Below are 269,007 nucleotides of genomic sequence, written 5' to 3'. Positions count from 1 at the left end.
GCAGTGTTGGTTTCAATAACGGATCCAAAACTTTTGAGAAGGGGCCGATTTTTTTAAAACCCTAATCCTAACGCCCAGTCAACCTTAACCCTATGCATAAACGCACACACACATTATATATATATGTGGCAGGAGCTACTATCCGGTACACCTCTAATATATATAAATATATCTTGGGCGTAGCCAGGGGGGGAGTTCAACCCCCTTCCCCCCGAAATGAAATCCTCCCCCCCCCTCCGCAGGGGGGGGGGGGGGGAGACGGACTTAAGTGACTGATTTTTGCTTTGATTTTGTTTATTTTAGGTGAAATTTCAATAGGCCTACTAAACCATCACTTGCCCCAGCGCAGCCAATGGGGGGTTGAGTTTAAAACCCCTACCAGGGGGGTTTTGCAGTTAAATTCCCCTCTTCTATAAAAGAAAACAAACAAAAAATAATGCAAACGACAATCCCCAAATTCTAAGAGCATTGCTAAGGAAGATTTTGATTTTAAAACCCCCTCCGAAATTTACTATAAACCCCCCTCTTCAATATTAAAAAAGCAAATTACACACTAAAAATGCTATGAGCGTAGCCAAATGGGTTTTGAGTTTAAACCCCCCTTCAGCGGGGTTTAAAATTAAAAAATATCTCTTCAATATAAAAAAAAGCAAATTACACACTCCAACTTCTATGAGAGTAGCCAAAAAGGGTTTTGAGTTTTGAGTTTAACCCCCCCTCCTTTCAGCGGGGTTTGAAGCTAAAAAAATACCTCATCAATATAAAAAAAAACAAATTACACACTCAAAATTCTTTGAGAGTAACCAAAGGGGTTTTAAGTTTACCCCCCCCCCCCCCTTTTTCAGCGGGGTTTCTTCTAGAAAAAAAAAAAAGCAAATTACACACTCAAAATGATATGAGCGTAGTCAAAGAGGGTTTTGAGTTTAAACACCCCTTCATCGGGGTTTGATGCTAAAAGATACCCCTTCAATATAAAAAACGTAAATTACACAATAAAATTCTTTGAGCTTAACCAAGCCAAAGGGGAGCTTTGTATTAAAAAAAAATTACAGACAAAGAAGGATTTTACGCCTCGAACGCACGCAATTTACCCATGTTGATTAGAAAATGTTTTTTAGCTCTTTATAAACAGATTCTTAAAAACTTCATCCATTTTAGTTTAAAACCCCTCAACAGATGATTTTGACGATAAAACTTTCCTTTTCGATATAAAATCTAAAGCAAACTACAGTCATCTATTTCCAAGAGCGTAGCCAAGAGAGGTTGCAAAATTTCTACCAGTGGCTGGACTTAATTAATAAAGTGCAGTGGATAGTCATCTGCCGAAATTGAAAAAGACTAAATGTGGCTCAACAAAGATGGCTAAGACGATTTTAGGAGTCAGTTATAGAGATCTGGTCTCAATCAAGCAAATGCTTTGTCGAACTGGGAGTCGACCCCTTTGTAAGGTTGTGACAGAGCGTAGCATAAGGTTTGCTGGACATGTATTCCGACAAAATGAATTACGCATAATAAGAGTTGCAACGACATGGAGGCCATTACGAGGAAATCGCAAACAGGAACATCCTAGAACAACTTCACGCCACACTTTCATAGAGGTCCTCAAAGCAGGTGGGAAGAGGCTTCGGACATTGCCCATGACAGATTTTTGTGGAAACAGCTTTCTGCCCATTGAGCCGAACGACGCGGGAGATAAGAATAGCAGAGGTTTTTAAATAAAAATTTTTAATAGCAGAATAATGCACTGTAGATACTTCAGAATATGCATTTTTAGGCTTTCAATACCAGAAATAGTGCTTGGCGGCGCGCTGGGGGAGCGCTATGAGCCCATTACTGTCAAGGGCTGGTGTCTAAAAATTTTCAACTAACTCCATGAAGAACTCGTTCTAGAGTATAATAAACGTCTTCCGAAAGAATGAAGAGTCATAATGTAATAAAGATTAATTATAAATATATATATATACACATACACACACATACATACATACATATATATATATATATATATATATATATATATATATATATATATATATATATATATATATATATATATATATATAGCGCCGGGGTGGGGTGGGGTAGGAAAAATCCCCCCAACCCCCCCCCCCCCCCCCCAAAAAAAAAATCCTGGCTAACATGGGCGTAACCAATGGCGGGGGGGGGGGGGTTCAATCGGAATTTAGTGACTGATTTTTTGCTTTGATTTTGTTTATTTTAGGTGAGATTGCAATACTAAACCATCCCTTGCGGGGTTTAAAGCTAAAAAAAAAAAACCTCTTCAACATAAAAAAAGCAAATTACGCACTCAAAATGCTATTAGCGTTGCCAAAGGGGTTTTGAGTTTTAACCCCCCCCCCCTTCAGCAGGGTTTGATGCTAAAAAATACCTCTTCAATATAAAAATAAAGTAAATTTTACACTAAAATTCTTTGAGCGTAGCTGAACCGAGGGGGTTTTTGAGTTTAAACCCCCCTCCTCAAGATGGCTTTTTTTTTTAAAGTTTAAAACCCCTTCAGATGGTTTTGAGTTTAAAATCCCCCTACAGAGGATTTTGAGGTTGAAAACCCCCTCTTCAACATTATTCTAAAGCCAACTACTCTCACCAAATTCTATGAGCGTAGCTAAATGGGGTTTTGAATTTGTTAAAAAAAACAACTCCATAGATTTTTTTAGTTTAAAACCCCTCAACAGATGATTTTGACGATAAAACTTTCCTATATATATATATATATATATATGTATGCGTGTGTGTTCAGGAACATGATCTATTTACAAGACATCTAGGTATTCGGCTCCGGCCATATCCACTCCGGCCAGATATCAACAAGTGCTATCCGGTGCACCCCTAATATATATATATATATCATGGGCGTAGCCAGAAGGGGTGTTTGGGGTTCAAACCCGATCGGAATTTAGTGACTGATTTTTTGCTTTGATTTTGTTTATTTTAGGTGAGATTTTAATACTAAAGCATTACTTGCCCCAGCACAGACAAGGGTTTATGAGTTTAAAACCCTCTACCAGGGGCTTTTGAGTTTAAAACCCCTTCCAGGGGGGTTTGACTTTAAAACCCCCTATCTGGGGGTTTTGAGTATAAACCCCCTACCATGGCTTTTTGCTGTTATATCCCCCTCTTCTATAAAACAAAACCAAAAAAAAAATGCAAACGACAATCTCTAAATTCCAAGAGCACAGTTAAGAAAGAATTTGATTTTAAAATCCCCTCCGAAATTTACGATAAACCCCCTATTTAATATAAAAAAAGCAAATTACACACTCAAAATTCTATGAGCGTAGCGAAATGGCGAGCGCTTGATTTCTCTCTGCGCATCCAACAGCCTTTCAATTGGAAACACATATTTTAAGCACAAACAAATACACAAAAAAACATGGCGATCACCAAATGGAGAAACCTTCAACGAGATAGATTACATTTGCATCTCCAAACGATGGAGGTCATCTCTGTTAGACGTGCGGACCCGCAGAGGAGCGGATATCGGCTCAGACCATTACCTTGTCAGTGGCAAATGTAAGCTCCGATTGAAACGCCAACCAAAACGAGCCACATGACCCCGCCCATTTAATGTAGAGAAGCTTAAAGACGGCAATACTGCAGCACAGTTCCAATTGAAACTAACGAACCTCTTTGCAGATATATTGACCCTTGAAGAAGAGTGGGCCAACTTCAAAGATACCACTATTGGGTGCGCGGAAGAAGTTATCGGAAGGAGGCGAGGTTCATACAAGGAACGGTAGATACAAGACAGAACATGGAAATTGATAGATGAGAGGAAAGAGGCCAAACGTAGACGAGATCAGAAAAATGAAACACAGGATCGCAGCCTAGCGGAAGAAGCCTATAGGGAAGCAGATCTGAAAGTAAAGAGAAGCTGTCGGCGAGATAAACGGGACAGGATTGAGCAGAAGGGACAAGAGGCACAAGCAGCTGCAAGCAGAAATTACACAAAAACCCTCCATCGTATTGTCCGAGATCTCACTGGAGCAAAGAGTGGACATGGGGCACCGATAAAAGACAAGCAAGGCAAAACTTTGTTAACGAAAGAAGAACAGGATGCAAGATGGGTAGAGCACTTTAAAGAGACCCTTAACCAACTGTCGCCAGACCTAACTTACATATTTACATATTCAAGGACCCCTCTCCAGACAATGATCTCAAGGTCAAGACAGACCCAATAATTACCATGGCCATTGCAGTGTTAAAGAATAACAAAGCACCAGGGCTAGACATGATATCAGCAGAAATGCTAAAATATGGGTGACAGTGCATTGTTAACAGAATGACTGATCTCTTAAATCTCTGTTGGCGAACTTCAAAAGTCCCAAAGGACTGGCAAAAGGGAATCATTGTAAAGCTTCCAAAAAAAGGGCAACTTGGCAGACTGCAACAACTGGAGGGGCATTACTCTCCTCTCTGTCCCGGGCAAAGTTTTCAGCACTGTTTTGTTGAGACGGCTTCAACAGTCTGTAGATGAAAGGCTCAGAGAAGAACAAGCAGGTTTGCGAAGAGGCAGATCATGTACAGAGCAGATTTTCGTTCTACGAAATATAGAACAAAGTCTTGAGTACCAACAACGGCTAACGATCAGTTTCGTGGACTTCAAAAAAGCGTTTGATAGTGTCCACCGAGAATCACTATAGAAAATAGTTAGAGAATACGGTATCCCAGAAAAATTCGTCCAGATCCTACGATACCTTTACAGTCAGTCTAGTTGCTGCATTAAAACAGAAGAGGGAACAACAGAGTTTTTTACAATCGAGACAGGTGTGAGACAGGGGTGCATCTTATCTCCCTTCTTTTTCCTCCTAGCCATCGACTACATAATGAGGAGAGCAATGAACCAGACTGCTTTTGGTATTCCATGGCATGAACAACTCCGATTGACGGACTTGGACTTTGCTGATGATGTTGCACTACTCGGGGCTACAAATAAATGCATTCAAGAAATGACGGAGAGCCTAGACAGAGAGACACCCAAAATTGGCCTCCGCATAAACTTGGATAAGACTAAAATTATGCGTGTGGGATATAAGGCAAAGGGTGTCCCCGTCAGACTTGGCAAGTCAAAGCTTGAAGAGCTGGACAAGTTCACGTACCTTGGCAGCATCATAACAAATGATGGAGATGCTTACCATGATGTAGCGTGCCGAATAGGAAAGGCAGGGAGCATTTTCCAAAGGCTGCAGCCTATTTGGACTAGCCAAGCCATTGGACTCGAGACAAAAATACACCATCTCAACACAATCGTCATTCCAACTGCTACATATGCATGTGAGACGTGGAAGTCATCTGTCAAAATTGAGAAAAGACTAAATGTGGCTCAACAGAGATGGCTGAGACGGATTTTGGGAGTCAGTTACACAGATCGGGTCTCAAACAAGGAAATCCTATGCCGAACTGGGAGTCGAACACTTAGTGAGGTTGTGACTGAGCGTCGCATGAGGTTTGCGGGACATGCTCTACGTCAAAATGAATTACGCAGACCAAGAGTTGCGATAACATGGAAGCCAAAACGAGGAAAGCGCAAACAGGGACGTCCTCGTATTACTTGGCGACACACCTTCATGGAGGACCTCAAAACAGTGGACACCATGTGGGAGGAGGCTTCAGACATTGCCAGTGACAGATCTTTATGGAGACAGCTTGCAGCCCAATGCGCCGAACGGCGCGGGAGGACCTAAGTCTAAGTCTAATTCTAAGCTAAATGGGTTTTGATTCAGTTTTGAATTCAAACCCTCTTTCATTGGGGTTTGAAGGTAAAAAAATACCTCTTTAGTATTAAAAACAAAGCAAATTATACACTCAAAATTCTATGAGTGTAGTCAAATTGGTTTTGAGTTTAAACTCCCCTCCAGTGGAGTTAAAAGCTAAAAAAATACCTTTTCAATATAAAAAAAAGCAAATTACACACTCTAAAATCTATGAGCGCAGCCAAAGGGGTTTTGAGTTTTAAACCCCCCGCCAGCGGGGTTTGATGCTAAAAAATACCTCTTCAATATAAAAAAAAGCAAATTACACTCTAAAATTATTTGAGCGTAGCCAAGCCAATGGGGGTTTTGAGTTTAAACCTATCTCCTACAGATGACTTTTTTTTAAAGTTTAAAACCCCTCCAGAAGGTTTTGAGTTTATAATCCCCTTACAGGGAGTTTAGAGGTGGAAAACTTCTATCTTAATATATTATTCTAAAGCAAACTACAGTTACCATCACCGTAGATAAATGGGGTTTTGAATTTAAAAAAAAAACAACTCTAGAGATTTTTTAGTTTAAAACCCACAACAGATGATTTTGACGATAAATCTTCCCTTTTCGATATAAAATTTAAAGCAAACTACAGTCACCTAAGTTCCAAGAGCGTATTCAAGAGAGTTTACACATTTCTATCAGTGGCGGGGCGCCATTAATAAAGTGCATTAAATAGTCATCTGCCGAAATGGAAAAAACACTAAATGTGGCTATGTATTAGAGAAAAAACTAAAGTGGTCTATATTACTACTAGAGCAATGTTTCTAAACCTTCGCCAATAGTATTCTTGCATTATATACGGGATCGGGTAGCCAGCAGGCCACCAGCGATTCTCAGAACCAGGAAAACTAGATTTTGCCAGTCTCATGGGGCGGATACAGGCAGCAAGACTTACAGGAAGCCCTAGGCTTATATATAGTCTTCTATATATTTGCAAGTTTCCACTCACTCATTGATCAAGAGACCTTTTAAACTGTCGTACTGATCAGCCTGAAATTTCGTACACAGGTTCCTTTTACTTCCTCTGCGTTTGCTAAGAACATATTCGCTAATTGACCACCACTATTCGCGAAAAACCGCAATCTTTCCATCAAACCTTTGTATTTTATTTTCGATATTTCCCCAAAGGCCGCAGTCTACATATAAATATAATATAATACATAGAACATAGAAAAGACCGGAAGACCGGAGGTTACCTGTTCGGGTTATGAATTTCTACACTCAAGCTCGCCACCTGGTGTCCGGTGCAGCTGATTGCAAGGTGCGATATAGCAGGTCCTGTAATTGGTGCCTCGTCATGCGAGTCTTGAGTTGGTCGGATGCTTGGGGATTTTGGTGAGAATCTGTCGATGAAGAGTACAGCAATGCCCAACAAATGCGGCTAGAGTTTAAGGGCATCATGCCTGACAACGATAATGAACGCGCCGGACTACTTTGGTAATCAATATAATATATACAGGAAACATTAGAGCTATTCGACAACCACCATAAGCAAAACAACCAGAGGACGCTAACACACTGTAGCCAATGACAAACAAGGAGTGATTGTGCCATCTAACAGCACATTGTGTTCTCCTGCCATTATGGTCCACTGCAGCATATCAATGACACAGTAAACACCCTATCTGGGGCTCACGTATTTTCAACCCTGGATCTCAAAAACGGCTACTGGCAAGAAGGTTAGCACTCTGATGACACATTGTATCCAAAGATGGAGTAAGCTTGGTTCCAGAAAAATTGGAAGAGGTCTAGCACTGGCCTATATCTGCTAATCTCATTGAGCTCAGAAGTTTCTTGTGTCTCTGTATTTAGTACAAACAATTTCTACCCAACTTTCCACTATAGCTAGAACTCTTCATAAACTGAATGAGAGGAATACATAATTTCAATGGATGCCAAGCTGCCAAGAAACTTTTGAGAGATTGGTTCCTGTCTCATCGCCCATGTTGTACTCCCTACCGGATAGTATGTATCAGCTTGACTTGAATGCTAGCAATCAGGGATCGGTGCAGTTTTATCACATGAAGTGGGCCATAGTGAGAGATTTGCAGCAACTATAGACGATGTTTGTCGAAATATGTACTAAGTTATTGTGTGACAAGACGTTAGTTGTTGGCTGTGGTGGAATCCATCAAACATTTGCACAAATATCTTTATGGACAAACGTTCACTTTGAGGACAGACCATGCGACCCTTAAATTACTATTTTCCTTCAGGGATCCTGAGGGTCAAATAGCGAGAAACAAAAGGTTTCAAACTTATGATTTTGAAACACAGGAAAGAACAAGCACATTCAAATGCAGACGCTTTGTCGCGACGACTATGTAAGCATTGCACCAAAGTAGAAGGAAACACCAAAGTCTAAAACGAGTGTAGGCATCCCCCGACATTCTCACGAGTACAACTAGTTTATTAATTAAAATCCCAAAGTGCTCCAAGGCTCCACAGGTGGTCATTTAGGCATTAACAAGACGTTAGAAATAGTGAGGCAAATGTTTAATTGGTGTCGTTACGAAGAAAATGCAACAGGTGTGCGGCAAAGTCCCGCAACAATGGATCCCATACTACATAACAACGTAGATGTCCCTATCGCATTGCACGTAGCTGGAGCGTTTCCTGAGACTCAGAAATCTGTCTCTGTGACATTTCGAGAGACGATCTTTTCCCTTTGCAATTACAGAGATGGAGTGACCTCTCCATTGCTGGGAGAAAGCCTGGTGCTGGGCTGTTGACACGTCAACACTCGCGATGCCCAACTAAGAAACCACAACAAAAGTCTATACTTTGGTAGAACATTGGATTAGCCGGTTTGGTGTCCCTAAGGAGCTACATTCGGATCAAGGACGCTGTTTCACGAGATTAGTAAAAATTTAAATATTAAGACGACGCGAACAACACCCCTGACACCCTCAATCAGACGGGGTGTTAAACGCTTTAACCTCGCGTTAGTACAACACTTGGTTCAGATGGCATCAAAGTAGCAGCAACAAAATGACTGGGGTGAATATATTCCCCTATTTCCAATGTTTAATAGAGAAGTCCATGCAACCACTGGCTACACGACAGCCAAATTATTATTTGCTTGAGAACTTCTGGGGCTCACATATTTTCAACCCTGGATCTCAAAAACGGCTACTGGCAAGAAGGTTAGCACTCTGATGACACATATACTTTTATATTTTAGGGGAAATTTCTTCTTGGTTAGTGCCAAGAATGGTTTTGATGCTTTCTAATGGGGACGATTTAGTCACTTAATAGCAAAAAACTGTATTCAAATTAAGTCCGATATTGGAATATTAACTGAATTGGAAAATTTGAAAACAATTGCTACAAATTCAATGGACAAGGAAGTCGTTGCTATGATTGATGTAAAGAAGAAAAACAGTGGAAGGATATATTGCGCGGACTGTTTCTATAAAAGCAGAATATTTGACATTCTTTGAACCATAGATGAAAGTACATTTATAATGTTAAAAAGTTTTTTTAATTTTTAGCAAACGACGTATATGATAATAGAGTCAGAATGACTGTAAGCACCTTTGTATTGGTTTGACTACGCACCTGACATAGCACACGCTGATCAGAAGTTACATGATTTTAAGGGAGACAAAAAAAAAGCTGATGAGATCAACTTAATATCTTAAAATGTCTAAAAAGGGTTGAGCTTAAATTTAGGCCTATATGTGGAGCTCAAAGTTATGAAAATGCAGCTTCAATGTCTGGAACCATGGAGGAGTACGGGAAATTAAAAATAACAACAACTGAATAGCTATATTAAGAGATGTGTATAACATTAACTCAATCTACGTGGTCAACATTTTTTTCAGAAATTAGCTTTTTGCCGGCCATTTTTCGATAAACATTGAAATACTTTTTTCGTTCTGAAATTATTGCCACTAGAGGCGCAGCTTAAGATCTTTTATTTTACCTTATTGAATTATTTTTTTTTTTGGGGGGGGGGGGGAGGGGGATGGGGGAGATGTACTAGAATGCCAAACATACGCAAGAGTAGGCCTATCTTTAGACTATTGTCAAAGTGCAAAGTGGTGACTAATTTAACCTTTTCTTTAACAAAAGCATAACTCGTTAGCGCAAAGTTTTATAAAAAAGGCTTTTGTAAAAAAAAAAAAAAAAAAAAAAAAAAAAAAAAGGCACTGTTATTCATAAGGAAAAAAAAATAAAAACAAGAAGAAAATTTCAGGCGAGAGATCACAAGATGTCTGACTCACTATTTAAGAAGAGAAAAAGAGGTTCATTATATGCATTGATCGTTTTTTTTTTAACATTGATGTAGCAGATAAATTTAAAGAAATCCAACCGTAAAATTCTTTAGTTCAACAACCAATGAAGCATTGTAGATGTCAGTTTGAAAATATTGGCGTATATGATGATTTTTCAAAAGGCGATATTCAACAGTAATACCACGATTGAGAAGGGCCTAAAGCAGACATGTCAAACTCATTAAGGTGTATGGGCCACATAAAAACTTACTATGACCTGAGAGGCCGCAGCCAAAAACCAGTTGCAAAACAGTCTACTAGTTTTATGTAAATTAGAAACAATACAATAGAATACAATAATGAATGGCATACCTGTTAGCTTAATTTGTAGTACAATTTGATAATTAAACATAACTTTGATTACACATTATTTTGTTTGTCCTGATGCTTAACATCTTTTCTGGGATAGAAGTTTATTAATGTCAGGTTGAAGTTTGTTAGCTACTGACACTTTCATCACTGATGACAAATTTTAATCAGATAATCTTGAACGGTGTGATGTTTTTGTAGATTTCATTATGGAAAAAAACTTCTCACAGAGATCAGTGCTTGCAAACATATATAGAATTCTGGCTGCATATTTCCTCAATTCATCATACCGTTCAGGTAAATAACTAAAATTTTGGCACAGCCACTTCTATATATTTCGCTTTCAACAAAGAATCTGACTGCTATTCTATCAGCTCTAGTTGCACATTACCAGCAGCATTTTCAGAAGCAAATGAAATGAAATCACGAAGATGGTCATTGAAAGCATCTTTACCAAATGTTGTAGCCTTATTTAATCTTTTTAGTTTCTGACACGTTGAGAAGTGAACAAAATTTTCTCTTCATATTTAGTTTAACCACAGTCGTAAATTTGCTTGAAAGCACTTCACATCATCACAAGCAGTTGTGACAATTTTGTCTTTACTTTGAAGTTTCAAATTCAAGTCTTGCAGATGACCAGAGAGATCAACTGCAAATGCCAAATCCTGAGCCTATTCGTCAGTTTGCAAATGTTCACCTTTCATGTTCAGAAACAATACGATTTCCTCAGGCAGTGCAAAAAATCTCTTCAATACTTCATAACATGAGAGCCAGCGGACTTTTGTGTAGTATTATTATAGTTTTTTTATATAGCGCTACTTTCATGCTTATAGCATGCTCAGAGCGCTTTTGGTCCAATCTCATTTGTGGACCGGTGGGGGGGAGGGGGTATCTAGGAGTTGGTTTTCCGTGCTGCCTTTGGGCGCTCAGTAAACACAACTCTTCCCGAGTCGGGTGTCGAACCTCGAGCCCCGTTCTAGGTAGCCAAGCCAAGCCAAGTGCACTTGGCCTCTCGACCACGTTTAACATTATTTTGATAATTTTTAAGGCGGCCATGCGGGCCGCATGCGGCCTCCGAACACCGTGTTAGACATGACTGGTCTAAAGGCAACAAAAGTTATTCTTGAAGAAAATAAAAGTTGACAGTGCATGATTCCTATGCCACTAAGACCTTAAAAATATCTCGAAACCATTTAACAAAGCCTTCAACCGTTTCTTACCATCAGCTTACTTATGGGGTCATGTGAAAAAAAGGATTTAGAATTAAAATTAAGAACTTTTTGAGACAAAAGAACAAACGACACTTTCACAAAGGGGAATTTTAATAAAAACGAGATCGTCAAAGACATTAACTTTGATCAACTTACTGAAAAAAAAAAAAACAGTGTAAATTACTTATAGTTGCATTGTTGCAAAATTGAAATAGATCCATGGCATTGTATTCGATTCCAAAGAATAAGGATGCGTTCAGAGTTTCACATGACTACACAAAAAACCCAGTGAGCTGTAGATAAATTTTAATAAACTACTGAATTTTTAAATTTAATAGACATTCATTTTATTATTGTTGAACAATCAAATAACGTAGGTAATTATAAAGTATAAGTATTACAGCGCAACAAACAAAAAAAAAAAGGATTTTTAAAGTGTGTGTGTGGGGGGGGGGGGAAGGGTGACACCCGGAGCTGACCGCACCAGGTGACACCCACCATAATGACGCCACTGTAAATTACCAATTTATGTATAAATAAAAGTAACTATCGGTATAAAACAATTTCTGCTTTAGCAATCTTTATTAAAATACAACAGAGAGTAAATGCATATGTTTGAAGGAATGATTACAAACAGAAATATACATATTCATAGCATAGAGAAAAACAAAACTGAAGCATAAAGAGGTAAACAAACAGACGGTCCATAATGCATTAAAACAAAAACTATTTAGACCTTCAAAAAGGTGGAATGGTAAACATTGATATTTTTTTTCAATAGCAAACAAATGTCAATAATATAAAAACTAAAGATTGCAGTATATGTATCTCATTTATACTTTCAAACCAATTATTTATGCGGTGGAGCATTTAAAAAAAATAGTAATTAAAATTTTGAATAAAAATAAAGTTTCTAAAATAATTATTTCAACTGCTATTCTAGTTGCAAAGGCATCCACTAAATTCAAATGGAATGGAAATGTACGGGTAGTGATTAGAAGATTTCTAATAACACTTTGACGAAGGAAATCACTATATACTATATACATATATATATAGATAGATAGATACTTTGTATTTATGTTTGAGATTTGTAAGGATTCAGACTTGAAGTTGTCATTCTGTTTAGGACTAAGAAAATCCCAATTAAGCAAGTGAAAGTGGATGAAAGTGGTGAGAAAGAAGAGTGTGTGTGTATAGACCTATAGGATAGAAATGGGGGGAGCGGAGAGCCAGTCCTTCCCCTAGCCACTCGAAGTTTACATGGGATGTACCATCCTAACCTAAGCCATTCACACAAAGCTAAGGATTGTGAAACATAGCTTTTTCCAGAGTAGACAAAAGGGTACATTGCCCCAAAAATGTTTGAATACAATTATAAGTAACCTTGCAAAATGACCTTGAATCAACCATTTGTTCTTTGCAATAAGCACCAAAAAGGAAAAAAAAGTCAAATTGGAATTAAGCAGAACTTCAATTTGTGTGAGTATGGACTCCACTATATTACTTTCATAGCAAAGAAATAAAAAATAGTTAAAAATATAAGGATAATATATATATTTCTTTAGTCTAATCTCATTTCAAAATAAGTGTAAGTTCAGATATGTACAAAGCTATAGCTGATAAAAATAATCATAATCATCTTCTTTTTTGAAAGAACTTCTTTAATTTATAGGCAGAGATGCACATGTTTTGGATAAACTTTAAAAATGGTTCTGTAGTAAAAATTCAAAAAAAAAATCACACTGACTGACTAAGTAGTGTGATTATAAAAAAAAAAATAACATTGATAAGAAAAGGTTTAATTGTAAGCATTTTTTAAATATAAAATTTAATTAATTCATTTATAACAACTGATATAGTATAAAAGAAATAAAGATAAAGAATTACTAGTACAGCTTTGCATTGCATTCTTTTGGTGAAAATAATTATGCATTTGTAGTAAAATACAGTTCATTATTCAAAACAAAGTAAATTTTCAAATAAAAAAAAAACATTACAAAATTTAATCATTACATTTGATATCTCTTAGAATCTAGATTTGGAATGATTAGTTTACTAAGTGTGTCATCGACAGTTATTTATATTACTAGACTGGATCTTGTTGGCATCCTCATTTTAAAAACTAACAACAAATTGAATTAGGAAATTTGGAAAAAAAATGTGTTTATAATTGAAGAGGTTTTAACAGAAACATTTACAACATGAGAGCTTTTGATTTCTTTTAGAACAATGATTCAATAATATTGTGACATTTTACTGATTTTAGCATATATCCACTATTATTGACATGATCATTTATTTTTTTTTAACAAAAATGTTAGTAAGAGGTAGAAAATGAAATACCTATTTATTTCTACAATTCACTGCTAAATTTGAAAGCAATTAGTATGTAAATATTTTCTGTTGACTAATTCAATGACTAATGCTCAGACTGATATGAAAATATGATAAGGAAAAAAAAAAAGTCAGGTTCTAATATTTGCATTTTACTTAATGGAAAAAACTGTACGCTTGTATAAATATGATATTAATTGTAGTTTAATTTTAAAATGTTTATTATATTTGAAACAAATTTTGATTAATTCCCACTGCTAAAATTCTTGCCTATTCAACCAGAGTTAATGTGAATAATAATAATAATTATTATTATTTTTTAAAAATAAATTCTTTATAAAATTTTTCTAATTATTTACTAAAAATGTTTCTGGTAAATTTATAATAATGACCATTCAGTTTTATTCATCAATTGCATTAATGACAGTCATCAGAAATGTACAAGAAAAAAAATAAAACAAAAGGACTAGGTTTAAATTTATCACAAAAGATTGTTGCATTAATGTCATAAGATACAGTAAAAAAAAAAATCAGCATGATTATCAAAAGTAAAGTTCAATTAAAGACTTGAAAAAAGAACTTCAATTGAAATAATTATTTCTGTTATCAGGTGTCAACTATAAATACTATTATTTAATGCTCAACAGGAATGCATATAAAAATGTGGCATTTTCCCAACTCTATAGTTATATTAGGTCAGATAGTAAACAAAAAATAAATTACAATAAAGTATCTTGTAAATTAACTTTAAAAATTAGTACATATAAATAAAACATTTTCACACACACAAAAAAAAAACGGTGGGCTAGCCAATACATAGAAAAAAAAAGTGTTGTCTTTAATAGTGGTTTTTATGTTTCATTTTTCTTTTACCAATAATGCATTCTCAATATTGTGATCAAACTAGTTAATAATGTATGATTCTTATGTTACGCTTAAGAAAAGTGAATTCTCAAGCAAAACAAGTCAGTATCAACACAAATTTCTATATTTCCCTTTTGGCTTAGGTGACAAAACAAAATAAAACATAAATTTATAATTGATCCTTTATAATTTTTCCTTGAAACATGAAACAAATAAATTCCAGCCTAATTTATTTTATAATAAGCTCTCTAAATTTTAAGAGTGAACAAAATATTTTATAATAATTAAAATATAATACAATTATGTAATTAGACAAACCAAAAACAAAATGTGTGATTGAAGTGAAGCTTTTCAATACTGCTTAACTCCACAATGTCATTGTGCTTAGTTATGTGAAACAGCAATCAGCCTTAATCTTCAGAATCAAAGACATTGCCATTATTATTATTATTTGTTAGTTGTTTTTTTTTAGCTGTATCGCAATAAATGTTTTGGGCCATAACAATTAAATGCAAAATTTCATTTTACCTTTAAATGCTTGAAGAAAACAGGAAACAGGCTAAACAAATCTAAAACATTCCTCATTATTTGATGTCACAATTACTGTTCTAAATAAAAATTGAAAAGAAAGATGTTTAAAAGGAAATTTGATTTTAGACAGGAGTTCTATTTACTAGAAATAACATTGTTATAAATGTAAATACATTTTCAAAAATGAATGTGTATCATGGTCTAAATTTCTAGAAAAAGATAGACAGCTTTTTTTTTTTGAGCAAATATGTTGGGACTATATTGATTGGCTAATAATAGCTTATGAATGTACCCACACCTTTTCAAATTAAGCAGACAAACACACATACATTGAAATTATTTTCATTTTTTTAAAAAAAGAAAAACCTTAATATAAGTGTTTATATTTATTACATAGTGAGAAATTTTCAACATGCTTCAATGGTAGGAAGCTTTGACTCCAATTGATATTCTTGAGCTTTAAGTTGCAAACAAAAATTAAACTATGCATTCTGACAAAAACTATGCAACATATTTGTAAAAATGTTTATTATATGTGCCAAAGCCATATGTAAGGTGAGCTTAAGATAGTCAACTAAAAAAAATTAGGCTTATGGAAAAAAACAGTTATTTAAGGTTTTTTTTCTTATATAAAGCTTCTTTTATTAAAAAGGTAAAATCATATTAAAACAAGCCAGCTATATCAGCACCAATAAATGTAAATAAAAAAACAAACTTTAATTAAATCTTCAAAAAATCATGTAATGTCTTGCACTCCACAGCATTATCAAAAGCATCATAGTCCTGGTGAAAAAAAAAAAGGAAATTTGCTAACATAAAAAAAAAAAGAGATTATAGATTAGATTAAATTTACAAGATGGTTGCACATTACAACAGATCTAATAAGTCACACAATCTAGAAAGTTAAAAAAACAAAACAACAGATCTGCCCATGGGTCTGCAATGCAGAAATATTGACAGATTTCAGCATTCTCAGCTATGAACTACTAACTATGAATATCTACAATCCTTCGTCTATATAAAATCATGTGAAAGTATGACTGCCTGCGATAACTTACAATGTATGGGGTCCTGCTTGTCACCTGCGTGAATACTGCCATCAATCATATTGCATAATTTTCAACATGATGACAAAGAGATTTATGGCAAAATTGGAGTCCTTGTCAAGGTGTTCTACTTACGGATGAAAAGCTGAATTGGCCCAGAATGGGCATGTTAATAGTCTAGATCAGTGTTTCTCAAACTTTTTTGTCTGGCGGCACAGTAAAAAACTACAAAAATTTCGCGGCACACCACGAAGAGCAACAGTTGTTTTAAAATAAAAAAAAAGATTTTACCCGTTTTTAAGTATTACATTTAATGTGAAGGGTGTGCCTGTTTTTGAGAGCAAATGCGATCAAATCGAGGCTCCACAGTCGACAAACTCGCATTTCGCCGTCTATTGTAAGAAGTCTCTCTCTTTTCTTAGATTTGTTTGTTTGTAAAATGTTTTACATGTTTCGGATGTTCCTTCAGAGTTGAAGATAGTTTACTTCCTAGTCCAAACCTCCCGCAGGACGACGGGGGATGGGAGCGGGCAGGGTTTGAACCCTCGACCGTTGATAAATCCGAATGACAGTCCAGCACACAAACCGCACGATCAGTGCTGAAAATCCAAACTCACAAAACCATGAAGATGCAAATGGAAGAATTATTTTGATTGCTTTTAAACTGATTGCATGATATAACTTGTTGATTGAAATCCAAAACACATCCAGGCTTTTCTCTGCAAAACTTGACTTAAGAACTGCATCGTTTTTAAAATCAATGAGCTGCTCTGCTTCTTCAGTTGTCAGATTTGTAGCTTCATTGTTTCCAAATGGATAGCTGACCCATCCATACTCATTACTTCCAACTGTTGGAAAGTAATGCTGCAATGCTGACTGCAGGTGTGTCAAAGTGTCCAGAATTTCGGTCAGATTTCTTTATTTGAAGCACATTCTTTGTAAGTAGGAAAGCAGTCGAAGACTCCTTTGAGATTTTACTTTGCCACAAAGACAATTTTTCACCAAACGACTTCAGTTTTGAGGATGCAATGATCATGGTTTCTGATTGTCCTTGAAGACTTTAATTCAATTAATTTAATTTGTCAAATAAATCAGAGAGAAATGTCACCTTAACCCGCCAGATCTCGTCATGAATAGAAAAACCAAAGTCTTTTTTTTCAGCCTCCAAGAATGAAATCAGCTCAGCCTTGAGTTGGACTACACGCTTTAACACTTTTCCCCGTGAGAGCCAACGAACGTTGGTGTGATACAGGAGACATTTGTAGTCTGAATCCTTTGCTTCACAGAGCTGAGAGAAAGTCGGGATGCAAGCGGTCGAGATTTGATGAAGTTTACAACTTCAATCACTTGATCCAGAGCAGACATCAAATCTTTCAGTAAAGATTTGAAGGCAAGAGCTTCTCTGTGGATCATGCAGTGAACAACTAATACATTAGGATTTTCTTGACGCACAAGAGTGACGAATCCCTTTCTATTTCCCTGCATGGAAGGACAGCCATCGGTGCAAACGCTGACACAGTTTTTCCATTGTAGTTTGAATAGCTAAATGTTTTCGTTCACCACTTTGAAAATATCTTCGCCTTTGGTCGTAGTTGGTAAGTCTTTGCAAAATAAGAATTCGTTGACACATTTTTCCTCCTTTATGAACCGAATAAAAGCTAGCAGCTGAGCTTTGCCGCTAATGTCAGTGGATTCATCAACTTGAAGAGACCAAAGCAGAGACACTTCATCGTCAGTCACGTTGAGGTGTTTGCAGATTTGATCTTGTAAATCTGACGATAAGTCTTCAATTCTGCGTGAGATAGTATCATTTGACAAAGGAACTTTTTAAATTTTTTCGGAGGCATCGGGTCCAAGGATAGTTTCAACAACTATTGCTAAAGCTGGTGCAATGACTGATTCAGCCTTTGGGTGTGCGTTCTTGCATTTTGCTAATAACTGAGCAACCTTATAACTTGCTATCAATCCCTTTTCTGGCAGCTTAAGGTAGTTCTTAAGTTTCTTAGCTTGTTTATTTTGTTGAGCCCTGATGTTTTCCAAGTATTCCTTCGGTTGCGCTTTTACAGCTGGATATTTTGTTTCCATGTGTCTCTTCAATTTGCTTGGAACAAGTGCTTGTTTGTTTGTTTATTTGATTTGAGGCACATCAGCACAATTTAGGCCATGTCATGCCTGCAGTCCCTTAAGGACTACTCTCTCTCTAAACAACAGGGCCAGACTCTATACAGTCATATCATTAAAATCAAGGTCTATTCACAGTTAAAATAGTCAAGGTAGTAAAAATTTAAATATTTGGTAAAAATCTAATGTAAATAGTGCATGTTCACAAATTCATAAATCAGATCTTCGTAGATAGCCCCACTTCCCGGATAAAGCCCAGTACCTTCCCAGGGTCGACATTATCAAATAGTGTATTGAAATTAGTGACTCTAAAATATTTCGCTCTGACATCCTGGTATCTGGGGCAATCAACGAGGATATGTTCCACGGTGAGGCGAGAGTCACAGTACTCACAAAGTGGGGGCTCCTCTTTCTTCAGTACAAAAGAGTGCGTGATGTAGGTGTGGCCAATCCTAAGTCTGGACATGGTTGTGCTACCACGCCTTGTCAGACCCTTAGATGTGGGCCGCCACCTGACATCCGCCACAATCTGCCTGAGTTTACTGTGAGTCTCAGCCTCCCATCGGTTCTGCCACTCTCGATAGGTGGCAGAGGCAATACTTTGTCTCAGGTCCGAGTAGGGGATTTGGGTTCCTGACACCGCATGATTTAGGGCTCTCTTTGCTTCTCTGTCTGCGGCTTCGTTTCCCTCAATGCCAACATGGGAGGGGACTCAGATGAAGGTGACATCCCTACGGTCGGCTGTTATTTGGTCCAACAGCTTCAGGCTCTTATGTACCAATGGGATGTCAGTCTTCATCCGCCCCAAAGCTTGCAATGCAGATTTGGAGTCGGAGCAGATTATAAATTTCCTCCTTTCTGATGCTTTTACGGCCATAAGTGCAAGCAATATTGCGTGCAATTCGGCCGTAAAGATGGAGCAGCCATCGGGGAGTCTACGGGAGATTGTTTTGTTCTGAAAGGAGCAGGCACACGCGACCTTTCCCTCCATTTTGGATCCGTCTGTGTAGATGGTGCCACAATCTCTGTAGCTCTCCTGCAGTTCCCTAAAGTGGACTTGTAGTATGCTTGGGTCTGTATTTTCTTTTTTGAAATTGAGGAGGGATAAATTTAATTTGGGTTTATTCATTAGCCAAGGAGGGTTCTGAGGGGTTTCTATTTTAGAGATTTGGTCAATGGGTGGGGTTAAATTTTGGATGGGTTCTCTCATTCGAAGGCCCAACGGCTGTATGACGTTAGGCCTTCGATTGTATAATTCTACCTCTGTGGGGTTAAATATGGAGTCAATAGCAGGGTTCGTGGGGTTGGATTTTAGCTTGACTATATAATGCATTGCAAGCTTTTTCATTCTTATATCCATGGGGAGTTCTCCAGCCTCCACATGGAGACTTGGGATAGGTGATGTACGAAACGCCCCGAGACAGAGACGCAGGGCAGCATTTTGTATTGGTTCCAGTATTTTTAGGTACGACTTCCTTGCTGCTCCATATATTATGGATCCGTAGTCTAGCTTGGATCGAATTAGACTCCGATAGAGCAGCAGCAAGGTATCTCTGTCAGCTCCCCAGTCCGTATGGCTGAGTACTCTTAGTATGTTTAATGACTTTTGGCATTTCTTCTTAAGTTCCTTAATGTGGGGGAGAAAATTAAATTTGGAATCTAAGGTGAGGCCTAAAAATTTTGTAGTTTTCACGACAGGGATCTTCTTTTTGTGTATAAATAGTTCAGGGTCTGGGTGGAGTCCCCTTAGATTACAAAAATGCATACTAACTGTTTTGGAGTCTGAGAATTTGAAACCATTATAGTTTGCCCAACCCTGAATTTTGTTTAAACATAACTGTAATTTTCTTTCTAAGGTGTTCATGTTTTTCCCATAAGTGAGAATGACAAAGTCATCAACATACAAAGAGCACTCTATGCCAGGGGACAGCGCATTTATGATGCTATTTATTTTAATGTTGAACAGGGTGACTGACAGAATGCTGCCCTGGGGTACACCCATTTCCTGGTCATGAGTGTCAGAAGCGGAGTTGCCCACTCGAACCTGAAATTTTCGATCTTTCAGGAATTCCTCCACAAAACGGGGGAGGTGTCCCTTAAGCCCCATAAGCGCCAGGTCACGTAGAATGCCATGTTTCCAGGTTGTGTCATAGGCCTTTTCTATATCGAAGAATACAGCTACTAGATGTTCTCTTCTGAGTAATGCATTTCTAATATAAGCTTCCAGCCTTACCAGGTGGTCAGTTGTTGTCCGCCCCTGCCGGAATCCGCACTGGTAGTTTGAGATCACTTTATTCCTTTCCAGGTACCAGACCAGCCTACTGTTAATCATTCTTTCCATGGTTTTGCAGATGCAGCTTGTTAGTGCTATTGGTCGATAGTTAGCTGGGTCAGAGCCGTCTCTTCCCGGTTTAGGTATCGGTATAACTGTGGCTTTCCTCCAGCTGTTTGGGAAAGCGCCTGTTTGCCACACACAGTTATAGACCCCTAGCAGGACTGCCAATGAGGGTTCGGGAAGGTGCTTGAGGAACTGGTAATGGATTTCGTCTTCTCCAGGCGCTGTGTCATGTGACTTGTCCAGCGATTCCCTCAGTTCCTCAAGCGAGAATGGTTTGTTGTAGTCTTCATTGTTCTCTGACCTGAAATCAATGGGGTGTCTTTCCTCCCTGGTTTTGACTTTTTGGAACTCTGGCGTGTAGTGTGCAGTGGATGATTTTTCTGCTATTGAGGATGCAAGGCAGTCAGCTATTTCTCTGGGGGACGTGACAGTTCGTCCTTGGTTTTTCAAATGCCCTATTGCATTTGATTCTTTCCCTTTGATTTGCCTTACTGCCTTCCAAACCGCTCTAGCAGAAATTTTGGTATCCAGACTGCCGACAAAACTTCTCCAGGAATTCCTTTTGGCTGACCGTATGGTTTGTCTAGCCTTTGCTCTAGCTATCCTGAATAGCTTTAGGTTTTCCTGGGAAGGATTCTTTATAAATGCAGCCAGTCGTTTTTTCCTATCGCCAATAGCACTTTTGCAAGCTGTATCAAACCATGGTTTGCTAGGCCGTTTTGGATTTGCAGAGGTTAGGGGTATAACTTTCCTGGCTATACTTAGTAGCTTGCTAGCAAAGGTATCAGCTGGGTTCTGTTCATCGAGGATATTTTCTGTGATATCCTCGGAGCATCTTTTTTGGAATTGTTCCCAATCGGCCTTATTCAGTTTCCACCGCTGAGGTCGTCCTAATGAAGGGAGATTGTTAGTAATGATGATTGGGAAGTGATCACTTCCCCGTAGATCATTGCTAACTGACCATTTAAAGTCGCCCAGAAGTCCGGGGACGCATACGGTGAGGTCAATGCATGTGAGTGATCCAGTTCCTGGGTGCAAGTAGGTCGGTGATGCATCATTAAGTATGCATAAATCATGTTGGAGGAAGATATCCTCCAGCATACAACCTCTTGTGTCGGTATTGTTGGATCCCCACATGGTGTTATGGGCATTGAAATCCCCAAGGATTAAATAAGGCCGGGGGAGTTGTTTCAATAGGTCCTCCATGTCTGTTCGGTTTAATGGAGCGCCTGGTGGTAGATACAGGCTGCAGCAAGTGATAACCTTGTGAAGGGTTATCCTAGCTGCTACGGCCTGTAGTGTGGTCTGTAGTTCTACCCTCTCATGGGGGATGCTATCCATCACAAGGATACAGACTCCACCTGATGCTCTCTCTGCATCCTCAACATTCTTGCTGTAAGCACGGTAGCTTCGGAAGCTGATGCAATCTTTCAGAAATGTTTCCTGTAAGCAGACAGCTACAGGAGTCTCAGAGTCCATCAGTAGCTGCATTTCCTCGTAATTGGCCTTGAGGCCTCTACAATTCCACTGTACAATTCTGGAATCCATGGCTTATTCTAGATGACCTACTTGGAGCTATTTGGCCTTGGGAGACCCCCGGAGAAGTTTCCCTTTATTCCAGTGACCTTGGTATTTTTATTCTTGGGTTTGGATGGAGAGGAGGACAACCCCCTTTTGGGAGAAGTCTTTCTCTCTGGAGAGGGGAGATCCCTTTGGTTAGAGCGGAGGTTATTTCCTCCTCTCTCACCTCAGGCATCCTCTCCGCTTTGATTTCTCCCCTTAGGGAGTTGGTCAACCTCTAACTCGGTAGAGGTTGGGGTGTCTGGCTGGGTTCTCTGAGGAGAACCTGTGTCAGACATGATGTCTCCGGGTTCTCCCGGAGTATTGGTTTTGACATGGTGCTCAGTCTCCATGCTCTCATCAGCGAGCACAGAGAACCTGTTCTTTAGCATGACAACAGGGCTTTCTTGTTTCTTCAGAGGTGTGTTCTTTGGCGGTGTTTTCTTCTGAGTTGGAGGAGGAGGAGAGGGTGGTAGGGTCAATGTGTCCGTCTGTGTGGCTATGGATCTTCCTTTCTTAGCAACAGCCTGGGCGTAGGTCTTTGTCAAGCCGAATTGGCCCTTGGGTAGGGCCAGTACAGCCGATTTCGCCTGGCTAAAGGTACATCCGTTTCTTGCCTTGTACTCCTGCACGGCAACCTCCTGTTTCCACACAGGGCAGTCCTTGGAGTAGGCTGAGTGGCCAGCTTGACAGTTTGAACATTTGAACTGGGCTGTGCAGCCCTTGTCCTCATGACCCTCTCCCGCACATCTGGCACACACAGTGTTCCTCTTGCAGACTGCCGCGCCGTGTCCATAACCCTGGCACTTGAAGCACCTCATGGGGTTAGGTATGTAGGGCCTCACTGGAACTCGTAGGTATCCTGCCTTCACATACTCTGGCGGTGTCCTAGTTCCGAATGTGAGGATAATAGTGGTGGTTTTGACTTCCTCACCCTCCCTGCGCCTGGTAATGCGCCAGGCATGGGTGACTCCTTCAATGCCCTCCACTATTTCCTTCTCGGAACATTCCAGTAGGTCCCTAGAGCTGATTACACCTCTGCTGGTGTTCAGACTCTTGTGTGGCATGACTTCCACTTGGAGATCACAGAGTCTTCTGCATCTTAAAAGCCCATCAGAGTGTGTCTTGCTGTCTTCTTCTACAAGGAGTTCCATTGATTTGTGTAGCTTAGACACACTCTTGGGCTCTCCCACTACTGACTTGAGTCCCTTATAGATAATAAAAGGGCTCAACTTTGTCAGGCTTTTACCCTCCTCTGTGCACCTAACCACCAGAAATGATGGCCAGGTGGCACAGCTTTTTGGGACCTCCTCTTTTTTATCATCAATTCGACGTTTCTTGCCCAGACATAGGTCTGGGGCAAGTAGTTTTGTGTGTGTTTTTTTGTCCATATATATTTTGGTTAATTCGGCACCTGTGCTCCCCACCTGCCATCGAGTCCAACAAGGGGACGGGCCATTCGGATGTCCAGAATGAGCCCGCCAGGGCTACACAGGTGCTATACTCAGTCAGCTGCTACATCGGACATGTGTCCGATACAGCAGCTCCCTGATTGACCCTCCAGCCACCGCCCTACAGCATAGGTAGCTCGGCATGACCAGCCGGTTGACCCAGAGCGGGCCATCTGGGTCTCAGGTCTAGGGGAACTTGGAGCCAAAGTATTGTGTTGTTGTGGTTTATCCTTAGATAGCCACCACTCAAACACCAGGATCTCTTTATCCCCCCTTACCCGTCGCAGTCCACGGCAAACGGACTGGTCTAGGACGTAGTGAGAATTTAAAGTTAAGGAGACAGTGTGATGATCAATGAAGGCAGACTTAGGAAAAGAGGAGGCAGACACAATGATAAAAAAGAAGTAGGGCACTTTTGAGCTCCAAAAGTGCTAAGGAAAGAGGAGCGCAGTTTAACGTCATGTCTCGGGACGGTGGAACAAGTGCCCCACTCGACAGAGTTGCATTGCAGACAGAATGGCAATGGAGCATCTTCAGGTCCAGAAGATATGAAACCATATCCGATGTAATCTTTGTACCTTCGTTTGGTTCCTTGCTTTTCATTTAACACTTTCACAGTTTCATTCTTGCTAATGTATTTCTTTATGGATAACAATGAATAATGCTTATTGATAATTTGTTATTATAAGCATACACCTAACAAATTTACATGAAACACATCGCTTATTATTATCGTTACCAATTCAAGAACTGCTGTGCGTCTGCAAAAGCGGCCAACTTTTAGTCATTATAATAATATATGTATAGTGGACAATTCCATAACATGAAGAACTAACAGACCATTCCGTCACTATGGAGCGCTCCACTACTATTGCTGGTCGTTGCAAGTGGGAATGTCATCGCAACGTAAAACATGTGGCGTTCTGAAAACTCCAGCGGCACACCTGCAAATCTTCAGCGCACATGTGCAGCGGCACACAGTTTGAGAAACACTGGTCTAGAACAAATTTCTAGCTTAAAAAATTTTTTTTTCATTGCAACATATAACAAATATTTTATTAATTGTTTTTGTTTAAGTCAACTTTCATGTTTAAAGTACGCTTAGTGTGCTATGGTTGAGTCACTTTTGTGGCGCAGTGGGGGTACGGAGGAGGAAGTATCTGGAAGGTTTCTATGCTGTCTTTTCAAAAACATTTTTTTTTTAAAGTTGCGCAAGTATGAATTTAGCCAAAGAGCTATCCAAGTACTTATAAAAGGCTCTATAGTCTATTGTTAGTTTTAAAAGTTTAGCAAATGACCTAATTCTCTACACAACTTCACAAGGCTTATCTCCCCTTAGTTAAGTAGACCCAACTTCTATATAAAACAAAATGAATTAACTAAGATTTGTTTTTTTTTTAAACTATTTTATATATTTTACGTTTTCACTATATAGATTTAGAATACAAGGAATGTTCAGGCAATGGTAATATCGTAAAGAAATGATTCTAGTCCTGCATTATTTGCTATCAGAGTCAATGCTGACATTCATATTAGGGCCAGGCCCAATAGTAAACAAACAATAGCCCTAAAAAAGATCCCATTGGTCCATAATGGTGACCCGACAAAATAGCGCAAAATTTACTGACTAAATAGCGCAAACTTATATATGATGGTATAAAAGTACCAAAGTATTTGTAATTTTAAGTTCTAGGCAGCATTTTTGTTGATATCTCTATCTTTTTCAATATTAATAGATCTTAAAGTATGCCATATTTGCAGAAAACCAGAGTACTTTAAATTTTATATCATTCCCCTTTTTTACCAATGTCTAAAATATTTAACATGCTAAAAATAGGATTTTAAAATGTGGTGACCCCGTTCAAGCAGTGATGGAATTTCCATGTGGCATTTCCTACAATTGAACTTTGTGAAAGTTTGTGTGTGTGTGACTGTGTGTGTATGTATAAATCTGACAAGTTTCTTTGCCTGTTTTCAAAGTACACTTTTGGAATGTAAATAAATAATATATTTTGAAATTATTCATTTTAGCTTATTATAATTTTTGCTTACTGTTTGCATATTTATGTTTTGAGATATCTAAAGCGTTTCCTTCAAAATGACTGAAAAATAATGATAACATTGAAAAAAAAAAAATGGCTCTATCCATATTTTACGATACTTCTTTCAAAATGACTGAAAAATATTTTTTTCTGTGCTATTTTGTCGGGGCATCGTCCATAATGGATATGTTTATATATACCATTAAATCTTGCTTTAAAAAATGGGTACAAATATTGTAGCTCTGTCCTGCACACTTACCCACTTGATTTTGCACAATATTCAACACAGGACAAGAACATAATGTTTAGAAAGAGGAGAAGCTTACTACTGCTCTGTGACTAAGAAGAAAATTATTGAGTAGCATTCTGGAACGAGGAATGAGGCCTCCTGGTAACTTGAGGAGGCTTGTCGCTGTGCATCTGGAACAGCACTGGGAAGTGCTGTTAGTGCTGAACAGCAACGTGCCTGTAATGTGGATCACACGAGGGACAGGTGAATCCTAGAAATAGACTTGATGTTGCGGAAGTGAACCCAAGGTATGACAACCGCTGTTAGTATTTTTTGTTTTGATTCATTATCCATTATAAAAACACATCAAGCTCATTGTGTTTTCCCTTCGGCTGAGTTACCTCCCTTAAATTTACAACAATATATACAAACAACATGTGTTATTAGTTGTTTTTTTTTTTAAATATAAACATTTTCTGTTAACAAATAAGTTATATTGGGACATTAAAGAGACATAATAAAACATAATGTTGAAATATTTTATAACAAATCCCAGAAAACGTCAGAAACATTTGTTGAATGTGTGTAACTTTATTACTAAATATATATATATATATATAGCTAATTATGCATGCTGCTATAAAATTTAATCCTTTGTCTAAACAGAGAAGGGATGGAAATAAAATTATACAAACCCCACAATAAGTGTCACCATTGGCTATTTGTGGTGCCAAAGCTTTGCTATTTCCAACAATTTCTCTCATTTTAGCCAAATCATCTTTGGAAGCGGACACATCAATGACTTCAAAATCAATTTTAGCACCTGACAGCACGTCCTGTATTCTCATTTGTTGCTTTTTAGTCTGTTAATTTAAAAAAAGCTAATTTAAGTATGTAACAGTTATTCAATATATTATGCATAATAAATTTAAAGCATACCTCTAAGAAAGAAAGAAACATAAGTTATTTTGGTAAAAATCATTATCAAAGCTGAATGAAAAATATTCGATTCCTCATATCTTACAAAATCAACAATTCTTACTAAAGAAATTTATTAAGAACGAAAAAAAAAATCTTGACCAGTATGTTATAACACAACTGAAGCAAAATACACCATATAATATGATCTAGGACAATGTTTCAATAATAGTAATTACACTATTAGCAATCAAGTATAATAAATCTCATTATGTACAGTTTTACTTTAACATAATATACAATAAAAAATGAAACAGATAAAGGAAACCAAGCTGAACCTTAATTTAAAAAAAAATGAATGTTTAAACCATAAGACAGCATACAATGAAAACAAAATGTAACAAATAAAAAAAAAAAAAAGCTTATATATGGAGACTGCTCTTATTTACCTTTGGCTTTTTTGTGATAATGTCCGGTCAATTATTGTATGTTAGTCAATGTATTTTTGTAGATAGGAAGTCATTTGTGAAAATAGTGATTAAGTCTAGGGTAATTAACAAATCTTTGACATGAGTTTTTTGGCACACTTTAGGCCATGTCGTGTATCTTTGACATAATCATTACATCAAAATACAGTCTTAGATATAAAACACTAACATTTAATTATTTTTGCTATCTCTCAATTCTTAATGTCTGATTCTCTACCCAAAGCTTACATCCACTTATCTATAAAAAAAATCATATTCTCTGGCCTTGCGAGTTTTTTCTTATGTTATATAAAAATATAATTAATTAATCAAAACTAATTGATTAAAAATGGTCTATTTTTCTATTCATTTATGTTTTGATAGGGGCAATGAATAATTTATAATTGTGCAAAGTTTCATCTAGATCCATAAATGGAAATGGGGAGAAATAATGTTTAGAAAATTTGGCGCAGATAGACATATCAAGTCGATATTGGTTTTGTTAAAACACCAAGTAAAATTTCAAACATATCTATCCAATACAGCTAAATATTAATGAAGAAAAGAAAAAAACTATATAAAGGCTGAAAGTTAGGAATGTGAAAAGAAGAAGGCCTAATGTGAAGAATTGGTGAGTGTGACAGAATAACAAAAATATATATTAAAAAAAAAGACACCCTTGAAACTTGGCTTTTTTTTTCAATTATTATAAGAGATAATTTTTATTGGTCAAATCAAATGGAAATTTAGTTTGACTACAATTGACCACCTCAGCGTAACTACTGTACAATAACAATATAGATGCAAATACGAACAACGTTCGCACACGAAACATATACACACTCACAACCAGCGCTTTATAAATTAGACTTGTGTGTACTTCTCGATGATGACAAATGACCTTGTAACACTCTGACCGAAAGTGGGATAAAGGAGTTTTTAAATCTTTCTGTTTTAGTCCTAATGGAAAGGAGATGACCACTTCCTTCAGATCTTATGTAACAGCAATAATGGGTGCAGGTTATCTTTAAGAATCATGAGTGTTTTGGAAAGGCATCTTATTTGTGATGAGCTCTTAGCAAGTCTACTGGCTTAAGTAGCAATCCTAGTTTGAAATTACCTTTAAATTCTACTGAACTAATCAAAATAATTAGATTTTAAAACTAAGGAATGATGGGCCATGTTTAGAAAAAAAGGGCTACTGTTCTTCCTAAAACACAAACCCACATAACATCCTTTCCCCAAAATAAACATAACAAAAAGAACACAAGCCTCAGCAAAAAATAAATCCAACATCTCATACTGGGAAAGTAGGTGCTTTCCAGGCTAATTTAGTTGGAAGGATAAAGCAACACGATCCCCAATTTCCAAAGTCCTTCAATGTAACCTCTAAAGGCAATTGAAATAACACATCTCCTCCACAAAGAGTGTCTGGATGTCACTTAATTGATGAAAAAAGAAGTGCCTCAATACCTGGATACTCAGTTATCCACTGCTCTTGTGGGGACTGCCGAGCAGAAGTGTAGTGAGCAAAACATGCGTCCGGGGAAAGGTAATTTATTGGCGCCCCTTCCGCCATTTACCATGAACATATATAGGCGTTGTGCTCTCCCCCCCCCCCCCCCACACCTCTGCTGCCGAGGCCTGGTTACATTGCTGGCTAATGCTCTGGTCACCAAATAAGTGCTGACAGACTTAGGTCAAGGGAGGACAGACACTTTGGAGTTGGAAATTTTAAATAACAATAGACACTTCAAGTGCATCAATGTTTATAATCCAACAAAACAAGAACTGGCTTCAGATGTCAGAAAGACAATAACCATAGACACTATTCTATCATAGCTGGAGATCTAAATGCCCATTCACCTTCCTAGGACTATGATGACACTGATCTGTGCAACTATATTAATATTTTTGGTGACCAACAAAATGCAGTAGAGAAAATAGTGCCGACATAATAGCACAAAATTCCTGACAAAATAGCGCATACTTATAATATGTGATGTGTATAAAAGTACCGAATTATAGTAAGTGAAGGTCATGGGAAGCATTTTTTGTTCCTGTCTCTATCTTCTTCAAAAGCTAGCTGTGGTATTCATACTCTCCCGCCTTGACTACTTTAATGCCGTGCTAGAAGGTATACCAGATGACAAAATAGCCAAGATGCAACGTATTCAGAACAATGCCACACGAATAGTCCTTAGAAAAACAAGACGAGATTCTGCTAATACGCTCTTGCACACACTCCACTGGCTTCCAGTGAAAGCGAGCATTGATTACAAGGTGGCCACACTTTGTCATCAGTGTATATACAACAATGAGATGCCCTTGTACCTTAGCAAACTGATCACTCCATATGTCCCTCAGAGAGCCCTGCGCTCATTGCTCTTTAGACTTCAAGTGGTGCCACTATTCACCCTCAAAAGCTATGGTCTGCAGGCTTTTTCAAACGTTTGGAACTCGCCCCCCATTGATCTCAGACAGACAACATGCTACACTACTTTCAAGAAGAACATTAAGACCTACCTGTTTAAAACCTTTTTAGATTAGTTTGTCATTTTAGCTCTCGTGTTTGTAATGTTATTACAGCGCCTTGAGCCTACATTTTGTTTGTTAACAGCACTTCATAAATAAAATTGTTATTAATTATTATTATTATTTAGGTCACCAGATCACTGCAGTACTGATCTGTCTCAAGTTTTGGATGAAAAAGATTATGATAGATCTAGATGACTATGTAGAATCAATGATTACTAGATCATTCTTTACATTTTGGATTCTTTACATCTAGTCTTAGTGATGACAGAGTATAGATCTAGTAATCTAGTCTTGTAACTATAATTATCTAGAATCTTGATCTAGAATAATATTATAATCTAGATCTTATAGTAGATCTAGATTCTAATTTGTACTAGATTACTAGATCATTAGAAATAATTAGATACATGTCTAGATTTAGATTTTATATCTAACAGTAGTAACACACAGTTACTGTTACACACTAATTATAATAATAATATTTATTAGTAATATCTATCTAGATCTATGTCTAGCATGGGCGTAGCCAGGATTTTTTTCTCCTCCCCCCGGCGACCCCTAGGAGCTCCCCCAGCGCGGGGCCGCCAAGCACTATTTCTGATATTGAAAGCCAACAAAATGCATATTCTGAGGTATCTACAGTGCATTTTCCTGCTATTAAAAAGTTTTATTTCAAAAACCTAATGTGCTCTTCTTACTGACTTAGACCCTCCCGCGCCGTTTGGCGCATTTGCTGTCAAGCTGTTTCCATAAAATTGTAGATTCCCTGCCATTACTAGCAATGGGGTCTGGGGAGCGCTAGCGCGGGGCGAAGCCCCGCCGCCAAGCACTATTTCTGGTATTGAAAGCCAACAAAATGCATATTCTGAGGTATCTACAGTGCTTTTTCCTGCTATTAAAAAGTTTTATTTCAAAAACCTAATGTGCTATTCTTACTGACTTAGACCCTACCGCGCCGTTCGGAGCATTTGACGTCAAGCTGTTTCCATAAAAATCGGTCACTGGTAATGTCTAAAGCCTCTTCCCACCTGCCATGAGGACCTCAATGAATGAGTGGCGTCAAGTTGTACAAGGATATCATTGCAACTCTTCTTATGCGTAATCCATTTTGTCGGAGAACATGTCCCGCAAACCTCATGCGTCGCTCTCTCACAATCTTACTAAAGGATCGACTCCCAGTTCGGCATAGGATTTCCTTGATTTAAACCCGATCTCTATAACGGACTTCTAAAATTTGTCTTAGCCATCTTTGTTAAGCCACTGTACATTTAGTATTATTCAATTTCGGCAGATGACTATTCACTGCAGTTTATTAAGGGAGCCCTGCCACTGATAAAAATGTGTAACCACTCTTGAATACGCTCTTGGAATTAAGTGACTGTAGTTTGCTTTAGATTTTATATCCAAAAGAGAAGTTTTATCGTCAAAATCATCTGTTGGGGGTTTTCCACCTCAAAATGCTCTGTAGGGTGATCTTAAACTCAAAACCATCTGGAGGGGTTTTAAACTTTAAACAAACTCCATCTGTAGAAGAGGGGTTTAAACTCAAAACCCCCGATTGTATTGGCTACGCTCAAATAATTTTAGTGTGTAATTTGCTTTTTTTTTATATTGAAGAGGTATTTTTAGCATTAAACCCCTCTGAATGGGGGTTTAAACTCAAAACCTCTTTTGGCAACGCTCATAGCATTTTGAGTGCGTAATTTGCTTTTTTTCTTACACTGAAGATGTATTTTTTAGCCTCAAACTCCCCTGGCGGGGGGTTTAAACTCAAAACCCCTTTGGCTGTTGATTTCATAGATTTTAGTGTGAGTAATTTGCTTTTATTTATATTGAAGAGGTACTTTTTAGCTTCAAACTCCACTGGAGGGGAGTTTAATCTCAAAACACCTTTGACTACACACAAAACATTTTGAGTGTATAATTTGCTTTGTTTTTATTATTAAAGAGGTATTTTTTACCTTCAAACCCCGCTGAAGTGGGGTTTAAACTAAAAACTAAGTCAAAACCCATTTAGCTACGCTCATAACATTTTGAGTGCGTAATTAACTTTTTTTATATTGAAGAGGGGGTTTATCGTAAATTTTGGAGGGGGTTTTAAAATCAAAATCTCCCTTAACTGTGCTCTTGGAATTAGGAGATTTTTGTTTGCATTTTTGTTTTGTTTTGTTTTATAGAAGAGGGGGGGGGGGGGTTAATTGCAAAAACCCCAAGTAGGGGGTTTAAAACTCAAAACCCCTAGTAGGGGGTTTTAAACTCAAAACCCCTGGTAGGGGTTTTTAAACTCGAACCCCCCTGGTAGGGGGTTTTAAACTCAAAACCCTCTGGTAAGGGGTTTTAAACTGAAAACCCCATTGGTTGTGCTGGGGCAATTGATGGTTTAGTATTAAAATATCACCTAAAATAAACAAAATCAAAGCAAAAAATCATTCACTAAATGGGGGGGGGGGATTTAATTTGGGGGGGGTTTGAACCCCAAACCCCCCCCCCCTGGCTACGCCCATGATGTCTAGAATCTAGAATAATCTAGATCTATATAAATTATAATATATTTATATAATATATATTATATAATTATAATAGATCTATATTTTAAATATAATATATATTTTATATATTATATCTAGATCTAGTCAATCTACTAGATTTATAATCAATCAAAATCATTTATAAAAACAGACTAGATCTAGTATTTAATCATTAATCTTATCATGTCTTATGAAAAATGGGCGTGATTTTATTAATTTTATATTTATAGTTTATACTACTAGACTAGTAATAGTAATAGACCTACTTAAAGACTACCCACTAGCATACCGACATAGATCTATATATATTATATATATTATTAATTTACCTCCATATTTGAAGCAAGATTGCTGATATAAACTTTGATTTTGCTACTCATTCTTTCTAAAATACGTCAGCTAAGTTAACTAGATAGGAGTAGATTTACTCAGATTTAGACTAGAGATCCTAAAGTAGGCTAAAGCTAGAACTAGCGATAGAGGAAGTGACAATGACAATTTCTAATTTGCTGGTAGACTAGCTTCCCTTGTTTATGTGAATCATGAGTTTCAATGAGCGCGTGAGATGCTGATGAGCGCACAGGCGTGTGCCTGTAGTGGTTATACCATGGAACTATACTAAGTTACACCAAGTGAGTAGATCAACATTTCATGGGCGTAGCCGGGGGGGGGGGGGGGGTTGACGGGGGTTGGGATTCAATCCACCCATTCCACGAAATGGAATTTTGTGACTTATTTCGCTTTAATTTCTTTTTTTAATGAGGATCAGATTTTAATATTAAACCATCACTTGTCCCCACGATACCAAAAAAATAAAGGGGGGTGGTGGTGGTGAGGTCGAAATCCCCCTCTTTAATAAAAAAAAAAAATTAAAGCAAACTACAGTCTCTAATTCCATAAATGCAGCCAAGGGGGTTTTGAGTTTTTGAGTTTAAATAGCATATAGGCCCCTACCCTTCTGAAATAAATAAAAAATAAATAAAGATCACTACAATCCCACAATTCTATGTGTATATAGCCACATTTTTAAATAATAATAATAATAATTATCTTTATTGTCCGTATGGAAATTTGTCTTACAATTTGTGCATTACACCAAACAAAAAACATTATAACTATAAGAAACCAAAGTGTACATTCACACCAGACTCACTCATAATTTACATGTGACAAAGTTTATATCAGATTGTTCTTTCTTATTTAATGATTTGATTGCCAGGGGAACAAAAGAGTGTTTATCTCTGTTTGTCTTTGCTATCGGTGTCTTGTATCTCTTTTGTGATGGTAAAATCACAAAATCCTGACACAAAGGGTGATTCTTTATTTCGAGGATCTTGTTAGCTTTTTTTTTTTTTTTTTATAGATGTTTGTCTCAAACAACTGTTGTTGTTTTTTTGCCAATGATTTTACCAGCAGCATTTAGAATTTTATAAAGTTTATTTTTATTTTTAATGCTCAGATTGCCATACCAGGCAGTGATATTGAAACTTAAAATATTGCAGATGTGAGCGTGATAAAACATAGCCAAGGCCTTTTCGCTAACATTAAACGAGGACAGTTTTCTTAGTAATCGTAATCTTTGCTGCCCTTTTTTGCTGATATAATCAGTATTTGCAGTAAAATTTAGTTTATTGTCTAGGATAGTACCAAGGTATTTAAAGGTTTACACTATTTCAATAGTCTCTCCAGCTACAGAAACAATATCATTTTCCTTCTTTTCCCTACGAAAATCGATTATCATTTCTTTGTTGTTTTTTTTTACATTTAATAATAAAAAAAATTATCTTTACAGTATTTTTCACTGTGTTCTATTTCTCTGAAATACTCATTTACGTCTGAGCTCTCTGAGAGCATGGCAAGAAGAGCCGCATAATCAGCGAATATTGTGAAGGAGCAAAAAGGACTATCGGATTGAAAATCATTGGTGTACAAAGTGAACCACAATGGCGATGTCACAGCCCCCTGGGGCGCCCCTGTGTTAACTATGCGTTCATTTGATATAACATCTAAACCCCCCTCTAGAGGACTTGAGCTTAATACTCCCTACGGAGGAATTTAACCTTAAACCCCTCTTCAATTAAATAACAACAACTAAAGTCAACAAAATCCATGAGCGTAGCCATGGGCGTGGGGTTGAGTTTAAAATCCCCCAAACAACAGTCTCTAAATTCCATAAATGTAGATTGGAGGGTTTTGAGGTTAAAACCACCTTCCAAAAAAACAACAACAACAACAACAACAACTTCAGTCACTAAAATACACAAGAGTAACTAAAAAACGTTTTGAGTTTATCTCCCACTTCCCTTTCTTTTTCCCAATACAAAAGTGAAGAACTAGCCAACAAAATTCTAAAATCGTAGTCAAAGGAGGGGGGGGGGGGTTGGATGTTAAAATCCTCCTTTCAATAAAAAAAAAAAAGCAAGGCTACAGCTACTTCATTCCTTGAGCGTAGCCAAGAAAAATTTGGTTTTAAAAAACCCCTCCAAAAAAAAAAAAAAAAACTAAAGAAAAACAACAGTCAAGGAGTGTTTTGAAGTTAAAATCCCCATCCAATAAAAATAAAAAGCAAATCTACTAAATTCCTTGAATGTAACCAAAATGAGTTTTTGTGATTATATTCCCCCCCCCCTTTTTTTTCCAATATAAAACTAAAGCAAAACTATATCTTTTAAGCCCAGCATTTTTTTCTCCCAGTTGCTGGAACCCATTTTTAAAGTAAATCTACGAGAACTCATTAAAAAAAAAAATCCAAAGTAAACTACATTCATTTGAAGATCCTACCCTAAATAAAACATTTCACACATTGATTTGTTTTACTACCAGTCGCTGGTCTCTATTAGAAAGTACAGTGAATGGCATATTTGATATTTGACTTACAATTTTATAACAGAAGATAACAGAAGTAGGATATTGCACTGTAAAAGTATGCATTTTTAAAAATTTCAAATTCAGGAAATAATACTTGGCGTTCAGGATCCGGTTGGGAGCTTTCAATGCTCCCCCAGACCCCCTAGCTGGTAGGGAGTGGTGTCTACTGAAAGAAGCTATTCTAGGCGCTCAATAAGAATGGTTTTTGACAGATTCGCTACCCTAGAACCGCTAATAGAAAAACAAAACAAAACAAGATTAAAAAGAGAGTTTGTGTTATCAAACAAACTCATAGGCGGCCCAGTCGTAGTCGGATCCCTGTCGGATCGTCCTATTCGCAAGGAATATTCAAGAGGTGATTAAATTTTGATGGTTAAAAGTAATGATGTTTCAAAGATTCATTTACCGTTGTAAAAATGTTGTTTTGCTTTTAACTTAATAACAAACTGGTTACAAACTAATAGCCTATTATTGATAAAGATATCTATTACACAATACGGCATGGCATCAACCGGATATTTCCAATATGTCAGACGAGCCATTTTAAATAATCTTTCAGCATTGATTTGTAATTTAAAAAAAAAGAAGTAAAAGAACAGATATATCGTGCTTGTACTTCAATGTCTCAGCTCAGTTATCAACAGAGCTATTGGCATTTTCAATTAAACGAACTAGAATGAGGATGTAGATCTACATTTTATCTTATGTAATACATAAGCTAAACTTCTAATTTAGCACTCATAAGATCAGTATCTGTAAGATCTAGATCTATAATATAAATTTGAATAATTTAGATGTAATTTAGAATAGATTTATGCCAAAAATCCAGATCAAGTTTAAAAAATCTAGATATACTGTAAAAAAATAAATAAATCTAGATCTAGTTTAAAAAATCCTGATTAGATTTAAATCTAGCTGTTATGTCTTTTTAAAATACGAGTCATGCTAACGAGGTTTAATAAACATTACTATACCGAGTTGTTTTATCATTTCATTTGAAGAATTCATTCCATATGACGGCAAAGGAAAAAAATCCATTACGTCACATTGGGCTAGTAACAAAAAATGTTTTTATTAACAAGAGAGATTTCTTGAGGGTGCATGACCTCTGTTGCACAGAGTTCTAATAGAACTCATTTAAAGATATGATAAATATTATTCAGATTTTTTGTGCATTATGTCTGTCAGTCTGTTCGTCCGTCATGTTAATATCGAGAAAAAGAACAATAAAAAGTATTAATTAGAAGAGCAAACAGACATTCGTTGACATTGATTTCTTTTTACAAAACAATCCGGAACAATCTATTATAGATACTTAAAACTATAGAGATGTTTCGGAAATAACATTAAAGGTTAAATCAGATTTTAAATTTCTTTTAGTATTCTTTTTTTTTTAAAATCTAAACGTGACGAACAGACCGACCAACAGACAAAACACACAAAAATAAGCGCTTTTATCCTGATGGGGCACTAAACAAAAAATAAAATCTACTTGTTTAACAATTTTTAATTAGTGTTATTTTTTAAATCTAACCGTGACGGACAGACCGACCAACAGACAAAACACACAAAAATAAGCTCTTTCATTCTGATGGGGGCACTAAAAAAAAAATTTAAAAATCTGATTTTTTAAAAAAGTTTAAGAAATTAGTTTAGCACCATGTCAAGGCCGGGCTTTACGCTACTACACGAAAATCGCTGCATAAAAAGTGCATTTAATAAAAAAAAAGTGCGTAATATTTACATACAAAGTGCATTCTTAGCCTTTAAAAACAAACATAAATCTTTTCTTTTAATTTTAGCAGCTAGTTGACCAGAAAAAACACTTTAAATTAATATTTATATTTGTTGTAAACATTCCTAGTACATTTTTTAAAAATATTAGACTTCGTGATACTGAAAATAAGCGAGAGTTTGGCTCTTTCACTTACATATTGTAACATTGACTCCCTTATTATACATTTACGTTATTGTTTTAGAATTGGTGTATTTTTATGAACAAATCGCTTCCATAATTAATTTCGTAAATTAAACGGTTTGCTTTTAGAAAACCAAAAGTAGCCGTTGCATCTAAATTTTTCAAGCACCATTTAATGGTGAAATAATATTTTTCATATCTCTTCTAGTTTTCGAGATCTGAATGTGACAGACGGACAGACGGACATTTTTCACAAACCTAATAGCGACTTTTTCCCCTTAAAACGCTAAGAAACGCAAGCTTTCTATCAAACCTTTTTATTTTATTTTCGGTATTTCCCCAAAAGCCCGCAGTCTAATTAAATTGCATAAATAGCATTAGTAAGATATGGATAGATCTAGTCTTTTCCTTTACTTTCTTTTTTTTTTCCTGATAGAGGGAAAGAGGGAGTGTGCTAATATTCACAGCAAATAATGACGTATAAAAATATTAGCACATCCTTCCTTTTTAAGTTCTTATATGATTGATAGCCATTAGGAACTTAAACAACTCGACCAATTCTAGTTGTCTTCACAAGTTCTCTAGACGTAGATATACAACTGTTTCGTTATTTTTTTTAAAGTTGTCTGTTTGACGTCTTCATCGGTATCATAGTAACCACTTACCAGAGATGTCTTCATCTGTATCATAGTACCCAGAGATGTCTTTGTCTGTACCATAGTACCCAGAGATGTCTTTATATGTATCATAGTACCCAGAGATGTCTTTATCTGTATCACAGTACCCAGAGATGTCTTCATCTGTATCATAGTACACAGAGATGTCTTCATCTGTATCATAGTACCCAGAGATGTCTTCATCGGTATCATAGTACCCAGAGATGTCTTTATCTGTGTCATAGTACCCAGAGATGTCTTCATCTGTGTCATAGTACCCAGAGATGTTTTTATCTGTATCATAGTACCCAGAGATGTCTTAATCTGTATCATAGTACCCAGAGATGTCTTCATCTGTATCATAGTACCCAGAGATGTCTTCATCTGTATCGTAGTAACCAGAGATGTCTTCATCTGTATCATAGTAACCAGAGATGTCTTAATCTGTATCATAGTAACCAGAGATGTCTTAATCTGTATCAAAGTAACCAGAGATGTCTTCATCTGTCTCATAATACCCAGAGATGTCTTCATCTGTCTCATAATACCCAGAGATGTCTTCATTCGTATCATAGTACCTAGAGATGTCTTTATCCGTATCATGAATGTAACGAATGTTTTTTAACAAGTGCTTTCTGCCATGTTTGTCCTACACGAACCCTCACTTTCTCTCCGACATATAATTCTTTAGGTAATCTTACATGAACATTGAATTTCAATTTGCTTCTCATCTGTCGTTCTTTGAGTAATTTCTCTGCATTCTCAGGTACCGATGATTTCAATAGTTTAGGATCAGTTGCCCTGAGTCTTCTACTCATCCGAAATTGTGATGGTGAATAAAGGAGTCCGCTTATTGGAGTATTTCTATTCTAAAGCATAGCGAGATATGGATCTCTACCACTTTTGTTTGCATTGTTGAATATCTTCTTTACGATACCAACATACACATCACTTTGACCATTTGATTGAGGGTACCTGGTGATTGATGTGGTTATCTTGAATTGAAACTCTCCAAATTTGTAGTTGTTGAATGGCCTATTATTGCTCACAGTTTCTTCTGGTATTCCATGTCTAGCACAAATAGTTGTTAGTGCCCCGATAACACATTCCGCTGTTTTGTTCTCAAGCCGTTTTATTTCAGGGTATTTGGAGAAATAGTCAATAACTAGCAACAAGTCATTTTTCCGCCATTCAAACAAATCTGTCGCAACCTTTTTCCATCGCCTGTCTGGTACAGCATGAGATAGAAAATTTTCTTTCATAATATTTATTTTCTACGTTGAACATGTTGAGCATTTCATAATTGTTGATAACATATCTATGGACAATCCTGGCCAAAACACACTTTGTCTTGCCTTCGACCTAGTTCTCTCAAGACCAAAATAACCGGTGTGCAACTTGTCGACAATTTTATTTCTCATACTTGAAGGAATTATAATTCTGTTTTCTTAAAACAATATTCCATTCTCTTCATGAATACTGCTTTAATGGCCAATATACTTTTACTGTTTCATGAACTTGAGTTTTTAACTTTGGCCAAACTTGTCTGACATAACTAATTACTAGTTTCAATTTAGCATCAGATTCAGTCTTGACTTATACGCAACTGGTTTACCTTCTTGCATTAAACATGCTCCTAACCCTTTAGAAGAAGGTCGCACTGAATAGTAACTAATTTTTCCAGGGTTAAACAGTTGCAGAACTGGAGCCTCACTGAGTGTTTTCTTTGTTAGTTGGAAAGCATTGTCTTGCTCTGCATTCCACTGCCACATTACACCTTTCTTTAGCAATTCACGTAACGGACTTGTGATTGTTGACATGTTCGGAATGAAACTTGACATAAAAGTTCAGCATCCCTAGCAGTCTCCGAATTCCTGTACGATCTGTTGGTGCTGGCATCTCCATTATTGCTTTGATTTTAGCTGGATCTGGCGAATACCATCTACTCCAATTTGTCTTCCAATGTAATTAACACTAGAAAGTTTATATTGTTCTTGTTGAACTTAATATTGCTCTTTCTAGCTCTCTCCAGAACATTTTCAAAAAATTGATCATGTTCTTTTTCATCTTTTGCTGCAATCAGCATGTCATCTGACATGATATGTGTCAGGGTGGGATTTCAGCTCGTTGACTCCGGGGTAGACATAAGTTCCTCGAGTTCCCAGGTTCCCCACCTCGACAGTTTAAATCCAAGCAAATAATATCGGCATCAAAGCCGTGACTGAATACAGGGTTTTTCAATTTAACATGTAGCGAATACCAACAGTTGTTCAACGTGAACACTATTAATGCCAACGTAAGTTAATGTACATTAGTTAACAACAAGATTGTACGTTTAAATGAAGCATACATTACGAATAAATATCAATTAGCATTTACAAAGCAATTACAAATTAGCCTACATTCAAAGGAACTATAGCACACCTTAATCTCAGTGCCATAGTCGATCAGGGCTCAAAACGCCCAACCCAACGCCACGGGCGATAGTTAAATACCAAGCTTACAACTTAGACTCGACTCCAGCAGAGTCCCAAGCCTGCGTCCCCAATACTGGGAAAGAACACCACACAGAGAACTCCATCTCAAGGCAAAACAAGATAACAATGACACCAATATAGCGCATCCTTAGGAACAGAAACTTACGAAACCTTATGGTGCTCAAAAAAAAATACCAAACAAGATGCGCACGACAATATGTACACCTGGGATGTCTCCGAATACTTGATAGCACGTTTCTGTAATACTTCACTAGCTGAGGATATACCAAAAGGCATTCTCAAGAATCTGTATCTTCCAAACGGAGTATTGAATGTACATAAATAAGAGCTTGGTTCATCCAACTCAACTTGCCAATATGCATCCTTTTGATCAAGTATACTAAACACTTTTGATGCTCCCAGTGAACTATTGATTTGATCAAATGTTTGTGAATAGGTCAGGAGGCGCTACTGAGTGAGACCTTTTATTATCTGCTCAACATTTATTCATTATACAGTAGGCAGGTGGTTGCTCTACGGGGTGGGCCCAGTCTGCGACCAAGGGGCTAGAGTCGCCTAAGCAACCAGACAGCACAATTATACTACACTAACTAAAGCAAGAGACAAACTTTATTTGAAAATGAATACTAAAATTGAAACTTTATTTACATAAAAAATAAATCAATAATCAATCATATATATACATACACAAACATTGAATAAAAGAACTATACCTATGCAACTACCAAAAATTCAACACTAATCACCCAACCAACTATAATACTAATCAAACACTAACTAAAACCCTCTAATCTAGAATCTACAATATTCTACTACTAGTACAAGCAACACTAACAAACTAACCATCAACTCAATTACCCCCAACACTAAACTCACTAAACCCAATAACATTTACAACAAAAGCATCAATCTAGAGTCTAGACAGAGGCTACTAAGCATTAACTAGTGCAGAGCAGGCTACTAGCTACCAGCAGACAGTTAGGCAGGCAGTAATTATAGCAGGCGGTCCCAGCTGAAATTACACACAATTACAAACACTCACTACATGGTCACACAGACCAGCTTACTACAGACCAGTGGCCCAAACAGGAAAAAGGGACAAGATACGGCACCATCCGTTCTATTTATAGAGCCAGGTCATGACTCACCTAAACTAACTCTAACGTTAAAGAGCTGGCGGGAAACATGCATGCACTCAGCACTAGCCTAGATAGTCTAAACAAATGAACAACAGATAAAAATTAGGTCAAAAATAGATGATAAAAATAGATCTCGGAGCGCCAGCTCACATGTTGGTATAGTGAAATATTCTCTCATAATATATATTAGATCAGTTCTCGGGTATCTAAACACAACCTCAAAGAATTATCTTTCTTCTTTGCTATGACAATGGTTATGAACCCATTCTGTTGGTTGCTTGGCTCATCAACTTCTGTGATCACTCCATCTTGTTGCATTTGTGTGAGTTTTCTTTTCAATTCTTTAAAAAGTGATGGTGCAACTCTGCGCGCACATTGAATAATAGGTTTTGCATCTGACGTCAGTTTGATGTGACACTTCATTGTGTACTGTTGTGTACTAGTTTAGTTAGAGAGTGTGTGAGTTTCGGTAGATAAATATATTGTGTATTGTTTTTTAGCGACGGTAAAAGTAGTGACGTAGTCAGAAAGACGAATGACGTAGCAGACTAGGCGAAGATGAAGAACAATATGGCGATAGCTTAATTAGTAGAAGGTTGATTAGTATTAAAGATACACATGTAGCGACGGATAAGAAGACGAGACAGACATCCCAAGTATCATTTACAGTAGTAGAAAGTCTTCAATGTGTTTATATTGTTAAATGTAATGTTCTTTGGCTAATGTAGAATAGTTAATGTAATAGCAGTGAGGTTGCACAAGATACTAGCCAGAACAGTACCAAATCCAAATCGTTCATATTTCTTCATCAACTCTTGTGGAACTTCATTCTGTTGCTTGACATCATGTTCTTCGACGTTTCTCATTTCTTCAATGAGTTTTAAAACAACATATGTCTTCCTATTATAGGATTTATTTTTTCTTGATCATGTACAGATCATCTTTAACTTCCACATTGCCGACTTGAAATGAGACCGATGCAACTCCCTTCTGTTCTAATGCTTAGGTCTGTATTTTATTATAGTTTTACAATTTAAAATAAATAAAAATGCTAAATTTAGTATAGGGCTTAATTATTTTTTTAAACAAATAGGAAATAATCCAACATAAAAAATAATCAGTGTTACGTTCATTTCTAAGAATGTGTGAAGTGTTCCTTTAAAGAAAAAGTTTGGGAAACACTGGCCTAGAGTATTATAGTGCTTACAATATTTAAGTGGCCGTGTTCAGACAGGAGACAGGATCACAAAGGAGCTTGCTATAAATGAATACGTTGTATGGAGGAATGTCGGTCATTTGTAGCTCAAGGTTTCTGATGTTAATGCTTGAAATGATCGAAATCTGCATTTTTATCAGCTCAGAGTAAAAAAAAAAATTGAGTCGCCTCTGATGTGAGAACACTCTCAGTAATCGTGTTCTTTGTCAATTCAGTCAGTATCTCACTCCATCTTGCTCTCTACTCATTCGTTTTTTTTAAGTATTAGGGCAGACGGAAATAAACAAAACTACTATTGACATTCACGTACAATATTATTTAATTGTATCTATTTATTTTGTGTATGCCAATGTACTTTTCCTCCCGTTTTTTTGTGTGTTTATACTAGTAAACACAACGGCATTATAAATTGTAACAAAAAAAAAAAAAAAGAAAAAAAAGCTTTAACTTCTGATAAATAAATAAATATATATATAAATATATAACTTCATCTTAATTTAGTGCGTCTATGTGAAGTTCATCCCTAAATATCTATGCTCACGAAACACTTTCGTGAGCAAAAACGTGGATCACGTGACCACACAGGAATGCACCCCTGTGTGAGCACTGTGTAAAGGTTGAGAGATGAGACCAGCTGTGCTATGTTTTTAACAAAGACTGAACTATTGGATTCAGCTTCCTTACGCTGTGTAGTGTAGTTGTGTGTATCGCACATTACAACTGAAAACTGTATCTTTATGTAGGTTCTGCTTAGCCTAAAGGTAAGTTGTGTAGCTTTTTTTAAGGTAAGAAAAAGTAATCATTCGTCAAAATAATGGTAATCTATCCTGTATGTGCACACACATAAGCGTACCTGCGAAATTTGAGGAGCGCTTCAATGATCTTAAAACAGGTATGTTGAATTATTTCCTACAAATACTCACATAAAGGAAAGAAATTTAAGTGTTATGTCAAAACCTAGGGAAAAAAATACACTTGATTTAAAGGCCTATCATTCCTCTAGATCTAGATCTATGCCTAGACATATAAACCTATCATTCCTCTAGATGTAGTGGCGTCATTAGGGTTGGTGTCACCCGGTGTGGAAAGGTCGGGCCCTCCCAAAATAAATCCTCCCCAAAAACTTTTTTTTTTAAACAATAATACTGTGAGGTAATTAATTGATTGTTACACTGGAAAATGTTTCTCTGTTATATTTTAAAATTTCGTTGTTTATGACATTTTCGCAAAAGTTATTACATAGATACATGTAAAATTATTGAAATTAAAAACATTGAACTGAACAAGTTTCTTTTATTAATTTTATTAAAAACCTCCTGACCAAAACGGTTTGACATTCTACTAATGATTCTAAACTGCTTCCGAAGAAGCAGATCATGCTCTAAACATATTTTCGTCCCTCGATACCATCATTGAGCAAAGCCTGGGATAGCACCCATCGCGAATCACTCTAAAAAAAAAAACGGAAGAGAATATGGCATCCCGTAACACAATTTAGCGAAATCTCTACATCGAATCAAACTGTTGTGTTAGAACTCACGGTGGAATAACGGAGTTCTTCAACGTTGAGTGATGCCTTTGGCCCAACCTAATTCGGTCTGCTTGAAGTTTTAATTTTCAACACTCGTAACACGGGCCACATGAACGAAAAGATAAAAAAAATGAAATGAAATAGACTTTAAAAAAAATTAGAAACCCGTGGATCTAGTTCTTACATTTATTAATGTGATGTTTACAGTTAATCCAAAGTTCTGCCTATCCGGCTGCAGAGATAAGACACCAAGCCAGAGCACTGAATCTAGACTCTCGTCTGTGGAACGATGACGTAACATGGGTTTCGCCAGTTTCATCGTTGACAAAGTGTGTTCACACAAAGAAGTGCTTGTCAACATTGTGACCATCATTAACGCTTGCTTTCGGACATTTAGAAAAGTTTTCGCAACATGGCGTAGAAGTCCATCGTTAGAAATTTATTAAGCAGAAATGTCTGGCTTTGTTAAGTCAATCAGTTTTAGTTGAAGATATGTTGGGGCATTTGGCACATTGGCAGTAAATAGATTTTCGAAAAGAAATATTTTATCCTTCAAAATGTGAGCATCCATAAATCTTTCATCTGAAAATATCCTTCAATAGCCTCAGAAGTTAGATTTTTTGGTGTGTGTGTGTGGGGGGGGGGGGGGAGATAAATATTTAGCTGCTTGTAATTGTGGAGAGCGGTACTGGTTGGGAAGTGACATCTCATAACCATGATCGTTCAGTTGACACACTTGCATTGATTTCTCTGTCTAAAAAAAAATTCAGTTCATGTCTCAAATTAAAAAAAAGAAAAACGTTTTAGCATCTCATGGTATCACATGGTCCAGATTCAAAACCTTGCCACAAAGATTTGAGCGGTATCAGATTTGTCCGTTTAATAGTATGTTTTGATTTAAAAACAGCCACGTTTTCTTTATAAAACAAATATGTTGGCTTATTGTCTTTTCCACAGATTGGTAAAGATCATTACACTTTTCCTGTTAGATTTTAAATTTAAATGTTAAAGGCCATGGTTACAAGCCATCAAAGAAAGACTGAAAGCCCAAACATAGGGAAGATACATTATTCGACTTTTTTTGGAGGGGGGTGGATTTTCTATACCTTGTGCCGACGTTTCGGTCGGACCGATGGAACCACTTCGCGGGCCGTATTTTGGACCAGTATAGTTCCATGCATAGACTAGGTACTTTGATAAAAATTTCAAACTCAATATTTTGTAATGAAACTAATATAGTTAGATAGAGCTTTTTAAACCGAGTTTAAACCTATCATTCCTCTACAGTCTACATCTATGCCTAGACACATGGGAGTAGCCGGGGGGGGGGGAGGTTGGGATTCACCCTTGCCTAAATGAACCGGGGGGGGGGGGTGTCAGAATTTAGTGTCTGATTTTTTGCTTTGATTTTATTTTAGGTGAGATTTTAATACTAAACCATCACTTGCCCCAGCACAGCCCAGGGGGTTTTGAGTTTAAAATCCCCCTACAGAGAGTTTTGAGGCTGCAAACCTCTCTTTTCAATATTATTGTAAAGCAAACTACTCTCACCAAATGACCGTAGCTAAATGGAATTTTCAATTTTAAAAAAATACAACGCCAGAGATTTTTTAGTTTAAAACCCCCCCAACAAATGATTTTGACGATAAAACTTCCTTTTTCGATAAAAAATCTAAAGCAAACTACAGTCGCTAATTCCAAGAGCGTAGTCATTAGAGCAATTAGAGGTTACACATTTCTACCAGTGGCTGGGTTCCATTTATAAAGTGCAGTGAATAGTCATCTGCCGAAATTGAAAAACACTAAATGTGGCTCAACAAAGAAGGCTAAGACAGATTTTAGGAATCAGTTATAGAGATCGGGTCTAAATCAAGGAAATCAAAAGCCGAACTTGGAGTCGACCCCTTAGTAAGGCTGTGAAAGAGCGTCACATGAGGTTTGCGGGACATTCTCTCCGACAAAATGAATTTCGCATAATAAGACATCCTAATACAAGTTGGCGTCACACTTTCATGGAGGTCCTTAGAGCAAGTGGGAAGAGGCTTCAGACATTGCCAGTGACATATTTTTGTGGAAACAGCTTGACGGCAAATGCGCCGAACGGCGCTGGAGTGTCTAAGTCAGTAAGAATAGCACATTAGGTTTTTGAAATAAAACTTTTTAATAGGAGAAAAAAATCCCTCCCCCCCCCGAAAAAAAAAATCCTGGCTACGCCCATGCCTAGACAGATAAGAAAGGAAAACATAACGAAAAGCGTAAATGTTTCAGACGTTCTTTCATAATCAATTATTTGGTGTATGCCTACATCCAATGCGTGTCCATGTATTAAACTAGTCGTAGCCTACATGTCATTTGAGACTTAAACTCTACTCTACTGTCACTATCATCAATGTGCTAGATGTCACGTTGAATATGAACTTGATATAAACTGTCTAAGTCAGTAAGAAGTGTCTAAGTCAGTAAGAATAGCACATTAGGTTTTTGAAATAAAACTTTTTAATAGGAGAAAAAAATCCCCCCCCCCCCCGAAAAAAAAAATCCTGGCTACGCCCATGCCTAGACAGATAAGAAAGGAAAACATAACGAAAAGCGTAAATGTTTCAGACGTTCTTTCATAATCAATTATTTGGTGTATGCCTACATCCAATGCGTGTCCATGTATTAAACTAGTCGTAGCCTACATGTCATTTGAGACTTAAACTCTACTCTACTGTCACTATCATCAATGTGCTAGATGTCACGTTGAATATGAACTTGATATAAACTGCACAATCAATGATCATGATTGCCGAGGATCTAGAAATCGTCAGTTGATAAGATGATCATTTAGAAGTTGCTAGTAGATAAGATGATCACCTAGAAGTTGCCAGTTGATAAGAGGATCATCTAGAAGTTGCTAGTCGATAAGACAATCTAAGTATATTATTATATATTCAATGAAGAAACTTCTCCTTGTCGAATACTAATACTTTAATTCAAAACTTGGAAAAGCTATTTACAACAATGGACCTCATTCACCAATCGTAAACAAACAACATTTAGTCACGTGATCTTATTGATAAAACAATGAAAAAAAACTGTCACGTGACAACCACCATGAATTAAACATGAGATCGTAAATTATATAGAAGAGATAAAGCACCACGTGCTAAATGTTGTTTGTTTACGATTGGTGAATGAGGTCCATTACAATGATATACTGTGATTGAATAAAACATGTAAAAATATATTTCTACTAAATTAAATGATCTACACAATAATATGATCATGTCATCTTCCTTTGAGTTCCAACACGAGACTGGCGGTAATATCTAGAATCTTTTCAGACCTTTGGGCGTTATCACGTGACTAATCTCTTCTTGTCGCTTGGTTAATCAATTGACCAATAAAATACAGATTATCGTACAATAATTAATATTTCTAACCAATCACATTTATTCCAAAACAGAAGGTTGCTGCATGCTTGGGATTCCCCGAGCCAGCTGAAATCTTGCCGACAAGCCTTGAGCTAAATATAGACAAAGCGTACGTGACATCTACTAAGACATGACAGTACCTGGTTGATTGATGCAGTCCGCTCAATGTCCTAATGGCACTAAGATAGAAATAGCACGTATTTGTCTCCTAGGCGAGTGGACAAAACAGGTTATTTTAAATTCATGTCTAAACCTTAGCCCATAGACTTAAAAATATTATATCTAGACTGGAAACCGGAAACAAATTCTTATCTGCGATTGATCGATTCACAGACCTATATATATATAGATTTTTATGTACCTAACTCTTTTTCAATCTCTAAGTGAAGTCGCCCCAATCAATCTTTTCTGTCTTAGAAAAGTAATGATCTTTAGTTTTCAAAGTTTTGAAATAATGCAAAATCATTTCTCGGATTTTCTTTAGAATGAGCTATTAATCACAACTATATATTCACGCTAATATATGAAACAAAGCCATTTCCTGTTAGTTTCCATTGATATAATGTTTGCGCTATTTCAAAACTTTGAAAACTAAAGATCGTTACTTTTCTAACACAAAAATATCTAGCTGCTAAAATTAATAGAAAACATTTATGTTTGTTTATAAAGGCTAAAAATGCACTTTGTATATAATATCACGCACAATTTTTTAAAATGGACTTTTAATGCTGCGACTTTCGTGCAGTAGCGTAACGTCGCAACATGATGCGGTGCCAAACTAATTCCTTAAAAATTTCTAAATAAGCAGATTTTATTTATTTTTTGTTTAGTGTCCCATCGGGAAAAAAGCCTCTAATTTTTGTGCATTTTGTCTGTTGGTAGGTCTGTACGTCACGTTTAGATAAAAAAAAAACACTAAAAGCAATTGAAAATCTGATATAATCTTTAATGTTCCTTTAGAAACATCTCAATAATTATAACTCTAAAGCTTGGAGTCTTCTGAGAAATCTCTAAAATGCTGGGCGTACGAAAACACCCCATTATCTTCACCCAGTGGGGTAACTATTTCATCAAAGAAGAAAATTGCCATCTTGTTGAACAAATATTTTGCTAAGATCAACAAGGCTGCCAAAAAGTCCCCAATATCCAAAGACTGATAAAGCTCGCAAAGCTGATGAAAATAAAGACTGAAAGGAACCACAGACCGAAAGTGCTGAGGGAACGATGAACTCCCCATTCTCAATAGGCGAGCTTACTGCTGCCATAAGGAAATGCCAGCTTAAAAAGGCTCCCGGGCCGGATGGTATCATCCCCGAAATGCTTAAGCATGTAGGGGGGAAAGGAATGGCCGTGCTCTTGGCATTCGTAAATAGAACCTGGGCAGATGGTCATCTGCCTAGGGCCTAGAAACGTGCCACCATTATTCCTATACCGAAAAAGGGAAAAGATGCTTCCACTGCTGAGGGCTACAGGCCCATCTCACTCACATCTTGTATGGGAAAGATGGCTGTAAAAATGGTAAATGAGCGTCTGGTTTGGTACCTTGAGAGTGCCCGTCTTATAGCTCCAGAACAGGCTGGTTTCAGGGCTGGACTGTCCGCTATAGACCAAGTCAACATCTTTGTGCAGAGCGTAGCAGATGGATTCCAAAGGACCGAAAGCACATACGCAGTCTTCATTGACTTAAAACAGGCATATGATAAAGTATGGCGGCCTGGTTTGCTTCATAAGATAAGAGTCGTGGGGGTGCGGGGACGGCTATATTACTGGATTAGAGACTTACAGACTTCCTACAAGAGCGTACAAGGATGTACGGAGAAGTCTCAGGGGAAATGACCCTCGAGCACGGCCTCCCCCAGGGCTCCGTCCTGTCATGTGCCCTTTGCACGGCCTTCATAAATGACCTACCGGCTCAGCTAAAATGCCAAAAGCTGCTATATGCTGATGATATTGTCCTTTGGAAATCCGGAAGGAGCGCAACCTCTATACAAAAAGTGTTACAAGAAGATCTCAATATGCTCTGCTCATACACACAAAAATGGAGGCTAGAAATAAACACCTCCAAGACGGTCTATTCTCTGTTCATGCTCGGGACTGGCATTCTCGGGCAACCTTTCCAGCTCTCCCTCAACAGAGTGGCTCTCAGCATGGAAAAGCTACCCAAGTACCTTGGTGTAACTTTTAGATCGCAAACTAAAAATGTGTGAGCACATCCAGAATGTTGTAAGAAAGGCCTCAGGGAAACTTTGCATTGTGCGGAAGCTAGCATCCACGAAGTGGGGAGCCCGAGCAGACTTGCTCCGATCCCTGTATTTAGGAGCAGTCCGATCACAGATAGACTACAGCCTACCTGTGCAAATTTATGGCTCTAGGACTGCTCTTGAACAACTTGATAAAATACAGTCCCAAGCACTAAGATTTGTCTGTGGAACCTTTAGGACAAGTCCAGTAAATGCAGCTGAAATAATGGCTAATATAGGTCCACTAAACCTTAGGAAGGAAAGGTCAGTACTGACCTGCTATGAGCGGTATAAAAGGCTAGAAACTAGTGGATGGTTGGAGATGCAGAAGACGTATCCAGATGCAGTCTTTTATGCATCATGCCACTATACTATCTGATGAAGCTGGCCTCTCCACCAACCGACAAAACATTCAACGCTTTCATCCCCTTCCCCCGTGGTGTCGCCCAACGACCCCAGACATACGCTTGAAATTAGTAGACCCTAATGCCACTAAGCAAAGTCGTTCATCTAACGACCTTCAAATTCTAGCTCTGGAGACCATTAATACCTTCAAGCCCAGCGCTATTTTTGCATACACTGATGGGTCGGCATCAATAGATTCTGGAAGAGCAGGCTAAGGAGCCTTCATCGACTTTCTTGGCTCTTACACAGTCGAAAACTTTGGACCATGTTGTAGTGTTTGCAATTTTGATGCGGAGACCATGGCAGTCTGTGAAGCCTTAAAAGTCATTGACTCTCAACTCGGCGAGGGACATTTGAGGGCAACACAGATTGTTGTGGTCACTGACTCAAAATCTGTACTACAGGCTTTGCAAAGCCCCTGACAATGGCCCCCAAATATCAACACTGTCATCATGGCTTCACATAACATTAAACAACGCTATGACACCCCTGTAATAATGCAGTGGGTACCGAGTCACATAGGTGTGACTGGTAACACAATTGCAGACTCTTCGGCCCACCAGAGAGGGCAAATTCCACCCACTGAACAGGCTAAAAGCTTTCACCAAGCCCTGGCTATAATACAAAAAACAGAAATGGAAAAGTGGTTTGAGTGCTGGGACAAGTCCCAAAAAGCCCGTGGAGTCTGGGAGCGCATGAGGCGCCCTGACCGCACTTCCCCGTGGTGGAGGCTGTCCAGGCATGAGCAAGCTATTATAGCACAGTGCAAGACAGGCCACTGTCCTGTTGGCTCATATTTCTGGCGGCTGTGGCCAAATTTTGATTCACGGTGCCTCCGCTGCGGGGAAGAAGAGGAAACCGTGCCTCATATTCTGTTTGACTGCCCCAGACTTGCTGATCTCCGTCTCGACAGGTCTGGGAAACCCAAAATTCTCGACCTGTATGGCGACAAGACAGCAGGGTTTCTGTCCAGGGCTTTTGCAAGAGAGGATTTGAGCCTCTCAAGCCCTTACTCTAATGGAGTTTGATGATGATGATGATGAATAGTTATAACTATCTATAATAGGTTGTTCCGCATGGTTTCGTGAAAACAAATCAATGTCAACAAATGTCTGTTTGCTCTTCTAATTTATATGCTTAAAGGTTGCAAAACACTTGATCAATCATATGTTGTTCCGGTTTTTGATGTAAATAGCATATAAAAGCTAAATTAAAATCTCCATACGGGCTTATATTTCATTAAGCATTAATTTGTTCCTGAAATTGTTATATAAAAAATAAATTATGTGAAATGATTGTTTGAAATCGCCTCATTGACTTACATTACACTTATATTCTTTATACGTTACTATAGTTTAATTATCGATATCAAATAATTCCGTATTTTCAACTTAAAACAAATGTGTGTCAAATGACTTTTTTTTCAATAGTATCGATAATAGGTTGTTCAGGATTTTAAAATAAGAAAGTAATTTACTAAAAACGATTATTGAAAATCACTTTTTAGTGGACCCCGTAATTAGGTTTGTTAGACTTATTTTACATTTAATTTTCTTGCTGAAACATAGAAAAAAGTTTTTAATCGGTAAAGAATGTTCCAGATTTAGTTTTGAAAAAGAAATCGACCTACATAACAATAATAATCTTAGAAATCGTCGCCAAAATTGTTCCGAATTTTATTAGAAAAATCCACTAACGCCAAATAACTGTTTGAAATCCATCTTCTAACAAATAAAACAAATAATCTTCTTCTCATTTACAAAAATAGGTTGTTCCGAATTTTTATGAAAAACATTTTAACACTATTAATTTTAAATCGAACTTCTATCTTATACTACTTATTAATTTTCTTGCTTAAACGTTACAAAATCAAATTTTATCTTAACATTATGTTCCGGATTTTTTAAGGAAAACACCTTCCTAACACCACAAAGTATGGCATGAAAATCTCTCCATAAGGCTATGGTAGATATAATTTTTATAGTAGATTATCCCAAAAATGTAATTAACGGTATTTGATTTATCTGAGATGCTCTCTATTTCTATATATATATATATATATATATCTCTCTCTCTACGCAAAGCAAGAGAAAAAAACTGAACTCATTCCATTTGAGATGTCTCCGTAGGATCTTGAATGTCACATGGAAAGAAAAAGTGTGCAATACTGAGATCCTTGCGCGATCAGGTATTCCCAGAATCTTTACAGTCCTCAGACAACGCCGTTTGCGCTGGCTTGGACATGTTCGCCGGATGGAGGACAAGCGCATCCCGCATGACCTCTATGGACAACAAGAAAAACTGGTCGCTCCCACCTCCGTTACATAGATGTAATAAAACGTGACCTCAAATCAGTGAACATCAATACTGACAATTGGGAAGACATAGCTCTAGACCGCAACAGATGGAGAGACAGCGACCAAGAAAGCTATGGACAGTGAAAGTACATGGGTCTCAGCTCAGGAAGAAAAACGTACAATCCGAAAAACGGCCAGCTCCTCTACCACCGAAGCAAAAGCCACCTTAACCTGCGTTATCTGTTGACGGGAGTGTCTCTCCAAAATAGGGCTCCACAGCCACATGAGGAAGTGTGCTCTGAGATGAACCATAGTCGTTCTACGACTGAAGGAGGCCAATGAATATATATATATATATATATATATATATATATATATATATATATATATATATATATATATATATATATATATATATATATATATATATATATATATATATATATATATATATATAACATCCGGAATAATCTATAATAGATACTTAAAACTATTTCTTGTTTTGGAACGAAAATTAAAGGTCAACCAGATTTCAAAAGGTTTTAGTCTTCTTTTTTTCTCGTTATAAACATGACGGATAGGCAAACTGACAGACAAAATGCACAATATATATATATATATAGGTCACACATCTTTAGACGTTCTCGTATTGTTAAAGACATGTTTGTCTAACTAGGCCGTGTGACGTAAAGGATTTTTTTTCTTTGACGTCATATGGAATAAATTCTTTAAATGAAATGTTAATAAGAACTCGGTGCACTAATGTTTTTTAAAGCTCGCCAACGTTCTCGTATTGATAAAAACACATTTTAGTCTAACTAGGCCGTGTGACTTGGGCTTCTGAATTTTTTTTTCTACTCTAGATTTTTTCCACTAAATCTATATTATTTTTTTTTACAATAAATCTAGATTTATATTCTAATTAAAATCATTGTACATTCTAGATCTAGAATTTCTAGGTCTAGTTAAGAATTATATAGACTAGATCAAGATTTAGAATTTCAATTTCTAGATCTAAATCTAGACTTAAAGTGTAGATTTCGATTTACATATGTCTTGATCTATCTTGCAATTTTATAATATACTAAAAGTAATCTACTATTTTTAAATTTAATGTTGCATTCAGTGTATTGATAGATTATCTAGGCTTTTTTATCTTACGTAAATCTTAGCTAAATTACATCAAAATTATTCGAAATTTAGATCCTCCAACCCCCCCCCCCGAAAAAAATCCTGGCTACGCCCATGCCTAAAAAGATATACTTACACTACTTGTTCCTCGATTGTCAGTCAGTATCGGCCCTTATCCCAAGCGACCAACGTGAGAAACGCTGCTCTAATTGTTATATATAGACCACTTTTTGCTATAGACAAGTCTATATATATAATTAAATAAATAAATATATATATATATATATATATAAATTAATTAATATATATATATATATATATATATATATATATATATATATATATGTATGTATGTGTGTGTGTGTGTTGTGTGTGTTTATACATAGGTTAGGGTTTACTTGGCGTTAGGGTTAGGGTTTGGAAAAAAAATTGCTCCGCCCCTTAAAAGTTCTTGATCCGCTAAGAACGAGAACTAAAGCTAGCCTCCAGCGGGATACCAAAGTTCTTCTCTATTCAGTGTACTTGTACGTAGTGAGATTGGAAGGCTTGCAAACCTGCTCCATCCGTCACTCTGTTTGTTATCGAGTGATGTCCATAAGGGTGGCGATGCCTCCTCCGCGGAACGCGTCGGTACAGCATAGGAATATTGTTTTGTTGTCACAGATAAATAAATAACATACTGTAAACATTAATTAATAATAACAATAATAATAACAGAGACTTTGTGTTTATACAAGTAGACATAGAAGACTATCTTTTTATTACGTCACATCCTACTTTCTCACAAAACATTAACAACAAACAATGTCGTAATATAAACATATTAGCACATCCTTCCATTTGAAATTATTATCACAAATATGAAGTGTGTCTTGTGGGTTCGGCCTCCAGCCTTGCATGTGATGGTGGAACCGATTGCTTTGGCTCAACGAAACGTGATCCATGAACAAACGGGGTGTGATTCAATGATCATCTAGTTGATGTGGAACTCCTGACAGAAGTGTCGGTGAAGAGCCAATTCTTTATCCTGGCCACGGGATAAATGTTTTTCCAGGGTCAAAGGCTCATAAAAGAAATGTATCTTTAACTTTTTCGGACATCTCGACGAGGAGCAAACAGGAAGTTCTAATTTTGTATTTTGTTGTATTTGAATCGGTTTTTTGGGGGGGTAAATGTAACCGCTGCGGTTTCGATTGTGAAAGGTGCTTAGTTGTCTTTGGCACAAGGAAAATAATAACTGGTTACATTTTTGTATATTTTCGTCCACGGCTAGTAAGAGAATTATTGAAAGCGAGGATTGGATTTTACATTCATCTTCGGAGTCTATAGGATATGAGCAATGTGCTCATCTTCGATAACGAAGGAGGAGCTTTATATTGATAGATAAATGAATCAGTCAATTAGGGTATATTGCGCTTATAATATAGATATTAATTATGAATTGTTTGTTTTGAGACTATTCTTTCATTTATCATCCTAGTAATTTTATTTCTTCTTTTGTTTTTGTTTTCAGTGGCGATAACATGGAAGGGGAGCTAACTGGCATCAGTGGTAAGTTTAGGCTTAAGTAATTTAGATCTTGAGCGCACCATTACGGTATCATCTTAGTTTATAAAGTTTTTTAGCGTTTTCATTAGAGAAAAGTTGTGTTATTGTATAAATCCGCACGACCAGGCAGCCATCCATACTCAAAACTATTGCGATGTTTCGAAACGAAAATTAAACGTTAATCACATTTTCAATAGCTTTTAGTCGTTTTTTTAAATATTGACATGAAAAATAGACAGACTGATAGACAAAACGCACAAAAAATACGGCTTTAATCCTCAATAAATAAATTTTATTAGAACTCAGTGCACCAATGTCTATGAATCCTCGTTAAATATCTCGTTTTAATAAAGACATTTTTTGGTACGAGCCTATTGTGATGTAATGGAATCTTTTTCCTTTAACGTCAGATGAATGGATTCTTTAAATGTAATACTAAAACACTCGGTGCACCAATGTTTAAGAACCCTAGAAAAATTGCCCGTATTGATGAAGGCATTTTTTATTCTAACTAGGCCGTGTGACGTAGTGGATTTTTTTCCTTTGACGTCATATGGAATAAATTCTTCAAATCCTATACTCTTAAGCGAGCAATTCTTGTATGTATGTATGTATGTATCCTATACTCTTAAGCGAGCAATTCTTGTATGTATGTATGTATGTATATATATTTATATATATATAAATTTTATTTCGAAAACGGCTCTAACGATTTTCTTTAAAAGTTCACGGTATGTGCATAATAGTGAGAAAAAAATTCTCAACTCATTGGCCACATCGGGAAAACTCGAGGTCGACCGTTATATCGGTTTGAAAATGCCTCATTATCGAAAAATTAATTTTGGCTAGAATGTTTTATGAATGAAAATTTTCCATGACGTAAACGGGAAAAACGCTGCTTACGTCACTAGGCTTATCGCAGTACACTAAAATATTTCTTTGCAAACAAGAACGAGTTTTAAAGAACCATTAGACCTAATTATACATTTGCGCACCATCTTACTGTAGATTGATTTATTATAGAACTATGAAAGAAAAGTAATGAAATTAAATGTGCCGATGTATGATTAGTTATTGTGTTTTAAGTGCTTAATAAATTGTTTACTCTTTAATTGCGTAGAGTGGTGTAGATACCTTTTACATTGTTGTTTATTTTGCTGGTGACCTCCAGCTGTCTCGTTCTGAGGCCGGATGCAACCATGTGCTATCTTCTATGTCAGCTAAGGCAAGTTTGCGCCATAAGCTGGTCTTTTAAGGGTTTCGGTGTTACGTCGACCACTTTTTAGCTCACCAAAAAAAGACTGCCTTTGGCATGCGTTCGTCTGAGATTCGTCTCCCATACAGGATACTGCTCTGTCCAGCGTAACTGTCGGACTTAAAGAATTCCCTCTATACAGAGGCCGCGGATACACATTTGAGACCAAAAGAAAATTTGCTGCCGAGGACAGACGCAGACGCTAAAAGAAAATCTTAATCGAGCACCGCGGACAAGGGTTATGCTTGCCCTGGATGTGGCAAGATATGTAGGTCACAGCTGCAATCCTCATTAATTTTCGGACTCTAAGACAAGCCTTATTATTATTATTTTGCTGGTGAATTATTACCATGTGTTCATGCTTCAGTGTCTACCTCTCCTGTACCAAAACAAAGGAAATGGTCATAACACAGCTTCTCTACGCCTTACTTGCTCACACTAAACATGATATCCATCTAGCGGTCAACGAGTTTGCGTACACTGCGGCCTCTTTTGATTTAACTATAAACCTCGGTAAAAAGCTTGGAGTTAGGGCCATGGGAGATCTGAATGGATGGATGTGTAAAAGCAGGCCATAGCTCACTAGGATGGATGGATGGCAAAAGCCGGTATGAACTTCTTATAGTCCGACTGTCAGGCTGGGCAGGGCACGTATCCCGTATGGGTAACGAGCATACTGTTTGGCGTAACAGAGGTGCCCCACGGAAACGTTTCTTTAGAAAACTAATGCCATGATTTAAGTCTAATAAGAAAAAATGCGCCATTTTACTTTGTCACTAAGTGCATGTTTTACTCTATAACGTAGAGAAGTTACATTACAAAGACTTTCTTCCAAGCCAATAATAGTAAGCCTACAATAGTTTTACATAAAAGATGGATTGTAAAACTATAAGACGGACGTGAGCTGTAGTTTGTCTAGACTGTAGGAGGACTTAAAAGACTTTAAATTTAATCGACATGTACAATTAGGCCTACAATTAGAACTAAAAGAACACTAAAACAACTCTTCAGATTAGTAGTCTTTATCCGATCGTTCATTTTCGTAATTACAAGAATATTCCCAAAATGACTTCGGGTATATAACCTTCCGAAATTATTTAACAGAGCGAGGTTCGGCCACCTGGTACAAAAATATTCTCAAAATGACTTCGGGTATATATCCTTCCTTAGCAAATATTCATCCGAGCGAGGCTCGGTCACCTGATATTGAAATGATAAAACAACTCGGTATAGTAATGTTTATTAAACCTCGTAATATGACTCGTATTTTAAAAAGACCTAATAGCTAGATTTAGATCTAGATCTAGATTTTTTTTACCCTAGATCTAGATTTTTTTTTACACTAGAGCTAGATTTTCTAAACTAGATTTAGACTTATATTCTAATTAAAATCATTGTAGATACGAGATTGAGAATTTCTTGGTCTAGTTTAGAATGTTTGTTGTTTTACATGTTTCGGGGGATGGGAGCGGCAGTGGCGTAGCTACCAATGTGCGGGTGGTGCGGGCCGCACAGGGCACCAAGTGGAGAGGGGCACCAACATATTAATTAATTTCCTATTTCCGTGAGCTTTTCAGTAAAAACGACTTATTGTATGGAAACGAGCAAACATAAACGAATGTATTTTAAACATGAACTAACGATTTGTAAACTAGTCATGTCGCTATTTTGTTTCATCTCCTTGACTATTTCTTCCATACAATGTAAGATATAGAACAGTTTGAATCTAATTTACTAGATTTATTTCGGACACACGGTACATGTTGTTACTACACTGATCAATGCTCTGTAATATAAAGAAGAAGAAGAAGATAGGCCAACCTTTTTTTACTTCATTGTTTAGTCCATTGGTTTAATCTAGATATTGAGTTTACAAATATATTTCTAAACTCTAGCTCTAAACAATTGTCATAGTTTATTCATTTCATTATAATTCTTTATAGTTTAATTTTGGAAATAATTCTATTGTAATGTCAATATTTTTAAATAAGCTAACCTTTGTTTTCTACGAGGTTTTTTTAACTAACTAGTTAATTGTAATACTGTAACGTAAATAAAATGATAAACAATGCTCAAGACTGACTAGTCTGGCTGGCACCTCAAAACCCTTTTAAGCTCAGACGGAGAAATCGGCATCTCTGGTTCTGTCCGGTCTGGGTAGACTATAAGGGCCCCATACCCAGATCTATCGGGGTCCCTCATTACTGACCCATCGGTATAACAGGTAGGACTTTAGTGTAGCTGATGCCAAGCAGGGCGGTCCTAACAATTGCGGGGCCCTATGCGAAACTGATTGCGCGGGGCTTAGTCTGGGTGGGAATGAGGATAATAAGTGAAAACTAAGATTTTGTATTAGAAAAAACTTCGACTTTGAATTTTATTTACTCTTTACTATAAACAAAATTGCGTTCAAATTAACTTAAATTTACGAACCTTGCAACCTATGGCATATTTATATGCCATTGACTATAAAAGTAAATAAAGAATATCATCCGATAAAGGTGAAAATTCACCCGATTATTACATTTTATTACATGAAAGCTGACAATGCATTTTTTCTTTTATCGCAAGTAGGATTGGCGTTTTCCGCAATGAATGACACACACACATGACAATTTTTACTATTTTTCAGGAGATTTTAATAACTTTAGGAGATTTTAATAACTTTAGGAGATTTTAATAACTTTAGGAGATTACCATGACTTTTTCGTATACATTCTGCAATTTAATAATTACACCTAAAATTAGCGCGGGGCCTATGAAAGCGCGGGGCCCACTGCGACCGCATAGGTTGCAGTGGCCTAAGACCGGCCCTGATGCCAAGTTTTGGAGTATGGCAGGTGTTAATCGCCTCTTGGTGGCTCCCTCTTGCCCTATAAGGGACATGCTTATTTTTGGGGCCGGCTTCTCCTCCACGGAGGGCAAGTACTAATTATTCTAATTGGGATTCTGTCAGTGGAGAGCCCATCTGATTTTGACAAATTGGCCGCAATGTGGAGGAACGATCGCATTTTATGCGGTTCCTCTCTCTCCACTGTCGCACTAATATTGAGGTGGGTAGGCTAGAGTCGCCCCTTTTATAGCGCTCATAGGCTGTAAGTACCGCCCTCTCCCTCCTTAAATGTAAAGGGGCCACGTTTGTTAAGATTTTAGCAGCGTTTGTTGGGCTTGTCCGAAAGGTGCCACAAATGAACCTTAGTGCCTGTGATTGTACTCGGTCGAGTGATTCGAGGGTAGTTTTACTAGCATATACTTGAGCTGTACTCAATTTGTGATCTGACTGCCCCTAAGTACAATGTGCGTAGCATGTAAGCTTTGGCACCCCACTTTGTGTTGGCCAGCTTTCTTAGTAACGCTAACTTCTCCGGGGCTTTTCTTTCAACATCATGGACGTGCTGGAGCATTGGCAGTTTTCTATCCAGGGTCACCCCTAGATATTTTGGCGTGTTTTCACGTTGGAGTCGCAGCCCACCGAGTTGAAGCTCGAATAGAGCCTTAAGAATGTCGATCCCTAGGCTGAACAGGGACCAGGTCGTTTTGGCAACGTTTATCTGAATCTGTCATTTGTCGCAATACGAGGAGGTCTGCTTGTAATGCGCCTGTATTTGGTCGGCTTTCTTGCTGGTTGACCAGAGGACAATGTCATCCGCATAAAGCAGTTTCTTTGACCGCAGTGAGGTGCGTTTCTTAAATTTCTTAAGTCTAAAGAAGCATCGAGACAATTTTAAGTCACATTATTGCCAGAGTCCACCGACTATATGCGAGCTGTTAATGGGTATGAATTAACTCAACAATTAAAAGCAACAAAGCAAGATGAGGCGGTTGTCATTGAATCCAGAAAAAAAATGATGAGGCCGACATCGTGAAAAGAAGAAAATACTTCAATACCGCAGGTTCTAGAGACTAAAGGATAGCACACAAGCATGTCCTCAAAAATTCATACTGAAGAAGCTGAACCATCAGACAGTGTAAACAATACAGAAATAAACTCTAGACTGAACGACATTGGAGATTGGTCTGATGTCATCATAGATAATATTCGCATACACCTTGTCACTCAAGAATCTGAAACAGTTCAGCGTATGGACAGTCAATTCAGAGAGGCGTATAGACATCAAGAATCAGCAAAAGGAAAGGCTAGAAAGCGTTCAAAGGCTTGTTTTTTCCTGCAAATGTCAAACGGCGAGAAAGTTCTTAGAAAGTGGATGTGTTATTCGCCAAAAAAAAAAAGAATCCTTATTTTGCTTCCCCTGCACACTCTTCTCAACAAGATCAAGTACCAAATCTTCATTTAAATCCAAAGATGGATTCAATGAGTGGTGGAGGTTATCCCCGAAAATAGAAAAACACAAGACAAGCAGAGCTCACATTCAGTCATCGCTTGCTTGAAGGGAACATGAAGTTCGCCTGAGAGTATGGAACAATATTGACAACAAGGCCCCAGATTTGATTATACAAGAGACGAAAACCTGAAGAGTTAGTAAAATTACTATCAAAGTACGATCCTCTCTTGAGGGAGCATGTGCTTCGAACTAAGTTTTGTTCCAGACCGAATACATACATGTCTCCACAAATACAAAATGAATTTATTACAATATTGGGGGATCACGCTAAAAAACAAATCATACAGCAAGTAAAACAAGCCAAATATTTCTCTATTATTTTTGACAGTACACCTGACATCTCAAAGCTGGATCAAATTTCCCAAATTTTACGGTATGTTGTCATGGATAATGACGCGGTGAGTCTTTTGTTGACTTCATCGACACAAAGGACACACATGCTGCTGGAATCGCTTAGATGATTCTAGAGAAATTGCGTTTGGGTGGCTTAGACATAATGGACTGCAGGGGTCAAGGCAATGATAATGCTGCGGTCATGAAAGGTCATTAAGGTCATGAAAGAATTAACAATATTTGATTAATGAATACATATTATTTTGAAAAAAAAAAGTAAGGTTTTGCAATGTTATTAATTAGTTTTTTGTTGTTTTTTTATTGGGGGGGGGGGGGCATCAAGATGAGGTACCGCACCAGGCATCATATACTCTAGCTACGCCACTGGGGAGCGGGCAGGTTTTGAACCTGGACCCATCGATAAATCCAAACGACAGTCCAGCGCGCAAACCGCACGACAAGACAGCCATGATTTAGACCAGTGTTTCCCAAACTTTCTCTTTAATAGAACACTTCGCATATTCTTAGTATTAAGAGGAACACTTTGCTTATTTTTTAAAAGAGATAAGGTTACGTTAGGTTACGTAGTTTATTATTTCAGTAGTTCTTGAAACACATATTCAGGCCTCGTGAAACATTAAGGTTCCGCGGAACACAGTTTGGGAAACACTGATTTCAATTTCTAGAATTAAAGTGTAGATTTTTATTTCCAAATGTCTAGATCAATATTGCAATGTTATAAAATACTAAAACTAATCTACTATTTTTAAATTTAATATTGCATTCAGTCTATTAATAGATTATCTAGGCTTTTTTTTTTTTTACATCAATCTTATTTTAATTACATCTACATTATTCCTAATTTTTATTTTAGATATAGATCTAGTAGATATAGATCTTAAGAGTGCTAAATCAGAAGTTTAATTTATGTAGATCTACATCCTCATTCTAGTTCCATTTAAATGAAAATGACAATAGCTCTGTTGGTAACTGTGCTGGGACATCGAGCAGACGTTGCTCAGTGCCTTGTTCTTTTCTTTTTTTTTTTTCCAAGTACCAATAAATACCAAAAGATCATCTAAAATCGCTCGTCTGACATAAATTTACATATCTTGTAGTTGTCATGCCTTAATGTGTAATATATCTCTTTATCAATAATAGGCTATTAGTTTGTTATTTAGTTAACAGCACTGCCTTGTGAATATGCGGATCCGACAGTGATCCGACCCTACGGGGGCCGATTCTAAGTTTGTGTAACAACACAAACTCTCTTTGTAATCTTGTTTTCCCTTAACTTTTCCTTTCGAAATATTTGTTTACATGGTTAACTGTTTAAATAATAATTGTGATTTGTCAATGACTTGGTAGCTTGGAAATCCTTGGATCTTGCGGCGCACCGACCAACCTAATTAGGCCTATATAATGCACGTTAGACAGGACAAACCATCTATGAGTTAATTTTAGAAACAGTGGATCTAAATAACATCAAGAAATACTTCCTAATGTTTAACTTTAGGGTGATCCACACGAGTATGTTCACTAACATTTATGCCACACAGCCACCAACCAATCGCCTGTCATCATCGTAACCTAAGAAACACACACACACTCCATTTTCCCTTTTTCTTTACCTTTACCTATCCCTTAGTCCAGGGGTGGGCAACCTTTTTCTATCGAGGGCCGCTTTTAAAAAGATTTGGGAATGGGGGCTGCATATTTATTTATATATAATATGTACTTACAACTTAAAAAAATACACTTGCTAACAGTTTATAATGTGTTTCAATTCACATTTATACTGTATAGTACGTTTATATTTTATTTTTATGTACACTTTCCATTGAGGCATTAAAGATTTAGCAATTTCGGAAACGAATTTTGCGAATTTAGATTTTAAATTTTGTTATTGTCTTTTTACATTACAACATTTCCCCACTAGCTTACTAGTTGTTATCCTTGTGACTGCTGTCAATTTACAGTCAGTCAGTACATCGACCTGTTGTTGTATATATACTTGTTCATTTAAAAAAATACTGTTCACAGATGAATGTGGACCCAAATAATGTGAAAGTTTAGCAGCAAAATTACTTTAAATTGTCAAAATACTCCCGGAGGTTCTCTTTCAGGTCATAATTTACTTGGAAGTAAATCAGCTTTTGCACTTAATAGTGAACTGAGGGTATTGAAAACTGGTTCCTAGTTCTTGACGTCTTAAAGTTTGCTTTCTAATTCCAGAATCGAGGAATCCAAATAAGTTTTGTACTTTTCAAACATTTCACTAGAAATATTATCACCTTTCAGCAAAGCTAAATGACAAAATCTGTTTTCGCTTGCTTGTCTGGAGAAATGGGAACACTTTGTTTGAAAAGATTTAAAATGAACATACATTTCATGTGCAAACCGCCCATTGTAATATCTGCAATGAAAAACATAAAGTCTGTCTTTCACTCTTCATTAGAAATATTAGTAGCAAAGTCACATTCAATTGTTCTTCAAGGGACATAACGATTTCTTTCTTGTGATTCCATATTCTTCTCAATACCTTGCCCATGCTAAGCCAGCGGATATTACTGTGGTACCGATTCTCGGAATGTTTTGTTTCCCAATCTTCAAGTACTTCTTGGTTAAGACTCTTAGTTCTTATTAATTTGAATACTGAGATAACTGGGTCAATAATAAGTTTGATAATCAATGTAACTTTGCACAAACCTTCCCGTTTAGAGCTTATGGTTGGAATATTGTTCTTTAATTGATTAAAAACCTGTTTTTCTCAGTCAAAGCCACGGGCTTCTGATCAGTTGCTACATTGGCTCAAGTAAACCAACACTTTCAACACAGTTCTTCATAGCATTGATATAAATACTGGCCTGAGTTCGTGTCTTTGCAATGAATATTTCGAAATGTTGCCAAATAAGAATAATCTTCATTTTCTTTAAACTTTTTAGAATGACATGTAGAGACAATGTTTGTTAAGCCTCTTCTTAGGCCTTTTCATCATAAGTGATAAGAAACAGGCATTTCAATAGTTTATTTAGATATTTAAAATTATTTTCAAAATATATTCGCATTTTTTATATGTATAATTTGTGAGCACACTTAATTTCTGTAGGTAGGCCTATCCACGGGCCGCATAAAACACTCCGGCGGGCCGCACGTGGCCCGTGGACCGTAATTTGTCCACCCCTGCCTTAGTATGTTGGACCCTTGGGGCACCATGCAAGATTCGTCGACCGTCTTTCTCCATTCCTCTCTCTCTTTCTTTTCCTTAGTTAGAACCTCTTTCAATGACAGGCCCGTCCATTCTTTTATGTTGTCATTCCATCGCTTTCTCTGTCTGCCTCTTGTTCTTTTTCCTGGTACTGTTCCCTGAAGGAAGGTCTTTGCGAGCCCTGAAGATCTTGTAATATGGCTATGGATTTTTACCTTGTTTTTTTTAACGATAGTTAGCAGGGAATCATGTGGTTCAATCGCTGCAGTAACCCTGTCTCTAATCTCTTGATTTGTGATGCGGTGTTTGAATGTGATACCTAGAATCATTCTGTAACATCTCAATTCCATTGCTAGGATCCTCCTCTCTAGCCCTGGAGTCAGCGTCCAAGACTCACAAGAATATAAAAATTTAGCCATGACCAGGGAGCGCATAAGGTCTGATTTTGGTGCTGAGGGCTAAGCCTTTGCTTTTCCATATTTTATATTTTGAAAGGGCTGCTGTGGACTGTGCAATTTGGGCCAGTAGTTCAGGTTTCGTTCCCTCATTTGAGACAATAGCTCCGAGGTATTTGAAGCTAGTAACGCTAGTCAGCTTTTCACCTCCTATACTGATGCCCCTTTTAAAGCCCCGTTGACTATTGGTCATAATTTGTTTTGTTTTTTTCGGCAGTTATTTGCATAACATATACACACTCCATGAGATAGATGAAGATCTAAACTTGATCTAGAGATCAATTTAGAATATTTAGATCTAGACTTTAGCAGGATTGACTTCGGAAGTTGAAAGAATTCGGTTTTAAAATGTTAAATGTAAAACAAAAACATAACAAGGTTACAACGACAGCTTGTGTGGAAACACAAACTCGAGACCGGCCCCCGAAGTGGTCCACCAAGCAGGTAAAAATGCAGGTTTCATTATTTTCAGAAAGAATATCAGAATTAAATTCTATCAAAGGCAAATGACAGAGAAGATGGAGAAAGAAGGTTGACAGATCTTGTGTGGTGCCCCAACAGTCCAGCAAATCAAGGGATAGGTGAAAGTGAAGATGACGTTAGATGTGAACCTTGCCTAACTGATGTCATATAATGATTATCTAATTGATCTAATTGTTTTGTAAAGGGTCACTTTCTTATTCAAAACCTCAAGGAAAAAAAACACTAACATTTCCGTAAAAAAAATAAAATTCTTTTAGTTAGGTGTTATGCGATGTTATACTATGGTGCAGTTCACACGATAATTTGAAAAACTACTTATTAATTATTGTTTGAAATTATGTTCCACTTATATGTATATTAAATAGATTTTTTCTCTTTAAAAACAAGATAACATTTTTTTTGTGTGTAAATGTAGTAGTTAGTATGACAGAACTAACTTGACTTAGCAATACATATGTAAAAAAAAAAATTGACAAAAATCTAAAACCGTTTGCATAAATGTGTTAAAAATATGGTAAATAGTTATCACCCTTACTAAATAGCTTACCGTGTTTGTTACTATTAAAAGTGAATAGTTGTAAATATGGTGTATTTTTATGAAAAAAATTCTTGCATAGTTGATTTTAAAAGTTAAATTTTTCGCTTTCAGAAAAGAAAAAAATAGCCGTTGAAAGGTCTAAAATATCATGATGTCGTTTTTTTGTACAAGATCTAAACTGGACGCACAGACGGACAGACAGACATACCACGAATAGCGTCCATTTTCCTTTCGGGGTCGCTAAAACTGTCATTAATATTTTTTTCAATTGTGACATTAGTTGCTAATATTTTGTTTGCATTAATGCATGAATCCATCAAAGGATCCAGAATTATTAATGAAGAATTCTGTGACCTGTTCATGGACCTATTATAAATACTTACCTCTCCTGAAGTCTTTTATTTAAAAGTGGCATAATTTAAAAAAACGGCTTGCATAATTAATTTTAATAATAAAACGCTTTCCGTTGCACGTAGGGTCAAGTGGAATAATTTAAGATACTCATATAGACAATTTCAACAATTATAATTTTTGAGATATAAACGTGACAGACGGACAAACAGACTAAAAGCGGCTTTTCACTTCTAGGGCCGCGCTAAAAAAAAGGAAACATTATTTGTATTTAGAATTTTGATCTTCTATTATAGAGAAAGATCGTTTTGATTAACTGGTCCGTTTCTAGTGCGTTACTAATTGGTAGTCGTGCTTATTCCAAGTTTAGATACTCGGTAAGAAGAAATGGATCAAAATATTTTCGATAGCGTCTACGTTTTAGCATTAGTGATGAGTTAGTGAATGAGTCAGTCATAAAATTTCATCAATCTGTAACGTACTACTGTTTCGTCCACAGAAAGTGAAAGTAAGATTGTCCTGCGTGGGTCCTTCTCTACGGAACCTTGTACTGACGATATCTTTCATGCACCGTATGATTTGACTGTAGTAGATGACACTGACGAGTCGCTAGTTATTGCTAACCAGCCTAGAAAAAGTTCCAGAAAAACGGCAGATAATTCCTTTCATTCACCTTTCAATGACGCCCACAGCGAAAGAAACTGGTCGAGTGGACTCTGTGAATGTTCAGGTCAAAGTCGCTCATGTAAGGTGTACATTTCCTTTTGATATTCTATTCTAAACATAAGCAAGAAAATATATCTATGTTAATATTTGCCCAAGAACCATGTTACTTGTCCACGTTTATCAAGATATGTTCAACTTTAATGTCATTATATTTTTTGAGGGTACTATTGTACAAATTGTTTTGTATAAAATGAATTTTAAACAGAATGAATGTTTAATATAATATACTTGAGATCTAAATGTGACTGACAGACAGACGCACAAGAAATAGCGGCATTTTCCTTTTGGGGTTTGTAGGAACTCCCCATCAAGTAGAGATTTCTCGAAAAGTTCACTCTACTGAATAATATAATTTCCTGGGCTGTCGCCTTCTCAGAGTAGCTGACTTTAAGGAGACGCTCATGGCATTGGTGGCTCACGACTGGAGGAATATAAAGGATGTCGGGCAAAGCAAGTGGCGAGCAGGTGTCAAGTGGTGACCAATAGGTCTAGGGCAATATCAGGCTGCAAAAAGAACGAATAAAAAACTTAGCACTACCCGGTAATCAATGGTATGTTTCATCAATCAAAAGGCAATGTTCGTATTGTAACGACTCTCACTATCCAGACTATCTGCCAACTGCACCAGACGACATTACCAACTCAAAGAACTTGACAACTCAGGGCTTCAAAGGAACGTAACACTTAAATGTTCAATAATCTCAGCCAATACTGTACAATTGGCAACACGTAACACTGAATGTACACATTTTCCCCCGCTAACAACCGTACCGCCGAATCACTCTTGTACCGCTGTATCAAACTCTACTGGACCTCCGCCTCGTCCCGGGCTTGCACTAGGTCAAACTGTTCCGGACTGACTTTACGCACTGGGCTCCTTGTGTCGGACTTGATTACAGATCAAGATCAAGATGTCGTCTCGTACTCGCGAGGTGTCTTGACTCTACTCCGCACCAAACCATCGCAATGCGCCATACAGAACAACACCGCTAAACCGTACTGAACTGAACCAAGTGAACCGTGGTGTAGTAAACCGTCTTGACTAGGGAACCTCCGATCCTTATATAGGGTCCCCGCTGACCTTCTAGAAACCGACGGAACATCGATTAACCATTCTGGTAGATTACATGACTACATCCGACGTGATTGACCCTAGTAGTGTTCACTTTAGATGTTTTTAAAACTTCACCAGTCATCGGTTCATCGGTCTAGCGCTGGCCAGGGGCGATTTGTGTCGCTGACTACACACACACTACTTCACATATCCCTATCACCACCAGAGTTATAGCAATATTTATATAGGATCTTTCAAATATGTCCAGTATCTGGTATAAGTACAATGACAACTAATTGATTACGGAAATAGTGTGGGATGCTATCAAAGGATATAACAATGAAAATTAATGATCTTAAAGGATACACAAGTTGATAATGGTTGAACAATAATTTGCAATGGACATTTATAGTTCATATGCATATCGTTCACCGACAGCTGATTCACAGACAACTGGTTCACCATCAATTTGTTCATGACAATTGGATCACACGATAAATGACTCATTGACAATTGGTTCACCGACAAATCGTTCACTTGATATTATTAACATATTGTTAAAATTCTTGTCGCGTGTTGAATCTGAATGTCGGATTAAAAGTAATGTAGATTAAAATGCTATCTTTCTATAGATGGTTCATTTATATCCATGATTTTTATCTATGGTTAATGCCATGGTGTCACTAGGGTCGGTGTCACCCTTGCAGTAAGCTCAGGGTGTCACCCCCTCCCAAAGAAAAAAATTATCTCCCCCCTAACCCCCCCCCCCCAACTATTTGTTGTTTTGTATTTGTTTCTTTATGTTGAACACTAAAACTCTAAGCTAATTTATTGATTGGTTACACACGAAAATGGTTTTCGATTCTACTTTACAATGCCGTTGTTTTTACACCATCTGGCTATTGTAATAAATTCTGTATAGCAGCACAAGGCCTAGACCTGACCTAGAGCCATCCCTGACCACCTGCTAGATCTGACGAAATGAAAAAAAAAAAGGGACTATTAAACAGGCTGCATTCGAGTTCCCATGGTGTAAACCAAACCGAGTTGGATTTTGCAGACGACATAGCATTACATTGAAATGCAATTAAATGTATACACGAGATGACGGATAAAGACGCCCTGAAAGTTATACATATTAGGTGCAGGTTACCCAGTACCCCCATCAACATTGATCATACAGATCTTGAGAAAACAGAAATGTTAACATATTTAGGCAATGTTATCTCAAGGGATGGAGATGTATATCATAGTGTTTCATGTCGGATTAGAAAGAAGGAGCCGTCATTCAATAAGTACGCCTATCTGAACAAACAAATTAATTAGCCTGGAGATTAAAATCCACCTACTCAATACAATTATTGTCCCATGGCCATATACACTTTGAGACATGGAATGTTGAAAAGAGGCTGAGCAGCGATGGCTGAGAAGGATCCTACGAATAATATACCGAAATAATATTACCTATAGAGAAATCTTTTCCCGCACAGGCATTCGCCGTCTAAGGGAAGAGGCGACTGAACGTCGATTGACATTTGTGAGACATATCATTAGACAAGAAGAAACACATTTACCTAAGTCAGCCTTAAGATGAAAGCCGAAAAGATGAACGTACAAAACATGGTCGTCCACGTTTAATCATGGCGTCACACCTTTTTAGAAGGAAAGTGGCTCTGAAAATCGCCTAAGACGGATTTCTGTGGAGAGAGCTTGCAGCCCTATGCGTCGAATGAGCTTCACAAGCTCTTTCTCCTGGAGTCTACTATTATTTTCCTCATAATAGTAAGATTACAAGTCATATAGAATTGAACTAAGAAAGTTTGGTACATATTGATACTAAACCGCGAGTAACATTCGAGGTAGTAATTTTTTTTAAAGTTGCATTTTGGAAAAGTTCATTATTCCGACTTGGGTTCACCCCCTGGTAGGTGTCACCCGGTGCGGCCCGCATCCCCCTAGAGACACCACTGGGTTAATGCTAATTTACAGTTTGTGCGATATACTGAATAGGCTACTTCAGTAATTTAACGAAACTGCTTTTTTTTCTTTAAATTGAACCGGTTACAGAGTTTTTGTATAAACTCTAAACTATAATACTGATCATTAATAAGGATGCAAAATGTTGATTCAAATTTTTTAAATTTGATAAACAATTTCTCCTGCTATCGATGTTTTGTTTTTTAGGTAACATATAACCCCTTTTATGGTCATCTATCCCTCGCCTGAAGACCAGCGCTCTTCCTGACCTCCTAACTAGTTGACGAAAGCGAATTCTTTTGTATGGGATCGTAAAAAAAGTATGAGAAACAGTAAATCTGAACTACAGTTGTTTTCAAACAAGAAATGATGTTTGGTGTTTGATCTTGTTTTTGTTTTGGGAGGGCATCAAAAGGGCTGCTTCATCAAGTACGCTAGCAACGCCACTGGATGCTTGTGACCAATAGTTTCTGACCCTTGAATATTCTTGAATTAAAAAAAAATAAATACACTTTTTAAAACTTTCCATCTATGTTCCAGGTTTAGCACTGTGCTGTTGTTGGCCAGTCTACAGATACTCCCTAGCTACCCGGTTAGGGGAAACACCTTTCATGCCACTTATTCCTTGTGCTGCCTTTGCTCTTAGGGTCAAAATTAGAGCTCTTTTTGGAATTAAGGTAAACCTTTTTTTCTTTCAATTCATTTAGTATTATTTTGTTTCTTTATTACGTCTGCAAGTTTCAAGACTTATTTAATACAATTATTTGGGGGGATGACTTTCTGTCTCATTATTGACTAAGCCTTCTTATTGGATGCACGCAATGAGTCACGGGTTGATCGCATGCTTCAAATTTAGTTTTGTATGAAGCCATTATGGGGGGGGGGTCGCCTCTGAATTCAAACGTCAAGTCGAAAACGCAATCTCTCTTCATAGTCCCTTTGTTTTCATTTCGTCAGATCTAGCAGGTGGTCAGGGATGGCTCTAGGTCAGGTCTAGCAGGTGGTCAGGGATGGCTCTAGGTCAGGTCTAGCAGGTGGTCAGGGATGGCTCTAGGTCAGATCTAGCAGGTGGTCAGGGATGGCTCTAGGTCAGGTCTAGCAGGTGGTCAGGGATGGCTCTAGGTCAGGTCTAGCAGGTGGTCAGGGATGGCTCTAGGTCAGGTCTAGCAGGTGGTCAGGGATGGCTCTAGGTCAGGTCTAGCAGGTGGTCAGGGATGGCTCTAGGTCAGGTCTAGCAGGTGGTCAGGGATGGCTCTAGGTCAGGTCTAGCAGGTGGTCAGGGATGGCTCTAGGTCAGGTCTAGGCCTTGTGCTGCTATACAGAATTTATTACAGTAGCCAGATGGTGACGCTACTGGGTGGGTTTCATCTGTGACACCTCAGTCTGTGACCAAGGGGCTAGAGTCACCTAAGCAACCAGACAACTAGACTGAACTAACTAACTAAAGGAAAACAAACTTTAATTTAGAATAAATACAAAAAAAAAATCTTTATTGCCATGGAACCAATAATAATAATAAAATGTATCATATGTATACTAAACTTGACTAAAACGGTCACTAAACCCAAACAACTAATCAGAAACCCTTTAGACTATAGATCTTTGCTATTACCATAATCAACACTATCCAACCACTTTCTAAATTACATCGACTTGCTACACTAAACCCAACTACAATAACAAGTCTAGATTAATAGATCTACGCCCAAATGAAACCATAATACCAAAATACTAAAATACGCTTTACTACTCTAGGTCTACAACGACAACAGAAACTAATCCAGGTCTATAACTCTATATCAGTGGTTCTCAACCTTTTTAGCTTGGCGACCCCTTTGTACAATTCCTCACTTATTGGCGACCGCCAACATTAAATTATTTTGGTTTATAAGTATGATGTTACAAAATTATAATTCGAGGCCTAATGTAAATATCTGATTTGCATTGCCAAAGCTTAATGTTTAATCGCGGTACAGTATGTAATTAAATTCTTGATATATATATATATATATATATATATATATATATATGTCTCCTTATTATCCAATAACAAATAAATGAAATAATTTGTTTATGACGTGCATCTATTTACATTAGTATTTCATATTCACATTCCATACATGTGGCACATTTTTTTGTATTTGAATTGGATAACTAACAGGCTGTTTCGAGAAATAAATATATTATTGCAAATGGAAGAAGAGGGTGCAATTGAGACTAAGCGGAACATGGCTGCAAACGCTTGATCCAGAATTGTGTCGAGGCCTATTTATAGAGAAATGTTTGACTGTTCAACTATTTATGTCTCCTAAACATCTTTCACTTTGACTTTCCTTGCATTTAGCAAGTGCTAATGAGATGAGGAGTAGATTTGAAAAGTAAGGGTGAGGGGGAAATGTCTGCACACATGCGCAAATGTTCTTTCACAGAAATTATCATTTTATCTGTTTGCCAGGTTCAAGGTAATTTCTCTCATAGAGAGCAGATGAAGTTGGAAGCATGTAAATATTAGTTTCTGTACTAATGACATACTGGGGTTTTGAATTCATGCATAAACTAATCATGGTGCAGGCAGAGGAAACAGTGGTGCATGTCTTATTAGTGTCCAAGAGCTGCGGGGAGACAACTGGTGTCACTTGAACTGAATGGGGGAGCCATGAGGAACTACTAAAAACAACAGAGTTTCTTAGCAGGGCACTACGGGAAGCCCATGCTTCCTCCCCCGCTACCATTTGGAGTTCATTCAAGGTTCATGTTGTCCATGGTGTTACGGATTTCTAAACAGAGTTTACGTATTAAAATTCAAATTTTTGGATGCCTTATTCAACCCTTTTTAAAACGTACATTGTTTAGTTTATATATTACGGATTTTGCAAATACTCTATACGGAAGCCGAGAAGTTAGTAAATAAAGGCCAAAATGGTTCTATAAGTATGGTGAATAACATTGACTTTTAAATTAACAGATGATAGTTCAGAAGTAAACTTATACAATGTATATCTGCTGCACAATCAAAATGTTCGAAAACAATCAAAATGTTCGAAATAATTTCTGATTCAGTTGTCTGCAACATTTATCCTCGAACAACAATATATTTAGTAAATTTCAATGGAAAAAACTTAATTTGTGACAAGTTTTACATGTTAGAATGGAAACAAAATCCATATTTTCGATGGACATAAGCGACCCCAGACAAATTGTCAATCGACCCCCAAGGGGGTCGCGATCCACAGGCTGAGAACCCCTGCTCTATATAAACACTCTAAGGCAGCAATAACAAAATATAGCAGCAGTTATAGCAGTAATAATAGCAGGCCGTCCCAGGTACAGAAATAAAAATATTGAAAACAATTACTAGCATCTAAGATCACTAAGACCTCTCGTCACACAGACAGAGATGCTGTTCTGACCGTACAATGGTAAACTGTCCACCAAGAAGCAGCATGGAATTAACTTATTCCTGTATACTTGTCGCACTAACCCATATAACTATAGGCGGAACTAATAATAAATTTAGGCAATAGCCTATAAATAATAGAATATACAAAAATAGCTCTAACCTATAAAAGTACTGAAGATGAAAATACATGTAAAAATAGCTCTGGGAACGCAAGCTCACATGTATTAAAAAAATCTTAGTTTGTCCTTTCAATGTGACCAAAAGGTATTATACTCTACACTCTAATGTATACGGTGAAAAAGCAAAAGTAACTTGAAACTCCAAGTCTCTTGTCGTACGGTTTGCGCTCTGGACTGTCGTTCCGTGATCTCAATAGTCAATTGCTATGATACGAGTTCTTTTTTAACAGCTGATCTATGCAAATGTAAATCTTGAACAGATTAAGTCTTGTGGTATTTCCGCGTGTTTAATAAATTACTGCTTAAGAACATCTTGAACAGATTAAGTCTTGTGGTATTTCCGCGTGTTTAATAAATTACTGCTTAAGAACATTATGCGCACCGTCTTCTAAGTCTAGATCTAAAGGGCTAGCATTAGAATAGCATAGATCATATAATAGATAATAGATCAATACATTCGCTTAACAAGGACATTTTTCTCGGGGAGGGGGAAGAGGGTTTGAGCGGGTTAAAAAAAAAAAGTTCCATTTTTACATAACTTCATGGAACCTGGAACCTTCTGGGTGGACTAAAAAACCTGGACATCGAAAACGGCAATTTTCCTAGAAATTTAATAGTTGCTGATAGTTGTTAGAAAAAGAATTACTGGCAACGCTGAAAACTCTAGGTTTGACCGTTATAATTTTTTAAAGTAAAAAAGATCTCTGCACGAGATGCGTAAAATATGCAGGTCGCAACTGGGTTTGCATAGTCATGTGCAACATGCACCAGCACTGCACTAATCCTTAATCTTCGGAATGGAGGTCATTGCCATTACTAAATTAATTTTTAGGAACATTTTGCGCACCGTTTTCTAAGTCTAGATCTAGAGGCTTATCATTTAGTAGACTTGTATAGTCACTCAACCAGGATTTTTTTCTCGGGGGAAGGAGATTGGGTCGAGGAAAAAAAATATTCCTTTTTTTTTTTTAAAAAAAAATCTATTAAGAACAAAATAATCGCTGTATAAAATGTATAGAAAAGGTATTGTTTTTTTTTAATTGTTTAAAATGTTTTTCATGTTTTCACAATTCTCTATGTGTCTAGCTTTTTTCTAGTAAGCATGTTTGAGCCTTTTACACTACTAATTATATTATTTGTTTTCAACCTGTGACTATTTTTCAGGGATCTATTCTCAAAGATTTTTTGACCACTTTGTGTTGTGAACCTTGTGCTGTGTGTCAGATGACCAGAGAAATGGACAATATAGGCCTTTGACACACACACACACAAAATCAACAGACATAGTGTCGTTAAAAACATTTCCTGCTAACTTGCGTAAACATTGTTTTTTTGGTAAGTGTAGAACAAAACGTTCTTGGATGTACATTAGTCACTAAATGAAGGAAACAGCATGCTCATTATTGAAGAGGACTAAGTCAAGCAAAGATTTGTATAGCTGTCCAATTCTATTTATTAGAAGAACAACGCTATCCTGCTGAGCCTCTTTCATTTTAAAGCTCACTTGAAGGTCTTGCGGTTTCAACTTACCTCCTAAATACCATACAATATAAACAAGCATTTTATGTACATTCTACTGTACCATATAAACATCTTATATGTAGGCTTATCTAAGAAAGCCTTTAGAAAGAACATAACAGGCCCTAAAGATCCGGAAAGTATTCCTAGATGGTGAGACTTTTGACGACCACAGTGCTGTCCATATACACTTCCCCCCTGATTTTCAAAACCAATTGGCGCCTAAATCGATTCTATTTCACTTTGGACCTTGGAAATGCTTCCCGGTTGGTCCCTAAACTTGAAGTGAGAGATTTTAAACGTGGGCTACATTTATAGATATCACTTATTTTTTATTTTATTTTACTTGCAATAGGCTTTTGTGTATTGGTAGTAGGGCCAAAATCGTGATTCAATTGTCACTCTGTTAGTTAACTAGTTGGTGTTTTCATAATTGTATCTATTGTATTTATATATTTGAAACTTTGCTCACAGCTCAAACTTAAATTGTGTTCTTTATATCTAAAAAAATGTATGCTTATCGATATGATGTAGACCTATCTATTGACAATACATTAATGCAGGGATGAGACAACTACAGATCGTGGGTGGCAGGCAGTGTAAGCTTAGTGGAGGTTTAGTTTATGGCTCGCATTAGATTTGAGAAATTTGTTGCCAATATTTATTCGAAACCACGGATCAAAGGTCATTGTTTGGCGTTATAAATGTATAGACGGACTGGTTCTTGGTCTTTTAGGCCGCCGCTTGGAAATGTAAGGACCGCGCGACACCAATGATGGGATGTCACGTATTTTAAAAAAATGTCCGTAAATAAGAAAAGGATAAAAAATGTATGATGTGATTGGAGCTAGAAACCCGATCAAAGTTTATGCACGTTAATTGTTTTTTTTTTTTTTTTTTTTACAAATAATTCTGTTAGCTATTTCATCAAAAAAAATTGGTAATTGTGCCAATTAGTTGGACCAGTCTTGTAAGTACATTTGTAATAGATCTAGACTAACAATATGTGCGATTAGAAATATTTTTACCAATTGTTTTTGTTTCGCTCAATGTCATGCTTTTAGCTTTGTCAGTGCATCCCTTGTCTGGACCAGTTGGAAAAAGGGAGGGGGAAAGAATGGGTGAAGGTTACTGTGATCGCTTTTTAAATGGATTATATATAGGCGTGTATATATTTAAACAATTGTACGACTTGAATTCGAGCTCGAGGGCTTAAGCCTCCTCAATCTAATACACTAACCACCGTGACAGCCAAGTGCTTATGAAAATTGAAGGTTTCATAGCTATAGCCTATATTGTTAGTTTCAAACTTTTAAGCAACTATTTAATTCTCTACACAAAGTATAAATGGGACTAATTCAACTTTATACTGCCACATAAGTTAAGCACAATTTCTTTCCCTTGTTCGATAACAAACAAAATAATTAATTAGCTAACTGGTTTTTTAATATTGATTCTAGTTTTGTCGGATACAAGAAATAGTAGTACAAAGTTTCAAATTGATCCGAGAATGGGTGTGGGAGAAATAATGTGTTCAAACTTTTTTACCAGAGAGACAGAGTTGACATAAGCTTTGTAAATACAAAGAGCAGGTGACATTGAGAATACTCGATGGTGATTGGCTATAATTTCAATGGCGTCATGGATCAGAACTAGTATACTTGCTTCCTAGTTCAATGAACATTATGCCAATATGTCAACAATTAGGTACATCTATTTCTTATTAATTATATTTTGAATAAATTGTATGTAAATAAACTTTCCTTTTTCTTGATAATTATTATGACTGGTGACAACTTGAAATGAAGCTCTACTGTAAAATGTAATATAAATGTAGAACAGCACTGTTATTTTTATTATTCTGAATTCATTTTATGCATTTCAAATTGTAATGGATGGAAGTGGATCTGAAGAAATCAAGTTTTTAAATGTAGCTTGACATCCCTGCATTTATGTACTACAATATATACAGAACTATGTCTAAACTAAATAAAGCAATGCAGAACTATTTGTTTACCTACAAAGAAAGTCCTTTTGTTGTCATGAAATACTTACTAGATGTAGTATTGACCATTACATTTTAAATAAGTTAAAGCGTTTTTAAAGACAAAGGTGCATGTACAGCTGATAGATATGAAAACCACTGTACGAGACTTTTAATGATGATTCGAGTTCAAATACTGTCTGCTGCCATCATCTCCTGTTCCACAGGAGGCCAAGGACGTAATAATCTCCCTTCCTGGGGAACTCTCAGATCTTATAAAACAAACAAAGCCTGATATAATGACTGAGCAAGAAGAAAAAAAGAAGACCGCTAAGTGTTGGATAATTATTATAATTATGGGCCAACAGCTACAGCAATGTTTCAATAAGTACAATAAATACATCCACTGGATAGTTTTATTACTGATAAATAAAATGAGAGACAATTCCAATCTAACATGTATTCATATATACAAGTCCAGGAAAATATGTATAATATACAAGCATATAAACAGGGAAAAAACATTGAAATACTTTTGTTTAAATGAGAATAAGATAAACAGATTGCCTTCCATACAAAACTGTCAATGTGGAGATATGAATCATTATGCTCATGTCATACTAGAGTTACAGATGTTAATGTAGATGCTTGCTTGTTTAGTCAGTATCAGTCTGCAAAACATCCCATATGGGCATATAAGAAAGATAAAAAAAAAAATTAAAGATAAAAAAACACCCTTTAGCTCAAGATTCTAACATTTTACCTTTATATTTATAGGGAACATACAAGACACAAACCACAAATACAGACACCTAACCCCTTGCCCTGGCAACCAAATCATTAAATACAATCCAACTTTTTGATATCAACATTTCACTTGTAATTTTTTAGGGAAACAAGTGTGAACAAATATTTAATTTTTTTTTGCTATAGTTGTTTTATGTATAATGTACAAATTGTAAGACAAATATCCTCATGAATAATAAAGATATTATTATTAATATAAAATAATACATAAAATAAAACATAATTCTGAAAACTGTACACTGTTAAACTGATTCTGGCAGGTTGGTTGATACTATTTTAATAGATTTTATTTTAAATTACAGAAAAAAAGACATACACTTTAATTTCTTTAATAATAGAAAACTGTCAAACCATTAGGTTGACTGAAGAAAACTGTCAATCCATCAGGTTGATTGAGTCATTGAATAATAAAGCTGATTGTAATAACAAAATCATTGAAAATAATTGAAACAACAAGCCATTATAAAAAAAAAATCTCTATAAGCTTATTTGACAAACCATTAGTCTGTGTGAACTAATTATAATGGCAATGTCTTCAATTCTGAAGATTAAGGATGCATGTAATGTTTTACATTACTATGCAGACTAATTATAAGAACAAAAAAAAAAACTATTAACATAATTGAACTAAAAAAACATTAATTTAATGTTAAAGGGAAGAAGTGAAAGTTCTACAGATTTGCAGATGTACAAAAATATTAATTAGTAGATTGAATAAATAAAAGACATTTGAGATTCTAAATATAATTGAATATAACTCATTTCACTTTTCTTTTTCAATTGTAGTATTCATTATTCTAAAGAGACAGTTTGAGGTTGAGATTATTTCATGCAAATTGAAGTAATTTAAAAACATGAATATAATACAAATAAAAATATGACACAAATATTTTATACAGTATTCAATACATTTCATATCATAATATTAAAACAATTTGTATCAATTTTCACATTAAATAAATGAATGTTGTAAAATAAAAGTAATATATCTAGTCTGTCATTACACATAGCTTATCATGTGGTAGAGTTATTCTTACTTATGAAAAAAAATGATCAAACTTAGATATTCATCAAACAATTGTTATCACACTATAATAATTGTGGAGTAGTTACAACTTTCATTATTATCTTCAAAATATTTAAGCCCTTCACACTAAAAAATTCGTGCTTAATTGTGTATTACCAAGTCAATATAGAAGCTATGATGGCAGGTTGATTATATCCTAAATAAGAATATTTAATGTGTATCCAAAACATATCTAATGTAATCTCATCAAATGGATATCAACCAATATCACTTTATAAGACTATTGAATAAAAAAAATTCAACATTTAGTCAGCATGCAAGTTTATTAATGCAAATTCATAATTTTTGAAAATCTTGACTAAATAAATTACTTGTTTATGTTAGAAATGATGTACAACAACAACAAAAAAAAAAGATTTTTTAAAACTTTTCTCTCTATAAATATTTACTAGGTTCTCAATTTTTCAAAACTGGATCAGTTTTATTTTATCCAATGATGAACAGTCCTTTTTTTCTACTAAAAGAAAATAGTGAAGTTTTGCACATATATACACACACATAAAATTGCACTTAATTTAATTTAATTTATCTTTGATAAAAATGTTTATTAAATTTTCATTTGAGTATGCTTACATTTTTTTTTAAAGTTTAAATACCGGTATGTTAAACAATAAGTCTTGGAATTTAAAAAAAAAAATTTTTTTCATTTTCCTTTCATATGTTTCAAAATTAAAAAAAAAAAAGCAACACTTTTTCAATTATTTTATTTTTCTGTACATTTCTGACCCTCCATCTACCTAAGAGTTGTCTTAAATACAGAAGATCTAATTTTCAAAGTTCAATAAAGTCTTTGAGTCAAGTTTGTTGTTTAATATAAACATTCTTCTTATGTGTGAACTTGTTAACAACTACTTCCTAAGTTAAGTTTTTGTAGCATTTAAAAAAAAATTCATTTGTATTTTCTATTAACAGAAAACTATTAACATGATTGCCATACCAGGCAGTGATATTGAAACTTAAAATATTGCAGATGTGAGCGTGATAAAACATAGCCAAGGCCTTTTCGCTAACATTAAACGAGGACAGTTTTCTTAGTAGTTAACTTTGCTGCCCTTTTTTGCTGATATAATCAGTATTTGCAGTAAAATTTAGTTTATTGTCTAGGATAGTACCAAGGTATTTAAAGGTTTGCACAATTTCAATAGTCTCTCCAGCTACAGAAACAATATCATTTCCCTTCTTGTCCCTACGAAAATCGATTATCATTTCTTTGTTTTTTTTTACATTTAATAATAAAAAATTATCTTTACAGTATTCCTCAATGTGTTCTAGTTCTTTGAAATACTCATTTACGTCTGAGCTCTCTGAGAGCAGGGCAAGAAGAGCCGCATCATCAGCGAATTTTGTGAAGGAGCAACAAGAACTATCGGATTGAAAATCATTGGTGTACAAAATGAACCACAATGGCGATGTTACAGCCCCCTGGGGCGCTCCTGTGTTAACTATGCGTTCATTAGATATAACATTGTTTACCCTAACCCTCTGAGCTCTCTGGGTCAAAAATTCATTAGCCCATAGTATTATGTATGGACTAATCTGCAACGCTTTCATCTTTTCAATGAGTAAATGAAGTTGTATAGTGTTAAAAGCTGATGAGAAATCCATAAAGAGCAATCTTACATAAGTGTTCGGTAAGTCCAGATGTTTGTAGACACAGTTTAAAATATTTAGGATGGCATCGTCTACACCTTTACCCTTTTGGTAAGCAAATTGTAAAGGGTCTAACTTATTACAAAGATCATTCAGAAGAAACATTTTAACCAATTTTTCTAAACATTTAGACACAATGGAAGTAAGTGAAACAGGTCTATAGTCATTCATTTCCTTTGGTTTGGAAACCTTTGGCACAGGTACAATTATAGATGACTTCCACACAGGTGGTATCTCATGGTTTAGTAATGAAGTAGAAAAAATATCTTGGAAAGGTTCAGCTAGTTGTTATGGGAGATTAAATCATGCCAATGTTTTAAAGAAATTCTCCTTTAAAAATATACTTTATCATTAAAATTTATGCCTTTTTGAAAATATATGTGCACAGAAAATGAAACATTAACTTGACCAGAAATGCCACCATACACATATTGAATAAATGAAGTGTCATATCTCAAGCAGCACATGGTGTAGGAGACATCCAAAAACTGAAAGTCTCATGCTCTTAACTTTTGTTTCAGGCCACCATCTTTTTTTATGCCCCCATTAATCTGCTTCAAGCTTTATGCACAACCTTAATTTAATGGACTCATGGACATACCTGTTAATACAAATAGCTGACTAAACAACAATACATCCATGGCGTACAAACATCTTTGAAACAGTTTTACCTAAATGACAACTACTAGACAGTTTTACATTCATAGAGTTTTGGCAAATTTTTCCCTGAACATAGCTCTTTTCTCTGTTTACCCTGGTTTCTTCTTCCTCTCTAAAATCATCAATTATTGTTATTTTGGTGGCCAGATACATATTATCAGGTTTCCATGTGCTCCAAAATGACAAACTAGCTTTCAGAAAATCACATCTCATATGGAATACATGTTATGTTTTACACATTTTTAACTTTATTGTTTATATTGTCTGAGTACTAATCTAGTAAAACATAAATTAAAAAAAATAATTAACTAAATGAAGTAAAACGTATATTTGTTTAGACTTAAGAAAATCAAATGCTTATAAACAAGTTAAAATATATGAGGTAGTTTCAGCCAATCTTTAGATGATGAAAAACAACAAAGCTAAGTTAATGTCTACAAACTAAAGATATGATTTAAAAAATACAAACAATGCTTAAAATTATTGATAATTTTTAAACAATAATAGAATCAAATTAAGTTGAATTTCTATCAAATGAATTCCTTATCTGTGTGGAGATAACTTTGTTTAATGATTTTAAAAATTTTTAAATGGTTGGACTCATTTAGTTTGATGCCATGCTTTCCTAAATGTTAGCATTTAGTCTATGATTTGAATTCTCTTGTCACTTGTATTCTTGTTGGTGGATAGCATAGTTGCTTTGTAAGCAAGTTTACCCAAGAGTGAAGAATCTTGTAGCTGTCATCTCACTTTCTATAAAATTAAGATGTCATGTTCTGATTATTACTATGACATTTTCTATTAAATTAATGCTAATTTTATTACTAAAGTTACCTATATAAACAAAATAAAATTACAAAGGTGTATTACATTCCTATATTCTCAACTGATGGAAACCGTATACACACATAGTTGCACATAAAATAACAACTGAGTGCATGATAATTTACAGAATAAAATATTACATTTAATGCAATAATGATTACTAACAAAATGATGATATACTTAAAGAAACAAATATTCAAATGCACACTTGCATAAAACAATTTCTCTTTATATTATTACACTTAAAAATACTGTCAATGAATAATACACTATTGAAAAGAATACATTTCTTCACACTTTTACCATAGACTGTGCAATCACTTCATGGGATCAGCACAAGACATACTCTTAAGAGCTCCCTTAAGGAATGTGGAATTGACACCCATGACATGGTGTGGAGCACTGAATGTTGATGTATCAAGCCTCAAGGCAAATAGAACAACAATATGCAAAGAACTAAGATAAAAAAAAATCTAAGAGAAAAAGCAATACATGTGTTTTCAGTGCAGTCAGCTTTTCCAAGTGATGATTAGACTTGAAATGAGATTGTGCTCATCTTTGATCAGGGGCTATAGATATAGTAGAAATATAATTCTCTCAATAAAGTAAAAAGAATCCAGAGGACTCTGATACAGAAGTTACATATATGCCAGGATATTTCTCTATTAACTGTACAATCACCCATTTATGGAGTTAAAACAGTTCCTAACAAGAGTACTGTAAGAAACACCATAGTTACATGAAGGTTTAGTAGCCAAAGATATCAGAAGGACCAGTGAGACTCCTCAAGCTTGTGTACAATTTGCTATCCACCATCAAAATAGCCAGTAACGAGAACATCCAAGCAACAGACTATGACATAGTGTATGTGATTATGTGAAGTCTAGTAAAGAATAACGTCTTGAACAAAAATATAGGCATCCATTAAACAAAAATAATCATCAAGAGATGAAATAATTTTGAAAGCCATTAAGAATTAATGTAAATATTATTAATAAGTAGTGATATTTTAAAGATCATGTTGACATTTCTTTGAGAAATAAAAAAACAAGTAGCCTACAATTTTAAAAATAATTTAAAAAAAAAAAAAGCTTATATAAAGTGTGATTGCATTAATTATTTTGAATCAATCATGTAATTAATTTGTAATAGTTATAGACTAAAAATAATAAATCTGTGCAATTGGAAATATTTTTACCAAGTGTTTTTGTATTGAGCAATTACTTGCTTTTACCATGCTCCATGCGCTACGGTCCATTCACTTGTGGCTTTTCAAAAGCAATTTTTTAAAAAGTTCTCTACTTGATTCTAACTTGAGGGTTTAAGCCTCCTTAATGGAAGGCCAACACATCAGCCACTAAGTTTGATATACTTATGAAAATAGAAGGTTATTATTAGTTTTAAGCTAGCAGTGTCTCTATATAAAACAGAATTAATTAATAATGAGTAATTGATAAAAATAATTGGTCAATTTTTCTATTGCTTCATGTGTTTTTAGGGACAATGAATAATTGTGCAAAGTTTCAACTTCAATGGGAAGTGGGGAAAATAATGTGTACAAAATTTGTATCAGACAGACAGACAGCAAGTTGATATAAGCTTTGTAAAAAAGCAAAACATGAAATGGATTGCAATGTTCCACTAGAATAAGCAAGTGTTCATGCACCTAGAGTATTAGCTTCATGCATTAAAATATAAGCTTTTAGAGGTCCATTAGATTGTAGATGTACTGAGAGCACTGAATCCCTGTCATGTACACAAATCATCAGATTCTGATGTAAGTACATTTTACTAATTTGAGCAACTGGAAATTGAATAACATCAGTTTATTACAAGATTCATTCTTATATCTTCAATACTAAACCAGCTAATGTTGTAAGTGGAAGATCATAATATATATATATATATATACAATATGTAATATTTGTGGTAATTGTTCACCAATATATACAATGATGACTATTTTCATTTATTTAAGAGAAAAAATTATTTTTAACATTGAAGTTTTTCATAACAGATAACAATTGTTTTCATATATAGTTTTAACACTTTTCCCAAAATAATTTTTTTTCATAGAGCAATAAAGAAAAAAATGTCAAAATTTTAAGGTCTGAGAAAAGACATCCAGTAAATGATTAAAGCAACACTAATCAAGTCACTTGGGAATATGATAAACAACTGGTAAACTCTGAAAGTGAATCATGAAATGGTTCACATTTACAACAGTGTGGTATCAATCCTTATTGCTTATTAAGTGCTGATTTCAGGAAAAGTTTTGACTTTTGTTTGAAGAAAAAACTATTTTCTTCTTTTTTTTATACTGATCTTAAATTCCAAAGAAGTAACTAATCAGGATGTTGATTTATCAATTTCTATCGAATTTTTTGATGTTAATTTGCATAAACTCCCATGTCGAAGGTTGGAGGAGTTATTGTGAGTCAGTGATAGGTTATTGCCAAGAAAAGATTGTTTATTAGTTTGCTCTTTTTCCTCTAAGTGATTTATAGATTGTTTAATAGCTTGCTCTTTATCTTCTATGTTGTTAGCTTTGGCTGGCAATAAACCATTTTTATCACCTTCCACACTTTCTGATAATGAGTCTTTTTTAGCTTTCTCTTCCTCTAATGCTCTTTGCATTTCTGTATAGTAAGCCAAAGCATCTCTCACGGGTTCAATAATGGCACCCTAAAAGACAAAACAAAAAACACAGACTATAATTGGCCATTACTATAAGCAATGTACTCTGCAGTGAATTATCCAAAGCACAAACTGGTTATTTTGGTAAAGTGGGAAATGAAATGCAATTTTTTTACAAATGTAATAAATAAATTATAGTTTCATATGTTTTCTTTTCTCTTTAGAACAAATAATAATTTTAAAAAATATTAAAATAAGTAATACAAAAATTTAAGTTAAGAAATGTTTACATTTGATTTTAAAGTGGTTGTTTATTGTGCTTGCTACAAAAGTAGTTGAACTTTAATTCATATTTTATAGAAAGTAAAGTTTTAAAGAGGAACATTTCTTTTTTAACAAAATTATTTAAAGAAATGATGTTAGCCCATTGTTATTAAACTAATAAAGTTGAAGTTGGCACTAAATCAATGAAACAAGAAAAACATTAAAAATACTTTAAAAAAAAGAAAAGCTTATATGGAGTGTAATTGTATCAGTTAGTTTGGATCGGTCATGTAATTGAATCTGTAATAGATCTAGACCAACAACAATAAATCTGTGTGATTAATATAGATTAATAATATTTATACCAACTGTTGTACAAAAAAACAAAAAATAAAATGCAAGGGAATGACTAACTACTCTGCTAATGAGGTACTTATGACTAGAGAAGATTGTATAGTTATATAATGTTTCTTTCAATTTAAAGCAGCAACCTAGTACAATTTCTTTCCCTAGGTCAAGATACCAAACAAAATATTTAATTACCAATACTTAATTGGTTAATTTTAAAAAAAATTGATTCTTGTGTTGTCAGGTAAAAGAAATAATTGTGAAAAATTTCAGCTTGATCCAAGTTTGGGTGTCAGAGAAATAACTTTTTACTATACAGACAGAGTGAGTTGATAAAAGCTTTGTAAAAATGAAGTTGGCCAAGGATCATTAAAAACAAGGTTACTAAGACAGTTTGTGTGGAAACACAAACTCAAAATTGGCCCCCAAAGTGGTCCACCCAGGCAGGATTCAATATTTTCAGAAAGAACATCAGAATGAAATTATATCAAAGACAAATGACAGATAAGAATGGAAAAAGAAGGTTGACAGATCTTGTGTAGTGCCCCAAAGGTCCAGCAGATCAAAAGATAGGTGAAAGTGAATGTAAAGTTAGATGTGAACCTGGCCTAACTAGTTCCCCTTTCAGACCTTGTGGTCAATAGGGCAGATGATGTAAAGTTCATATGTTTATGTGGCCTATGGTTAACGAGGGTGTCATGTAGCCAGCACAATGACCAACCGCCATTACTTTTCCCCAACTAATGTCAGGTACCCGTTACAGCTGGGTGGACTCAGAGGCGCCCAAAGATTCCAAAGTTGAAAATCCCAGTCTTCACCAGGATTTGAACCCAGGACCCCCGGTTCGGAAGCCAAGCACTTTACCGCTCAGCCAACGTGCCTCCCCTGGCCTAACTGATGTCTTAGAATTGATCTAATTGTTTTGAAAAGGCTCACTCTCTTATTCCAATCCTCAAGAAAAAAAAAATAAATTTCCACAGCATAAAGCAAACACATAAGGACAAGAAAATGCAGTTTATAAGATTACTATTCATATTAAATTATGTCTAATGTATAAAGCATACTAAATAGATTTTTTTCTCTTTAAAAAAAATAGTAAACATTTGTTTGTGTGTAAATATTGTACTTAGTTTAACAGAACTTACATAGCTTAACAATACAAATATAAAAACAAAAATTTTTGACAAAAAATCTACAAAAGTTTACATAAATGTGTAAAAAATATGGAAAACGGTAGTCTCCCCTAAAAAAGAGCCTCAAGTGTTTGAGTGTTTAATAGTAAATAGTTGTAAAAGTGGTGTATTTTTATGAAAAAACTGCTTGCATAAGTGATTTAAAAATTAGATTTTTCACTTTCAGAAAAGAAAAAAGTAGCCGTTGCATCAGAACTTTGAATGGTCTAAAATATTGTAGGATTTTCACTATCTTTTCTAGTTTATGAGATCTAAACGGGACAGACAAACAGGCATTTCCCACAAAACTAAAGCGTCTTTTCTCCTTTCGGGGCCACTAAAAAAAAGAAAAGCATAAACTTTGAATCTCTTATTCAATGACTGGTTAAGCTCTTTTTAATGTTATCTTAATGTGTTCTCAAATTTTACAATAAAAATGTATAAATAAAATATTTTTAACATTGTGTAAGCTTGATAGTTTTCGTTAGCTATGAGGTTTTAACATTTTTTTTGCAACCTAAAACTGTATATTATTATATTTTTTCTTTGAAATGTGCTCATCAAAGTACTCACCTCAAGCTGTGGGAAAAGTTTTCCAACAGTTTCAAACAATGGAAGTAAAACAAACTTAATGAAACCAATTTGGGAAGAGGATTTGGAAACCTTTTCTCTGTCCATAAAAGGTGCTACAGGCAAACCTTCCAACTTTTCTAGATCACTCTGACAAATATAAAGATCAATCAATCAAAAAAAGTTAGGTTGGATTTCTACAAAAAAATCATTAACTAAAGTAAATACTAAGGATAGATGTAATTTACTATTATAAATACACTGCAGAATCATATACTATAATGTGTTTGCATTACAATACTGAAGTAAAAAACAAACAAGAATATATATATATATAAATATATATATATGGTGTCTTTAAATACACACATACACATGTGGAGATGTCAAGATTAAAACACAAGTATAAATATTATTTAAAAAATATAAACTTCAAGTATAAATTGTAGCCCTCTAGACTTAGTTAAGTAAAATGAAAAGCTATGGTACATTAAATCAAACTGCTTGGTATTATTACTTTAATTGGAATACTATAAATGTTTATTGACATTAATTATTTGATCTTTGCCTACATTTGAATTCTTTATATATATTTTATATTAGGTATATTTAAAAAATTATTTTTTTAAAATTAGATGCTGTCCTCATGGATACAGGACTTGAATTTAAGGCTAACCAAATATTTATTGAATTTTTTACTATGCCATTAACCATTGTTCTACATTGCCTCTTCTCACTGACTTTCAAGATCACCAAGATATGTGATCTGAAGAAAAGCTAACCTGATTAAAAAATTCTTGCAGTAAACATTCTAACCAAGGTTCAGCCACTGCTATAGGCCGGGCTTCATTGGATATGTCTGCAACCTTTATCAAGATCATCATAAGCTAAAAGTGAAATCAAAATTAAGGAGGAAATACAAAAAAAAAATAACACAAAATAAATGTCAACACAAGATTTTGACCAAAAAAACAACATTTTAAATATTTAAAAAATTCCAAATATTTCATTTACTTGTATTAATGTCTGAATCTATAGAAGGTTTTTAAGTGGAGGCTTTCCATAATTGCCAAATCTTATAAAAGCAACTGGATTGATTACAAGAAAGCTTACAATTTTTGTTTTATTTTTATAACAAATCAACTTTGAAATAAATCCTTGTTTAGTATTTCAAACAATATGTGGAAATTTTTTTTTTGTTAAAGAAAACAAAAACAACAACCAAAAATAAAATAAAACAAGCATCATATGTCAAATGTTTACAAGTCAAACAATAAAATGTATTGCGAACATTGAATAAGCAGCAGTGAACTAAGAAAAAACAAGATTACAAAGACAGTTTGTGTGGAAACACAAACTCAAAATCGGCCCCAAAGTGGTCCACCCTGGAAGGAAATAAGGCAGGTTTCAATATTTTCAGAAGAATATCGGTATTAAATTCTATCAGAAGTGGTCCACCCAGGCAGGTAAAAAGGCAGGTTTAAATATTTTCAGAAGGAATATCATAATGAAATTCTATCAAAGGCAAATGACAGAGAAGAATGGGGAAAGAAGGTTGACAGATTCTGTATGGTGCCTCAAAGGTCCAGCAGACCAAGGGATAAGTGAAAGTGAATGTGAAGTTAGATGTGAATCTGTCCTAACTGATGTTTTATAATGAGTGTCAAACTATTTTGTAAAGGGTCAATCTCTTATTCAAAGCCTGAAGGATGAATTATCTCCATAGAAGACAAAAACATTTACTTAGTTTTGTGTTTCAAGTTAATTACTTATTGTTTTTAATTATGTCCAACTTATTTGCATAGTAAATAGATTTTTCTCTTTAAAACAAAAAGTTAATTTTTTTTTATAAAAGTAGTATTTAGTATGACAGAACTTACATAACTTAGCAATACATTTGTAAAAAATAATATTTTTTTAATCAAAAATCTAAAACCATTTGCATAAATGTGTTTAAAAAATGGTAAATAGTCATCTCCCTTACTAAAAAGCCTCAAGTGTCTGTTACTATTAATAGTGAATAGTTGTAAAAATGGTGTCTTTTATTAAAAAACTGCTTGCATAATTGATTTAAAAAATTAGATTTTTCGCTTTCAATAAATAAAACAGTAGCCGTTGCATCAGAACTTTGAATGATCTAAAATATCATGATGTCCGATTTTCATTTTCTCTTCTGGTTTCTGAGCTCTAAATGGGACGGACGGACAGACGGGCCACACAAAACTAATAGCATCTTTTCCCCTTTCAGAGGATGGGGGGGGGGGGGGGGGGGGCCGCTAAAAACAACAACATGTATTTAAACAAAATATCACTGTGAATTTCATGGTATTTAACCTTTTTTTTTTCAGCTAAATAGGCAGATTTATAGATCTTAAGTGATAATTTTTTAAAATACAAAAACATAATAATTATTAGTTTAACTGTGAAACTCCCTACAGTTTTATATCAGCAGTTCTAAACCTTTTTAATCGGCTACCCCTACTATGCAGCATCCCCAGCTTAAAATTATTTGAGTTCATAAGCCTAATTAACTGTGCTTTTGATAATGTTATCAAATCTTTTTCATAATGTAAATATGTATTGCCAAAGCTTTATGTTTAACTATGAAACAATATGTCATTTTATTTTGTCTGATAAATATTTCTGCAAATAACCAAATCACAAATAAGTGAAAGTATTTCTTTATGACTTGAAATTATTGACTTTCATATTACAATATGCTTTTTCAATATATTCATGTTGGCCACATATACACCAATATGCCTAATGTTATTTCTAAAATACTGGGTATCCTTGTCTGCAAACTGCAAATGACATTATAGTTATTTCAGCTTCATAGTTTCTAGTTAAAGAACAATATTACAAATGGCGCATTAGGTTTTTTAAGTTATGCTTTAACTATTGAAGCAAAAAATCATCATTATATTTTCTTTTGTAATATATAACCTTCAATAACATGGACTATAAAATGATGGTGTATTATTAATTATAATTTTAAATTATAATTATGAAATTTTTGTAATCGTTACCATAGTAATTTATATGATTCGGCAATGCAGAAACTATGCATTATATAAAAATGTACAGATATTTAAACTGTTAACTATTTATGCTGTGACGATTAATATTTGGAAATAATTCAGAAATCACAATTACAAGACAAAAAAAACAACATATCCTCAACAAATCCTCACTCAACCTAAAGGTTGAGAACAGCTGTTTTATAATGTGTTAAGGACCATAATCTGTTCAAATTATAAACTACAGCTTAACATGAATGGATTCTAACAATGCAAATGTATCATAAGGAGACAATAAAATGTAAAAGCATATAGAAAACATAAAGTAGAATATGGTACAGACAGTTTGGGTGGATATATAATAATAGATAGCCTACATTGACACACCTAGATATTGGACTATAGAAAAATATTACATCAAACAAATAATTTCAATTTTCAAAGGGAGCAAATAGAAAATAGTTTTGAATTTAAATTTTGTTATATGTATGTATTTCTTTATCTTCCATAATCATAATCTAAAAAAAGGACTTTTTTTCAGTTTTCTTTTTTAAGTTGCTTCAGTAATCAAGTTTGCAACATTTTTTTTGATTCCTTTGAAAACTTGAATAATGTATAATGTGCTGATACTGCAACACACACACACAAATACTGCCAGAAAAACAAGCTTCTAACAGATTGATAAATAATAAAATTCTATCTTCAAACCTGATTAAAAAATTCAGTTAATAAACAGTCAAGCCATGGCATAGCCACAGAAAGTGGACGAGCCTCATTGGAAATGTCAGAAACCTTCATGAGAACCATCATCAGCTATTGTAAATTAAACAGGATTAGTTCAGACATGAACATAAAGGGCAACAGAGCTTAAAGAAAGGGATGAATATCTAAGCATTGATGCAAAGTCCTTCGAAATTACAATATTGATCTTAAGTCTCTCTCTTTTACAGAATTATCTCTCTAACTTCAAGGTAGAGAGTTTATCAGATAAAATGATAGAAGATATTATTTTGTAAGTCAAAGTACTGGAACAAAGTTGACAAATGATTTTGATAAATGAGAGATTAACTGAATCATATTGAGTTTAACATGAAAATAACAGGTAACAGTTCTCAGAATTATCAGTTACATCATATACAATTTAAAATGACACAAAGAAAAAGCTTACAATGTAAGAATGTTTACTTCACTTCAATATATTAAGAGATGCATTTCTAAAGAGTCCTAAAATGCCATTGTAGCAGTCAAATCTCAACATCAACTTACCACTGATTTGTGTTCCTTATCATTAAAATCAAAGTGAGGTATAATTGTTTTGAAGGAGTTGAGTATCTCATTATGCTTGGCCATATCTGTTGCTAATATGCATCTAGTCAAAATTTAAAAACACTTTGTAAACAATGAAATTAATAAAAATGTGTAAAGCTAAATATCATTTCATTCTCTTTATGTCTCTATTTAAGTCTAGGGACATCGGTGTGGCCAACTCTTAGAAAGGATAAAATAAAACAAGAAAAACAAAAAAAATCTTATTTAAAAAAAAAAGCTTATATAGAAATGAAGACAGAATCTAGATCAGTTCTAAGTTCAAAATGATGTAAATAATGTCATAGTTGTTTTTTTTCGCTACCAAGAAGAGCTAATAAAATAAATTGTTCTTTTCTATATAGTTAAGAATAGTTCATGTGTTACTGATTAATTGTTCCAATAGTTCATGGAACACCAATTCAAGCCCCACAGAACCCTAGTGTTCCCAGGAATACAGTTTGGAAAACAATAGAGTTGTAGAATATTTGCATTACACAAATAACAAACTAGTGTTTAAGAGGGAAGACATATTAGAAACTCCATTTATTATGTAAACACAAGCGGTGTTGCACTGAAGCGCTAGTGTGCAAATGTACATATAATACCAATATGTTACATCTCTCTTCTTTAATTCAGAAAATCTATTTATCAGAATAACTAACAAACTAGTCAACTAAAAAGTCAATTCAGTTAATCACAAATCAAGTCTCTTGGGTTTACAAAATATTCTGCCTGAGAGTGTTATGTAAGGTTCATGTGGTCTAGAGCTGTTAGAAGAAGCAGTGTGTAGTGGCGGATCTACATCTAGCGTAGTTTGTAATCTTAGACTCTCTAGATATTGTGGTTCTGGTTGTTCTGAGATGTCATCTGGAAAGTCATATTTATTGTTAAATCTATTTGCTTTCTCAGAAGACTTTCCTGTTTCTTCTGTAGACCTGATTTCCCCTTTTGACATTATATGATCTAGGCTTTCCTTTCCTCTTGTCATAATAATGTTTCTGAGACTGTTTCTCTGAGTGAAAGTGTTTCTTCACCACCTTGAGATTTGGTGTCTTAGGTGTAAGTATTTCCTCACTCGAAGATAACAAATTTCTGGGTCGGCGTCCCATGAGTAATTGTGCTGGCAACAAATTAATATTAGTCAGTGGAGTTGTTCTGTAGTCTAATAGCGACAGAAATTGTCTTCGCTTTTCTTCCACAGTTTCTCACTGTCTGTATAGCTCTTTCAGCCTCGCCATTTGAACTCTGAAAATGAGGACTTGACATTTCATGCTCTGTTCCATATTATTTACAGAAATTCAGGAATTCTCTTGAAGAGATCTGTGGCCCACTATCTGACCTTAGTCTTCTAGGTATTCCATGGCATGCGAATATACTCTTCATTGCTTCGATGATATCTGATGTAGTTTCCTGTGACAGTTCTTTGACATCAATAAACTTTGAGAAGTAGTCAACTAGAGGTACATACTTTTCCCCTCAAAGTTAAACAGATCACACCCAACCATGCTGTATGGAAGGTCTGGTGTCTTGGTAGGTATTAGCAGTTCTGACACATTAAGATTCTGATGTTCAGCACACATGTTACAATCCCTGTCACTTCAATGTCTGGATTCATGCCTGGCAAAAACATGACTCTGGCTCTCTGCTTACACTTTACTATTCCTAAGTGAGACTTGTGAATCAGATTTAGCATGTATTTATGTAAGCTTGGTGACATGACTATTCTCAGACCTTTGTATATAATACCATCCGAAGTTGATAACTGGTCTCTTGAATCCCGCTATAGCCTGACTTCCATTGGATTCTCACTTCTTGTGTCTGGCCAACCAGTCATAATTACTTCCCAAAGCATTGACAGTTCTTTGCTTGTACAGTCTTGAATTTCACTGTATTTCAAATCACTTACAGAGATCATATGCATTGAATATCATTATTTGGTAGATGTGCAAGAGAAAGTGTATCAGAGATAAACATTTCCTTTCCTTTTCTGTAACAGACTTTCAGATCATACCACTGTAGTCTCATTAGCATCTTCTGTATTCTCATTGGTGCGGACAATAACGGTTTCTTGAAGATTTGCTCCAGAGGTTTGTGATCATTATAAACTGTTACTTCTTTACCAAATATGTATCAGTGAAGTTTGCTTGTACTATACACAATTATTTCCTTCTCAATTTGAGCATATCTTGTTTCTGTGTCTGTGAAAGCTCTTGATTTGTATGTAATTGTACGACCATCCAGGAGTAATACTGCTCCCAGTTCATCTTTACTTGCATCACATTCTATCTCTACATTCTTGTTGACATCATAATATGCCAAAACTGGAGGGTTTGTACAAAGATGTTTCAACTCTTCAAAACTCTTGTTTTGTTCATGATTCCATTGAAATTCTACTTCATCTATTAGAAGCTTTCTTATTGGATCATCTGCATGACTTAGATTAGGAATAAATTTTGCTAGGTACTGAATTAAACCTAGAGATCTTCTGATTCCATGTTTGTCTTGAGGAGCTGGCATGTCAATAATTGCCTTTATCTTTGCTGGATCTGGTTCTAAATCATTCTCGAACAAATTATGACCCATATAAGGTACTCTATTTTGCCTTATCTTGCACTTGTCATAGTTCAGCTTTAGATTGTACTCTGTTGCTCTTTGCATGACTTGTTTCAAAATGAGGTCATGATGCTCAATATCTCTACCAGCTACTAGAATGTCATCTATGATGACATATGCTCCTTCAATACCTTAAAGCATTTCATCCATAATTCTCTGGTAAATTTCTGGCACTGATTTGATTCCAAAAGGTAATTGTAACCATCTATATCTTCCTAGAGGTGTGTTGAATGTTGTGAGAAAAGAGGATTCTCTTTAAAATTTATTTGCATAAACCCTGACTTGGCATTGAGTACTGAGAATATTTTTGAGCCTGGAATATTAGTGATCACATTTTCAATAGTTTTCATTGGGTGATGTTCCCGTCTGATTGCTTTATTGAGATCTCACTTTCTCTTTCCTGAACGAAATAACAATGGAGCTAACCCATTCAGTAGGTTCATGTACTGGAGTAATTAACCCACCAGCTTGCATTTCTTTAAGTTTTTCTTCAACTTTCTTGCATAGCAATGCTGCTAAGCAACATGGTGGATGGATAACTCCTTTAGCATTTTCCTCTAACTGAATCTTATATTCTCCTGGCAGTGTTCCAGTTGTTTTTAGCATCTCAGGAAATTCTTTTTGTAACTCGTCTTCTGCCTTGGATTCTATGCTGTTTGTTCGTTGTAGTAGTCTTAAGCATTCTGCATTGTCATCACTCAAAATGTTCTCTTGATTAAGGTCTGCAACCTCAAACCTTGCTTTCACCTCTGTATTGTTTTTTAAAGGTAGCACCACTACTCCTAAAGTCTTAATGATGTGATTAGTGTAAGACTTGAGTGACTTTGCTGAATAAATAAGTTTTACATTGTCTTTGAGCTTTTCAAACTCTGATTTGACAAGAATGTTACATCTTGCACCAGTGTCAATACGGAAAATTAATGTCTTGCCATGTACAACTAGTTTTACAGTCCACTTGTCTTCAACGCATAGAAGTTCTTAATTTTACCATTCTTAGACTGGCAACTAGCAGTGCTAATAGGTACAATATTTTCATCCCTGTGGCTGTCAACATCTACCATATTAGGGTTGTGTCTTTTTCTGCACATTTGAAACCAGTGTTTTTTACTTTTGCAGAAATTGCATATTTACTACATAATTTATCTGAGATGTCTTTAACATTAGACTTTTGCTTGAGTACATTGTGTGACTGTTTCTTAATTGCTAGAACTTCTTGGCCCCTAAACATTTTCACTTGGCTTTGCGACATCTCATATTGTTGTCCAATTTCTATAGCCTTTCTAAGGGTCAACTTCTGTCCCTGATCAAGTAGTCTTAATTGTACCTTTTCGAGTATGACTCCACTAATGATCAAATCAATAAGTATGTAATCTGGATAGTCATACTCACAGTCCGTAATGAGAAGCTTTAGGTCTTTAACAAAGTTATCAAAACTTTCTCCTTCTACCTGCTTTCTCTGATGTGCTCTAAATCTAGACACTCTTTTATTTTGTCTTGGCCTTATGTAGTCTTCTATTTTCTTTAATAGTAATTGTAGATCTCCCTCTTCACTATCAGTAATATTTAGAGTTTTGTAAACCTCACGGCCTTGTTGACCTATCCACATTCCCAGCCATCCGGCCTTTTGTTTACTATCAGCACCAGGTAACGGTCCTTTGAAATAAAAGCTCACCTGCTGTTGAAGCCTTAAAAACTCTTGAAATAGATCTTTTGCAGACCAATTCAATATTATAAAAAGAAGTCATTATTAGATTAATAAAAACCTTTGTCTGGACAGCTTTTAAGTTTTACTCTGACAACATGTAGAATACTTGTATTACACAAATAACAAATTAGTGTTTAAGAGAGAAGACATATTAGAAACTCCATTTAATATCTAAACACAAGCAGTGTTTCACTAATGCGCTAGTGTGCAAATGTACATATAATACAAATATGTTACAAGAGTAGCACCATTTGTAAAATTTCAACTTATTTGGGCCAATATTAGAATAGCCATCCTTTATTTAGAAACTCTCAACTCAAGATACCATAAAAGAACTAGAACAAATACAAAATAGAGCTTTGAGATTTATAACAAATGAATATTCACATTTGATTAGAGTAACACCATTAGTAAAATCACTAAATTTAGTGACACTTCAGAACTGAAGAATAAAAAGTAAAGTAGCAATAATACATAAAACTCTGAACCATAACTTATAAATACAGAAACTAAAACCTAATAAATACTCCTTCTTTCCTAGTGCATGAATTGATTGGGTTGCCTGAATCAGCCAGGAAAACCAACAACATTAGCAGAGTTTTAGTCACTGAATAACATTGATGACTAGACCAACACATTAATAAAAATGTGTAAGACATAATTATCTTTGAAGTAATGTCTGTAATTTATAGGATATGATAAGATAAGAGTAAGTTAATGAATAGAAACATTGCCATAGTAGAACATCCTAAATGAATTGGTTCAGATTTACCTTATCATACCATCCCTGAATCTTTTAAATTGATCTCTTGTGAAATCTTTTGTTATGTTCCATTTGTCTTTCTTAAGAATATCAAATGCAACAGCACAATGATGATTTTCTAGAGGTGATATGTCGTTGTAGCGTAATGCAAGTTCTGTTTTGGCATTTATCTACAATAATGGACATAAAAAAAAAATGACACAAGAGTTTATGTTAAGTCTGGAATATAAACATTTTAGGTACATTAGCATAAGTTTATAAGATTTTTTAAATTTTAAATTTCAAAATGAATGTCAAAACTAAGCAATTGTATCTTTATAAGTAAATACAATGGAATCAAAGACATTGGCATTATTATTAAATACAGTGGAATCAAGATAATTATCACTTGCATAACTCAAAAATCTGCTTAATTCATTTTTTTTTTGGTACTTTTTACCAGTCCATAACAAGTCAGTCATTAATCCTTCAAACTACTGCTATATATAAATGGATTTCTACATCACATTTTATGTTTGTACAAAGTGAATAGTATTTTAGATAATTTAAAGATTTGGACTGCTCTAGAAAGGTCCAGTCTGGGTCTGTGAGCCAGGTGAGTGACAAATCCTAACAGACTCTCACTTCTCCCATCTTCCCTGCAGACACTGCACTTTAATCATTATCACTTGCTAAATTGCTTTTTTTCTTAGCTGTAATCAGAAAGGTATCAAACATTTTTTTTCAAGACAAATTTCTTTGTTGTCAAGAAAATAAAATAGGAAGGACTTCCACTAAAAAAATAAACTGCCCATGAAAGAAAAAAAATAGTATTCCAGCGAAAGATTTGTCCATAATATTGACAAACAATTAGCAAACATAAAATTCAAATTTGAGGGAAGTAATTTTGAAGGATACTCATTTGATTCAGTTATTTCCATTGATGAAGTGTTACCCAAACTCTTGATTCACTAGCCATTGGAAAGAATCAGATTCCACTGTATTCTCAAGTACCTGGTAAGCATTATTGTATCCAGGATGGTCAAGATCATGGCAGATAGCTGATGTTAGAAGTGTAAATATTTCTAAAGTATCCAGTTTTGATGGTAGATCTATAAGCCAAGTTAAACCATACATCTGGAGATGGTATCAAGATGAAACAATAAGTTGTTTAATGTTTGATTTCAAAAACTGATGATGGAATTCATAGTATGCAACCAGAGCTTAAATATTTTGTTTAAAGTACAGATCACTATGTGACAAACCTACCATCTGAGCTACCATAAAGCAGTGTTTAAAATTGTGAAATGGTACCACATTGTAGTTACGATAAACTTCATAGAGCCATTCATGGAGCACATTTATCTGAAATATGTCAAGTACAGGAATTGTATTTTTAAACCGACACATGTGAAAAAAAAAGACATTTCAAGTATCAAAGTTTGTTGTTGTTATTGTTTAACTTTTATATATTTTTTGTTTCTTTTGTCCAACTAAAAATTTTGCAGTTAACATCCACCTATTTTTCAAACTTAAAATTTAAAATGTGTAAGATAAATAAAGAGACATGCGATTGAAAGATCAGAAATATATCCAGACATGACAGTCTGATTTCTACTTTGAGTAAGGTGAATAGAACTTCAACAGAAATGACATATTTATGTGTTTAATTCTCATAAATCCTAAATAAAATGTAACTAACAATTCATAAATGTGCTGTGTTAAAAAAATAATTATAACATTCCATTCTTCCTTCTTTCCAGACATCATCATTTTGACTAATGTAAAAGTGTAATGTATTACTTACATCAATATTAAGTTTAGATATTAAATTCAAATCTATGTACATCTGACGTAACAGTATCAACATTTCTGGATCATCCCACTGCCAGTTGTCAAAAGATTGTTTTCTTAATTCTAGTCTCACTTCATCACTTACATGGACTTTACTATTGACAACAAACAAAACACAACAAAAATTATGTCAAAAATAAAAATATAAAAATAAAATATCAGCCACTGATAGAACAAACGATTGAACATCAATTATTATTATTTTTTTAGAAGTATCCATTATTTTTTGAGACAAAAGGAAATGGAAATAACACTGACAAAATAAATTGCCTTTAAGTAGGTTTGATATACTTTGAAACTTTTTATTTTTACTGTTTTTCAAGAAGCATAAACATTGCAACCTATACCAAAATTCTGACAAACCTTTGAAAGTATTAACACAGACATTGTTAGAATAAACAATTTAACAAATTGCAAAAACCAATTTTAAGCTATCAATGCTGTCCTTAATTGTTATAGGAAAATATATATTAAGTTAGATGCGTATAAAATGTAAGTAATGAAGGAGAAAAAAAAACGTACGTAAATTTCATAAAACGTTCATACACACGTCGATGGTGAGCCTCCATTTTTCTTGGTGAAGACTTTTTATGCCAAAATGGCTGTGACATTCCAATGGATAAATCTTTGGATAAACCTAACCAGCTTAGGTGAGCTACATTCTGAATTAATTAAATATAAGAAGAATTTTGAATGAATGAACTTGAAGTACATTATGAAAATAATGAAATATAAGATACATTTCATTCTGAAATTGATGAAACAATATGAAATACATTCTGAAATCTCTTTGAAGTAAATAGAACCAGGATGGCTGCTCGGTAATGTGGTATGTGCTCTAGGCTGTTGTTTGATGATCTGGATGGCCCTGGGTTTGAATCCTGCATGTCACCAGTCCCCACCAGGTTTGAGCTAGGCTATAATACAGTTGACTCTTGATAATATGAGTGACCGGGGCGGATTAACAAAACACATTGGATTACAAAAGGTTAACAGTAGTTAAAAAATTTAATTGTATAAGTCAAGAAACTTCTATTTATGTTGTAATAAAATATTGATATTCTCTAAGACTTTCAAGGGTATAAAAAAAGAAAATACAAAATGAAACATTTATTCATTTAAAAAATTTAAAAAATGTAATTTCAGCTTTAAATGCTGTACTACTTTACAATTAAAGCCTAGCAGCTTTTAAATGCTGTACTACTTTACAATTAAAGCCTAGCTACATTCTAAAATACATGTACTACAGTATCTGTAACATAATGGGGAAATAACTTTTTTTTAGTAATTGTAAAGTTAGGAGTGATTCCCCTTGAGAAGTTTATATAAGGCCTTGCAATGTGTATTTAGTTACCACTTGCTCCTGAGTTACCAGCTTGACCACTGGACCTGTGATGTGTACTGTATATATTTTTTTCTGTTAGTTATTGGTCGTGTGTCTTGGGGGAAGTGTGCCCTGCTTTGGAGATCTTTGGGATAAGTATATCTTTAATCATAATTGTATTTTATATATTGTGATTAATTAAGAGATATAGCCTCAAATGATTTCCAGGCAGAATATTTTAACATTATGTTATGCATCCTAGGGTACTCCCAAACGTGACATTTTTCTAGCCTTGTCTCTGATGGATTCAACTTTGTATTGAATCATCCGATAGGCCTTACCAAACGGGATTCCATGAAGCTTATAGGTTTCCCTGAAGCTTATAGTTCATCATGAACCTTTATCTTTTTTTTTGGCTGAAAGTGTCTGTGTTGGCTTGAAGCCTGTAACTCCAGAGTGGCCAAAAGTGGTTATGTGTTGACCTGAGGCCTGAGACCTTCATTTTGATTACACTGATATGTGATTTCCTGAGTTCAACAATAGATTGTGTATTTAGTTGTAACATATGACTTGGGCGGTTTGCCATACTACTTTTGATTGCAAAACTTTTGTCTATTTTGTGTTGAGAAGGCCTGTGAGTTGACGGCCAGTTTAATTAGCACATTTATTTCACTTTCCTTTTTGAAATAAACTATTTATATATATATGCTTACCTGCAACTTTGTTAAGTCATGTTTTGCATACATTAGTTTAATTGTATACCTAGACGATATACTTAATAACCTATAAAATACAAGTAGGGGACAATATGCCACTGGACGAATGTGCCAGCACACCTTTAATACTGATCTGTGGATCTAAAATACCTAAATCTAGCTATAAGGTCTTATGGGAGCTCGTTATTAACAATAAAGTCACACGGAGACTGTTATTGATGATATATCTCATAGACTACCTTTAGGTTTACCTGCTACTAGTTAATACAAATTTGTCACATTGGTTCATGAGTACTCTTTATACGAAATGTCTATATGTAACATTGCCATTTGTATGTAACAGTATCCAATAATTATAGGCCTTTACATCAGCACCAAGTAGGATTACTGAGTGTGTCAGAGGATTTTATGTGTAGGACTATCAAGAGTCAACTGTAATCTTCAAATGTGAAGGAACATCTAAAACATGTCAAAAAAACAATCAAAAATAATAAATACCTCTAGTTTTTCTTTAAAATGATCCACTTTGGTTTTGAGATCATACAAAGAATCTGGCATTTCACCATTATCTATATAGACTTTCTTTTCTAATGCTGACAGCCTGGATAATACACAAAGAGACTTTAGGAACACACAAATAATAAAATACATTTATTGTGATTCTATTTGTCCCATTTTTGTTTTGAGAGCTGAGATATTTGGTTACCCAACAAAATAGCAATTTAAATGATAGAAAAGCACTGACAAAATAAGGTGGAACTTCTAGACAAAATAACTCCACCAAAGAGGTCATAATGACCTCTATACCTGTCCCAAGTCATAATAAAGAGGAGGGCCAGGCAAAGGGCTAGCAACGCCACCCTGGAAACTAAATAGAGCTATTCAGCTACACAAAGTCAACAAAAGTGATGAAAAACAAAATAGCATGGACTTATTCATGATATATAATCAGTACTGGATTTTAGTAAATCAAGACCCTGGGCTGGATTTTGTGGATGCCCCTGACCTCTTTTAGCTTCAATAACAATGAAACTTAATATTAATAAATCTAACACTCAGCCATAGTTCTGAAAAAAAGAGTATTTGTAAATTTAATCTTATTTGTCTGGTTTCTTTTTGTTTAACATACATACTTTGTTAAAATGTATACATCGTTAAAATGTCAGCCTTTTTAATAGTGAGACCCTGTATGGCTGAACACATATGCACTATCGTAAAGCCGTAAAGATGTGTTATATATATATATATATATATATATATATATATATATATATATATATATATATATATATATGTATATATATATATATATATATATATATATGTATATATATATATATATATATATATATATATATATATATGATTTGATTTTTGATTTGAGGCACATCAGCACAATTTAGGCCATGTCATGCCTGCAGTCCCTTAAGGACTACTCTCTCTCTAAACAACAAGGGTCAGATTCTATACAGTCATATCATTAAAATCAAGGTCTATTCACAGTTAAAATAGTAAAGGTAGTAAAAATTTAATTATTTGGTAATAATCTAATGTAAATAGTACATGTTCACAAATTCATAAATCAGATAGATAGATAGATAGACCCACTTCCCGGATAAAGCCCAGTACCTTCCCAGGGTCGACATTATCAAATAGTGTTTTTAAATTAGTGGCTCTAAAATATTTCTCCCTGACATCCTGGTATCTGGGGCAATCAACAAGGATATGTTCCACGGTGAGGCGAGAGTCACAGTACTCACAAAGTGGGGCTCCTCTCTCTTCAGCACAAAAGAGTGCGTGATGTAGGTGTGGCCAATCCTAAGTCTGGACATGGTCGTGCTACCACGCCTTGTCAGACCCTTAGATGTGGGCCGCCACCTGACATCCGCCACAATCTGCCTGAGTTTACTGTGAGTCTCAGCCTCCCATCGGTTCTGCCACTCTCGATAGGTGGCAGAGGCAATACTTAGTCTCAGGTCCGAGCAGGGAATTAGGGTTCCTGACTTTGCTTCTCTGTTTGCAGATTCGTTTCCCTCAATGCCAACATGGGAGGGGACCCAGATGAAGGTGATATTTCTACGGTCGGCTGTTATTTGGTCCAACAGCTTCAGGCTCTTATGTACCAATGGGATGTCAGTCTTCATCCGCCCCAAAGCTTGCAATGCAGATTTGGAGTCGGAGTAGATTATAAATTTCCTCCTTTCTGATGCTTTAACGGCCATAAGTGCAAGCGATATTGCATGCAATTCGGCCGTAAAGATGGAGCAGCCATCGGGGAGTCTACGGGAGATTGTTTTTGTTCCGTCCATTTTGGATCCGTCTGTGTAGATGGTGCCACAATCTCAGTAGCTCTCCTGCAGTTCCCTAAAGTGGGCTTGTAGTATGCTTGGGTCTGTATTTTCTTTTCTGGATTTTAGCTTGACTATATACTGCATTGCAAGCTTTTTCATTCTCATATCCATGGGGAGTTCTCCAGCCTCCACATGGAGACTTAAGATAGGTGATGTACGAAACGCGCCGAGACAGAGACGCAGGGCAGCATTTTGTATTGGTTCCAGTACGACTTCCTTGCTGCTCCATATATTATGGATCCGTAGTCTAGCTTGGATCGAATTAGACTCCGATAAAGCAGCAGCAAGGTATCTCTGTCAGCTCCCCAGTCCGTATGGCTGAGTACTCTAAGTATGTTTAATGACTTTTGGCATTTCTTCTTAAGTTCCTTAATGTGGGGGAAAAAATTAAATTTGGAATCTAAGGTGAGGCCTAAAAATTTTGTAGTTTTCACGACAGGGATCTTCTTTTTGTGTATAAATAGTTCAGGGTCTGGGTGGAGTCCCCTTAAATTACAAAAATGCATACTAACTGTTTTGGAGTCCGAAAATTTAAAACCATTATCGTTTGCCCAACCCTGAATTTTGTTTAAACATAACTGTAATTTTCTTTCTAAGGCGTTCATATTTTTCCCATAAGTAAAAATGACAAAGTCATCAACATACAAAGAGCACTCTATGCCAGGGGACAGAGCATTTATGATGCTATTTATTTTGATGTTGAACAGGGTGACTGACAGAATGCTGCCCTGGGGTACACCCATTTCCTGGTCATGAGTGTCAGAAGCGGAGTTGCCCACTCGAACCTGAAATTTTCGGTCTTTCAGGAATTCCCCCACAAAACGGGGGAGGTGTCCCTTAAGCCCCATAAGCTCCAGGCCACGTAGAATGCCATGTTTCCAGGTTGTGTCATAGGCCTTTTCTATATCGAAGAATACAGCTACTAGATGTTCTCTTCTGAGTAATGCATTTCTAATATAAGCTTCCAGCCTTACCAGGTGGTCCGCCCCTGCCGGAATCCACACTGGTAGTTGGAGATCACTTTATTCCTCTCCAGGTACCAGACCAGCCTTCTGTTACTCATTCTTTCCATGGTTTTGCAGATGCAGCTTGTTAGTGCTATTGGTCGATAGTTAGCTGGGTCAGAGCCGTCTCTTCCCGGTTTAGGTATCGGTATAACTGTGGCTTTCCTCCAGCTGTTTGGGAAAGCGCCTGTTTGCCACACACAGTTATAGACCCCTAGCAGGACTGCCAATGAGGGTTCGGGAAGGTGCTTGAGGAACTGGTAATGGATTTCATCTTCTCCAGGCGCTGTGTCATGTGACTTGTCCAGCGATTCCCTCAGTTCCTCAAGCGAGAACGGTTTGTTGTAGTCTTCATTGTTCTCTGACCTGAAATCAATGGGGTGTCTTTCCTCCCTGGTTTTGACTTTTTGGAACTCTGGCGTGTAGTGTGCAGTGGATGACTTTTCTGCTATTGAGGATGCAAGGCAGTCAGCTATTTCTCTGGGGGACGTGACAGTTCGTTCTTGGTTTTTCAGATGCCCTATTGCATTTGATTCTTTCCCTTTGATTCGCCTTACTGCCTTCCAAACCGCTCTAGCAGAAGTTTTGGCACCCAGACTGCCGACAAAACTTCTCCAGGAATTCCTTTTGGCTGACCGTATGGTTTGTCTAGCCTTTGCTCTAGCTATCCTGAATAGCTTTAGGTTTTCCTGGGAAGGATTCTTTATAAATGCAGCCAGTCGTTTTTTCCTATCGCCAATAGCACTTTTGCAAGCTGTATCAAACCATGGTTTACTAGGCCGTTTTGGATTTGCGGAGGTTAGGGGGACAACTTTCCTGACTATACTAAGTAGCTTGCTAGTAAAGGTATCAGCTGGGTTCTGTTCATCGAGGATATTTTCTGTGATATCCTCGGAGCATCTTTTTTTGGAATTGTTCCCAATCGGCCTTATTCAGTTTCCACCGCTGAGGTCGTCCCAATGAGGGGAGATTGTTAGTAATGATGATTGGGAAGTGATCACTTCCCCGTAGATCATTGCTAACTGACCATTTAAAGTCGTCCAGAAGTCCAGGGACGCATACGGTGAGGTCAATGCATGTGAGAGATCCAGTTCCTGGGTGCAAGTAGGTCGGTGATGCATCATTAAGTATGCATAAATCATGTTGGAGGAATATATCCTCCAGCATACGACCTCTTGTGTCGGTATTGTTGGATCCCCACATGGTGTTATGGGCATTGAAATCCCCAAGGATTATATAAGGCCGGGGGAGTTGTTTCAATAGGTCCTCCATGTCTGTTTGGTTTAATGGAGCGCCTGGTGGTAGATACAGGCTGCAGCAAGTGATAACCTTGTGAAGGGTTATCCTAGCTGCTACGGCCTGTAGTGTGGTCTGTAGTTCTACCCTCTCATGGGGGTACAGAAGGATACAGACTCCACCTGATGCTCTCTCTGCATTCTCAACATTCTTGCTGTAAGCACTGTAGCTTCGGAAGCTGATGCTATCTTTCAGAAATGTTTCCTGTAAGCAGACAGCTACAGGAGTCTCAGAGTCCATCAGTAGCTGCATTTCCTCATAATTGGCCTTGAGGCCTCTACAATTCCACTGTACAATTCTAGATTCCATGGCTTATTCTAGATGACCTACTTGGAGCTATTTGGCCTTGGGAGGCCCCGGAGGGGTTTCCCTTTATTCCAGTGACCTTGGTATTTTTATTCTTGGGTTTGGATGGAGAGGAGGACAACCCCCTTTTGGAGGAAGTCTTTCTCTCTGGAGAGGGGAGATCCCTCTGGTTAGAGCGGAGGTTATTTTCTCCTCTCTCACCTCGGGCATCCTCTCCGCTTTGATTTCTCCCCTTAGGGAGTTGGTCAACCTCTAATTCGGTAGAGGTTGGGGTGTCTGGCTGGGTTCTCTGAGGAGAACCTGTGTCAGACATGATGTCTCCGGGTTCTCCCGGAGTATTGGTTTTGACATGCTGCTCAGTCTCCATGCTCTCATCAGCGAGCACAGAGAACCTGTTCTTTAGCATGACAACAGGGCTTTCTTGTTTCTTCAGAGGTGTGTTCTTAGGCGGTGTTTTCTTATGAGTTGGAGGAGGAGGAGGGGGTGGTGGGGTCAATGTGTCCGTCTGTGTGGCTATGGATCTTCCTATCTTAGCAACAGCCTGGGCGTAGGTCTTTGTCAAGCCGAATTGGCCCTTGGGTAGGGCCAATACAGCCGATTTCGCCTGGCTGAAGGTACATCCATTTCTTGCCTTGTACTCCTGCACGGCAACCTCCTGTTTCCACACAGGGCAGTCCTTGGAGTAGGCTGAGTGGCCAGCGTGACAGTTTGGGCATTTGAACTGGGCTGTGCAGCCCTTGTCCTCATGACCCTCTCCAGCACATCTGGCACACACAGTGTTCCTCTTGCAGACTGCCACACCGTGTCCATAACCCTGGCACTTGAAGCACCTCATGGGGTTAGGTATGTAGGGCCTCACTGGAACTCGTAGTTATCCTGCCTTCACATACTCTGGCGGTGTCCTAGTTCCGAATGTGAGGATAATAGTGGCGGTTTTGACATCCTCACCATCCCTGCGCCTGGTAATGCGCCGGGCATGGGTGACTCCTTCAATGCTCTCCACTATTTCCTTCTCGGAACATTCTAGTAGGTCCCTAGAGTTGATTACACCTTACAGCCTTATTATATATATATATATTTGACATAAATCTAGATCTAATGATTATTACAATAAGCTTACAATTAACAAACAGCAATGAATGGTAAATGCTAATATCTCACTTTAATTTCCTGTTATAGTCTTCCATAAAGATTTTCTAGATACAAACATTATTCTTGAATCTTCCTTTGAACTTTCTAAAATATATTTTTTCCTGTTCACCAGTGCATTTACACAGCATGATTACAACTTGACTCTATTGCACAATAAATATCCAAATACTTTATAATAAACTTACCGTTGATCTATTGCAGTGATGTCCACAGTACCACTAGGTGGTCCCAGTAAACCGTTTTTATCTGTAAATATATGAAGTGATAGAAAACCTGGTTAAAGTAGACTAAAGTGTCTGCTGTCCAAAGAATATTTGTAACTATTAACAAAAAGGACAGTACATTTAGTGTAGTTAGTCTTGTTGAAGTACTTTGATAGTTATACATTAGGAAGTGAAGCATGATCAATTTATCAGAAATATGCAAGAAATATACTCTGGTGGTAATGTCACTAAAGTTTAGGCCAAAAGAGAAAAACAGAACTCATTTTAAATGCCAACAACTTTATCTTCATTAATGCTTAACTAAAATTTTAACAACTTAATTTTCACAAAGTTTTACTTAACTTCTTTCATTTATTGCTAGTGATGTAAAACAATGTGAAGGTCCATTTGTACATTTTTTATCACATTCAGAACAAATCAAAAAGCGAATAGTAAAATATTAATTTTAAAAGGAAAAAAAATATTTTCAAAGTAAATAAATGAAACAATATCCCCCCTCCCTCAACCTATCCACACCACAAAAAAAAGTAACCATGATACGTTTTTAATCACAAAACAAAACTGCTTAATTAGAGGAATAAAAAAAAAAAAGCAACAATGAGCAGGTTATAAATATTTGATCCTTAACAAATGTGACAAGGCCTGTTTACAAGAATTGTTTTGTTAAAAAAAAAAAACTCGTATGTTTCTATGTAGGTATAGACTTACTGCAATCAGCAGCTACAACTTCAAGCCTGTAACGAGAAGTTGGTGTGTTTTCTGGTAACTTGGGAGATATATTCACCAAATTTTTTCTTGTATTGTATAACTTGAGAATATCTGCAGGTCCAGCTTCAGCAGCTGCTCGGAAAGTTTCTAAAAAGACAAAACAAAATACAGATCAACTTACAGATAAACTTACAAATCAAGCATAAAACAAGTAGCTGCTTAGAGTTTCAACAAAATAAATAATGAATTGAGATTAGCAGCTACAAGTAGGTCTACTTTAGACCACTATGTGGCCAGTATCTATACCCATAATAATGATATGGAGAACAAAAAGTGGTCCTAATGTTTCCAAGTTGTAATTTTGTTCTGAATAACATGATCTACAGATGTATGAAACATGATCTGCAGATGTATAAATATGTCAAAATCTGCTATGATTGAGATAGGATGAGCAAAAGAATCATGACTTTCTAAATGTATCATCCCTACTGCCCCTCTGACTTTTATGCTCTTATAGCCAATCATTGATTTATCAGAATAAGAGCCTTGCAAGAGGTAAAAATCAATCATCTAAATTTTTAAAAAAAGTTTCTAGAGAATAATAAAGTGAAAGTTAGCCATGATAACTAACTTAACACAATAGCCAGATATTTCACTGAGTGACTGTTTGACATCACTACACATACATTAGTATTATTTGTTAAATACACTGAATGAAATAATCTATGATTACTTTTATTTAAAAACATTTTGAATAGATGTTAACAATGCAATATATTTGCCTAATGAACTGATGAAATACATGTCCAATGAAATTAAATAATCTATAACTATAAACTCTTTGTCTAGCTATGATTCAGCCAATGTCAGACGGATGTAGGCCTACTTCATAGGACCTAACTTTCAGGTCATTGAGTGAAGTCAGACAGGTAATACAAATGTCTGGACAGGTAATACAAATGTCATCATTCTATTAGAAGAGGAAGCTGTCTTAGACTGTCTAGGACTCTTACACTGAATCAAGGCTTAGTTACCATAAATATTACATTAATTCTTCATAGTTAGTTTCTCTACAAAATTAATCATCCATAAAAAAAGAGGGGTGATATTCTCTTACTTGAAATAAATATCATGTATGAGTCTGTGTTTTTTAATAATTTTTTTTCTAAATCTATATCCAATTAGTCTGAAGGACAACAATTACAAATAAAAACATTAAGGTCACAAAAAAAAAAAGTCAATGGATCTAGACAAACACAAGTGAAAGAAAAAAATTGTAACTGAAATGAGAAATATAAAGAACTCTTGTTAGAAAAGCCTATGATAACTCTAGCAAGAAATGTAAGAACTCGTGTAAGATAAACGCTTGAGAACTCAAGTCTAAAATGTAAGACATCATAACCAATGACTTAAATTCTGCCAAGTCACTGGTTTTCCTGGCTGGCTCAGGCAACCCATTCCATGCTCTAATAGCACTAGATAAGAAGGAGCATTGGAAAAATTTGACCTAGCATATGGGACGAGGAATGTGTCTTTATCTTTGTGTCTTTCAGAGTATTTTATTAGACTTTTGTTTATGGGTCAGTGTTTTATGTATAATTGCTACTTTAGTTTTGAGTCTTTTATCCTGAAGGCTTTTTAAATTTAGTGATTTTACTAAAAGGTGTTACTCTTGTCAAATGTGAATATTCGTTGGTTATGAATCTCACTGCATGCTCTATTTTGTGTCTGTTTCAGTTTTCTTGAGTTGAGGGGTCCCAAACAGAGGATGCATATTCTGTTATTGGCCTAACAAAGGTTAAATAACATTTAGTTTTATGTTCTTATTTGATTTATAGAATTTCTCTTAATAAACCCTAATGCTTTGTTTGATTTTTTGAGTTTCATTAATATGTGGATTCCATGACTATTTTTTTATTTATTATAATGCCTAGTTATTTTGCATTTTTAGTCTGTGTTAGTTGTTTACCATGAATAAGATAATTGGAATTTGTTTTAGTTTTTTTGTTACTCTTAATAACTGACATTTTTCTGGGTGGAAAGACATGGTCAAATTTGATTCCCATTTCTGTAATTCATCTCATTTTCTTAGTAAAATTTCTGTATCTTGTGTTGTTTTTGTTGTTCTATATATAATGCAATCTTTTGCAAATAATGCAGTTTGGTAAATCATTTATGTAAATTAAAAATAGTAGTAGATCTACGACTGTTCCTTGAGGTACACCTGAGTTTACTGTTATTGGTGTTGATTTAGAGCCATTTTACTTTTATTATTACAGTTTGTTCTCTCCCTATCAGAATAACCAAACAAAGTTGTTTAACTCATGACAAAATTAAAACATAGATATGAGTAAAAGATAAGAAAGAAGTTTGCTAACTCATATTTATAGTTTAGCACACGCATTCACGCAGAGCTCTTTACAGCTTGTAAGCGTTCATTTAGTGTGTAAAGAGAGTCTCTGACGTCATTGGTAGCTCACCTTTCCTTCGCTGAGTCAATAGATATAAGATTCGTTTTATCTATCTCTTTTAGATAGGAAATATACACTTGCGACTAGCTCGTTGAGAGATTGTAGGCCTACCCACTCGTTTAGATCCAATATCTCTTGTATTTACGAGTCATTTCTCATCAAACAAAATTTTGATCCCGTGAATAAAAAGATATATGGCCTACATAGATCTAGATTATATGAAATCTCGAATTGTCGTGTGTTTTTTTTTACTATAAATGTAGGCTATTATAAATACAAAATAAAAAATATTTTTTTAAGGAAACAATTGTTCAAAATGATAACATGATAGAACAAGCCTTAAATGTGACACACGCACGTGCGTGACGTAAGCAAGCACGCAGGAGAATCTATTTTATTTGTTGTGTTGAATATCTTTCAGACGTTCCAGTGCAACTGATAGGCCTTGTGTCTAGAGACGGCAGGGTTTCATTCTGTCACGACAGTCGAGCACCCAAGTGATAAGGAGGTCATTGAAACACAGGGTTCATTCCAGAAAATTAAAACAAGAAATTACTAGTGTCTATAAGGATTCAATTGAGGGCTAGGCCAAAAATTAAACAAAATTAAAAAAAACTATATGAAGGATAAATGTATGGATTAAAGTATTTAAAGAAAAGGCACAGTCACACAGATATTACTAGGAAAACAGAAGCGAATCAGAATGTAATTCTAATGTCATTTCAGTTGAAATAAATATAAGCAGTTCTATTAAATGACAAAGTGTACGTTCTCGAGCGCTTCAGTTACTTATGGTCAACCTAAAGATGACACTTTTTGTTTCAAAACACTAAGTAGGCTACTAGCATTTTATGCACACATTGTTTTAAAAAATATTAAATGTGCTTGTTTACCGTAGATTTTACAAGTAAATAAAAAAGCATTAGAAAACAAGATTACAAAGAGAGTTTGTGTTACACAAACTCAGAGGCGGCCCCCGTCGAAGTCGGATCCCTGTCGGATCTGCATATTCGCAAATAATATTCAAGAGGTGATTTAATTTTGATGTAAAATGCTTTACACGTTTCGGATGTTCCTTCAGAGTTGAAGATAATTACTTCCTAGTCCAAACATCCCGCAGGACGACGGGGGATGGGAGCGGGCAGGGATTGAACCCTGGGCCATCCATAAATCTGAACGACAGTCCAGCGCGCAAACCGCACGACCAGGCAGCCATCCGATGGTCAAAAGTAATAATGTTTCAAAGATTCATTTGCCGTAAATTTAAATTTAAATTTAATAAAAAAATAGTAGATTAGTTTTAGTATATTAAAACATTACAATATTGATCAAAACGTTTGGAAATGAAAATCTACACTTTTTTTTTACACTTTAAGTTTAGAAATTGAAATTCTACATCTTAATCTAGTCTATTTTAGTCTAAATTAGATCTAGAAATTCTAGATCTAGACTCTAAAATAATTTTAATTAGAATATAAATCCAGATCTAGATATACTGTAATAAAATCTAGATCTAGTTTAAAAAATCTAGATTAGATCTAAATCAAGATATCATTCCTTTTTTAAACCCGAGTCACATAACGAGGCTTAATAAACATTACTATACCGAGTTCTTTTTTCATTTCATTTGAAGAATTAATTCCATATAACGTCAGAGGGAAAAAAAAACACTACGTCACACGGCCTAGCTAGACTAAAAATCGCCTTCATCTATAAGAGCCTTTTATCGAGTGTTCATAGACTTTGGTGCACCGAGTGCGTTCTTTAAGCATTTCATTTAAAGAATTCATTCCATATGACGTCAAAGGAAAAAAAACACTACGTCACACGGCCTAGCTAGAATAAAAATCGCCTTCATCATTACGAGCCTTTTATCGAGTGTTCATAGACATTGGTGCACCGAGTGCGTTCTTTTAGCATTTCATTTAAAGAATTCATTCCATATGACGTCAAAGGAAAAAAAAAACACTACGTCACAAGGCCTAGCTAGACTAAAAATCACCTTTATCAACACGAGCCATTTCTCGAGTGTTCATAGACATTGGTGCACCGAGTGCGTTCTTTTAGCATTTCATTTAAAGAATTCATTCCATGTGACGTCAAAGGAAAAAAAAACACTACGTCACACGGCTTAGTTAGACTAAAATATGTTTTCATTAATACAAGCAATTTTTTCGAGGGTTAATAGACATTGGTGCACCGAGTGCGTTCTTTTAACATTACATTTAAAGAGTCCATTCATATGACGTCAAAGAAAAAAAATTCCATTACCTCACAATAGGCTAGTACCGGTACCATAAAAAAAAATGTCTTTATTTACACGAGATATTTAACGAGGGTTCATAGACATTGGTGCACTGAGTTCTAATAGATATTATTTAAAAAGGATCAAAGCCACATTGTTTTTGCGTTTTGTCTGTCAGTCGGTCTGTCCGTTATCTTGATATAAAAAAAACAACTAAAAGTTATTAAAAATTTATTAACCTTTATTTTACGTTTCAAAACATCGCAATAATTTTTAGGTATGAACACAATTGAAAAGTTTATATAATAGATTGTTCCGGATGTTTGTATAAATAGTAAAAGAAAAAGAGAATTTCAGATAAATGTAATACCGTTAATTAAATTTTTTGGATGGTCTCGTATAAAAATTAGATGTACTACAGCCACGTGGAGAAATTTTCATACCTTACTTTGGTGTTTGGATTCTGTTTTCCTTAAAAATCGGAACATAATATTAACGATAATTAGATTTTTTAATGTTTTAGGTAGAAAGTTAAATGTACTGTAAGAGAGTAGTGAGTTAAAATATTTTTCATAAAAATCCGTAAAAACATTATTTCGTAAATGAGAAGATTATTTGTTTATTAATTAGAAGAGGGAGTTCAAACAATTATTTGGCGTTAGTAGATTTTTAAATAAATTCGGAAATTTCTGGCGACGATTTGTAAGAAACAAAATCCGGAACTTTCTTTATCGATTACAAAACTTCTATGTTATGTTTTACAAGAAAATTTAATGTCTAAAAAGTAATTTTCAGTAATCAATTCTAGTAAATTACTTTTTTTAAAAGCCTTATGCGATTTCAAACAATCATTAGGCATAATTCATGTTTTATAAAACAATATCCGGAACATTTTTACACTTAATGAAATATAAGTCAGTATAGAGATTATGATTTAGCATTAGTATGCTATTTACATAAAAAACGGAACAACATATTATTGATAATGTGTTTTTGCAACGTTTAAGCATGGAAATTGAATGTAATATAAGTTAGAAGAGCAAACAAACATTTGTTGGCGTTGATTAGTTTTGCACAAAAAAATCCGGAACAATCAATTTTAGATACTTAAAACTATTGAGATGTTATGGGAGGAACATTAAAGGGTAAATCAGATTTTCAATAGCTTTTAGAGTTCTAGTTTTTTAAATCTAATCGTGACGGACAGACCGACCAACAGACAAAACGCACAAAAATAATCTTCTTTTATTCGAATGGGGGCACTAAACAAAAAATAAATAAAATCTGATTTTTAAAAAAAGTTTAAGGAATTGGTTTAGCACCTGATCATGTTGCGACGTTACGCTACTGCACGAAAATCGCTGCATAAAAAGTCCATTTAAAAAAATGTGCGTGATATTTACATACAAAGTGCATTATTAGCCTTTATAAACAAACAGAAATGTTTTCTTTTAATTTTAGCAGCTAGTTGACCAGAAAAAACGACTTTAACTATTATTTGTATTTGTTGTAAACATTTCCTGTACATTTTAAAAATATATTTGACTTAGTGATACTGAAAATACACAAAAATTGTCCATCTTTGTTAGCATATTGTAACATTGCCTCCCTTACATTTACGTAATTGTTTTAGAATTGGTGTATTTTTATGAAAAAATCGCTTGCATAATTAATTTTATAAATTAAACGGTTTGCTTTTAGAAAACCAAAAGTAGCCGTTGCACCTAAACTTTTCAAGCCGGATTTAATGATGAAATAATATTTTTCATATCTCTTCTAGTTTTCGAGATCTGAGTGTGACAGACGGACAGACGGACATTTTGCACAAACCTAATAGCGGCTTTTTCCCCTTACGGGGGCCGCTAAAAAAAGAATACTTAAAAAAAAAAAAAGCTTATCTAAGGGAAGGAATTGCCAAATCCATATATACATCTACATCTCTCATTAAGTAGGATTTATTACCCTTATCCCGATATCAAACAAAATTATTAATCACCAATAATTAATTAATAAATTGGTTAATTGTTTCATTGATTAGTGATATTTCAGGTTCATTGAATAATTGTACAAAGTTTTAACTTGATCCTAGAATGGGAAATGGAGACAATTTTTTTTTACCAGACGGACAGACAAATAGACAGACAGAGTAAGTTGATATAAGCTTTAAAAAAAAATCCTAACAGAATTCAGGCAGGCGACAAGTTAGTCCTTACATCCTATTTCCACGGGTGTAACCGCAAGTAATCCTGTTTAAAATGTACCGGGTACCTTTTGTAAGGAGGTTGAAAATATGCTTAGCAATGGTTCATTGTTTCTGATAGACACGTTTCATTTACATCTTTCGGATTTGAACATGATTACACACTAATCTAAACGGAAGGCGGGGGATTACGGCGGCCAGAGTTCGAAACCGGGTCCACGAAGACAAAAATCCAGAGCGTATGCGAAACCGTTTTCCTGTGACTTATTTTGTACCCAAAAAGTACCCGTAGTGTTTTATATGAGCTTCTAACAAAGGTCATTGCTAACATAGGTCACTGCTAACATAGGTCACTGCTAACATAGGTCATTGCTAACATAGGTCACTGCTAACATAGGTCATTACTAACATAGGTCACTGCTAACATAGGTCATTACTAACATGGGTCATTACTAACATAGGTCACTGCTAACATAGGACACTGCTAACATAGATCACTGCTAACATAGGTCATTGCTAACATAGGTCATTACTAACATAGGTCACTGCTAACATAGGTCACTGCTAACGTAGATTATTGCTAACATACGTCACTGCTGGCATACAATTAAAATTTCATGTGACCCTCACGTGCTCAGATCCATGTGTAAAAACAGACTAGCTTTTGATTTGTTTTGATTTTTTTTTGAATACTAATAAGCCTACTATGTAGCTCTCAACGTTCTAACAAAGTAGATGTAAGGCTCTGATCATTGTGAACCTGTTTTCTGCAAGGCTACACCTGTTTTGGCCGTTTGAAGACATTCCAAATGCTAGTGTCGCCGATCAATATGGCGACCTTGATGACACTTACAGTCCCCAAGTCTCCCCACTCCTCGGCACCCTTTAACTCTCAGTGATGACGTAATAGACAGGAAGTAAGCAGAAGGTGGTGAGTTGGTTTCCCAGGAAGTGGTTTGAGATCAATGATCACGTACATTGGCTTGAAGACCCCGTACAGGATAGGTACAGACTACATGACGGCAAACCACTTAGGGAAATCTTAGCAATGAAGTGAGACAAAAAAAGGTATGGCCGTACAAGTATTATATTAATGAAAATTGTTAGAGTAATCTTATTAATACATACACAGTGGTTAAGTAGTTGTATTTATAAACAGTGGCACGCATTCACAGTATAAATGTCATTGCACTCAAAGTACAAAGCTGCTATGCCTATTTGCATATATAGTGCTGAGTCCTTTCACGTATCTATAGTCACTAAGTATTTAATGAACTGTTGAATGTGAAGAAGCCCAATGCCCTTTTAAAAAAAAAAAACATATTCATTTGATAAACACAAGAAGGTTAGAAGAAAGACCAAATACCAAAACAAGTGACCAAAAAGTGTTGTCTAAAACTGACCACGTTTACTAGGCAGAGACTTGTTGAAATAATAAGAGAAATAGATGATAGTTTGAATGATAATATAAGACTGCTAATCTAATATGAAAATGTCAGTTTGACTTGGGTCTTAAGTAGGCCTATATCTCGCGTTAAACGAAGAGGTTTCACATGGTTACAAAAGATAGCCATAAAACTACTTGGACTTACTATAATTTGACTGTCAGATGCAACGAACAAAATCCATAAAACTATTAAGTACACACAAAAAGAGTTAAATAAAGCAGGCACTATAAACTATAAACTATGGCTATGTACTAGATCGAGATCTAGTAACGCAGTCAAGTAAAACAGTTCAGTCACTTGGCGAAGAGGGTGCAAACACAGGTGAAGAAAAACAACCTAGTAGAGTGGAGTATGCCCCCACCTCTTGGAATGGAGCTGTGTGTGTGTGTGTGTGGGAGGGGGGGAATTTACTAGAACTAGATGTCTTGTGTTTAGGTCCAGTGTGTAGGATGCCTCTCTATGTTTAGGGCTTACACTGATGTGTGGCTTGATACAACTTAATTACAATTGTCTACGCTAACGTTCAAAGTAGCTACAGATATTTGCGTGACATCAAGACTACTGAGATTCTCATTCAATATACGAAGTAGAATTACTCTGGGCTAAGTCTGTACGAGCTGTTCTAAATTGCTTGTTTGCAAAAGGTCAAACATCTTTCTTAGTGTTTCATTAATGACCTTTAAAAATGATATGTCGATTGCCTTTCCTCAACCAGTTTGTTTTAATGGTAAGAGCTCTTTGTTTAATCTGAGCTACATACTTTTCGGCTTTAATTCAAAAAAGATTTTTAGCGGCCCCCGAAAGGGGGAATGTCGCTATTTCCGATTGCCGTGCTAGATACAATGCGTCGTGTTTGCAACCATGTGTCAATGTGGATAAAAAAGACTATGTATATTCGATATTCAGGCATAACATCTATTAGTATTTCCAAATCTGATTCTAGTTCAGTGAACAGTCGGAGTGATATTGTAATTAGTTGTCAATAAAATAATTGATGAGATTTAGTTCGTGGTTCGTTGATGACCACTTTTGTCATCCAGGGAGCTGAAGGCTTTGCACTGTGCTTCTGTTGAGACCTACTGGCCAGGTCAGCCCAGCTGGAGCTTGTGTCGGTTGCCTTGATTTTTTTAGTCTGGCCCTTTTCTTCTGCCAGCGCTCTTCTCTTGTCCTCTGCAATTTAAGCGCCAGATTTCACAGCGCGACCTCATGATGCTTATGGTCATGTGGTTTCGTCTACCAGGTGGCAGGGTCAATGTTGAAGCCTTCAGTGGCGCTTTGGATTGATGAGATAGACAATATTTCAATGTTTTCCCTAGATGTACAATCTATTGTTTGCAGTAAGGATAGTTTTTAGAAAGCTTATATAAACTCACTCTGTCTGGTAAAAAGTTTGTACACGTGATTTCTCACACACCTAATCTCGGATCAAGCTGAAATTTCGCATAATTATTTCTTTCACCTGACAACACAAAAATCAATACAAATTAACCAATTAGCTATTTAACTATTTAAAATAAAAAATTGTGTTTGGTATCTCAAACAAGGGAAAGAAATTTTAATTGACTGAAGTGGTGCTATAAGCTGAATTAGTCCCCTTTATAGGTCATCGTCTGAGTCTTAGTGAACACGATCCTGAAAAATAAGTCGAGACTATAGAAACAATAGATATATTCCATATTTATATGTTCTCGGCCACTAGCGAGTGGTCACCGTGTTGGCTTGAGAACCATAAGAAGGCTTGAGTCTCAACCAGGAAGAAAACAGAACAACTCCTATAGTAATAGAAAAGGACAACAAACCCCTGAAAGGCCAAGAAGCAGCAAATGAATTCATTAAGTTTTTCCAAAGCGTAGGACAAATACAAATTAATGAAAGTAGAAATAAAGATGTAAACTCAGAAATCCAAGATAAAATTAAAGAAAACAATCCAGCTTACTCCTTGGGAATGACCACTAATCTTAAAATGGAGGAACTAGATGAATCCCTAAAATTCCTCAAACCAAAACAAGCCCCGAGCCCAGACAAAATATCTAATGATATGCTTCTTCACTTGGGTCCTCAAGCCAAAAGAAAACTGCTACAAATATTCAATGCTAGCTGGAAATCTGGCAGAATTCCAAACATTATGATCTAAATCAAAACCTACCAAGAAAAGTTAAAAGCAGCATGTATGCAGATGACCTTGCCTTAATTAGCACAGAAGAATATGTAGGAACATCGAAATTTCGATTACAAGATGCTCTTGATAAGCTCAATAATTGGTCCAAAGACTAGGGCATGTCCATCAACACAAAAAAGACAACATATACCATATTCTCACTGTCAACAAAACAACAAACAATAAAATTAACATTAGATAAGGACGCTTTAGAAAAAAAATGTCAGCCCTACATATCTTGGAGTCACCTATGACCCGAGACTAACCTGGAAAAAACAAATAGATAAAACACAGAGTAAAGGCATCCAGAGACTATTCCACTTGAAACAAGGTTACAAAAGACAGTTTGTGTGGAAACACAAAGTCAAAATCGGCCCCCGAAGTAAAATGTTTTACATAATTCGGATAATCCTTCAGAGTTGAAGATAGTTTACTTCCTAGTCCAAACCTCCCGCAGGACGACGGGGGATGGGAGCAGGCAGGGTTTGAACCTTCGATCGTCGATAAATCCAAACGACAGTCCAGCGCGCAAACCGCACGACCAGTGGTCCACCCAGGTAGGCTTCAATATTTTCAGAAAGAACATCCGAATGAAATTATATCAAAGACAAATGAGAGATAAGAATGGAGAAAGAAGGTTAACAGAGCTTGTGTAGTGCCCCAACCGTCCCGCAGATCAAAGGATACGTGAAAGTGAATGTAAAGTTAGATGTGAACCTGGCCTAACTAGTTTGTGGTCTATAGGGCAGATGATGTAAAGTTCATCTGTCGTTGTGGCCGACGGTTAACGAGGGTGTCAGGTAGCCAGCACAACGACCAACCGCCTTTGCTTTTCCCCAACTAATGTCAGGTACCCATTAGAGCTGGGTAGACTCAGAAGTTGAAAATCCCAGTCTTCACTAGGATTCGAACCCGGAACCCTCGGTTCGAACTAAATAAGTTAATTTCTTTGAAAAAGCTCAATCTCATTTTCGAATTCTCAAAAAAAAAAAAAAAAAAAAAAAAAAAAATTTCCGCTATATAGAAAAATGTTCACGAAAATGATGTTTATAAGATTACTATTCGTCTTAAATTAGGTGTAACATATAATGCATACTAATTAGCTTTTTCTTATAAAAAACTTCTTGCATAATTGATTATTAAAAATTAGAATTTTCACTTTCAGGAAAAAAAAAAGTAGCCGTTGCATCAGAACTTTGAATGGTCTAAAATATTGTGAAGTCGGATTTTCAATATCTCTTCTAGTTTAGGAGATCTAAACGGGACGGACGGACAGACGGACAGACATTTCGCACAAAACTAATAGCGTCTTTTCCCCTTTCGGGGGCCGCTAAAAATTAGCTGGCACAGATTGGGGAGCTAATCATAACATCCTGAAAAAGACCTATACCAGTTATGTAAGACCTGTACTAGAATATGGTGCCACAGCATGGGGCTCAGCAGCCTAAACCAACCTAAGAAAAAATAGACAAGGTTTAAAATATTGGTCTAAGGATAATGACAGGAGCAATCAAAACAACACTCATAAGAGCTATAGAGGAAACCGCTGCCCTGATCTCTCTGGATGAAAGAAGAGAAATAAAAATCCTTTCCCAATTCACTAAATTGGAAACCTTGGAGAGGCACCCACTCAGAACAAAAATCCACAAAACTGGCACAAAAAAAAAAAAAAAACGTCTCAAAAGGACCAATTTCATACAGGAATCTCTAAACCTAAAAAAGAAACACCAACTTGAAAAAATTACTCTGGAATCCTCGATACACTATAATGAATCTCCACCCTGGGACGAAAGCCCTCTTCCTACTATAAGGGACCATATTGAAAACATAAAAAGAAAATCTGATTACAGACCAACAGAGCTCAAGGAAATAGTGAACTGTTTTCTACATACCAATTACCCTAGCAATCAGTGGATGAGTTTACACGGATGGCTCATCCCATAAAGCCACCACAAATGGAGGAGCTGGAATACTTATCGAATGGCCAGATGGAGGAAAACTAGAAAAATCCATTGCAACTGGAGAGCTCTCGACAGTCACAGAGCAGAAAGTGAAGCACTAGCACTAGCTGCTACCATGCTAGCGAATCATCCAAGTTCCCCTCACAGTCAGATTGTCTTTCTAACAGACGCGATAACAACCCTCCTAAGCCTGCAAAACTCTGATTTCTCTTATATTAAAAACCTCAGAACAGCACTTACAAAGCTCAACAACAACAGCAAAAAAACTGTTATTCAATGGATACCAGCTCATATATAACTAGCAGGAAATTAGAAGGCTAACACACTCGCCAAGAGAACCTACTCACAAATAAACTCTGCACTCTATCCAGAAGAAATGAAGAAATTAATTGTAGATAAAATAAATGAGAAATGGACGAGCTCCCATCCAAATCCCAAGAAAGATGACGCTTACTATAAGCTATCCCGACAAGACCAACGTCTAATCTTTCGACTCAGGACCGGACACAACAGAATGCGACAACACATGTACCGGAAGCTCAAAATTGGAACCAGTGAAATCTGCCCATGTGGAGTATCACCAGAAAATGCCGACCACGTCCTCCAAAACTGCTCTCTTTACCAAGAGGCCCGTATAAGACATTGGCCCCAATTCACACCAATAGAAAGAAAACTATATGGAGAGCTCCCTGATTTGGAAACTACAGCGCAGTTCATCTCATGTATTGGTCTAGTCATATGAACACTCCAACATAACAATGAGAACGATGAAGAAGAAGAAGCTTGAGTCATGAGTTCTATTTCAGGTCTTTCCCCCTTTTTTATTTTTTAAAATGCTTTTTTATTGTTAATGTAGATAAATTACAAATTTATTTACATGACTGATCCAGACTAATTGACATAAGTACGCTTAATATAAGCTTTGTTTTTAAAAAAGTATTTTTTTTAAATTCTTATTTAACTTCTCCTTTTTGTGTGCTGTTCAAATGGTTTAGGTTAGCGCTTCTCAAACCATGAGGCGCGTACTCCTGGGGTGGAACGATGCGCTAGCCGGGGTGGGGGCCAAAGTCGGTCTTGTATGCAAGGACAACAAAAAAATATAAAACAAATATAACACCTCCTATATACAACTTATAGAGCGATTCTTTTGGCTGTCAATAACGAATGAATGTTAGATTTTTTTTAAAACGGAGCATTTTTACTTCGCCCCATTTCTCCACCCGGGAAAAAAATCCTGGATAACTTTTATTTTTCACTATATTTCTTTTTTCCCTTAGCTATCGCACTTTTGTTAGGCAAAAAAGCGTTGTTGTTTTTTTCAAATCGGAAATAGGCATTTTTTTATGAATAGTGCCTACATGCGGAAATACTATTTAAAAAAACTAGAGTTTTCTCAGTGTAGCCAGATAGCTAGATAGTCATTAAAATGCAAGGAAAATCGTTATAGCTGTTTTTAAAGATCCCTATTTAGGTTCCAGGTTTTGCCGATGAATATGCAAGCTAAATAGAGGAATTTTAAAAATATGTTGTATTTGTAGTTATAAATCCATATTTGAGTATTAATCAAGTAAAAAACGACATTGCTATCATTGTTTGAACAAATAAAATTAATAAGTAAAGTTGTTTCACCTCCTAAGTAGAAGCTTTTAATTTGAGACTGTTTTCTTGAGAAGCCTCTGCAACAAGATCGATTCAAGAAACTCTTTGGCATCGCCAATCCGATTCTAGCTTCTACGTTCTTAAAAATTCACGTTTACCCGGAGTGATGTCCCATTGTTTAGTTGACAGACAGACAGACTACACTACACACAAATAAAGTCATTGACTTTTCCCTTTCGGGGGAAGCTAATAACAAGCACCCCCCTCCCAAAACAAAACAAAAAAAAAACTGATAAAAAGAAGGCTTTTAGTTTGAATCCTACATATGTTACTCTGTGCATACTGCAGTTATTAAATGCATTGTACTAAAGGTAACCTTGCTTGTGTAGGCTATTCAGCATAAGCTAACAGACATGTATGCAAACTATACCATTCAAGTTAACATAAGCTAATTATGCTAATAGATATGTATGCAAACTATAACTTGCTCAACGCGTTATCCAACAAGGTCATTTCTAAGTAGGTGAGGGTCAGTTGTCATGTTTATGTGTGAAGTGGGCGGGAGCTAGACCACGAAGGTCTGGGTGGAAACAGTACACAAATAGATCTGGTTGCGAAATTTGTAGAAATTTTTTAGAAAGTGGTTAAGTTGTAACTTCTTGTAAATTAAGCTTGTATGGTTTGAACGAATTGGCCTCAAACTATAACTGAAAACAATTTACTTAGAACCCCAGAATAAACAAGACATTTGAGAAGAGATTTAAAAAGCTAAAAATACATAAACAATTTTTAAGTTGTAATGACATTAAAAAAACAACAACCTGACACAAAGATGGCTGTTCAATACATATGCAAAATATCAAATATATAGTTGTATTCAACATCATAGTCAAACAGAAATGATGAGTTGCATTATAGTAAATAGATATATGTATTAATCAGGATTTAATAATGCATTAAAATGAAAGGAAAGATGTATTCAGATTGAAAGTTACACATAAATTATTAACCGCATTATATTAAATAGATATATGTATTTAAATTATAGTTAAACGGGAATTATTAGCTGCATTTTAATAAATGGAAAGATATCTTCAAATTTAAAGTTACCAGTACTTATAAATGATTAACTGCAATATATTAAACAGATAGATGTATTCAAATTTATAGTTCTGCGTCTCAATAATCTACTTTAAATGAACTATCTTGCAGCTTAAATAGAATGTTTGTGGGTTTTATATTTGAAAGTATCTGTAATCCACTAACTACCTTTAACATGGACCTACAATGTGTTAGGTGTTCACTGGTTGTCAAGTGGTTTTCAAGACGTCCCTTACTAGGCTAATAATGGCATACTGTGAAATCAGTCATAGGTCTGACTGGTACACACACAATCAATCGAACTATCTTATTTTTTTATTGTGACAACTTTCTTAATGACATTTAAAAATATATATATATATATATATATATTATCTCCCCCAGTGCCTCCTCCTGGTCATAATAATCTGTAAAGGTCTGCCAGAAAGTGAAATAGCGCGGTGATAGACCCCCAGCAAGGTCAAGATAACGCATTGCATAGCACACTTCAGTCACAACAATGGTATCAAGTGGTTTCAGACAACACAACCATGCTGAAGTGGTGTACGTAGCACCACAAAGTGAAAGTCTACAAAGACAAGATTATTGCGATGAACACCAGTCAAATGAATGCAATGAATCAATCAAACAGTTTGAGGTCAATAGTTTGATGGCGTCAATAAGCAGGTCATTGGAAATGACTACAACGCTTTTGAAAGACTGTAACTGTACAATGAACTAAACAAACACTGTCCTAACTATATACTTCCAAAGTAATAGACATAGGAACACAACAAGAAGTGTCTAACGCATAGAAACATTATTACAAGATATTGACATTTCATTCCACCAGATTCAAATATTTTTAACCATTGGATAACATCCTACTGCAAACATATAAGATAGTATACAGTGTATGTACTATATGATCTTAGCTTTCATAACACCATCAACATATCCCATGTAGGATTAATCTTAGCTTTCATTACACCATCAACAGATCACGTTTAGGATTAATCTTAACTTTCATTACATCATCAACATATCCCATGTAGGATTAATCTTAGCTTTCAGTATACTTCTAACATATGCAATGTAAGTTAAATCTCAGCTTTCATTAAGTCACATTTATTTCTAATTGTAATTAAAACTGTCAGGCACTGATACATTGAAATGAATCTAAAGCTGCGCTGATGCCCTACCATCTTCTAAAATAAAGTAAAGCTTTTCCTCTTTCCGAAACCGCTAATAACTAAAAAAAAAAGGCTTTTAGTTTGAATGAAACATTAGTGCATACTGCACTTATTAAAGGTGTTAGATCAAACATTGGAACAACGGAAACGTCAGTCAATAAGACAGTATTTGAACCCAGACCCAGTGGTATTAAGGCGAGTCTCGAATATATTATACTATTTTTATATATTTCTTTTAATTCAGCAAAACTTTTCAAAGCTGCTTATCTATACTATAAAATAGAATGTAAGGCATGTATGTTATGTATGTATGTATGTATGTATGTATGTATGTATGTATGTATGTATGTATGTGCCGAATAGAACTCAAAACCGTTTGACCAATCTTGATAAAACTTGGCATAAATGCTCCTTGGGTACTAACTTAGACCGTAGTGTATGTATTGTAGCCATAAAACAAACTTAAGACCCCCCCCCCCAAAAAAAAAAAGGACCAACTCTATGAAAATATAGTATCTTATAAATCTAGGCCATGTTTACATGATGTGTCTAACTGTCAGTAACTGATGAGACAAGACGGAGAGGTCACTCATGCGCAGAGATGAAAATCTCTAGATCTAAATTAGCTCTCATTCAAGAAAACATAATTTTGTACATACAAATTAGTGTCTATTCATTTCATTATTTGATGAAAATTAACCTTCAAATTTGAGTTTAAAAAACATTTTTTAAAATAAAATCGTTCGCTCTAAACGCGAATAACTTTAGCCGTGTTAACACACTTATCCATAACTCGCGCGCACCATTACATGCGTCGCGTAGTGATAGAATATAAATTAACGTCAGAGATCATAATATTGCACTCTATAGAGGCATATTATTTAACTAATAAACTACTTACATAATACAGTTTACTTTCCATTGTGTTTTTTTAAAGCATTTAAGCCTACAACTACCGATTCAGTTTAAGTTAAGTCTTTATTTTCAATTTACTTTTTTCTTTCAGATTTACGTATGCGCATTTAGACCTGTTAACAACATAGCTACACATATGCATTAGCCGTATTGACAAAAAAATTTCATTCATCATTTCGCATAGCCTACTGTATCTAGGTCAACACACTACACCTAATGTATCTAGGTCGACACAAATTCAAAGTGTTTACTTTAATAGGCTAAAACTTTTTATTTATTGACTAGACTACTGTGACATTCAAATTGTTTAGATTCTAGATCTAGAGCTACATAAAATATAAAACTAACAATGTTATATAAACAATTACATTCACGCGTTCGATTTGATAATAAAATATATTTTATTGCTTTTTGTCACCTAGGCCACTACAGTATTCACCAAGGCAACGCGTATCGAGGTCATGAACTTTCGGCTCTAAAAAAAATTAAAAACAGATGTTGGCTTTTGGCTAATAAATAGAATAAACTCTATTTTGCGTTATTTTTAGATTTACATCATTGAGAGTTCAATATTAACTCTCTTAAATATACGTTTGACTATTCTTTTAATGAAGAATACACATTTTAAAAATAAATCTAAAACCTACTTTCATTTTATAAAACGTAAACAAGACAGCGAGATCAATACTAGATTTACATCTTTACTAATTCTACATCTACACTATTATACAGAAAACATTTCAACTTCTATTTGTAGGTACTATTTGTCTACATATAGCTTACATAATTGAAACAAAAACAAAAAAAAATTATTTATTTTATAAGTAGATCTAGGTTTAGAATATAGATCTGTACTCAATTATGCTCCGCTTGGGTAAACCATTTATCTCTGTCATCTATGTAGCCTTTTGATGATCTTATACTAGAAATATCTAGATTCTAGAAAGTCTAGATCTACCTGTTAACTTACACTTTATACATAATAATAAAAATAAATACATTCTTCAATAGCAGTTTACACCAAGACAAATGCCCTGACCCCACAGATAAACTGGTACAAAATAAAGTCTCTTCATTTCATACTTTAATCAAATATATGTAGGCCTACAAGCAAATGTTTTTATTTGAACAAATGGATTTAGGTCGATTAGCTAATTTAATATCTCCATTCATACTATTTTTACATTCACGCATTGGCTTTACTTATAACATTATTATTTCGTTTAATTGTTTACAAAACACTCCCAGTGACTACATCGACAGTGATACGTAAATAAAGACCGGCGGGACGCGGGTAACATATGGCTAGTATAAATATAAAAAGGCAAAATATTTATGTTACCGTGGCATTCAAAGGAGTTCCATATAAAATAAAACTATTTGAGTATTGGACAGAATTTGTAGCTCTAAACTAGATTTTTGGGGGTATTTTTTTAACGGTGGTAGTCTTTTCGGTCTCATTGTGTAAAACTTCCATACATGGAAAAAGAACCCTAACCTGAATACTCACAAAGTGCCTTGAAGAGAATATTTCAAAGAGAAAGCTCCCCACCAGACCCTATTACTGCCTACTGAATAATACTGGTTCTAATCCATAAAACAATTTATAATATTTACAGGATAAGACTTAATATTGCAGTAAGTCAAGATTGATCTTACTGATCAATATATACGATAAATCAATTTCTAGAGCATACATTTTTAGACATAAAGTATAACAGTACCTAGTTGACGCTAAGTCAGAAGCTTCAATGACCAAGCTAGATAGAAGACACAATTGTCTTTTAAATATGAGTATATAATTACAATGAGCACATTGACTAGGATACAGATGAATAGAACACAGAGCAACGTTGTGGATAGTATGGTTCATTTAGTGAGGAAATAAACATTCTGGTCTCATCCACGGCCACTGGCTAGTGGCAAGACTAAAGAGAAACTTGAGTGGACGCTTGCTCCGGATAATTAAGCTCTACACGCTGTGAAAGTTGCCACTGGGTTGAATGAAGCCAGGCGGTTAATGAGAAACTAGTCCGTACATTTTGCAGGCTTTGGAGAAGAGAGAGAGAGAAAGAGAGATAGAGAGACGGAGTAGATTGTGTACGTCTTTAGTTTATTTGCGTTAATGGTGAGACTATAGAGACTGACTCAATTAAAATGCATATTTTGTTTTATGTTGGCTAGAGTGATTCTTGTATTGCATGTGAATCAAACGGAACACTTCAAACTGCAACATATCATTTAATACATTTAATAGTTGAACAATGTGATGATACACAAATATTATCAAAGTTTAATTGGAAGCAATCTGATATAAACTTTTCCCATATAAATTATGAGTGAGTCTGGTGTGAATGTACATTTTGTTTTTTTTATAGTTACAATGTTTGGTTTGTTGTAATGCACAAATGGTAAGACAAATTTCCTTACGGACAATAAAGATTATTATTATTATTATTTAAGGGGAAATATTAAACCGAACATTATATATATATATATATACAGTGAGAAAGATAGATAGGTAGATATATAGATAGAGATAACAAGAGAGGGATGGGCCCGCTTTGCATAAGCATTCTAGTGTAAGTACATGCTAATTATCATTAGGCCTGGGGCTCAGAACACCCAACACTATTTGGGACTACTCAGATTTCTCTCTAATTATCTGTATCAGTTTAATAATAAAACGTCTATAAAATATTAGTAGTTGAAATTGATCTATATTAAATACTTTAACAATGATTAGGAAAGAGAATTCACTATGACCAGTATTATTGGTATGTAGTATTATGAATGACCATTGTACAAAAATACTTTGACCGGCACTCTATCTGAAAGATTTACTCCGCTTAAGTGGTGCGAGGTGGACAGCTTTAGGAAGCGATCCTCTAGGTCAGTATAACATTATGAGCCAGCAGTAAGGAAATTCAAATTGTCACTAATCTGTATAGAAAACTTATGTCAGTAATCGCAGGGGTCCAGAATTGATTGCAACATGAACACAGATCCCCAAAGTTCTAAGATCGTCATTTCATTTCATTTCCCCATTGTCACATGAATCTGTCTTTTTTACCATATGATAAACTTTCAACTCGGGCAAACCCTTTCTACCTTCTGCCCAAAATAGTTATAAGACCCGACTCTTATCTCAATATAATTAGTTCTTTCCTTTTCCTACTAGAGGTTGTTACCCACATTTAGCTAATCGCTACTTATAGCTAGTGATGGAAAACAAACCTAACCGGAACCGAACGAACGCGAACCTCACGACCGAACCAAACCCGGACTTTAAAACCGATCGGTACGAACCGAACCGAACTGTCTTTATCTTAACCGTACTGAATTAAGATTAGCAATATTGCAAATTTTGCAATTTGATCGTCCATAAATGCAGGACCGGCCTTAAATAATTGGAGGCCATGGGCGAAGTGCCCCCCCCTCAAATAAGATTTTCAAAAATAAATAAACAACTTTTAAAAAAATGACGTCATTGATTTCAAACCAACAAAAACGTTGGGCACACTATTTCTTCTCTAAACCAATTTATGCGAGGCCCTGACCAACTTTAGGCCCTAGGGAGCTGCCTATTTGCCTATGCCTAATGCCGGCCCTGATTAATGCCTTAAAGTGGCATAGCAGTAAAAGCAAAGACAACTGAAATTCTTAAAGAGTGTAAAGAGTGACAATGTGTTACTGGTAATGGAAGTAATATGAAGTTCTCTTATCACAATAATGTTACAATTAGCTGTGAAAGCCATATTCTGAACAACAATGTTACAATTAGCTGTGAACTTGACTGTTAAAAGGCTCTAAAATCCCCTGATGCTGATCTAGTTTACAGTGTGATCAAAATCTCAAAAGAAACTTAAACTTAGTGGAAAAAATCAGAAGGTTACTTCTCGTTGCAATGGTCAAACGTCATGTCAAAACAAAAGTGTGAAACTAAACTGTTTAGGAATATCTTGTGGTGTGACGTCGTTAAATGTTTGCATCCATTTCTCAAGGCTTCTGTGCCACTATCACATGACAATGTGTCGACATCCCCTGATGTATGGCCAATGCTATTTCGTCTTCAATCAATCCGTAAGATCAATGGTACAGACATTGACATTGTGTGTGATTTAAGGGCAGCTATTATGTCCAGCTTATTCTTCCTTTGTATTGACTTGCAACACTTATTGAGCTTTGTTAAAATAGTTGCTTGGGTTTTTTTTAGATGCGTATGCCTAATTTGGTATGCATAATTATTTTAACACACCAGGTGCTATCAAAGCACTCAGATACAGTGTTCATAAAAAGACAGTTTTGGAGAATTCAGTCATCTGGTACAACAGATTCTTTCCTGAAAGAATTAAATTGCCTTGAATGACGCTGAAAGTAACAACATGAGACAAGAACTTTGGAAAGAGATTTTAGAGCATTCTGACGATGGCATCGATTGCTAAAACGTTGCTGGCTATTCCTGCCACACGTTCTGCCAGTGAAAGACTATTTCAGTGTGTGGGGTGACAGTGAGCGATCTTAAAGCTAGGTTCAACCCAGACATTAGAAATGCTGACATTCTCTAATACAACATGCAGCTCTGATTGGTTCAACCCAGACACATTAGAAATGCTGACATCCTCTAATACAACATGCAGCTCTGATTGGTTCAACCCAGACACATTAGAAATGCTGACATCCTCCAATACAACATGCAGCTCTGATTGGTTCAACCCAGACACATTAGAAATGCTGACATCCTCTAATACAACATGCAGCTCTGATTGGTTCAACCCAGACACATTAGAAATGCTGACATCCTCCAATACAACATGCAGCTCTGATTGGTTCAACCCAGACACATTAGAAATGCTGACATCCTCTAATACAACATGCAGCTCTGATTGGTTCAACTGAAAGACGGCTAGTTAGAGAAAAAATAATTGTTACTCCCCCTCTCCCCACTTGAAATATATCGTAATAGAACTCGATACCCTTACCCGGGTAGACAGGAAAACTTTTAATTTTAAAAAATTGTACAAAATATTTATTTACTAATTATCATTTTCCAAAATGACATTTTTCCTGTTGGTATCTATTGGAATGCTGGGAAAAGTCTCGACTTCCTTTGGCGCTTCGATGATTTCCCAATACTGTACATAGACATCGGGAGGCCGCCAGAAAACACATGGTGTTAAAAACAAAACGCGGGGTATGTTTCTCCTTGAATCTTTTTTTTTAAACCCATGATATGCACCTGCACCATGAACAGCAGCTCACCCATCGAAACAAGTCCTTGTTATCACTGACAATAGTGTGTCTGTTTAGCAATATTGTGTTTGTTTAGCAATAGTATATCTGTTTAGCAATAGTGTGTCAGTTTAGCAATAGCGTTTCTGTTTCCGAGAACTTAAAAGTGCAAGAAATAATATACATCTATTTGATATTATATATAGATGTAGACTATGTATAGGATGCCGGATTTCCTATTTTGCGCATCCTATAATGCATTGAATAATTACATAACTGAGTTAACTGCCCATTATGTAATAACATAACTGCCCATTATGTGATTTCACAAGCTGTCTTTAACCGCCATTTATGTGATTTCATAAGCTGTCTTTAACCGCCATTTATGTGATTTCATAAGATGTCATAAGCGTTGTGTGATTACATAAGCTTGTGTTGTGCTGTGTGATAAAGTGGGAAAAAAAAGTATGTGCAAGTACCTATCGTATTAAATAAAGTATCAGATATCTATCGTGTTAAATAAAGTATCAGATATCTATCGTGTTAAATAAAGTACCAGATATCTATCGTGTTAAATAAAGTATCAGATATCTATCGTGTTAAATAAAGTACCAGATATCTATCGTGTTAAATAAAGTACCAGATATCTATCGTGTTAAATAAAGTATCAGATATCTATCGTGTTAAATAAAGTATCAGATATCTATCGTGTTAAATAAAGTACCAGATATCTATCGTGTTAAATAAAGTACCAGATATCTATCGTGTTAAATAAAGTATCAGTTATCTATCGTGTTAAATAAAGTACCAGATATCTATCGTGTTAAATAAAGTACCAGATATCTATCGTGTTAAATAAAGTATCAGATATCTATCGTGTTAAATAAAGTACCAGATATCTATCGTGTTAAATAAAGTATCAGATATCTATCGTGTTAAATAAAGTACCAGATATCTATCGTGTTAAATAAAGTACCAGATATCTATCGTGTTAAATAAAGTACCAGATATCTATCGTGTTAAATAAAGTATCAGATATCTATCGTGTTAAATAAAGTATCAGATATCTATCGTGTTAAATAAAGTATCAGATATCTATCGTGTTAAATAAAGTACCAGATATCTATCGTGTTAAATAAAGTATCAGATATCTATCGTGTTAAATAAAGTACCAAATATCTATCGTGTTAAATAAAGTACCAGATATCTATCGTGTTAAATAAAGTATCAGATATCTATCGTGTTAAATAAAGTATCAGATATCTATCGTGTTAAATAAAGTACCAGATATCTATCGTGTTAAATAAAGTACCAGATATCTATCGTGTTAAATAAAGTATCAGTTATCTATCGTGTTAAATAAAGTACCAGATATCTATAGTGTTAAATAAAGTACCAGATATCTATCGTGTTAAATAAAGTACCAGATATCTATCGTGTTAAATAAAGTATCAGATATCTATCGTGTTAAATAAAGTACCAGATATCTATCGTGTTAAATAAAGTATCAGATATCTATCGTGTTAAATAAAGTACCAGATATCTATCGTGTTAAATAAAGTACCAGATATCTATCGTGTTAAATAAAGTACCAGATATCTATCGTGTTAAATAAAGTACCAGATATCTATCGTGTTAAATAAAGTACCAGATATCTATCGTGTTAAATAAAGTACCAGATATCTATCGTGTTAAATAAAGTATCAGATATCTATCGTGTTAAATAAAGTACCAGATATCTATCGTGTTAAATAAAGTACCAGATATCTATCGTGTTAAATAAAGTATCAGATATCTATCGTGTTAAATAAAGTACCAGATATCTATCGTGTTAAATAAAGTATCAGATATCTATCGTGTTAAATAAAGTATCAGATATCTATCGTGTTAAATAAAGTACCAGATATCTATCGTGTTAAATAAAGTACCAGATATCTATCGTGTTAAATAAAGTACCAGATATCTATCGTGTTAAATAAAGTATCAGATATCTATCGTGTTAAATAAAGTACCAGATATCTATCGTGTTAAATAAAGTATCAGATATCTATCGTGTTAAATAAAGTACCAGATATCTATCGTGTTAAATAAAGTACCAGATATCTATCGTGTTAAATAAAGTATCAGATATCTATCGTGTTAAATAAAGTACCAGATATCTATCGTGTTAAATAAAGTATCAGATATCTATCGTGTTAAATAAAGTATCAGATATCTATCGTATTAAATAAAGTACCAGATATCTATCGTGTTAAATAAAGTACCAGATATCTATCGTGTTAAATAAAGTATCAGATATCTATCGTGTTAAATAAAGTACCAGATATCTATCGTGTTAAATAAAGTATCAGATATCTATCGTGTTAAATAAAGTACCAGATATCTATCGTATTAAATAAAGTACCAGATATCTATCGTGTTAAATAAAGTACCAGATATCTATCGTATTAAATAAAGTACCAGATATCTATCGTGTTAAATAAAGTATCAGATATCTATCGTGTTAAATAAAGTACCAGATATCTATCGTGTTAAATAAAGTACCAGATATCTATCGTGTTAAATAAAGTATCAGATATCTATCGTGTTAAATAAAGTACCAGATATCTATCGTGTTAAATAAAGTATCAGATATCTATCGTGTTAAATAAAGTATCAGATATCTATCGTATTAAATAAAGTACCAGATATCTATCGTGTTAAATAAAGTACCAGATATCTATCGTGTTAAATAAAGTATCAGATATCTATCGTGTTAAATAAAGTATCAGATATCTATCGTATTAAATAAAGTACCAGATATCTATCGTGTTAAATAAAGTACCAGATACCTATCGTGTTAAATAAAGTACCAAATATCTATCGTATTAAATAAAGTACCAGATATCTATCGTGTTAAATAAAGTATCAGATATCTATCGTGTTAAATAAAGTATCAGATATCTATCGTGTTAAATAAAGTATCAGATATCTATCGTGTTAAATAAAGTACCAGATATCTATCGTGTTAAATAAAGTATCAGATATCTATCGTGTTAAATAAAGTACCAGATATCTATCGTGTTAAATAAAGTACCAGATATCTATCGTGTTAAATAAAGTATCAGATATCTATCGTATTAAATAAAGTACCAGATATCTATCGTGTTAAATAAAGTACCAGATACCTATCGTGTTAAATAAAGTACCAAATATCTATCGTATTAAATAAAGTACCAGATATCTATCGTGTTAAATAAAGTATCAGATATCTATCGTGTTAAATAAAGTATCAGATATCTATCGTGTTAAATAAAGTATCAGATATCTATCGTGTTAAATAAAGTATCAGATATCTATCGTGTTAAATAAAGTATCAGATATCTATCGTGTTAAATAAAGTATCAGATATCTATCGTGTTAAATAAAGTATCAGATATCTATCGTGTTAAATAAAGTATCAGATATCTATCGTGTTAAATAAAGTACCAGATATCTATCGTGTTAAATAAAGTATCAGATATCTATCGTGTTAAATAAAGTATCAGATATCTATCGTGTTAAATAAAGTATCAGATATCTATCGTGTTAAATAAAGTACCAGATATCTATCGTGTTAAATAAAGTACCAGATATCTATCGTGTTAAATAAAGTACCAGATATCTATCGTGTTAAATAAAGTACCAAATATCTATCGTGTTAAATAAAGTACCAAATATCTATCGTGTTAAATAAAGTACCAAATATCTATCGTGTTAAATAAAGTACCAGATATCTATCGTGTTAAATAAAGTATCAGATATCTATCGTGTTAAATAAAGTACCAGATATCTATCGTGTTAAATAAAGTATCAGATATCTATCGTGTTAAATAAAGTACCAAATATCTATCGTGTTAAATAAAGTACCAAATATCTATCGTGTTAAATAAAGTACCAGATATCTATCGTGTTAAATAAAGTATCAGATATCTATCGTGTTAAATAAAGTATCAGATATCTATCGTGTTAAATAAAGTATCAGATATCTATCGTGTTAAATAAAGTACCAGATATCTATCGTGTTAAATAAAGTACCAAATATCTATCGTGTTAAATAAAGTATCAGATATCTATCGTGTTAAATAAAGTATCAGATATCTATCGTGTTAAATAAAGTACCAAATATCTATCGTGTTAAATAAATTACCAGTTATCTATCGTGTTAAATAAAGTACCAGATATCTATAGTGTTAAATAAAGTACCAGATATCTATCGTGTTAAATAAAGTACCAGATATCTATCGTGTTAAATAAAGTACCAGATATCTATCGTGTTAAATAAAGTACCAGATATCTATCGTGTTAAATAAAGTACCAGCGATTCCATGAAACAAAAGAAGGGCCACTAAAGTGGTTAAACAGAAAAAAAACGGAAATGGGAAAATTCCAAGATCACTCACATTGAAGAGAAGGTGATCTGAGAGGAAAGAGATGGTGGGCTCATCACAGAAAGCAGCAGCAGGTCATTGAGAAATGGGCTAAATATTTTGGGCAGTTCCTAAATTCAAGTGAAGTGGGTGAAACATCAGAAATATTTAAAACCAAGAGGAACCACAAAGCACCAGGAGAGAACCAAATTACAGCAGAACTAATTAAAAAAGAGGAAAAGATCTACATTTCCAAATACACGGACTGATAATAAGAGTCTGGAAAGAAGAAGTAATTTCAACAGAATGGGAAACAGAACTTATAATCCCAATACACACAAAATAGGATCCAAACTAAGTGTTGTAATTCCAGAGGAATATCCTAACTAAGCTGATTACAAAGAAACTTGAAAGTATGCAAAAGAAATCCCATGGCTACCAATGTGGTTTCAGATGCTTATTTTTGGATCTGGTAAATAGGACAACTGAAAGAACTTGCAGCCCAATACAGAGCCATTACTCGTCATAGTCGCCTTTGTGAACCATGTCAGCATAAATAACTAGGTTACAAAGACAATTTGTGTGGAAACATAAACTCAAAATCGGTGCCCAAGTGGTCCGCCCAGGCAGGTCAAAAGGCAGATTTCAATATTTTCATAAAGAATATCAGAAAGTTTATTTATGTTTCAATACCGACATAACCATAAGGAAGAAATCAGAAGAAAAAGAATGAATAAACACAACGCAATGACATTACTAAATGGAGCACATTCGTTTAGGATGAACAGACACTGAGAGTGACACGCCTCGTGACTGGCCACTCAGTTTTGTCTGTGGTCGACATTTATCATCATCTTCTGTCAAAATCTATGCAACTAGACATTTAGATAAAGAGAAACGCCTAAAACTTAAATGGCGCAGCCAGACAAGTCAGTCAAGTAGTTATTTCATGAACTATCTTATGACGTAGATTTTGTGACATGCATCGGTGTGCATTGGATGTGTTCACCACTCAATGAAAACAACAGAACCCCTGAAACAGTGTTTCCGGTGTGCATTGGATGTGTTCACCGCTCAATGAAAACAACAGAACCCCCTGGAACAGTGTTTCCGGTGTGCATTGGATGTGTTCACCACTCAATGAAAACAACAGAACCCCTGGAACAGTGTTTCCGGTGTGCATTGGATGTGTTCACCACTCCATGAAAACAACAGAACCCCTGGAACAGTGTTTCCGGTGTGCATTGGATGTGTTCACCACTCCATGAAAACAACAGAACCTCTGGAACAGTGTTTCCGGTGTGCATTGGATGTGTTCACCACTCAATGAAAACAACAGAACCCCCTGGAACAGTGTTTCCGGTGTGCATTGGATGTGTTCACCACTCCATGAAAACAACAGAACCCCTGGAACAGTGTTTCCGGTGTGCATTGGATGTGTTCACCACTCCATGAAAACAACAGAACCCCTGGAACAGTGTTTCCGGTGTGCATTGGATGTGTTCACCACTCAATGAAAACAACAGAACCCCTGGAACAGTGTTTCCGGTGTGCATTGGATGTGTTCACCACTCCATGAAAACAACAGAACCCCTGGAACAGTGTTTCCGGTGTGCATTGGATGTGTTCACCACTCAATGAAAACAACAGAACAACTGGAACAGTGTTTCCCAAACGGTGAGGCTTGAATAGGTGTTCCACGAGGTACAGTCCATCTCTCTAAAAACAAAAAACAAAGTGTATGGTTAAATACTCAGAATGTACCAAGTGTTCCGGTAGGAACAAGTTTGGGAAACACTACCCTAGAACAAGTTCTACCAATGGAGAGCACGATGTTTCATCTTAGAAAGTGCACAACTTTATGAAAACAACAGAACATCTTAGAATATCAGCTTCCAATTGAGATGGACTCGTTAAAAACAAAAACAAAACGGAAGACTGAAACATTTCTGACAAATGTGTAACTCCATGACATATGGAGCCAAATGTCTAGCACTTAAGTACAGGCGAGCTTGTTTAGGAGGGGGGCAAAATATTTTTTATTAAAATAAAACACGGAGTCTCGCAGGATGACGTGGGGTGGTGGGGGACAGGAGGAAGTGGTAAGGGCTCAATTCGTCACCATCGAGACCATCGAACGACAGTCCAGTACCTAGACCACACCACCAGGCAGTACCTAGACGACACCACCAGGCAGTACCTAGACCACACCACCAGGCAGTACCTAGACGACACCACCAGGCAGTACCTAGGCCACACCACCAGGCAGTACCTAGACCTCAACACCAGGCAGTACCTAGACCACACCACCAGGCAGTACCTAGACGACACCACCAGGCAGTACCTAGGCCACACCACCAGGCAGTACCTAGGCCACACCACCAGGCAGTACCTAGGCCACACCACCAGGCAGTACCTAGACGACACCACCAGGCAGTACCTAGACCACACCACCAGGCAGTACCTAGACGACACCACCAGGCAGTACCTAGGCCACACCACCAGGCAGTACCTAGACGACACCACCAGGCAGTACCTAGGCCACACCACCAGGCAGTACCTGGACCACACCACCAGGCAGTACCTAGGCCACACCACCAGGCAGTACCTAGACGACACCACCAGGCAGTACCTAGACCACACCACCAGGCAGTACCTAGACGACACCACCAGGCAGTACCTAGACCACACCACCAGGCAGTACCTAGACGACACCACCAGGCAGTACCTAGACCACACCACCAGGCAGTACCTAGACGACACCACCAGGCAGTACCTAGGCCACACCACCAGGCAGTACCTGGACCACACCACCAGGCAGTACCTAGGCCACACCACCAGGCAGTACCTAGACCTCAACACCAGGAAGTACCTAGACCACACCACCAGGCAGTACCTAGACGACACCACCAGGCAGTACCTGGACCACACCACCAGGCTACGTATGCTATGTATGGTTCAATATCAATATATAATATTATTGAATAAATACGGAAATACCCGAAGACACTTAGTCCGAATTTAAATTTACTTCTTTTTACTTTGAAAAATTATTACATTCAAACTAGAGTTTTTCCAGTGTGACCAACGAGCTAGAAATTCTTTTCCCAACAATACACAGGAACTGACAAATTTCTAGGAAAGTCGTTTTCGAGATCCGTATACACCCAGAATTTTTGAGCCCACGCAGAAGGTTTCCAGAAAGATACGAGTTCAATAGATGTATTGTAAGAAGTGTTGTTTTCTCATCAATTCCTCTATGACCTAATGGTAGTTTATACTTTCTCATTCTAGACTATCTGTTCTTATCATGTTTCATTAGTGCATGGAGTTGATCTAATGAGCACAATCAAGTTGTTCTATCAACAGTACAGCTAATGATATCTCAAAAGACGATGCACTCTACTGTACTGAATACAAACAACACACTGGAGTCGAGTGCGGGGAATTCCGCTGAAATCATAATCAAAATAAAAAGACGTAAGCCAAATTTAATATAAAGAGAATTTGTTTTGAAACATTATTACGGTGAAACCAGAGTTTCACTGAGTGTCTAATTAGGAAGTGATTTTTTCCCAAAGACACATACTGTCAAATTTCTAGCAAATCGTTCGAGTCATTTTCAAAATATACTTCCACCCAGTTTCATATCAGTTTCCAACTTCTTTGGTTCTTGAACCCATGAAAAGTTGGCAAGCTAAGAGGAGGAATTGGAAAAAAAATATATAAAAATTCACAGACATTTATCTTCAAGATGAAGAGTTTAGAAGAAGAATATGTTGTTGTTTTTTAATTTCATCTAGAAAATATCCTTTTGATAATGTTCAGAATTTACTTGCAAAATTACTTAAATATAGATGTCACGGAATAACTGAAGAGTTCCTGATTATAATGTCTATATGTAGGCCTTGTTTTAACAGAATGGAGGAGTATCGATTTTTTATTTGAATATTAGATAGCTGCAGGAAAGAATAAGACCTCAGAATAAGAACATGTTTTTTAAAATCCTTTAGGAACACATTTCTATTATTAAATAACTCTCCTGTGACCTTCAATGTAATGAACATAGAGTCAAGTTTGAAATTGAAATCTGTAGCAAATGTTTACTGAAATATTACGAGACTTTCACGAGGAAACAATGAGATGTAGTCGCAGCTATGAGATGTAGTCGCGGCTATGAGATGTAGTTGCGGCTATGAGATGTAATCGCATCTAAAGTTTCATTCTGACATCCATCCAAACCCAATGTCAATGAGTCGCTATGAAATCGACTATTCTGTTTTAAAAGGATCAAAGGGATTTTGTTTTTAATTATTGACTTGTTGATCTCTATAGTACAGTAGAAACTCAATTCTTCTTCTTATTCCTCGTTCTCATTATTATGTTCAGATGACTAGACCAATAGATGAGACGAACTGCGCAGTGGTTTCAGGGAGCTCTCCGTATATTTTTGTTTCTATAGGGGTGTAGTGGGGCCAGTGACTTGTTCGGGCCTCTTGGTAAAGAATGCGAAACTTAATTAATTAATTTTATGATTACAATGTAAAACTCAGATCTTTGTTATCTTCTGAACAACTGCAATTTACGTTGAGAAGAGAAAGTCATGTTGTTAGAACATATGAGACAAAATGTCTAGAGCCGAGAACGTATGACGTGATCAGTCTTCAGAGCTTCCTAATTTACCTAAGGCTAAATTCTCTCTCTCTCTCTCTCGCTCTCTGTCGCTCTCTCTCTCTCTCTCTCTCTCTCTCATACTTGCTTTCCTCACTCTATCGATGTTTTCAAAACCAGATAAAGAATCAAAGTGATGTCAACAAAGGAATTCAATATTGATCTTTCATTAAAGGCTTTCAAATCTTAGTCTCATATCATCAAGATCTTAGTGTAATCTTGTCTATCCTTTGTATTACAGTTCTAATAAATACATACATCTTGTTGTAATGTTTAATAATGATCAACATTACTGTCACTTCTTTAAAACATGTATCTATAACTTTAATCCTATAAACTACATACGTTCATTTAAAAAAATACAAGATAACAAAGAGAGTTTCTTTTTTCACAAACTCGTGGGCGGCAATGCATGTAAAAAGGCAGGTTTCGATACTTTGAACACGATAAACATTATGGTGAACTTAGATGACACATTTTGTCAGATATTGTATCCTAATTGACTTTTCTTGGTCAAAGGAATGCCTCTTCCCATCCTATTAGTTTCAATCAAGTATTTGTGTCATTATTAATAAGTAGTACTACGGGGTGGTGTTGTGTGTTTGTGAACTAAATAGTGTGTGTAAATATTCTTTGTAATCTAAATAGTCTGTCTGTCTGCCTCTCTCTCTCTCTCTCTCTCTCTCTCTATATATATATATATATATATATATATATATATATATATATATATATACAGAGAGAGAAAGAGAGAGAGAGACTTAATATTGTAGATATTGACTTTTCTTTGTCAAAGGAATGCCTCTTCACACCCTATTAGTATCAATCAAGTATTTGTGCAGAATTTGTGTTATCGTGAGTTGGACATGAAATGTTAATTTAATAAATAAATACGCGAGTCTTAAGTTTCAGTGTAAGATTAGTGTAAATATAGGTACTAATAATAATAGTCCGCTGGCGGACAGCAGCTTTTGCTGAATTAGGTGTAACAAAATATGCGGGTCGCAACTGTGTTTGTGTAGTCATGTGAAACACTGCACTCATCCTTTATCTTCGGAGTCGAAGACATTGCCATTATTAATAAGTAGTAGTACAGGGTGGTGTTGTATGTTTGTGAACTAAATAGTGGGTGTAAATATTCTTTGTAATCTTAATAGTCTGTCTGTCTCTCTCTCTATGTATGTATGTAATAGTATGTATATATTATATTTATATATATACAGAGAGAGAGAGAGAGAGAGACTTAATATTGTAATTGTAGATATTGTGTGTATGCATTAAATGTTAAATATAAATATTGATTGTAAGTAAACGTTATTTCCTAATATGACTGATGAGAAAAAATGATCCACGAAATAATTCCTTGCAGTTTTCAGCTTCAAAAGCAAGTCTTTCACGATTTCCATGATTAACATTAATTAACTTAGTTTAGAATAGCTCTAAGGTGGCATTGAAATAATTAGTTTGTTTTTATCCTAAAATTCTAGCGAAAAAATGTCCTAAAAAGTCAACATAAATAGCAGACGTGACCTAGTTAACTGCTGGCTCCCATCATTTCCTCACTTGTGTTGGTCCAGAACAAAAAAAAACCTTTTTCCTCGTGTTCTTTTTTGGAAAGCATCTGTCGTGACGTGTTGACCGCATGAATAGGTTCACATTTTTTAAACGAAAAAACTCTCCTCCTCCTGTTGGAACTAAGGAAACACTTGAATCAATCAAATATGAAGCACTAGAAAGACATGATGCTTCACACAAAAAAATGTGAGATTGTGCCTTGTGATACACCAAAAAAACAGTGAGATTGTGCCTTCTAATACACGAAAAACAGTGAGAGACATAAACATTGTCTCTATAAAAAAAAAATGATATTGTTACGTATTTCTGATCTTCTGGCTAAATGTACTAGTAGGCACACAAATAAAAACACTGCAAAGAACTTGACGACTAAACTCTCAGCTTCATATAACTTTATTGACTATTAACTCTAACAAATCGTCACTGTAACATGTAGCGTAGAAGGCTGTACAATATCTGTCAGTTTACAGTTAGCTATACTTCGTTGCAATTCATCTCTTCACTTCGTTGCAATTAATTTCTTCTCAGCTTGCATCGAGCCGTATTCCACAGAACAGACCACCGACACACTTCCCAGTGTCGCTTCAGGTCTCCCAAAGCTGAACCGAGTCGTACTCAAGTCTACCAAATCAGAGCCGTACACGTCTTACATCGACTGTATTGACTGTAACGGCTCAAGTCCACTGTAGTTCTATGGACTTTAACGACAGTAGTCCACTCCAGTTAACCCTACCCTAGTTAACTTGCATCGAGTCGTACACATCTCTCTTCCACTGTCTCGCACAGTAGACAACAGTAACAAAGACTGTACCGACGATTCTATCTACGACTCCACACGACTCACTCACGACTGACTTTCACATTAACTCTCTGGCTTAGTCCCTAATCGCTCCTCCAAAGTTGCACAAACACTGCTAGTATCTTCTGTAACAACACGTGAGGAAACGTCACATCCTGTCTTTGTTTATACATGTAGATTCCAGAAAACACCCGCTGCAGTGTCATCTTGCCGGGGTCACAAGTAGTGACCTCTATCTGTCACTGGACATATTGCTAGTACCTTCTGGAACAACACGTAAGGACACGTCACTTCCTGTCTTTGTTGATACATGTAGATTCCAGAGAACACTCGCTGCTGTGTTATCTCGCCGGGGTCACACGTTAACCTCTTCCTGTCACTGGTCATTTGTAACACTATATTAAAGACAGGACACTGCCTGCCTTGTCTTTTGGTATACGGGCTGGAATGACCTGCAATGTCGCAACCTATCGGCAGCTTAAACCAATAGCTTGTTGCCCACGTCACAGGTCTGTAGGATGTGGCGACAAGCTATTGGTCCTACTGCCCACAGGTTGAGACGTTGCAAGTCAGTGTTGAGGCCTTCTAAGACGAATAGTCAAGGCTTGATTGTCATTCAATCGTCTCAATGGTCCCGGGTTCATACCCTGCCCGCTGCTATCCCTCCTCGTCTTCCTGCGGAGGTTTGGCTAGGAAGTAGATTCCTTCAACTCAGAGGACGGAACATCCAATATGTCAAACAAAGAGATAAAAAGATTGTCTTCCTAATACTATTAAAAAAAAGAAGTTATATCCCTTCCTAGTGCCGAATAGCTGAATTAAAGCTAAACACGGAGGTTTCCAAAACTTAAATTAACTCACTCCGTCTGTCTGTCTGGGTGGATCAAGTTTAAACTTTTTAAAATTATTCATTGTCAATGACAACACGTGAATCAATTTAAAAAAACAACAACTATTAGTTAATCAATTAGTCGTCATTAATTAATTTTGTTTTATATAGAAAATATAGTAAGCCTAGGGAGTAAGCCTTGTGTAGAGAATTAGGTCGTTCGATAAATAATTTTAAACTACCAATAACCTTTTACTATTCCAATGATAAGCATTTAGATCTAAGATTTAGAAGACAATGCGCAAAATTTCCTGAATATCAATTTATTAAACTCTTGAATCAATAAAGCCTTTTATTCGGAAATTCTTGAACGCGACAGTCCTTTCAAGAACGCGATAGTCCTTTCAAAATCTATGTAGGATCTACATCTAGATTTAGACTCTAGCCTAATTTACATTTATTTTTTTTTTACTTTGAAAAATTATAAAGGTCAAACTACTTTTCGCCATGTGACCAACGAGCTAGTAATACTTTTCTCAGCAATATGCCAAACAACGGTCCTTGAGGGATCTTTTCAGGATGTCTTTATATCACTTGTGTTTACCGCCCCCCCCCCCCCTTTCCAACCATAACGCTTTCCAGCACACAGCAACGCGCTAGTAATTCTATTCTCAGCGATATACATCAACTGTTACATTTTTAGGAAAATCGTTAGAGCCATTTTGGAGATCATGAAGGAGTGACTTGAATATAGGTATTGTAATAAAAAAAAACTGTTCAGAATATTTTCTGAGGCTCACTGTGCACTTCGCTTTACGGTAATATGCCAGTCTTGTTGGTCTTGTGAGCCGCTCAGCCAGCTACTTATATAGTCAAGTGATGAGATATCAAAAGAAAACAAAAAATGGCTATGAATCAATGGACCTGATTCTGCAAATATGTTTTTAAGGAAACCAAATTTATGTGAATGAACACTGCCGTTGTAACAACATTCTGCTTTTGGTGTCTAGATGGAATTTATGGTATTATGAGCATCAATTGTATTTTGTGATTTGTCGAAATATAATAATGTGAAAATTAAATTTGGTCTACAGGTCAAGACATATCTTGAACACACAGACACACGCGTCATAGGTTATTCCTGCATGTATTCATGATAGCGAGCGGTGATGATAGTCAAATTATTGTAATAATTTTAAATATTAATTATCCGATATATCCAATAGCCATGCATAAATGACACTAGTTATATCGTCTAGAGCCTAAAACTTTTTCTACTTTTTGAAATGTTCTATTCAGAAGTTCCCCCACTCCTAAAATCGTCAATGAAAGCTGCTGTTAGGGCTCTCTAATACAACAAAAAATGTGTTTATATTGTATCAGTTTATTCATTGACATAATATTAGTAAAATAAAAATAAAAGAAAAATCAATCATGCGAATGAAGTGAATTATATTTTTTTTATGATCAGAAAAGCGATTAATTAAAGCAAGTCAGTTGTGTTCAGCAAGTCCGACTAGATGATGACTGTCTTTGAAAGCAGTGTGGTACAATGAATCAATACAACACAATAGTGCAACCAGCGGACTGAATACAATGAATGCCATGATCAATCAGATAATCCTAGTCATTATCAAACGGGGGGATAAGTCCAGGATCATAGGACGACGCAGAAATAGATTGCTACTATGATACGTGAAGGCAATCATTGAACTAAAAAAAGAATTGGGAAATTGAGAAACAAAAAATTCTGGGATAGGATGTTAGAGGAAGCAAACTGAGTGCTGTGACATTCAAACTGAGTGCTGTGACATTCAAACTGAGTGCTGTGACATTCAAACTGAGTGCTGTGACATTCAAACTGAGTGCTGTGACATTCAAACTGAGTGCTGTGACATTCAAACTGAGTGCTGTGACATTCAAACTGAGTGCTGTGACATTCAAACTGAGTGCTGTGACATTCAAACTGAGTGCTGTGACATTCAAACTGAGTGCTGTGACATTCAAACTGAGTGCTGTGACATTCAAACTGAGTGCTGTGACATTCAAACTGAGTGCTGCGACATTCAAACTGAGTGCTGTGACATTCAAACTGAGTGCTGCGACATTCAAACTGAGTGCTGTGACATTCAAACTGAGTGCTGCGACATTCAAACTGAGTGCTGTGACATTCAAACTGAGTGCTGCGACATTCAAACTGAGTGCTGTGACATTCAAACTGAGTGCTGCGACATTCAAACTGAGTGCTGTGACATTCAAACTGAGTGCTGTGACATTCAAACTGAGTGCTGTGACTGAGTGCTGTGACATTCAAACTGAGTGCTGCGACATTCAAACTGAGTGCTGTGACATTCAAACTGAGTGCTGCGACATTCAAACTGAGTGCTGTGACATTCAAGCTGAGTGCTGTGCCATTCAAGCTGAGTGCTGCGACATTCAAGCTGAGTGCTGCGACATTCAAACTGAGTGCTGCGTCATTCAAACTGAGTGCTGTGACATTCAAACTGGGGGACGCTCGAGGAAACTAGTTCTCTGCCGAGATGTCATAAGCTTTTTTTTAGTATCTGCACAAATGTCAAAAGTGAATGGTGGGACTTGTAATCAGGTCAAAAGATACTGGACCTGCTGACATGATGAAAACCACTTAATAATAATGACAAAATAATGCTGAAGGATGTAGGATGCAAAATCTCATATAAATAGAGAAACAAAAATAATAACATTAAATGAAAAGCAATAAACAGTTCATGGGAACAGCTGACCATCTAATTCGAACTTTAGAAGACACGTGGAGAACAATGTTTTAAAAGAACAATGCCTTTGAAGTGTAACTAGTGTAAGCCCTATATACATGGGCGTAGCCAGGATTTATTTTGGGGGGGGGGGGGTAGGGTAGGGGATTTTTTTCTAACACCCGCCCCCCCCCCCCCCCGGCGGAAAAAATATTTATATGTATGTATGTGAGTGTGTATATAATCTTTATTACATTTGACCCATCATTCTTTCGGAAGACGCTTATTGTGCCCTATAATAGGTTCTTCCTGGAGTTAGTGGAAAATTGTAGACTCCCCGCCCTTGCTAGCAAAGGGGTCTGGAAGAGCGCTAGGAGCTCCCCCAGCGCCAAACACTATTTCTGATATTGAGAGCGAACAAAATGCATATTCTGAGGTATCTACAGTGCATTTTCCTGCTATTAAAAAGTTTTATTTCAAAAACCTAATGTGCTATTCTTACTGACTTAGACCCTCCCGCGCAGTTCGGCGCATTTGCCGTCAAGCTGTTTCCACAAAAATCTGTCACTGGTAATGTCTGAGGCCTCTTCCCACCTGCTCTGAGGACATCCATGAATGTGTGGCGCCAAACTGTACTAGGATGTCATCGCAACTCTTCTTATGCGTTATTCATTTTGTCGGAGAAGATGTCCCGCAAACCTCATGTGACGCTCTGTCACAATCTTACTAAGGGGTCGACTCCCAGTTCGGCAAAGGATTTCTTTGATTTAGACCCGATCTCTAAAACTGACTCCTAAAATCTGTCTTAGTCATCTTTGTTGAGCCACATTTAGTGTTTTATTCACTGCACTTTATTAATTGAGCCCCGCCACTGGTAGAAATGTGTAACCTCTCTTGAATACGCTCTTGGAATTAAGTGACTGTAGTTTGCTTTAAATTTTATATCGAAAAGTGAAGTTTTATCGTCAAAATCATCTGTTGGGGGTTTTAAACTAAAAAATCTCTGGAGTTATGTTGTTGTTTTTTAATTCAAAACCCCATTTAACTACGGTCATAGAATTTAGTAACTGTAGTTTGCTTTAGAATAATATTGAAGATAGAGGTTTTCCACCTCAAAACGCTCTGTAGGGGGATTTTAAACTCAAAACCATCTGGAGGGGTTTTAAACTTTAAAAAAAGCCATCTGTAGGAGAGGGACTTAAACTCAAAACCCCCAATTGTCTTGGCTACGCTCAAATAATTTTAGTGTGTAATTTGCTTTTTTTTATATTGAAGAGGTATTTTTTAGCATCAAACCACTCTGAAGGGGGGTTTAAACTCAAAACTCCTTTTGGCAACGCTCATAGCATTTTGAGTGCGTAATTTGCTTTTTTCTTACATTGAAGATGTATTTTTTTAGCTTCAAACCACGCTTGCGGAGGGTTAAACTCAAAACCCCTTTGGCTACACTCATAGATTTCTGAGTTTGTAATTTTCTTTTTTTTATATTGAAGAGGTATTTTTTTAGCTTCAAACTCCACTGGAGGGGAGTTTAAACTCAAAACCCTTTGAATACACTCATAACATGTTGAGTGTATAATTTGCATTGTTTTTAATATTAAAGAGGTATTTTTTACCTTCAAACCCCGCTGAAGGGGGGTTTAAATTCAAAACTGAGTCAAAAACCATTTAGCTATGCTCATAAACTTTTGAGTGTGTAATTTGCGTTTTTTAGCGGCCCCCGTAAGGGGAAAAAGCCGCTATTAGGTTTGTGCAAAATGTCCGTCTGTTCGTCTGTCCGTCTGTCACACTCAGATCTCGAAAACTAGAAGAGATATGAAAAATATTATTTCATCATTAAAGGCGGCTTGAAAAGTTTAGGTGCAACGGCTACTTTTGGTTTTCTAAAAGCAAACCGTTTAATTTATAAAATTAATTATGCAAGCGATTTTTTCATAAAAATACACCAATTCTAAAACAATTACGTAAATGTAAGGGAGGCAATGTTACAATATGCTAACAAAGATGGACAATTTTTGTGTATTTTCAGTATCACTAAGTCAAATATATTTTAAAAATGTACAGGAAATGTTTACAACAAATATAAATAATAGTTAAAGATGTTTGTTCTGGTCAACTAGCTGCTAAAATTAAAAGAAAACATTTCTGTTTGTTTATAAAGGCTAATAATGCATTTGGTATGTAAATATCACGCACATTTTTTTAATGGACTTTTTATGCAGCGATTTTCGTGCAGTTGCGTAACGTCGCTACATGACCGGGTGCTAAACCAATTCCTTAAACTTTTTTAAAAAATCAGATTTTATTTATTTTTTGTTTAGTGCCCCCATCCGAATAAAAGAAGATTATTTTTGTGCGTTTTGTCTGTTGGTCGGTCTGTCCGTCACGATTAGATTAAAAAAACTAGAACTCTAAAAGCTATTGAAAATCTGATTTACACTTTAATGTTCCTCCCGTAACATCTCAATAGTTTTAAGTATCTAAAATTGATTGCTCCGGATTTTTTTTGTGCAAAACTAATCAACGCCAACAAATGTTTGTTTGCTCTTCTTACTTATATTACATTCAATTTCCATGCTTATACGTTGCAAAAACACATTATCAATAATATGTTGTTCCGTTTTAATATGTAAATAGCATATTAATGCTAAATCAAAATCTGTATGCTGACTTATATTTCATTAAGTGTAAAAATGTTCCGGATATAGTTTTATAAAACATGAATTATGCCTAATGATTGTTTGAAATCGCATAATTTACTAATATTACACTTATATTATTTGACAATGCGTCACTATAATTTGGTTATCAATTTCAAATTGTTCCGAATTTTCATCTTTAAACAAATTTTAAAAATATCGACAATAGGTTGTCAGGGCTTTAAAAAAAAGTAATTTACTAGAATTGATTACTGAAAATTACTTTTTAGACATTTATTTTTCTTGCTGAAACATAACATAGAAGTTTTGTAACCGATAAAGAATGTTCCGGATTTTGTTTCTTACAAATCGTCGCCAGAAATATCCGAATTTATTTAAAAATCTACTAACTCCAAATAATTGTTTGAACTCCCTCTTCTAATTAATAAACAAATAATCTTCTCATTTACGAAATAATGTTTTTACGGATTTTATGAAAAATATTTTAACTCACTACTCTCTTACAGTACATTTAACTTTCTACCTAAAACATTAAAAAATCTAATTATCGTTAATATTATGTTCCGATTTTTAAGGAAAACAGAATCCAAACACCAAAGTAAGGTATGAAAATCTCTCCACATGGCTGTAGTACATCTAATTTTTTTGAGAGACCATCCAAAAAATTTAATTAACGGTATTTCATTTATCTGAAATTCTCTTTTTCTTTTACTATTTATACAAACATTCGGAACAATCTATTATATAAACTTTTCAATTATGTTCATACCTAAAAATTATTGCGATGTTCTGAAACGTAGAATAAAGGTTAATCAATTTTTAATAACTTTTAGTTGTTTTTTTTATATCAAGATGACGGACAGACCGACTGACAGACAAAACGCAAAAACAATGCGGCTTTGATCCTTTTTAAATAAATTCTATTAGAACTCAGTGCACCAATGTCTATGAACCCTCGTTAAATATCTCGTGTAAATAAAGACCTTTTTTTTTTTGGTACTGGTACTAGCCTATTGTGAGGTAATGGAATTTTTTTCTTTGACGTCATATGAATGGACTCTTTAAATGTAATGTTAAAAGAACGCACTCGGTGCACCAATGTCTATTAATCCTCGAAAAATTGCTTGTATTAATGAAAACATATTTTAGTCTAACTAAGCCGTGTGACGTAGTGTTTTTTTTTTCCTTTGACGTCATATAGAATGAATTCTTTAAAAGAAATGCTAAAAGAACGCACTCGGTCCACCAATGTCTATGAACACTCGATAAATGGCTCGTAATGATGAAGGCGATTTTTATTCTAGCTAGGCCGTGTGACGTAGTGTTTTTTTTTCCTTTGACGTCATATGGAATGAATTCTTTAAATGAAATGCTTAAAGAACGCACTCGGTGCACCAAAGTCAATGAACACTCGATAAATGGCTCGTATCGATGAAGGCGATTTTTAGTCTAGCTAGGCTGTGTGACGTAGTGTTTTTTTTCCCTCTGACGTTATATGGAATTAATTTTTCAAATGAAATGAAAAAAAGAACTCGGTATAGTAATGTTTATTAAGCCTCGTTATGTGACTCGCGTTTAAAAAAGGAATGATATCTTGATTTAGATCTAATCTAGATTTTTTAAACTAGATCTAGATTTTTATTACAGTATATCTAGATCTGGATTAATATTCTAATTAAAATTATTTTAGAGTCTATATCTAGAATTTCTAGATCTAGTTTAGACTAAAATAGACTAGATTAAGATGTAGAATTTCAATTTCTAAACTTAAAGTGTAAAAAAAAAGTGTAGATTTTCATTTCCAAACGTTTTGATCAGTATTGTAATGTTTTAATATACTAAAACTAATCTACTATTTTTTATTTAATTTAAATTTAAATTTACGGCAAATGAATCTTTGAAACATTATTACTTTTGACCATCCGATGTCTGCCTGGTCGTGCGGTTTTCGCGCTGGACTGTCGTTCAGATTTATGGATGGTCCAGGGTTCAAACCCTGCCCGTTCCCATCCCCCATCGTCCTGCGGGAGGTTTGGACTAGGAAGTAATTATCTTCAACTCTGAAGGAACATCCGAAACATGTAAAACATTTTACATCAAAATTAAATCACCTCTTGAATATTATTTGCAAATATGCAGATCCGACAGGGATCCGACTTTGACGGGGGCCGCCTCTGAGTTTGTGTAACACAAACTCTCTTTGTAATCTTGTTTATACTGGGTATGAAGAGGTATTTTTTAGCTTCAAAACCCTACTGAAGAGGGGGTGGGGGTTAACTCAAAACCCCTCTGGCTACACTCATAGAATTTTGAATGTGTAATTTTCTTTTTTTTATATTGAAGAGGGGGTTTAAAAATCAAAATCTTCCTTAACTGTGCGCGTGAAATTAGGGGGATTGTCGTTTGCATTTTTTGTTTTGTTTTGTGTTATAGAAAAGAGAATCTAACTGCGAAAACCCCTGGTAGGGGGGTTTTAAACTCGAACCACCTGGTAGGGGGTTTTAAACTCAAACCCTCTTTTGCTGTGCTAGGGCAAGTGATAGTTTAGTATTAAAATCTCAATCAAAGCAAAAAATCAGTCACTAAATTCCGATTTCCCCCCTCATTTCGGGGGGGGGGGGGGGTTTGAACACCAAACCCCTCCCGGCTACGCCCATGCCTATATATATATATTTCTTGTGAGGTGCCACAGCGGTCCAGCAGATCAAAGGATAGGTGAAAGTGAATGTGAAGTTAGATGTGAACCTGGCCTAACTTGTTTCTTATCATGGGCGTAGTTCCAGTTTTTATGAAGATTTTGCAAGCTAAATAGAGATATTGTAAAAAAAAAATATAAGATGAATGAAGTAGACATGATTTTTTATTTCAAAACTACTCAAATATAATTTAAATACTAGAAAAATTCAAAATGATGTCACACTATGATATTGTAATAACTTAAGTGAGGCAACTCAACGAGCACATAGACGTTTATTTACATAGAGACATGACAAACACAAAGGGGCATCTGCCTTGAGCACAGCATCTCCATATTGGCTCTCTACTTGGGCGGAAATCGTTAGTCTCTTATGTCAACATCCGACTTGTCTGGTCACTGATAATGCGCACCTTCTTTTTGCACTATCTTGGATGGCGGTGCGCATGGCAAAGTCATAACAATATCAACAAATTCTGGATCACTCCTAATGTTGTGAATATGCCAAAAGGCAAAATTGAACAAAATAGTCTGAGGTAACAAGATCATTTAGTTGCATTTCAGCTTTGACATAGGCGGCGGCTTAATAGACGATATCAAATAGCACAATGTTCTTTTGATCGAATTGTAAATACATTTGAGAAAAGACAAAACACTTTGATCCAAACCGACCAATCCATCCAGTCAATCAATGGCAATGTGAACAGAGTGAAATGAGAAAACCTTCTTTCTTATCTAGCAACATTTCGTTTATTCATTTGTTTAGGTTTGAACACTGTTCCAGTGAAGAAAATGTTCCTCCCTCGATGTCCTTTAGTTAGGCTTGCATGTTGAAGTAGACAGAAGAAGAAGACAGTGGTCAGTTGAAAAGGGTAGCGGCACAAACAAGAGAGTCGAGGACCGAAGTCGATTAAGTTTGTTGAGCCCACTTACAATGAGATTTACAAAAACACTACTAGTGCAGTACGTCTATAAGAGAGAGAGAGAGAGAGAGAGAGAGAGATCTTTGACTACAGTAGCACGTGACTAAGGGTGAGCCATTATCGTTATGTGATTGTTATTTTAGAAGACAAGACCAAACAATTTAGAATGATGCTGAAGAATGACTGTATGTGGAGTTACTCTGAAGTACACGGACACAGTAGCTAGAGTGTCATGTATCGGTGACGTAAATAGGCTCGACAAAAAGTCTTTCCAATTCATTCGTTTGTTCAGACGAACACTCTCCTGAGTCATGGATGAGTGCACACAATAACAGACTTTCCTGTGCTTGTTAGATGTCCGTCAATGACAAGATATAGATTGGCTATCTACGTTACACATCTTTGGTTCAATCCCACAAGCTCACAGTAGTTTAATGAGAAGTCTGGAGGGGGGGGGGATTCAGAAAAAGCAGAGGTTTATAGGACTAAAGGTTTTTGTCAAGTTGGAATTGCATGAATGAATTCTTCTCTGGGGGTTTCTTGAATTAATCTGGATTACTTGATACGTACGAATGACGTCAACATGCTACAAAAAAAACTTTCCTAACTACTGCTTCCCATCGAGCTGGTTGCTATTTATGAACAGCTTCTCCAAATTCTAAACGCTTTCAAAGCAGGATTCGCGGGAAAATGAAGCTGTCTTTCCTCCGCTGCCCTTCCCGTGAATGTGATAACTAACGTCTTGCCAAAGGTTATAGGAAGACAAAAGTAGGTCTTCATAGGGCATCAGTAGAAAGTAATGTTTTCAAGAAACTCAAGTACCAATACCACCCTCTCCTTTTGTTCTCATGCACTTTCCATAATACGGAAGGAACACCCTCCCCCACTCCTTTTGTTCTTTTTATTTCCTTCCTTCGCTCTCCCAAGAGTTTGTTTTGGGGGCAAGAACTCCCCCCTCACCCGCTTTCTTTTTTTTTTCGTTTCCAATAAAACAGTCGCTTCCAGACTAGAATTAGTGATGACTGAGTCAAGGCCCTACATAGAAAACGAAGGAGCAAGAACATTCTCAGTTAGTTCTAATACTAGGGGAAGATGATAAGTAAACATCTTGTTTGCACATCTCTTGAGATCTTGACTCGTAGAAAGTAATGTTTTCCAGTGATGTAAGTACACTGTTTGGTTCAGAGTATTGTTATAGAGTCAGTTCAAAAACAATCTTCAGAAATACTTTAAATAATAAAATGTTACTCTTAATAAGAATGCTTGTGAATTGTCACAGTATAAATCGCACAAATTGTCAGTAAATGTTAAATAATGTTTAAAGCTTTAAGTAAAAGTAATCGGTATATTGTGTTCTAAAGACTAGGATACTCGTATTTGTAAATAAATGTTTATGACAGGTGTGATCATGTTATTTGTTTGTTGTTATTGTTCTCAGTAGAAATACGAAAGAACTAAGCATTAAATAAAACATGATAAAAGCGACCCGAAAGTTACTTGGAGGCTAGCATTTCCTAGACAACAGTTAAACACAAATGAAATATTGATTTCAGCTTCTTTTAGAATCATTCTTTGTGGTCTTAGAAGAAAGCCTTCCCGGCTTGTTTGATTAGATGGCAGACTCGGGGGGGGGGGGAGGTCATTTTTACAAGCAGTGTGGGCAATAGTCTGGGCAATAGTGCTGCTAAATGTTAGGCCTAAGTATTCAATGTAAGAGATACTAGAAATCTGTCGGCATTGGCTACTACTGGTTCATGTGCATAATACATATATCTTCTCTGGATACATACGTCCAAGATGTGAGTTACTGCGCAGTGCGCACACACACACACACAAGCATAATGTCTGATCTGGCCTTTTTGGCCCACGTGAGACTGCTTGAGAATGGATAGGAACGTAGGTGGGCATCCCAGTCTGGCCAAAATTTTCCACAAACCATCGCGACTGACCGTGTCGAAAGCCTTGGTGAGGTCCACAAAGGCAGCGTATAGGTTTAGGTTCTGCTCTTTGCATTTTTCTTGTAATTGTCGCAGAACAAATATTATGTTAGATGTAACTCTACCGGCTCTGAAACCACATTGGCTTTCAGATAAGACCTCGTCCACTAAAGAGTGGGTTAGTCGGTCGAGCAACAACGGAGCAAAAATCTTTCCTGCTACTGACAGAAGTGTAATGCCTCGATAGTTGGAGCAGTTAGACTTGTCACCCTTTTTGTATAGGGATATGATTACGAAGTCTCGAAGTTCAGGTGGGACCACGCACTTCTCCCAGTCTCTCGGTCAGGGCGACACCACCCATTTTAAATATTTCAGCGGAAAGTCCATCAGAGCCAGGTGCCTTGTGTTTAGATATTGCTGTCTCAATGTCCTCAGATGTCGGTGTGTCGTCGAGCTCCTCTCTCATAGTTTTCTGAGGGACATTTGCCAGCGATTCCTCCAATACGTGCCTTTTATCACCAAACAGCATAATGTATTGTTCTACATTTGGTGTCCGCCTTGCTAGTTAATAGGGTAGAACCATCGGATGATCTAGCGGTGCTATAGTCTGGTAAGTTGGGCCATAGGCACATCGAAGCGACTCATAGAAAGAGCATGTGTCACCAGTGTCAGCATGTCTCTGCATGTTTACGGACAGCTCAAGCCACCAATTATTTTTTAGTTTCCTGACCTTTGTCTGCAGAGTGTGACAAGAAGCTTTATAGAGAGTTCTGGCTGCGTTGTCATTAGGGTTCGCAAGAACAGAGCTATATTATTTGTGCTTATTCTTTAACAGTTCTTGAATTGCGGTATTGTTCTCATCAAACCAGTCTCTGTTGGGTTTACTGCAGTATCTCACGACTTTGGCCGTCACGTCCTGAAGTATCGTTTTTAGCTGGTTCCAGTTATTCACTGGATCATAGTCCTGGGGCTTTCGAAGATCAGCCTCGAGAAGTTCTCTGAAACGCTCTCGTACGTCAGCCAGCCTATCAACATTTAGCTTCTTCGCCCTAGGCAGGCCATCCTTTTTTACCATCTTGATGGTGAAGTTCAGCTTCGTCCGGACAAGACGATGGTCCGTGTAACAGTCGGCACTGGGCACTACTCTAGTGTGCACCACATCCCTGACATCACACTGCCTCACTATTATGTAATCCAACAGGTGCCAGTGCTTTGAGCGTGGATGCATCCATGTGGTCTTGAAACGGCTTTTTTTAATTGAAAAAATGTGTTGGATATGGCTTTGCTTCAGAGCAGAGTTTCAACAGGAGCCTGCCGTTATTGTTGCAGTTGCCAATGCCATGTCTATCAACAACACCTGTAGTCGTTCTCCACTCGAGCGTTGAAGTCACCCATGATAATAAGTTTGTCAATAGTGTCCACATTGCACAGGACTCTCCTCAGGTCATCGCAGAATCTTTCCTTGGTTTCAGGCTCTGCCTGCAGCGTGGGAGCGTATGCACTGACGTATCTAGAAAAATCTAACGGTAGTCTGAGCGACATCAGTCGGTCTGAGTGACCAACAGGGATATCTAGTAGTTTCTTGGCAAGAGATTGTTTTACCATAAAGGCCACGGCCGATGGCCTGTGCTCCTCAGGGCCTCTTGCTGACCAGTATAAAGTGTAGCCAGCCCCTATTTCAATCAGCGACCCCGGCTCGTCAAGTTTACCTCCCTGAGGGCAGCTATGTCTACATCTAGCCGAGCCAACCCTAATGCCACCAGTGCAGACTTCCGTTGATGGCATTCACTTTTGTTGCTGTCCTGCAGTGTGCGGACATTCCAGCAGGCGACTTTGAGAGGTATCCTTTTATCTACTCGTTTGGGACTAGTCACTTGTGGGCTAATTACTGCATTGCCTCCAGCCTGCGCAGAGTATTTTTAAAGTGATAATTTCCCTAGAGCCAACAATAACCACTCTTTAAGCTAAATGCAGTTCACAGTAGCACAAAAGTCTGAGATCTAGATCTAGTCCTAGAGTTAGTGAATACTAGTAAATCTAGTAATAATAGATGATAAAGGTCAAGCCCTAGCTAGAATCAACTACTAGCCCTTTTTAAAAGTATTATTATTAGACTTGACTAGATAGATCAATACAGTCTTCAGATCTAGATACAATCTACGATGTTTGCACAATTATCATCATCAGGGAGAAGGAAAACGCCATAGCTTCCGGTGGCCATATTTATGTATCCTATACCTATACTCTTAAGCGAGCAATTCTTGTATATATATTGTTATGACTCTACAATGCACGCTGACATTAGGTGTGAGACTGTGCACCATGAGACACAGGACAGAGACATGAAATAAGAGAGGAAGTCAAAGATGACCGATGTAAACAAGTGTTGTTATTACTAAGAAGTGTAGTTATTATTCTAATACGTAATTGTTATCCGACTATTATTCTATTATTAGATTGCTGTTTTGATCTATCACTTTCGTTGAGGTTCTTTGGGTTCGCTGTAGGCAGAGTTACAGCAATTGGTATCAGAATCAGAAGTGGGATTCTCAACAAAAGTGGGAAGAAGGTCTTTGTACACGACCATGATAACATTGAACTTTTTTTTTCGGATAACCCAACGTAAGAAAGATACTGGATGGCGTCAACGAAAACACTTGGTCAGCTTTCATTCCAAGAACTTAAAGACGAGAACTCAGATGTAGAGAGCTGAAGGTAAGTGGCAACAAAGAGGCGCTCATGGAGCGTCTGAAGCAAAGCATCATAGATGATGAACAGGATCCGGACACCTATTTATTTGAAATAGATCCCGATACTGGGGAGCTTTGGAAATCGATGAAAGAGCAAATAAAGGAAGACCTGAAATCGGTGAAGGATGAAATTAAAAAACGAATTAGGTAATAAACTGAGCTCTATAGAATCCGTTGTGTCTGGATTGAAAAAGGATATGGACGATTACAAACAACATGTCGATTCTCAAATTCAACTATTACGAAATAAAATGAAGGCGGAGCTAGAGAAGAAACAAGATGCGGGGGCCACGGTGACTGAAATTACGGGGAAGACTAAACCGCTGGTGTTTGACGGCTTTGTTTCTTGGTCGGTGTACCGATTGCAGTTTGAAGCGGTGGCCAAAGTCAACAGATGGAATACTAAGGCAGAGAAAGCAACTGATCTGGTGTTGGCACTCAGAGGCAAGGCAGCTGAATTGTTACAGACAATGAAGGATCAGACGGACTTCGATGCTATGGTCAAAACTATGGAACTGCGATACGGCGAAGAACACTTACAGGAAGTGTTTAGAATACAATTAAAAAGCCGAGAAGAGAAGAGTGGAGAGACTCTACAGGAATTAGAGGCAGACAATGAGCGTCTTGCCCGTCTGTCTTACCCATTGGCAACACCAGTCTTTTTTGATGTTACTGTTACAGATGCCTTCATAGATGGAGTGCGAGATGCGGAACTTAAAAAAGCCATCCGAATCAGCGGAAAACGGAAAGTAAGCGAAGCCCTTATCTATGCTCTGTCCTTTGAGGCGGCCAGAGATTCAGCTAGGGCCACGCAGTACAGCCGGACGATAGATGCTCGGGAGGAAGATCCTACACAGCCTGTACGAAGACTGGTGGGGGAGACTATAGACGAAAGACGACCCCGGGAGGATGATCTTAAACGGCTGGTCAGAAGGGTGGTGGAAGAGACTAGAGACGAACGGCGACCCTATATCAGACTAAATAGAAAACACCCCTTCGCTTCTGAAACTGCAACACCCCTGGTCATGTGCAAAGGGATTGTACCAGAGTGTTCCGGGGTCGTGGACGCCAATCACAAGAAAGGCAGAACGGCAACCGGGAAAACTAATGTCTGCCGGTTTCAAGGAGCGGAGACAGGCAGCACGGTATACAGAGGCTCCAAAAATGGTTATTTCTGTTACAGTGTTGGGAAGAAATAGAAGTTTAAAGGTACAAGGAAAGATCGGCCGCGGGTGTTATGCTTTTCTTTTGGATACCGGAGCATCTCGGTCGATATATATTGGAGATCAGGAAATAACAGAAGCAAACGGTTATACACTGAAAACAGCCAGTGGCGAACTAATAACAGTGTTGGGGCAGGTCAGACTTCGAAATTCAAACCCAACCATTCAATCATGAGTTCCTGATCGCAAACGTGACTGACGAGTGTATCCTTGGCTTGGATTTTATGCAAGCATTCGGGCTGTCTTTAAACATGGCTAATGGCACTTTACAATATGCTTACATGGAGATTCCACTACTTGAGGAGGATATGGGAGACGGTCAAGCGAGAAGAATTTTGTTGGTAGAAGATACGACCATTCCAGCACAATCGGAATGTATAATATGGGGAATGGTTGAAGGACATTGCGAAATCATTAGCACAAAACTCGTAGAAACAGCGAGAGGAACAGAGAATAGGTTGGCTGTAGGAAAGACGTTGGTTGTCAGTGTTGGCGATAGAAAGGTCCTACTGAGAGTCATGAATCTTTACTCGCAGGAAAATAAGTTACGAGCGGGTAGTGTCATAGCGGACTGTTACTCCATAGATCTGATCACACAATGTCTGGACGCAGAGAGATCGACAAACACGGCAGCGAAGGAGAGCGCACAGATACACAAACTTCTTATCAAGATGAAAGAAAGTCTTTCGATGGAAAAATATAACAAGGCTGAGAAGTTAATTTTGGAATTTATGGACATTATGCCCTGTGAGGAGGATGACTGCGGGATTACAAACCTTGTGCAACACCGTATTGATAAGGGAAATGCCAGACCCATTCGACAACCACCGCGTCGTCTACCGTTGGCAAAACAGCAAGAAGCCCTCGATATGCTGGAACGTATGAAACAACAAGGGGTCATCGAGCCATCCAACAGCCCGTGGTGTTCACCGGTTGTATTGTTTACACTTTAATTGCATAGACCCGTAGGTAGCTTTTACTTTGTTATTATTTTGCTGGTGAATTATTGCAATGCGTTCAAGCTTCGAAGTCTACTGTCCCATACCTAAAACATAGGAAATGGTCATAACACACCTTCTCTACTCCTTACTTGCACACACTGAATATGATACCCAGGGCCGGCCCTAACATTTGCTGTGCCCTATGTGAAATAGATTGCGCGCAGCTCAGTCAGGGTAGGGATAAGGATAATAAGTGAAAATTAAAATTTTGAATTAGAAAATAAATTTGTCTTTGCATTAAATTTTTACTAAATGAAAGCTGACAATGTCGTTTGTTTATTGCGCGTAGGATTGGCGTTTACCATATTGATTGACACCTTAAAAAGACATTTTAAGGACATTTTTTATGAGTTTTCAAGAGATTTCAATAATTTCAGGAGATTGCCAGACTGTTAGTATATTTTGCAATTTCAGGAGATTTCCGGGAGCTCCTTGAAAATAAAGAGACCACGGGAACACTGTTATAAGTTACAATGGTTTAATTTAATAATTTACACCTAGAATTAAATTAGCGCGGAGCTTATAAAAGTTCGGGGCCTACTGCGATCGCATAGGTTGCAGTGGCCTAAGGCCGGCCCTGATGATATCCAGCTCGCGGTCAATGAATTTTCATTACGCTGCCGCCTCTTTTGGTTTAACCATAGACCTCTGTAAAACGGAAGTCATGTTCCAGAAGTCACCCAATAAAATCTACTCAGCCCCAAAGATCAACGCGAATAGGCATCCCTTAACGTGGTAGACAATTTCACATATCTGGGAAGCATAGCAACAGCTTGGAGTTAGGGCGTGGAGACGAAGGGCCCAGGAGAGATCTGATCAGGGTTAGTCGTGCTTTTGGACCCCTCCAAGCGAGAGTGTGGCGAAATAAATAGCTTCGCCTGCCTACAAAAATCAGTGTCAACCAAACAGTGGTTCTCTCAACGCCTCTTTGTGGATCCGAGACATGGGTAGAAAGCAACTAAGACTTCTTGAACGACTTCACCAAAGATGTTTTCACACCATCATGGACATACGGTGCCAGGACCGCACTACAAGCAGCGATGCTCTAGCAAACGCCGGTATGAGCTGGGAAGGGCACGTATCCCGTATGGGGCTCTAACATCTGCCAAAGGCTTTTTAGTGAGCTTAAGGGTGTTAGGCATAACAGAGGTGCTCGAAGGGAAACGCTTCTTTACAATACTAACGCGATGTTTTTAAGTCTCTAAGGGGAAAATGCGCCATGTTAGTTTGTTACAAAGTGTATGTTTTACCCAATAACGTAGAGATGTTGTATCACTTGATGTTTCGTTCTAAAGCCATAATTGATATATTAATTAATTATTATCAATATATTAATTGCAATATTAAATTCTGAACGTAATCTTTTGAGAAGTTACACTGCTGAGACTTTCTACCAAGCCAATAATGGGCCAATAGTTTAACGCAAAAGTTTCAATGTGAGATTTGTTTTTCGAGACTACAATGAGACTTTCTATTCGAATCGCTATGCATGGCATGTGCGATGCCATTTAAAACTAAAGGAACACCAAAGCAACACTTTAAATTGATAGTCCTCTACCAGAGCGCTCATTTTCGTCATTAAAAATTAAGTTCGGGTAAATATTTTTCGTTAATAGATTATTCATCCGAGCGAGGCTCAGTCACCTGGTACTAAAGTTATAAATGATTAAAGTTAGAATTACTGCTACGTAGTCTGATACTGGATAGCTTTGTAGCCAGTTACCTCCCCATGTTGAACAGAGTAGGCGTCTTTATTGATCCTTTATTATGTAATGTGCATTACTGCTTGTATATCAAAGGAGATATTTAGCACATTTTTGTCCGTTAGAAGATTGGTATAGGATTGACTTGGACTTGATATTAGATGTTGAACAGATGTTTGGTGCAAATGTTAACTGAGGCTTTTTGTAAGAGGTTTAAAAATGGGTTTCTTTAAAGGTGTTAACTGAGTTGTTTGTTTTTTTTTGTTGTAAGATGTTTAAAAATAAGTTTCATTATTGATGTAAACTGAGGTTTTTAAAAGATCTTTAAAAATGGGTTTCTTTAAAGATGTCAACTGAGGTTTTTATAAGATATTTAAAAATAGGTTTCTTTAAAGATGTAAACTAAAGTTTTTGTAAGAGGTTTAAAAATAGGTTTCTTTAAAGATGTAAACTAAAGTTTTTGTAAGAGGTTTAAAAATAGGTTTCTTTAAAAATATTAACTGAGGTTTTAAGAAGTTTAAAAATTGGTTTCTTTAAAGATGTTAACTGAGTTTAGATGAATGACGATGAGCCTCATTTTACAGTGATGTAAGATGTCAGCTAAGGTGTGATGTAAGATGTGAAACTAAACGCGATGTAAGATGTGAACTAAAATGGTAACTTTGATGTGATGTAAGATGTGAACTAAAATAGTAACTTTGATGTCATGTAAGATGTGAACTAAGAGTTTATGTGAGATATACACTAAAGATATAAACTAAACGCGATGTAAGATGTGAACTAAAATGGTAACTTTGATGTGATGTAAGATGTGAACTAAAATAGTAACGTTGATGTCATGTAAGATGTGAACTAAGAGTTTATGTGAGATATACACTAAAGATATAAACTAAACGCGATGTAAGATGTGAACTCAAACATGATGCAAGATTTTAACACATGATGTAAGATGTTAATTGTAGCTTAGTGGTCTAAGCTAGAGCTTAGATTTTGAATTCACTAAAGCTCTATGTACGCGATAGTTTTGTGTTGACAAAAGATAAGATAATATTTATAGAATGCTAGTATCTGTTATTATCAAAGAACGTGTTCAATACATTTATTATATACAGGATTTTTTTGCCTTGACAAAAAAATAAAGAAAATTGCTGGTAGAATAAAAAGTCAAGTGAATAGGGAGAACTATTTTATTTGAATCTTTATTTTAATGACACTAGTTTTAGTTGATTTAATAAGTAAACAGTGTCATAATAAATAAATAAGTTTGCAAAGTTGTTTGTCATATGCCCAAGACACACTCACACGTATAACTCCAACATAAAATCCTTAACCTAGTGTTTGACCAGCCCCTTTTACTGGATTCATCTCACAGCTTCCACGAGCAATCAACAGTTAGTGTACAACATACAACACACACACAATTAATTTCAATGAAATTCTAGGAAACCACGGCGTCAAAGTTCTTCTACTACCATTGAACACTCAAAGTGCATGTACTATCATTAAACACTCAAAGTTCATGTATTATCATTGAACACTGAAGTTCATTTAAAACGAAGGATTATTTTACCTATTTACATCTATGTAAGCCCATACATTCAAAACTATTAGTTCAGAGATGAGACACCAACTATTCTGTGGTCATCAGCCTCAACGAATGTGTGCATGTACTGGTAATAGCTGAAACATAAAATGTACACTATATAGAAGTGTATGTGTGTGTGTGTGTGTGTGTGTGTGTGCGTGAGAGAGAGAGAGAGAGTCTTGTCACAGTCTCTCTAAGTTAGAATAAGTGATATTAAACGCTATTAGTTTAAGACAAGAGTAAATATCTTGTGTTTAATATCAGAAAGAATCTAATGACATCATTACATTTTCATAAGATGCCTTGTCATCATTGTGATAACAATCAGAGATCGATTGGTATGTGGCATACAGTCAGATTGAGTGAGAGAGAGACTTCTGAGAGATGTAGACTTAACTTTAGAGAAGGCAGCAAGCATAATTCGTGCTGACGAGCATACCCAGAACCAAATGATAGATATGAAAGGACTACATGTGGATGCTGCTTATAAATTAAAGAAGACAGAAGATAGAAAACCAGTCAAAAGCGCACAGGAAAAAAATGACAAAGAATCAAGTAACAAGTATCATTAGAGATAGCAGATCTTGTGGTAGATCTCATGGAAAATACAATTGCCCAGCATTCGGCATGAAAATATAAAAAGAGAAATCATTTCGCGGCAAAATGTCGTTCGAAACAATGTCAAAGTTTAGATGGTTGATATTATGGGAAAAATGGTCAAAATGAAGATTGACACTTGAGCACAAGCTAATGTGATATCAGAGTCAACGTGGAACACTTTAGAAACTGATAGTCAGTTAAAGCATTCAAATACGACCCTACGAGCATTAGGGGATGAAGCATTAGAACTGAAGGGAGTTGTATCGGTCAAATTTAAAGTCGGCGATTTAGAAGTTAAAGATGATCTGTACGTGATCAAGAAAAGTATCAATCCTATACTAGGTCTGAAGACATCTATTGCTTTAAAACTAATTGAAGCAAAGAGAAATGTCGAAGTACACGATGTCAAGCAACAGAATGAAGTTCCACAAGTGTTGATGAAAAAATATAAGCGAAAATTAGAAGGGCCCCAGTACATACAAAATGAAGTATCACATTAAACTGACGTCAGATGCAAAACCAGTTATTCAATGTGCGCGCAGAGTTTCGACATCACTCTATGAAGAACTGAAAAGAAAACTCGCACAAATGCAACAAGATGGAGTGATCACAGAAGTTGATGAACCAACAGAATGGGTTTATAACTTGGTTAAAGCAAAGAAGAAAGATAATTCTTTGAGATTGTGTTTAGATGCCTAGAACTAAACAAATATATAATGAGAGAACATTTCACTATACCAACATTTGATCAAATCAATAGTTCACTGGGAGCAGCAAAAGTGTTTAGTATACTTGATCAAAAGGATGCATATTGGCAAGTTGAGTTGGATGAACCAAGCTCGTATTTATGTACATTCAATAATCCGTTTGGAAGATACAGATTCTTGATAATGCACTTTGGTATTTTCTCAGCGAGTGAGGTACTACAGAAACGTGCTATCAAGTATTCGGAGACATCCCAGGTGTACATTTCATGTCAGATGACATTCTGATTGAAGCAAAAGATGAAAAAGAACATGATCAAATTTTTGAAAATGTTCTGGAGAGAGCTAGAAAGAACAATATAAAGTTCAACAAGAACATTACAAATTTTCTGGTGTTAATTACCTCGGAAGACAAATTGGAGCAGATGGTATTCGTCCAGTTCCAGCTAAAATCAAAGCAATAATGGAGATGCCAGCACCGACAGATCGCACAGGAATTCAAAGACTACTAGGAATGCTGAACTTTCTGTCAAGTTTCATTACGAACATGTCAACAATCACCAGTCCGTTACGTGAATTGCTAAAGAAGGATGTATTGTGGCAGTGGAATGCAGAGCAAGACAATGCTTTCCAACTAATAAAAAAAAACACTTAGTGAAGCTTCAGTTCTGCAACTGTTTAACCCTGAAAAAACAGTTACTATTCAGTGTGACGCTTCTTCTAAAGGGTTGGGAGCATGTTTAATGCAAGAAGACAAACCTGTTGCGTATACGTCAAGATCATTGACAGAAACAGAGTGCAGATATGCACAGATAGAAAAGGAAATGTTAGCTATAGCGTTTGCAGCTGAACATTTTCACCACTATATTTTTGGACGAACCGTGACTGTACAATCAGATCACAAACCTTTGTAAACTATTGTGACGAAGCCTTTACACAAGATTTCACCAAGACTTTTAGATTTTAAGACTATCAATTAACAATAACTTACACTCCAGGTTCAGAAATGAAAATATCTGATACGTTATCGTGTGCGTACATCAATGGTCAAGAGCAATCTAATTCAGATGATGACATGGTTATGAGAATTCATAGCGCAACAGCATAGTTTCCGGGAAGTGATCAGAAGATTAAAATTAGACGTAAAAACTGAATCTGGTGCTAAATTGAAACTAGTAATTAATTATGCCAGGGAAGGTTGGCCAAAATTAAAAACTCAAGTTCATGAAACAGTAAAAGTGTATTTAAAGATAGTATTCATGAAGAGAATGGAATATTATTTTCTGAAAACAGAATTATAATTCCTTCCAGTATGAGAAATGAAGTTCTCGACAAGTTGCACACAGGTCATTTTGGTCTTGAGAAAACCAGATTGAAGGCAAGACAAAGTGTGTTTTGGCCAGGATTGTCCAAATATATTTTTTCGACAATAATGAAATGCTCAGCATGTGCAACGTTCAAAAGAAATAATGTGAAGGAAAAATTGCTACCTCATGCTGTACCAGACAGACCATGGGAAAATGTTGCGACAGATTTGTTTGAATGGTGGAACAATGACTACTTACTAGTTGAGGACTATGTCTCCAAATACCCTGAAATAAAACGACTAGAGAACAAAACAGCAGAATGTGTTATCAGAGCACTGAAAGGTATTTTTGCTAGACATGGCATACCAGAAGAAATAGTGTGCGACAATATGCCATTCAATAGCTATCAATATAGAGAGTTTGCTTCCGAGTGGGGTTTTAAGATAACAACATCAAGCCCTAAGTACCCTCAATCAAATGGTCAAAGTGAGGTGCATGTTGGTATCGTGAAGCATACAAAAGTGGGAAAGATCCATATCTCGCTATTCTCGAGTATAGAAATACTCCGATAAACGGACTGCCATATCCACCATCACAACTGCTGATGAGTATAAGACTCATGGACATCATTCCAACTGATCCCAAATTATTGAAATCATCGGTAGCTGAAAATGCAGAGACATTACTCAAAGAACGACAGATGAGAAGCAAAGTGAAATACGATGCTCATGCAAGATTACCAAAAGATTACTCTGTCGGAGAGAAAGTGAGAGTTCGTCTAGGACAAACATGGGAGAAAGCAGTTGTCGTCAATAAACATTCATCACCCAGATCTTACATCATAAAGACAAATGACGGAAAAGCTTACAGACGAAATCAACTCTTTTTGAACAAGAGTTTCGATGAAGACATCTCTGGGTACTATGATACCGATTAAGACAATGAACAGCAAACTGATGGAACAAACGAAACAGACAGTTATAGACCAATGTCTAGAGAACTTGTGTACCAGTCAAGACAACCAGAAGTGGTCGAGTTGTTAAAGTTCCAAGTAGATATCAGTCTTAAGAACTTTAAAAGGGAGAATGTGAACACTTTTGGATTCATGTCTACAGTATGTTATATAACTATCTGTGACAACAGAACACTCACTGTTAATAAGAGTGAAAGTATATTTGATAGATGCTTCATATTTGATTCCGAGTAGGGAGTTCATTTGGATTGCTAAGTGTAAGAGTGAAAGTATATTTGATAGATGCTTCATATTTGATTCCGAGTAGGGAGTTCATTTGGATTGCTAAGTATAAGAGTGAAAGTATATTTGATAGATGCTTCATATTTGATTCCGAGTAGGGATTGCTAAGTACACGTCCAGCAGGTGTTGGGGGACAAGTTGCAAGTCTTAGCGACAACAATGCACCATCTGTTTGTAGTAGGAAGAGCTGATTGCCTGGAAACACTTTGCTCTTGTGACGTTGTGGTGTACACTCGGTTCTTACATAATAGGTGTGAATACAACAGACGATGTCAAAGTGACATGTTTTCACCTAGATCTTCCTGATCTTACAGGTGCCCATTTGTTCAAGAAAGTAATTTTAAAAAAAATGAAATTTATGACATTTATGCCGAGACAGACTTTGACCTAGAAAATATACACGCAAGTTGAAATAAGGGGAGTTTCATAGATCTGTAATGTTATAAGTGATAGAAGAGTGTCATAGATCTTTAATGTTATAAGTGATAGATAGAAGAGTGTCATAGATCTTTAATTAATGTTATAAATGATAGATAGAAGAGTATCATAGATCTTTAATGTTATAAGTGATAGATAGAAGAGTGTCATAGATCTTTAATTAATGTTATAAGTGATAGATAGAAGAGTGTCATAGATCTTTAATGTTATAAGTGATAGATAGAAGAGTGTCATAGAAAGGTGATGTTACAAGTGATAGATAGAAGAGTGTCATAGATCTTTAATGTTATAAGTGATAGATAGAAGAGTGTCATAGAAAGGTGATGTTACAAGTGATAGATAGAAGAGTGTCATAGAAAGGTGATGTTAGAAGTGATAGATAGTAGAGTGTCATAGAAAGGTGATGTTACAAGTGATAGATAGAAGAGTGTCATAGAGAAGAGGACAGAGAAAGAACTTATCTATTCCTTTCTAGTCTACTCTATCTAAAGTGAAGACAGTTCCAGTGGGGACAATGATTGATATCACTAGTATTTGTTCTTTTAACAAGAACCTTCTATCTGCCAATGACGCCCATTTTATTGACATAACTAATATCGATTAAACATTAAACTGGTTTCAGTTAGGTAGAACTTACTTTTTACTAAGTCAATATTAACCTCTCGTCTGAAGAGATTGAGCTACAGACTTGATATTAGTAAGTGAAATAACTAGAAAATAGGTTTATTTTAGCAATGAGAACAGATAAATGATAGATCTAGCTGGCACATGAAACGCTAATCTTCAGAAAGGTTCCTGATATGGACTATACTAATAATAAAAGGCCTATTATTCTAGAATGTACTAATACTAACTCACTAATACTGTCTCAGCTCTACCTGCATATTTTGATCCCAACACTACTGGACACTAGTGGTCACATCTCAATAGGCACAGCTTTCAAGGCAGATTTTCAATCAATGAACAAAGCAATGACGTCAAAGAACAGACGTCATTGTTAAAGTCAACGGACATATTTAAACTCATATTTGTTCTATTTAGAGTGAGAGAGGGCTATAGGTCTTGCATTTGTGCTATATCATGAGCATGAACTACTGATTTCTATTTATTCACAAAGTTTATGGCGATACTTTCTTAACGAACGATTGAATATGTCTTCAGTGTTACCAACATAAACATATCATGTTATTTGTTCACGATAAAGATATCGACGTACTATGACGTCATAACGGGGTAATGCGCAATCATAGAAATGTAAGACTTAGAGATAAAACATTGAGGCATGTATTTCCTCTCCTAAGGTCTGGCTATGTAGTAAGAATAGTGTTACGTATATAGATCTTTGGTGTGAGATATTTCGGGGATAATTATTGACTATTAGCCTTTGTAAACACGAGTGTTAAAGGGTAAAGAGTAAGATGGGTATAAAGAGAGAGAGAGAGTCCAAACAAAATGAGCATTGGCATTGTGATTGAAACAAGTTGAAACACAGATATACCAACTCAGAATAACACCATGCATACCAGACTGAAATGAAAATCGGTCACAATAAAAAGGTCCCACCTAAATCATTGGAAGTATTCTTTTTCTGGCATTAGCAAACCCTTCTGGTCAAGAGAGTAGGAAGTAGGCTGATTAATCATTATTAACTGCATACTGCAAGAATACTATCTTGTATCTATAGGTTTAAAAAGTATCTATGAGCGGGGGTGGGGGTGGAGGGTGTTTGTAAATAAAAAAAATGTGGAAGCAGTAATTCCAAATGGGTTGTCATGTTCCCCAGTAGGTAATCACGTGAGAAGACTGTCAACGTTTCATTCTCCACAAAGAATGATGCCAAAGGACTAGGAACCCTTCCTCCTTCTCCAATCCACTTCTTTCTTTTATTAATCATAACATTTACATTTGGGATAGACATAGTGCATACATAGTTTATCAGCTGTTCATCGCCATGCTAAAGATTCGTTTGTATTCTCTGCTAACAGAACAGCGCAAGATTGACAGCTGCAGTAAAATGTGAGTTGTTACAGATCCACTGGTGTATGAGGTCAAACACGTGACTTACCTCTCACATCTTCTACGTCATCATCGCTAGTGAACTCTGCCGCTTCCTCTTTACCGTTGACCAAAAAATAAATCACTTTTGTAGTCATGGCTTTGTTAACTAGCCACTAGCCCCAGTCAAACGAACGTCTTCAAGGCCATGTCCGAGAAGCAGGCTAATAATCCAAACGTCTTAACTGGCCATTTCTTTGAACACCACCAACAAGAAGAAATAAATCTGGTTTCAATGGAACAATACTTTTGTGAAGAGCGTCCCAAGTAATCAATCAACAGTCACGTTTCAATAAGCTGATAATAATCCGTTGAATCTCAATCATGCGTGTAGTGCTTGATATCACTTGTAAGTAGCGCTACACTGAGTGGTGAACGTGAAGGTTGAACATAAATACATCCATTCGATAAAACAGAACTTATAGGCTATTAATGATGTCTATCACTTAGTAATGTATCAATAAGAAAGTTGACTAAGTAATCAATCTAGTCTGTTAGGCATGTCTGGAACAGGAATTTATAACTGTCTAGTTGATATAGGCTAGTGAGACACATTTCATAGATGTTCCCATAGTCTTGCTTGCAGTTCACTTGCTTGAAATCATTCTTTCGGTCAATCTGTCAAGAAACAAATTCAATTTTTATTTAATTAGAATTCGAAACAAGTTTTATTGCAAAATAAAATTATCGTCACACATTCATGACATCATTATTATATTGCTAACATTAAACATTATATTGCTGACAATAAACATTATATTACTGACATTAAACATTAGTTTGAGTTTTTAAAAAAATATTACGTTATTAACTACTTATTAACAGTCGAACCAAACTTATGAAAGTGTCTATACAAATGATCATAAATTATTACTGTCTGTGTATATACTACTCTATACAAATGATCATAAATTATTACTGTGTCTGTGTCTATACTAAACTATTACAGAATGCATACGTTTAAAAAATACAATTGAACTGATAAAGTCCAAAAGTCAATTCAGAAGGTATTCAATCATTTTGTTGCAAATAATCACGGTAGTGGTGTTTTATTCATTAAAACTTGCATTTCTTTCAAGAACAAATTGATACAACTAGGAAGTGGAATGGAATGTCGCCCTATCACAGCAAGTCGAAATGGTTCAATATTTGTCTGTTACGTAACACCGCAGTTTGCAAACAAAGAAAATGAATATTTCATCATTTGGTGAACGATAAATGGTTGCAGTGTCGTACAATAAGAGCTTCGGAGGGTCATCGCGAGACTGACGAGTTGGAAGCCTGCTCGCTGCCTGCAAGAAGAAAAGACATTTCTGAACGAATCCAAGACAGGGGACATTTTGTAGGACACACTCTAGTTTGATGAAATTATTTTTGACTTTATGTATCATAATGTATGGATGTTTCGTAATGTTCCACAACAAAGTTGGGCAAACTTCTGACAGCGGGCCGCATGCATCCCCTCGTAGTAGCTAGTCCATCGGTTTATTTGTTGGATCAAATTTAGACCTTACGGCGAGATTGATTTGATTTTGTCAGAATGGTTGCTCTATATTTATGTATTATTCCTCGGAGTATCTGACATATAACCACGGACTTATAACTATAGACTTATAACCACGGACTTATAACTATAGACTTATAACCACGGACTTATAACTATAGACTTATAACCACGGACTTATAACTATAGACTTATAACTATGGACTTATAACCACGGACATATAACTATAGACTTATAACCATGGACTTATAACTATGGACTTATAACCACGGACTTATAACTATGGACTTATAACCACGGACTTATAACTATGGACTTATAACCACGCTTTGCACAATTCACCTCTGTACACGCTTTGTACTTATTTAAATATTATTAGCCTTTTTTAGTAGGTGTGGTGGAGATAATTTATCAAATGTGTAAAAGTAAAGTTCCCCTTTCAAATCATGTGATCTTTAGGGCAGATGGTGTAAAGGTCATATGTTTCTGTGGCCTACGGTTTACGAAGTGTCATGTGGCCAGCATAACGACCAACCGCCTTTACTTTTTCCAACTAATGTCAGAGCTGGGTGGACTCAGAGGCGCCCAAAGATCCCGAATTAAAAAAATCCCAGTCTTCACCAGGATTCGAACCCTCTAAAAATAAAACAACTGACAAGTAGATAGTTGGTTTAGTTTCTTACAAAGGTTGGTTAACAAGTAGATAGCTGGTTTAGTTTATTACAAAGGTTGGTCAACAAGTAGATAGCTGGTTTAGTTTATTACAAAGATTGGTTAACAAGTAGATAGCTGCTGGTTTAGTTTCTTACAAAGGTTGGTCAACAAGTAGATAGCTGGTTTAGTTTATTACAAAGGTTGGTCAACAAGTAGATAGCTGGTTCAGTTTCTTACAAAGGTTGGTTAACAAGTAGATAGCTGGTTTAGTTTATTACAAAGGTTGGTCAACAAGTAGATAGCTGGTTCAGTTTCTTACAAAGGTTGGTTAACAAGTAGATAGCTGGTTCAGTTTATTACAAAGGTTGGTTAACAATTAGATAGCTGGTTCAGTTTATTACAAAGGTTGGTTAACAAGTAGATAGCTGGTTTAGTTTCTTACAAAGGTTGGTTAACAAGTAGATAGCTGGTTCAGTTTCTTACAAAGGTTGGTTAACAAGTAGATAGCTGGTTCAGTTTATTACAAAGGTTGGTCAACAATTAGATAGCTGGTTCAGTTTCTTACAAAGGTTGGTTAACAAGTAGATAGCTGGTTTAGTTTATTACAAAGGTTGGTCAACAAGTAGATAGCTGGTTCAGTTTCTTACAAAGGTTGGTTAACAATTAGATAGCTGGTTCAGTTTCTTACAAAGGTTGGTTAACAAGTAGATAGCTGGTTTAGTTTCTTACAAAGGTTGGTCAACAAGTAGATAGCTGGTTCAGTTTGTTACAAAGGTTGGTTAACAATTAGATAGCTGGTTCAGTTTCTTAGAAAGGTTGGTTAACAAGTAGATAGCTGGTTCAGTTTCTTACAAAGGTTGGTTAACAAGTAGATAGCTGGTTCAGTTTATTACAAAGGTTGGTTAACAATTAGATAGCTGGTTCAGTTTATTACAAAGGTTGGTTAACAAGTAGATAGCTGGTTTAGTTTCTTACAAAGGTTGGTCAACAAGTAGATAGCTGGTTCAGTTTCTTACAAAGGTTGGTTAACAAGTAGATAGCTGGTTCAGTTTATTACAAAGGTTGGTTAACAATTAGATAGCTGGTTCAGTTTATTACAAAGGTTGGTTAACAAGTAGATAGCTGGTTCAGTTTATTACAAAGGTTGGTTAACAAGTAGATAGCTGGTTTAGTTTCTTACAAAGGTTGGTCAACAAGTAGATAGCTGGTTCAGTTTCTTACAAAGGTTGGTTAACAAGTAGATAGCTGGTTCAGTTTATTACAAAGGTTGGTTAACAATTAGATAGCTGGTTCAGTTTATTACAAAGGTTGGTTAACAAGTAGATAGCTGGTTTAGTTTCTTACAAAGGTTGGTCAACAAGTAGATAGCTGGTTCAGTTTCTTACAAAGGTTGGTTAACAAGTAGATAGCTGGTTCAGTTTATTACAAAGGTTGGTCAACAATTAGATAGCTGGTTTAGTTTATTACAAAGGTTGGTCAACAAGTAGATAGCTGGTTCAGTTTCTTACAAAGGTTGGTTAACAATTAGATAGCTGGTTCAGTTTCTTACAAAGGTTGGTTAACAAGTAGATAGCTGGTTTAGTTTCTTACAAAGGTTGGTCAACAAGTAGATAGCTGGTTCAGTTTCTTACAAAGGTTGGTTAACAAGTAGATAGCTGGTTCAGTTTATTACAAAGGTTGGTCAACAATTAGATAGCTGGTTCAGTTTCTTACAAAGGTTGGTTAACAAGTAGATAGCTGGTTTAGTTTATTACAAAGGTTGGTCAACAAGTAGATAGCTGGTTCAGTTTCTTACAAAGGTTGGTTAACAAGTAGATAGCTGGTTCAGTTTATTACAAAGGTTGGTCAACAATTAGATAGCTGGTTCAGTTTCTTACAAAGGTTGGTTAACAAGTAGATAGCTGGTTTAGTTTATTACAAAGGTTGGTCAACAAGTAGATAGCTGGTTCAGTTTCTTACAAAGGTTGGTTAACAAGTAGATAGCTGGTTCAGTTTATTACAAAGGTTGGTCACAAGTAGATAGCTGGTTCAGTTTCTTACAAAGGTTGGTTAACAAGTAGATAGCTGGTTCAGTTTATTACAAAGGTTGGTTAACAATTAGATAGCTGGTTCAGTTTATTACAAAGGTTGGTTAACAAGTAGATAGCTGGTTTAGTTTCTTACAAAGGTTGGTCAACAATTAGATAGCTGGTTCAGTTTATTACAAAGGTTGGTTAACAAGTAGATAGCTGGTTTAGTTTCTTACAAAGGTTGGTCAACAAGTAGATAGCTGGTTCAGTTTCTTACAAAGGTTGGTTAACAAGTAGATAGCTGGTTCAGTTTATTACAAAGGTTGGTCAACAATTAGATAGCTGGTTCAGTTTCTTACAAAGGTTGGTTAACAAGTAGATAGCTGGTTTAGTTTATTACAAAGGTTGGTCAACAAGTAGATAGCTGGTTCAGTTTCTTACAAAGGTTGGTTAACAAGTAGATAGCTGGTTCAGTTTATTACAAAGGTTGGTTAACAATTAGATAGCTGGTTCAGTTTATTACAAAGGTTGGTTAACAAGTAGATAGCTGGTTTAGTTTCTTACAAAGGTTGGTCAACAATTAGATAGCTGGTTCAGTTTCTTACAAAGGTTGGTTAACAAGTAGATAGCTGGTTTAGTTTCTTACAAAGGTTGGTCAACAAGTAGATAGCTGGTTCAGTTTCTTACAAAGGTTGGTTAACAAGTAGATAGCTGGTTTAGTTTCTTACAAAAGTTGGTCAACAAGTAGATAGCTGGTTCAGTTTATTACAAAGTTTGGTTAACAATTAGATTAGCTGGTTCAGTTTCTTACAAAGGTTGGTTAACAAGTAGATAGCTGGTTTAGTTTCTTACAAAGGTTGGTCAACAAGTAGAAAGCTGGTTCAGTTTCTTACAAAGGTTGGTTAACAATTAGATAGCTGGTTCAGTTTCTTACAAAGGTTGGTTAACAAGTAGATAGCTGGTTTAGTTTCTTACAAAGGTTGGTCAACAAGTAGATAGCTGGTTCAGTTTCTTACAAAGGTTGTTTAACAAGTAGATAGCTGGTTCAGTTTATTACAAAGGTTGGTTAACAAGTAGATAGCTGGTTCAGTTTATTACAAAGGTTGGTTAACAAGTAGATACCTGGTTTATTTTCTTACAAAGGTTGGTTAACAAGTAGATAGCTGGTTCAGTTTCTTACAAAGGTTGGTTAACAAGTAGATAGCTGGTTCAGTTTATTACAAAGGTTGGTTAACAATTAGATAGCTGGTTCAGTTTCTTACAAAGGTTGGTTAACAAGTAGATACCTGGTTCAGTTTCTTACAAAGGTTGGTTAACAAGTAGATAGCTGGTTCAGTTTCTTACAAAGGTTGGTTAACAATTAGATAGCTGGTTCAGTTTCTTACAAAGGTTGGTTAACAAGTAGATAGCTGGTTCAGTTTCTTACAAAGGTTGGTTAACAAGTAGATAGCTGGTTCAGTTTCTTACAAAGGTTGGTTAACAAGTAGATAGCTGGTTTAGTTTATTACAAAGGTTGGTTAACAAGTAGATAGCTGGTTCAGTTTATTACAAAGGTTGGTTAACAAGTAGATAGCTGGTTCAGTTTCTTACAAAGGTTGGTTAACAAGTAGATAGCTGGTTTAGTTTATTACAAAGGTTGGTCAGCTGTATAAAGGAGATTATCTTTTTTTAAAAAAGCTTGTCTTCTGTTACTTTTTTATATGATCATTTTCTACTTTTGCATTGAAAACATCAAAATAGGTTTTACGCTCTAATTACTTTGATTACATTGACATCTGTGTCATTAACATGTCTCAAATGTATTCAACTAGACACAGATGAACAAGTAATTCTTAGTCTGAATAATATGGAAGTTAAGCATTCGAACGATGTCATGAGAATGAGTGAAGTGGTCCCAGAGTTCATGAACGAATCCAAATGTGAACAATTAATTCAACACTTATTAATTACAATTGTATAATTAGACAAATTTAATGCCAATTTAAAAAATTCATTCCCCATAATTATTATAAAGCAAAACATTTAGTGGAAGTAATATTGTAGTAACAAAGGCATTAGGAACACAGTGTCAGTGTAAATAGGATTATGTGTGTACGTCAATTAGCTTTCTTCTTGTATATTGTAAAGAAAGAAAACATTTTGAAAAGCAAATAAAAAGTTGGATTGTGTGGGAAGAGATGAAAACAAAAAAATCTATTTCGTCAGTAAAAGTTCAAAGAGTTTGAAGTTATGCGCAGATATCCACATAAAAAAAAACGACAGACGATCAATTAAAAGCAAAATAAAATGTTTTCTACTGTTTCTTAAGATTGCTGTAAGCAAAGAGCAGACAAAAGTGATCCACTTCTCATGGAAATGTCTTACAGTCTAGAAATGTCCTTAGAGATTCAGAGCTATAGGTATAGCTTGGATAGATATATCAATTTTTAAATGATTTAAAGAAAAAAGATGAAAAAAAAAACTGGCGAAGTTGGAGTTTCCTGAAATTCAAACATTATTAGCGTCCCATTATTATGACTAATTGAATATTTATTCTGTAATTTTTACTTAAAAAAACGTAACAATACTACGTCTAGGTACGTATGTGGATAGTTCAAACTTGTGAGAGCTTCTAATCATTCGCCCCAAAACTTGGATTAAAAGTAAGAGAACTATCTTTTGACTCAAAGTGAAGATGTATGTGACAATGCGGGTAAACACACCCAGACAGCAGCAAAATCAATTCTGGGCAAGTTGTCACGAAACCATGGAGCCAAATGGAAGCCAAATTGGGAGAAAATGTGTGGCTTATGTTCTTCTGGTCGATGTGAGATTTGAGGTTGATCAGAAGTGAAAGGGAGGGCTCATCAACATACAAGTTAAATGGAAGATGGTTTTATTTTGAATACTATAATTATTTTTGGATTATATCGCCCCATACCTCTAGAATGTTGGACGATTTGGTGGGGTAATTAACTTTCAATTAGTAACATATCTATATGATAAGGGCTACTTATTGATATTGAAACTAATCTGAACATAATGAAGTTCCAATTCTGGTATGTTGGCCGATTTGGTGGGGTGGGGGAGGGCGATAGCATGATTCTACTAAAGTGCCAATATTTAAAATAGAAAAGAAAATGCAATTTAAAATATTTCTATTCGTTTTAAGTTATGTCTAACGCATAATGCATACGAAATAGATTTTTTCTCTTTAAAAAAATAGTAAACATTTATTTGTGTGTACATATAGTACTTAGTATAATAGAACTTACACAACTTAACAATACAAATATAATAACAAAATTTTATAACAAAAAATCTACAACCGTTTGCATAAATGTGTTAATAATATGGTAAATGGTTGTCTCCCCCAATAAAGAGCCTCAAGTGTTTTGAGTGTTTAATAGTTATAGTTGTAAAAGTGATGTATTTTTATGAAAAAACTGCTTGCATAAGTGATTTTAAAAATTAGATTTTTCGCTTTCAGAAAAGAAAAAAGTAGCCGTTGCATCAGGACTTTGAATGGTCTAAAATATTGTTATGTCGGATTTTCACTATTTTTTCTAGTTTAAGAGATCTAAACGGGACGGACGGACAGATGGACATTAATTTCACACAAAACTAATAGCGCCTTTTCCCCTTTCGGGGGCCGATAAAATCATCCAAAAATGCATATCTATTTTACAGGATGTAGAATGTAGAAATATTTATTAACTAAAAAAAAAAGTTTCGAACCCAGGACCTTCTGCGTGCTTGGCAGATATTAAAACCTCTACACTACGGAAACAGATATCGAAATGAACAATATATTTGAAATCTTTCATTATACTTTCAGTCATTCTAAGTCTATATCTGCTAAGTCTAGATCTAGAGTTAGAATCTTGATATAGAATCTACTATATCTGGACTAGAACTCGTATATAGATCTATGTATATCTGGCCTCTATTTATTGTAATTTAGATTCAGATTGTTGTCAAGTGTATAGCCAATGAGGATGTGTGAAAACTGTAGTTGGTTTTTTCTTTTTATAAACTTACAATTGAAACGAAGTTCGAATTAAAATTCTTTTTTGGTCTACTTAATTTCTTCTCTGTCTTCCAATATTTTTTTTTTATTTTTTTTTTATTTTTTGCTCATTGCTTTGTATTCTATTAACGAAGTCACAAACAGGCGTATTGAACAAAAGTCATAATTTAGATATGAACTTTTTTAAATATTATTTTTCAAAAAGATTTTTTTTTTTTGCGGCGACCCTCAAAGCCTTAATCTAAATCTGTGGAGTATCTTTTCTTTTCAAGGAAAACATCTGTTGTAATTGCTATGTACTTAGGCCTTATAAATTTACATAATAATTTTTAAAAGTAAAAACATTATTCAAAGGGTTCTTAAAATTTAGACATTTTGCGCGCGTCAAAACAGTCGAATATCTAAAGGGCGTTTAACCATTGTTCTTATAGGGTCTTATTCTGACCAAAACAAAATACTAAAAGAGGTCTCGCTTAACGTGAAGATAATATAACGATAAATACGCGGAATAAAGATATACTTAAACTAATTGTATCTCGATTGTCACACACATTTCAGTTTCGGCCATTGCCCCCCACGTTACTTTATTCTACTAAATTTGATATGCCTTTTTTAATAGGATGAATAATGAGCTGCAGATGTCAGGAAAATGCGTTTCTGGCAGGGAAGAACCCCGCTGGGGTGAGCTTACAGCGCTGACCCAGACCACCTAGTTGACAAGGGAAAGGCCACCAACGTGATTTTTTGTTTTTACCGAACTGCTATAGTTGCAATATGATGCCAATATGACCACTTTTTGTTATTCTCTGTTTATATATAAATAAGTCTTAATCTAAATAAATGGGGTATATTATCTTTTAAAGGAACAAATCGGTTGTATTTGCAATTTAGTAAGGGCCTGTTAAGTCATATTAGAATATTTTTCAAGTAAAACATTATTCAAAAGCTCCTTTTTTAATAGGATGAATAATGAGCTGTAGACGTCGGGAGAATGCGTTTCTGCAGTGAAGAATGCAAGTAAACGCTTTTGGCGTCGGGACTTCGCCTCGAACCCCACTGGGGGAGCTTACGTCGCTCCCCCAGACCCCCTGGCTGTCAAGAAAAAGGCCTCAACATGGCTGTTTTTTATTTTTCGCAGAAGGTTGAGAAACACTGCTTTTTTTAATTCTAACACACATACACAGACATATATATATATATATATATATATATATATATATACGCGCGTTTATGCATAGGGTTAGGGTTTACTGGGCGTTAGGGTTTGGAAAAAAATCGCCCCCCCCCCCCACTCCAAAGTTCTGGATCTGCTAGTATTATATTGTTTATTTGCCATGGACCTCCCCAATGTTTCTTACTCATAACAATATAATGATATAACGTTAAACGCTCCCCGATACATTCCTTTGGCCAACCAATTCTAGTATCTATTTCGTTGAATTGGACCAGCTCGTAAATTCGAGTATCACTTCTCTTCACCATCACCCTACAACTCTTCTACTTAACCAATAAAAGTTCTAGTGTTAGTTTACACTTGTTATTTTACACTGTATGACTATTCTTCTCGTTTTCAGTTCTTATTCGAAATATTTCATTGGCTCTATGATATTTTTGTGGCCTGGGCTTTTTGTCTTATTACATCCTGCTAATGCTTACACTCACTGCTAATACTTTGGTCATACCCCCGCCTTATTTTTCTACAATTTCAATAAATTGCCCACATTTCAACAAACCCCCCCCCCCCTGGAACTTTAAATCGTCCTCCCTAACAAATACACTTCTACTTTGTAAACTCAACATCATTTTTCTCCCCCCCCCCCCCTTTTTACGTCCCGCATATGGAAATACTTGAATTTTAGTATCTATTACATCTAAATGCACGGCACGCTTCACAACGCTACCCCTCCCAGACACATAGTGTTGTCAGTGAATTCGATGTGGCCAATATCCCACATCACCAGTTTTTGTCAGTGAATTCGATGTGGCCAATATCCCACATCACCAGTTTTTGTCAGTGAATTCGATGTGGCCAATATCCCACATCACCAGTTTTTGTCAGTGAATTCGATGTGGCCAATATCCCACATCACCAGTTTTTGTCAGTGAATTCGATGTGGCCAATATCCCACATCACCAGTTTTTGTCAGTGAATTCGATGTGGCCAATATCCCACATCACCAGTTTTTGTCAGTGAATTCGATGTGGCCAATATCCCACATCACCAGTTTTTGTCAGTGAATTCGATGTGACCAATATCCCACATCACCAGTTTTTGTCAGTGAATTCGATGTGGCCAATATCCCACATCACCAGTTTTTGTCAGTGAATTCGATGTGGCCAATATCCCACATCACCAGTTTTTGTCAGTGAATTCGATGTGGCCAATATCCCACATCACCAGTTTTTGTCAGTGAATTCGATGTGGCCAATATCCCACATCACCAGTTTTTGTCAGTGAATTCGATGTGACCAGTATGCCACATCACCAGTTTTTGTCAGTGAATTCGATGTGACCAGTATGCCACATCACCAGTTTTTGTCAGTGAATACGATGTGACCAGTATGCCACATCACCAGTTTTTGTCAGTGAATTCGATGTGGCCAGTATGCCACATCACCAGTTTTTGTCAGTGAATTCGATGTGACCAATATCCCACATCACCAGTTTTTGTCAGTGAATACGATGTGACCAATATCCCACATCACCAGTTTTTGTCAGTGAATTCGATGTGACCAATATCCCACATCACCAGTTTTTGTCAGTGAATTCGATGTGACCAATATCCCACATCACCAGTTTTTGTCAGTGAATTCGATGTGACCAATATCCCACATCACCAGTTTTTGTCAGTGAATTCGATGTGACCAATATCCCACATCACCAGTTTTTGTCAGTGAATTCGATGTGACCATTATCCCACATCACCAGTTTTTGTCAGTGAATTCGATGTGACCAGTATGCCACATCACCCCTAACCTTTCTACGCCTTAGAAATAAATACAATAGAAATGAGTATTCTTCGGCTTTTTACCTTTTCGTAGAACTATTTGAAAGGCTCTTTGACGCTTTCAAACACCACCACTTAATCGTGTTAAATATCATCTTAGGATCGAGGTTATAAATTCCGATTCAACCTTAATGAAGATAGAATTACAAAAAATTAAATTGTGCGAAAATTACTATTTTAAAATATATATATATATATATATATATATATTAATATATATATATATATATATATATATATATATATATATATATATATATATATATATATACATGGTTTATGTTTTTTTTTTAATACGCGAGATTAGAGACTTGAACAACTAACCCTCAGATGTAAAGTAAGATACTCTACCGAGTGTGTCGAATAAAAAAAAACATGTTGCGAATGAAAAATCGTTTTCGGAAAATTTAATTTCTGCGGTTACGATCATGAAAGTTACTCAGTTGTCGTAAGCACACGAAAAATACAAACTGGTTAAATTTTTGAATTTTTTTTTTTGTCCACGGCAAGTGGGAAAATTCATCAATCAACCAGGGACTTGCACTTATATTATAGATTATATAATTTAAATATAAATCCGAGATTATTTTTTAAAGGCCTAAACCTCTATATGGAGTTGAATTTAGACTTTGATATACAAGTCTTTGTGGAGTTGAATTTAGACTTTCATAAACAAGTCTATGTGGAGTTGAGTGTAGACATAATTATACACAGATCTGTCTACAAATTGACAAACACAGCCAGACTTTCCTAGACAAAGGACTACAATCTCTCATGATGGTTAAAAGACTACGACTAAAACTCAACAGACGTCTTATTTGGTTCACAATTTCTTTGAATCCATCATCTGTAGAACAATGGTACAAATCCTAAAAGCTATTCGAATCCCCAGTGAAACTGATCACTTTATCATAAGATGAATGGACATTGAATACAGGATCCAGGAACAGAGTGGACAATAGAACCGAATGTGGTTTACGTTCACGGCAGCAGGAGGGAAAAAATGTGGAAAAGGGGGGGGGGAACATTTTTACTCTCAGACTTCAATTTTTTTTTTTTATTAAATAGGTTCTTTTAAGATTGCTTTAAATTAAAATCTATTATTCGACTATTTTTCCCCCGACACTGAGTATTATGTAATATATGAATGTAGGCTGAACGTTACGAACTATCTATTACTACCTGAAACATAAGGAGAGAGCTAAATTAAAGGTTTTACTGAAAAGATATTTTTCTCAAATGATTACAATTAAATGATTGACTTTTCCTTCAAGTTTAAAGCTTATTTTTCCTCGGTTAAAACAAAAGCAAGGAGAAAGTATAGCTAAGAGAAAGTAAGGAAAAGATAAAGTAAAGCAAAGAGAAAGTAAAACAAAGAGAAAGTAAAACAAAGAGAAAGTAAAACAAAGAGAAAGTAAAGCAAAGAGAAAGTAAAGCAAAGAGAAAGTAAAGCAAAGAGAAAGTAAAGCAAAGAGAAAGTAAAGCAAAGAGAAAGTAAAGCAAAGAGAAAGTAAACCGTAAAGTCACGTGTTCTGTCTCCCTTGTCTTACTACCAAACAAAAGAGAGGTGAGGGGAACAATGCAGGTCACAACTAGGTCAACGCAGCAGAAATAAACTAAGTAATACAATTTTATTTCAAAGGGGAATAAACAACAAACAACGCAATATTATAGGAGGTAAAGCAAAAGTACTTTTTATCCAAGGGATACAACTGATGAGGGAAAGAAGTGAGTATGCTGGGTCTAAAGAGTGGAAGGGATTTAATTCCCTCGGGCTGATCCATTGAAGGAGACAAAGGAAAGAGTTTAACCCTCTCGGCTTGTAAGGACACCAAAGAGTGGTACGTTAGCAAATGAAAGAATAAAAACTTGTCCAACTTACTGAAGCATGGAGACAAGCACACACATACACCTAATAGTCTACAGTCTACAGCACAATGATTATGAAATTGCTGAAAACAAAACGAATCATTGAAGAGAGTAGTTCATATCTGAAAATGGTTCATTGGATAAATACCTCCAAAGAAAGTAAGACTTTAAGAATCAAACAAACTTAGTGCCAGAAACATCTGGTTGTTCTGAAAGGTGTCCAGACAAGGAGAGAAGATGATGAGCACTCTGGTCAGCGCTAATGACCACTTAACTATACTAGACGATAGGGTATCTTCAACAACAGTCAAACGATAATTGAAGCTTTTGTTACCAGTTTCTTAGCGTAGATCAGGTATAAATGTATGAAATAGTTTACAGCTGTATGACATAAAATATGATGGCGGACAAAAATCAAATCCCATTGGAAACATAAGTGACAACAACAGAGTCCGCGATTGGTGTGTTGTGGTCAAATTACTTCAGGACACAAGACTAAAAAGTAAAGTAGCAAAATACATAAAACAACCATAATAAAAGTAAAAAAAAAAAAATTCCCTTTCAGACCTTGTGATCTATAGGGCAGATGATGTAACAACCATAAAACAAATATAAAAACAACCTTCATCACTCTAGTGATTAAAACATGCCCGAATCAATCTAGCGATTAAAACATGCTTGAATTACTCTAGAGATTAAAACATGCCTGAATCACTCTAGCGATTAAAACATGCTTGAATTACTCTAGCGATTAAAACATGCCTAAATCCCTCTAGCGATTAAAACATGCCTGAATCACTCTAGCGATTAAAACATGCCTAAATCACTCTAGCGATTAAAACAAAAATGCCTGTATCAGGGCAGAAAACCATTTACTTAGCATAACTTGATGAACACAATAATACACATAGAAACGTAAGCACTAAAGAAGAAAGAAGATATAATCAACACTAAGAGGCCTACATGATCCTTTGGAAGTAAGAAGATATAACCAACACTAAGAGGCCTACACTCTACACGATCCTTTGGAAGTAAGAAGATATAACCAACACTAAGAGGCCTACACGATCCTTTGGAAGTAAGAAGATATAACCAACACTAAGAGGCCTACACGATCCTTTGGAAGTAAGAAGATATAATCAACACTAAGAGGCCTACACGATCCTTTGGAAGTAAGAAGATATAACCAACACTAAGAGGCCTACACGATCCTTTGGAAGTAAGAAGATATAACCAACACTAAGAGGCCTACACGATCCTTTGGAAGTAAGAAGATATAACCAACACTAAGAGGCCTACACGATCCTTTGGAAGTAAGAAGATATAACCAACACTAAGAGGCCTACACGATCCTTTGGAAGTAAGAAGATATAACCAACACTAAGAGGCCTACACGATCCTTTGGAAGTAAGAAGATATAACCAACACTAAGAGGCCTACACGATCCTTTGGAAGTAAGAAGATATAACCAACACTAAGAGGCCTACATGATCCTTTGGAAGTAAGAAGATATAATCAACACTAAGAGGCCTACATGATCCTTTGGAAGTAAGAAGATATAACCAACACTAAGAGGCCTACACTCTACACGATCCTTTGGAAGTAAGAAGATATAACCAACACTAAGAGGCCTACACGATCCTTTGGAAGTAAGAAGATATAACCAACACTAAGAGGCCTACACGATCCTTTGGAAGTAAGAAGATATAACCAACACTAAGAGGCCTACACGATCCTTTGGAAGTAAGAAGATATAACCAACACTAAGATCCTTTGGAAGTAAGAAGATATAACCAACACTAAGAGGCCTACACGATCCTTTGGAAGTAAGAAGATATAACCAACACTAAGATCCTTTGGAAGTAAGAAGATATAAAAAACACTAAGAGGCCTACATGATACTTTGGAAGTAAGAAGATATAACCAACACTAAGATCCTTTGGAAGTAAGAAGATATAACCAACACTAAGAGGCCTACACGATCCTTTGGAAGTAAGAAGATATAACCAACACTAAGATCCTTTGGAAGTAAGAAGATATAAAAAACACTAAGAGGCCTACACGATCCTTTGGAAGTAAGAAGATATAACCAACACTAAGAGGCCTACACGATCCTTTGGAAGTAAGAAGATATAACCAACACTAAGAGGCCTACACGATCCTTTGGAAGTAAGAAGATATAACCAACACTAAGAGGCCTACACGATCCTTTGGAAGTAAGAAGATATAACCAACACTAAGAGGCCTACACGATCCTTTGGAAGTAAGAAGATATAACCAACACTAAGATCCTTTGGAAGTAAGAAGATATAACCAACACTAAGAGGCCTACATGATACTTTGGAAGTAAGAAGATATAACCAACACTAAGAGGCCTACGCGATCCTTTGGAAGTAAGAAGATATAACCAACACTAAGAGGCCTACACGATCCTTTGGAAGTAAGAAGATATTACCAACACTTGTAGGTCTACACAAGAAGAACTTCATGGAGGATGGGTGGTCGAACCTGAACGCTGATATCAAAAACAGCCCTAACGATTTTTCTAGAAATTTAACAGTTGATGCGTATCGCTGAGAAAAGAGTTACTAGCTCGAAAAATTAGTTGTTTATTAAATTTAAAGCTGCTAAAAGTTTATTGATAGATTATCTAAGCTTTACTTATATTTTTACGTAAATCTAAATGGATTACAGATAGATGGAATGGGTTGCCTGAGCTAGCCAGGAAAACCAGTGACTTGGTAGAATTTAGGTAATTGGTTAATATACATGACTAAATGCATGACTAAATGCATGACGCATCAGAACTTTGAATGATCTAAAATATCATGATATCCGATTTTCTTTTTCTCTTCTAGTTTCTGAGATCTAAACGGGATGGACGGACGGACAGACGGACGACAGACAGGCCATACAAAACTAATAGCGTCTTTTCCCCTTTCGGGGGCCACTAAAAACAAAGTTTGTATCAATTAGTTTCCATCAGTTATGTCATTAAATCTGTAGTAGATCTAGACCAACAATAATGAATCTGTGCGATTAGAAATATTTTTACCAATTGTTTTCGTTAGCGCTATTTTATGCTTTTAGCTTTCTCAATACGCTATGATCATATCACTTATCTGAACCAGTTGTAAAAAATGGGGGAGCGGGAAGAAAGAAAGGGATATCTGGGTGAATTTCACCTTAATAATTTTTTTAAAGCATTTATACAAATAAACAAGGTTACAAACACAGTTTGTGTGGAGAAACAAACTCAAAATCGGCCCCCGGAGTGGTCCACCCAGCGTGACCTCCGTGACCCCTCGAAGGTGCCGCACCCAGGCAGGTTAAAAAAGACAAGTTTCAATATTTTCAGAAAGAACATCAGAATGAAATCCTATCAAAGACGAATGACAGAGAAGAATGGAGAAAGAAGGTTGACGGATCTTGTGTGGTGCCCCAGCGGTCCACAGACCAAAGGATAGGCGAAAGAGAATGTGAAGTTAGATGTGAACCTGGCCTAACTGATGTCTTATAATAAATATATAATTGCTCTATTTGTTTTGTAAAGGGACAGGCTCTTATGCCTCAAGAAAAAAACATTTCGTAAAAAAAAAAAAAAATCCTTTAGTTTAGTGTTCCATTGCCATGATGCACTGCTGCAGTTCACGCGATAATATGAAAAACTACGTATTAATTGTTGTTTTAAATTATTTCCAACTTATATGCATATTAAATAGATTTTTTCTCTAAAAAAAAAGTCAACATTTTTTTTTTGTGTGTGTAAATGCAGTAGTTTGTATAACATAACTTACTTAACTTAGCAATACAAATATAAACAAAAAAAAAAGATTTTTGACAAAAAATCTAAAACCGTTTGCATAAATGTGTTAAAAATATGGTAAATAGTCATTTCCCATACTAAGGAGCCTCCCGTATTTGTTACTATTAATAGTCAATAGTTGTAAAAGTGGTGTATTTTTATGAAAAAAAAAACTGCTTGCATAAGTGAAATTAGAATTTTTGGTTTCAGAAAAGAAAAAATTAGCCGTTGCATCAGAACTTTGAATGGTCTAAAATATTATGATGTCGGATTTTCACTATCTTTTCTAGTTTACGAGATCTAAACGGGACGGACGGACAGATATTCCACACAAAACTAATAGCGTCTTTTCCCCTTTCGGGCCGCTAAATATTGTCTAGGATAATTCTAAAAGGAAAAAGAAACATTTCAATAGATATTGGATTATCAGAAGAATTATTTTCTTGAATCTGTACTTTCTATGCAGAGTTGAAGAGCTTTTTACTTCGACGTAGTCTATTGTCATTCAATTCATTCGTTTCAATGTATGAAATGTTGTTGTATACCGGAACGTTAAGTTCCGTTAGGTTGAAGTGTCTGAAAATAAAAACTAGCTAGGCAAAGAGTTGAGAGTGCTTGAGGTGGGCTCTAGCATAGCCTTGGGGTGGGCTCTAACATAGCCTTGGGGTGGGCTCCAACACAGCCTTGGGGTGGGTTCTAAAATAACCTTGCTGTGGTCTCGTTGCCTACGCCAAAATTCATCGAGATTAGTTTTAAAAATTCAATGAAATCAATAACACACATACGGTTAGAGAAGATTACACTAATACATAGCAGTAAACTAAGCCAAACAAAAATTACCAAATGAAGATAAAAATTCATAGTTCGTCCATCGTGGTTCGGTGATGACCACTTTGTCATCCAGGGGGCTGAGGGCTTTGCAATGAGGTTTTATGCCTCCTCGTGTGGCTGGTGAGACCTATGTGAATCCGGAATGTTCGACTGCACACTGGGCAGGTTATTCCAGCTGGAGCTAGTGCCATTGGCCTTGCTTTTCTTCTCTGGCGTTTTTCTTCTGCCAGCGTTGTTCTCTTTTCCTCAGCAACCTGTGCACCAGCTTTCACAGCTCGACGCCATGATGCTATGTCATGTGCCTCTGTCTCCCAGGTGGCTGGGTCTATGCTGAGGGTGTCCCTGAAGCGTTTTCTTTGACCTCCTTGCGAGCGCTTTTCTTCGCATAGTTGGCCATACAATAGTCGTTTAGGGATGGTTTAGACGTGTCCTGCCCATTGCAGCTGGGATTGTGTGGATGCTTTGCAGACCTGCTCTTCGAAGGACTTCAATATTTGGTATTTTGTCTTGCCATTTGACATTCAGTATTTTTCTTAGGGATTGTGGAAATGGTTCAGATTCTTTGCATGTTTTCTGTACACTGTCCACGTTTCTGAGACATAGAGCAATGTAGGGAGGATGACAGCTCGATAGATCCCTAGCTTTGTAACACATAACACAAACCTAGCATACAGGGAGGAAAGAGAGTGTGTAGTTAGTCCGTTACAAGCCGCAAAGTGAGGGCAGCATTTCCCGAACTACTCAGTCTGACGAACAGTGCACCTGAACTTTGCAGGCTGCTAAATATCATGAAATCGGATATTCAAATGTTTTTCAAGTTGTTGAGATCTAAATGTTAGAAACGGGACGGACGGACTGACAGACAGGCCACAAAGAATCAATAGCGGTTCTTTGCCTTTTAGCTTTATCATTGTTACTATATCATTGTATAGGATATGTAGCACGTACTTTATTTATAATTTTATAAGTCTTAAATATTGTTTTAAAAATGGTGCAATTGCATGACAAAAAAAAATAACATTTTGCCATTAGCATTCTTAATTATTTTTTTTTTATGTTTTATTTTTAGCGACCTATTATTTTTAGCACGCTAAAAAGTATAAAATGTATTTCTGAAAACTCTTAGTTTTTTGTGGTTTAAGCGTGACATGTGGAAAGACGGACGGACAGACAGACCACACAAACTTATAAGCAAGTACTGTTCTTTCGGAAGGAGGTTTAAATAAAAGCGCATTAATAATAGAGACTTTATGAACAAAAATAAGTCTTTCTTCAATATTGTGTAAAAAGTTATGGGACCTGAAACATTGGTGAAGTCAAGCGTGTCCAAATCTCTTGACGCACACATTGCCCACCTTGCTAGACACGGTACAATAAGTTCTAGCCTGAGTTTCTATCAGACGCAACATCCTAGCGTTCAGTTCACGAGATAGACTATCAGAACATAACTTTACATTCATGTGAGTTAGGCAGTAGTCAAAGCAAATTGTAGAACTATACACGTATCAGATTTCACTGGAGTTTGTTAGAAACGAATTGAGCTAAATAGATGTATCTAATAATGTATCCCTTATAAATCTAAACTCTCTCACTCTGTAAGTAGACATATAAAGAAATAGTTGAGACAGAGATTATTTCGCTTGTTTTATCTACAGTCATTCGATTGTTCTTCTGATGTTTCACTTTCTCAGCCTATATCTATAGATTGCTAAGTATTTAATAAAAATCACAAATCTTACTCATATACTAAAAGGGAATCCTTTTGTTTTCTTACAAGATGATTACTATTTGTCATCAAACAAACATGGGCGTTATAGAAAGAAACTAAAGTCCAACCAAAGGTACCAATGTTCTTTAATATCAGCTATCAGGAGTTTAAAAAAAACAACACAGTCTGCTTCTGAAATTACCAGTTTCGATTTTTTTTTTTTAAATAATGGCGTGTCCAATGAATTGCCAACATTTGACTGTGTTCGTTTGTCTCGAGGTGATTTCAAAGACATGATTAGGTTTCATTTTGTTTACTTTACGCCAAGCAGAATGGTGCTAATTATTGGCGTCACTGAACTGTTCCAGATAAATTCAAATCAACTAACCCGTTCAAGTCTCAGCTTGTCTGTTTTACTTTGTGCTTTGACCAGATAGTTGACTAACTCAAATAGTTCTCAAGAACCAGGCTCACAAACATAGGCTAGGAATAATTTTAATTTGTATATGCTAGGTTTATACTTTGAAAAGACTTTTGAAGGCCTGTTAACAAAATATTCTGTGACAAGACTTTTTCAATGATTGCATTTGGTAGTTTCTGTTTCTTGTCCTCAATTGTTGTATTTTTGTGTTGTTCTATTCATTTAATTCTATTTCAATCTTTTCTAAAACATTTAAATCATTGCAAAGTAAGTAAAAAAAAGTCTGGGGCTAAATAATCCATAGATAAAACTGAAACTCGATAGATGACAATGAGAGCAGATCCTTATTAAACAGAAATAAATGTTTTAGTATTTCTGCTCTTGTGTATTTTATTTTCATTTAGTCGAAAAATGTGATCCATTCAAAATATTTATACAAATTGCAATGTATTCAGTTCTCTGAGTTCAAAGCTAAGAAATATTGGCCTGTCAATCAAAACATGGTACTAAAAGCCAAAACAATTTATCGGATTGATTACAAAACATTCCAAGGTAAATTTGATATTTATAGACTGTGCAAGGCAGACAATAGTTTTAATTAGTCTTATTATTTCAACACTGGTCAAAGTCCAAGTATTTACACACAAAAATGCTGTTCAATTTAAAAATAGATCGCCTTAGGATCAAGTATCATTCAACTGACATAGAAATGCAAAACTCCGTGAAATTTTTGTCCCTACGTGTGGGCTTTCTTTTAGCTGATCTGTTACCACCATTGAAAGACCTGTGAATGACGGCATGAGGGAAATTACAAATTGCCCGCTATACAAGTTGCTTATGTGCCTATCAATAGACTGGACTGAAGATATTTAACAAGATATTAAAAACTTGAGATTGGCTGAACTTTTTTTTTACACAAAAGAACTTTGATCTCTTTCGTTGACGACAAATCTTTGAAATGGTGGCAAGCATTTTGTTCATGTCTTAATAAATATTGGAATCGGTTTCTTTATGGACTGAGGAACTCTTTAGTAGCAGCTCGACTTTGAACGAAGAACAAAATTGTTTTTATTGTTGTTTTTTTTCTATCTAAACGTGAAGTCTTTGGTCTAGTGTACGCTTTGACAAACATAGGAACAATTTCTTTGTCGTGAGTTTGGTTTCAAGATATTTAAAGGCGAAAACGTTTACATCAACCCACACCAGCAGAAGTAATTAGACATTTTTATGACCCTTGTTAAATTATAAATAATATGGCAGAAAGTAGAACGAGTTCTCAACTTAGAAATTCGTGAAATGTAAATGTGTTATACGTAGTTTAGCAGCTCTAGACACATATTGTGTACCGCTTTCAATGTTTTTAAAAGTTTGTTTTTTTACAAAGCTTATGTATGTCTGTCTGGTAAAAATCTTATCTACGCTATCTACACTCAATCTCGGACCAAGCTGAAATGACGCAACAAGAAACAATAAAAAAAAAGTTAATTAACTATTGGTAATTAATTATTTTGTTTGATATCGAAAAAAAAGTAAAGAAATTGTACTTGACTGATGTGGTGGTAACATAAATTTGCCCCCTTTATACTTTGCAGAAAGAAATAGGTCGCCGCTTTAACGTTTGAAGTTCGCAATAGATAACTATAAAACCTATTTTCATAAACGCTTCGCTGACACAGAGTTTAGTGTGTTGGCTAGAGACCTTGAATTTGAATTAAGGTCTGTCAACATTTTTCTTAATACATTCAAAAAGCGATCACGACATACCTCCTTCTTGCTCACCCTCTAGGTCCTATTCATTCAACAGATACCTCCTTCTTGCTCACCATCTAGGTCCTATTCATTCAACAGATACCTCCTTCTTGCTCACCCTCTAGGTCCTATTCATTCAACAGATACCTCCTTCTTGCTCACCCTCTAGGTCCTATTCATTCAACAGATACCTCCTTCTTGCTCACCCTCTAGGTCCTATTCATTCAACAGATACCTCCTTCTTGCTCACCCTCTAGGTCCTATTCATTCAACAGATACCTCCTTCTTGCTCACCCTCTAGGTCCTATTCATTCAACAGATACCTCCTTCTTGCTCACCCTCTAGGTAATATTCATTCAACAGATACCTCCTTCTTGCTCACCCTCTAGGTCCTATTCATTCAACAGATACCTCCTTCTTGCTCACCCTCTAGGTCCTATTCATTCAACAGATACCTCCTTCTTGCTCACCCTCTAGGTCCTATTCATTCAACAGATACCTCCTTCTTGCTCACCCTCTAGGTAATATTCATTCAACAGATACCTCCTTCTTGCTCACCCTCTAGGTCCTATTCATTCAACAGATACCTCCTTCTTGCTCACCCTCTAGGTAATATTCATTCAACAGATACCTCCTTCTTGCTCACCCTCTAGGTCCTATTCATTCAACAGATACCTCCTTCTTGCTCACCCTCTAGGTAATATTCATTCAACAGATACCTCCTTCTTGCTCACCCTCTAGGTCCTATTCATTCAACAGATACCTCCTTCTTGCTCACCCTCTAGGTCCTATTCATTCAACAGATACCTCCTTCTTGCTCACCCTCTAGGTCCTATTCATTCAACAGATACCTCCTTCTTGCTCACCCTCTAGGTCCTATTCATTCAACAGATACCTCCTTCTTGCTCACCCTCTAGGTCCTATTCATTCAACAGATACCTCCTTCTTGCTCACCCTCTAGGTCCTATTCATTCAACAGTTCTTGCTCACCCTCTAGGTCCTATTCATTCAACAGATACCTCCTTCTTGCTCACCCTCTAGGTCCTATTCATTCAACAGATACCTCCTTCTTGCTCACCCTCTAGGTCCTATTCATTCAACAGATACCTCCTTCTTGCTCACCCTCTAGGTCCTATTCATTCAACAGATACCTCCTTCTTGCTCACCCTCTTGGTCCTATTCATTCAACAGATACCTCCTTCTTGCTCACCCTCTAGGTCCTATTCATTCAACAGATACCTCCTTCTTGCTCACCCTCTAGGTCCTATTCATTCAACAGATACCTCCTTCTTGCTCACCCTCTAGGTCCTATTCATTCAACAGTTCTTGCTCACCCTCTAGGTCCTATTCATTCAACAGATACCTCCTTCTTGCTCACCCTCTAGGTCCTATTCATTCAACAGATACCTCCTTCTTGCTCACCCTCTAGGTCCTATTCATTCAACAGATACCTCCTTCTTGCTCACTGTCACAGATTACATTATAGAATTGTTTGTACATTTCACTTTTGAAAGTAATATAAGCCCTCGACATGAGTCTCGGGATTTAATCCTCAAATTTAGACACTTGACGTTCAAGTCAGGATTTACCCAAGGGACGTAATTAGTATGTTTGAAATCTATTGGTTGATTTGAATTTAAACAAAGACATTTTTGAAAAGAGTTAGCGCCAGAGAATTGGCGGTAGTAAGAAGGTAAAGTCAGTCGATAAAATAATGTTCTTGTAGCTAGTCACGTTTCTAGGAGCTCTGTTTGAAAAGCCTTTGTAATGTGTTCCATATTCATTGATTTGTAATTTGTACATAAACTGTACTTACGTTGTATTTAATAAAGTTCCAGAGTTTTATTTTATCAAAGAATCGTCAATTGTCATTCTAGATCGTCATTTTTGTTAACTATTGAATTCAAGTAAAATCCCCGGCATAACAACACATCGTAACATCGTGCATGTTGTTACATCTGGCACAAGTGTTGTTACATTGGCACTCTCCGACAAATAAAAGTTCATGGACAACTTTTAACGAAATTTATTCAAGATCTAGGACCAATTTCTAAAACTCTTCAAAGGAACTTCATTCTTATTTAACGGAGGACAGAATTTCTGTGTTTAACAGGTCAGTTGGTTATCGATAAATCATTTAGATCTATAAAGATTTTCGTTAGAGTTACGTCTAACTCACGAAATATATTATTATATGTAATTGGCAAAAGGAGTAAGACCAATATACATAATAACTGGCAATATAAAAGACCAGTAAAGCAAATAACTGGCAATAAAAAAGACCAGTAAAGCAAATAACTGGCAATATAAAAGACCAGTAAAGCAAATAACTGGCATTATAAAGAAGACCAGTAAAGCAAATAACTGGCATTATAAAGAAGACCAGTAAATAATCATTTGTGCAGCACAAAGTAAACAGAAGACCAGATTTAACCAACTGTTAAACCAGTAAAAAGTACATCGGCTCAATAGATCTATATATTCAATCATACGACTCCAGTAACTACAAGTCTACTGTCAAGAATTTATTAGCAAATTGAGGCTTCAAGAACTTTTTCATTATATTATTATTATATCTGAGATAAAGCCAAAATCCAGATATTGAACATTTTGCTCCAATACAAGAAACTAACAAAAAAATTAAATATGGCTTCCAGTGCTAGAACACAACGATTCTTCGAATTAATAGAATTAGCCAAAGAAAAGCATATCCCAAAACCAGACCAGTGGCAGTGGGCAGAGAAACAAGAAGAAAAAGAATACCAAGAGCAAGAATCTGAAAAACGCATGCAATTAGAAGAAAAAAAATTGCAAGACGCCGAGAAACAAAGGCAAGAAGCCGAGAAACAAAGGCAACATGAAAAAGAAAAAATGGAATTCGAAAAACAAAATAAAGAAAATAAAGAAAGCATTCCAATTCAAGGTCAATCAAATATGTTTGACAAATACAGATTAATGAACAAAATATCGGCTTTCAACGAAAACATTGACAATATGGACTCGTATCTCATAAGATTTGAAGAAATAGCTACAACATCCGGTCTACCTGAAGCACATTGGTCGAGCTCACTCCTTACCCTCTTGACTGGCAAAGCTGTCAACATTTGCTCACAACTGTCAATCAATGAACGCAGCACTTACTCTGATATCAAGGAAGCTCTACTGCGCCAATACGGAGCAACTTCAGCCAACTATAGAAAGAAATTTTATAATGAAAGGCCACAGCAAAATGATGATCCTCAAATTTTTGTAGCTAATATGTCAATGTGGTTTGATAGATGGGTATCCATGGCAAAAATAGAAGAAAGTTACCAAGCTCTTCGTCAACATATTATTATCGACAACATCACCCATGCTCACTCAGAAGATATTCAATCCTATATTATAGAGAGAAATCCTACTGATATACAGACATTAACCAAGATCATCAGACAATATAGAGCAGCCTATCCAAACAAGTCAGTCAAACCATCTGTTGAAGAAAATTTTGTCTGCTTTGCTCAAGACAAAAATGCAAGATATAAGTCAGATGACAAAGTCAAATGCAACAAATGTCATAAACTAGGGCATTTCACATCTCAATGCCGCAGCAGAACCACAGAATGTTCGTATTGCCATAAAAAGGGTCACCAAACTCATGAATGTTGGAAAAAACTGGCAGTCTCCAAAAATCAAAATTTTGATAGACCCACATCACCAACTCAAAGATACAGCAATAGAGAGCAATACAATCTCAACAAAACACCTGGAAATAATAAACCAGATAACAACAAACCTCGCTACAGAAGTCATTCACAGGACTCCAGACCACAATATATGCCAAACAGAAGCTCATATAACAGAAGCTATTACAATGAGCATTCAACTATGACAGTCATTGCAAAGTCCAATGGTCTCAAATTTTATCCAGGCTTTGTAGGAGACAAGAAGGTGGAAGTTCTTCGTGACACCGGAAGCACGTCCACATTAGTACATGAACGCTTCGTACACGCAAACCGTTTCACAGGCAACCACGTCCAAGCCACTGCATTCAACGGAACTGTCAGCAAGTTGCCTGAAGCCATCATTTATGTTACCACACCATTCTTCAGTGGTCAAACAAAAGCATTAGTAACACCCAATCTACCAGTGGACCTAATCATTGGAAACATAGAAGGAGTTAAAGAATGCACTCCTCAAGAACTTACTGAATGGACAAATGCCATAGAGCAAGGTCAAAAATGTTTAGCAGTAATGACAAGATCCATGTCCAGACAACAAGAACATTTGGCACCTGAACAAGTTAGCCAAAATAATCACATGGCTACCTCAATTACTCAAGATATGCAGAATGCAACAGAACCAGTTACTAGTCCAGTAGCCAGCAACAATCAAGAACACTCAACATGGACACCCCCAGCTACATCAAGCCCATCCCTACCGGTCATAAGTCCACCTCCAATTCCCGAATGTCCATTGTTGAACTTTGAAGAACAAGACGACATGCCCAGAGTCTCTAACAATGATACAAGAACTCTAACTAGTCAAACTGAAGTCCATCAAGACAAGTCATATTTCACACATGATGACTTCAAAGAAGAACAGAAACGAGATCCAACATTGCGAATACTTTATCAGAAGGCTCAAGCAAACAAACAGCTGAATCTACCAAATAAACCATATTTTCAAGATGGCCTCCTGGTGAAGAATGCCATGCATAAAGACAATACCATTCAGCAAATAATAGTGCCACAGAAATACAGGAAAGAAATACTGGCAACAGGACATAACATTCCACACGCCAGCCATATGGGTGTAGTCAAAACTAAAGCCAGAATCCTCAAAGAATTTTATTGGCCAAGTATCATTAAAGACGTCAAGAAATACGTGAAGTCATGTCATATTTGCCAAGTCAAAGGACCTAAGAACAACAAATCACAGGCACCAATTCAAGATATGGAATTGACAGACAAGCCATTCCAAAAAGTCTCAGTTGATTTGATTGGTCCTATGCCAGTAGCTTCAGCAAGAAACCATCGATATGTCCTGACATTGATTGACACATGTACAAGATGGACAGAAGCAGTACCTCTAGTCAACATTACAGCACTTGACATAACCAGAGCTTTGTCAGAGATATTTTCCAGAATTGGTTTCCCAGAAGTTATCCTCTCTGACAGAGGCACACAGTTCACAGCTGACATTACCAAAGGCTTCATGAACATGTACCACATCAAGATGAAGTTCACAACGCCCTATCATCCCCAAAGCAACGGGCTTTGCGAACGATTCAACGGTACTTTGAAGAGGTGCATTTCAAAAATAGCACACGACAATCCGCAGAATTGGGACTTATTGCTACCAGCAGCTCTGTTTGCATACAGAGAAAGTCCTCAAGAAACCACAGGATTCTCACCTTTCGAGATGGTTTATGGCGCCAACCCACGAGGACCAATGGCAATCCTCAAAGAAGCTATTATTCGCCAAAACTCAATCTCATCAGAAACCAAGACAGCGTTTCAACATGTGCAAGATACCAGAAACATAGTCATATCTGCATGTGAAAAAGCAAATGAAGCCACAGCCATAGCAAACTCCAATACCAGAATGAGAGTCAATGGAAACAGAACACTGAAACAATTTGAACCAGGAGATCAAGTATGTCTGTTACTACCAGACAAAAGCAACAGACTATTCATCAAATGGCAAGGTCCATTCCCCATACTCAGAAAGATAACAGATGTTGATTATGAGATAGACATACACAACAAAAAGAAAATCTATCACGTCAACATGTTACAAAAATATAACACAATAACTGAAGGTTCCACAAGCCCAGAACAAAATGAAAGAGCCATATCATGTCTTGCAGTCATACCAGAAGAAGATGAAAATGACACGTCTGAATTTGACGACATCAATATGCCACAAACAACTACCAAACAAACTGAATTTTGGCAAGACATCAAACTCAATTCAATGACACCGCAAAAGCAGAAAGAACTGACTACCATTCTCAAAGAAAATTCAGAAATATTCACAGATGTTCCAGGCAAAACGTCAATTGCGGAACACAATATAATACTTACTGATTCCAAGCCTACTAAAGCAAGACCTTATCCATTACCAGTACACTACAGAGACTTTCTTAAACAAGAAATTAATCAACTATTAGAGCAAGGAATCATTGAACATTCCAACTCTCCATATGCTGCACCAATAGTTCTTGTCAAACGAAAGCAAACGACAACTCCAAGAATGTGTGTCGACTTCAGACAGTTGAACAAAATAACCCAACTCGACTCATATCCTATGCCAAATCCTGAAGATCTTATGACCAAGTTTTCAGAGGCAAAGTTCTTCACCAAAATAGACCTGTCCAGAGGTTATTACCAAATACCAGTCAGACAAGAATGCAAACAGTTTACGGCATTCACCACAGCTTATGGGCTATTCCATTTCAACTTCATGCCATTTGGTCTAGTCAACGCCAGCAGCACCTTTAATAGAGCCATTCACAGCATACTAGGCAATCGCTCCGACACAGTGTCATATATAGATGACATTTGCATATTCCATAAGACATGGAACGAACATATCAAAGGGCTACAAGAAGTTTTCAGCATACTGAAACAACATGGTTTTACCATAAAGCCTAGTAAGGTAGAACTAGCCATGTCAGAAATATCCTTCCTGGGTTATAAAGTCAGCTACAATTCGCTGAGACCACAAGAGAACATTATTCAACGCATACTAGACATCAAAGTCCCCACCAGTAAAAAGCAAGTGAGAAGTATTTTGGGTCTGTGTAATTTCTACAGACATTTCATACCAGGTTACACAGCACTCATAGCTCCATTGATTGAACTCACTAAAAAAGGACAACCAACGAAGATTCCATGGTCTACAAAGCTACATACCACTATCGAGAACATTAAAGCTGAATTCTCAAGAGACACTATTCTCAAACTTCCGAATCCAGAGAAGCAATTTTACCTCGCCACAGATGCTTCATCTTCAGCTATAGGTGCATGCATAATGCAGAAATACCAAGACACTTCACAGGAATGCCAAGAGACTTTGCACCCAGTATTTTTCATCAGCAGGAGGTTGTCACCAGCTGAAACCAGATACTCAACCATCGAACGGGAATGTCTAGCCATTGTATGGGCCATTGCCAAGTTCTCCAGATATCTACTAGGTGCCCATTTCACACTCCTAACTGATCATGCACCACTAGCATTTCTAAACTCAAAGAAGTTAGCGAACAGTCGTTTAACTCGTTGGAGTCTACAACTTACAGACTACCAATTTGAGGTCAAGACAATTCCTGGACGTGAGAATGTCTTCGCTGACACACTTTCCAGATGTATTTAATTCTTAACATAATTGTATATATATTTTTCTTCCACATATTTTTTTCAACAGGTATTCTATATCAGATGTTTCATTTATTTTAGCACCAAGCAACCCACTGAGGAAGGTCACTCATTCAAGATACTTTTTAATTATGTTTCAGCATCTTTGCATATGACATGCATCAGACATTTTAATTTTTAAATCATGAGCATTTTATTTCAGGTATATTATTATTGCATATATCCTATTATGATAGTACAGATACATGACAGACAATTGGAATTTTTCATGTTGAGATTTATATCACATTGAGTATTATTTTCTCAGAAGATTGTCATGTACTATCACAATTATTTTTTTCCATGTACACATTTTCACAAATGAGTTATGTCATATTTTAATTTCATCATGAAGAGAAGTAACTCATTCAATCCAAGAATTATGCTTTGTACAACTTTTGATATTGTTCATGACAAGCATTGTCTCAATTTTCATAACCACTTGAATAGTGAGACAGGTATTCAAAGTCATCAATAATTTTATTCACTGCATTTACATATTTTTTATCTCCAAGTTGACTTTATTTTGTCATATGTTACCTCAACCATTTTTCTATAATTTCATATGGTATTTTGTGTATATTTAAATAATTTTAATACATACGAGCATTTTTATTACCATACAAATGCTAAATGGAGAGGGGGGTAATATGTCACAGATTACATTATAGAATTGTTTGTACATTTCACTTTTGAAAGTAATATAAGCCCTCGACATGAGTCTCGGGATTTAATCCTCAAATTTAGACACTTGACGTTCAAGTCAGGATTTACCCAAGGGACGTAATTAGTATGTTTGAAATCTATTGGTTGATTTGAATTTAAACAAAGACATTTTTGAAAAGAGTTAGCGCCAGAGAATTGGCGGTAGTAAGAAGGTAAAGTCAGTCGATAAAATAATGTTCTTGTAGCTAGTCACGTTTCTAGGAGCTCTGTTTGAAAAGCCTTTGTAATGTGTTCCATATTCATTGATTTGTAATTTGTACATAAACTGTACTTACGTTGTATTTAATAAAGTTCCAGAGTTTTATTTTATCAAAGAATCGTCAATTGTCATTCTAGATCGTCATTTTTGTTAACTATTGAATTCAAGTAAAATCCCCGGCATAACAACACATCGTAACATCGTGCATGTTGTTACATCTGGCACAAGTGTTGTTACACTCACCCTCTAGGTCCTATTCATTCAACAGATACCTCCTTCTTGCTCACCCTCTTGGTCCTATTCATTCAACAGATACCTCCTTCTCGCTCACCCTCTAGGTCCTATTCATTCAACAGATACCTCCTTCTTGCTCACCCTCTAGGTCCTATTCATTCAACAGATACCTCCTTCTTGCTCACCCTCTAGGTCCTATTCATTCAACAGATACCTCCTTCTTGCTCACCCTCTAGGTCCTATTCATTCAACAGATACCTCCTTCTTGCTCACCCTCTAGGTCCTATTCATTCAACAGATACCTCCTTCTTGCTCACCCTCTAGGTCCTATTCATTCAACAGATACCTCCTTCTTGCTCACCCTCTAGGTCCTATTCATTCAACAGATACCTCCTTCTTGCTCACCCTCTAGGTCCTATTCATTCAACAGATACCTCCTTCTTGCTCACCCTCTTGGTCCTATTCATTCAACAGATACCTCCTTCTTGCTCACCCTCTAGGTCCTATTCATTCAACAGATACCTCCTTCTTGCTCACCCTCTAGGTCCTATTCATTCAACAGATACCTCCTTCTTGCTCACCCTCTAGGTCCTATTCATTCAACAGATACCTCCTTCTTGCTCACCCTCTAGGTCCTATTCATTCAAGAGTTCATTAAGACGTTCAGTAACATTTTGCGCAACGTCTTCTTGGTCTAGATCTATAGCTGTATACTCTGACTCGAGAGTACATTGATACATATGCTTAACCAGGAGGGGAGGGCCATTTAGGGCGGGCTAGAAAACGTTCAATTTTTTTAAAATTCTTTTCTTATCATATCATACAGACGTTACTTCAAAAAAAGAAGATAGATTACGTCCTACGCGTCATGCATTTTGTCAAGCATATTTACCAATGACCTAAATTCTGCCAAGTCACTGGTTTTCCTGGCTAGCTCAGGCAACCCATTCCATGCTCTAATAGCGCTAGGGAAGAAAGAGCATTTGTACAAATTTGTCCTAGAATATCGAACGAGATATGGAACTCCATCTTTGTGTCTTTCTGAGTATTTTATTAAATTTTGTTTTTGTATTTGAAGATTATGGTTCAGTGTTTTATGCATAATTGCTACTTTACTTTTAAGTCTTCTATCCTGAAGGCTTTCTAAATTTAGTGATTTGACTAAAGGTGTTACTCTAGTCAAATGTGAATATTCGTTTGTTATGAATCTCACTGCTCTATTTTGTGTCTGTTCCAGTTTCTTAATGTTTTCTTGAGTTGAGGGGTCCCAAACAGAGGATGCATATTCTATTATTGGCCTAACCAAGGTTAAATAACATTTTAGTTTTATGTTCTTATTTGATTTATAGAAATTTCTTTTAATAAACCCTGATGCTTTGTTTGATTTTTTGATAGTTTCATCAATATGGGGATTCCATGACAATTTTTCATTTATTATAACACCTAGGTATTTGCGTTTTTAGTCTGTGTTACTGGTTTACCATGAATAAGATAAGTGGAATTAATTTGTTTTAGTATTTTTTGTTACTCTTAGTAACTGACATTTTTTCTGGGTGGAAAGACATGCTCCAAATTGATTCCCATTTCTGTAATTCATCTAATTCTCTTTGTAAAATATCTGTGTCTTGTGTTGTTCTTATTGTTCTATATATTATGCAATCGTCTGCAAATAATCTGACTTTTGTTCCTGAACTAATGCAATTTGGTAAATCATTTATGTAAATTTAAAATAGTAATGGACCTGAGACTGTTCCTTGAGGTACACCTGAGTTTACTGTTATTGGTGTTGATTTAGAGCCATTTATTATTACAGTTTGTTCTCTCCCTACCAGAAAATCTTTAATCCACTGATGCAATTGACCATCAATGCCAAAATATTTTAATTTTTTAAGCAAACTATGGTGGTGAACTTTGTCAAAAGCCTTGGAAAAATCTAGTAAGATAGCATCTAATTGCTCACTATCATCTAATATTCTAAACCTTTTTAAAAATCATCAATTAGTCCTATTATTTGTGTTTCACATTATCTTTTTTTCCTAAAGCCATTTTGGTATGGAGTAAGGACATTATGTTTGGTTTATGATGTTGCTACATATTATGTGTTCTAGGATATTACATGTGATGCTTTTTTTAAATGGGGGGGGGGGTGACATTATCTTCTTTCCAGTCCCTTGGTACTCTGCCTTGGTTAAGAGATGCCTGAAAAAGTATTTTGAACACTGGTGCTAGCTCATTGATTAGTTCTTTGAGTAATCTAGCTGGAATACCATCAGGTCCAGATGCTTTATTCGGCTTGATGTTGGCTAATAGTTTTTGGATTCCCTTTTCTTGTACTTCTATATCTTCTATGTTGTCCACTTGGTTCAAATTAAGTAATATGTCTTTGTCTCCTGGGGCTGAGAATGCTGATGCAAAGTATTTTTAGGATGTTAGCTTTAATTTCATTATCATTATGTGTTGAGTTGTCTTCTCCTTTTAATGGCGCTACGCCTGTTGTTTCCATTTTCTTAGACTTAATGTATGACCAAAGGTTTTTGTTGTTATCTTACGATATGACATTGCTTATGTATTCAGTCTGCAGCTGTCTGCTTACTTTTTGGGTTAGATGTTTCTTTTTTATTTAACTTTTTATAAACTCTTTCTGCCTTAGTTTCATTAAATTTTCTATATAGGTTTTCCTTCTGTTTACAAAGCTTCTTTAATCTATTATTAAAATAGCATTTATTTATTTTGTGTAGTGTGTATTGAGTTGGTATATGATTTTCTAAAATGTTTTTAAGATAGTTTTTAATGAAATTCCATAGGTCATCGACTGGTTGGTTAATGTCTTTTTCTGATAAGAATGTTTGTTGAAAGTTTAATGTAGCTTGGTGTAGTTGTGTTAGGTTGCATTTGTTCCAGAGTAAGATTTTTCTTCTGGGTTTTGTATTGGTTACTGCTTTTATCTGACTGTGTATTTTAATGATATCATGGTCTGATAGACCAGGGATAATATCATAATCTACTACTAATCCAGGTCTGTTGGTTAAGAAGAGATCTTATGTGTTGTTTAATCTAGTTGGCTTTTTAATGATTTGATCTAAACTTAGGTTGTGTAAAGTTTCTATGGAAAGCTCATTTATGTCCTTAAGGTTTTGGTGTTTATCTATGGTAAGTGTTTTCCAATTTATATCAGGTAGGTTGAAATTATCCAATAGGATAATTTTAATAAAAATCAACTTGCCCCTCCCTACGTTCATTATGTCTATTACACAAGATACCAACAAGAAATATTTGCACTTTGAGATTTGTGGTTCCTACCTACAAACATTGAGACGGACATCAACACACTTATAAAATTTCGTCAACATTTTCCAAGTCATTTATTTTTTTTATTTAATTTTAAACAAAAGTTATAAGCTCAATGAACCTGTTTGGCTAATAAGAGTAAACTATTGGCTCTTACGAAACAGTCACAAGTTGTTGTTTTTTTTAAAGTATTTTATTTGTCTATATTTTATTTGTCTTAAGTTACTTGTATAGCTTTTTTAAAAAAATTCTTTAATGCTATTTGCGTTAGCTTAGAAATTTGATTCTACAATGCTGAAAAGGTAAAAAAAAAATATTATATGGTTTATTACAATAATTTGCTTATCAATTTTGTCGATACTCTGTCTACACCAAAACACTAGCTATTGTATATTTAGATACGGGATAAAACATTTGTATTCAGCCTTCCACCATGGACTGGAACAATAAGACAACAACAACAACAAAGATTCGGGAATGTTGACCTTAATATGCAGTTCTAGTCAAGGGAAGAACTACAGCACATACTAAGGAACAAGTGGCTACAAAATCTATTAGAAAGTAAGAGAAATAGAGTCGAATGAGTCTGATACTTTATTTACAATAGTTTGCAACAGTCGATTCTGTAACTGAAAACCAATACTCCATGTGGGGGGTGCTATATGATACACCTATCAGATCGTTTTGTTATCCAGTAGCCAGCCAATAACAAAGAGTTAATTGTTCCACCCTATCAAAGACTGTTCCTACTTCATTTCCAATAGATAATTCTTTCTGGAAAACTAGAGGAACTATAGTAATAACGTGTGTACAGCTTTCAAACGATAGTTTTCGTAACCCTAACCCTAACAGACAAACGGATGTCGGTCAACATATATGTTATTAATTCATTCGAGAAACAAGAAATCACACAAATGTTAGTGTTTTTAAAAAATCCTATACCATAGCATAATGTTAGTCTTCAATGCCGAGTCTTTCTGGACGTAAACTTTCTACAGTAGGGATCGAAGTAGAAACTAATCAAGGCTTGAGCACTAAGTAGATTATAATCATGCAATAGAACAGTGGGTCTCAAACTGTGGTCCGCGAACCCCCTAGACCGTATGGAGGTTCGCAGAAAAATTGAAATTCTATACAAATAAAATAACTTATTCGCTAAAAGCCAGTTTATCCAATCGGATAATTTTAATACAAATCCACTTGCCCCTCCCTATGTTTAATATGTCTATTACACAAGATACCAACAAGAAATATTTGCTCTTTGAGATTTGTGGTTCCTACCTACAAACATTGAGATGGACATCAACACACTTATAAAATCTCGTCAACATTTTCCAAGTCATTGATTTTTTGTTATTTAATTTTAAACAAAAGTTATAAGCTCAATCAACCTGATTAGGATATTGTTCATCATTTGGGGGTCCGGGGGGGGTTGACCTCTTTGGATGGTCCTGCATTTGGCGTAATATTTAATATAAAAAACACTCATTTTGGGCCCCCCTCAAATAGGGGCCAGGGGAGATTTTCTAATTATCCCTCCCCCTCCCCCATCCAAGCTACACCACTGATCTCAACTCTCATTTAACTATTTTGTTTTACATTTGTAACTTTTGTTCTAAGCATTTATTTAGCTTTTTTTACGTATAGATACGTTTGCAAGTTTTGACTCTAACATGGGAATAGTCAAGTAAATATATGCTGAAGTCTACAAAATGTTCCAGCATTTTAATCCCTCTTTACGCCTAATCTAAGGTCTATGAATAGCAATCTTCTTTCTAGAACAGTGAAAGCCCATAATGTAGTGTCTGGGTAAACATAATTTACCATTTTGTCATAACATGAGTGCAATAATATTTGTTGCTAAAGTTAGTAAAGTTAGTAAAGATAGATAGATAGATAGATAGATAGATAGATAGATAGATAGATAGATAGATAGATAGATAGATAGATAGATAGATAGATAGATAGATAGATAGATAGATAGATAGATAGATAGATAGATAGATAGATAGATAGATAGATAGATAGATAGATAGATAGATAGATAGATAGATAGATAGATAGATAGATAGATAGATAGATAGATAGATAGATAGATAGATAGATAGATAGATAGATAGATAGATAGATAGATAGATAGATAGATAGATAGATAGATAGATAGATAGATAGATAGATAGATAGATAGATAGATAGATAGATAGATAGATAGATAGATAGATAGAGATAAATTGAAAACAACAAATGAAGACAAGCTCATGTTAAATAGCTTTTATAGCCTAAGCATTCTTGAAGTAACTGTAACATTCATACATCAGACTTTAGAAGAATGCAGTTTTGAGAATGTTTACAATGCCTGGTAACGCCTCTGCTATAGAAAGGTCAAATAAAATGATATGATTCTGTTTCAGTTCGAATGTCAATATAATTATGAAACAAGAACAACTGTAGGGTTTGAAGAGCTCAGAAACCTGTCGATAGTGAAAGTATTCAAAACACAAGTAACGTGAAACAGACTATTTGAACCCTCATTGATACATGTCAGATTTATTGTATATACTCAATTAAATATTGATATATCTTTCCTTTTTTTTCCCTTTTAATTAGTATAAGCAAGACTCCCTAACCAGTTTAGCTAACTTTTAATTAGTATTAGCACGACTCACTAACCAGTTTAGATAACCTTTAATTAGTATTAGCACGACTCACTAACCAGTTTAGATAACCTTTAATTAGTATTAGCACGACTCACTAACCAGTTTAGATAACCTTTAATTAGTATTAGCACGACTCACTAACCAGTTTAGATAACCTTTAATTAGTATTAGCACGACTCACTAACCAGTTTAGATAACCTTTAATTAGTATTAGCACGACTGACTAACCAGTTTAGATAACCTTTAATTAGTATTAGCACGACTGACTAACCAGTTTAGATAACCTTTAATTAGTATTAGCACGACTGACTAACCAGTTTAGATAACATTTAATTAGTATTAGCACGACTGACTAACCAGTTTAGATAACCTTTAATTAGTATTAGCACGACTCACTAACCAGTTTAGATAACCTTTAATTAGTATTAGCACGACTCACTAACCAGTTTAGATAACCTTTAATTAGTATTAGCACGACTCACTAACCAGTTTAGATAACCTTTAATTAGTATTAGCACGACTCACTAACCAGTTTAGATAACCTTTAATTAGTATTAGCACGACTCACTAACCAGTTTAGATAACCTTTAATTAGTATTAGCACGACTCACTAACCAGTTTAGATAACCTTTAATTAGTATTAGCACGACTGACTAACCAGTTTAGATAACCTTTAATTAGTATTAGCACGACTGACTAACCAGTTTAGATAACCTTTAATTAGTATTAGCACGACTGACTAACCAGTTTAGATAACATTTAATTAGTATTAGCACGACTGACTAACCAGTTTAGATAACCTTTAATTAGTATTAGCACGACTCACTAACCAGTTTAGATAACCTTTAATTAGTATTAGCACGACTGACTAACCAGTTTAGATAACCTTTAATTAGTATTAGCACGACTGACTAACCAGTTTAGATAACCTTTAGTTAGTATTAGCACGACTCACTAACCAGTTTAGATAACCTTTAATTAGTATTAGCACGACTCACTAACCAGTTTAGATAACCTTTAATTAGTATTAGCACGACTCACTAACCAGTTTAGATAACATTTAATTAGTATTAGCACGACTGACTAACCAGTTTAGATAACCTTTAATTATTATTAGCACGACTGACTAACCAGTTTAGATAACCTTTAATTATTATTAGCAAGACTCACTAACCAGTTTAGATAACCTTTAATTATTATTAGCAAGACTCACTAACCAGTTTAGATAACCTTTAATTAGTATTAGCACGACTATCTAACCAGTTTAGATAACATTTAATTAGTATTGGCACGACTATCTAACCAGTTAAGCTAACCTTTAATTAGTATTAGCACGACTATCTAACCAGTTTAGATAACCTTTAATTAGTATTAGCACGACTCACTAACCAGTTTAGATAACATTTAATTAGTATTAGCACGACTCACTAACCAGTTTAGATAACATTTAATTAGTATTAGCACGACTCACTAACCAGTTTAGATAACCTTTAATTAGTATTAGCACGACTATCTAACCAGTTAAGCTAACCTTTAATTAGTATTGGCAAGACTCACTAACCAGTTTAGATAACCTTTAATTAGTATTAGCACGACTCACTAACCAGTTTAGATAACCTTTAATTAGTATTAGCACGACTCTCTAACCTGCTTGGCTAACCTGCCATTTGGGGCGTGGTGGCCGAGTGATACAAACATTTGGCTTCTGAACCGTTGGGTGAGTTCGAATCCTGGTGAAGCCTGGAATTATTTTTCGGACGCCCAAATGTGTAGCCAACTCTAATGGGTACCTGGCATACGTTAGGGGAAGTAAAGGTGGTTGGTTGTTGTGGTGGCCACATGACACCATAGTTAACCGTCAATAGTGTAAAGATAACTATGACTCCGTAGTCAGAGTCAGTTGTGCAAATATCTACTGATCGAAGTGAGACACTTTGAGAGGTATAACATTAAACAAAATAGTACATTAAATACAAGCAAATATACTTAAACAAGCAGCATGTAGAAATCAAAGCAAAATAGAAAGTACACTTCCACAGTCAAGGAATTAATCAATAGATATTTTAAACAGCTATAGAATTATTTTTTTTTATTTTTGTTTTTACTTTTCGGAAAAAACAAGTCTAACTGTAGATGTGGAAGACCAATCTCTGTGGAGACAGTATGCACCGAACGACGCGGAAGGACCTAAGTCTCTAAGTAACTCTAAACTATTAGGTTGTATCTTTTTGTTGTTGTTGTTTTTATCTCATAAAACAAAGTCACGTCACGGAGACTTGGCAGTCCACACATTCAAAACTAAATCATAAGGCTTCATTGTCGATATTCAAAACGCTAACTGTCAATATCCCTGTAAAGGAAATGTATGTTCAATATTATATTTTATTACGGAATTTTATTATTTCAGTGAAAAAGTGTGTTCTTAAGAAAAAAAATTAATTGCAATGCTTTAATAACTAAATACTAGATCTTTGTCTTAGGTCTTAGAGGAAAAGACCTTGATAATCGTACCTAGACACGCAAGAAATCATTACAGTCTTTGCTGCCTCGAAAAAAAAAAGATAGGTGCCGGTACTTAGTTAGGATAGCCTAACTTTTAACTACTAATAAATTAATAATAAACGTTAAAATACAAGAAAAGTAATAATTTTTCCCCATATTAAAAAGGTGCCGGTACGCCGTACCGGTGCGTACCGTCACAAAAAAAAAAGCTCTGGATCTAAGCAATCTGGGAAAAAAAAGAAATAGATCCATCTGTTTGAAACTATTAGTGCTTCGACCGCGTCTAAAAGGAAGCGGAAATGAAAACATGACGTAGTGCAACTAAACAATAAGTTGTCTCAGAGAAAACGAAAGAAAATATGCTTTAAAAAATACGGAAGTGTTATTTTTGTGCTTCCTATTTATGCTTTATATATAGATTGCGGCTTTTAGGGGATATACCAAAAATAAAATACAAGGGTTTAAAAGAAAAATAGGGTTTTTTCGTAAATTCTAGCGTTCTGGTAGCGAATCTGTCAAAACCGTGTCTTGGCAAGCACATGTTGTGAAAGGAACTTGTGTGCGAAATTTCATGCAAATCCCTTTGCTAGTTGAAGAGATCTCTTGGTATATAAATCAATAAGTTAAATTGTTGTTTTTTTTTTTGTTGTTGTGTTTTTTTTTGTTGTCTTTTTTGTTTTCAATAAGCTCAGTTTATTAAACAGAATGTTAATAGGCTAGAAAATATAGTTATTTTTCCCATGTAGAGAGAGCTACACAAATGTAATGTAAACCACGTAGTTCTTCAATGTTTCCTCATTTTCATCTTCTCTATTACATTATAGTTTCTGTATTATATAAAATAAATGAACTCTTTTAAGTCAATATAAAACACAAGTAATTAGATCTATAATGTTTTAATACGTATGGTGTAAACGTATAGCAAGTGTGGGGCTTTAAAAACATCTGAATAAAACAAAATGGAATTGCGACACAAATATTATCCACAGACTACGCCCGTTGATTTGGCCCCAGGCTATATATTGTCTATATTTTTCTTACTTATAACTTGGACCGTGCAGTAAATTCGAGTATCAATTTTCTCTCCCCCCCCCCAACCTCTCCACAAAAAGTCTTCCTAACACTATCTGACTGTACTTCTGCTTTTCAGTTGTTGTTTTTTATATTTGATAGGCTCTATGTTAGTTTTGGGCTGGTCCTTTTTTACTTGTATACATCTTTTAATTGTATAATCTGTTGAATCTAATAGACACTGCTCGCTTACAGACAATCTCTGACATCGACTTTAAGCTCTTCATCAAAATATTTCAAAAGCTCTCTGATGCTTTTTAGCATGAGCTTTTTTTTTGTAAATAATGCATCCTGGGCATTGAACGCTTACATAATATTTTGACCTAACACCCCCATCCCATTCTAACTCTCCTCTAACATAAGTTTGTCCCATGATTTCTAGTTCGCTACGTTGAATTAGAACGGCTCGCTTATATTGACCTCCTCGACCCAAACACACACACACAAGCACACACACAAGCACGTGCTTCTGGACTGAGAAGTCTAATTTCACTTTTTTAGCTGTTCCGCCACCACCTGTAAAACAAATAATTTTATAAACAATCGCTGACTTCCAGTTCTTCATTGAATATTGAAGGCATCGTATCGCTCTCTCACTCAAGAATTCTATTCTTTTTTTTCCTTCATTTTCAACACACAAAATAATAAAGTTATACCTATATTTTTTAAAATACAATTTTACACACACAAAAAAAAATACGTATTCAGTCAATGTTACATTCACGTGAAAAAAAAGTATATTTTATACAATGTCTCAAAAATCAAGTTTCGCGCCAAGGAGAAATGTACCACAAAACAAGAAAAACATTTTAAAATACTTTAAAAAAAAAAAAAGAAGCTTTTACGAAGTGTAATTGTACCAATGAGTTTGTGCGATTAATAATTTTTTACCAATGGTTGTTGTTTAGTGCTATTTTGTACTTTAAGCTTTCTCACTACGCTATGATCCTATCACTTATCTGGACCAGTTGAGAAAATTAGGGGGGGGGGGAGAAAGAAGGGCGTATCTGAGTGGATTTTACCGTCATTGTTTTTTAAAAGGATTTACGCACACACACACACAAAAGGGGGGGGGGGACAACCTGAATTCGAACTCGTGGCTCACGCCTCCTCAGGCCAACGTGCTTACCACTCTGCTAGTGGCGACCTATAAAGGTCGTGTACAAACATTTTACCAGGCAGACAGACAGACAGAGTAGATATAAGCTTTGTAAAAAAAAGTTTAAATAGTGCTTAAAAATGGAAGATAAGTTAATCTTGAACTTTTAGGTATGTCGGTTTTAAAACCATATTAGGTCTAAATAGCGAATAAAAAAAATTGTTTTCAACCAAAAAAAAAAGGTGTTGTTATAGGTACACAGAAAGTAGTAACTGGTTAATTTTTTTTTTCGTAAACAGCATGTGGTAAAATTAGTGATATGTCGAATTGTCGATACATGAATGCTTCAGAGACCTTAGGAATATAATGTAGATAAACAAAAATTAAATGTGTCTTCTGGAAAGCTACAGTACAAATCAAGAGAGATCTATATAGCTCGAGATCACCAAATAAATCTACTACTGAAAAAAAAAGGGGGGAGGGGTATGTGTAAGAACTGTTCCAACACAAAACATACTTGTCAAGATGTGAATTGTTGGAATGTACAGGCATGCAAGCAGTTCGCGACTTAGGCACCAGAACATTGTATTTATACATTCACTCTTGGATTAGGTCCTACCTAAGTAGTAAAATTAGTTACACTAATACACACATAGTAATTAAGCAACTAATCACAAAGCAAATTAGCTTTAATTTAAATACAGTCAAGCTGAAAGGTTACGTAGGTTTATTTGATCTATGTTTGTTATATATGATACTTTATAAAAAAAAAATAAGGTATAGATGTAGATTATTCTAGATCTGCTAATTATAGTAAATATGTCGAGAGATTGATATACGACGGTCTAGTAATAAAATAGTAACCAGGTCTCTATAAGATCTATAGAGCTTCAGTTACAGATCATATGTTGATTTGCTGTTTGGTATTTCTGTAGCTAGTGGTTTTTCTACAGGCTAGGGTAGCTAGCCCTACTATACAATTACTCGAGGACGATCCACAAAAAAAAAAAAAAAAAGATTTGTTATCACAAATTGGTCTGTTCAATTTCTAAGTGTCTAAGTGATAAAGAAACTTTGATCAAGCCTGTTTCTTGCAGTCTAAACGAAGACCAAATCTAGCTCTAGATCTATCAGCCTGAGATAACATGTCATAAATCACAAAACTATTATCAGCTTCAAGGCTCTTAGAGCTGGAGCAACAAGTGGCATTGAAACATGAAAGAGAAAATCTCGTCTGCTGTTTAGGCTATCATCTAAATACACCATTCTAGCCTTACAAGCCTAACAAGGTGCCAGGAGAACACAACCAGTGTTATCAAACTACTAGGCATGTTGTGTGGAGGTCATCGTTGTCTTTCACATAGCTAGATGTAGATCTAGATTCTAACAGAACCCTGCATTTTCCTTCACCCTTTTAAAATATATTCTGTATAGAGTTACTTTCATACTAAGCAATTCCTCGATAGATCTAAATAATTATTTTATATTAGTTTCAAGTGCACTTATACATTTATCCTAGACTACTTACATGTGACTCCTTACATTAATTTCCTTGAACAGAAACGAACATTATTCATCAGTACCGAAACCTTAAATCCATTAAATATCTCGCATACACCTTGTATATCGCCTCACTTCTGCTAGCTTGTACACAGCTGCCACATCTACACACGCGCACTGCCTGACAGCTACACACATACAGTACCCCGTCACAACACTGCCACCGACATTTCAACGCGAGCCTGTGCGATACTTTCTTGGGCATTGGTGAACGTAGGAAGCCGAGGTCACAGACTTGGGAAAGAAAGCGCGGGGAAACCTAGTGTGAAAACTTGTCTGTCGGTGCCAAAGCCCGTTAATCTTGTCTCGGGAATAAATTGCTTTAGTAAAATTAAATGGGCCAACATCTGAATAATCCTCACTCACAGACTTACAAATATTGTTTTTCTTTTGCAACATATTAAATCACTTGCACTAAAAGTAGACAACTTATATTAATTTTAAATATAAAATATTGACTTAGTTCAAGTATCAGGGGCGAATTTAAGGGAGGGCAGTCGGGGCTTACAGACCAGAGTATCCGCTTAAAGCGTGCTCCTTATCTCGTTACATACTCCAGATTGACTGCATTGCGTAAAACCCTAAAAGTCAACATTTTTTGTTACTAAAATATGCATACTAAATATTTTTTTAAACGAAGGAAAATTTAATTTAATTTACAAGCCATGGGCGTAGCAAGGAATTTTTTTCGGAGTGGGGGTTGGGGGGGATTTTTTCTCCCCCCCCCCCACGCCTCCCCCCTTCGCGAAAAAAAAATGTATAAATAAATATATATGTATATGTGTGTGTGTGTACATAATTAATCTTTATTACATTCTGACCCTTCATTCTTTTGGATGACGTTTATTGTGCCCTAGAATATGTTCTTCCTGGAGTTAGTGGAAACATTGCAAACTCCCCGCCGTTGCAAGCAAAGGGGTCTGGGGGGAGCACAGGGAACTCCCCCAGCCCCCAATTTTTTATTTTTTTTTACATTTGTATTGTTAACTTATGTAAGTTCTATTATACTAAGTACAATATTTTCTCACAAAAAATATTTACTTTTTTTGAAGAGAAAAAATCAATTTAGTATACATATAAGTTGGACAAACAACAAGTAATAAATAGTTTTTCATATTATCGCGTGAACTGTAGTGCTGCACACATTCATTAAATAGTGATGCCCAACCTAATTCGACCTGCGGGCCATTTTCGTTTCCGACACTCGTGTCGCGGGCCACATGACCGAAAATGTACAAAAAACGAAATGAAATTGACCTGAAAATTGGATATTTGAAATTGATCTTTGTTTTTACGCGTTGGAAAATGGCTTCACATCAATTATCATTGTAGCTATTTTACCACTGTTTCCACATTGTTTCTTTTTGGTAAATATTCCCATGGATCCTCCAATTTCTATGCGTAGTTTAGCAATCTTTTATTCGCGGCTCAAAGCAAGTTTAGCGTCATATTTGTTTCATAATGCCGTTTATGTCTTCACTTTTTTTTTTTAAACAGCCAAACTTTCTTTACAAATCAAATATTTTGGATTATTATTATGTTTCACACACAAAAAAAAAGTAAAGATACGTTCAATTTTCCTGTTAGGTTGTACATTCGAAGTCCACTTGTACTTTCTTCGGCTTTCATTTTTCAGAAACGTACACATATTAAAGGTCATGGTACCGATCCATTAGAGAAAAAGAGAGGGCTCAACGTAGGCAAAGATACATTTTTTCAATCTTTTTTTTTTTGGAAAGGGGGGGGGGGGGATTTTCTACACTTGTGCCGACGGTTCGGCGGGCCGGATGAAACCACGTTGCAGGCCGGATCTGGCCCGCGGTGCGTATTTTGGGTATCACTGCTAAAGAACACTTAACCAAATGAATTTTTCTTTTTTTTTACGGAATTGTTTTTTTCTTAAAGGAATAAGACATTGACCCTTTACAAAACAATTAGAGTAATTAGATATTCATTATAAGTCATCAGTTAGGCCAGGTTCACATCTAACTTCACATTCACTTTCACCTTTCCTTTGGTCTGCTGGTCTGTCATTTGTCTTTGATAGAATTTCATTCTGATAATATTGAAACCTGCCTTTTGACCTGCCTGGGTGGACCAGCTGATTTTTAGTGACGACGTTCGTTTCGGTTGGCTCGGCATTTATATTCCTTACCTTAATTTCGTCCGTCAGTTCACTATCGTTATGTCAACGTTTGTCTTCAACAGAAAAGTTCACTAGTGTTAGAGTAGTCTACTACAGTAGTCCTTTAGTCACCATCCAAACATTTGTTATCGTATCGTTTGTCATATGGCACGTATTGTTATTGGTAGCTGTTGGGACTGGTGCTTCCTTTCACTGGTAGAGATTTCCAAGGGGACACGAAATGTCAGCATCGAAGACAACATAATATATATATATATATATATAGTGAGAGAGAGAGAGAGAGAGAAAGAGAAGTCATAGATAGATAAACTTATCCATACTTCTTTTTTTTAATCCAGCTCTTCCTTACCATTCTAGTATCACTTTTCTCTCTGTCTCTGTTATTTGGCACATCCTGTGATATGAGCTCTGGATTGTCGTCTTCATGGGTCCGGGTTCGAGGCCTATTCCTAGGGAGGTTTTGGCAAGGCTGTAATAATGTTCAATTCAGAACTTATGTAAAACAATTTTAGGTCATTTGGTTCTCAGTAATTATTCAAAGACTATTGTTAATGACGGTTGTTGACTTCTATTTATAGCAGCAGATTGCTAGGAAATAGCTAAACCGATGTAAGGGTGTAATATAGAACTTGAAATAACTTGAATAAACTTCTTTTGTAAACAAAACGAAATATAATTTTTATAACAATACAAGTCGACCGGCGGCGTAGCATACGCAGCTATTTTGCAGGGCCGACCTTAGGCCACTGCAACATGTGCGACCGCAGGGGGCCCCGCACTTTTATTGGACCCGCGCTAATTTTAGGTGTATAAATTATTAAATTAAACCATTTTATAACTTATAACAGATTTCCCGCGGTCTCCTGTCGATTTAACAGGATGTCCTGGAAATCTCCTGAAATTGCAAAATATACGAAAAGTCCTAAAAATATCCAGAAATTATTAAAATCTTTTGAAAACTCATACAAATCTCCTGAAATATATAGACAAAAATTGTCATTTTGGGATGTCATTCAATATGGAAAACGCCAATCCTACGCGCGATTAAAAAAAAAAACAAAAAAAAACTCCATTATGCAATGCTCTCAATTGTGGAATCTAGTGAAAGAAGCTTCTCGCGCCTCAAAGTAATGAAGAATTTCTCTAGATCAACAATTCTCGTAGATAGATTAAAACATTTGGTAATTCTTGCTATTGAGCGTGATCTATGTAGGAAATAGAATTTTTATGATAGACTGTATGACTTCGCTAAGCGCAAGGCTCGTAAAGTAATTCTGTACGTAGTAAAGAATGAATAAAATGCATAGACGAATTTATTTTCTAATACAAACTCTTAATTTTCGTACCCCTACCCAAACTTGGTCCCGCGTAATCCGTTTCGCATAGGGCTCTATAATGGTTAAGTCCGGCCCTGCTATTCAGTGACGGATGAATACTACTCCCCCCCCCCTGTTTTTTTTTTCGCCTCCTAAACTACCTATGATAACTCCCTCCGTCCGACTAGCAAAAATAAAAGTGATCTTTCCATGGTGTCCAAAGTCTTGAGCGTGCTCTGTCGCCTCGATAGTTACTACAGAGTAGATTACTTGTCTCCCCCCCCCCTTTTTTTTTAACGTGAGGTAGAAATATATATATATATATATAAGAGTGATATTTCTTGGTTACAACGGTCCGGCCCTGCTATTTTGTGACTACGTGTTCTCTCCCCACCCCCCTCTTGTTTTCTCGTGAAATATCCGCTGAAATAAGAGAGTGATCTTTCCTTTACTACTTCTTCTCGTTTAAATATATATATATATATATAGAGAGAGAGAGAGAGAGAGAGAGAGAGAGAGAGAGAGAGACAAATTCAACTTGAAATGAAATAAACTGATATTTAAATCAACTCGCTCTAAAGAACACGTCCTTACACTTTCGCTTCTTTGGTTTGTTTCTTGTTCATAACATAGATTATGACAGAGACACTTATCTTGCATCATTGTACAAGACTAACAATTAATGCTCCCTTTCTTCGTCATCACCTTGGAAACAAACACACAGTCCATAATATCTCCACATCGTTTCTTTAAAAAAATGTTTGAAACATTTTACTTCAATGAAACATACGGAATATTTTAACCTCAATATGTTGAAAAATATATTTACACGATCATGAGTTGCTTAGTAGAAAAATTCATAAACAAAGAATTATATTTTAATACTAAACAAATATAGAACACACTACCTCAAGTAGACAATATAAAACTTCAATTATTATTTGCTAAATCAATATCTATACATTTCTTGAAAATGTTTATAATCATTATACAAAAAAATCCATGATAACAAAACATATCAATGATCAAGTAAAAAACAACTAAGAATTTTTTGACAAACCAATGCAATTATGCAAATTACAAATTAGCATAATCTAATGTATCATAAAATGCTATCTATAATCAATTATCATATGAAGAAAAACAAATTACAGGATTTGGTAATGTCAGAAAAATACCCAAATTTGTACTAATGAAAATAGTTTACTAATTATAAAACTTTATTACGTACTTTACAACAAAAACATAACAAGTAATGCATTCTAGCCTTTTATTATACTCGGATATTATTGAATGATATCTTCTATTAATAGCTTACTTGTTAATCTTTGTGAAATAGGAAGCTATTCTCTATCATATTTGTACATTAGGTTCTGACTTGGCTCTGAGCTTATTTCCGAATTATTCATATAACAAAACAAAGCTGAAACATAGTGTGAAGTTTCACTCAAAGGCTTAGATTTTAGATTCATCCAGAATGAGTAATGCATATTTATGACCTTCTGATGATGTAAAGCACCACCGGAAGAGTCAATTTATACTGTTTCAAGGGGTAGAGAAGCTTTATCAGTTTTCTGCAGTGAGGCTTTGTGTTTAGTACCTCTAGGATTGAGTTGTTCACAAGGATTACATCCTTTGACGATTAACTTGATAGAATTCTGAATTTCTGGCCAAAAGTCTAACAAAGGAAACATGTTTAGGTGATGTTAATAAATATGCATTGTAAAATATGCAAAATATTGGGGGAAAAAAGGGATTTTAAAATAGAATTGACTAATTCTACATTTGTGCAAAAATCGATGAAAGTAGGCAATCAGCTTACTGTATTGCTTCAACAAAAACAATGAACGATAGTTTCAATTGGGAAAAGTTAGGATAAAGTTGATGGCTGGGGGGGGGTGGTGACACTCTGAGCTCACTGCACCGGGTGACACCGACCCTAGTGACGCCACTGATTTCATCATTGGGCTGTTCACTGGTAGTTTGGACTTGTTCAATGGAAACATTTGATTGTAAATTGGTGATATCTTTTTATTCATATCACCAATGGCTAGTCCTTGTTTTTGATATAAGATGACTTGATTTGCTTTTTGTAATTATTCAACCACTGTTGAAAATAGTCATTGTTATTATCTGGGATAATATTAGCAATATCACCTATTATCAATGGAGCAATATGTTGTTCCATTACAATAGCTGTAATAGTGTCAGTTATCCATGTAGAATCAACCTGAATAACTGCAGTTTGACATTGAAGTAAATGTCCATCACCCAAATTTATTGACTCAAATTTGTTCTGGAACTTTTCTGGTAGTGCAAGGTCTTTATCGACAATTAAATTTGACGCCCCAGTGTCTCTTAGGCACATCATTTCAATGTCATTGACCAAGGCTGGACAAATTAGTAATTATCCTTTGTTACTGAATATGGCTCCAAGTCAGTGTTCTCTTTCCAATGTCCTACCTCTATTTATATTCTGGACATCAGGATTTGAGTTATTCGGTCTTGATAAGTAATGTTGATATTAGTGTTGTGACGTTTGGTTATTTTGATTACGGGCTTGTGGATTATTTCTGTAAAAACAATCTTTTGCTAGATGAGAGGTCTTGTTGGAACAGGCACTGAATCTTTGAAATAAAGTATTACAAGGTGTGGAATGTCTCTGTCGTGGTGGTAAACTTTGTTTTTAGCGGCCACCGAAAGGGGAAAAGCCACTATTAGCTTTGTGCAAAATGTCCGTCTGTCCCTCTCAAGTCTCGAAAATTAGAAGAGAAATGAAAAATATTTTTCACCATGCGATGCAGCTTGAAAAGTGCAACGGCTACTTTTCGTTTTTAAAAGCAAACCGTTTAATGTATAAAATTAATTAAGCAAGCGATTTTTTTCATAAAAATACACCAATAAAATATCACAAAATGTTAACAAAGAAATACATTTTTTTTTTGTATTTTCAGTATCACTAAGTCGAATATATTTATAAAATGTACAAGAAATGTTCACAACAAATATAAATAATAGTTAAAGGTGTTTCTTTTTTTTTCAACTAGCTGTTAAACTTAAAAGAAAACATTTATGTTTGCTTATAAAGGCTAAGAATGCACTTTGTATGTAAATATCACTCACACTTTTTAAAATGGACGTTTTATGCAGCGACTTTCGTGCAGTAGCGTAACGAGTAGCTGCAAGTTATGGTACTAATCAGTTTCCTCAAAATTATAAAAATGTTTGTTTACTGCCCACGTCAGGATAAAAAGCGCTTTTTTTGTTTGCAGGTCGGTATGTCTGTCACGTTTAGATAACAAAAACAACTCAAAAAGCTATTGAAAATCTGATTCAATCTTTAATGTTCCTTCCGAAACATCTCAAGTATATATAGTAGATTGTTCCATATGTTTTTGTGAAAAACAAATCAATGCCAACCAATGTTTGTTTGCTCTTCTAACTTATATTACATTTAATTTCCATGCTTAAACGTTGTAAAAACACATGTAAAAACATATGTTGTTCCGGTTTGTTAATGTAAATAGCATATAAATGCTAAATGAAAATCTCTATACTGACTTATATTTCAATAACTATAAAGTTGTTCCAAATATTGTTTTATAAAAAAAAAATATGTCATTGTCAAATGAATGTTTGAGACCGCATAATTGACTAATATTACATTTATATTCTTTGACAATACATCACTATCGATATCAAATTGTTCCATATTTTAGACTTAAAACAAATTTATGTCAAATGACTTTATTTTTTCAAAAATATCGAAAATAGGTTGTTCAGGATTTTAAAATGAGAAAATTTACTAAAAACAAGTTTTGAAAATCACTTTTTAGACTTATTTTACAGTTAATTTTCTTGCCGAAACATAACAAAAGTTGTTTAAACGGTAAAGAATGTTCCGGATTTTGTTTTGAAAAAGAAGTCGACCTACATTACTTTAATTTCTTACAAATCGTCTCCAAAAATGTTCCGAATTTTATATGAAAAATCTACTAACGCCAAATAACTATTTGAAATGACTCTTTTAATAAATAAAACAGATAATCTTCTCCTCATTTACGAAAATGGTTGTTCCGGATTTTTTATGAATTTTTTTTAACTTTATTTATGTAAAATTGCACTACTCTCTTACACTACATTTAACTTTCTAGCTAAAACGTTAGAAAATCTAATTATCGTTAGATATATGTTTTAATTTCTTAAGGAAAACTACTTCCTAACACAAAGTATGGTTTAAAATATCTCCACAAGGCTATGGTACATCTAATATTCATACGAGACCATCCCAATAATTTAATTAACGGTATTTGATTTATCTAGAATTCTTATTTTTTTCTCACTATATATATATATATAAATGTATATATATATATATATATATATATATGTGTGTTTGTTTTGTAAAATGCTTTACATGTTTCGGATGTTCCTTCAGAGTTGAAGAGTTTACTTCCTAGTCCAAACCTCCCGCAGGACGACGGGTGGATGGGAGCGGGCAGGGTTTGAACCCTCGACCGTCGATAAATCCGAACGACAGTCCAGCGCGCAAACCGCACGACCAGGCAGCCATCTTTTGGTATTGATATATATATATATATATATATATCGTTATATGCCATCCCCCGTCGTCCAGCGGGAAATTTGGATACGGAAGTAAATTATCTTTAACTTTAAAAGAACATCCAAAACATGTAAAATATTTTAAAGAAAAGAAAACATTTTTTACAACGCCAAATGAATCTTTGAAACATTATTACTTTTGACAATCAAAACAAAATCACGTCTTAAATATTCCTTGCGAATAGGCGGATCCGACAGGGATCCGACTCCGACGGGAGGCGTATCTGTTGACACACAAACTCTCTAAGTAATCTTGTTTCTTCTTTGTTTTGGTCTTGGAGTAATGGCAGCTGAGAAATGGACATTACGTCTGTCCATTTCTTTATTAGGATGAGAATTCTTAAAATGACTGAGTGCACTAATAAGCTGAGTTCCAGTTGTGATTGTTTCTTTCTTTCAAGAATGTGAGAAGTGCAGCAGTATTGTTTCTTTCTTTCAAGAATGTGAGAAGTGCATCAGTATTGTTTCTTTCTTTCAAGAATGTGAGAAGTGCAGCAGTATTGTTTCTTTCTTTCAAGAATGTGAGAAGTGCATCAGTATTGTTTCTTTCTTTCAAGAATGTGAGAAGTGCATCAGTATTGTTTCTTTCTTTCAAGCACTGGCGGATCCAGGGGGGGGGCGGTAGGGGCGATCGCCCCCCCCCCAGTCGGCCTACCCCCCCCCCCGAAGGGGGGCGGACGAATTTTAGTATAGAATTCACACAATTTGTATACGAATTTATTACTTATGTTAATAATATATACTAATTATTTATATTTCAACCTATTTTTAGATTATTTCGCACCCCCCTTCTAGTATTTTGGCCGATTTGGTAGGGTCGGGAGGGGGTGATGGCATCAATCCGCCCCCCCCCACTATAAACTTACGAGTGGGGGGGGCGGTCCTATTATTCGTAGAAATCACAGCTTGCTAACAGAATCAATTAAATATCTATATGATTAAAACTTGTTATTGGTATTTTAACAGGTCTTTATATTATGTCATTCATCTTTGGCCGATTGGAAGGGGAGGAGCGAATACCTCTACTGCCCTTCCCATCTAAACCTTTTGAGTGGGGGGGGGGGGGCGGTCCTACTTTTATGGAGAAATCATAGTATGTGAACAAAATTAGTCGAATAGCTATACAATATAAACAGGTGGAAGTGCGATATATGCAATCACCTTCCCCCCCCCCTCATCGGACAAATCAATACTTTTTCTTTTTGTATTATAGTAAGAAATTACAAAATAAAAAAAAAATCTGTCACTGATATAATTTATATATGCTATAAAGTAAATTCTTATATCGAGTCGCCCAACCCCTATTCTTTAATGCAAAATGCAATCATTAGCAGAAATTATAAAAAGGAGGCAGGATTAATCGTTTTCATTTTACCACCCTTCCCCTTTCCAGACAGAGTTTGTGTAATTTCACATGAATTTATCATAACTATTTTAAGAAAGACTTTGCTTTTGAAAAGTTATAATTCAAACGAAATTTTTCAATTTTAACAGTCACGTTGAGATGAGTTCAAAAGCCAGATAATCTTTTCCTAGTCGACTTTTTTCAACCTTTACTCTATCTCATATTTTTCTAGTTAAATAAATTTAGGACTATAACTCACAATTTATGATTACATTTTATTGAATATTATTAATCGAATATTTTTTTTCTGCGGCGATCCTCAAAGCCTTAATCTAAATATGTTGGGTATCTTATCTTTTCAAAGAACAAATCGGTTGTATTTGCAATGTATTAAGGGACTATAAATTCATGTTAGAATATTTTTTCCACATTATTCAAAAGGCCCTTTATAATAGAATGAATAATGAGCTGTAGGTCAGGAGAATGCGTTACTGCAGTGAAGAATGCCAAAAAACGCTTTTAGCGTTGAGGCTTCGCCCCGAACCTCACTGATGAATAATAAGCTGTAGATGTCAGGAGAATGCGTTTCTGCAGTGAAGAATGCAAGAAAACGCTTTTGGAGTCGGGGCTTCGCCCCGAACCCCACTAATAAATAATGAGCTGTAGATGTCAGGAGATTGCGTTTCAGTCGTGAAAAATTGAAGAAAACGCTTTTGGCGTTGGGGCATCGCCCCGAACCCCACTAATAAGTAATGAGCTGTAGAAGTCAGGAAAATGCGTTTCAGCCGTGAAAAATGCAAGGAAACGATTTTGGCGTCGGGGCTTCGCCCCGAACCCCACTGATAAACAATGAGCTGTAGATGTCAGGAGAATGCGTTTCTGCAGGGAAAAAAGGCAAGAAAACGGTTTTGGCGTCGGGGCTTCGCCCCGAACCCCACTGATAAACAATTAGCTGTAGATGTCGGGAGAATGCGTTTCTGCAGGGAAAAATGCAAGAAAACGTCGGGGCTTCGCACCGAACCCCACTAATAAATAATAAGCTGTAGATGTCAGGAGAAAGCGTTTCTGCAGTGAAAAATGCAAGAAAGCGCTTTTGGGTGTCGGGGCTTCGCCCCGAACCCCACTGAGGAAACTTACAGCGATTTCCCAGACTCCCAAGCGTGCAAGAGAAAGGCTTCAACATGACTGTTTGTTTTCCTGTTGTTTTTTTTTTGCCGTAGATTGAAAAACAGTTTTATTTTATTCTCATATATCGAATATATATATATATATATGTATGTATATGCTGTACGCACGTTTATGCATAGGGTTAGGGTTTACTGGGCGTTAAGGTTAGGGTTTGGAAAAAAATCGCCCCCCCCACTCCAAAGTTCTGGATCCGCCAGTGCTTTCAAGAATGTGAGAAGTGCATCAGTATTGTTTCTTTCTTTCAAGAATGTGAGAAGTGCATCAGTATTGTTTCTTTCTTTCAAGAATGTGAGAAGTGCAGCAGTATTGTTTCTTTCTTTCAAGAATGTGAGAAGTGCAGCAGTATTGTTTCTTTCTTTCAAGAATGTGAGAAGTGCATCAGTATTGTTTCTTTCTTTCAAGAATGTGAGAAGTGCAGCAGTATTGTTTCTTTCTTTCAAGAATATGAGAAGTGCATCAGTATTGTTTCTTTCTTTCAAGAATGTGAGAAGTGCAGCAGTATTGTTTCTTTCTTTCAAGAATGTGAGAAGTGCATCAGTATTGTTTCTTTCTTTCAAGAATGTGAGAAGTGCATCAGTATTGTTTCTTTCTTTCAAGAATGTGAGAAGTGCATCAGTATTGTTTCTTTCTTTCAAGAATGTGAGAAGTGCATCAGTATTGTTTCTTTCTTTCAAGAATGTGAGAAGTGCATCAGTATTGTTTCTTTCTTTCAAGAATGTGAGAAGTGCAGCAGTATTGTTTCTTTCTTTCAAGAATGTGAGAAGTGCATCAGTATTGTTTCTTTCTTTCAAGAATGTGAGAAGTGCAGCAGTATTGTTTCTTTCTTTCAAGAATATGAGAAGTGCATCAGTATTGTTTCTTTCTTTCAAGAATGTGAGAAGTGCATCAGTATTGTTTCTTTCTTTCAAGAATATGAGAAGTGCATCAGTATTGTTTCTTTCTTTCAAGAATGTGAGAAGTGCAGCAGTATTGTTTCTTTCTTTCAAGAATGTGAGAAGTGCAGCAGTATTGTTTCTTTCTTTCAAGAATGTGAGAAGTGCATCAGTATTGTTTCTTTCTTTCAAGAATGTGAGAAGTGCATCAGTATTGTTTCTTTCTTTCAAGAATGTGAGAAGTGCATCAGTATTGTTTCTTTCTTTCAAGAATGTGAGATGTGCATCAATATTGTTTCTTTCTTTCAAGAATGTGAGAAGTGCATCAGTATTGTTTCTTTCTTTCAAGAATGTGAGAAGTGCATCAGTATTGTTTCTTTCTTTCAAGAATGTGAGATGTGCATCAATATTGTTTCTTTCTTTCAAGAATGTGAGAAGTGCAGTAGTATTGTTTCTTTCTTTCAAGAATGTGAGAAGTGCATCAGTATTGTTTCTTTCTTTCAAGAATGTGAGATGTGCATCAATATTGTTTCTTTCTTTCAAGAATGTGAGAAGTGCATCAATATTGTTTGTAAGCACGTTATAAATAATAGACATTACCGAAAGTTGTTTTGGATCTTCAATATCAATTTCAGCCATTTGTAGCCAATGAAGAAGACTATTCCTGAATTGGAATATAATATTACTAGTCGACCGGCGGCGTAGCATACGCCGCTACTTGCAGGGCCGGCCATAGGCCACACCAACCTATCCGACCGCAGTGGGCCCCACACTTTCATAGGACCCGCATTTATTCTATGAGTAAATTATTAAATTAAACCGTTTTATGACTTATAACAGATTTCTCGCGGCCGCCTGATTTACCAGGAGCTCCTGGAAAAATATCCTGAAATTGCAAAATATTTGAAAAAGTCAGGGAAATCTTCAGAAATTATTAAAAATCTTTTGAAAACTCATACAAATCTCATGAAATGTATAGACAAAAATGTGTCATTTTGGGGTGTCATTCAATATGGAAAACGCCAATCCCACGGGCGATAAATAAAAACAGCATTATGCATTAGCCGTAATTGTGTAATCTGGTGAAAGAAGCTTCTCGCGCCTCAAACTAACGAAGAATTACTTTAATTCAACAATTCTCGTAGATAGGTTGAAACATTTGTTAATTGTTGCTATTGAGCGTTATCTATGTAGGAAATAAAATTTTCATGATACATTGTAAGACTTCGCTACACGCAAGGCTCGTAAAGTTCGTGGGATAACTCTACCAGCAGAAATAAAATAGTGATCTTTCCATTACTTCTTCTTCTCGTCCAAACTGTTGAGCGAAGAAGAGAAGCATATATATAGATTCATAGGACCCTCACTTTCATAGGACCCGCGCTAATTCAAGGTGTATAAATTATTAAATTAAACCATTTTTTAACTTAAAACAGATTTCCCGCGCCCTCCTGTCGATTTACCTAGAGCTCCTGGAAATCTCCCGAAATCGCAAAATATACGAAAGAGTCCTTAAAATATACCTGGTGAAAGAAGCTTCTCGCGCCTCAAACTAATGAAGAATTACTTGAGGTCAACAATTCTCAAAGATAGATTGAAACATTTGGTAATTATTGCTATTGAGCGTGATGTATGTAGGAAACAGAATTATTATGATATACTCTATGACTTTGTTACACGCAAGGTTCGTAAAGTAATTCTGTACGTAGTTATGAATGGATAAAATGCATAGACGAATTTACTTTGTAATACAAACTCTTAAATTTCACTTATTATCCGCTTCCCTACCCAAACTTGGCCCCGCGAAATCGTTTCGCATAAGGCCCCACAATGGTTAAGTATAGCCCTGCTATTTACATATATATACATAGTAGATTACTTAATCTCTTTCCATGACTTCTAAGTCACAATGGTTAGGTCCGGCGCTGCTGTTTTGTGTTTGTAAAATGTTTTACAATGTTTCGAATGTTCCGTCAGAGTTAAAGATAGTTTACTTTCTAGTCCAAACCTTTCACAGAACAAAGGGGAATTGGAGCGGGCAGGGTTTGATCAATTTAAACGACAGTCCAGCGCTCAGGCAGCCATCCGTAGTGTGCATACTACTCTTGTGTTTGCTCGTGGACTATCCGCAGAAATAAGAGAGTGATCTTTCCTTTACTTCTTGTTTAAACTTTTGAGGGAAAAAGAGAATTATATATATAGATTAGGATCTTTGTCTTTATCAAGACGAACTGAAAAAAAAAAAAGGTTTGCGGTGGTCATCTTCAGATTTACCCAATGAAATCAATTTATCTCTGACAATAATCTTTCCTCTCATTTGTATCCATACTAGGTATGCTATTTAGACGTATTATATTTAAACTTGATCCTGTAAGTCCTGATAGACGGAATCGAGACCATTATGATTTATCAATTTTGTTCGAAGAACATATGAGCTCAAACTAATCGATAAAAGTGTTCAATGTTATCTAATTATCTGGTGAGATCTCTAAATTTTGGCGTGTTTTGTGCATGAAGTATTACTTTCACTAGTTTGTCCAGACCGAAGTTTCAATTTATCTACTGCCAATCTTTCTTTTCTATTTCTCTCTCTCTTGTTTGTCTTCTTTTTCTCTTAGATTCTGTCTGTCTTTCTCTTTCCCTATTTATCTTCTCTTTTTTTTTTTTCTCTCTGGTATTCTTGGTCTAGTTTTAATTGAAAAAAATTTTTTTTCATCTCCTTTCAATGCTAATTAATCTGCCATCTTTGTAATATTGTATTGTAGATTTTATGTTATAATAAAACTTATTTTTAAATGTGTACGTGGCAGGTATTAAATAATAATATACACACTCCAATGAGCCTTACTGTAGAATAATATCAATGAAATATAGTAAAATGAATGAAAATTATTTAACACACAAAATAAGGTACAAAGTTTCAGTTTAAAACCAATATAAAATGTCAACCTCTTACAATAGTAGTATTATAATATGTTTATCCCACTGGCGGGTTCAGGGGGGGGGCGGTAGGGGCGATTGCCCCTGCCCCCACTCGGCCGCCCCCCCCCCCCGAAGGGGGGGGGCGGACGAATTTTAGTATACAATTTGTATATATAACACAATTTGTATACGAATTTATTACTTATGTTAATAATATATACTAATTATTTATATTTCAACCTATTTTTAGATTAATTCCCCCCCCCTTTCTAGTATTTTGGCCGATTTGGTAGGGTCGGGAGGGGGCGATGGCATCAATCCGCCCCCCCCCCACCATAAACTTTCGAGTGGGGGGGGCGGTCCTATTTATTCGTAGAAATCACATATTGCTAACAGAATCAATTAAATATCTATATGCTTAAAACTTGTTATTGGTATTTTAACCGGTCTTTATATTATGTCGTTCACCTGTTGGCCGATTGGAAGGGGAGGAGCGAATACCTCTACTGCCCTTCCCATCTAAACCCTTTGAGTGGGGGGGGGGGGGGTTCGGTCCTACTTTTATGGAGAAATCATAGTATGTGAACAAAATTAGTCGAATATCTATATAATATAAACAGGTGGAAGTGCGATACTAGCAATCACCTTACCCCCAACGGACAAAACAATACTTTTTCTTTTTGTATTATAGTAAGAAATTACAAAATTTAAAAAATCTGTCACTAATATAATTTATATATGCAATAAAGTAAATTCTTATATCGAGTCGCCCAACCCCTATTCTTTAATGCAAAATGCAATCATTAGCAGAAATTATAAAAAGCAGCAAGGATTAATCGTTTTCATTTTACCGCCATTCCCCTTTCCAGAGAGAGTTTGTGTAATTTCACATGAATTTATCATAACTATTTTTAGAAAGACTTTGCTTTGGAAAAGTTATAATTCAAACGAAATTTTTCAATATAACAGTCACGGTTGAGATGAGTTCAAAAGCCAGATGATCTTTTCCTAGTCGACTTTTTCCAACCTTTACTCAATCCTATATTTTTCTAGTTAAATAAATTTAGGACTATAACTCACAATTTATGCTAGAATTTTATTGAATATTATTAATTGATTTTTTTTTTCGGCGGCGATCCTCAAAGCCTTAATCTAAATATGTGGGGTATCTTATCTTTTCAAGAACAAATCGGTTGTATTTGCAATGTATTAAAGGACTATAAATTCATGTTAGAATATTTTTCCACATTATTTAAAAGGCCCTTTATAATAGAATGAATAATGAGCTGTAGGTCAGGAGAATGCGTTACTGCAGTGAAGAATGCCAGAAAACGCTTTTAGCGTCGAGGCTTCGCCCAGAACCTCAATGATGAATAATAAGCTGTAGATGTCAGGAGAATGCGTTTCTGCATTGAAGAATGCAAGACAACGCTTTTGGGAACCCCACTAATAAATAATGAGCTGTAGATGTCAGAAGAATGCGTTTCAGCCGTGAAAAATGCAAGAAAACGCTTTTGGAGTCGGGGCTTCGCCCCGAACCCCACTAATAAATAATGTGTTGTAGATGTCAGGAGAATGCGTTTCTGTAGTGAAAAATGCAAGAAAACGCTTTTGGCGTCGGGGCTTCGCCCCGAACCTACCCCATTGATAAATAGTGAGCTGTAGATGTCAAGAGAATGCGTTTCTGCAGTAAAAAATGCAAGAAAACGCTTTTGGGTGTCGGGGCTTCGCCCCGAACCCAACTGAGGAAGCTTAAAGCGCTCTCCCAGACCCCCAAGTTTGCAAGAGAAAGGCCTCAACATGATTGTTTTTTGTTCTGTTTTTTTTTTCGCCGAACATTGAGAAACAGTCTTATTTTATTCTCATATATCGAATATATATATATATATATATATATATATATATATATATATATATATATATATATATATATATATATATATATATAGGCGCTATATATATATATGCTGTACGCACGTTTATGCATAGGGTTAGGGTTTACTGGGCGTTAGGGTTAGTGTTTGGAAAAAAATCGCCCCCCTCCCCACTCCAAAGTTCAGGATCCGCCAGTGGTTTATCCATAATACCAAAAAAATGAGGTTAAAAAATGATGGAATAGTAAATTTGCAAAGAGAAAATGGACAAAACATACATTGTGATTGGTAACAATCAATCAGATCTACATAGATCTACATCTGATATATCTACATAAATCTACATCTGATATATCTACATAAATCTACATCTGATATATCTACATAGATCTACATCTGATATATCTACATAAATAAAACAAAGTAAAAAGGAGTGTCTAGACAAAAATTCTTACTATAAAAATTAACGTCACAATACAACAAATACAGAGCCAACGATGACATTTAAAAACACAAGACAAAAGACAACTAAATATAGAATAATTAGTTTCTTTGAAGATATTTCAGATCAGATCAAAGACGGAAAATATGGCACCAATTTTAGTAATAAATGTTCCTTTTTTAGAACTGATCACAACACTATGATAAATAAATACATATAAATATGTCAATGTATTAGGCTATATTTTTCTTCAAATAAAGGCAGATTAACCAATGTTATATATGTCATATTGTTTTGTGATGAGATCCCTAAATTTTGGTTTGTTGTTACTTTCACTAATTTTAACCGAAATCCCCTTTTATGAAAAAAATTTAATTATGAGATTTTTAGATACTAGCATATTTCAATATAGTATATTTTCAGTATTTTGGTGGCCACATTGGACCTAATATGCATAAAAAAATCTTTACTCAACCTCTTTAATGCATTTTTGTAGAAGAATATTCCTTATGCAAAGTAACGAAAGTAAGGGTCCCTGAGGGGGTATCTACCATAATAAAATAAAAAATGAGCATATAGATCTAAAAATCAAATATAAGGATATATAGACAGGAAAAAACATACAATAAGATGAAATGATGCAATATGTTTGTTAAAGTAAAGAAGTCAACAGTTCCATGAGCAACCAAAATATTTGTCTTTCTCCTAGACGTCCTAGAGTTTCAACACTGACATCAAATAAACGGACACAATGTACAACGTTAAAAGAGATGACTTTCTATAGCTTGGTTTATTAGCCACTTCTTTGAATGTTGCAACAATGTTAACAATACTGAGCGCCTAAAGGCAGCATGAAAACCTTCTCCCAGTAACCCCCTCCCACCCCCACCCCCACCGGTCCACAAATAAGATTGGGCCATACCTCTCTGGACATGCTATAAGCATGAAATTTGTGCTATATAAAAGCTATAATTATTATTATAATATCCATCTTACACCACTGAAGAACTCAATAATAAACGCTATGGAATAGAAGTCTCCAAGATATTGCTGTATTAGACGAGTGTAGAATATCTAAATTTAGCTGACGAAATGAGGTCCAACTTGACTGGTATTTTGTGCTCAGTCAATGTTCCAAGGAAATGTGTGTCCAAACGCACCAATAACTCGTCTGTTTCTTGAAGACAATTAAAAAAGACATTTTAAAAATTCCTTTTACAAACCTCTATTTAAGTCTGAACTTCATAAACCTGGATTTAAATTTTTATTTAAATTTATTTTTTAAATTTTATTTTAAGTTGTATAATTTTTTTTTAGTGTTTTCCTTGATCTTTTTTTTTTATTCTCACCGAGTTATTTCGTAATAACGCCGACATAAAAGTATTTTTCCTTGCTATGTCACTGTCTCATATATATCCATGAATGTGTACACTTACAGTTGTGAGTGATTCCTTCTCTCAGAGGCAAAAATGTAGAGACGATTTCTTATATTAATACTTGAAGATTTCTCCCTTTGGTGTTTTGTCTGGTGTATACTCTTAAGGAGAAACTTAGGTTACTATTAAAATAAGATAGATTTCTTTCTCATGTAGAAATATTTTAGAGATTCTTTTTCAAAAATTAATTTTTAGATTTTTAGTCTTCAATTGTTGACCAGTAGTTTATATTTTCTGATCTCTGCTACTGGCTCAAAGGCAGACGTAGAAGAACCATCAGCCCGGTCCCTTACATGAGCGGGATTCCTCAGGCAGGGCTTCACATCTGTTAAAATTGTAACCGAACTTCAACATAGATGAGATGACATGTCAATGTGATTAGCGCCATGAGGCCCGTTGACCCCGACTTCAGCCTGCTCTTCTTTTTGACTCATAGCCTCCTTTGATCATCAAAGGCAGAAGTTGTTTAGTTTCGGAGTTGTCTCTTTTAGATGAGTTTGTAAAAAAACGTATTCTTTTCAGATGATTGCTGAGAGAGAACTATGACGTTAATGAGTATTTCAGAGAAATAGAACACATTGAAAAATACTGAAAAGATATTTTTAAATATTGAATGTAAAAAAAAAGAAAAAGGAAATGATAATCGGTTTTCGTAGGGAAAAGAAGAAATATTATATTAAGAGAATATTGAAATAGTGTAAACTTTTAAATACCTTGGTACTATCTAAGACAATAAGATAAATTTTTCTGCAAATACTGATGACATCAACAAAAAAAAAAGGCTGCTAAGATTTATAGTTCGTCCATCGTGGTTCGATGATGACCACTTTTGTCATCCAGAGGGCTGAGGGCTTTGCACTGGGGTTTTGTGCCTCCTCAATATTAATGTTAGCGAAAAGACATTGGCTTTGTTTTATCACGCTCACATCTGCAATATTTTAGGTCTAGTATGGCAATCTAAACATTAAAAATAAACTTCCTAAAATCCAAAATGCTGCGGTAAGGTTATTGGCAAAAACAACAAATCCCATTAGGTCAGCTGTTTGAGAAAAACATTCATAAGAAAGCTAAAAAGGTTTTAGAAAAACAAACATTAGGGTTTATTTAAAGAAATTTTTACAAATCAAACAAGAACGTAAAACTAAAATGCTTTTTAACCTTAGCAAGACCAATATTGAAATATGCATTTTCTGTTTGGCACCCTCTTCAATTGAAGAAAACATAAAGAAACTAGAACAAACGCAAAATAGAGTAGTGAGATTTATAATAAATCCCTACACTTAGAGACACTTCAGGACAGAAGACTAGAAGGTGCAATAGCTATAATACATAAAACACTAAACCATAATTTACAAATAGAAAAACAAAACCTAATGAAATACTCAGAAAGACACAAAGATAGAGGCACATTTCTTATTACATATGCTAGGACTAATTAGAATAAGTGCTCCTTCTTCCCTAGTGCCATTGGAGCATGGAATGGGTTTCCTGAATCAGTCAGGAAAACTAAGGACTTGGCACAGTTTAAGTTACTCACAGATTAACATGACTAGATCTTAACTTATATATTACAAACGTGTCTTCAAGAAAGAAGATAATTACATCCTACGCATTTCATGTGTCAATCCTTTGAAACATGAAATTAATATGTGTTTGAATGATGATGCAAAATATTTATTAAGAATATCAGCTTTAATTTTATTATCGGTATGTGTTAAGTTATCTTCGCCTTTTAATGGGGATGCTCCTGTTGTTACCATTTTTTTAGATTTAATGTATGACCATAAGTTTTAATTGTTGTCTTCAGATATTACCTATTTATGCATTCGCTCTGCAGCTGTAACCTAACTTTTTGGGTTAGGTGTTTGTAGGTAGTTTTTTATGGACTCTTTTTCTGCCTTAAATTTTTAAAATAGGTTTTCTTTCTGTTTGCAAAGTCTCATTAATTTATTATTGAATAGCATTTATTTATTTGATTTTCTATACTGTTTCTGAAATGGCGTTTAATGAAATTCCAGAGATGTCTTTTTCTGATAAGAATATTTGTTGAAAGTTTAATGTAGCTTGGTGTAGTTGTGTTAGGTTGCATTTGTTCCAGGCTGGAAGTTTTGTTTTTGGTTTTATAATGGTTACTGCTTTTAGTTGACTGTGTAATATTAACAATATTATGTTCGGTTAGTCCAGAGATTATTTCATAATTTACCACTAATCCAGATTTGTTGGTTAGAAATAAATCTAATATGTTGTTTAGTCTAGTTAGTTTTTTAATAATTTGATCTAAATTTAAAATGTGAATTGTTTCTATAAATAGTTCATTAATATCCTTAAGGTTTTGATGGTGGTCTATGGTTAATGATTTTCAATATCGGGGAGGTTGAAGTCACCTATAATCCAAAAAACTGCATTTTTATGTTTTTCTTCAAGTAATGAAAGTTGATTTCATAATTCCTCCATATACTCTATAGATACTGTCTCTTATTAAGGATGTTGAGGTGGTGTTAATTTTACAAAATTAACAAACGAAATGCGTAAGACGTAATTATCTTTTGAATTAACGTCAGTAATCAATTTATAAGATATGATTTGAGAAAATCCCTACCTAAAGAGTTTCGTCTATCCGGCTTATAGTTATACTTCCGTATACTAACTTTATGTATTAATTTCCTGAATGTTTTAAAAGATGTTTAGTGGAACATCCTAAACACTGGAATCCAACGCATCTTCCATGACTGCAAATCAATTGATTAGCTTCTGTTTATTTGATATTAACAGCTAAACGTATATCTAAGGATCTTTGCCCTTGCCGTCACCTGGGGACGCACTTGGTAGAAGATTGGTTTCGGGCATTGTAGGAATTGAAATTAGTTATGCGCAAGCCTATCCGTAGGGCATCAATTTAACCAGGATTAGCTTTGCCAAACGTCAAGTGCTCTGTTAGTAATGAGTACAGAACCTCAAGGACGTATTCGTTTCAAGAAAAAGATGCTGTGGGAAAAACAAAGTGAAAATTCTGTAGTAACATAAAGAAAGAACTAGAGAGGAAAAGGAGGCGTAGTGGCTGAGCGGTAAAGGTCCCGGGTTCAAATCCTGGTGAAGACTGGGATTTTTAACTTCCTGATTTTTGGGCGCCTCTGAGTCCACCCAACCTGACATAAGTTGTGGAAAGTAAAGAATGCGGTTGTTCGTTGTTCTGGCCACATGACACCCTCGTTAATCATGGGCCACAGAAACAGATGACCTTTATATCATCTGCCCTATAGATCACAAGGTCTGAAAGGGGAACTTTACTTTAGAGAGGAAAATGTATACTACCGTAGTTGTAAAAAAATAATTTCTCCATCTGAGTAACCTTGTTAAATAAATCTTCATAGTACCCCGAGTGACATTGACAAAAAAAGAATTCTGTATGGAGCTAAAGAGGATACAACTTTCACAGTTTCTTCAGATTAAGAGTTTATTCAAAGATATCGGCTAAATGATTCAGTTCCAAAAAATCGTCTTGTTTCGCATATTTCTGACAGTTGGCGAGTCTCCCACTTGAAATGAATCACTGAAATCTTCTCTTTGTTTACACTTTGATTTTCAAGATCCCGTTGACGTTCATTCAGCAACAATAAAATCTGAAAAAAAGAAGAAAAGAAAACGATATGAGGAAATGTGATGGCGATCTAATGAAAGAAAAGAAAAACATAAGGAACATATAAGGGGAAGAATAGAAGAGATTTTTAAAGAAATTGTGAAAATAAACAAGGTCAAGGACGCCATATTGAAAGATCACTGTTATCAACTAAATAATACATGAGCGACAATCGAAAAAGTTAAAATTCGGATTCCACTGTGCTGAAAAGTGCCCCCAAATAAGTTATATGGATTATTCAGTGATCAATTCTTACGTTTTCTTTACACCTCATACACCAAAAACTTTCAATTTATGAATTGGCTCCATGTATGAACATCTCTATTTACAATTTTTTTTTCAGGAAGGATATTAAAGGGAGCTTCCACACCAGGCATGATCTAATCTTGCTAGCCACTGAAGCATCATTCTTGCTAAGTTGTGTTCAGATTAGATAATGTGTTGCTTTTTATTGTACACATACATACATACAAATATATATACATGCATGCATACATCCATACAAAGACTTACAGCTTAAGATTTGCTTCAGATATTACATCACGACACTAGTAGTTCACTAACATCAGTTTAAAACAAAAGAAAAAAGAAAAACATTTGTATTCTACCTCCACGTTATTTGTACTTAAATTATCTAAACCTTTCTTTTGACCTACATTGCTTACCAAACAGCGAGCCTAAGTTGCCGACTGTGAGTTTGAAGTAAACAAGGTAACAACGAACGGGTATCTTTCATGACACATTTACATTGATCTTAGATACCGCATCACTACAACAACGTTATTGTCAATGTTTTGAGATGAATTGTTTTTAAAGAGCAAAGGTTTGGAGCCTACGGCTTGGAACACAATTATGTCTTGCCCCATTCGATGATTATTTTCTGATTGAATCCTATTGATGAAACTCAGTTCGACCCGTGAGCGTTTTTCATTATAACAACTGTTGCCCTTTAGACAAGAGCGATATTTGAAAGTAGGTCAATTCTAGGATAAGGATTATTGCTATTATAAGGGTTATCGCTAAAGTTACTGGTAAAGAGGCTGGTACAGCTGGTGCAACGCTGCAGGCAAAATATTTTCCGTAGTTCCCCTGACCAGACAAACATAATTGGGGGGGGGGGGATGTTCAGGCGTGTTCTAAAAAATATTATAAAAGAAGTAAAAAGAAACAAAGAAAACTGATGAATTTTAATGGAAAGAAACATAAAACTAGTTTCCACTTATAATGATGACAAGATTGCACCCTGGAATGTATTAGTTGGACCAAAAAGTAACTGTTTATATTGTTATATTGATTTATTTATTGTTTAGAAACGTGTTACATCACGAAAAGACAGATAATGCTAAACGTGTTACATCACGCAAAGACATATAATGCTGCGACTTTTATGTCCTAAAAAGGATTTGATGAGGCCTTCTTTAGAACACTAAGGCAATGATTTTAAGTCGATCAGGGAAAATAATTGTGTATTACTTTGTTACAAAGCCAGAGATTTAGCATCATTTGATTTGAGATGAAGATAAAGAAGTTCCGAAAAGAATGAATACGAGCATAACTAAAGTTGTATTGAAATGTTTCCACATTTTATGCACTAACTGCAGTACTAAATGTCAGAATGTAAGCATTTAAGTAGTTCCACTACGAAGACTTTCTTCCAAGCCAATAACAGGCCTATTGTTTTAAGTAAAAGCCGCAAAGGAAAGCGACTTTACGTGAGAAATAGTTTTTTTTCTACACTACAGGGGCACTTATAAGATCCTCTATTCTAATTGCATTGTACAACGGCGTTTAGAACTAAATATGAAATATGTTAGGAATTGGAAGTGGTTATTACAGAAATGTTTCCAAAATGAATTTGGATAAATATTACAATTCCATGAAAACTTATTCAGTTAAGCGAGGCTCGGTCACAAGGTACTATACATACATACATACATACATACATACATACATACATACATACATACATACATACATACATACACAACATATATACTTACATCAGGGCCAGCCTTACTTAATTGAAGGCCCCAGGCCTATGGTGACACAGAAGAAAAAAAAATACGCAATTTACTTAAAACCTAGTCAGACTATTGTACTCCAATAATAGCGTTGGGCAAAGGTTCCGCTGTTTTTTTTTTACTAAGTCACGTGACTAAAAAAAAAACGTCTTTTGTAAGACGAGAGAGTTGACGAGGGTTAATAAGCATTTTTGCACGCGCATTCCATTTAATGAAATCACTCCGATTGAAGTCAAATAAAAAAAAAATTCCACTACGTAACTCGGCCTAGTTAGACTAAAAAAAATTATCAACACGAGAAAGCTGACGAGGTTTAATAGACAATTACGTGTGAGTTCTTGTAGCATTTAATTTTTACTAAAATAATTCCAAATGACGTCAAAGGAACAAAATTCGGCATAGTGAGACTAAAAAAAATGTCCTTATCAACACGACAGTGTTGACGAGGGTAAAAAGATATTGGTGCACGAATATTTTATAGAATTTTTCGTTTAAGCGAAAGTATAGATCATAGACATATATAAATATATCTAGTACACTTATAATATTCCAATGATAATCATTTAGATCTCAGACTAGTCTAGACTTAAAAGATGATGCGCAGATTTTTCCTTTATTAAACTCTTGAATCAATAAAGCCTTACATTCGGAAATTCCCGTTCGCGATAGTTCTTTCAAAACCAATGTTGGATCTAGACTTAGAATCCTAGATATAGATCTCTTGCCAAATTTATTTCATTTCATACTAAAAAAATGATAACGGTCAAATTAGAGTTTTCCACGTGTAGCCAACGAGCTAGTAATTCTTTTCTCGGCGATATACATCAACTGTTAAATTTCTAGGATAATCGTTAGTCTTTTTTGCAATCAGCTGTCCATATTTTTGGCAGCTTACGATGTCACAGTCTCGATACCCGAATTGAACCAAAACATGTTTTACTTTTTCTTTACTTATTTTATTATATTTGAATTTGTATAATGAAGGTGTCGTCTTTTTAAAAAAAAATAATTTTTAAATGTTTTTCTTGTTTTTTTTTTTTCGTGATTGATAAACTGGTTTAAAAAGTCACTTAGTCTTACCTACCTCTATATAATAAACATTATATTTAATTTTACAGCATATGATCTACTAATATTTTAATACATACTTTGTAAGTCTAGTTTTTTAAGTTCAATTTGTCTTGTTTTTTTTTTCTGTCTTCCTTGTAAAGCTTTGTCTTTTTTGTTTCCTCCATTAGGTGTCAAGGTGTCCGGTAAATGGGTCTCACAACGATGTTTCTAAACATAACATAGCATTTATAAGAAGCAAAGAGCAAGGAAGAGTTGGAAATACAATGAAAACACTTACCAAAAGAACATGTGCTAGACCAGACAACATGTGCTAGACCAGACAACATGTGCTATTCTCTTGATCGTCGGCTTCTTAAGTTAATGTACAAATATTTGATAGACTCTATGTTGCTTTTTTTGGCGGCCTTAACAGATTTTGAATAGAGATTACTAGGTATTGTTGAAGACCTGTCAAGGAATAACTGAGAGAACATTCACATTTATAAAAATTAAGTATTGCATTTGTGAGCTGGCGATCCTAGATCTAATTTTTGACCTAATTTTATCTTTATTTTAATTTGTAATTTATATAGGCCTGGGCTAAGATGTTTGTAATTTAGTGTCTTTATAGTTTATATAGTTCAGTGCTGAGTATTTTGTAGTTGCCGCTATTTATAACTTTCTGCTAGTTTTAGTCTTTTTCTGTTATTTGTGTTTTACTCGTAGAGGAAAAGTAGTTTTTAAAATAGTTAACTAGCATTAGAGCTGTGGATGTTCTTTCCTATTTTTGTCCCTGATTAGTTCTGCTTATTTTTGTCTTTGACATAAGTGTTGGATTCGTTGTTATTTTTTAATATCAGTTTATGTGCAGGTCTGTAAACGGTATAGAGCCCCCATATGAGTTTAGAATAGAAATAACTTTTTATCTTCCTTTTTGTATTTTTGTAAAATTAAATTTTAAGATTTTCTTTTTAATGCTGTTTAATTTGGTATATAATGTTGTGTAGTCCGTGCCAATAATAGAATATGCATCCTCTGTTTGGGACCCCTCAACTCAAGAAAACATTAAGAAACTAGAACAGACACAAAATAGAGCAGTGCGATTCATAACAAACGAATATTCACATTTGACTAGAGTAACACCTTTAGTAAAATCACTAAATTTAGAAAGCCTTCAGGACAGAAGGCTCAAAAGTAAAGTAGAAATAATACATAAAACACTGAACCATAATCTTCAAATACAAAAACAAAATTTAATAAAATACTCTGAAAGACACAAAGATAAAGGCACATTCCTCGTCCCATATGCTAGGACAAATTTGTACAAATACTCCTTCTTCCCTAGTGCTATTAGAGCATGGAATGGGTTGCCTGAGCTAGCCAGGAAAACCAGTGACTTAGCAGAATTTAAGTCATTGGTTAATATGCATGACTAAATGCATGACGCGTAGGACGTAATCATCTTCTTTTTTGAAGTAACGTCTGTATTATATAAGATAAGATAAGATAAGATTAGTAATTTGCTAGATTTTATTATAGCGCAACTTACTTATTACTTATTATAGCGTACGGCTAGGTACAAATTAGGGAAATCAGTAGTCCAGTTTAGTTTTAGGTAATTAGCGTGACGTCATGCTCTCCGATATGTTCGCGCTGACCAGTTATAGTTAGCTCCGGAACCACGTTGAGCTCTCTTTTGTCTGGACCAGTGGTCAGTGCTGGTAGTGGTGCCTGTATAGTTATTTTCTTGTGTGTAATTTCAGCTGGGACCGCCTGTAGGTTGGAAAATGTTTTTATTTTTACTTCTTTAGTTTGTATTTGTATTAGTTATTCCTACATCTACTGTTATAGTCTAGATGTAGACTGATTAGTGGAGTGACATCACTGGCTAGTTAATTAGCCAGGATTGCCTCTGATGGAACCGGAAGTTCCGTAGACTTGGGTAGCGTCACCCCCTTGCGCCATCCTTAATGATCCCCTTATTGTTTTTCTATACTTCTGTCTATTTGAAATATTTTATTATTTTATGTTCCCTATGTATTTTTATTAATATTTTATTGCTTGGATAACCACTCTATTAAGTTGGCAGTTTGTCCTACTTTTTAATGTAAAAGATGGCTGCGTCCTAAGCATCGCTGTCATTGCGGCTTTGTTCAGTTTGTTGAGCCTAGACTTAGATTTATGTTATTGTTGTCTGGCCCAATGTGGGTTGTGGCTTAGACTTTGACTTGAATATGTATGGCTTTTATTAGCCAAATGAAGGTGATTGTTATTACCTGCGTAGATTGTTTTGAGTGTGTGTTAGTCTAGATCTAGTCCATTATAATGATTATTATCATTATTTTATATATTTTTCATATGTCTTATGTTTTTTTATTTTGTATAATTGCAGGCTATAATTCCTGTCGTTATTTCTACTGTCTTACTGCCATTACTGCTATAGTACTGCCATTAATGCTATAGTACTGCCATTATAGCTGCCTGCTGCCTGTCTGCTGTAGATCTGCTTTACTGTTGCTAGTAGCTTACTGTCTGCAATAGCTACTGCCTTTATTAGTATTGTTATGACTTTGCCATGCGCACCGCCATCCAAGATAGTGCAGAAAGAAGGTGCGCACTATCAGTGACTAAACAAGTCGGATGTTGACATGAGACACAAACGATTTCCGCCCAAGTCTAGAGAGCCAATATGGAGATGCTGTACTCAAGGCAGATGCCCTTTGTGTTTGTCATGTCTCTATGTAAATAAACGTCTATGTCCTCGTTGAGTTGCCTCACTTTTTACATTGGTTGTCAGAAGTGGGATTATAGGCAACTCAACGAGAGGAGGTAGGATTTACAATGGCAGATTTGAAACAATTAGACCAACTCTCGGTTAGAGAGCTTAGGAAGGAACTTCGTTACCGATATGAGATAATTGGTGGTACCAAGGAGGTGCTTACAGCTCGTCTCCGGCAAGCCTTGATAGATGAAGACGAAGATCCAGATACCTACTTATTTGAAATTAAATCGGAGATTCATGAGCTTATTGGCAAGATAAATGAAGGTATTGATGCAATGTGCGAACAAATTAACAGTATGGGGAAAAGGGTAGATAAAATGGTGTCTCGAGTAGACTCGTTGGTAAAGGAGCAGTTGCCTGTAGACTCGTTGGTAATGAAGTTGCGTGCTCAAGACTGTGGCTGCACAAACAGTGGTGACGGAGACGCTGGGAATTGGAGCGCCGTCTGTGTCTGTGTTGTGGGCAAGTCTTGTGGTTGTGACTTTCAAGACGAGAAACGTGACAACGATTGCTGTGATGATCTCAACAAGATGTACCGAATCGAACGGAAAGTGACAAATGAAGAAACTGAAGACTGTTACGTGCCTGAAGCGTTTGATTCTGTTGTACCTGTTACCAGTACCTTAACTGAAGTCTGTTACGTGCCTGAAGCGTTTGTTCCTGTTGTACCTGTTACCAGTACCTCAATGAGCCGGACGGAGCAAGACAACGTTGGATCTGCGTTCAAGCCTGTTGCTATGGACCTTAAAGACCTCTGCCTATCTGTCGGTGCTCACGAGGGAAATTCGAAGCTTGACAACTGCATCCAGAGGTTTAGCATGAACTGTACGTGCGGCGCATTACATAGAATTTAGATGCCAAGAAAACCACCAACAGGGCATATGTACTTCTACCATCATCATCGACATTGGCATAGATGAATGTCAATCAAACCACTCTAAATCTGAGCTGTCAAGAGGAAGACATTTTCCACTTGAACCTGAAGAGACTTATCTTCTGGACGTAAGACTGTTGTCTGAGGATGACTGCGGTGCATTGGACTTTGCTTGCAACGTGCCTGCAAGCGAACCTGCAGCTCCCTTGAGAGGCGTCTGTCGGGAAGGTCTGCTGAGACAGCGTGTCCGATCAACGGCTGTGCTGAAGAAAACAGTGCTCGACCCTATCTCTTTGTGTGGCAAACGGCCACGTCATTATCGCAACAACAGCCTGGTCAACTGGAGAAAGAGAAAGCGGCACTGGAGGAAAACAATGCGGATGGCCTCGTGGGGAACACGCTCCCTGCCGCCTGTGGCTCCCACTGATCGACCTCCACCTGAACTGTCAAACCTCAGCTGCAGTGTTACTTTTCGGGACGAAAAGTGCTAAGACGGGGGCAATGTTATGACTTTGCCATGCGCACCGCCATCCAAGATAGTGCAGAAAGAAGGTGCGCACTATCAGTGACTAAACAAGTCGGATGTTGACATGAGAGACAAACGATTTCCGCCCAAGTCTAGAGAGCCAATATGGAGATGCTGTACTCAAGGCAGATGCCCTTTGTGTTTGTCATGTCTCTATGTAAATAAACGTCTATGTCCTCGTTGAGTTGCCTCACTTAAGTTATTACAGTATAGATTACTGCCACAGTTAAGCTGTCTGCTGTACTGTTGTGTTTAGTGTTGGTATTTTTAGGTGTAATCTAGTAAAGATAGTTAGACATTTGGGTTTCTTATTAGTGTTTGTAGTGGTATATTCAGGTGGATTAGTTGTTTATTTCTAAGTTTATTTAGTTGTTTCTGTAAAGTTTATTTTTATTTTCGTATTCATCTACATTTTTATTGCTTTGTAAGTTTGTTGTAAATAAAGTGTATATAAGTTTTGTTTTATAAATTTAGTTTAGTTTGTTCTTTTAGTTAGCTAGATTAGTTTAGTTTAGTTTAATTGTGCTGTCTGGTTGCTTAGGCGACTCTAGCCCCTTGGTCTCAGACCGAGGTGCACAGATTGGACCCACCCAGTAGAGCTGCCTACTGAAAAAAATGAATAAATGTTGAGCAGCAGATAACAAAAAGGCCTCACTCAGAAGCGCCACTCCTGACCTGCTCACACATTATGCCGTTTTTTTTTTATCGGGCGTAGGATTGGCGTTTTCCATATTGAATGACACCCCAAAATGACAATTTTTGTCTATATATTTCAGGAGATTTGTATGCGTTTTCAAAAGATTTTAATAATTTCCGGAGATTTTCAGGACTTTTTCGTATTTTTTTTTTGCAATTTCAGGAGAATTCCAGGAGCTGCTGGTAAATCAGGAGGCCGCGGGAAATTTGTTTAAGTTCTAAAATGGTTAAATTTAATAACTTACATTTAGCATTAGTGTAAGTCCTATGAAAGTGTGGGGTCCACTGCCGTCGCATAGGTTGCAGTGGCCTAAGGCCGGCCGTGAAAAATAGCGCGTATGCTATGCCGTGGGTCGACTAGTGTTCTATAATACTCCTGTCTTCAGTCTTGCTTTTAGACGAAAGTCTCTTTCAAATTTACAAGATTGTAGTGCTTATCTTAGCTGAGTATATACATTATCATAGTATAATTTACATTATAAACACGCATCTGACTGAGAAAATAGGTAAGCGATAATTTAGATCTAGCATAATTTAGACAAGATTGGGCGGGGGGGGGGCATCGAGGAGAAGCCTGATTACCCATGAAATATTCTAGTGTTCTTAAATAGACAAGTTGGTCCATTTACCAGTGTCTCGTGTAGAGTAACACTTGGGTGTTTAAGTGTGTGTGTCACACAGAATAATTAAGTCAGTCGGGTCAGATGGTAGGCCTACATACTGGTACCAATAGCGATTTGAAAATAATATGTAATTCGTCTTTAAATATAGTAGATTGACCGTAGAACTACCAGCTGATGATCTATATGCCAAGGGTCTACAGTCTAGACTTAATATAGACGGTAATATTATTCTCGATGATAAATTGTGATCAAACTATTGATATAGAGATACAGTGAAGCTGCGAAGCAGAGTTGAGCTCGAGTAGGTGATTGGCTGAAAACAGGTAAGAGTATTGACATTTGTTGGTGTAGAAGGTACTGTAATTTACTAAACAAACAACTGCTTCAGGTTACGACCTGAGAGACTTTTTAAAAAATGGTTTTCAGAGGCTAAGACGGAGCTAGAACTAGGCGGCAAGGAACTGAATATGTGGCAGAACGCTTAGAGAAAGAAAGAATTAAGGAGGCAGAACAGCTAGTGTGTGAGAAGGTTAGAGAAGCAGAAAAGCCTAGAGAAGAGGCAGAGCTTTAGAGATGGAATGCAGAGAGAGAGAAGAGAAGTTGTAGACAAGAAAGTACAAATACGAGTGGAGCGAATGAGGATAGAGGCTGGTGTAAATGTGCAAACGAATGGGGACAGAAACAATGGTGCTAACTTGAACAGGGATAATTAAAGTAGCAACGCATGGATTAAAAAGAAAATCCAACCGTTAATCAAAATAAAAAACATAAAAGTAATAATGATGTAAGGATAAAACAGATAATAGACTATAATAATAAGCAACGGAGTTTCTGGCTCTATATTTTGAGACGAGCTAAGATAGTTTATTTGTTCATTTTGAGACGTACCTTTTCTAATCATGCAAGCATATCAATAGGCTAAACAAACCAACAATGGACTATAGCCCAAATCAACTATATGACAAAATGAACTATATCTACATGCGACTACATGAATATTTATAATTGCATATCTTACCTAGATCAGTCTAACTCGGTTAAGCACTAGACAAAACAATTATGAATAACGTCATTGAAATAACATCTATTGACATAATTATGTACACATTACGGTCGTCTAAAGGCTGTATGAAGTGTCTAGTGTGGTAGCTTAACTTGTTGCCACTGCTGGCTAGCACCTGTGAAAGGGGAGCAATTGGTATGTCTCTATTACCATTACATAGCCTCTCCACAGCAGGTCCTATGCAGTACCTCCTCGTGGTGACAGATGAATCTGAGGCTGTGAAGCTTCATGCAAGGGTCTCGGAGGAGGTATTGGCCCTAAGATGTGAGGTAGTCATGGATCATTGGTGTGAGGACACGCCATGCTGCCCACAAATCAAACCCCAAAAATAGGTTAATAGTCAGCCCATCCCTAGCAAATTTACCGCCCAGGCTATTCCCTCCCCCCCCCCCCAGCATTGGAGAGGTCACCATCTTTGAAGTAATGTCCTTGAAAAAAAAAACACGGAGAGTGATAGTTACCGGTGTTAAGCTCCTAGCTGATTGTCGTAAGCTGGAACGCCTCTGTGACGACCGGCGTGTACTGCTTGTATGTGTGGCTTGTTTGGTGTCTAGGGCAAAGGCGTAATGGGCAAAACGTGATCCCGGGCAAAGTATATTCTTGGCGCCCTCCCCCATTTTTCATGAATATCACATAGAAATATTGGCTGCTTCTGGCGCCCCACTGAGGGTGGCACCCGGAGCATCGTGCCCCCTTTCCCCCCTCACTACGCCTCTGGTCTAGTGGATGATTGTTTGAATGTGCAATATGCTGGGTCACTACGGATAACTCGGAAACAGGCACACAACAAACAGGCAATAGAGTAAGATACAAACATTAAAATTTACAGTAATGGGGGTGGGGGTGCTTCTTGTCTCTTAATGAGAATGCTTCATCATCATTCTTAGCACAAATGATATAGAGTTGATCAACATGGGCAGCACTATCAATAGGATGCAGTAAGTTGCAATTGTAGGTGTGATCGTAGTATTTGTAGTGAGCAGTATTACATAGGCAGTTAGAACACTGTCACGTGGCTAGTAACAAGTACTAGTAGCTGGTGTTGCTAAGAAGGGGTAGGCAGACACCTGAAAGAGGCGGATACAACGTAGATACATTAGTACACATCGCTCATGCATCTATCGATGCTCTCGATTGAGATGCGTGTGCTTACAAACAGGGGAGATGATGACAAAATAGAATTGCTTAAAGAGATTGTTATATCTATATAACTATATAAATATAAGAACAAAGCAAGGGAGATAACAATCTCAATTAAACATGAGCCAGGGAGGCAATACGAATTATTGCTCGATATACAATGTAGAAGAGGGGTAATCAAATTAATTAGGATGTTGGTTGTTACACAGGGTGTAGAGGGAATATATTAACAAACCCATTCTGTGGCCTTTTACATCTTGAGGGGCAATCTCTTCCCTTTGCAATTTCTTGTGTGATTAAAAAGGCAAATCCTAGATACACAGCTGCGGTCAAAGGTTGGGCATCTGTAATCACCAGGCGCCGTTGCACTTTCATTCTTCTTTCTATTACTGTTGTGTATGGCATCTGCGATTTGGGACCCTTCTTTCATCGTGCTAGACTTAGTCTATATCTTCCTGTATCCTTATAAACCCGCCTAAATAGTAAATCTCCACATTTCGTTATTTCGCCAGCTCGCTGGCAGACGGAAACCATAAAAAAAAAGTCCCATAATACATGGCGCTGGATACGCAATAAGAAGAAAAGCTCTTTCCCTGCATTTTGATGTTCTCCATAGATATAAAAGGGTAGTACACATGAAACTTGCATCCCCGCAAGGTAAAGTAAATATCATTTGTGCCTACTTATCAACCCTTGCTGCACCGTAGAGGACAACCACATATTCTTCCAAGATTTGGAGGATGTAATTAGAAACATCCCAATAACCAAGCACCTCTACATCAGCGGAGATTTTAATGCTCTAGTCGGTGGTGAAAACGATGCATGGACAAAGTGTTTTGGACCTCATGCTTTGGCAGGATTGATGACAATGGCCAAAGTGTTTGGGACCTCATGTTTTGGCAGGATTGATGACAATGGACAAAGTGTTTTGGGCCTCATGTTTTGGCAGGATTGATGACAATGGCCAAAGGCAACTTGAGTTCTGTAGCACTGATAACAAACACATACTTTTCTGGCAAGGAACGTCACGAAGTCTGATAGCGGCACCCATGCTTAATAATGTAACACCAGCTTGACCTCAGCATCACTCGGAGGATGGATCTGAAAAGTACCATTCAAACCCGCTCATGTCATTGCGCGAACTGCGATTCTGTCCATTGGCTAGTGATATGCAAAATCAAAATACTCCTTAAGTAGGCTTACACTTCCAGTAAAGCTAGGACTAAGTGAATTAACGTTAATTGTGTAGGCAGTGCTTTTTTTTTTTTTTTTTGTAAAGAAATAAGTGCAGGTACTCAGTGATAGATTGCCTAACTTTTAACTACTAATAAATTAATAATAAACGTTAAAATGCAAGAAAAGTAATAAGTTTTCCCCACATTGAAAAAGGTGCGTACCGCCACAAAAAAAGCACTGCATGTAGGTGACCCAGAGAATTCTGTTCTTCGGCGCGCTCCTTAACAGTTCAATCCCATTGACAAGTGACGAAAAAGACATATCTATCAGATTGGAGAAATTAAGAAATGCTATCTACAGCTCAGCACTTACAGCTTATGGTCCGCAAAAACACTGATGGAACCTTGCATCGAGAAAAAGAGATCTGCACACCTCGCTCGCAAGGCGAAACCAAGTGAGCAAAATCTTTTACCTTTACCTATCCCTTAGTCTGTTGGACCGTTTGGGCATCATGCAAGATCTGTCAGACATCTTTTTCCATTCCTCTCTGTCTTTTGCCTTAGATGGCAGGCCCGTCCATTCTTTTATGCTGTCTTTTCATAGTTTTTTCTCTTCTTCTTTTTCCTGGTACTGTTCCCTGAATAAGGTATTTGCGAGCCCCGAAGACATTGTAATATGGCCATAGTTTTAGCTTGCGTTTTTTTACGTGTAGTCCAATCGCTGTAGTATCCCTGTCTCGTGGTTTGTGATGCGGTCTTTAAATGTGATACCTAGGAACCTTCTGTTGCATCTCAGGATCCTCCTCTCTAGCTCTGCAGTCAGCGTCCAAGATTCGTAAGCATATAAGAAAGTAGCCATGACCAGAGAGCGCATCAGTCTGGTTTTGGTGCCGAGTGCTATGCCTTGTCTTGCCATATTATTTTAAGTTTTGAAAGGGCTGCTGTGGACTGTTCAATTCGGGCCAGTAATTCAAATTTCGTTCCTTCATCTGAGACATTAGCTCCGAGGTATTTGAAACTACTGACACTAGTCAGCTTTTCACCTCTAATACTGATGCCCCTTTTAAAGCGCTGTTGGCTATTGGTCATAATTTTTTTTTTTTTCGGCATTTATTTGCATACCATATGCTGCGGAAGTCTTGTCTATGCGCATCATCAAGCCCAAAAACTTTACAGGTCTTCAAAACTGCTAATTAAGAGGCAAAACAAATGACTAGACAGTATGCTAACAACTTTTGTAGGGAAACATGCAACAGAATTCAAGAAAGTCTCTGCTTAGGAAATAGTAAAAAAATAAATAAATATGTTTGGTGGCATAAAAGCGATCCAACAATGTCTACTTGCAACTTTCCTCATTTAGTCTGGAAAAAATCCGATCCTTCCGAATGAAAATTCAAATTGACAAACAAAATTAGAAAAAAATATGATTTCCATGTTATCTACTCTCTGTGAGGAAAATGGCATTAAAGCTGACAAACGAATAAAATAATAATCTGTGTAAGAATATTTTGTCACAATTTCCAAATCTGACATACCTTTCCCAAGAAAAGACTTGTCAGAAGTCCATTCACAGAAGAAGTTTTTGAGCTCTTAAAGCAAAAATGATTTCTCAGTTCTCTTTATAGTCAGTAACACAAATCTGGATTTAGTGTAGCAGTCATAACCCGATTTGTCTGTATTGCACCCTCCTTTCATTTTCAATAATTTTTTTTTTTTTTTTTTTTTTTGCGAAACATGGGGTTTCTAGCCTATTAGTTATCAAGTTTAAACAAAAAAATTGATTGTGATCTTGCAAAGACTATCCCTAGAATTCCTTATCTGGTGAAACAGAAACAATGTCACACTGCCGCAACAATTGTAACGATGTAGTTTACTCTTATCCTGATCACTATCCGAGCTCCGTCATGCTTTTCAAATTGTCACATGAACATGAATATGGTGGATACCAAATAAAATGTTAATAAATGTACGCCATAAAATTTCATTTATTTGGAATTTAATTATAGGTTTATGGAGAAATATTTATTTCAAGAATATACGGAAATTACATATTGTTTTGTGATTAAACATTTAACTTTGGTTAGGGCTATACATAACAGATATTCACATTTGGATTACATTTTTATACCATTAGCAAAAGCACAGTTTCTTATGCTTTTGAACGAAAAATAATAATTTTACAGTTGGGTGTCGCCGAATTGTTGGGAATAGTAAAAAGGGGTCTCCGAGCTAAAAAGGTTGAGAAGCGCTGCTCTGGATGGAAACACGAGTTAACGTTTTGAAATTAATTTAAAGCTTGGTATTAAGTTTAGGATATTTTGAGGGAGCTTTTTGATTCTATGCTATATTTTAAATCGGCATTTAAAAAAAAAGTGCAAAATATTTCTTTACAAAATATTTTTTCTTCTTTGGTATCATCCCCAAGGGCTCATGTGGGCTCTAACTGGTCTTGAGTTTTAGGCTATATATATAGGTCTGTGACAAAATCAATCGCGGATAAGAATTTATTTCTGTTTCCAGTCTAGTATAATATACAAGTCTATGGTCTGGCCATAGACATAAATAAATATAGACTGGCCGATTAAAGAGTTTTATGAAACGAAAATTTGTGACTTGCAATTTTGTGTACTTTATTATACAGCATTTATGAGCAGTATAAAAGTTAAGTATTCATATCTATTTCAGCCACACACCTATATTAACTATATATATATTGTATTAAGGAGGCAGTGTAGTTTTGTTTAATCTCTAAGAAAGAAGATACTGCAATTGTTCATAATTCGGAAATCCGAATACAATAGATATACATGTTTTCAAGTAACATGAATTTAATTACTTCCTTCGGCCAGTCTATATTTATTTATGTATATGGGTCTGGCACAAATCTTGTACACCATATTTCTTCCACTTCCCATTCGCGAATCAAATTGAAACTTTGTATAATTATTCCTTGTCGAAGACAATATGGCCTACATTAATCAACAAACTAACCAGTTCATTACTTAATTATCGATAATTTTGAGCATGCTATTTGATGCTTTAAGCATGAAAGCAGTGCTATATAAAACTATATTAGTATATATCTAAAAGCTATAATTTATTTTTTTAAAATTAATTTTGTTTTGTGTAGGCTACTTCGAGAACATTAAATTGCAGTATTGAGCTATATGGTAATTATTATGCGTTTCTCATTAGCTTTGTGTATTTTTTATGCTTTGCTGGTTTTTCATTTATTCAAAATGTTTAAACTGCGGTTCTTAACTCTATAGGCCTATCAATTGCGCTGGAGACAGAGAAACAGTGCTTCTTCTAGCAAGTGATCTACCTTCTATATCTACAATGCTTTCCTACCTTGCTTATTTCACTTCACTTTACATGCCGTGAATAGCAGATGGTATTTGACCTGCATTTTTTTTTAGCACTAAAGGCCTACTATACCCTTCTAAAAAAACAACAACAATACTTTAATATACATGTATGTATCACAGTGTGTCTGTGTATGCTTAGGCTAAAAATGGTACAAAATTTTAAGGGAAATTCTATGTTTTCTATTCTATGTTGAGCACCATTTTATTTTAAATACAATGTTTTGTACAGTGGGTCATTGTAAATACAACACATTTTAAAATGAAAAATGTCCAGGACATATATAGCTGACAAAAAATAACTTGGACTTGATAGGACCCATGACATGAAAAATAAAATGTCATCCAGGGGGCTGAGGGCTTTGCACTGGGGTTTTGTGCCTCCTCAAAGATTACGATTTCTTAGAAAGATGTCCATATTTAATGTTAGGGAAAAGACATTGGCTATGTTTTATCACGCTCACATCTGCAATATTTTAGGTCTAGTATGGCAATCTAAACATTAAAAATAAATTTCATAAAATCCAAAATGCTGCGGTAAGGTTATTGGCAAAAACAACAAATCCCATTAGGTCAGCTGTTTGAGAAAAACATTCATAAGAAAGCTAAAAAGGTTTTAGAAAAACAAACATTAGGGTTTATTTAAAGAAATTTTTACAAATCAAATAAGAACGTAAAACTAAAATGCTTTTTAACCTTAGCAAGACCAATATTGAAATATGCATTTTCTGTTTGGCACCCTCTTCAATTGAAGAAAACATAAAGAAACTAGAACAAACGCAAAATAGAGTAGTGAGATTTATAACAAATCCCTACACTTAGAGACACTTCAGGACAGAAGACTAGAAGGTGCAATAGCTATAATACATAAAACACTAAACCATAATTTACAAATAGAAAAACAAAACCTAATGAAATACTCAGAAGACACAAAGATAGAGGCACATTTCTTATTACATATGCTAGGACTAATTAGAATAAGTGCTCCTTCTTCCCTAGTGCCATTGGAGCATGGAATGGGTTTCCTGAATCAGTCAGGAAAACTAACGACTTGGCACAGTTTAAGTTACTCACTTACAGATTAACATGACTAGATCTTAACTTATATATTACAAACGTGTCTTCAGAAATGAAGATAATTACATCCTACGCATTTCATGTGTTAATCCATTGAAACATGAAATTAATATGTCTTTGAATGATGATGCAAAATATTTATTAAGAATATTAGCTTTAATTTTATTATCGGTATGTGTTAAGTTATCTTCGCCTTTTAATGGAGATGCTCCTGTTGTTACCATTTTTTTAGATTTAATGTATGACCATAAGTTTTAATTGTTGTCTTCAGATATTACCTATTATGCATTCGCTCTGCAGCTGTAACCTAACTTTTTGGGTTAGGTGTTTGTAGGTAGTTTTTTATGGACTCTTTTCTGCCTTAAATTTTTAAAATAGGTTTTCTTTCTGTTTGCAAAGTCTCATTAATTTATTATTGAATAGCATTTATTTATTTGATTTTCTATACTGTTTCTGAAATGGCGTTTAATGAAATTCCAGAGATGTCTTTTTCTGATAAGAATATTTGTTGAAAGTTTAATGTAGCTTGGTGTAGTTGTGTTAGGTTGCATTTGTTCCAGGCTGGAAGTTTTGTTTTTGGTTTTATAATGGTTACTGCTTTTAGTTGACTGTGTAATATTAACGATATTATGTTCGGTTAGTCCAGAGATTATTTAATAATTTACCACTAATCCAGATTTGTTGGTTAGAAATAAATCTAATATGTTGTTTAGTCTAGTTGGTTTTTTAATAATTTGATCTAAATTTAAATTGTGAATTGTTTCTATAAATAGTTCATTAATATCCTTAAGGTTTTGATGGTGGTCTATGGTTAATGATTTCCAATATCGGGGAGGTTGAAGTCACCTATAATCCAAAAAACTGCATTTTTATGTTTTTCTTCAAGTAATGAAAGTTGATTTCATAATTCCTCCATATACTCTATAGATACTGTCTCTTATTAAGGATGTTGAGGTGGTGTTAATTTTACAATATTAACAAGCGAAATGCGTAAGACGTAATTATCTTTTGAATTAACGTCAGTAATCAATTTATAAGATATGATTTGAGAAAATCCCTATCTAAAGAGTTTCGTCTATCCGGCTTATAGTTATACTTCCGTATACTAACTTTATGTATTAATTTCCTGAATGTTTTAAAAGATGTTTAGTGGAACATCCTAAACACTGGAATCCAACGCATCTTCCATGACTGCAAATCAATTGATTAGCTTCTGTTTATTTGATATTAACAGCTAAACGTATATCTAAGGATCTTTGCCCTTGCCGTCACCTGGGGACGCACTTGGTAGAAGATTGGTTTCGGGCATTGTAGGAATTGAAATTAGTTATGCGCAAGCCTATCTTACAGACAAGGAATGTCAATTCGAGACTGCGCACTCAATTGTAACTACTAGTAGTCCGTAGGGCATCAATTTAACCAGGATTAGCTTTGCCAAACGTCAAGTGCTCTGTTAGCAATGAGTACAGAACCTCAAGGACGTATTCGTTTCAAGAAAAAGATGCTGTGGGAAAAACAAAGTGAAAATTCTGTAGTAACATAAAGAAAGAACTAGAGAGGAAAAGGAGGCGAAGTGGCTGAGCGGTAAAGGTCCCGGGTTCAAATCCTGGTGAAGAATGGGATTTTTAACTTCCTGATTTTTGGGCGCCTCTGAGTCCACCCAACCTGACATAAGTTGGGGAAAGTAAAGAATGCGGTTGTTCGTTGTTCTGGCCACATGACACCCTCGTTAATCATGGGCCACAGAAACAGATGACCTTTATATCATCTGCACTATAGATCACAAGGTCTGAAAGGGGAATTTTACTTTAGAGAGGAAAATGTATACTACCGTAGTTGTAAAAAAATAATTTCTCCATCTGAGTAACCTTGTTAAATAAATCTTCATAGTACCCCGAGTGACATTGACAAAAAAAGAATTCTGTATGGAGCTAAAGAGGATACAACTTTCACAGTTTCTTCAGATTAAGAGTTTATTCAAAGATATCGGCTAAATGATTCAGTTCCAAAAAATCGTCTTGTTTCGCATATTTCTGACAGTTGGCGAGTCTCCCACTTGAAATGAATCACTGAAATCTTCTCTTTGTTTACACTTTGATTTTCAAGATCCCGTTGACGTTCATTCAGCAACAATAAAATCTGAAAGAAAGAAGAAAAGAAAACGATATGAGGAAATGTGATGGCGATCTTATGAAAGAAAAGAAAAACATAAGGAACATATAAGGGGAAGAATAGAAGAGATTTTTAAAGAAATTGTGAAAATAAACAAGGTCAAGGACGCCATATTGAAAGATCACTGTTATCAACTAAATAATACATGAGCGACAATCGAAAAAGTTAAAATTCGGATTCCACTGTGCTGAAAAGTGCCCCCAAATAAGTTATATGGATTATTCAGTGATCAATTCTTACGTTTTCTTTACACCTCATACACCAAAAACTTTCAATTTATGAATTGGCTCCATGTATGAACATCTCTATTTACAATTCTTTTTTCAGGAAGGATATTAAAGGGAGCTTCCACACCAGGCATGATCTAATCTTGCTAGCCACTGAAGCATCATTCTTGCTAAGTTTGGTTCAGGTTAGATAATGTGTTGCTTTTTATTGTACACATACATACATACATATAAATATATATATACATGCATGCATACATCCATACAAAGACTTACAGCTTAAGATTTGCTTCAGATATTACATCACGACACTAGTAGTTCACTAACATCAGTTTAAAACAAAATAAAAAAAGAAAAACATTTGTATTCTACCTCCACGTTATTTGTACTTAAATTATCTAAACCTTTCTTTTGACCTACATTGCTTACCAAACAGCGAGCCTAAGTTGCCGACTGTGAGTTTGAAGTAAACAAGGTAACAATGAACGGGTGTCTTTCATGACACATTTACATTGATCTTAGATACCGCACCACTACAACAACGTTATTGTCAATGTTTTGAGATGAATTGTTTTTAAAGAGCAAAGGTTTGGAGCCTACGGCTTGGAACACAATTATGTCTTGCCCCATTCGATGATTATTTTCTGATTGAATCCTATTGATGAAACTCAGTTCGACCCGTGAGCGTTTTTCATTATAACAACTGTTGCCCTTTAGACAAGAGCGATATTTGAAAGTAGGTCAATTCTAGGGTAAGGATTATTGCTATTATAAGGGTTATTGCTATTATAAGGGTTATCGCTAAAGTTACTGGTAAAGAGACTGGTAAAGCTGGTGCAACGCTGCAGGCAAAGTATTTTCCGTAGTTCCCCTGACCAGACAAACATAATTGGGGGGGGGGGAGATGTTCAGGCGTGTTCTAAAAATTATTATAAAAGAAGTAAAAAGAAACAAAGAAAACTGATGAATTTTAATGGAAAGAAACATAAAACTAGTTTCCACTTATAATGATGACAAGATTGCACCCTGGAATGCATTAGTTGGACCAAAAAGTAACTGTTTATATTGTTATATTGATTTATTTATTGATTTATTGTTTAGAAACGTGTTACATCACGCAAAGACATATAATGCTGCGACTTTTATGTCCTAAAAAGGATTTGATGAGGCCTTCTTTAGAACACTAAGGCAATGATTTTAAGTCGATCAGGGAAAATAATTGTGTATTACTTTGTTACAAAGCCAGAGATTTAGCATCATTTGATTTGAGATGAAGATAAAGAAGTTCCGAAAAGAATGAATACGAGCATAACTAAAGTTGTATTGAAATGTTTCCACATTTTATGCACTAACTGCAGTACTAAATGTCAGAATGTAAGCATTTAAGTAGTTCCACTACGAAGACTTTCTTCCAAGCCAATAACAGGCCTATTGTTTTAAGTAAAAGCCGCAAAGGAAAGCGACTTTACGTGAGAAATAGTTTTTTTTCTACACTACAGGGGCACTTATAAGATCCTCTATTCTAATTGCATTGTACAACGGCGTTTAGAACTAAATATGAAATATGTTAGGAATTGGAAGTGGTTATTACAGAAATGTTTCCAAAATGAATTTGGATAAATATTACAATTCCATGAAAACTTATTCAGTTAAGCGAGGCTCGGTCACAAGGTACTATACATACATACATACATACATACATACATACATACATACATACATACATACATACATACATACATACATACATACATACATACATACACAACATATATACTTACATCAGGGCCAGCCTTACTTAATTGAAGGCCCCAGGCCTATGGTGACACAGAAGAAAAAAAAATACGCAATTTACTTAAAACCTAGTCAGACTATTGTACTCCAATAATAGCGTTGGGCAAAGGTTCCGCTGTTTTTTTTTTACTAAGTCACGTGACTAAAAAAAAACGTCTTTTGTAAGACGAGAGAGTTGACGAGGGTTAATAAGCATTTTTGCACGCGCATTCCATTTAATGAAATCACTCCGATTGAAGTCAAATAAAAAAAAAATTCCACTACGTAACTCGGCCTAGTTAGACTAAAAAAAATTATCAACACGAGAAAGCTGACGAGGTTTAATAGACAATTACGTGTGAGTTCTTGTAGCATTTAATTTTTACTAAAATAATTCCAAATGACGTCAAAGGAACAAAATTCGGCATAGTGAGACTAAAAAAAATGTCCTTATCAACACGACAGTGTTGACGAGGGTAAAAAGATATTGGTGCACGAATATTTTATAGAATTTTTCGTTTAAGCGAAAGTATAGATCATAGACATATATAAATATATCTAGTACACTTATAATATTCCAATGATAATCATTTAGATCTCAGACTAGTCTAGACTTAAAAGATGATGCGCAGATTTTTCCTTTATTAAACTCTTGAATCAATAAAGCCTTACATTCGGAAATTCCCGTTCGCGATAGTTCTTTCAAAACCAATGTTGGATCTAGACTTAGAATCCTAGATATAGATCTCTTGCCAAATTTATTTCATTTCATACTAAAAAAATGATAACGGTCAAATTAGAGTTTTCCACGTGTAGCCAACGAGCTAGTAATTCTTTTCTCGGCGATATACATCAACTGTTAAATTTCTAGGATAATCGTTAGTCTTTTTTGCAATCAGCTGTCCATATTTTTGGCAGCTTACGATGTCACAGTCTCGATACCCGAATTGAACCAAAACATGTTTTACTTTTTCTTTACTTATTTTATTATATTTGAATTTGTATAATGAAGGTGTCGTCTTTTTAAAAAAAAATAATTTTTAAATGTTTTTCTTGTTTTTTTTTTCGTGATTGATAAACTGGTTTAAAAAGTCACTTAGTCTTACCTACCTCTATATAATAAACATTATATTTAATTTTACAGCATATGATCTACTAATATTTTAATACATACTTTGTAAGTCTAGTTTTTTAAGTTCAATTTGTCTTGTTTTTTTTTTCTGTCTTCCTTGTAAAGCTTTGTCTTTTTTGTTTCCTCCATTAGGTGTCAAGGTGTCCGGTAAATGGGTCTCACAACGATGTTTCTAAACATAACATAGCATTTATAAGAAGCAAAGAGCAAGGAAGAGTTGGAAATACAATGAAAACACTTACCAAAAGAACATGTGCTAGACCAGACAACATGTGCTAGACCAGACAACATGTGCTATTCTCTTGATCGTCGGCTTCTTAAGTTAATGTACAAATATTTGATAGACTCTATGTTGCTTTTTTTGGCGGCCTTAACAGATTTTGAATAGAGATTACTAGGTATTGTTGAAGACCTGTCAAGGAATAACTGAGAGAACATTCACATTTATAAAAATTAAGTATTGCATTTGTGAGCTGGCGATCCTAGATCTAATTTTTGACCTAATTTTATCTTTATTTTAATTTGTAATTTATATAGGCCTGGGCTAAGATGTTTGTAATTTAGTGTCTTTATAGTTTATATAGTTCAGTGCTGAGTATTTTGTAGTTGCCGCTATTTATAACTTTCTGCTAGTTTTAGTCTTTTTCTGTTATTTGTGTTTTACTCGTAGAGGAAAAGTAGTTTTTAAAATAGTTAACTAGCATTAGAGCTGTGGATGTTCTTTCCTATTTTTGTCCCTGATTAGTTCTGCTTATTTTTGTCTTTGACATAAGTGTTGGATTCGTTGTTATTTTTTAATATCAGTTTATGTGCAGGTCTGTAAACGGTATAGAGCCCCCATATGAGTTTAGAATAGAAATAACTTTTTATCTTCCTTTTTGTATTTTTGTAAAATTAAATTTTAAGATTTTCTTTTTAATGCTGTTTAATTTGGTATATAATGCTGTGTAGTCCGTGCCAATAATAGAATATGCATCCTCTGTTTGGGACCCCTCAACTCAAGAAAACATTAAGAAACTAGAACAGACACAAAATAGAGCAGTGCGATTCATAACAAACGAATATTCACATTTGACTAGAGTAACACCTTTAGTAAAATCACTAAATTTAGAAAGCCTTCAGGACAGAAGGCTCAAAAGTAAAGTAGAAATAATACATAAAACACTGAACCATAATCTTCAAATACAAAAACAAAATTTAATAAAATACTCTGAAAGACACAAAGATAAAGGCACATTCCTCGTCCCATATGCTAGGACAAATTTGTACAAATACTCCTTCTTCCCTAGTGCTATTAGAGCATGGAATGGGTTGCCTGAGCTAGCCAGGAAAACCAGTGACTTAGCAGAATTTAAGTCATTGGTTAATATGCATGACTAAATGCATGACGCGTAGGACGTAATCATCTTCTTTTTTGAAGTAACGTCTGTATTATATAAGATAAGATAAGATAAGATTAGTAATTTGCTAGATTTTATTATAGCGCAACTTACTTATTACTTATTATAGCGTACGGCTAGGTACAAATTAGGGAAATCAGTAGTCCAGTTTAGTTTTAGGTAATTAGCGTGACGTCATGCTCTCCGATATGTTCGCGCTGACCAGTTATAGTTAGCTCCGGAACCACGTTGAGCTCTCTTTTGTCTGGACCAGTGGTCAGTGCTGGTAGTGGTGCCTGTATAGTTATTTTCTTGTGTGTAATTTCAGCTGGGACCGCCTGTAGGTTGGAAAATGTTTTTATTTTTACTTCTTTAGTTTGTATTTGTATTAGTTATTCCTACATCTACTGTTATAGTCTAGATGTAGACTGATTAGTGGAGTGACATCACTGGCTAGTTAATTAGCCAGGATTGCCTCTGATGGAACCGGAAGTTCCGTAGACTTGGGTAGCGTCACCCCCTTGCGCCATCCTTAATGATCCCCTTATTGTTTTTCTATACTTCTGTCTATTTGAAATATTTTATTATTTTATGTTCCCTATGTATTTTTATTAATATTTTATTGCTTGGATAACCACTCTATTAAGTTGGCAGTTTGTCCTACTTTTTAATGTAAAAGATGGCTGCGTCCTAAGCATCGCTGTCATTGCGGCTTTGTTCAGTTTGTTGAGCCTAGACTTAGATTTATGTTATTGTTGTCTGGCCCAATGTGGGTTGTGGCTTAGACTTTGACTTGAATATGTATGGCTTTTATTAGCCAAATGAAGGTGATTGTTATTACCTGCGTAGATTGTTTTGAGTGTGTGTTAGTCTAGATCTAGTCCATTATAATGATTATTATCATTATTTTATATATTTTTCATATGTCTTATGTTTTTTTATTTTGTATAATTGCAGGCTATAATTCCTGTCGTTATTTCTACTGTCTTACTGCCATTACTGCTATAGTACTGCCATTAATGCTATAGTACTGCCATTATAGCTGCCTGCTGCCTGTCTGCTGTAGATCTGCTTTACTGTTGCTAGTAGCTTACTGTCTGCAATAGCTACTGCCTTTATTAGTATTGTTATGACTTTGCCATGCGCACCGCCATCCAAGATAGTGCAGAAAGAAGGTGCGCACTATCAGTGACTAAACAAGTCGGATGTTGACATGAGACACAAACGATTTCCGCCCAAGTCTAGAGAGCCAATATGGAGATGCTGTACTCAAGGCAGATGCCCTTTGTGTTTGTCATGTCTCTATGTAAATAAACGTCTATGTCCTCGTTGAGTTGCCTCACTTTTTACATTGGTTGTCAGAAGTGGGATTATAGGCAACTCAACGAGAGGAGGTAGGATTTACAATGGCAGATTTGAAACAATTAGACCAACTCTCGGTTAGAGAGCTTAGGAAGGAACTTCGTTACCGATATGAGATAATTGGTGGTACCAAGGAGGTGCTTACAGCTCGTCTCCGGCAAGCCTTGATAGATGAAGACGAAGATCCAGATACCTACTTATTTGAAATTAAATCGGAGATTCATGAGCTTATTGGCAAGATAAATGAAGGTATTGATGCAATGTGCGAACAAATTAACAGTATGGGGAAAAGGGTAGATAAAATGGTGTCTCGAGTAGACTCGTTGGTAAAGGAGCAGTTGCCTGTAGACTCGTTGGTAATGAAGTTGCGTGCTCAAGACTGTGGCTGCACAAACAGTGGTGACGGAGACGCTGGGAATTGGAGCGCCGTCTGTGTCTGTGTTGTGGGCAAGTCTTGTGGTTGTGACTTTCAAGACGAGAAACGTGACAACGATTGCTGTGATGATCTCAACAAGATGTACCGAATCGAACGGAAAGTGACAAATGAAGAAACTGAAGACTGTTACGTGCCTGAAGCGTTTGATTCTGTTGTACCTGTTACCAGTACCTTAACTGAAGTCTGTTACGTGCCTGAAGCGTTTGTTCCTGTTGTACCTGTTACCAGTACCTCAATGAGCCGGACGGAGCAAGACAACGTTGGATCTGCGTTCAAGCCTGTTGCTATGGACCTTAAAGACCTCTGCCTATCTGTCGGTGCTCACGAGGGAAATTCGAAGCTTGACAACTGCATCCAGAGGTTTAGCATGAACTGTACGTGCGGCGCATTACATAGAATTTAGATGCCAAGAAAACCACCAACAGGGCATATGTACTTCTACCATCATCATCGACATTGGCATAGATGAATGTCAATCAAACCACTCTAAATCTGAGCTGTCAAGAGGAAGACATTTTCCACTTGAACCTGAAGAGACTTATCTTCTGGACGTAAGACTGTTGTCTGAGGATGACTGCGGTGCATTGGACTTTGCTTGCAACGTGCCTGCAAGCGAACCTGCAGCTCCCTTGAGAGGCGTCTGTCGGGAAGGTCTGCTGAGACAGCGTGTCCGATCAACGGCTGTGCTGAAGAAAACAGTGCTCGACCCTATCTCTTTGTGTGGCAAACGGCCACGTCATTATCGCAACAACAGCCTGGTCAACTGGAGAAAGAGAAAGCGGCACTGGAGGAAAACAATGCGGATGGCCTCGTGGGGAACACGCTCCCTGCCGCCTGTGGCTCCCACTGATCGACCTCCACCTGAACTGTCAAACCTCAGCTGCAGTGTTACTTTTCGGGACGAAAAGTGCTAAGACGGGGGCAATGTTATGACTTTGCCATGCGCACCGCCATCCAAGATAGTGCAGAAAGAAGGTGCGCACTATCAGTGACTAAACAAGTCGGATGTTGACATGAGAGACAAACGATTTCCGCCCAAGTCTAGAGAGCCAATATGGAGATGCTGTACTCAAGGCAGATGCCCTTTGTGTTTGTCATGTCTCTATGTAAATAAACGTCTATGTCCTCGTTGAGTTGCCTCACTTAAGTTATTACAGTATAGATTACTGCCACAGTTAAGCTGTCTGCTGTACTGTTGTGTTTAGTGTTGGTATTTTTAGGTGTAATCTAGTAAAGATAGTTAGACATTTGGGTTTCTTATTAGTGTTTGTAGTGGTATATTCAGGTGGATTAGTTGTTTATTTCTAAGTTTATTTAGTTGTTTCTGTAAAGTTTATTTTTATTTTCGTATTCATCTACATTTTTATTGCTTTGTAAGTTTGTTGTAAATAAAGTGTATATAAGTTTTGTTTTATAAATTTAGTTTAGTTTGTTCTTTTAGTTAGCTAGATTAGTTTAGTTTAGTTTAATTGTGCTGTCTGGTTGCTTAGGCGACTCTAGCCCCTTGGTCTCAGACCGAGGTGCACAGATTGGACCCACCCAGTAGAGCTGCCTACTGAAAAAAATGAATAAATGTTGAGCAGCAGATAACAAAAAGGCCTCACTCAGAAGCGCCACTCCTGACCTGCTCACACATTATGCCGTTTTTTTTTTATCGGGCGTAGGATTGGCGTTTTCCATATTGAATGACACCCCAAAATGACAATTTTTGTCTATATATTTCAGGAGATTTGTATGCGTTTTCAAAAGATTTTAATAATTTCCGGAGATTTTCAGGACTTTTTCGTATTTTTTTTTTGCAATTTCAGGAGAATTCCAGGAGCTGCTGGTAAATCAGGAGGCCGCGGGAAATTTGTTTAAGTTCTAAAATGGTTAAATTTAATAACTTACATTTAGCATTAGTGTAAGTCCTATGAAAGTGTGGGGTCCACTGCCGTCGCATAGGTTGCAGTGGCCTAAGGCCGGCCGTGAAAAATAGCGCGTATGCTATGCCGTGGGTCGACTAGTGTTCTATAATACTCCTGTCTTCAGTCTTGCTTTTAGACGAAAGTCTCTTTCAAATTTACAAGATTGTAGTGCTTATCTTAGCTGAGTATATACATTATCATAGTATAATTTACATTATAAACACGCATCTGACTGAGAAAATAGGTAAGCGATAATTTAGATCTAGCATAATTTAGACAAGATTGGGCGGGGGGGGGGCATCGAGGAGAAGCCTGATTACCCATGAAATATTCTAGTGTTCTTAAATAGACAAGTTGGTCCATTTACCAGTGTCTCGTGTAGAGTAACACTTGGGTGTTTAAGTGTGTGTGTCACACAGAATAATTAAGTCAGTCGGGTCAGATGGTAGGCCTACATACTGGTACCAATAGCGATTTGAAAATAATATGTAATTCGTCTTTAAATATAGTAGATTGACCGTAGAACTACCAGCTGATGATCTATATGCCAAGGGTCTACAGTCTAGACTTAATATAGACGGTAATATTATTCTCGATGATAAATTGTGATCAAACTATTGATATAGAGATACAGTGAAGCTGCGAAGCAGAGTTGAGCTCGAGTAGGTGATTGGCTGAAAACAGGTAAGAGTATTGACATTTGTTGGTGTAGAAGGTACTGTAATTTACTAAACAAACAACTGCTTCAGGTTACGACCTGAGAGACTTTTTAAAAAATGGTTTTCAGAGGCTAAGACGGAGCTAGAACTAGGCGGCAAGGAACTGAATATGTGGCAGAACGCTTAGAGAAAGAAAGAATTAAGGAGGCAGAACAGCTAGTGTGTGAGAAGGTTAGAGAAGCAGAAAAGCCTAGAGAAGAGGCAGAGCTTTAGAGATGGAATGCAGAGAGAGAGAAGAGAAGTTGTAGACAAGAAAGTACAAATACGAGTGGAGCGAATGAGGATAGAGGCTGGTGTAAATGTGCAAACGAATGGGGACAGAAACAATGGTGCTAACTTGAACAGGGATAATTAAAGTAGCAACGCATGGATTAAAAAGAAAATCCAACCGTTAATCAAAATAAAAAACATAAAAGTAATAATGATGTAAGGATAAAACAGATAATAGACTATAATAATAAGCAACGGAGTTTCTGGCTCTATATTTTGAGACGAGCTAAGATAGTTTATTTGTTCATTTTGAGACGTACCTTTTCTAATCATGCAAGCATATCAATAGGCTAAACAAACCAACAATGGACTATAGCCCAAATCAACTATATGACAAAATGAACTATATCTACATGCGACTACATGAATATTTATAATTGCATATCTTACCTAGATCAGTCTAACTCGGTTAAGCACTAGACAAAACAATTATGAATAACGTCATTGAAATAACATCTATTGACATAATTATGTACACATTACGGTCGTCTAAAGGCTGTATGAAGTGTCTAGTGTGGTAGCTTAACTTGTTGCCACTGCTGGCTAGCACCTGTGAAAGGGGAGCAATTGGTATGTCTCTATTACCATTACATAGCCTCTCCACAGCAGGTCCTATGCAGTACCTCCTCGTGGTGACAGATGAATCTGAGGCTGTGAAGCTTCATGCAAGGGTCTCGGAGGAGGTATTGGCCCTAAGATGTGAGGTAGTCATGGATCATTGGTGTGAGGACACGCCATGCTGCCCACAAATCAAACCCCAAAAATAGGTTAATAGTCAGCCCATCCCTAGCAAATTTACCGCCCAGGCTATTCCCTCCCCCCCCCCCCAGCATTGGAGAGGTCACCATCTTTGAAGTAATGTCCTTGAAAAAAAAAACACGGAGAGTGATAGTTACCGGTGTTAAGCTCCTAGCTGATTGTCGTAAGCTGGAACGCCTCTGTGACGACCGGCGTGTACTGCTTGTATGTGTGGCTTGTTTGGTGTCTAGGGCAAAGGCGTAATGGGCAAAACGTGATCCCGGGCAAAGTATATTCTTGGCGCCCTCCCCCATTTTTCATGAATATCACATAGAAATATTGGCTGCTTCTGGCGCCCCACTGAGGGTGGCACCCGGAGCATCGTGCCCCCTTTCCCCCCTCACTACGCCTCTGGTCTAGTGGATGATTGTTTGAATGTGCAATATGCTGGGTCACTACGGATAACTCGGAAACAGGCACACAACAAACAGGCAATAGAGTAAGATACAAACATTAAAATTTACAGTAATGGGGGTGGGGGTGCTTCTTGTCTCTTAATGAGAATGCTTCATCATCATTCTTAGCACAAATGATATAGAGTTGATCAACATGGGCAGCACTATCAATAGGATGCAGTAAGTTGCAATTGTAGGTGTGATCGTAGTATTTGTAGTGAGCAGTATTACATAGGCAGTTAGAACACTGTCACGTGGCTAGTAACAAGTACTAGTAGCTGGTGTTGCTAAGAAGGGGTAGGCAGACACCTGAAAGAGGCGGATACAACGTAGATACATTAGTACACATCGCTCATGCATCTATCGATGCTCTCGATTGAGATGCGTGTGCTTACAAACAGGGGAGATGATGACAAAATAGAATTGCTTAAAGAGATTGTTATATCTATATAACTATATAAATATAAGAACAAAGCAAGGGAGATAACAATCTCAATTAAACATGAGCCAGGGAGGCAATACGAATTATTGCTCGATATACAATGTAGAAGAGGGGTAATCAAATTAATTAGGATGTTGGTTGTTACACAGGGTGTAGAGGGAATATATTAACAAACCCATTCTGTGGCCTTTTACATCTTGAGGGGCAATCTCTTCCCTTTGCAATTTCTTGTGTGATTAAAAAGGCAAATCCTAGATACACAGCTGCGGTCAAAGGTTGGGCATCTGTAATCACCAGGCGCCGTTGCACTTTCATTCTTCTTTCTATTACTGTTGTGTATGGCATCTGCGATTTGGGACCCTTCTTTCATCGTGCTAGACTTAGTCTATATCTTCCTGTATCCTTATAAACCCGCCTAAATAGTAAATCTCCACATTTCGTTATTTCGCCAGCTCGCTGGCAGACGGAAACCATAAAAAAAAAGTCCCATAATACATGGCGCTGGATACGCAATAAGAAGAAAAGCTCTTTCCCTGCATTTTGATGTTCTCCATAGATATAAAAGGGTAGTACACATGAAACTTGCATCCCCGCAAGGTAAAGTAAATATCATTTGTGCCTACTTATCAACCCTTGCTGCACCGTAGAGGACAACCACATATTCTTCCAAGATTTGGAGGATGTAATTAGAAACATCCCAATAACCAAGCACCTCTACATCAGCGGAGATTTTAATGCTCTAGTCGGTGGTGAAAACGATGCATGGACAAAGTGTTTTGGACCTCATGCTTTGGCAGGATTGATGACAATGGCCAAAGTGTTTGGGACCTCATGTTTTGGCAGGATTGATGACAATGGACAAAGTGTTTTGGGCCTCATGTTTTGGCAGGATTGATGACAATGGCCAAAGGCAACTTGAGTTCTGTAGCACTGATAACAAACACATACTTTTCTGGCAAGGAACGTCACGAAGTCTGATAGCGGCACCCATGCTTAATAATGTAACACCAGCTTGACCTCAGCATCACTCGGAGGATGGATCTGAAAAGTACCATTCAAACCCGCTCATGTCATTGCGCGAACTGCGATTCTGTCCATTGGCTAGTGATATGCAAAATCAAAATACTCCTTAAGTAGGCTTACACTTCCAGTAAAGCTAGGACTAAGTGAATTAACGTTAATTGTGTAGGCAGTGCTTTTTTTTTTTTTTTTTGTAAAGAAATAAGTGCAGGTACTCAGTGATAGATTGCCTAACTTTTAACTACTAATAAATTAATAATAAACGTTAAAATGCAAGAAAAGTAATAAGTTTTCCCCACATTGAAAAAGGTGCGTACCGCCACAAAAAAAGCACTGCATGTAGGTGACCCAGAGAATTCTGTTCTTCGGCGCGCTCCTTAACAGTTCAATCCCATTGACAAGTGACGAAAAAGACATATCTATCAGATTGGAGAAATTAAGAAATGCTATCTACAGCTCAGCACTTACAGCTTATGGTCCGCAAAAACACTGATGGAACCTTGCATCGAGAAAAAGAGATCTGCACACCTCGCTCGCAAGGCGAAACCAAGTGAGCAAAATCTTTTACCTTTACCTATCCCTTAGTCTGTTGGACCGTTTGGGCATCATGCAAGATCTGTCAGACATCTTTTTCCATTCCTCTCTGTCTTTTGCCTTAGATGGCAGGCCCGTCCATTCTTTTATGCTGTCTTTTCATAGTTTTTTCTCTTCTTCTTTTTCCTGGTACTGTTCCCTGAATAAGGTATTTGCGAGCCCCGAAGACATTGTAATATGGCCATAGTTTTAGCTTGCGTTTTTTTACGTGTAGTCCAATCGCTGTAGTATCCCTGTCTCGTGGTTTGTGATGCGGTCTTTAAATGTGATACCTAGGAACCTTCTGTTGCATCTCAGGATCCTCCTCTCTAGCTCTGCAGTCAGCGTCCAAGATTCGTAAGCATATAAGAAAGTAGCCATGACCAGAGAGCGCATCAGTCTGGTTTTGGTGCCGAGTGCTATGCCTTGTCTTGCCATATTATTTTAAGTTTTGAAAGGGCTGCTGTGGACTGTTCAATTCGGGCCAGTAATTCAAATTTCGTTCCTTCATCTGAGACATTAGCTCCGAGGTATTTGAAACTACTGACACTAGTCAGCTTTTCACCTCTAATACTGATGCCCCTTTTAAAGCGCTGTTGGCTATTGGTCATAATTTTTTTTTTTTTCGGCATTTATTTGCATACCATATGCTGCGGAAGTCTTGTCTATGCGCATCATCAAGCCCAAAAACTTTACAGGTCTTCAAAACTGCTAATTAAGAGGCAAAACAAATGACTAGACAGTATGCTAACAACTTTTGTAGGGAAACATGCAACAGAATTCAAGAAAGTCTCTGCTTAGGAAATAGTAAAAAAATAAATAAATATGTTTGGTGGCATAAAAGCGATCCAACAATGTCTACTTGCAACTTTCCTCATTTAGTCTGGAAAAAATCCGATCCTTCCGAATGAAAATTCAAATTGACAAACAAAATTAGAAAAAAATATGATTTCCATGTTATCTACTCTCTGTGAGGAAAATGGCATTAAAGCTGACAAACGAATAAAATAATAATCTGTGTAAGAATATTTTGTCACAATTTCCAAATCTGACATACCTTTCCCAAGAAAAGACTTGTCAGAAGTCCATTCACAGAAGAAGTTTTTGAGCTCTTAAAGCAAAAATGATTTCTCAGTTCTCTTTATAGTCAGTAACACAAATCTGGATTTAGTGTAGCAGTCATAACCCGATTTGTCTGTATTGCACCCTCCTTTCATTTTCAATAATTTTTTTTTTTTTTTTTTTTTTTGCGAAACATGGGGTTTCTAGCCTATTAGTTATCAAGTTTAAACAAAAAAATTGATTGTGATCTTGCAAAGACTATCCCTAGAATTCCTTATCTGGTGAAACAGAAACAATGTCACACTGCCGCAACAATTGTAACGATGTAGTTTACTCTTATCCTGATCACTATCCGAGCTCCGTCATGCTTTTCAAATTGTCACATGAACATGAATATGGTGGATACCAAATAAAATGTTAATAAATGTACGCCATAAAATTTCATTTATTTGGAATTTAATTATAGGTTTATGGAGAAATATTTATTTCAAGAATATACGGAAATTACATATTGTTTTGTGATTAAACATTTAACTTTGGTTAGGGCTATACATAACAGATATTCACATTTGGATTACATTTTTATACCATTAGCAAAAGCACAGTTTCTTATGCTTTTGAACGAAAAATAATAATTTTACAGTTGGGTGTCGCCGAATTGTTGGGAATAGTAAAAAGGGGTCTCCGAGCTAAAAAGGTTGAGAAGCGCTGCTCTGGATGGAAACACGAGTTAACGTTTTGAAATTAATTTAAAGCTTGGTATTAAGTTTAGGATATTTTGAGGGAGCTTTTTGATTCTATGCTATATTTTAAATCGGCATTTAAAAAAAAAGTGCAAAATATTTCTTTACAAAATATTTTTTCTTCTTTGGTATCATCCCCAAGGGCTCATGTGGGCTCTAACTGGTCTTGAGTTTTAGGCTATATATATAGGTCTGTGACAAAATCAATCGCGGATAAGAATTTATTTCTGTTTCCAGTCTAGTATAATATACAAGTCTATGGTCTGGCCATAGACATAAATAAATATAGACTGGCCGATTAAAGAGTTTTATGAAACGAAAATTTGTGACTTGCAATTTTGTGTACTTTATTATACAGCATTTATGAGCAGTATAAAAGTTAAGTATTCATATCTATTTCAGCCACACACCTATATTAACTATATATATATTGTATTAAGGAGGCAGTGTAGTTTTGTTTAATCTCTAAGAAAGAAGATACTGCAATTGTTCATAATTCGGAAATCCGAATACAATAGATATACATGTTTTCAAGTAACATGAATTTAATTACTTCCTTCGGCCAGTCTATATTTATTTATGTATATGGGTCTGGCACAAATCTTGTACACCATATTTCTTCCACTTCCCATTCGCGAATCAAATTGAAACTTTGTATAATTATTCCTTGTCGAAGACAATATGGCCTACATTAATCAACAAACTAACCAGTTCATTACTTAATTATCGATAATTTTGAGCATGCTATTTGATGCTTTAAGCATGAAAGCAGTGCTATATAAAACTATATTAGTATATATCTAAAAGCTATAATTTATTTTTTTAAAATTAATTTTGTTTTGTGTAGGCTACTTCGAGAACATTAAATTGCAGTATTGAGCTATATGGTAATTATTATGCGTTTCTCATTAGCTTTGTGTATTTTTTATGCTTTGCTGGTTTTTCATTTATTCAAAATGTTTAAACTGCGGTTCTTAACTCTATAGGCCTATCAATTGCGCTGGAGACAGAGAAACAGTGCTTCTTCTAGCAAGTGATCTACCTTCTATATCTACAATGCTTTCCTACCTTGCTTATTTCACTTCACTTTACATGCCGTGAATAGCAGATGGTATTTGACCTGCATTTTTTTTTAGCACTAAAGGCCTACTATACCCTTCTAAAAAAACAACAACAATACTTTAATATACATGTATGTATCACAGTGTGTCTGTGTATGCTTAGGCTAAAAATGGTACAAAATTTTAAGGGAAATTCTATGTTTTCTATTCTATGTTGAGCACCATTTTATTTTAAATACAATGTTTTGTACAGTGGGTCATTGTAAATACAACACATTTTAAAATGAAAAATGTCCAGGACATATATAGCTGACAAAAAATAACTTGGACTTGATAGGACCCATGACATGAAAAATAAAATGTCATCCAGGGGGCTGAGGGCTTTGCACTGGGGTTTTGTGCCTCCTCAAAGATTACGATTTCTTAGAAAGATGTCCATATTTAATGTTAGGGAAAAGACATTGGCTATGTTTTATCACGCTCACATCTGCAATATTTTAGGTCTAGTATGGCAATCTAAACATTAAAAATAAATTTCATAAAATCCAAAATGCTGCGGTAAGGTTATTGGCAAAAACAACAAATCCCATTAGGTCAGCTGTTTGAGAAAAACATTCATAAGAAAGCTAAAAAGGTTTTAGAAAAACAAACATTAGGGTTTATTTAAAGAAATTTTTACAAATCAAATAAGAACGTAAAACTAAAATGCTTTTTAACCTTAGCAAGACCAATATTGAAATATGCATTTTCTGTTTGGCACCCTCTTCAATTGAAGAAAACATAAAGAAACTAGAACAAACGCAAAATAGAGTAGTGAGATTTATAACAAATCCCTACACTTAGAGACACTTCAGGACAGAAGACTAGAAGGTGCAATAGCTATAATACATAAAACACTAAACCATAATTTACAAATAGAAAAACAAAACCTAATGAAATACTCAGAAGACACAAAGATAGAGGCACATTTCTTATTACATATGCTAGGACTAATTAGAATAAGTGCTCCTTCTTCCCTAGTGCCATTGGAGCATGGAATGGGTTTCCTGAATCAGTCAGGAAAACTAACGACTTGGCACAGTTTAAGTTACTCACTTACAGATTAACATGACTAGATCTTAACTTATATATTACAAACGTGTCTTCAGAAATGAAGATAATTACATCCTACGCATTTCATGTGTTAATCCATTGAAACATGAAATTAATATGTCTTTGAATGATGATGCAAAATATTTATTAAGAATATTAGCTTTAATTTTATTATCGGTATGTGTTAAGTTATCTTCGCCTTTTAATGGAGATGCTCCTGTTGTTACCATTTTTTTAGATTTAATGTATGACCATAAGTTTTAATTGTTGTCTTCAGATATTACCTATTATGCATTCGCTCTGCAGCTGTAACCTAACTTTTTGGGTTAGGTGTTTGTAGGTAGTTTTTTATGGACTCTTTTCTGCCTTAAATTTTTAAAATAGGTTTTCTTTCTGTTTGCAAAGTCTCATTAATTTATTATTGAATAGCATTTATTTATTTGATTTTCTATACTGTTTCTGAAATGGCGTTTAATGAAATTCCAGAGATGTCTTTTTCTGATAAGAATATTTGTTGAAAGTTTAATGTAGCTTGGTGTAGTTGTGTTAGGTTGCATTTGTTCCAGGCTGGAAGTTTTGTTTTTGGTTTTATAATGGTTACTGCTTTTAGTTGACTGTGTAATATTAACGATATTATGTTCGGTTAGTCCAGAGATTATTTAATAATTTACCACTAATCCAGATTTGTTGGTTAGAAATAAATCTAATATGTTGTTTAGTCTAGTTGGTTTTTTAATAATTTGATCTAAATTTAAATTGTGAATTGTTTCTATAAATAGTTCATTAATATCCTTAAGGTTTTGATGGTGGTCTATGGTTAATGATTTCCAATATCGGGGAGGTTGAAGTCACCTATAATCCAAAAAACTGCATTTTTATGTTTTTCTTCAAGTAATGAAAGTTGATTTCATAATTCCTCCATATACTCTATAGATACTGTCTCTTATTAAGGATGTTGAGGTGGTGTTAATTTTACAATATTAACAAGCGAAATGCGTAAGACGTAATTATCTTTTGAATTAACGTCAGTAATCAATTTATAAGATATGATTTGAGAAAATCCCTATCTAAAGAGTTTCGTCTATCCGGCTTATAGTTATACTTCCGTATACTAACTTTATGTATTAATTTCCTGAATGTTTTAAAAGATGTTTAGTGGAACATCCTAAACACTGGAATCCAACGCATCTTCCATGACTGCAAATCAATTGATTAGCTTCTGTTTATTTGATATTAACAGCTAAACGTATATCTAAGGATCTTTGCCCTTGCCGTCACCTGGGGACGCACTTGGTAGAAGATTGGTTTCGGGCATTGTAGGAATTGAAATTAGTTATGCGCAAGCCTATCTTACAGACAAGGAATGTCAATTCGAGACTGCGCACTCAATTGTAACTACTAGTAGTCCGTAGGGCATCAATTTAACCAGGATTAGCTTTGCCAAACGTCAAGTGCTCTGTTAGCAATGAGTACAGAACCTCAAGGACGTATTCGTTTCAAGAAAAAGATGCTGTGGGAAAAACAAAGTGAAAATTCTGTAGTAACATAAAGAAAGAACTAGAGAGGAAAAGGAGGCGAAGTGGCTGAGCGGTAAAGGTCCCGGGTTCAAATCCTGGTGAAGAATGGGATTTTTAACTTCCTGATTTTTGGGCGCCTCTGAGTCCACCCAACCTGACATAAGTTGGGGAAAGTAAAGAATGCGGTTGTTCGTTGTTCTGGCCACATGACACCCTCGTTAATCATGGGCCACAGAAACAGATGACCTTTATATCATCTGCACTATAGATCACAAGGTCTGAAAGGGGAATTTTACTTTAGAGAGGAAAATGTATACTACCGTAGTTGTAAAAAAATAATTTCTCCATCTGAGTAACCTTGTTAAATAAATCTTCATAGTACCCCGAGTGACATTGACAAAAAAAGAATTCTGTATGGAGCTAAAGAGGATACAACTTTCACAGTTTCTTCAGATTAAGAGTTTATTCAAAGATATCGGCTAAATGATTCAGTTCCAAAAAATCGTCTTGTTTCGCATATTTCTGACAGTTGGCGAGTCTCCCACTTGAAATGAAT

The 269,007-nt window shown here is 35.9% G+C and overlaps 5 protein-coding genes across 16 annotated transcripts; 3 read left to right on the top strand and 2 right to left on the bottom strand.

The window, feature by feature from the left end:
* Positions 1–12,128: 12,128 nt before the first annotated feature.
* On the bottom strand, positions 12,129–33,018 carry LOC129922334 (SH3 domain-binding glutamic acid-rich-like protein 3). The gene is made up of 3 exons (XM_056007962.1): positions 32,865–33,018; positions 26,780–26,947; positions 12,129–16,080 (listed from the first exon to the last, which is right to left on the bottom strand). Exons 1-3 carry the CDS (start codon positions 32,913–32,915, stop codon positions 16,018–16,020), a joined length of 282 nt encoding a protein of 93 aa, XP_055863937.1. The 5' UTR covers positions 32,916–33,018; the 3' UTR covers positions 12,129–16,017.
* A 9,182-nt stretch (positions 33,019–42,200) lies between these two features.
* Positions 42,201–78,014, top strand: LOC106074012 (placenta-specific gene 8 protein-like). Of its 5 annotated transcripts, none has more exons than XM_056009106.1 (6): positions 43,419–43,591; positions 47,810–48,006; positions 55,364–55,401; positions 66,864–67,109; positions 70,662–70,798; positions 74,865–78,014. In XM_056009106.1, the coding sequence occupies exons 3-6, from the start codon at positions 55,374–55,376 to the stop codon at positions 74,955–74,957; spliced, it is 504 nt and encodes a 167-aa protein (XP_055865081.1). In that variant the 5' UTR covers positions 43,419–43,591; positions 47,810–48,006; positions 55,364–55,373; the 3' UTR covers positions 74,958–78,014. The 5 variants fall into 5 exon arrangements, with proteins under 5 accessions (XP_055865078.1, XP_055865081.1, XP_055865083.1 ...); XM_056009108.1 differs by lacking the exon at positions 47,810–48,006 and adding an exon at positions 44,569–44,825; XM_056009103.1 differs by lacking the exons at positions 43,419–43,591; positions 47,810–48,006 and adding an exon at positions 42,201–42,620.
* Positions 78,015–78,022: 8 nt separating this feature from the next.
* Positions 78,023–210,383, bottom strand: LOC106074013 (high affinity cGMP-specific 3',5'-cyclic phosphodiesterase 9A-like). 8 transcript variants are annotated; one of them, XM_056009101.1, is made up of 16 exons: positions 210,147–210,383; positions 167,888–168,495; positions 107,546–107,692; positions 106,799–106,886; positions 101,003–101,105; positions 98,987–99,126; positions 98,418–98,559; positions 97,880–97,975; positions 97,625–97,747; positions 96,641–96,801; positions 91,509–91,611; positions 90,951–91,055; positions 88,005–88,109; positions 87,226–87,372; positions 84,808–84,916; positions 78,023–82,159 (listed from the first exon to the last, which is right to left on the bottom strand). In XM_056009101.1, the coding sequence occupies exons 2-16, from the start codon at positions 167,973–167,975 to the stop codon at positions 82,119–82,121; spliced, it is 1,698 nt and encodes a 565-aa protein (XP_055865076.1). In that variant the 5' UTR covers positions 167,976–168,495; positions 210,147–210,383; the 3' UTR covers positions 78,023–82,118. The 8 variants fall into 8 exon arrangements, with proteins under 8 accessions (XP_055865076.1, XP_055865071.1, XP_055865070.1 ...); XM_056009096.1 differs by adding an exon at positions 179,087–179,189 and having other exon boundaries at positions 78,023–84,916; positions 210,147–210,381; XM_056009095.1 differs by having other exon boundaries at positions 78,023–84,916; positions 210,147–210,381.
* Positions 210,384–237,140: 26,757 nt separating this feature from the next.
* Positions 237,141–239,411, top strand: LOC129922580 (uncharacterized). Its single transcript, XM_056009234.1, has 2 exons — positions 237,141–237,312; positions 237,443–239,411. Exon 2 carries the CDS (start codon positions 237,892–237,894, stop codon positions 238,684–238,686), a length of 795 nt encoding a protein of 264 aa, XP_055865209.1. The 5' UTR covers positions 237,141–237,312; positions 237,443–237,891; the 3' UTR covers positions 238,687–239,411.
* Positions 239,412–255,709: 16,298 nt separating this feature from the next.
* LOC129922243 (uncharacterized) lies at positions 255,710–257,980 on the top strand. The gene is made up of 2 exons (XM_056007326.1): positions 255,710–255,881; positions 256,012–257,980. The coding sequence occupies exon 2, from the start codon at positions 256,461–256,463 to the stop codon at positions 257,253–257,255; it is 795 nt and encodes a 264-aa protein (XP_055863301.1). The 5' UTR covers positions 255,710–255,881; positions 256,012–256,460; the 3' UTR covers positions 257,256–257,980.
* The last annotated feature ends 11,027 nt before the right edge of the window (positions 257,981–269,007 follow it).

This window comes from Biomphalaria glabrata, chromosome 13, assembly GCF_947242115.1.
Source record: "Biomphalaria glabrata chromosome 13, xgBioGlab47.1, whole genome shotgun sequence".
In the NCBI taxonomy this organism is placed as follows: domain Eukaryota; kingdom Metazoa; phylum Mollusca; class Gastropoda; family Planorbidae; genus Biomphalaria; species Biomphalaria glabrata.
The sequence above is the reverse complement of the archived record's forward strand: the minus strand, read 5'-3'. Positions and strand labels throughout refer to the sequence as shown.

What these genes read in the sequence shown, in the direction of transcription:
- LOC129922334 (XM_056007962.1), bottom strand. Translation starts at nt 32,915, where the DNA reads ATGAGTAGCAAAATCAAAGTTTATATCAGCAATCTTGCTTCAAATATG. An exon ending in ATCTTGCTTCAAATATGGAG is followed by an intron (nt 26,948 to 32,864) that starts GTAAATTAATAA and finishes TTAAATTAACAG; the next exon opens with ACTAAAAAGCAACAAATGAG. An exon ending in ATGGTGACACTTATTGTGGG is followed by an intron (nt 16,081 to 26,779) that starts GTTTGTATAATT and finishes TTTTTTCACCAG; the next exon opens with GACTATGATGCTTTTGATAA.
- LOC106074012 (XM_056009103.1), top strand. Translation starts at nt 42,583, where the DNA reads ATGAGACCGATGCAACTCCCTTCTGTTCTAATGCTTAG. An exon ending in CCTTCTGTTCTAATGCTTAG is followed by an intron (nt 42,621 to 55,363) that starts GTCTGTATTTTA and finishes TTTTGTTTTCAG; the next exon opens with TGGCGATAACATGGAAGGGG. An exon ending in GGAGCTAACTGGCATCAGTG is followed by an intron (nt 55,402 to 66,863) that starts GTAAGTTTAGGC and finishes TTTCGTCCACAG; the next exon opens with AAAGTGAAAGTAAGATTGTC.
- LOC106074013 (XM_056009096.1), bottom strand. Translation starts at nt 167,975, where the DNA reads ATGACTACAAAAGTGATTTATTTTTTGGTCAACGGTAAAGAGGAAGCG. An exon ending in ATTTTAAAGAAAAACTAGAG is followed by an intron (nt 99,127 to 101,002) that starts GTATTTATTATT and finishes TAATTAATTCAG; the next exon opens with AATGTAGCTCACCTAAGCTG. An exon ending in GCTTTATGGTAGCTCAGATG is followed by an intron (nt 97,748 to 97,879) that starts GTAGGTTTGTCA and finishes TACCATCTCCAG; the next exon opens with ATGTATGGTTTAACTTGGCT.
- LOC129922580 (XM_056009234.1), top strand. Translation starts at nt 237,892, where the DNA reads ATGGCAGATTTGAAACAATTAGACCAACTCTCGGTTAGAGAGCTTAGG.
- LOC129922243 (XM_056007326.1), top strand. Translation starts at nt 256,461, where the DNA reads ATGGCAGATTTGAAACAATTAGACCAACTCTCGGTTAGAGAGCTTAGG.